Consider the following 275,897-nt stretch of genomic DNA (forward strand, 5'->3'; position numbering starts at 1 on the left):
ATGGGGAGACCCAGTGTGTGCCTCAAGGACATTTAACCTTGGGGGAAAAATAATCTGTGATGTGAGTTGTATGTTGTAGGAAGTAATGTAGCAGGAATGACCTGAACTGCAGAGGAGTGAACTTCGCAAGGAACCAGACAAGTGCATCGGTGACCCAAACCAAGCGGGTGTTGGTGCCCAGCATTCGAACATACTGCTTTTCCTGTCCTGACCACTCATCTTGATGGATGGGGCCTAAGTCATAACCTGAGTGTGAACATCTGGAGGAGTGGAAGAAGCCCATGGAATATCTATCTCTTAAAGGACAGGGGATAGTAATTAATAAGAATGTATAAATCTGTACATTGGGTATAAAAGTGGTTTCAGTACGTAGTTTCAGCTGTAAGTGTTGGTAAGAAAGGATTTCAGTAATGAGAATTAAATACAATAATATGGTTAGAAGATATCTGTATTAAATTATGTGGGACCTGAGCAGGACGCAAATGGTATGGAATAAGGGGTGGAGATTGTATTGGGTCTGGCTGAGATGGAGTTAATACTCCCCACAGCAGCCCTCATAGCACTGTGCCCTGCATCAGTAGCTAGAAAGGTGTTGATAGCACACCAGTGTTTTGGCTACTGCTGAGCAGTGCTGGCACAGCATCAAGGCTGTCTCCCCAACATTTCTGCCCTCCCCTCAATGGCAGGCTGGGGCAGGGCAAGATCTTGGGAGGGGACACAATCAGGACAGCTGACCTAAACTAACCAAACAGATATTCCATACCATATGACGTCAGCTCAGATATAAAAGCTAAGTAAAGGGAGACGGGGGGGGGGGCATTTTGTCTTCCGGAGCAACCACTACGCGTACTGAAGCCCTGCTTCCCGAGAAGTGGCTAGACATCGCCTGCTGATGGGAAGTAGAGAATAACATCATTTGTTTTTTTTCTTTGCTTTCGCACGCGCGACCTTTGCTATCACTGTATTAAACTGTCCTTATCTTGACCCACGAGCCTTCTGTTATATTTTCTTCCCCCCAGCTGAGGAGGGGGAGTGATAGAGCGGCTTTGGTGGGCACCTGGCATCCAACCAGGGTCAACCCACCACACTGCAGCATGTATTTCTCATTGTAAAACCAATTGTTTGCACTCAACACTGAACATGCACAGTAAATTCTATGACTTGCACTGCTTAAAAAAAAATAGCACATTGCTTTAGCTGAAACATGAAGTGTTTATGACAAAATATTTACAGATATTTAAAGACTAAGATTAAATTTCAGTATGACTGTACAATTATTGGTTAAGTTTTACAATATTAGGCACTGGTGACGTATTAGCCTGATGAATTTTGCTTAGTATTTTTATAATCAATCATCAATTGTTTTAATAAATGTTGTTACTGGTACCGTCAACAGCACAGCTGAAGTTAACTTAGTTTAGTCTCTGAAGTTTTGCTCATCTTTTACTCACTGTAGTTTATAAGATAACTGTTGATGAGTATTCAATTCCTGGACCCAAGAAAAATTCCCAATCTGAGTTTATGGTGAATGTCTCTAGATCTATAAACCTAGTTTTGAAGTCTGGGTTTATTATAAGCCTTGTCATTTCTTAAACTTTATATATGTAACTTACAAGTACAAAAATCTCTCTTTAAAATTATATCAATTTAGAAAAGATCTCAAAGATTTTAAAGTTAATCAGATGATGCAGGTAATAAGAAAAAATGTGCTACCTCTAAAACATCAGACTTTTCAAGAGATTTAAAATTCTTCAGAAGACTCAGTAGTGAATCATAGTAACTTTATTGCTATATGCAAGTTTATTTCATATTAAATTAGGGCCCCACCAAATAAAATATTTTCTATTTTGTTTTTTTAAAGTTATCAATCTTCCACATAATTTTGAAAAATGCAGTGCAAAAATAAGTATGCACTACAGATATCTATCAGAAGAATGATGCTTCACTTAGCTTTGTTATTGGGTAGCATACTTTCCCTTAGGAGAAAGAACTGGAACACTCATCTGTATGTTATATGCCCTTCACATTTAAAATACAGGAAGAGCAGTTAGCAGCATTTTTGATGTCTGTCTCTCTGGTTCATAGTTTTCCTTATATTTGACTTCTTGTAACTGATATCTGATACAAGTAGTAGCACCTGTGAAAGTAGGGCTGTGATTTATGATTGCTGAGTACACTTTTAATTAACTACACAGCTTTATTTATCTTGACTGTACCTTTGCCTTCTCAGGCCCACAGTTTGTCACTAAGCAACTATCAATGTTCTTCCTTCCATAAAAGTACCCTTTTTGCTGAACGTAATAATATGTATTTCCCCCAAACCTCCAAATTCTCACTGACTTCACTGAGATCAGAATTAGTGTTCTCTTCCTACTTCTCCACACAATTGCATTAACAGTCTAGAGACAACATTTAAAGAACCATAAACAGAGGGAAAAAAAAGCCCTGATAAAATGGCTTAGAATAGCAGAGAGATATCTACTCTCAACAGAGCACATTTTCAATTGCTTCTAAAGAAACAACCTGCTTTGCTGAGAAACTGCTAGAGACATCTGCAGCATCACACCAGGGAAATCATACATGGAGCAGTAGATTAAACTGAGATATTACATGGTTTTTTTAACAAGACTTTGGGCTTTCTGCAGATTCCTATCATGGTGGAGCACACACTTGTAAGCTGAAACCATTACCAACAAACTGCATAAATTGGTGATGAATGACAAGGAATGGTGTCTGAGGAGAGACAAGTAGGAGTGCTGTTCTACCAACCACATGGACTAAATATAGAGAAGTTTAGGGTTAGCAGAGGGAGGGAGAAACACAGAACAGTTTCCACTATTTTAGATATAACTTACTGATATAAGATTTGTTCAATAAAAACTCTAAAAGGAAGGCTTATGAAGCTAGCATTGTCCTGGTCTTAAAAACGAATGTTAGCCAGCACCCTTTCTGTCATCCATTACTTATGTAGCTCTTTGTTCTATATTGATAAAAGAAAACTGAAAAATAAATGCTTTAAATGTTGAAATGCTCTACAAACATTTAAATATATACAGGAAGAGGGTCTTGATATGTTTTCTCTAGTTGCATGATAAAGAATACTAGCTTTTGACAAAAACATAATGGAATAACATTGTGGTGAAATTATTTTGCCTTAGTGGCCATCTCTATTGTGCATTTCTCCAGGAATTTTATTTGAAATACTGAAACTCTCTTACAACAAAAGACATTGGAATGCTTTTTTCCACATATTCTTTTTCTAAGTGATGCTAGAACTATTAAGATTGAAAAATTGCATATTGAACATGTTCAAGGTTTATGCCATTATATGTAGACATATAGAGAACAATAAGAGGAAAGAAATACTGTAACAAATACAGCAGGAGAAAATCCATATCTGAAAACTCAGATTCATATATGATCTCTTTAAAACAATTAGGTATTCCAGCGAGGATTCTACATTTCATTTTAAATATCCCCATTATTTGCAGTACTACAATCCATCTACAAGTTTACCGAATGAACAAAAGTAGTCACTTGGGTAGCAATGTGAGAACAGTAATATCTAAAAGCATTTTTTCTTTGGTCTTTACAGAATAAAAAGTAATCTACAAAACAGCCTCTGATTTCCTGAAAAATATTAAACCTGCAATTTAGAGCTGTAGCAAACCTTCAGTGCAAGATACATTATATCCTTTTTAACATGTCATTTTGAGTATCCTTTGTCACAAGCAAACATTTAACCATGTGATTAAGCCTGTTTCCACAACCTTTACCAACAATAGTAAGAAAACAGTTCCCTATGGCAAACAAAGCAGTACATCACAGGATTAATACATTTCACATTCTCTCTCTTTCTGAATTACTTTGCTTAAACTTGCATATACTTTCTGATATCCAGATTATGTACACTTAGAATATAAGTCCCTGAAGTATTGTTCTTATTAGCTAAAAGTATCTGGAAGAAATGTTTATAGTTGATTCTGGTTTAATTACTATGACCTAAAAACATTTTGGCAAAGACTTGTTACAAAACCCTGCCTATAACAAAGCTAGTTATAAGAGCTACATGTCTGGAATTCATGATCTTACCCCACTACCTACTGAGCATATGTCTGAATAAAAAATGATAAATTATATGTTTGCTAGAGCAATAGTATGTCAAAGTCTGGACAATGTGTAACCCATCCCTTCCTCACTGGTTGGCCCTTCCAGCTGTGGTCATGAAACATGCTTGTAATAACGTAAAAGCACCACCTTCTTTGGCCCTGAAAAGTGTCATTACTAAATCTCATTACCAAGAACTTCTTTTAATCAGAATTTCTAAACACTTATGACATTAAGCAAAGCCTTCAGCACTTGTCCATGGGATCAAATCTACTGTACATAAACACCTTATAAATCTGCCAAAAGACATAAATCTGAACAGCAAGACCTTTTTTTCCTAGACATATGCTATGCTTTTAATAAGGACCTGGCTTGTTTTCAGGCTTATCTTTTTGTTAAGGCAGAACTGAGAGCAAAAGCCTTGGAAGTAGAAAAACAGTGTAATCACTAAGATACCATTATCCTGTCTCTTGTAGCTTTTATATTTGAGCTTCTCAAAGCTACGGACAGCAAATTACTCATTTGATACCTGGGCTGCATAAAGAAGATTGAAATCTGGGCTGTTAATGATCTTTTCACTCTGTTTGGGAGATTCTCTGTAAAAGCTCATGTGTAGCACAGATGCTGGCTGTCTACATTACTTCTAGGCACCCAACAAAATACAGAGGTGGAAAGTGTCTTTTATCCTAGATACACTACTGCTGAAAGAAATCTTATTTCTGTATGAAAGCTGTTCTAAAGAAGGAAATGGTTTTCTAGGAGACCAGATACAACTTAGAGAGAAACATCAGGTTCCTTTTTTAATATTTTTTTTTTTTAGTTAGTGACCCACATTACTAGATACCTTATAATGAATAATTGACTTAAATGAAACAGAAATTTTAACCAGCAGTTAAGGTGGTGATTAATAAGAATATAGAAAAATAAATGATTTATTCAAAACAAGATTATCCAGGTGATATTTTTATGCCTAATCTTTTAAAAATGCTTTAGACTGAAATGAAATGTATATGATAAAAGAGCACTACTTCTTATTTGGCTAAAGCCATAAAGGAATTTTTTAATTTTGGTTTGTTATTGCTAGATAGAACTTCTTACCACAAAGTTCCCCCAGGAACTCTGGGGAGGTAGGAAAAATATTGCCATCACTGATGGTACAAAGCTGGAGCATGCAAAAGATTAACTGACATGCTCAAAGTCACACAAGTGTGGGAGACCTGGAAATTCAGTTTGGGCATATAGGCTTCATGCTGTAAGCAAAACATAACCATCTGCCTTCTTCCCATTTCTCTTCCTATGCTCTTTTACTAGCCAGGTAAATGAAGCTGTTCCAGCATGCCATTGCTAGTTCCAAAAATCATTTAGCATGTCATTAATTTCCTTCAATCCTTTATCACCCACTCAAGTTGGTGAAATGTGTACATGGAATTAATATGATTTTACCCTTTTTAACATCTTATAGATGGCACATACCAGAAAGAAGTGCAATCTTCAGCATCTGGTTCTGAATGGCCTTAACAGGGGAAATACTATCTTTAGCAAAGAAAAGGCTCATCATGCTCTACTGGGCACCTCAGGAAAAAATCTTTTCTGTAGAGTCAGTCCAGAATGCTTATTCTACAGGCATAACTAAATGGCCAAAGTCTGATTTGAGATATTACAGATTCCTTTAATCTCTTTCTCACTTCTGTTACATACATGTTTCTCACTAATTTATGACTTTCTGAATGCTTACCCAATTCTTTAGAGAATACTTTTAAAATAGCATTTCCATTTTTTAATATTTTTTTTATTTGATCTATCTTAGTTTTAAGTATCTTTTTGTATTTTCTTAATTTTTAGAGAAGTCTTCAGATCTTTAGTCAAGGGTGAGGAAAGGCATCATGCAGTGCAGGTAGCAGAGATCTCAGCAGTGTGCTTTTAAGGCTCCTACAAGCATTCCAGTTTATAAAAATAGCGTGATCACACATTCCAGAAAATACATAATTCCTTCCAGTAGAAAACCTTGATGAATAAATCAAATTTCCATTTTTAACTTCCTCTATTAAAAAACACACTAATGAAATAATTTCTTCTCTTTCTATCCTGTAAAGATTTAATGCAGAAAATCTGTGCAAAAAACCCAGAAGTGGATTTTCAGTAACTTCAATGGTTAAGGGGAAGTCCGGTTACACTGCCCCAAATTCTTTCTCCAACAAAACAAGTTTAGCACTGAAAAACTCTGTGCTGTGTTGATAGTTACACTAAGTAATCACAACATTAATTTAGTAAGTGCTGTTAGACAACTATTCAAAATAAAAGGAAATCTAAAAAAAAAAAGTTCATCTATGACAAAAGCAACCTCAAGAAATCATACCATTTTTTTAATGTCAGAGGTAAAGTAACTTACCAAACCCCATTGATAGAATTACAGTGTTAAAGGGAGGGAGCATAAAAACAAAACTGTGCATTTTCTTACTGATTTTTTTTCTAGAATTCAAATCCAAAGCTACTGAAGAAGAGAACCTGGGATACTGAAAGGAAAGAAACGATTCATTCAATGGAAAGAGGCTTATACAATTTAACTTTAGTTTAGTTTAGTTTAGATTTTAATAAATCTAACTAGTAAGACTCTTGCATGCTTGGGAACGTCTCACACAGTAGATCTCCATGATGAAAAAGTAACTTCAGAGATTTATAGAACAAAGAGATTACAGAACCTTAAAGTAACATTTGGGGGGAATTAAATGGGTAGATAGCAGTGAGATTTTTTTCTATCAGATGGCAGTAGAACATCTGTGGGGAAGCCAATAGCACAGAAATTTGCCTGACATAAAGTAAAAGAGCAATTCTGATGGGGAAACGTAGAATGAGCATATGTCTGCTCCACACGGATATTAAACTTTGGATGACATTTTCCTTAAAAAAGAAAAACATCTTTTAATATTTCCTCTTTTGCTGTAGACTATCTGCTCCACTGTTTGTAATAACGTGCGAATCATCCTTCAGGCACCGCTTAACCTACTTAAATGCAGAAAGATGAATTTGGAATACTATCAAAGCACTTATTGAATAAAAAGAGCCATTCTGCTTCAGCAGCAACACAAGAGACCTGTTTTTTATTATGCATGTGAAGTGTTCAATTTAAACTGCTAATAGTTAACCAGGTCTGGCCTAGAGCTATGCAGATCTGGGAAGAAAATCCATAAACAAAACCCCCTCTACCTCCCTTCAATTCTTTCTTCTCTGAAGTCAAAGAGAGAGAGCGAAAAAGTAATTCTGGAAAATATGAAGATTGCTTATGTGAAATATCTTTTTCCCAGACTGTGCAGAGAAAGAAGGTAAAAAATATATAGCTCATACTGAAAAGCCTAGCAGCCTTAGGGTTACCTGTATTAAAATGTCTGGAAAATGGGAATACCTTACAACAGAGTTTGAAGCTAAGCTAGAGGTTGTCAGGGGAGCATACACAAAGCATTTATGAAATGTCTATGGTTTTCAGATGTTTAGGTGTATGTGGTTAGCTTCGCACAGAGGAATCCCAGCCTCAGCATGGAGCCTAACTCCATCTCTCAGATTAAGTGAATCTGACATTATTCAAAAGTGCTTTTACATATTTTATTACTAAATTAAATATATTTATCATTCACAATGAATAAGTTTATTTTAATAAGCAAATGGCTATTCCTAGATTTAAAGTTTTCAATAAAATTCCATTTTGGGGAAAAAAGGAATTATCTCTTTTTTTTTAACCTGCTTTCAAAAGGTTCCAGAAATTTTATGGTTTCAGACTTGACATTTGTTTAGCTAGAAAGATGGGAAAATGCCAACATAATATACCTACTATAGTAAATAAATTTTAAATTAAATATTATAGAGTCCAGACACAGTGTACTCTTCCATAATTAAACTAGCATATATACAGTTCAGACAGAAGGCAAAAGTTCAAGATCTTCTTTGCCTAAAGCATTTATATTTTCCACTGAAGGTAACTATAGTCCAAGGTTGTCTGGTTTTGGCATACAGATTTCAAATGATTCCTAGCCTAGTGTGAGAAAGAAGAAATTCAATTTTAAAGAGAGTGAAAATGAATTTAACTGCCTAATCATTCTTTCTCTATTAAAGTGATAAAATATGTATTAATAGACATTAATAAACTAAAAGAAAGCAGAAAAGAATAAATGTATAATTTCTTGCCTAGCAACAGTTCTGTAAAAGGATAACAATTTTACCCATAAATTACTCAGAATGTAATACTCTGAGAGTGCCTAGTAATGGACAACAAAAATGATGCTGAGTAGTACCCAAAATTAAATGGTATCCAGTATTATAGTCTTGTAAAAGAACCTTCCAAGGGCTGAAAAGGTTTATTTCCATAGTAATCTCCTAGGAATTCAGCAATACTTCCTTGATGACAACTGGTGACTTTGTTTTCCTTTTAGGCCTGTCTTGGTTTGGTTAACAATAGATTTTAAAAAGGTAAATTTACACTTAATTATTTCTCTTCCTTTTCACAGTTTGATCTGATGGAAACCTAGCTTACCAAAGAATCTACATTAGCCTTTGCTGTTAATATACAGACAAAATACTGTTTCTTATATCAAAATGAATTCTATTGGATTGTATGCAACCTTGGAAATTCATCTCTTATGGCAGCCATAACTAATAATTAATTTTTTTTTTCCTGTTGCCAAGTACTTTTGGATTACTTAACCAAATAGAATGATATTTAACTCAAGAGTGTCCTAAATCCAGTGGCAACATAAGACTAATGGACTTCTTCACCTTTATATGACTTTGTCTGATTTTTAATCAGCCTAAGTGACCACGCTGGAATGAAATTACTGTGGTTTATGGGACCAGAACTAAGAGTCAAGAAGAGATGAAAATGGACCTAATGTAATTTACCAGTCCCTCAAAAATGTGCCCCACATTAAAAAGAAAAAACTTTAACAACAACAAAAGCACTTATGTAAGCTGTTATTTTAAAATACTGTAACTATCCTTTTCCAAGGAAATACATAAGTAAGTATCTGAAAACTTATCTGCCCGTACATAGTTCACCCCCACTCCAACTGCAAGTTGTACTGATCCATCAAAATGAATGGTCATGTAGAATGTGGCAGAAGAACAAATACCAATGTATTTCTTACACTTGATTCTTAATATTTGTTTAGATTTTACTGTGGGTTAATTAAAAATCTGTGAAAGTTGAGGAGTTGAAAAATTGAGTTAAATTTTAAAACTGCCATTTTTTAATAAAGTAATAAACGAAATAATGCAGGTTAAAGTTTTTTTTTTTTTACCAAAGTCAAATAATAAAGTAGTAGGATGATAAATGTTATTGGCTGAACAGTTAACATAATACAACTTAAATGCACCGTCCTTGTACTTCCAGTAGATGGCAGGTATAGTACTTCAAACTTTTAAAAACTCAACAAAACCCTTGTCTTAATTTTTTGAAACAATAAGATGCTATTATCTGGAAAGTTTTGTTTATAATACAACAGTCTTTCCATATACATGTATTTTTACATTTAATATCCTTACAGAAGATATACCAAGAAGAAAAGGAAAGTTTAATACAAGCATATTAAATACTAAAAGCAAATTATAAAGTAATAACAAGAGAAAGAACACACTGAACAACACTCACAGAGAACTGGAATGCTCAGAATAATATTCACAATAAAATAAAAACCACAACTGGCAATCTTAAAATAGGAATTTGAAATAAGAAACTTTGTATTTATTTCTCTTTTTCATAAATCTGCCTCTTTTTAAAGCAGTAGATATATTTTTTTTCCATAAAGGAACTTTCAATTTTCTGTTACATGTCACTGAAAAATTAAGAACCACAAAATTACAGTCAAGCATTTACAAATTCAGAGATTCCAGCAGTAAGGTTGTCAGCTAAACCAAGATCAACATACACAAGAAATGATGACTTTTTTTTTTCTACTGCAAGATTGAGTAATAAAATCCTACTTGCAGCAGAGAAGTCCCCCCTCTCTCAGATCATAGGATAGCTAATTTTCAGTTACCGATTAGGGACAAAACCTTTCATTTTCTTTCCACTGTTCAGTACATGACCCGATGCCTTGTTCACTGCACACAGCTACAACGTCAAACTACTCTAAAGCCTATCTTACTAATTTCTGTAAGTGCTTTTTTGCATGCTCCTCATTTTCATAATGTCATGAATGCCACTTTATCTTGACCAAGGTTTGGTGAGTTGACATTCTGATATTATCTCCATTTTAGAAAGAGGAAAACTGAGATGCTTTGAGATTAAGGTCAAAAGTATTTGCAAATGTTCATTGAATTGTCTGACTTTTTTGGTGCTGGTGGTGGTGCATGTTAAATGTTACAGCATTACAAAGATGTGGAAATTTTTTTTATTATTTTTCATTTCAGTCATGAGTGCAAGTCGAATTGCACAACTCGTGACAATTTCTGAGAGCGATGGTTTAAAGGAAAAAGACTAACATCATACACAAATTGCCATTAAAATCACCATCTAAATACAATTTTCCAGGCAGGTTTACCCATATTCATCATGAAACTGTATTTTGTGTTCTTTCCATTCCATGCTTTATTCCAGCTTCTGCACAAAACAGAATAGCATCTACTTTCTAGTTGGTTTCCCTAGACATCTCCTGTTTGGTAACACAGCACTGAACGAAGTGGGTGGAGTCATCCCACAAGCGTGTTTACTGTTCTTGCTTTCTCTGCTCAAACTCACTACATGAGTATTAATTATTCCACTTATTTGCTGTCTTGCAGCTCACATCCCCCAGCCACCTCTCATTAAATTCTAGGTGGTTTATCTTCATCCTTAGTTAACTCTTCTGTCCTCTAACCAATATTGGCATTCATTGGTTTTCCTTTTTTTTAAATTTTCCATCCAACCTTCTCCCTGGCTTCTCATGTCAATATATCTGCCAGACTATTTCACTTCTTCCTCCACATTCCAAGTCAGGTCAAATCTTCCTCTGTAGTTCTCCTCTCCTCCAACTTTCCCTGAAAACAATACACTCATATCTTGTTTGATTCTTGCTGTGCAATCAGTTTTGGGTTTGGTTTTGTTTTAATGGCAATTCCTTGCCCACCTTCAATGTTTCACAGTTTAGACACCTGACTCCCTTCTTCTGCCTTCATTATTTCTCCTAGACTATGGTGCTATGAGTCCCTTCACCCCAGTTCTAAGCTGCCAGCCTTGAATGAGAAGTTTTCCTTTTTTTATGTTGTCTGGAAATCACAAACCAAGGTATTATGTCATATCATGAAAAAACCCCAGTAACAGATGATCATAAACACATGAATATCTATTATGCTCTTCAGTCCAGTGCCTAATATTGACTGTGTCCCTAAGTGGAGAAGCTCGTGCAAGGAAGCCTGGCTTTTGTCATGTACTCTAAAGTTTGCCTGCTCAGTCCCACTGTGAAGATGGCAAAAGTCCAACCTTGTCAGTAATAAGAGGCATGAGAGATGCAAGTGGTGATGGAAACAACACTGAACATTATGAAGCACCTACTGAGTGTGTACAAACTGAAGTTTCCTAAAAGCCTGTTACCTGAACAAACTTCCATGTTTTAAGGAAATGGGAAGACTTCCATATGAATAAAAAAGCTGCCAAATCTCCTTTTCTACTTATAAATATGTGAATTGTAGAGTTTTTCAAGGAAAAGAGCAGGAAAGTTTTTTACAAGCTATTATTTCCCTGAGCTTCATTCTTGGAAACCATGCAGTTAGTTTTGGCTGAATTAAAAAATAAAATAAGTTCTCATGCAGGTGCCAAACATGAAAGATTTCAGTGAAATGGATAAATTAAATAAAGTTGTATGCAACAGATAATAGAAAAGTAACCTTAATAAAAAGCAGGAAACTTTAACAACAGGTGATACCAGCTCTGCATTTAGTATGTGTTCATACAAAGCATACTTAGTAGCAATAGCCTTACAGAAAAAAGCACTTCTCATAACTTTGCCAGTGTTTCATCTGCACTCTCTCTATTTCCCACTTTGGTCATTGCACTGAGGTCATAGTTTGGATCACAAGAGTTGGTTTGGTTTGAGTAGATGAGGAATTTCTATTGAGGCCAACTATGTCTTTAATGCAATCTTATTTATTTATGAAAAAGTATAAAAATCTCTTTTTTGTACACAGAAGGAATAAAATAGGAGATATTATCTTTGTGTATATTGCCATGCCTAAGTTAGCAATCAGAACAAAAAGCTGCTCCCAAGCTTTTTTTTTGTTTTGTTTGGGGTTTTTTTTGAGGCTCAGGCTCACGGCATTTCTTTGGAATTCTATTGCATTTTATTCTTTGTGGTACTTCTTGCTGCTCCCCTCTCACACATATAGACATAACATGCAGTAGAATCTCTTCATTCATCCACCTTCAGATACATTTTTTAAAAAACATTGAAAGGTTTCCTCTACTTACAAATATAATAAAAAATATAGACACTAATTATAGATCAGCATGAACTGTTTAAGTCTTCAGTCAGTAGCCACTTTTACAAGAAATGAATCACTAATATTTAGGACTTTTTAAAAGTGGAACTTCCTTAGATTAAAAAATTGAGTTTGCACAAATCATTAAAAATTCTAGCTAATCAGTTGTCATTTAAATGGCTTACTGCATACATGTTACATACACACATGCTATGCAAGATAACAAAATGACACCATACAAATGTGAAAAGGACAATTATCTTTTTGGATAATAAAGATGCTTAATGCTGATGAAAAGACATGATTTTTCATTAGAACTGAGTAGCACTATTAACCTCAGCCATCTTCCATATTTTTGGTCACTTCTTTTCATGTGGGATAAATAACCTTTCCTTGAATATATAGAAAAAAGGTAAGCAATAAAAGAATAAAAGACTTCAGGAAGTAGGCCAAAACAAACAACATTCACTACTTAATAATATTTCAAGACTTTGTCAGCCTGATTCAGTCCAGAGTCTTGAATCTATTCCCTGTGAACATATTACTGTTGAAAAAAAGACAAGGAAGAGAGAATGGAGTTTTAACATGGCACTCTGTAGTCAGTTTATTTCACAAGTGTTGAAGGCTAGTTGAGAAAGTGGAAAATTTTTGAAGATCTTGTCACATGCTCCAAATATGTCAAACAGATCTAGAACTAAAGCTCCGATTGTGTATTTAGGGATAACACTATACAACAATAACTTTTTTTGCACTTCTCTTGCAGCATGATAGCAGTGAATGTATCCTCAATGCTCTTCGTTTGCCACAATCAACTGCGGAGTATTCCTGAGGAATTAATTTCCATTGCATGTTTTTGTTCTTTTTCACGTTACCACTCAGCAGGACCACAACACAGAAAATTGCAGGAGGTTTTTCATATAATGCAACTCTTCAGTATGCCACCAGTTATGTGAAGCAGCAAGCCCCCAAAAGGATACATAGTAATACATTACAAAGACTAACACAAAGGAGGTGAACAGGGATATCTGAATTAAAATGAATTTATGGAATATCCTGTGTACTTCAAATTCAATGTAAATATCCTGCTATGTGGAATTCTCAGTAAATATTATCTGATGAAATTATGTAAATATTGTTCTAGTGATAAAGTTCCTGAAAATTGACACCCTCCCCCCCAAAAAAAACCCAAACCCAGAAGTGACCTTGTTTGTGTAGTTTCAATAAACTGCACTGGGAAAATGTCTGGTGTTACTAGCAGTCTAGGAAAAAAACCCCAACAAACAACAACAAAACCCCCAAAAGCAGAACCAACAGCCAAAACCAAAATCCCCCACAAATCATGGTTGTCAGTATTTTGAGCTGTTTTACTGAAAAGCTGCACAAACTGTTGCACTACCTTCTTTCCCCTGGCACATTCAGTTCATTCTTTGTCACCTGTTCTGTCAGCAGAGGGTAATGAAAACTTTTTTTTTTCCCTCCAAACAAGATCTGCTTTAACTGAAACACTCCAAGCTGCTACACACACGTAGTGGAAACAAGGCCTGGCCTAATCAGTTTCCTCCTTGCTTAGGGACAAATGCAGCAGAGAGTATCACCACCTCCAGAGGCTCTGCCCAGCCAGAGCTCTAAAGCAGCCCAGGGCTTCTTGTTTACTTGTAGATGTCAAAAGCAAGTTTCCTGTTCTCTAGAGGCTTAGGCCAAAAATCTAATCACAAACACATGCGTGGAAATGGGAGCCATTAGTCTTAGGAAATTAAGTCATTGAACTATGAGGAAAAAGAATTTGAAGTAGATACTTACTGGAATTTTCAAAATCATTATTTGAAATACAGAGGCTAGCTCTCACTGAAATTGGGAGTGTGACTGGACAAACAAGACCATTTTGAAAACACTATCAAAACTTTTTAAAAGCCTGAATGCTGGCACAAATTCCCCAAATAATGCTATCAGTATGTAGGACTGGAGAACATGTTTACTCCAGCATCCCTGTATAGACCATGGAGAAAGACAAGCATCTCCAGAGGGTGACTCAGTTCATAAAATACACAGAGGTGCATATCTCTCACCACTGACTATCTAAGGAACTTACTCATTTATAGGAGCCTCTGCTAAGTGCTTTAAGAAACATGGGATTCATCTGAACTAACAGACAAGAGGATCTCCAGTTTCATGAGTACAAAAAGTTCAGGGGGCAGGATATAAAGTTGGTCAGCATTAGTGTGGACCAGATATAGGATTTTGCATGACTTTTCAATAGCACTGGAACAGCGAAGGAACACTAGAGCAAAAAACTAGCTTAAAGGACTTAGATATCTGGGATCTTATTAATCCAATTGTTCCTGAAGTGACTGTCAATCTTTTTCAGAATAGAGACAATTTTAAAAGGGAGAAAAGAAAAATAATAATTTTATTGATATTACATAGACTGGAATTTTAAATGTGAGCATCAAATGAGAACAAATATTCTCAGCCCTGTTGAATGGTTTCAATGTTTTTTTCATATGAAAGAAAGATAACAGAATGAAGAAAGGAGTGTACATTTGAAGTGATGATATTACAATCACCAGAGATGATCCTGGCCATGCATTTATTCTTTTGACAATAGAATGCCTAGTTGCCTTAATCATCACATCACCATGGATCCATTATTGTTGTGGAACATACATTGGCTTAACTGTCTCTTCAATACTGAGTAAAACTACTCTAACTAGGGAGGTGATCCTGGTAAGGCGGCCTGGAGCAGAAGAAAGAGAAAATAATAGTTTTAATTTTGAATTAATTGCTTGTAAAATAAACAAAACTATTTCTCTCCTTACATTAGAGTTCAATAAATTGTCTGTAGGTCATCGTATGCTGACATAAACCTGGAATCTGCAAGTTTTGCACATAAACTATTAAATTTGTCTTCACCTCATTGTGGCTAATTTAATTCCCAATTTTTCCAGAATAGTTATATCTAGCTGCCATGCCTTGTCTTACGTTAAGGCAATTCTTGGAGCCAAGCATGCTAACAAATTCTCCTGTGTCTATTACACAGTCTCAAGCGTCAGCGACTGGGATGTGACATAGTTGAATATTTCTAATACAATGATTTGTCAGTCCATATGTTTCAATGCTGAATTTTTTTATTATGTTTCAGAACTGGGCCAGATCACAATTTGTATCTTCTGATTTGGCCCAGTTGTAGTCAGAAAGAATAAAAAAGTCCCTGGTCTGTTATTTAAAAACTGTATGTAATAAAGAGCTGTGTTGCAAAACAGATGACTGATTGGCCTTCATTGTGATGTCTTCTTATTCCTAACCACCATCTTCCCCAAGGCAGAATTACACCAGTATTATGAAGATTTTGGATGCAAAGTAACCTGTGTATCAAACTTTGATCAGGAAACATGGTGGTTCTTCCTTTTATTCTACATCTCTGATGTTTAATTCACTGTGAATTAAGCAGTGAATTTAAAGGAGGACAAATTGCCAGACAAATGCTACCCTGAGTAGGCTGTTCTTTGCAATATGTATATCGGAATTAGAAAAAAGGTCAATTGAATCTAGAAAGAATGTTTTAGAAGTTTTTAATGTCAAAAGTAAAACTGCACAATGTTCACAAATACCAGAAACTCATTAGAGAAGAATCACATTGGTATAAAAGCTGCTGTTTTCAAATGTAGAATATTTACAAGATCTCAAAGAATTATGAAGTTATTATCTTTTTTTTTTTCTTTTGCAGAAAGCTTTCTGTCTGTGGAAATGTTTTTAAGCAGAATACAGTTAAGTCCAATCCATTCTTCAGCCAAGATCACCTAATGATCCCTTTCAAACTACTTTTTAAACTTCTGTTTATCATAAACAGACATTAAAATTTGCTATACAAACTTCTTGCTTATATGTGATATCTAAGATAAACCCTAACTGGATGAATTTATTGTAATTTATATTACATGCACATATGAGTGTGATTGTTGAAGTTTACCGACTTTTTGTGAACATTTTTGTCATTAAAAATATGTAGTACTGTGGAAAAAACAGAATATGCATGCATATGAATGAAAATTTGTTTATTTAAAGTTTAAAATACGTTTAAGAAATATTTTTTAAATCCCTGTCAAATATTTATGTAGAGCTTTCAAAGTTTTACTAAAATGAAGCGACACTTAAAAACAGAGCCACTGAATGCAAAAAGACCCAGCTAATATTTTGAAAACACATTTTCAAAATGATCATAAAACCCTGTCTCTCTTCTGCAAATAGCAATCTGTGGGATAATGTTCACAAACATCATGGGATCCCTATCCCTTCAAATATGTGTTATTGTATTCCTGAAAGGAATAAGGGAAGTAGGCTCAGGCCTTTGCCATGAAACGCTTCAGTTAAAACAGCTGAACTTTATCCCAGGCAAAATAAAACTTTGACAAAGAGTTCTGGCGGAAATCTTGACCATCTATCTTCATGACCAGTATACAGGATAAATGATCCAAGTGGTCTTATTGCAAGAAGCACTTATGAGTGTTAACTAGAGAATTCAGAGCTTATCCAGCTTCTTACTATATTCAACATAGAGTTTTAATTTAATCTAGTGTTATAGACAAAAGTTGAAATATGCCAGACTCAGGAAATTCAAAATGCAGGTTCTCACAGCCACTGTCATTGAGCCCCTTTGCAGAGATGTAACATTTTATTAGAACAATGCTGTGAATATATGCTGCTGTGGTTACAATGCAGTTAAGTGACAGTTGCTGTGGAAAACATAAAATTCAATTTCTCAACTTCTGCACAGAGTTCACATCCTCTTGAATTAACATAAATATTTGTAATGAATATAATATTTGGCATTCCACACCGAATTGTTTTGGCTTTTGTAAAAACAGATGATTTTTCATGGGAAAGCACATATGCAATCTACCAACTACTGGCTCAGTTTAATGAAGTGCTGTATTTTAAATGTAGTTCAAATCTTCAAATATATTAATGGCTGATATTTTCAATTCATGGTTTGTATGTTTTGTCTATTGCAAAATGTCTGAAAAGGTAACATATTTGAAACTTTAACTGAAACAGCTGGGGGAGGGAGGATTGACTGAAATGAGAAAAAAAAATGTTTTCTCATCATTTGCTCTTCTCTTTCCCCTCCATAGTGCCTAAAGAGTTTCCAGTACAGCTTTGTACCAGTACGACTTGTATTTGCTTACTTTGAGATACTGTGTTGCTGGTTGAAGACTCACATAATTTATGAAACTTAACTGAATGTATTTGACTATTCTGGTGAATACAGAGAGGAAGCTTATGATGAAGAACAGCTGCAAGGATCTACAAAGCATAAAGATCAATCACCCTAATATTAAAGATGTGAGTCACTGGAGTGCTGATAAATATAATTAACTATTTCCTAGACCACATCACCTGAGATTAGGTCAAAGTAATATAGACCGGCTGTTCCATGAACCCCTGACCCCAACTATCATTGCTGCAATTAATATGGACCAGCCAAACAGGACCACCTAGGATTTTAATGAGGCAAGCTTTAGACAAATGCCTGTTCTTTGCCACATCTGTGAGAACTTTAACAGCTCAGTGTCTTAAAGAAAGAAGATATAGTTACCTAAAACCATTATTTCATCAAATAAATCAAATTTCTAAAAAACCCCCTTGTAACACATTTATCTAGACATTTATAAAGAGCTCTTTGCAATGTTGTGTGCTCAAGTCTGAACTGAAAGAAGCAATTGAAGGTTTGCACCAACACACATGCACACACAATCTCCTCCAGAGGAGAGCATGTTCCTTCTTTCTTGGCAGGAGGCAGGCGGGGGGGCAAGTGGTTATTCATCTAATTTGATACTGGTGACACCTGAATTCAATTCCCTGCTCTATCACAGAAAAATGTGTCTATAATTTATGAGAAATTGTCTCAGCTGTGAAGCACAGTGCACTGGTATGAAATTAAGCTTTAAATAAATTAATTTGTGTCCCTGTAGCTGTCTAACTGCAAAGGATAAAGCTTATATTTATACTAGTTTAAAGCAAGACTGTATATCTTTGTTTTCACAAAGTGTCATGAATTACAAATGTGCTTCATTCCATGACTCTTGATATGGGAATAACAGTTCTGCTCTGCTTTGGAAAGCTGTTGTAAAAAATATATTTCAAAAACAGTGACGTACTCAGATAGAATGAGATGAATGCTTAAAAAAATTCTAAAATATATTGCTACTCTAATACCTGCAAAGTAGCCAGTGGAATTCCACTGATCTGTGTTCTTAGCAAAGATTTGTCTCCAACGTAGGTCTGAATACATGAAGAAAAAGAACACTTTTTCTTACTTTTAGAAATATTAAAAATGGGTCTTTATCCTGACTCATAACTAAAATATGAAAATAATGTGGTGGCACAGGTACAAAGAGTATTTAAAAAAAATGTATAGCCCATAGGCTGTATTAAGTCGCAAAGTTATGTTATCTGCCCACATCACAGAAAAGCCTGAATCCCTATATTCTGATTGTCCTGCTTAACAGTCCTTCTGAAAGCAAAAAATACTTTTCCAGCTGTACAATTCAAATAATTCAACAGTTGCTGAATTAAAAAAATAGGAAGTGGCTTTTCTTTAGAAGTTTTGGAGCAGCTTCCTGAAGTTGTACTGTGTGTTGCTTTCATAACGCATGAAAACTAACCCTAACATCACAAACGTTATTGAAGACTCTTGTTAGTCATGATCAGTAATACAGGAAAAAGCTAAAACCTTCTTTGTGCTGTATGCTGCAAAGGTGGCTATAGTTTGCTCTGCAAGCACAGCATTTCATCATTATGTTTTTGGTATTAGGGATATATATTTACAGATATACACTTCTTGATTCAGGTGCATTATCCGTTTTTAACTGGGTTTTCTTTTTCCATTTTTAAGTGACTAAAAAGATTTTTTTTAAAACTAAAGTTATTGAGAATCAGGTTAAAAATTGAACAGAAAGAAACTTGAGATCCAAAGGTGAAATATTTAGCAACCTTTTCTTCATCTCTAATGTTCTACTACACAGCTGTGCTGAAACTATCAAGGTATAGTGACACTGATGGTATCCTGAAGACCAGATTTTCTGATTGTCCGTAGACATTCACACACCAAGTTCCAGCTCCTACCACCTACAGAAAGGAAACTGCCTGACTCAGGGGGATACCTACTAAGAGAAGGAGTAGAGCAGCCTGTATAAGGAGCTAAAGCTTTGTCCTTGTTCTTTCTGTACATACGTGCCCTGGTACCCTGCAGAATCTCACTCTAGAAGGCCTATTCTTTGCCTTATTGGCTGAGCCTCCAAGTGAAGATCGGAGTTGCTCCAGTAACTGTTGTACAGAGAAAGATATAGAGCAAATTTCCCCTTGATGATAAACACTGTACTCAAAACGGTACTTTTGACTTCATTCATTCTAGGCAGAAGGAACAGATTCCATGTAAGTTTATATTTAAGGCCAAGTACCTCTCTCAAAACCAAATGGACACATGGGGGTCAGTGCAGGCAATGGCATCTTTGTAGCTCAGAACATATTTTATATCCTACTAACGGACAGTCATTCTGCTTTCCTCTCTGTCTCTGTGGTGCAGAGCTGCAGATAGTCCTATTACCCATTCACAAATGGTACAGCTATTAGGAAAAAGTGAAGGAAAGGAATGTAGGGGAGTGAATGCAGTGCACAGCTGGAATTGGTCACTGGTGAACACCAGGGGTTTGAGGGACATGATGACATCAGGGACATGGCTGTGCATGACGCTTGTCATCAATGCATGCTGCAGCTGGTCAATGTCATCTCAGGATCTGATGATACTGGTTGCTATTCCAGCACTATCTCTGTCTGGAAAAGGTATAGCTGTCTGGAAAAGGTGTAGCCAACTTAAAATACTTGAAACGTAGGTTGTTCTTGCTTTAGGTGACAACTAAAAAGCATCTCTCAGAATCATAAATTCAGATTAAGTTCTTTACTCTGTCTCAGTTTAAGATTGCATGGAAAATTCCCTAGGCTCTACAGGCTCCTTTTTATGCTTCCTTCTCTATGAGATGTGATCCTCAAAGCATTTTCAAGTCTACAGTTGGATCTTTGTGCTCACAAAGAATCCAGAGAAGCTCTTTGCTAATCTTGCTACCTATGCAAAATCAATTAGAAGACTGAGTTTTATACTTGGAACATAAAAGTATTTATTTGCTATATTTAAAAGACAAATAGGTTATAGGTGGTTAGAAAGATATACACATCCAGGCTTGATATTCACAAAGTTGTCTATTTTTCTCTCCTAGTTCTGGAGTTAGCAGAAAATTGTTGGTAACAAGTTCTTATGAAATGAGAAAAAAATCTGCCTTATAGACCTCTAGAAGGGAGATTTCAGAGACAAATATATTATCTTGTCTTTACAACACAGACCCAGAATGTTAGCCTGATACTTTCTTGTTGAACCTAATAATGTGTAGTACAAAATATATAACTTTTAGAAAATCGTCCACTCATGTTTGGAAGATATCCGCATATGAATTTCTCCACTTTCTTTGAGAGACTCCAAAGGGAAAGATGAAAAAATGTGCCTTATTTCTATAAGTTTGATTTCAACTTTCAGGGTTTTTTTAATGTAATCTGTTTTCTAAAAATTCCTTTATTCTTGATAATATTCAGCTTGATCAAGATCAGTTTACTTATGTTTATTTCTATATCCTCCTGTTTGTCTATATTTCTATCTAATTTCACAGTTATATTCTCTTATATCCCTGAAAGACATTATTCTAATCAAGTTATTTTTAAGATCCTCTTTGCATGCTTCATTGTGTCAAGATCTATTAAATTTAAGCATAATCAAACACAGTTAATCTGTTTGAAATGTCTTCCTACTCTATCTTATGATTTCCTTGTTTATATAACCCAGGATAACAATGCTGCTGCACTGGGTTTCATGTTGAGATGTTTGTCTACTATGACAAGGAAAAGATACACTTTTTTTCCCCCTGTGATTAAGCTTAAATTGTGGTTTAAATGAAAGGGCATTTTCTGTTATTACTTAAGGAAGTATTCTGCAATTAAGTCTTTTTTATGTGCAGTTATTTCTCCTATCTTGGAGTAAGACACAGGAACAGAGGTTTTGTTTCCTGTGTGTATTTAGTTCTATGAGATTATCCTAAATAAACAGATGATGCAATTGGTGTAAGAGTGAACTTTCATTAAGTTATTTACAAGGCTTGTATGGAACAACTTTTAGTGCTCATATAGTATGTAGCATGTGGTTACATGGTCTACCAGTCTTTTATTTGTTGCATATGAAAATGAAATGAAGTATTTCTTAATTTGAATTCCAAACTAAAAAAGCTATGATAAAATGAAGTTAAGATTGCAAGACAGTGACTTTAAATGACAGGAAAATACAGTTCTAATTATCTTAGAACCCAGACTGCTGAATTGTTAAGGTTAATTTTTTAAACACAAACATTTTCAAGTAAGAAACTGTGATGCACAATTGTAGTACTCCTTGTAATAAATTCCTTTCCTGTGAATCTTCCTTCTTTCCATTCTTACCTTCCTCCTTCCTGCAGGTTCCTTGGGATCCCCTGCACCATTCCATTCCTTCATCCTCTCCCCTCCTGTGTAAAATACTAGGTTTCCTCATAATGTCATTCTTAGCTCTGGCTTTTCAGTTTCATGCAGTGAAACCAAAGCAGCAGCAGCAGCAACCAACTCCAATAAACATTAAAAGATCAATGACAATTTAAAGCTATTGATTCCCTATTCCTATGGGCAGCCTCCCTTAAGTCATTAAGTCATTACAAGTAAGGAAACTCGCACAAAAGAATAGAGGAGCAGCGTTTAGCGATTCTTTTATATCTATTGCCTTAATAATCCCACCTAAGTAATACCTGGGCCTGTATGTGGTCTTAGTATTCATGCAGCAATCATTAAATAATTTAGGTTAACCATAATTTAATTTATTCTAATTATATTGTATGCCAAATTTTGTGGATAAAAACGTTAAACCACATAAAAGTATTGTAAAACTAGTTGCAGTGGGACTAACTAGTGTGACAAGCATCATTTTATATACCAGCGCAGAAAGTCAGTAGTCATTTCAGAAATATCTAGCTCCTAGGTAAATTTCTAGCTCAATTTTAAAACTGCCTGTAAACCTGCATCCCTTCCATATTATCAGACATTGCTTAGATCACAAATAAGACTCTGCCATCCTTACTTATCCTTGGTCACTCTGTATGTTCTCTACTTTGACTCCATAAGCTTTGGAGACAACTGTTGATGGATAGTTAACAGCTTATAACTTTTCCTTTAGGGTGTATCTGCTCACAGAAATAGTATGATGCCCATTCCTACAGGTCAAAATCATGCATAAATTACAACATACATATCTGATTCTGCATGGGCAGTACTCTCACTCCCAGGACCTGGATTATTTTTTGAACTGCCAAAGAATTTCAGTGGAAATGACATGGAGGCCTGGACAGCAGCCACAAAAATATTAGTGTTAAGTAACAATATAACAGGTTCCTGATGTGTAAAAGAACAAAGTTTGTAAACCGGTTATGCTTGTATGTATTAATAAGTGAACAGTACTTCAAGAACTTTGCTATAATAAAAACCAAATTTAACTAAAATACAGTATAACTGATTTTCAGTACCATACATATTTTACTGAATTATGAATCTAGTTTCACGAAAATTACCAAAACAGAGCAAACATACTAGCTGCTTGTTGAAAACTATCCCCAGCTAAATACTAAAAATCATGTAATCATTTCTGAAGAGGAAACAGCTATTATATACTATTGCAAAGTCTGACTTTCAGACCCAGAAATTTCAGGTCACTGCAGCCCAGAATTGTGTAGAATTGTGTGACAGTGACATTCAGGAGACTGTTTAGTGAAATGGTGCTATGTAAGTGATAAAAAAGTGTCCTTTACACAGAATACATTATTCAGAAATCATCTAAGAAGTAGCATTAAGAAATTTCTGAATAAAACCTGTGCTGTGTCTTCCTTTAAGGTACAATGACTCACTCATTTCCAGTATCCTCAGAATGGGAAGCACGTCTCTCAGCAGTTTTAAGCAGCAACGACCGCCCTTGTTCCAGAAGTATGGTGCTCCTAAGAACCAGACAGCTAGTGAGGACAATTTGCACAAATATGCACAAACAATGCCAAGATACTCATGCTTATCTGAATGCATCAGTTATTCTATCGTCAAGCCATAACAAACATCCTCAAAGCATACTTTGGGATAAATGGAGCCTGTCCTATCCCAGAATTTTTCAAGTATAGTGAGGTCAGCTTGGAGCACAGAGGAAAAAAAAAAAACACCAAAAAACCCTCTTCCTTCTCAAACCAGCACACTTTTTGCTCAAAGAGAAGAAACAGAACATGCAGACATTTGACATAAGAAAGCTTTATCCTGCAATCTTTCAGATCCTATTTTAATGTTACTCTATTGCCCTGATTTCAGCTGGGATAGAATTAATTTTCTTCCTAGTAGCTGGTATAGTGTTATGTTTTGGGTTCAGTATGAGAAGAATGTTGATAACACACTGATGTTTTCAGCTGTTGCTAAGTAGCATTTAGACTAAGTCAAGGTTTTTTCAGCTTCTCATGCCCAGCCAGCAAGAAGGCTGGAGGGGCACGAGGAGTTGGGAGGGGACACAGCCAGGGCAGCTGACCCAAACTGGCCATCGGGATATTCCATATCATGTGACATCATGTCTACTATATAAACTGAGGGGAGTTGGCCAGGGTGGGGATTGCTGCTCAGGGACTAACTGGGCATTGGTTGGCAAGTAATTTCATTGTGCATCACTTGTATATTCCAGTCCTTTTATTATCATTATTGTCATTTTATTATTGTTATTATTATCATTATTATTTTCTTCCTTTCTGTTCTGTTAAACTGTTCTTATCTCAACCCATGAGTTTTTTTCCCTGATTCTCTCCCCCCATCCCACCGGGTGGGGGGAGAGTGAGTGAGCGGCTGCGTGGTGCTTTGTTACCAGCTGGGGTTAAACCACGACAACTATCTTGTACGTCCATGGTCAGTTTGCCCAGAGATAGGCTTACATAGGCAGAAAACAGTTTTGCCAGCCTAAATCAGATTTTAATTTCCATTCCCAAGATATTAAAAAATAAAAAAAATCTGGGTTTTTTTGTTATCCATTTATAAAAAATACTACATTGAGTTGTGTCCGATTTTTAAACTTGAGTTTTGAAGCTTAATGTTTTTAAATGTTTTGTCCTAATAATCTAAAACATTTAGCAGAAAGTCATGGAAGATAATACTCCAAAACTTTCCTTTTAGAAATGCTGAAGCAATTTCAACAATTGGAAATATTTTTTAAAAAAACCCGCAAAAACAAAACAACAAACAAAACAATTTGGGAGATTTACTGTCAGTATTCACATCAACCATTTAGATGTTAAAATGTTACAATTTTCTCATGGAAATAAGTAGCTCATCAGAAAATCCCTAACCAGTTCTACAGCTAACATTTGCTTCTTCTCTCCAAATAAATGCCCAGGAGCTTATCTGTAAAACTATTTTGCCAGTGTTCAGATATCACTCCATTTAACTTACCAGTTCAGCCCCTAACATGATACCGATCCCAGATCCAGATTTGCATTTCCAAATCTAGTGTCCTTTTACTTTCCATCATAGCCTCCACATTTATTCCCAATTTCATTCCATTGTATTCATCAGTCTGTTTTTCTCTCTCTTCCTTGGTTAATTTTTTTTTCAATGCTCTGCTTTTGAACCAAATGGTATCTGCTTCAGGAGGGAAGTTATGGGAGCATGCAGTCCACTTTAAACATCATTTCAGCATCTGAAAACAGCAGAAAACAAAAATGGTTTCATTTTTGTAGATCTGTCTTTAATAAAGCACGTTTTGCTGCTTAGTACGAATGCAAATACGACAGTCTGTATTGAACTGTAGAAACAGTAAAAGTTCACATATACTTAACATAAACAGATTTGGCTGAAAGTTCAGTGTTAAAATCTACGTCTATATGAAGAATATGTAAACCATATCTATATGTGAGAGCCATTCCTTGTAAAAGATGAGGTTTCTGCTCAAGTTTGTTAGTTGGAATAGACAATACATTATCTGCATTTTGCAGATCATAATATGATGAAAAGTAACTTCTGGAAATATTGATCCACTGCCAACAGAAAAGATATACTGGATAATGCTGTCATTCATAATGCCTTTTTTGCAAGCAGGTGGCCAGTGCAGTCACATTGTTAATAACAATAAAAAAAATAAACCTAGTAGGGGGCAAAAGAAGTTATAGAGTATTTAGATAATTTTTCAAATAGTGTCTGATAAACCTAGAATAACAGGCTATTTAAATATCTCACTGAAGCAATCACAAAATGATATACTTACCTTTGAAGATTAGTGAACAGGTAAGATAGTGGAAGATTCAGAGTAGAAAAAAAGTATTTAGGTCATTAGTGATGTGTGGAAGTAGTCTAGAACAATAAAAAAAATGTAAACACTGGAAGACAACAGTGAAATCAGTATCAGGCCAGCACTGATTTGTTGTAAAAGACAGATCATGCCAAACTAATAATATTTCCTTCTATTACAGAGCACAAGCAGTAGGTGTGATGTATTCTGACTGATGAGGTTTCTGACACGGTCTCATAAACAATTCTTCTGAGCAAACAGAGCAAATCAGGCTGGGAAGAAAATATTATAAAATGGACACAAAACTAGTTGGGTAATAACACCCAGAGAGTATGGGTGTGATGGAATTCCATGGGAGTCTGTACATCATCCCTTTTTATTCAATCCTTTACTAATGATTTGAATAATGAGTATACCTTTTAAACTTGTGGATTATGCAAAAAGGAGACAGACTGCAAATGCCGTGGAAGCACTTGTGATCTGAATTCAAATGATCTTGATAAATTGGTGTAATGGCCTAGAAAAATAGGATGGGTTTCTATACAGATATGTGCAATGCAGGATGCTTGTGCAGGAATAATCAACTTCGGATATACAGAAACAGGAACAAAATAATTACTTAGCAGGAAGAATTCTGCAGCTTATAATGGACTGTGCTCTGGATGCAAGTCAATATGCCCAGAAGGTAGACTGTTTGAAAATATGGCATTGGGATGCCTCACCAAAGCAGTAAGCCTAGAGGTGTGTGTGTGATTCAGGAATGTGTGAGATGAGGGAAACAGAAAAATTTTAGTGGTAGAATGCAAAAATGGGTATTGGCCTGATTCAGCAACAAAAAGTGTCTTTGCCTACTTTAACATTTGATCTGTTGTTGCAGGTGGTAAATTTTCAAGGATGAAAAGTTATCTTCAGCAGCAGCTTGGAAACGTCCATCTTCCACAGGCTCTTGCTCTGTGTGGAACAGCCTATGGAATCCAGCAGAGGTGAACAAGTGGAAGTGACCTAAGGAACAAAGGGTTTATGCCAACTCACTTTCTTCCTGGACAGATGATGCCTTCCTTCTGAGGAAGAAAAGATAAATTTCTTTCAAGGGAGAAAGAAAGATGACTATCTTTACATCTTTGAATTCGTGTGTGCTGTCACAGGTAACAAAACCTGCTTGGTTTTTTTTGGATCCCATTAAAAACATAACAAACATCTAAAGGCAATTATCTTCCACTCTGACCTTGGGAAACAAAGAAGCTACCACTGTACTGGGCCCAAAAAGCTTGTGTGCGAGTAAACTCTCAGTCTAAATTTGAAAACATTAAAAAAGGTTATCTGCCACTTTCTTTGCTTATTCATTCTAATGACTAATCATTTTCATGATTGAAATTTGAGCTTTATTTCCAGTCTCACTTTCTATCCAGCTTCCAGAGACTGCTGCTTCTTACTGCTTTCTCTGCTTTATTCCTATTCTTTTATCCTTGCCAAGATACACTATACTATTAAGTATACTGCCAAGCAACCTGTTGCAAAATACTGATCTCAGAACTAGATGTGATGTTCCACTATCTGCCTCACAAAACCAGTAGTAATCATCTCATTGTAATCGCCTCTGTTCTACTCTCTACATAAATGTATCAGAACTAAATTTCAGGTCAACAACTTTGACCTAAAAACTAACACCACCTATGTCAAAGAAACTGCCTTATAGAACATTCTCCATTGTTTAGGTATATCCTGCACTATTCTTTGCTAGGTGTTTGATTTTTTTTAATTAAAACTATGTACCATATAATTACTTGTGTTAAAGACCAGAAATATAAATGTATAACTGGCTGTTCAAAAAGGATCAGTTACATCACAGACAGAGAAAAGAAGAAAGCAACAAAAACTTTGTGAAGGGGATGTTTTTCTTATTCCCAATGAATAGAACAGAGTTCTGTCTATACAATGTAGTAGGCCAAAAGAAAACAAAGGTAACAGTTTCAGAAAGGCATCTAAGTGGAGGGTCAAGTATACAAACCATGAGAACATACAGAAACCACTATTCATCCTTCATACTGTACTAATACAGAGTAATTAGAAGTAACATTACAGCAACTGTACCTTGGGGGCAGCTGGGAGAGATTTTCTTGATGTAATGTTACAGTGACTACTGACTGCCCTCTTCCTGTACGTAGCTAGATGCATAAAATGTGTAGCCATGCACAGCAAACTCATTTTTCTTCCTGCAAGTTCATGTGGCAGTGCATGTACTGCTTAATTGATCTGTACAGGTGCAGCGAAACCTAAACTTCCAGCGGTTTTTCCAACTGTGAATGTACAGATTGACTCAACCAGGCATGCACACTGTATCAGGTCACAGGGAAGAGAACAGACTGTTGTGGATGGTCTTTTCCCCTCCCTGGCATCAGCGCAATAATTCTCCCATCTTAAATGATCATGAAAGAGATGACATTTCAGTCAGTACAACAGGGCAGGTTGTACTCAGGATCACATCATGTGATTTCATGGAATCCTTTTATAAATAGCATTTGTATATGACTGGCTGACAGAGTGTTGAAGAAGTCCTGCCCTCATCTATTACGATCACAAAGGTGTATTCGACATGGCTGATACACTAATTGAACGACTCAGCAACCTACAACTTTTTAAAAATACTGTAATCTTTCTTTTTGAAGAAAAGCTTGTGCCCATGTCTGCACAGAGGTTGTGGATCTGTGGGCAAGTCACAACCTATGAGCTCTATCACTAGATTTCACAGAGATGAGAAAACCAAGAATATATAATTTTCAGCATTGCTACTGCTACCTCTCCTCTGGTTATTTTAGGAGTTGCAAAATAGCTGTAACACAGTGTATAGTAGCTAAGGTCATATACGGCTGTCATTTTTCCACTCTTTCCCTTGAAAGCAAATGTCATCATGTGACTCATGCTGTAAAATGCTCAATTATGTGACCCTATAATTAAGTATGGCAAGGTCAGGAGAGAGGGGGATAACTCACTACCCCTATTACCATCAGAGCCACATCTGCTTTTGCCACAGTGATCTGTAAGGAAGAAGCACTCTGGGAGTAGTTGATGACACTTATGACACTTTACTGCATTCAGGGTTCACCTGAACAATGAAGCAAGGCTGCAGGATCTCTTTCAACAGGAGAGAATTAGGAACTACAGCACTCAGAGAAAAACTACCACTGGCTACCTGATGTGGCTCTGGCCTTGCATTTGAACTTATGATGACAGCCAGCCAGGGATGGCAACTGGACCTCACATGCCCTTCCTGCTACAGATTCACACAGGGACCGCACAGTCCTCCCCTGCTGACTCCTGCACAGAGCAGCTGGCTGGGCCATGGGATCATGGCAAGCTTGCAGTAGTTACAACGCCTCCACAGGCTTTGACATGGGAGTATAAACGTACATTCTCCAAAATATCCAAGAACCAAAACATGTAGCGTAAGGGGAGCTGTTGGGAAATAGCCCATCACAACGCTAACCAGCATAGCCAGGGTACACTACTGTACTGAAACTGATTCATTCCTAAGGAAATACTGCAGACAACAGCAAACTTAAGTATGATTTTCAACAGCAAAGTCAAAGAATATGGTTAAAGATGATTATTACTGCTAATGTGATAATAAAAAGTCTAAGTGGGACTAGTAATCATCACATTCTAGAGTGCTGACATTTTCAGCAGATTTGGTAGTCCGTAGAAGGTGCAGATTAAAATGCAACAATTTCAAAAGAAAATTCACCAAAGAATAAATGGATTCAAAAATTTATAGACAGTAAGGTGCTGCGTGTGTGTGCAAATCCCAGGCGGGAAACAAGCTGACAATAGTAAAATGAGTCCTAATAAGACAGTTGATCAAAATGAAACAATGCTGCAGCTGTACATTTGGTCAAAAAAGCAGTTTGTAAAGAAACAGGTTGTAAATTTGATCAACCGCTGTACTTACAAACATATATTTAGTACCGCCATCCTTGCAGGTGCCATATATATAGCTTAAGAGTTTCTCCATCGGTACCTAAAATATTTACAGTTCATGTTTCCCATTGCCTTCACAGATTTCCAAGGGGAGATTAGGGATAGACTTTTTAGACTAAACGTTGCCTGCCCTCGGTGCTGCTTACACAAACAGGTGGGGCTTGCGCTGATCCCGAGAGCTGGGAAGAGTAACTTATCCTGGTTTGAGGTGGCAGGGAGCTCCTCTTTAGCACAGCCTGTACCTGAAACTGGAAGCTGCTTTAGAGAAGAGATGGGCGTGAGCTGTCCCTTGTTTCTTCCCCCAAACCTACGGGGGCTGCTGGAGGAGGAAGCACCGCGGTGCTGACCGGAGCGGCTGGCCGAGGTCAGGCCGAAGAGCCGGGTCCAGGCCGGAGATCCCGCTCCCCTCTCACTTCTTTCCGTCCTCGGGGGCAGCTGCCGCCACCCTGCTCGGGAGAGGCCACCGCGCTGCCTGCCGGCGAGGGAACACCCCGGCTCTCCTCAGGCTCTGCCTCCACCTGCGGCCCGGGAGGGCGCAGAGAACCGGGCGAGGCGGGATGAAGGCGGCTTTGAGGTACTCCTCAACGGGGGTGACCGGGAAAAAGGGGAGGCGCCCCCCCCAGCACGGCAGCCCGCTGACTGGGCCGGGTGGGGAGACCAGACACGGCTGAGGCGAAGCCCCGCCGCGGGGGGGGACCCGCGTAGGCTAGGCGGCCCGGGGACCTCGGCGCCGAGGTCAGCCCCTGCCGCCTGCCGGGACGCGGCCGCCGTTTGGTGGCGGAGCGGAGCGGCCCGGCCCGGCCCAGCTGGGCGGCGGGCCCGTCCCGGCGGAGGGCGCGGCCCGTCCCGCCCCCGCGCCGCGCACAGCGCCAACAGCCGGAGCGGCGGCAGCACCACCTCGGCGGCGCTGGGCCGGGCTCCCCCCTCACCCTGCGCGTCTCTCTCGCCGCCTTTTCCTGTCTGCATCCTCCCCGGTCCTCCTCCTCCCCCCCCCCCCCCCCCCCGCCATTTTCACCCGGGAGGAGCTCGGCGGGACTTCCCTGAAACTTCGCGGGGGAACTCGCCGGGCGCCTCCGGGGCGGCCGCAAACTCTTCACCGCGGCGCCCGCCTCCCCCCCGCTCCGTCGCTGACCCCTCGGCTCCGGGGCGGCGGCTCCGGCGGGAAGTTTTCGATGAGCGCCCCTCCGCTGATCCGGCCGCCCAGCCCGCTGATGCCGCCGCCGGGGGCTGCTGCCGGCGGCGGCGTCGCCTTCCACCTCCAGATAGGGCTCAGCCGGGAGCCGGTGCTGTTGCTGCAGGACTCCTCGGGGGACTTCAGCCTCGCCCACGTCCGGGAAATGGCTTGCTCCATCGTCGACCAGAAGGTAAGAAGACCCCCCACACACCTCCCGCCGCCAACCGAGCCCCTTCCCGCCGCTCCCCTCGCCCCTTAGACCGGCTGCCCGCCGGCGCTGTGGGTGGCTGTGAACTTTCCTTTCCCTGGCCTCCCGGCGGCTCGGCTCCGGGGCTAATTAGAGCGATCGCAACTTTTCCTGCCCCTCTCCTCCTCTGCCGCCGGCTCCGCTTCCCTCCGCCCGGCCCCCCGCTCTTCCTCTGCAGCCCCGGTGCAGAGGAGGCTCCGTGCGGGATGCTGGCATGCGAGCGTGACTTTTATTTTGTTGGCAATGGATGCAGTTAGCTGTACTAATAGCTGTTATTAAAAACAAACCCCAGCCGGATCTATCTGCCTCCTTTTTAACGCGGCGGAAGGACGGGGGGTGGGGGGGGGGAGGCAGAAACCTGTCAGCTGTGATGGCAGCGCGGCGCCCTGGGGCAGTTTGCGCGTTCTCCCGGCCTTTGCTGGGAGAGGAAACTTTCCACTCGAAAAAAAAAAAAAGGCAAACAGCAACAAGGAAAAACCAACCGCGAGAGCCCAGGATTCAAAGCGGCGCCCAGCGCCTCGCACGCCTTGCCCGTGCCGGGCAGCCCGGCGGAGCCGTGAGCAGGGGGGTTGTCAGCGCGACGCCCCCGGTCCTGCCTGCCCCGGGGACGGTGCCAGGCCGCGGGGCCGGGCGCCGCGGCGGGCGGAGGGGGGCCCGCGGTGCAGGCGGTCGCCGGGTGCCGGCCCCGGGAGCTGGCAGGTGGCCGCGGCGCAGGAGGGGGCTGAGTCAGCCCTCGCTGGCGGCTGCCGCGGGCGGCGGTGGGTCACCGGGCGGGCGGGCGGCCGCTGCGGGGGCCGCGGGGAGTAAAGGTGGCAGCGCCTGCGGGGGTGGCGGTCGCCGGTGCTCCTGTGAGGCGGTAGCATCGCTAGGGACAGCTGGCCAGGACTCCGGTAGAGTTGGCGCGGCGCGCCAGAATCCACCTCGCTTGCGCCTGAACCTCCGCTGCCCTCTGCCTCTTCCGAGTTCGGCGTCCCAACAGCCGTGTTGTCCGCTAAAATAAAGTTTTACTTTGTCCGTGTTTGTTGAGTGAAGGGCCCAGGTAAAAGTGTCGTAGTGATTGCAAAGGGTAAAAAAAAAAAAAAAAGAAAAAAAAAAAAAGACTAAATAGTCGGGATGGTTGTAATGGAAAAAGTTGGGCTTTTTTCCCCCCTTGTGTTTACTGAGGTAAACAAATTCAGGCAGGGCTTTTTTCATCTTTTGTTAAAGTTGACGGCTTTGCCTTATGTCTGTTTGTAGATCCCATCAATCTGAACTTTCTTAAATAGTGGAATTTCCTTTTTTTTTTTCTTCTCTGAAGAGCAACTACTGAAGTGTTTTCAAAAACGTATGAAATATGCATCTTCATTTCTAAATTTTGTTTTTTTCTTAGTTTAAGAAATGGTTACCTGCTTTATTGAATTCAGTTCTGAAGAAGGGCGTACCCTTTTGTTTAACATTACCATATTTGCTTTCAAAGCTAGGCCAAAACTTGCTGCTTGGTCACATATACATTAGAAACAACTTAAATATGTTTATTATTTCACCATTCATAAGTTATTGTGCTAGCAATAATGGAAATGTTAAGATTGTTGCATGCATTGTTTATGTGTTTGTGCTTGAGTAGTTTATTAATTTAATGGGTTTACTATAAACTTGAGTCTTATCCTAATTTCCTAACAATAGACCATTGTCTAAAGAAAACTAAATGCATTGGCCTGTGCTCAAAGAGTCAGACTTATTTAAGTACTGACATAAAAATTTTGAACACTTTAATCTGTTGCATTTTCCTGACTACATGAAAGAGAGCATCATTTAGCTGCTTCTCTGCAGAGCACACTTGAATGAGGAACTTTCTTCTAGTCACGATTTCTCACAGCCCAAATGTCTGCTTTTCCAAGGCTGTTGAGAAGGAAGTGGCTCAAAGAAAGGGAAAACTGGAAGAAAGATAAGCTTTGTTGTTTGGTTTTTTTTTCTTGTCAGATGGTGGCCTCTACCTCCTCCACTCTGGAGATTAACTTGTATGTTATTTGGTCCTCAGAATCTCTGTTTTAAGCTCAAGCCTGCAAGTATGTCTGTATATGTGACTTCACAAACACACATTGTTTCACTAAACATGACAGGATGGTTTGCATATACAAAGTTACTCGGCATACTGGCAGAGACCCTCTTTTCAAAAAAATTATGTGGATTCTAGAACTGTTCCAAGGTAGCTTTTTGTGTGTTGTAGATTCACGATTTTCTCTTTTCCTGAAATAATTTGAAGCATTCCTTCCTCTTGATTTTATGAGAGAGATGTATTTGCTTATCTCAATCAAGCAGGAGACTATACTGTAAAGAGTATTTTATTGAACTCTTACAATATTTTCAAGTTTCTTTGGGTCTGTAAAGTGGTGGCCTACCAGGTAACAATTTTGTCCCAAAGTTTCTGTTTTGTCTGGTTTGTTGAAGCAGTATGTAAGGATGAGAAAATGTGATTTTGTTTTTCTCTTTGGCTGTTGTGTTAGACTGCTAAAATCAACTCTGTGGTGTGCTGTTAAATATTTAAGCAGTCCTTTGGTACACAACTTTATTTTTAGGATTGTGCTGAATTCTCTTCAGTATCAGTTGCAGATGATCTGTTTATAGAGCCTCTTCCGTGGTAATGTGGGTATACCTGATTCAAGATATTTATGACCCTTATTCTGCACAGATTTATACACCAACTTAAGGTAGTGCTGCTCAAAATTTTATGTTAAATTGAACTAAGCTTCTCAAAATGTGTGGAGTAGAGCATATTTAGGCGTGAATAGAATGTTAATATAGAATGTGTGTGTGTATATCTATATTTATGTATGCATGTGTGTATATATGTATAAACCCACCACATTTCTATGTCTTTATATGGTGGTTTTATATATAATATACACTTGCATGCACATATATAAAACTGTTATTGCTATGTATAATTTAGAAGTTTATATTTAGATACAAACAAGTATTTGCATATATTTACACTAGTGGACTTTAAACAGCGTCTGAAGTGCAAAGGTTAGGTTTTCTAATTTTGGTAGAGAGTGTAATTATATTAATAATCTAACGTATATGATGTAAAAAATGGAATGAGCAAAGTGTGTCTCTTTCTCCATTGTCCATGAGAGGCATTCTATCTCATCCTGAGATAGCTGTATGGAAATTTTCTTAATAAATCTGAACATGAAATGGTACATACCACTTTCGGGCATGAATTCAAACACATGTAAATCTGTTAAGAACTGCTCTGAAGACAATGAAATTTGATTCCTTTGAGTTTGTGTATTTTGTCTTAGAACCAGTGACATGAAAACCCGGAGACTTGTTCATGTGGGGTTATTTTTTCTTCAGTTGAAATGGAATTTTAGCATTTAAATGATGATGTGGTTGAGAAGAAATGAGGATCAACTGCAAAATGTGTGTCAGTGTTTGACTTGTGGAAGAGTCAGCCTATAAGAACAGTGGGAGGATATTGTAAAATACAGTCTTTGTTTTCTGAGGATAAATAGTTTGAATTATTGCCCTTCTGGGGTTAGCTGCACACAATAGAACCACTTCTCCAGGGCAAAAGTGTAATGCAAAGCGCATTAAGTAGGGATGTGGCATATTTTTAATTGTCTGCAATTATCATGTTACCAAAGACTTTTTACTAGCAAAAGACAAAGGAAGGAATCTTTATACAAAATTTTACACAAATTTATACAATTTTAATTCAAAGGGGAAACTAGTTATTATTTATATTTTCTGTTTGTTGAAATTCTTTGTCGTTGTTATACCTCACATACAATGTGTTGGGCTACTGTAGTGGCATTGCCAAATTTTGAAAGCTTTGAGTTCTCAAGTAAATATATGATACAACATTATTTGACTTGAGAATGTGGGTTTTATAAAACAGCCCTTAGGTCAGCTGTTAAGATCAGATGTTGGCTAGGCCTTCAGCATTTGAAGGCAGAGAACTTGCAAGGAATAGGAAACACAGACAACAAATACAAGAAACAAAATTTGGTCTGAAACAGGGGAAACAAAATTTGGTCTGCATAGACCATGTGTAGTTCAGACTGATTTATAAAAGTAGTGTTGTAGATCACTGGTTTGGATAATTCTGAAATTTCACAGTAGGGGAAAAAAAAGCAATAAATGGAAAGTAGGCCATATTGGGAAGGGAAAAGGATAAAAAGAAATGTAATAAAAAGGTGGTTCAAGTGGCATACTGCTGCTGGAATACTGTGCCCAGATTCATCTTTATGTGAGGTATTTAGTGTTAAATTAGGAGAATTGTCGCAAATCAAACCAAGAGCCTTTTTAAAGGATTCCTGAGAATAGAACCAAACATGTTCAGGAACAGGTATGCATCCATATGTGCTTCTGGTTGTCCTTCATAAGAGAAATCTAACTTACTCTTAAATAAATAAAATAGGAAAACAAAAATAAGCTTAGCTTTATTTTGTCAGGCTGGAATCTCTAAACCTGTGGTTTAAGCAAAGAAGGGAGCTTTTCTAAAGGTTGACATGAAAACATGCTTAACCTTTTCTGCAAGGGTTTCAAGGAGCCACGGAAAACATATGGGGTTTGTTTATATGGATGATGTTGATGGTTGTGGTTGTGGTTCCCCCCCCCCCCCCCCCAAATCTACAAACTCGCCTAAAATAAACAAGAGTCTGGTGGTAATGAAATAATTTCCTTTGGAGTGGAATAGAGACTCAGTGTAAATAGTATACTAGAAAGAAAAATTTTTAGCCTTGGGTTAAACAGAGAAACTGTGACAGGTTACCATGCTGACCAAAACTCATATACCTTCAATCAAACACACAAATGTAGACATTTCATATATTTGCTACGTTCTTGGCTATAGTCACAGTCTTCATATGTTCTGGAAAAGTTAGTACAGATATTCTGTTGATCTGTTAAACTTACATTCTCATGGAGTCTTTAACCGGTGTACACTGGTAACAAAATGTTAATAACTGAAGTTAAAAGGAAGGATTGGATAGCCTATACTAAAGGATGAACAAAATGAAATCTTCAAGCCTGATCTTGTATTTGTAAAAGGAGACCAGGCGATGGTTATTGATGTAACAATTTGATACGAAGGTAAACTGTCATCATTGGCGGACGCAGCGGCAGAAAAAGTAAAGAAATACTGCCATCTTAAAAGTCAAATTCAGGAATTGACGAATGCTAAAAATATTAAATTTAAGGGATTCCCTGTGAGTGCACAAGGTAAATGGTATTCTGGCAATTACAAAGTGTTGAAAGCATTAGGAATCTCAAATTCCTGACAGACTTTTTCCCCTTAAATGAGTCTTTCTCTGCACTGAATGCTTCCTTCTGCCTGTGTTGTGAAAACACCAAGTTGTTAAATTTCATTTGAGGAATGCGAGGTCCCGTGTCATGATGCATATAAACATATTCCAAAGTGAAAGTACTTTTCTAATCTCACTCTTTCAAACTCAAGTGAGACTTTTGATGTTTGCAGTTTAATCTTTTACTGACTTTACATTTATTATTCTCCACCCTGGAAACTGTAAGTCAGTGTATGTAACATTAGTTTGTAGTTTAGTTAAAATTACTGCTGGAGCACATGTGAGAAAACACTGGGAAGAGCATAACTTCGATGAAAGGGAGTGAGTCTGAATTTGTTTAAAGAAAGTGTGGGTTTTTTAAGAAATGCTAACTTTGTTATCTATCTCCTCAGTGATCCAGATGAAGAAAATGGGTCTAATGCTACAAACTTATCTAGAGCACTTGAAAAATTCCTTGCCAAAGATTAAAGGCTATCAAATGAATTCACATAGAATAAGAAATAAGAAGGAGCTTTAGATAGAGGACAGGCTTGTAACCAAAGCAGTTGACATTTTAATTTTTAAAGGAATTACAAAAGGAGTCTTGTGTTGATCTTGCGTTAGTCCTACTGATGGTTCCCCCAGGCCATAATGATTTTAAAAAGGTAGATGAATAAGCGTAGGAGATGCTTCTCTCATTGCTGATGAGATGCAGCTCTTTTGTCAGACAAAGGATGGAATTCATTAATGAAGTTGTAACATTTCCCAGACAGAAGTGGTTATGTGGACATAGTATGATGTACTCAGTGAATCTGAAATACCTGATGTCTGACTGTCTGTCTGATAGAAGACTTACTGGGCATAAACCACACAGATGACCTGAAACTGCCCAGTAAGCCCAGTGTGTCCTGAAGGTGCAGTGGGTGTACTGCTTGTACGCAGGTGGTCTGTGCTGTGGATTATGTGTGAAATACCTGGTATGTGTCAAATCCGTGTATGGATTTGTGCAGACTTTGTCCCCAGGTATTCTCCCATGATTTCTGGAAATCCCTCACAAACATCCAAAACTCTTCTTATGTAGATACGTGCCCCCCCCCCCCCCCCCATGTTTTGAGAAATCTGGCTGTATGGTTACCATGTGTGTTATACTGTGGTTACCTGCAAGGAAACAAGCACACTTCTTGAAGTCTGCATATTGTTACTTTTAGTTTCTTATTTTTACTGTATTTTGTATATGAAACTATTTAAATTAAAAACTTTTGCCAAATGTATGTTTGCCTTTTTTCTTTTTTAGTGACGCTGTGCTAGCAATTATTTTAAGGACATCTGTGGAATTTTTAAGGTGGCTGTATGAAATTAAAAATTACAACTCATAAAGACAAATTAAGTACAGTGAGACCGACGGTTGTCCATCTCAAGCAACCTGTGATAAATATGTGTGTTGTTTGTTGTTTTTTTTAAAATTGCTTCTGTACAGTGCTACAGGCCATCACTAACTTCTTGACTTTGCCCTCTGGTTGACATCAGATAGGTTTATGTTGACATTATGGGATATGGCTACAGTTACACAAATGCAATTAAGTATATAAACAAAATATTTCTCCCAAGTGTTTATCCAAAATGTAGGTGATCTATTCTCTAGAAATGCTTGATTAATCCTCCCCATACAACAGTGTGGTTGTATGTGTGTCTTTAGTCAGTGCTAGCAGTTGACTTGTATTTGGCGCTTGCCAACTGGAGGAGGACTCTTTCAAGTTGTCTTCTGGAGCTACTATATGCTTCTTGCATAATGTCAAATTGTCAGTTTTGGGATTGAATTGAAATCTGCTTTAGGGTGTGTTTGAGTAAAATACTTTTTTCATTTTTCAGTGTCAGACTTCAGTGTCTCTTACAGAGGGTTGAATGTAGGGGTTCTGCTAGAAAGGCTACCTGAATTTTGTTATCATTTCTCATTAACCCCAAAAGAATGTAGGTTATATGAGAATAAAAAAAAATAAAAAAATTTCCCCATTTTCTTGAGATATCTTTTACCTCATCTTTGACAGTGATTTTCTTTCCATACACATTATCTTCATTGTGTTTTACCACTTTGTGAGAGGAGACTTTTGATGCAATGCCTTTCTATGCTTGGCTGGTGGGGCACTCAGCTGGCATAAGCTTGGATGCCCAGCATGAACTTCTTGGGGCTCTACCCAGACATCACCTTTGTTTACTTTCTCCTGGCTTGTGGCATCCTTGTGAATGTCCAGGATTTTGCAGACCCAGCCAGATTTCTTTCACAGGCTTTCAATTTTCTTCTTCCGCATACAAGATATTTAGTACTGCTAAATGGTTTCTTGCTTTTTGGGACTTTTCTTTCCTTTTAAATATTTTTATCCATGTAACAGTCTAAGATGATGACAGACTTTGTCACTCAAAAACTGTGTATTATATTTAAAATAACTTGTACATATCTGTCTTTGAACTTTTAAAGGATAAAATCTTGAAGTATGCACTTCAAGTCAGCTACTTCACAAAGCAGATTTTTGCTTTCTAAATCCCCTTCTAGTTTTATCTGCTGGAACAACATGTGAAGGTTAGAAAGGTAGCGTAGTGTATCATGCTATAATGTAGAGGTAATAATGTGGACATATTACAATGATACATGCACAGACATAAACATAAATTGCAGTGTATATCGCTGTCTTTTGCTTTCTCTTCCTCCATGTATTTGTGGGTTCCTTTTGCTTGTTCCTTGTAATTTTGTTTTCTTCTTCAGCTGAGGAAAACCTGGTCAAGAGGTAAGCTTTCACTTCTCCCGCCATGCAACATGTATATTGCTATTGTGATTGTGCTCTTACATAGCCATAGCGTGCTGTGTGTGCCTCTTCTGCAGTCAGAACCAGCTCAGAAACAGTGTTATGACTTTAAAGCTATAATGTAGCTGGTTATTTTGATGAAAATTTGTCAAATATCAAATTTTAAAAGTAAGAAACATGAATATACTTCATCTAATCTGGATCTTGGCTGTTTCCTCAAAGAAAAGAGGCATTTAGAGGCTTTTATTAGTGGTCAGCATAAAAAGGTCTTTCCAATGTAATTTTAAGCACAAAGTGTATGAAGAGAAGCTGCAAACCATGACCACGGTTGCCAACTCTAAACCTCTGTCTTGTACACTTTAAAAGAACCATATCTGAACATGACCTGTGCAGTCTGAAAGCATGTTCTGTTTCTTCTCTCTTCAAGTTATTAAAAAAATCAACCTTGAGAAACAGTGTAAGAAATAGTTTTTGTTAGCATCTTGTCAGTTGAAAAAGCGCAGACAAGGCACAGCTGGTGCTGGGAGCAACATTCTGGCTATGAGGCAGTTTGCTTATCTTTAAAACCAGCAACTTCCATATTGCCTAATCTTTTTCCTACCACCTGAGAAATCCTTTTACATAAAAATAGGAATTACTAATGTATGTGGACCATAATGGTAAAGCATACCAAGGTCTCCCTCTTTGCAGCACCATATATCCTTATGTAACTTATGGATGCTAGGCTAGGGTCTATATTCAGACTGAAACAGTCCTAAAAGCCCCATAGATCTTTGGGCCACAAAGGGTTGTTTATGGGATTTAAACTTTTTAAATTGTGCTTTTGAGCCATGGGATGAGGGTCCATGGGGTGAAGGAAACCCCACTGATAAGGAGGACAGTATGAGTTATCAACAGTGTTTTCAGTGTAGCTGTAATAATGTTGACATTTGACTCTGGAGTTCGGTCCCCCTCTGCATCAGCTTTAAAGGGTTGCATTACAGGTTTGCTCTCTGTTTTCGTGATGTGACTCTAGATGTGCTGACCATGCTGTCTAGTGTTGTAAGTGCTGATCTTATCAGTCTGAGGATTTCGTATTGCCATGCAAAATCAACTACATCTAGGAAAATGTGAAAATTGTACGCTAATCATAAAATGCAACCTTTCAGATATTTGCAATATGTGTGAACTTACGCATTTGTTCTGGTACATTTATTATAGCTACCTCTAAAGAAGGAATGCCACAAAGTATGTAGAATATGAGTCGGAGTCTGTCCAGTTCCAAACCCACATAGTTTTCACTGTGTTTTTTCCCAAAGTGCTGGCTGTCCTACACAAAAAATTTAGGGAAAAAAAAAAAAGTGGAGTGAAAATTGAAACAATCTGCTAAGAGTTTGTGTGTGTGTTTGTGTGGGGGTGGGGAGATTAGATTAGGGGAGAGGATCTCTTGATTCTAGGCTATGTGTTTTTATCTTCATTCCCCAAGGAAATTTAAACTTTGCTGTTTGTATGTTATCCTTCTCATATAACAGAATGTCTGCTGGCCTGTTAAGAAGCTTGATAAGTCATTGTAGAAGAAAGAGTTCAGGTAACCAGCTAACAGATTGTTAGGCAGAAAATATGGCAAAATCAAACAATTTGGGAAATAAAATACTTGCGTTGTACATCGAGAAACATATATCTTCAATCTGTGTTTATGATCATGCTTTTTGTTTTCATGCCATGTGAACTTGACCCAGAGAATGACACATTTTTCAAACCTACAAATAAATGCCAGTGTCTTGACTTTCAGTTCTTAATCTAGGTTAAATGATCATGCAATGTAAACCTCCTCTTTCTTCCTTCCATTTGATTTCTTTTATTTGGCAGCTGTCACAGAACTGAGGAGGTTCTGAGCTGTGTTCTGGTGCTGAATTAGTTCTTGATGTGAACTAAGTACTTTAGGAGGGGTTACAAAGGTGATAGAGCTAAACTCTTCTAGCTAGTGACAGAGGCTGAAATAAAGAGCAATGACTGCAAATTATGATTTGAAAGAGATTCATGTTGGACATTAGGAAAAAAAACTTTGCTAGGAGAGTAGTGCAGTACTGGAACAGCCACCCAGAAAGGCGGTGGAAACTTACTTCATCCTTTGTTTTTGGACTTGGGTAAACAAAACCTCATGTTGGACATAGTCCTGCTGTGAGAAGTCAGACTAGATAACTTCCAGAGGTGCCGACGTTTTTGTGATTCTCAGAGTATGCAGTTCATCATTGTCAATAATTAAACTAATACTCGAGATCAAGTAGTGGCATTCCCCTATCAGACACAGCTAAAATTTGTTCAGCAGTTGACGCAGCCTATATATAGCTTTAATCAGTCTGTGTTTTTTGTCTTCATGCTTTGTGTTGTATCTGTAGTCTCTTGTTTGTCTCTGATTTGAATATTTAAAACCTAAAATTTATATCTGATAAAAATTAAAAGTTATAGCCAATAGTTATGTATACCTACTAAAGAGGAGGTGGAAAACAGCTGGAAAACACTTATTTCTAACAGTGCTTTTGAGTCTTTGTGTGTGTGTGTGTATGTTGCATTAACACCTAATAGATAATTAAGCAGCCTGTATTATGATAGAGCCTTATTGTATGCTGTATTGTGTACAGAGAAACAGTCCCTCCTATCAGTACTTTGCAGTGAAGGTGTACTGGACAGCTGGTTATTACACCACATCTTAAGCCATATGGAGTGATACCTCAGCATTAAAACCAGCAGCTTATCAGCAGTACCTTTGAAGAATGAGAAATCCATCTTAGGTTGTGCACATAAGCACAAAAGTTCCTCATGGAAACCTGTGGTTAGTAAAAACCGCCAGCCCTTTCAGTATGAAATAAAGACCTAAAATCTTATGGCTTAGAAATAAAACATAGTGTTACGTACGGGAGAGATCTGCTGAGTTATCTATCCTCGTGGAATGGTGAGGGGTCTGTCTGTGCAGAGATGAAAGGAAGGAATGATAAAATGAAGTAATACACCCATCTGCTGCAAAGATTGCTTTAAGTGGAACAATGTGTAATTTCTCAAGGAAGAAAGATAATGTATTGCTTGAGAAGTGAACTGATGAGGACATCCTTGATTTATCTGTCCTCGCAGGGAGGATGTGTGCATGTTAGAAATGTTCTGCAGGAAAAAAAGATGCATTATTTAGACCCCGCCTTGCTGTTAGAGCTTCGAGGGAAGGCCAAGGTAATGGGAAAGCTGAAGTTACTGTTTGTTGTATTACTTCTTGTTTTTCCTCCTCTTCCTCCTCCACCTTTGCTCATTTTTCCTATGCTTCTTAACAGGCTTTTATCAAATAGTCACATTATGTAATTTAGGCATCTAAAGTTAATATCCTGGACTGGTAGACAACCATTGCGTAAACTAAAGGCATACAGTCTAAGCTAAAATTTGGCTGCTGATTTTTCAACATTATTGTTAACGTGCTATGCGGTCACACATGGCACAAAATTGTATGTGCAATTATATGTTTAAATTTAAGAATGTTAACGTTTTGGTAACATTCAAAGTAATGTTGCATACTGCAGTCACATAATTTTGTTAAATACCTTGGTTTACCCAGAAGTAAGTGCTTTATGTTGTTACAAGAAAAAAACCAAATTTGTAGCAGTCTTACAAGTTTCACTTTTTTGGGTATAATGTAGATAAGAGAATAAGGATGAAATCCCTTTTGAAGGCTGAAGTGTGAAACAAGAATTTCTAAACTTTTAAAACTGCTGAAAATCAGGCCTGTTTGTTCAAAGATGGTCTAAGAGCAAAAAACTTCATATAGTCAGTTTAAAAGGTCCGCAAATGTCTGCTTCCTTATTTGAGGGGTAAATAAGCAATGTGTAAAAACTTGCCAGAATCTATTTGGAGATGCCTCAGGAAAGGATCTGAAGGGAAAAAAAAACCAAACCCTTCATGGGTATCCCTAAAATACTGACTGTATCTCATCTGTTGCTGATGAATGAAGCTGCATTGTTTACCTTTAATTTAGGAAGCATGTTTTTTTCTGTTAAGGAATCAATTTTTTTGCGTAATAATGTCACCATTTTTCCCCTCTGTTTAGCCGTACAGGAGGGAGGTTCTGAAAACAACAAAAATCATTATATAACGAGAGACTTCACAAAGGGCAAGTCAAAGCTTAATTTCCATCTTTTGAATAGGAGTGGATAAAAATCTCTCACTAGTGTGCCTTGATTGTTACCCCCTTCTTCTCCTGAAGTGTTTCAATTGGAAACGAATGTTGAATGTTACTTGACATGTTGATATCATGCTTATATGAGTACAGACAAACAGTAAGACAAGAGTTAAAAAAAAAAAAGTATTTAAGACTGAACTTCATGATAATGACAAATACATTTATAAAGATTAATAACTATTTCATTTCTTTTAATCTAAGACTGATGCTATTATTTGATTCCAAAGTTTGCATTCAGATCCTCATGACTTAAATGATCTACCACCTTTGCAACATTTTGAAAATACATGAAGTTTTAAATTAGCATAATCTTTATTCTTTCTCTAGACATATAAAGAATTGCTTATGTATGAGAATGTAGCATTACAAGAGAACTGCTTTCTCTATGCATACATTATTTTGTCTGTATTGAGGAAATAAACCTTTGTATTAGAATTGTAAACATAAGCATAATATAAGTGTTAACACTTTGAAATTTGCATGTTCAGGTGTATTGAAGGGCATTTCTGTGCTGGCTTTACAAACTGTGGTATTAGCGGATACAGAAAATACTGAATCTGGGAAATGTGTATTTGATCATTTCTCTGACTCCTGCTGGCCATGGATGCCACTGAACAAGTTACTTCCTTCCCTAACATATTAGTTTCCCTTTCTGAATGGCATATTGATACTGGGGAGGACTAAATATGAATAAAGCAGGATTTTGACTGAGTAATCTTAACAGTATTGTTTCCTCTGTGTAAAATACTTAAGAATTTCATATGTAGAAGTTTGTAAGTGATTTTTGACCAATCTTAGAATTTACGGTACAAAGATGTGTCTATACAACAAGAAATATTGATGAATATTTATGTAATATATCCTTAGAATGTTTCTAAAATGTTAGGCTATGATGATTGTTAGTATATAGATACTTGCTAGTTGTAAATAACAATTAAAAAGTATTACAATGAATTAATAGTAGTATTGACTACAGTGTATTTTGAGGTTTGGTTTTAAATTGTGTGATAAATTTGTATGGGGTGTAAAATACATTTCTAGGTATCTTTCTGATCATGAAAGTCTTGTTAGAATTCTGTGAATGAATTCTTGGGTCAAATACTCGTATTTTGTGCTAATTCTACAATTGGGTCTGTATTTATTATAGTTTCTTCCGGTACAAAAAAGTTGCCCTTCATTCCAGTCTATTGTTAAATTTTTATCGTTTGTAATTTCTTAGTATTCTTCTTCAGTAATTTCCACAGAGATATACTGTGGAAGAGACTACTTTTTTAATGGATTTTTTGGTTAGATAGAAAAATGTAACTAAAATGTCAAGAGAAAGCAAATGTCAAGAAAGCGTATCTTACCTCTTTCAAGAAAAGAAAAGATGAATCATTTCTTGTATTGATAAATTCTTTTTATCAATACAAGAGCCTTTGAAATGGCAGTGTTACTGGATGTTTTTGAAACTTTTATTCTTCCTTCTTGTGATTATATCAGAATATGGATATACAAATTTGTGTTTCAGGTGTTTCTCGGCATGAAAATGTGTCAGTTTGCAGGAAAAAACAAGGTGCTTTCACATAACTTTTTGATTAATTTGAAACATTTTAATACATCAAATTCTACTTTTTATGTAGAAAAATAAGGTTTTTTCTTACTTTATTATTTTTTCTTTGTTTAAAAAAAAATCCTGCAAATTAATTCCTAATTTTTAGGAGAGATTTTTTTTTCTTTTTCAAAAGTCATCTTCAGCTCCTGGTGCCCTGGAAATTTCTATAGTTTTCTGATTTTTAAAGGAGCCAAAAATAGCTCTCATATTATCAGAGTAAAATGTCACTGAGGTTTTCGTAGTGAAAAATACAGAAACATCAGCATGATAAGGGTAGGTGACTTTTCTTCTTTTTAATCTTTGTTCAGTGAAAGATTCTGTTTTGAAGCATATGACAGGGAATGTTTTATTGAAGACTTTCTGTCCCAGAGGTTGTTCTGTTCATTGAAACAAGGAGTTTGTGATGTCTTCCCCTAAGAAAGAAGGATGATAAAAGAAGAGTAGAAATGATGATTTGTGACACTATCACATTGCCAGTGAAACAAGAAAAAGTGGCCAAAACCTTTTTGTTGCAGCTTCACGTTTCTTGTGACTTCACTGATGTGTAAGTGAGGAATTACATTATAACAGTTAAAACCTCACTGGAAAATTATTTTTAGCAGCCCATTATTATCAGAAGGGGGGCATACGATTGTCATAGTCATCAGAAAGATGCTGCTGTAAACTCTTACTGTTGCGGTTGACTCAGCTTTTTGGACCCATACATGTTTAGTTTTCTAATTTAGAGCTTTCTAATTCGTCTGAATTCAGTGTTGACCCTGCTTTAAGCAGCAGATTGGGCTAGATGACCTCCCAAGGTCTCTTCCAACCTGTTTAATTCTGCAGCTACAAGGGATAAAAATTGGAATACACCCCCTCTTTCCATTAGTAAGTAAAATTTACATTTTCTGGTTAGCAGTCTGTAGTTTTGTGCAATAAAATACTCAAAATTTACTCCTCCTTTGCAGTTTCTTAGGTAGTAATATTGGTAACCACAGCTTGCAGATTCATATTGGAATCTGTTTTATCTATTTTATATTGAATTTCCATGAAGTTGCAAATAGTTGCAGTTTCCCTTATGTGCTTTATTATGCCATTTAATCTTTCTTTTTGTTTTGAAAGTCAAGTACTATTTTTACATAGTATTTTATGCATTTATATTTTTCAAAATTAACTTCTGTGGTTTTTTTAATTATCTTTGAAGCCTCTAGGGAAAGGCTAGAAATAATGTTAAGGTGCTTGTATCTTCATGCTTGGGTTTCCTATAAAGATAAGTAAAGAGGAAAAAAGTTAAAAAAGAGAAATTATAATCTTCTGTTGTTTGTAAAGATAATTCCATTCCCTTAGGTACTCTAGTGTTCTCTATTGTTTACAATTTTTCTTGGTATTTAAAAATTCGACAGCAAAGGCTTTTCAGTTTAGTAAGGCAGAGTTTCTGTTTAACTATATGTTTCTCAGGTTTTTTTATATTGTTTCATATAATAGTGATTAGAATAATTGCTCAGTATGTATATGTTTGGGTTTTCAGAACACTTAGTTTTTCTTTTAAACTGAGTATTATGTATGTAGCACTTAAGCATGTGTTTAACTTTTCCTCTATCAGTTATCTGGTCCAGTTTACTGCAGAGCTGCTCTGAAAGGTCAGTGGAGGAATGGGAACAAATGACAGGCGGATGGAGTGGACACTATTGAAAGAAACTAGATCTTGGTTTTCTAAGTCTAAGACTTTACATGTTTGTTGCTCTGTCATTTCTGCTCCCCCCCCCCCCCCCCCCCCCCCCACTGGCTGGGTTCAGTTACATTTGATGGAAGACTAGAAATATCAAAGAGAAAGTTCTGTTTTTTTCAGAGACCAACATTTGGGTAGAACAAGGAGCCAAGTAACCTGACTGAAGGTAGGCTGCTCTGGGGCTCAGGCTTATGAGGTTGCAGAGAATTCATATGGGAGATGGATATTTCAACTGGCTTAAGCATAGAAAATTTTACATCAGAATTTACAAACAATCATGAGACAAATGCATTGGAAATCAAGCTTTATTATTATGAGGTTAAATGGATGCAAATCATTGTGCATCCTTAGATTCTCTTTTGCCTTCTAATTTGGCTCAGCAGACAAAATTAAAGGAGCTGTTTGTAGGTTCCCTAGTTATATGCAAGTTCTTAAATATTGATAGAATATTAATGAGCTTTCCTAAATTAGTTATTTATTCTAAATGTCTTTCATCATACTGTCTCTCCTAGCATCTCAGGATCTGGGCTATGACTCTTGCATGACAGGCAGATCCTAACTGGCATTTTTCTTACACGAGCAAGATCACTTTTCTTGCCCCTTCTCACAACAGATTGATGTGTTGGCATCTTTTTGTATTGTTCCAACATGCACTTTTAGACAACACAATCTGTGTGGGTTTTTTTTTTCTTTTTTTAGAAAAGAAGCCCTGCAAAACAAAAAGAAAACGTCAAAAGAACAGAACCCCTTAAAACTCTGCAACAAAGTATTGTTGTCCGAGATTCATAATTGCAAAATTTGAATGAAGATATCATATAAAGGGTAAATGTGCATCTAAACAAGAGTTTTCAGAAAATAAAAGTATCTATGATACTTCAAAGACACTTTATAATAATTCTTTCTTCCTACATGTATATATACAACCTCACTTGCTCCAGAAAACCATAGTTAGATTGGATTACAACTCTAAAGTATGTCTTTGCACTTTTTACACTGATAGAAGCTTTTTATTAGGATTGTTTTGGTAAAGTATAATGATAGTAGTTAAAACTTTGTTAATTTTAGAATATATTGTGTGTATAGCTTAGTTATACAAGAATAGGGTATTCCTACTTCTCATTTTTAATTCCTTTATTTTATGTAGTAAAGTGATAGTTTTTTATTTTGTGCGGTGTTATCCATATATGAGGACAACTCTGTACAAATATTTGTGGCTGCAGTATACATTTGGACTACTATGGATATAGAACAACCCCCCCCCCCCCCCCAGCATGCTGAAATTCATAGGACAAATGTCAGATTTGTAAACATTAACTAGATTGATGCTACTATATTTTTTCCAAGAAATTAGTGGAACTGCTTCCGAAATAAAATTTTTAAACTTGGATTTTTTTTTTGCCAAGTTCCATTATGGAATTAATTTTCTCTCATTGCTTGGAAAACGGGAGTAGGCAGATACAGGGCTGTCATACAGAAAATGTAACTGTACAATATTCTGTGGAACAATTCTTCAGGCAAAAGAGTGTTCATAATGAAAGGTCCAATTTCTATTCTTGCAGTTTCATGTCAAGACATGGTGACAACTTGTGCTTTTTTTAAAATCACACAATAGGTGAAGGAAAAATTCTGCAAGTAAGTGTTCTTCTAGAAAGTAAGTACTGAAGGCTGTCATGCAGTGACTTGGGTGGGAAAGCTGGACAAAAAATGAAGAGTGCCTAATTAAAAAACAGCTATCAAAGTTATCTGTGTACATATATATTTGTTTGGAATCCATATAATAACAAAATCGTGTCCTGAAGCATATGCTGGACATATTCTTTTACCTGAGTGGTCATAAATATAAACTAATATAAACCACTTACATCGTTAGTGAAACATGAAAACTAAAGATGACTTTTACTTTTTTTTTAAAGTTAGTGTGACTTTTCAGAGAAATCAAGCAAAATGACTAATGACAATACTCTCTAAAACATCTTGAATAAGGTAAAAAATACTGCATAAATAAAGATGAGCAAATACATTATATTAATACATGATTGCTAAAAGAAATTGTCAATTACTTTCCACTATTCTCCTAAATTTTCATTACATAATATTGCTTTCTGCAGACTTGCTAAAAGGTTGTTAGAGAACGAGGGACACAATATAGTTAAAATGCATGTGGAAAACATTATGGAATATTTTGAAAGTGCATAACTTACCACTGATATTACTTGTGCATTGTAAAAGCTACATTAACAAAGGTTTCTTCTATGCTAGACTGGGAATCGTTCCCAGCTTCAGATGCAGGGGAGTGCTATGGCTGCGTTCTTGGAGGCTGGGGATACAGGCTGTGCTCTGAGAGGTCCCCTGTGTACCTTGGAGCACACCTGCCCAACAATAGAGAGAGAGAGCGCGCATGATCTCTGTTACATAGACTAGTGCAGCTCAATGAAAAGTGACTGGTACTGCTGAGGCAATGAATTTGGGGTATGTGAAAAATGAGGTTGCTTTGCTGTCATTTGCAGTGTATGTTTGACTTTTTGAAATTTTCACTGTAACATCCATAATAGCATAGAAGACCCAGCAGAATCAATTTTTTATGGTCAAAGAAATAATTCAAAAATCCTTTCTAGAGACTGTATTTGATAAAGAAAAATAAGCATGACTATATTTCTGTCTTTGTGGTGTTTTTTTTGTTGCTTGTGGATGTTTATAAAAATAGAATTTCAAGTAAGGACATGCATCTTATTTTTATTTTTACATGTTTGTTTACACCACAAGTAGAAGTTAGTTTTAGCTTAATGTGAGAGCTGCAACTAAACCTAGTTGCTTAGCTTACGTGTTTTTAATAGTACGGTTTCATTTGTGTTGATGCCAAAGATACTATTTTTTTTAAAGTTTTAAGAAAAATACTTTTCTTTATTTTCTTGTATACTTTATTTTAAGCAGATTGTCACAGAACCACACAGAATCATTGAGGTTGGACATGATTTTTTTTTTTTAGCTGACATATCTTTTGATACAAGATTTTTGCAATTGCTAGTTGAAGACGCTTGCCAAAGTGCCAAAGATTATATCTGCTCTTTCATGAGGTAACAGATAAGCTACGTACCAAGAAAAATGTCTTCTAAGAGATAGGCTTAAATAATAGATAGAATACGTGAAAAAAGAATTTTCATGGGGGCCTGTGTTTAAAAAAAAAAAAAAAAAAAAAAAGACAACAAACAACCTAACACTTTTCCTCTAGGAATAATTTCTTCCTAATACTTGTCATTCACAAGGAAATAGGTCTTTGGTAAGAGGAGGGTTTGGTTAGTGATGTGCTATACCTGTGCTTACAAAAATACCATTTTAAAAAACATGAATACACTTTTAACTACCTAGTATATACTGATCCGCACTGTAGCAACTGTCAGATGGAACTGTTATTCTAGGGTGAGAGATAGAGAGGGAGAGATTTGCAGTGCTGTATGAAATGGAACTTTTTTTATATGATGGAATAGTTCTGATCATGCAAAATCTAACTAGGTGTAATTGGCCTATATATTGAAGAAATCAAATATTTTTGCAGAGTTCGTGGTACTCTCCCTGGCCTGCCAAGTCCCAATCCATGAACTAACCAAATAACTCTGCATACTTGGCAGGTAAATGAAACAAAGGCCAAAAATGAGATGAAATCAACTGACTCTTACAATGCTCTCAGTTGCTAAGAGGAAGTTAATAGATTCTAAAGGTACCTGTTTCCATGTAAAATTTTCATCTGTGTAATTTGGTTTTGCTAGTCTGCTGTTGAGTATGGGATTACGGTCTTGTTAAACAAGCCTATGTGAATAAGCTAACATAATAGTTGCCCTCCAGACATGAGCCTGCATCTATTTCTTTAATGATTCTTTAGAGGTGGAATGAGATGTCAAGAAACGGTTTTTAGAGAAGCAATATCAGTTTTCCTACTGTTACTCTTGATATTTTCAAAATTTATGTCTTCATTCATATTCAGCATGTAATCCCTGAATCCTTTTCTGAAGAAGTGCTAGTTAACCTGTTGTTTTTCACACTTACTTTTCTCAAACTGTTTCTTTAGTAACACATCCCTGTAAAACTTCATCCTTGTTTCTTCAAGTCACTTCTCCATTTTTTTGAGATGTTTTTGAATTCTATTCCTGTCTCTTAATGAGTTTGCTGTCCATCTCGGTTTCATATAGAATGAAAATTTGGTATGAATTTTCTCCAATCAATCATCCAGATAGTTACTGAAATCCTTGTAAAGAACTGGACCAAGACCAGGTTCCACTTTGGAACATGCCCTTCTCAGCCTCCTTCAGTGCTTCCTTGCTTTCTGACAGTGCTAAGTACTCCATTTGGGTCTAGCTATCCAATCAGTTTTGTCTCTTTTTTAAGGCGATTTCAGATGAGTAATGTCAAATTTGCTTTTGAGAATATCTTGTCAAACAGTATCTGAAAACATGTTAAAGTTAAAATACATGACTTCTGCTGCTTCCCCTTTAACTCTACAGCTCATGCTATCCTGTCAGAGAAGTTAGATTTCATTTGTAATAATTTGTTCTTAGCATATTTAGATTGTTTGCTACCTAACTTCTGTCTTCCACCTTCATCGAAGTAATCTGATAGTTAAGAGCCAGTACTTTTAGGATGAAAGTTGACCAGTCTGTAACTTCTAGATTCCTCTCTTTTCCCCTGATTTTTATATCTAATGGTCTTCCATTAAGTCCTACCTTATTGCATTCATTCATGAGTTTTCAAATGCAATTGCCAAATGTTAATAGAATTGCTTTGAATTGTTTTATAAACTGCTACATGAAGTTCTTCAAAGTCGTCCTTTTTTTGAAACATCTACTTTGCATGAGTACTCTTGATTTCTTTTTTTCTCCGGCCTGGGTTAGGCATCTTTGTTCTGGCGATGTCTTTAATGAAACTCGATGAAGAAAAACATATGAAAATTTAGCCTTTTTGATATCACTGCTTTCTCTACAGAGTAGCAGGCAAACTTTCATTTGTCTAAGAGTATACAACTGTAGTCAAATTATTACTTGCTATTGCTGATACTTTTTACTAATGCAGTCTTGTGCCTTTTTTTCTTTTGGTCTGGCCTTAAATGTTTATAGTGTTGTTTCGTACTTAATCTTCCTAATTAAACTGAGTTTCCACTTTCTGAATGTCATCTTTTTATGTTTGAGGTCAATTAAAACCACATGATTTGCCTAGTTCAGTCTTTTAGTACACTTACTGTTTTTTCTTCAGCATGTTTAATTTTTTAGTGGAACTTCAGATTTGGATTCTTCAGACTTTCCTCAGCTCTGAGATTATTGAGGACTTCAAGGCCATTGCTTTCATTTTATTCTTCGAATTCCTGTCTCTGAGGAATGTGAACTCTCTCATGCTGTAGTTGCTCTTTGCCAAAGTGCTTTTCACCTTCTCATTCTCAGTCATTTCCTTTGTATTGATTGCATTCAGAATTTGAAGAGCCTTTTACTACTTTCTTTACCTTCTAATAATGTTTACCAATGCATTCCAAGAACTTGAGGGACAATTTGGTGCCTTAGTGACCAGTAAAATGCAAAGAGAAAGGCACTAGGATTGTATTTGTGCAGTCTGTTACAGGTCTAGGAGCATACGTTCACATAGCATATTTATCACCTGTGGGAAATGTGCACCAGGTGTTGGTCCTAGGTGCGTACAACATGTCTGTGAGTGATGCGAAGCAGATTTCTGTAAGGATTTGTGTGCGTGGACATGGAGCATACTGCTCAGGGAGGTTTGAGAAGAACACTTTTTCTGGTATGGTAGATATCTTTTGTCCACCTTGCCTGTGCGGTGCTCCTGTGCATGAATTCCAGCTTGGTTCCACTGGAGGGGAAGCTGTGCTGAATGCACCGGTGATGTTGTTTCACTGTGTACTGTGTAACTCCAAGAATGGATGTAAGCGGCAATTGCACCTGAAAGAATCCCTTCAGTAGATGAAGCCACTAACCTAGATGTGTTTGTGTCCTACTGTACTTTTCTCACAAATCCCCAGTAAGTTCAGTTTTGTGCTTTGAATTAGTCTGCTGGCTATTTAGAAGACTGATATGGCTCATTCTTGAGTCATATGAGCCATTTCACAAGCTAATGAAGTCTCAGTTATGCATTTGAACATCCACGTCATCTGGTTTATTCTCCATACTTTGTGTATTAAGCTGTTCTGTGTGAGGTCTCCCATATTGTTTTTCTCCTGTAATGTTACTATGAGTAGCCATCTCTCTATCCTATTTCTTGGGGTTTTGTACATGTTTCTGTGTGTTTAATCTTTACTGTGGAGTTTTGTCACTACTGCCTCATTTTTTTAAACAGAAATGAGCCAGCAGTGTGCCCTTGCCACAGAGAAAGCTAATGGTATCCTGGGCTGCATTAGACAAAGCATTGCCAGCAGGTCGAGGGAGGTGATCCCTCCCCTCCCCTCAGCACTGGTGACCCCATACCTGGAGTGCTGTGTCCAGTGCTGGGCTCCCCAGTGCAAGACGTACATGGACATAGTGGAGAGAGTTCAGTGAAGGGCCATAACGATGATTAAAGGACGGCAGCGTCTCTCCTGTGAGGAAAGGCTGAGAGAGCTGGGACTGTTTAGCCTGGAGAAGAGAAGGCTCGGGGGGATCTCGGTGTGTACCAACATCTGAAGGGAGTGTGCAAAGAAGACAGAGCCAGGCTCCTTTCAGTGGTGCCCAGTGACAGGACAAGAGTCAGGGGCACAGACTGAAACACAGGACCTACTGTCTGAACATCAGGGAGCACTTTTTTTTTTGCGGTAAGAGTGACTAAGCATGGGTACAGGTTGCCTAGTGAGTTTGTGGAGCCTCTGTGCTTGAAGATATTCAAAAGCTGCCTGGACACGGTCCTGGGCAGTTGGCTCTAGGTGGCCGTGCTTGAGCAGGGAGGTTGGACTGGATGACATCTGGAGGTCCCTTCCAACCTCAACTATTATGTGTAATAAGTTAAGGAACAGGAGTAGAAAACAGTGGCTTCTGCCATGCGAATGGCGTGTGTCAACTGTTGACAGTCAGACTTCTGGAAATTTAGCCATTTTGCTTGGACTCCTGTCCTGAGGATTTTTGGAGTGTTTCAGTGAGTGATTTGTGGCAGGTGTCTGCAAATTTGATAGACTAATGTGATTTATTATTATGGGATCAAATATGTTTGGACTGGCACTTGCTTGTCTGCTTGTATTGTGATTTATGAAAATCCTACAACTTTTTTTTCTAAATCCTGTCAAAGAGAGTTGCTCAAAAAAGAGTTCTGGACCATGCTACTGAGGGGACCATGCTGCTGTTGTACGCAATACTGCATATTTACGTAGCTTATTGGACTTGCTCTATGAATAGTGCACTGATGCAAAGATGAAAAATAACTTCTTGCAGGATTTGATAGAGTTTTTGAGGTTTCTTGTGATACCTGCAGTATTTCAAAGTATAATTCTGAAATTAATTTATATTGATTGGCGGTATAGAAAGAGTAGTCTATCAAGTTAATAAACCATCTAAAAATAAACTAATACAATAAATATTCAGCATGTAGTCTTGACTCTCAGTAACTTTATCTGTTCACCAAAAGAAAAATGTTGCTGAAGGCAATATCTTTTTTTCTACCCGTGATTGCACTTCAGTAAACATTTGTGTTTTTAATAGCTATATCAGGAAAGTTCTACTTTCTGTCAGAAAATTGATTTTCCTCACTTAATTGTGCTTGCAGAAACAATTTTGAATTTTATCAACAGTGTTTCCAGATAGATACCTGGGGACATAATTTACTAAAGATCTAACTTAGTGATTTACTACAGATATAATACACAAGGAAGAGTAACAGAGCACAAAACCATAAAATGTCACTTACAAAAATATAAACAATCTACTTGGGCACGCTGAGTTATATCAATATTAAGGGAAGTGTTCTGTTCTACAGTTAAAGTTCTGTCATTTCTTTGAATTTAGTTCATGTTAGATTGCAGAAGCATAGGTGTATGTTTCCTGAAAAATTAAAAAGGACTTTAAGTTCTGTTCCTCACTTGACCTTCCTTCTCTGGTCTCTTGTCTTTGTGTAAATGTTCTAGGCAACATTCTCAGTTGTTACAGTCTTACTTTCAGACTTCCTCCCCCCTACCCCCCCGGTGTATCTGGTATTTATACTCTGATGTTCACTGAGTTTTGATTATTTGGGCTATGTGTGGTGTCAAGGATTCCTGAGTGGTGTTCAAGCACTAGCTAGGTCCAGGGCTCCCAAGTGCAAACGAGGTCTGGTGAATTCAGCCCAGGAAGGCTCTGGGCAGCAATTGCATGGAGAAAGATAAATGCTTGTTGGAGACTTCCCTGACTGGCTGTGTTACTAAAAGTGAACAGCATATTGGCAACCATTGTCCATGTTTTTAGGTAATGATCAACTAATAATGTTTGTTAAATACAAGAAGGAAACAAAAAGCCTTGAATATATTTATGGAAGTAAATCTTCAGGGGGAAAAAGGTTTTTGGATTTCTTGGTTGAATTTTTGTTAAAAAAGAAAAGCGGCACCTGTGTTCTTCATGGCATATATATATTTGCTCTATGTCTTCAGTTATCATAGATTCATAGAATGGTTTGGGTTGGAAGGGACCTTAAAGATCAGCTAGTTCCAACCCTCCTGCCGTGGGCAGGGACACCTCCCACTAGACCAGGTTGCTCAAAGCCCCATCCAACCTGGCCTGGAACACGTCCAGGGATGGGGCACCCACAGCTTCTCTGGGCAGCCTGTTCCAGTGTCTCATCACCCTCACAGTAAAGAATTTCTTCATTACATCTAATCTAAACCTACCCTCTTTCAGTTTAAAACCACTGCCCCTTCTCCTATCACTACATGCCCTTGTAAAAAGTCCCTCTCCAGCTTTCTTGTAGACCCCCTTTAGGTACTGGAAGGCTGCTATAAGGTCTCCCTGGAGCCTTCTCTTCTCCAGGCTGAACAACCCCAACTCAGCCTCTCAGGAGAGGTGCTCCATCCCTCTGATCATCTTTGTGGCCCTCCTTTGGACTCGCTTTAACAGGTCCATGTCCTTCTTGTTGGGGGCCCCAAAACTGGACACAGTACTGCAGATGGGGTCTCACCAGAGCAGAGTAGAGGGGCAGAATCCCCTCCCTTGACCTGCTGGCCACGCTGCTTTTGATGCAGCCCAGGGTATGGCTGGCTTTCTGGGCTGCAAGTGCACATTGCTGGCTCGTGTTCAGTTTTTCATCCACCAATACCCCCAAGTCCTTTTCTGCAGGGCTGCTCTCAATCCACTCATAGCCCAGCCTGGTTTTGTGCTTGGGATTGCCCCGACCCATGTGCAGGACCTTGCACTTGGCCTTGTTGAACTTCATGAGGTTCGCACGGGCCCACCTCTCAAGCCTGTCAAGGTCCCTCTGGGTGGCATCCCTTGCCTCCAGCGCGTTGACTGCACCACACAGCTTGGTGTCGTCAGCAAACCTGCTGAGGGTGCACTCAATCGCACTGTCCATGTCGCCGACAAAGGTGTTAAATGATTGTGTGCCAGTTTGTAGTACAGACAGGTAGGTGAGCCACTATTGCTACAAAGACTAATTTCAGCTAGCAGCTGTAGAAACAAGAACGTGATTTAGAAGGGGTTACTGTCTTTGGATATTTGTTCTCTTCTGCCAGGGAAAAGTCAAAAAGTAAGCATCTCTTTCTACCACTTTACCTGTATTTATTTTCACATTTCTGTTTCCTTGTGTGCAGACTTGCTTATGTCCCAGAGTTTCAGGCTCTGTTTATCTTCCACCCGCTGCTTTCTGAAGCTACATTAATGTGCCTCGGATGTCTTTGCTTCTGTCAAATCCATAACTAATGACAAAATGGTTCTTTAAAAATTAATCAGACTGTTTCTGGGGGAATGAGAGAGTGATCTGCATGTAATCACTTCATCCAGAGAGGAGAAAAATATTCAAACATGTAAATTAATAGTGTGTAAAAAAGCATAAGGCTTAGAAATGTGTATACTGCTGTATTTTGTTACAAGTTCCTACAGCTCCTCAATTCATTCTCCAACCCGTTTTTGAAATGGATTGCTACAAGTGAATCAGATATGACTCATAAATCTGAAGGCATCTTCATTGTAGTTATGTTAGAGTATTCAAAAATGTCTTTAAATTCAAATAATGAATTTCAGAGTGTTTATGAAGTTATGTAGTATCATGACTTTCAAAATGAAATTTTCTCATTTTCCACTTGGTCCCACTTAAAGATTTGAAAATTATTTATATATTTTCCTTTCTTACCAGCAAGCGCCAGCTTGCTACTAGTAGGAAATAAATGAGTAGTTTATCTTGCATTATTTTTACTACTGAATATATGTTACAATTTTTTTAAGGTGTCACAATGGCCTTGCTGACCCCTTAAGAAAAATGAAAAAAACCAAAATCTATATTTCAACCCTAGCTGACCAAGAAAAAAGTCTGAAAAATTTAAGAAAAGGTGAAGATGAATTTTATATTTATCCACATGAGTTTCCACTACTTGGTTTTACATTATGGATTTGAGTGAAGTTATGGATCATCCAAAACAGCAGATTATCTTGTCTGGATTATGTGGAAATCATTTGTATTTTCACTGAAGGATGTCTGTACCTTACACAGTTTTTCACCAAGCTTTGGCAGAACTTTTTGCATATTAACCAAACATGAAAGTACGCTATTTTTACATATTTTTGCAATGGTAATTTGTACAAACTCTATAGAGAGGTCTTTTTTAATAGGTGAATGTAATTAGGACTTATCAACAGAAATCCATCCATATATATAAAAATTAAAAGGTGATCCTTCCTCCCCAAAATCAAAAAGTGTAAATCAGTTTTATGAACCTGTCAATTTCAGGACTACATGAAGACATCTGAGTGACAACTTTTAATCCATCAATAATATTCTCTGTAGGAACTATTAAATAAACAGGATGATTGTTGAACAATGCCTACTCAGGCAGCTTGACACCTGCATCCTAAAATTTGTCAAATGTGTGTCTCAGTGATTCTGAGTGGTCTTTTTTCCTATTGGACAAGATTCAGAAAAGTGCAGCCATGGTTTTTGCTTAACTATTTATGAAATCTCTAAGATGAATAAGGCTTGTTGGGTTAGGATTAGCAGTACAGCAGTGGGCACAGAGATACTGCACATGGGAAGAGATACTGTATTTCAGTTGAAAACTAAGAATTAAATTTTTGGTATTTATGAGGTTGCTTGTTCAAAGGCTGGAAAAATCCTTGTGGTTGAAAGCAACAGGCTGGAATGGTTTTCCAGAATCTTCTGATCTAAATTGATTGGCATGTCTAAAAATGTGCAGAAAATTATGGTGCTTTAATAGGACAAATTGGTTCATGTTTCAGTATATTGGACACCTTATGATACAGCAAGACTGTTTGTCATGTTTTTGTGCTTATAATAGTAAATCTTCTGAACAAAACCCAGATACTCTGGGTCTTCAACTCTAGCATTTTGTTTTTATGATATTAGTATGCATGAATGCCTGTGAAGAAGCTGCAGCTGAAGGGGTGTGCTTTTGCTCATCATACACTAAACCTAATTTGGTTTTTCTTTGTCTCATGAAATGTGGAGGGAATCTGAACTAGGGTTCTAATCATTTCTGATTACACCCATTTTTTTTCTCTCTCCAATTAAAAAAAGAATTACAATTTGCGTGACCTTCTTGGGGTAATAGTGAAGCAGAAGCTGTGTTGTCACGAAACAAGAAATCAGTCAGTTGAGTAAGCACCGACTGATACAATTGGAATAGGTAACTTAAAGGAAAAAGTAGGGAGCTAGATGAGAAGAAAGTAGCTGTGGATGTATTTATGTTTTGGGAATATTTATTTTTACAGCTGAGAACAACGGCCATTTTTTTTAAACTACAGAAATACAGGTCTAGTTTAGATGTAGAGTTTTTTGGAGCATATTGGCTTGTCTGTTGTAGCCTTTATGAAGAAGGGACTGTAAAAGAAAAACTGCAACAAAATTAAAGATACAACTTATTAGATCAGTTTGCATTGAGAAACTTTTAAATCTCAAGCTGAGGAGCATAACAAGAATATCAGTTATATTTCTATTTAGAACTCTTCTTGTTAAGAGGATGTAATTTACTCCTGTAGACAAGCATAAATATGAAATTTCATGGAACGTACAAGGTTTAATTAAACTCGGAAACAGTATGCTAAAAAACATGCAAGAAAATGCTGCACACAATTTTAGTTCAGAGTGTGTGTTGTCTTTTAATCTTGACTGCATTTTTCAAGGAGAACAAATTTGGTTTAAACTGATTTAGAGAATGCTGCACTTCTACCTTGGTTAGATTTTGAAACTATGAAACTTTACTGTGGTTTAACTGTACATCTTAAGAATATAATTATTTTTAGAACAATTCTTTTACTGGTTATAAACAAGCTAACTAACTTCCTTAGTGCTCTCTGTAACTGGCACAGATTTTCTACATTTCTATCTGGATGAGGATAGTCTCCTGCATTCCTTAAAATAAGTTAAGCAACAATAAAATAAACACTTGAGACCGGATGGAAGTGGTCACTTAGATCTGATCTCCAAGCCTGGAGAAATAGTTGTCTGTGAACTGTTTAATTTGCCACACACTTCCAAAGTTAGGCTATTCTGTGCTTGTTTTTCCATCAACTGTATGCTGTGTTTGCACATGCATGCTTTCATGGCTTCCTGAATGTCAGCCAGCACTTGAGGGCACTTCAGATTGTGTATCCACAAAACGAATCTGTTTCCTGGGGAACCTGATGGTTTTTGTCTTTCACCTTTAGGATTCTTTTCATGGAACCCCAACAGCTCTTTTAGAGCTGTGGGTATACTTAGACGATCAGTTTTAGGAGACACAAGTAACGGGAGATTAAATTTTTACCAGTCAGTGCATGTGCTAGTGTAGTTGCAAGAGACAACCAATGGAAGAAACAAATTTTCAGAGCTTCTCCCCACCATGTCATGAGTTACTAGGGTTTTTTGAGGGAAACCTAGGGAACAAGAGCATAGTGGAATTTACTGACTGAAATCAAGCATGAAGAAGTGTAGCCAACTTTTTTTCTTCTCTTTTTTTTTTTAATTTTTATAAAAATATCAATTTTTTTTTTAATTTGTGGATGAGATATTTATAAAATATACAAACTGAGATTGACCTTTACAGGAGTAGAAAACCTAATTAGGGTGGAGCTGTAAAACTGTTGACATCTGGTTCTCTATACAGCCTCTGTATCTGGAACCACTTACATGCTATGTCCTAATTTATTTGCAATAGTAGAGCAGGAAATCATGTTTGTACAGCTCACTGCACAAATACTTTGAAGTAGTGAAGATCTAGTAGATCTAAAGCGATAGGTCCATGCCAGCTGTTTCCACTGGTAAAGCAAGTATTTCCCATTTCATTTTTTCTAATGAACAAAGATGAGCAGAAATGTCTCCAGAAGAGGAGTATCACATACCTCAGTACTAAACTAAGCCAAAACTTGGAATGCGCCCAGAGGAATACAGATGTGTGTGAACTATTGGACTGTAGCTCTGGGGTTGAACTGGGACTGAATAGTGAAGGAGGCTGTTGCCAACATGAAATCATCTTCATTTGCTGCAAATTTCGAAGTGTATCTGGTGAATGACACAGGGAAAAAAGTGGAAAAAGAGAAGGGATAATGGCATAGTTTATAAAGCTGGATGCCATTTTGGAGGATTGTATTCATCCCCATACCTGCTGCTAAATTGCTTTGTGGAGCAAGCCAAGTAACTTTTCACTAATACTGCACCATCACTTTCTGTGCATCCAATCTCAAACCATGAGACCTGGCTTGCAGAAGTGTAGGAGCTTGCAGCTGCAGCTACACAAAGTGCTTCATTTTGAGTGAACTGAACACCATGTAACAAATACAGACTTATTTTGGGTGTAGGGAAGGAGCAAAAGCAAGGAAATTATTGTGGCTTTATCTTCTCGATTACCCTTCATCACTACAACTTGCAGTGCCGTGAAAAGCATTTTCTCCCACTGTTCATGCTGTGGCTCCAACCACATCCCTACTTTATATTTCGTGACACAGAGGATGTGCCACTTTCATTTCTGGGTTTGCATTATACATATTGGTCACATGTAATAGGAAGTACTTTGGAAAACAAACAAACGAACAGGTACGTGTAAGATCAAACTGGGCATAGACAACTACTTTCTGCTTACTCTTCCTTTGACTAAGTTCCTGATAATTCAAACAGACCTAATCATATTTCTTATTTCATGACGGTTGTCACAGTAATATTTTTTGAAAGATTAATATACTATAGCAATGACTATGATACAAAATTAATTGAGAAAATGTATTCAAACATTATTTAAAAAAACCTGATCAGCATCTTAAAATAAGTTGCTCCATACTGTATCTGAACAGCAAGGACAAAACAAACCATTTAGTCCTAGGCATGGAGTGATGGAGGGGTCAGAAGTAGTATGATTACAAGTGTAATGACTATCAGTATTAAGGTCCTGCAAAGCAGCCTTAATTTTGGCATTTCTGAAATTTAAAATGTTTGGCTTTGCAAACTTAATCTTTTTGTGTGTATGTTCAGATGTATAAGGTACTAGTTCAAAAACATACAAAGGGAATGGGAATTATTTGTACCGATAGCTGTGGGCTATCATTAGGCTTGGTAACCTTAAACCCTTCTTACAGTTTTGCCAATTGGCCTAGTAATCTAGACAAATAAGTACACTGTTTCTGTTTTCATCCTGCAGCTTGTCATGTCATCACATTCAGTGATGAAATATTGTATGTTTAGAAAATATCTGTAAACGCTTCACATTTAGAAAAATTCTGAGCTAGTGCTATAATTAAATATTTTTGCCAAAATGGTTTTGGGTAAGTAGTTCAGGTGATCAAAGTTTCTGTTTTCCTGGATCATTTGTTGAACATCATAGCAAAAGAAAATCACTGCTGGGACAAGGACTTTGCAATTAAGTCATATGGTTCTTATGAATTATACTCTTTTTACATTAATCAGATTCATATTCAGAAATGGTTCTAGTTTGTGCTTGGATCCTCTAGTTTAAAAATACATTGTATGCATTAGGTTTAAGAGCAGTAGTATCTTAAATGAATGCATTTTATATATGGGAGCAAATTATATATGATAACAAATGCTAATGAGCAGCCTAGTAAATTGAGTTCAACCCCATAATCTCACATCAAGTTCATTCATCGCTCTTCCAATCCAATGATCTGGAACTTCATGGTGCAATTAAGTTTACTTTTACTAGGCAACTAAATGTGTTGTCCCTTCTGCAAATATGTGCAGGACTTGGAAATTTCTTGTGTTCTCTTATTTCTTTTATCCCCTGAGGCAAGTACTTGCTGTACAAGACAGAAAGTTTGAAAAATCACCTGCCTCATGAAGGACATAAAATGTGCATGCCATTACTGACATTCTTCTACTTAAAACAAAACACTTGCAGTAGAAATTCTATTTCCTTTCTCCTCAGTTGCCATCACTTGTTTTTGCTTAAGGGAGGAACATAGGAAGTGGATTGAAATACTGATCGCATTTGTAGCCCTAGTGGTGAGCAATTTAAAAGTTTGTTTTGTTTTTTAAATTTTATAAAATGATACTTGATTTTTCTTCTGGTCTCCATACTACACCAAGTCTGCATCTTGGACGTAAGGACTTAAGCACATCAAAAATCTCGTGAGCCAGACCAGTTGTTTTTCTAGCCAAGTACTCCTGTCTCCAGCAGTAGTAGTTAGGAGAAGGTCTTTAAGGAGGCAGCTCAAGCCTGGCCCCTCTTATGAGCTTATTTCCTACACCGCCCCCCAACTCCCTATCATTGATTATGGATTTTAGAGGGCGCATCCATTCTTATTTTAGGATCTGTTTTGGACCTGCGGTCCATTTATTTATCTAATGCCTTTTGGATCCTGTTGATAGTTCTGCTTCCACGCTTTCCTGCCATAAATTCCGGAAGATCCCTATATGCTGTATAAAAAGAGCTTACAAATTTTCTGTAAGTCTGTGTACTCTGTGTGTAAGGAACTTGAGGCATTTCTTGCTAGAGTGCTACTTCCAGTTACAGGGAAAGGGTTGTCTGTACTTGTCAGCTGGAACACGCGAAGAGCTGCGTGTGTAAATCTCACTCTCTCATCAGGGATAGTTTGCTTGTAGTCATCTTGAATCTTCTATACTGTATTCTGACAATTCACCAAAAGGTTTTGGAACTATGGGCCTGAATAAGGTGAGTGGTGAATGCAGCCAAATCAGTCGTTCTGGTACATTGTAACTGCACCTCTTTCATGAGATCCTTGCAGCTATGCAACAGTCGCCTGCACAGTTTTCTTGTGGGGAAGAATGCAGTCATCTTCTGCCTCATGATAGATACTGCTGGTAGGGTAAGACGATGGTCATGTGTATCTGAGTATTAGATACCACCTACTTCAAGTCTGCTTAGGTTGATTTAGTATGAACTAGCTGGAGTGTGGGCAGATAATGAAGCATGGTTAAATTATTACAATCACATTTGATGCTGTAACTGATCCTTTAGTGTATTTTTAGTCCATCCCAATTGCAAAGTAAAACATGTTGTTTAAGCTGTAATGTAAACATCGATCATTTTGTTATCCATCAGTCAAAATTCATCATGGCTTGGGTTTTTTGGGCCCAAATTGAATGTTGCAAGAATACTAGATTTTTCAGAGTTTGTTTTCAGGAAGCTTGAAAAACTCAATACTTGGGATGCCTCACTGTGATAATGTATAATGTATATAAAAGCCTCCTGTTTATTTTCTGTAATTGTTGCTTCCGAACAGAATATGAAAAGTCTCCTTATGTTTTTGGCTAGCTAGGAGTATCTGTCATATATCTGTCAACAACAGTTTCCAATTCACTATGTGTAATGACTTTTTCTGACATTATTTTAATATATTGAACTCAGTAATATGTTCTTATTTTCACTTCCTGTTTCCTCTGGCTGATTAATAGAAAATGAAATGTTTCTCTGAATTTTGGAGTTTTATTATGCGTCTCTTGAGCCATCCTAATTCAGAGGAAGAGGAAGAAATAAGTACACCTAAACATAAACACTAGCAAACATTCTTGCTTTAAAATTATGTTTATTGGTATATGTAAAGAATAGAGACTAAATTGTTCAGGAAGAAAAGTTTCAGGATACAACAACAATTTGCAGCATTTTTTATACCCTGATGTATTTCAAGTTTTGCATCATTTTTCCGACTCAGTTGGTCAGCTATCAAAAAAAGAGAATGACTTGGACAATTACAGCTGTTTCAGATGAGGAAATAAAGGGAATGCCTACTCTGCAGTAATGTAGGGATTTGCCTTCTGAAACCAGTGAGGATATTGTGTGCTCACAAGGTGGTAGGATGACTGCCACTGTGTACTACTTCACTCAAAATGGCCCTGGGCAGGCTGTCGGGAAGAGGATTTTTATGCATTTCTATTTGTCCCCACCCCCCCAAAAAGACTACCGGTAATCATCTGTCTTATCAGACTGAATACTCAGTGACATGTGCTTTACAAATATGGTTCCACAGCTGAAAAAGACAATCCGGCAGGGTTTTTTTTCAGCTGTTTAACTAATTGCTATGTATGTGAAAACCAGTAAGTGAAAATAGAAATAGACCATATGAATTTTCATTATCATGAAATACAACCCCCTACTCAAACACTGCTTTAAAAAAAAAAATTAATGCTTTTATCTACAGATAGAGAGCGGTATTTGTTTTTTCATTGTGTAGACTACATTCTTCGTATATTTAATGTAGAATTAGCGTCACATGATGACCTTTTAACTTTTGAATCACTGTTTGCTTAAAAAGTAATTGTTCTTCAAAAGTTTGGCTATGTGGCAACAAGGCATTATAATATGAAGTTATTGTATCTTTTGTTATCTTTTTTGGCTGTTGCATGTTATTGGGATCAAAACGTACACTATTTTATATTGAATCTTTAAAAAATGTTTTGGTTCTTGGTTTGGTTTTTTTTTTCCCCTCTGCTTTGGTAAAGAACATTTATTTTATGTACTGTGTTTTAGGAAACTTCCTCAACTGTATTCTAAAGTTTTCATTTTAATGAAGAAGGGAATATCCACACACAGATAAAAAGTATGTGTATAATGTGTTTAACAGTGTGTCTAAAACCTGTGAAAATTTTAAAACATAAACCATTCTCCCCTAAGTCTTTGATCTCTGTGTTTTGTCATATTCCTGTAGATAGAACTGACCTTATATATGGACTGTGGTGTGAAATGTGGTATGAAAGTGCTGACGTTGTTACCATTACTTTCAATATTTTGTCTCTGTTTTTACTCTTTGACACTTTCATGTAAGTGATTGAGTCGTTACATGACTCTGTCTTTATTTTTACACCTTTGGAAAGGACAAGTATATCTCTTTCTACAGTTGTGTGCTTTGAGATCAGTGGGCATAGCTTACAGAAGTGTTACTGGTAGTAGTAGTAGTCTTTATGTTAAAAGTACTTCTATTCAGAATAAGAATAGGTGATTAATGAAGTGTGTAGAAAAAGTTAATGCTATGAGGGCAAAGCTTATTTGTGGGAAACGTGTTTTAAAGATGTATATTTAATCACTGTTATAGGAATACAATTAATTTCTTTTATGGTGCTTATCAGGAAAAGAAAATTGTTTTGAATTTTAGTTCATATCAGTTCCCAAATCATAAAAGGGAAAGACTGCTGTTTTAAACATTTCTATACTATAAAGAAGTGACACTTATGTTTAGATTTTAGAATGCTAACACATATCTGTGTGTTACTGTGTCTCTATTGTCGCTATAGGTTATATACCTGACATTGCGCTTCACACCTCTTTCAGTGACGCACGTTTAGTGTTTATGTAGGTTCAGCTGAGGGCCAATGTCACTGTTTTTGCTAGTTTCATATGGTGTATTGCTAAGCAACATGTGTACGAACGACAGTGTTTGCTTTCATTTTCGCTCTTTCCTGTCCCCCTCCAGTCCCCCTCTTCCCTGAAAAGTGACACAAGTTTGAAAGGTGAGTATTAGCTTGTCAGGCAAAACAGTATTTTTAGTTCATACCCTATGAACGATGGAAGATGTAGTAGGTAGTGAGGACTTTGGATGTTCTTCAGTTTCATTACTTAAATATTGTTGACACTCCCAACAATTTTATTTTTTTTCTTGCACAGGCTATTTTTTTCTTTTGGAAGCAGTCATTCGTTAGTATTTTTTTTATACCTCCTGGGCCTTATTCACCTTGGAAAATAGTTTTGGAATACTGTTTTTCTCATGTACACACCTATTATAGTGTACCTACACAAGGTATGGGTAAATTACAGATCTGAGTATCCATTTTGGATATTGCTGAAGACTTGTCATCGTGCTATCTAGATTTCTGAAGTATAAAATTACAATATAGAACGTTATACAAATGTGTATACCTATACATATGTATATAAAGACAGACAGGGACAAGATTTCCTGTAATTGGAGTTCATAGTGTGTGACTTTTTTACATTCGTACACAGCAACCCAAATTCTGGTGTAAACTCTGGGGAGAAACAGGAAATGGTTAAGGGACCAAGTTACCTAGAGTCCTGCAGTCCTAGTCTCTTAATGAATTTAGGCAAAGGAATTACTGTGTCAATACAAGAACTTGTCTGTTGACTTTCTTAAGCTTAAATGAAATATACAAGGTTGTTTTTATGGTTGGTCCACATGGATCATCTTAGTTCAATGAAGGTGTAGGAACAGCAGGTCTGTTTTTGGGAGATACGTTAATGGACACACCAAACCTTGAAGAGAACCTCAATAGTTGACTGAGTTTGTGTGGAAAAATGGAAGTAAAAGACATGTTTTTCTTGCCTGAACTACCACTAATGTCAAAATACAGGAAGGAGGTATGTATCCATATTCAAAGACATTTTATCAAGTTCAGTTTTATTTTTCAGACAATAGACTTTGTTTTTTAAATATTAATTTCACTTGTACTGTGCAAACTTTCCTGTCTATGAAAAGATTTTTCCAAAGTGTTTCACTGTGTGGTTTTGTTTGTTCGGGTTTTTTTTCTTTTTTTTATGCTGTGGGGACTTCCCAAATCCTGCTTATGTTTTGCTAGGTTTTTATGTGGTGGTGTGTTGTGGATACCTTGTCTTGTCTTTTCTACTTTTCTAGAAGGAATAGTTTGAGAAATTCATGATATGAGCCATCGTTGCTTGTCCTGCTAGACTTGGACTAGGAGTAATTGAGTATGCCGTTTACTGATAGGTGGCCTTGTAAATACACTGCATTTTAAATCTGTTATTCAAAATCTGAACTGCTTTCTCAGATTTTACCCTGAAATTTAAAGTTATTTTACAGAACTCAAATTTTGTACGTTTGATATTATCATTTGCAAATAACAACTAGCAAAAGGTGATCAGTAGTAAATTTATTTAATTTTCTGTTTTTGCTTACATCAGCAGGCTGATGGTAGCCTTATTCCTACATTGCCTTTCCTTTTTTTCCATTTTTGAGGAGAAAAATAATGTCTTTCCCAGAATGTTTGATTACAGAAAGGTGAACTCCATTATTTTTCTCGTTTGATATTCATCAATTTGCATATTAATGTTTTCAATGGAAACTAAATATGCTAATTTCACAGCTTCTTAGCTGATACCTTAATCATGAGGATATTTGTATGTTTAAAAAGAAACGAGGTAAACTGCAGCATTGGTTCATAAAATTATACTACAGGTCAACTGGAAAAATCACATCTCTTTCAGGGGCCTCATCTCCATAGGGAGTGTAACCAGCTGCCACTGAAGTTGAAGTTAACCCATAAATTAAGAGATTTGTGTTTTGGGTTGGTTGATCCCTCTGCCTTTTTACCCCTGATTTATGTAAACAGTCAAGCAAATGTTCAATCAGCAAGTCAGTCAGCTGGTCTTCCTATATGTTCTTTAAAAATGTGTTTGTACCCATATTAAACATAGGTAGCCTCTTTACCTTCAATTATGATTACATGGATAAGGACTTCAATGCTTTCATCTGTTGTAACATGGAGTTAGTGTGATGAAAGCCAAGAACCACTGTTTTGGAATCAAAACACATAGGAAAAACTAAAAAGGTGTTCCGAAGACTTTCAAGACCATAGCCGCTCTTCTGAGGCTAATTGAATTTTTTTTCTTAGTGTGAAGTTATCTCTGCAGACATGGAAGAAATTCACATTGGAATGTCAAGTTGCAATAAGCTAAACTACGTAGAAATGGTAGTACAATTACAGGTGTTCTATCCTGGTGTAGTAGAAATGTAGCACTGTAAGCAGGTCAGCTATAGGGTTGGGAGGATACCCAAGAGAGATACCTAAAATAATCTTAGGCTCTTCTGCATAGTGATAGGGGGATGTAAGTTTAAGAACAATGCAATTTAGAGTACGTAGGCTAGGATTTGCCCTAATGGCCTGTATGACCTCTACAGTAGTCACCTTCCTGGGCTGGCGGTGGTGGTGGGGGCCGAGTTGTATCAAATGACTAGGAACTCTTCTAAATATATTGAGAAATTTTTCAATAAATATTAGATCATTGAGCAGTTTAGTTCATACAGCTTGCAGAATATTATTTATAGCACTTGCTGGATGTCATTTGTACCACACTATCATTGTGTTTAAACTTGATTAATGTATCTTCTCACTTAATTTCCTTATACTGTACGGTACATGCTGAATAATTATGTCTGTAAGTTTATGCAGTTTAGAGCTTAGTCATTACATTTCATAGTCAAATTTTACAATTGTCATCCAAATGTCCTCATTTAAATGATATGCATCTCATGAGGCTGTCCCAGAGAGCAAAATTTAAATAAAATTCATGTCATCTTGTCATTATGAACTCTGTGAAGAGATTTTTTTCCTTCAGCTGTATTTCAGTGTTAACCCAATTCTTCATAGTAATTTCAGTAACATTGTTGCTTAAAATGAATAAAACATTAAATTATACATTTTTTTCTTAAAAAAGCCCAACAATGTTAGAACAATCTACCCATAATGTATTGTTGTTATTACAATAATAACAGTGCTTAAAACTAGTTGAACCTTGACTATAGGCTAATGTCTGGAAATTAATATTTTGGTGCCCCTCAAATGGCATCTAATTCAAATGTTGCACAAAGATGTTACCGAGACAGACTGATATCATACAATCTCTTGGAGCTAAATTAATATTTTAAAAATCACATTTCCTAAATAGTTTCTTAACAGGAATAATTTAAATTTTCAGTAAGTTAATTTGATGAGGTAAATGTCCGTTTCTAGACCAGATTTCAATTAAGACTAAGTAAAATCAATACTTTAAAAAAAACATATTCAGCAGAAATAAGTACAGTTTGCGTTATATACTGTTTCAAGCCAGTTCTATGAACAGATCTAAGATTTTTATTCTCTAATCATATGTTTAGGGGATTGGCTATTTAGTAGATTTTTAGCTTTCCAGATGCTCAAACAATGCACTTTAAGTACAGTATCCATAGATTATCCCCAGAATGCTGTAGATTAGCTATTTTAAGATTTTAATTGTGCATAAAAGCTAGAGAAAAAGCAACAGCAGTTGCAAATGTGTTGTCTCAATTAGCTCATTTAAAATGTATTTACAAGTGAAAGAGACAAAGTAGGCAATGTCTGCATGTAACACTGTTACTTCATTAATATTTTATGTACATATGTGTGTGTCTATAAATAAAAGCTTTATGTGAATTCTCTCAACAACAAAGAGTATCTAAATCAGAGGCCTTTTTTGTTTGTTTATTTCACTAAGAGGGCAGTACAAGTTGTTATCACCAAGGACTGATTAGCAAATTTTGGACAATAATGAACGTAGTTAAATTTTAAGTAGAACTTCTTTCTGTTTGTTTAGATACTGAAAATCTTACAGTTTTGGCAGATAGGTTGCTACACTGCCAGTTGGAACAGTATTTTTAATTTGCTTTAATTTAGTAATTGTAACTCTTACAAAAATAACTTTTTATTGAGTAATTTGTAACATGTAATTGTTAGTCTTTAAAAATAAGGATGAAATATTTTAATTTCAAATAATTGCCTTAAAATGTTTTTCTTATTAACAAACAGTACTTGTTGGATCTGTGTCTTGTTGTGTTACCTGATATAGCTAACTTAAAGCAAACCAAGTTCGAAGTTTTGTGCTTTTCTTCTTCACATATTTAGGTTGAAGAAATACTTAAGTTGATTAAATGGCTTTTCTGATGAAAGGCATTTGCCTCCAACCAAGTAAATTGCACAGATGCTTTAATGAAAAATCAATAGAGTTCGAATAAGTTCTATACACAGGTTAAAGGTAACCCGAACAGGCTTTTTAATGGCTTATGTCTGAGTTGCTGACAGTCCCAAAGTGATACAGAGATTACTTTCATTGTAGGAGCTACCTGTACTGCAGTTGAGTATGTTACAAAATATATTTTAAAAATCAAGAATGACAGGCCATTCAGTAATGGTTTAATTTTCTGACTTAGTTTGGTTTAATAAAAATTGTATCTCGGTGAACCTCTCCTCCATCATACATAATCAAAAGAGTCTGGATATGTTATTACATTATTACAGCTTTGCTGAATACAAGTAGACTTTGAATGGGTTCCTGCAGAACATGATGGTTCCAGTACATTTCAAATTGATGGAGGACAGCTACAGAACAGACTTGCAGGTAGAAAAGAACCAGTGTATGTAAACCCAAAAGAGTCAAGTAACTTTATTATATTAAAATTTTATACTTCTCTAGTGACAGAAAGCATGAAAAATTGCTTTATTTGTTCATTTGGTTTAACTGATCATGTGATTTCAAAATCATTACTGGTTGGTTGTTGGCAGTACTGACAATATCTTGTGTATGTTCTTTTATTTTCTTTTTCTGATGGTCAGATTTTTATGTCATAGAGTCGTAGAACAGCCTAGGTTGGAAGGGACCTCAAAAGACATCTGGTCCAACCTTTTGTGGGAAAGGGAGCCTAGATGAGATTGTCTAGCAGCTGTCCATCACATCTCAAAAACCTCTGGTGGTGGGGACTCTACCACATCCCTGGAGAGGTCATTCCAGTGATTGATTGCTCTCACTGTAGAGAGGACTTACCCCCAGTACAACTTGTACCCATTGCCCGTTGTATTCTCCACTGGCTCTTTGTGAAGAGGGAGCCTCTGTCCTCCTTGTAGCCACCCTTTAAGTACTGGAGAGTACTTATATATGAGTATGGAATGGTTAGTATTGTTAACATTTTTGCCTGTGTTGTTTGGTGAGTTTTCACCTAAGTAGCTGCAACACTGCAAAATACTCAAAAAAATAATTAAAATCTACAAACAAATAAACAAAAAGTGACTAAGACATTTTTCGTACTGCTTCCAATTTAAGATTATGTAATATCGGCATCCTGAAAACTAAGCTTCAGTGTTTGTTGAGCAGTCCAGCATTTTCATGGCTACAGTTATTGGAACCAATGATACAGATATATCACATTTGTATTGCCAGCCTATAAACTGAGTGTCTTAATAACTTGTAGTAGTTACAGGCTTTCTGATGGCTAAAACTTTTCGTCCAGCACAGACTATGAGACAAATGCACAGAGGAATTGGAGGCAATGAAGTGTCAGTGGACCACTGATATCCACCTAGAATATTAAGAAAAAAAGAAAAATAATTGATTGTGTTATTTTTTCCATACCTTACATTTTCCCAACATGAAAACATTTTTTGCTCTCTATTGTTTGCTTAGAATAACACTGTAACTACTGCTGGGAATATACCACCATTCTTGTGTGGATAACTCACTTAAAATGCACATGGATTGATTAAACTACTGAAGTGCCTTGAGCACTGACTTCCAACTGTGCATGCTCTGATTGCTGCTTGCAGTGTATGCTGGGAAGTTTGCTTGTAGAGAACAGGCAGACGTTTGGTATTGCACCGCTCAATACTAATTGTGTAACAAAAATGGTAATGGAGAAAAATGTGCTTAATGTTCTCAGGTGCGAATGGGCTTTTGAAGAAAAAGGGAAAACCTGGCATTACTGCATAGTTAATAGTGCAGATGTTCAATTTTTGTATACCTTCTGTATAAACACTAGCTATATAACTAATAACACAAACTAGACAGTTTACTGAATCCTGTTGTCACAGCTAAATTTTTCCTTGGTTTTGCCTACTGATGGTAATTTTTTTGAAAGATCTTGTAAGATTTTTGTATTTTTTTTTATTGGAATGATCTTACTTGGACTCTTATTTGTTTACTGAAGGATTATCAACATGGCAACAGCTTCTAAAGGAGGATCCTTAGTTATTTTTAAAATTAGTTATTATAATTAAATTGGAAATTACAGAAGGAATCCTGTTATAGACTATCATATTTTCCTATTAAGGTGCAAATTATGTGACTGGTATTTAAGTTGGATGGATAACTGTCAAAAAATCATACCAGATCACATTCTTAAACTTATGGGGGTAAAAAGATGGTGTTAATAAAGCCACTGTGTTAGTTGTTGAAGTTACTAAGTTTGATCTGCTGCTGACTGAGCTCTTCGTCTTGAGTGTAATGGATACTTTGTGTTAAACAACTCTGTATTATTTATTCAAATCTTTCATCCAGAAAACTGGATCACTTTCTGTGCTGATGGGAGAAAAGCGACTGTGAGTATAATCTGTGAGCTAGATGCTGGTAGATGTAGGGTCAAGGAATTATCTGTCCTCAAGTGTAGAAAGAATTGGATTTGCTGAGTTGTTTTTCAGCACTGGTTCATGGTTACTGATCACAAGTCTGCACATTTTGTATTAATATAAATTATGACACTAAATTGGTGTGAGTTGTGGGTGGAGAAAACTAAGAGTAGTTCTTTATTTTACAGTAGGGTTCTTTATGTTTATAGATGTGGTTTGCTTCCAGTTCAGAATTTTCTGGCTTCTTATTTTTTATAGTACATACATGTTTCAGATTTTATACTGCAAAGCGAGAAATTCTATGCAAATCTACTAGACTTTTTTCTTTAAGATAATCTAGCTATTGGCTAGAGTCACTGTTTTGAAATGTGAAAGATTTCTCACCAACACTAGGTTTGATTTTTCATTTAAATAAGGTTCTCAATTTTATTACTGAATGAATAGTAAACTTACAATCTAAAGTCTGGTAACTGTTCTGTGACCATTTTTACTTATACATGTATTTAACATTGAAGTTAAAATAACTAAAATTAGTGTTATGTTGAATTCAAGGAACGTTTTGCCAACCCTCTTGCTTGCAAATGGCTGGTAGTGTAGTTCAGCTTTCTTCATTAGCTCTTAAGGAAATCAGATTGCAGATGAAGTTACTAATGACAACAAAACCACAAACCCCTCCTATCATATTCACAGTGGCTTAAAATCCTTGTACCTAAAAATGAGTTTGAGACTAGCAGGATTTCAGTAAAATTGCTTGCGGTTTCCCGATTAGTAGATGAACTTACTGGAGTAGATCAGCATTTACTACTGTCTCTAGTAGGCCTAAAACTGCAGAATGAAAGATAGCTCTGATTTCACTAAAGCTTTGCTATCATACCTTTCAACTTTCGAGCCTGCCAGTGTGTGTGATAGAAGCCATCAAAATGTGTGAAAAATGACCCAAAAGCAGAACTGTTATTTGCAGTTATCAATACAAACTGTTATTGTGCCATAATTGACAGATGGTTTTTCACTCTAATATCTGTTTTTAAGGATATTTTTACACTGATTTAGACAGAGTTGTGTTGTGCGTTGTGGGTTTTTTTGGTGTGGGTTGTTTTTTTTTTTAAAATGAAAACAGAAAGCCAGGAATTGATGGTTCTCAACAAGGAGGAATTGCACTGTAGAAAAACTGTGGGAATATAGTAACAAATTGAAATTTGTTATTTAAGTTGGGGAGCACTAGGACCAAAACACAGTCTCTCAAACCTCCTGAAAGTGCTGATGAGTGGCTGTTGGCTGTTTTGATGTGAAGTGTATTTTTCTTTTTGTAAAACTCTAAGAACTGAGGTTTATTCTGCTGCAGAGAGAGAGAATGTTTGAGAATTCATAAAGCTGGATAAAGTGGAAACCGCTTTCTTTCTAATTCCATTGGAGAGCACATTTGGCTAAAACAGTGACAAAATCTGCTCTTAAAGTGACTTCACCCAGTTCTTACCTCCTGTCCAGTCATTCTTTTGGAATGAATTAATGCTGATGGTAACTGTAACTCTGCCTAAACACTGGCATTAAAATTAATGTGTTCCTAGAAAGTTCTTGTTTTCGTACAAGTCACGTCTGGTTTTCCTTAGGTGTACAACTTCAAGGTTAGTGTCTGCACCAAACATTGACACCTCTCTAATTTGATATAATTTCCACTTGATTTTTCTCAGAACATTAAACTGTATATTTTTAAGCTAAATTAGATTTTCTTGATTGAAAATGAATGGGTTACAGTTCCTTGCTTCAGAACAGCAGTAGCCAGATGTTTGTGATATAGAGAAGATCTGCAGTCAGTAGGAAGGTGTATGTTAAGGTAGGCTGGCCCTGTTAAGGAAACTGTTCTGTTTCAGTGGAGTATGTTGGTTTTTTGTATAAAAACTGCACCATTTGCAATTATGTTATGTTACAAAAAGTTTTGTGACTTTCATTGTGCTCCTTGGATAGACTAATAGATGATCTCCCTTCTGACTCATGCCTTAACTGTTGCTGGATAAGAGGATAACATGAGCACTATAACAATGATTCTGCAATACTGTAATATTTTCGTAGATGCTTTTCTTGTGTTAATTACAGCAGAATTCTCCTATGAGAAGGATTTTAGTGACTGACTAGAAGCATCTTCAATCTCACTGTCAGCAAGGGTTCCTTCTAATAATTAGTTTGGCAAAGTGGAAATGCAGGAAGCTATGTTGGCTGTGGAAGCTGCGGTGGTACTCAGATCTCTGGTGAAATGGTGATGGAATTAAAGAGCCTAGTTGATAGTATGAGGACCTGCCTGCATCTGGAACTTCGTGGTTCCATCTGCCATAGTCTTTTCATGGAGAACAGAAGAAAATTGATCTCAAGAGACACCAAGTGAGGCAAAATGATAGGAACTGGGTCAGGTAGAGCAACTGTTTGAAAGAAACCTGAGAATTAGAAGCAGAAAGGAAGAGAGTTGTGCAAGATGAGAGTAAGATGGTAAGAAATATTAAGCTAGTGTACAAATACGTGAATTCCAAACAAGTGAAGAGCTCTGAAAATAAATGTTTTATTTTTGACTGGGAAACAAGCCATGCTAGGTGTTGGGGTTGGGGGAGAGGAGAACCAGAAGTAGGGGGGGATAAGAGGCATGAAGTCAAGCCATTTGGGAATACTGACTTGTCTGCCTTCTTGGATAATTGCTGGTCCAAAGTTGTTTATATGTAGATCTCTCCTCGGGCACTGCTGTGTGCCAGTACCACCATTTCTGGAATTAGAAAGTGTAGGAAACTAATTTCTGAATACATTCATCCATCTGTCCATATTTTAAGTGTAGAGATTTGCTTACTCTCTGGGTTTTTAGGGGATTTCCTCAGCATTTGCTTAAGGTAAATGTAAGTGCATGGAACATGTTCATAGCACCCGCCTTTAAGCACCAACTTGAAGTTGTTACATACAACTTTGCCTCAAATGAAATAGAAAACTGTCATCAAAGATGTTTAGTGGTTTATATATATATATATACACACACATATATATTTCTTCTCTTTGTATTTTACTGCCTTTAACACATTTAAGAGTTAATACTTGGGGCTATCACAGGAGATTGCATTGTCTCCTGTCTGTTGCTATAAATATTTGTCGTAATCTTAATGACAATCTGAAGTGATACAATATTTGCCAGTTTGCGGGAGTATTCTCAGAGCTTCAGCTATGGGCTAACAATGAGTTTGGTATTAAAGGAAGGAAAAACAACCCCCAGAATAGCTTGCTTTTTGATCCTAGTACCACTTCCTGCCCTTGCGTGCATGGATGTTTTTATATTGTGGGTTGGGTTGGGTTTTTTTCTGTTTTATATACCTGATGGGGAACTACTGGAGCCTTTGTACAGGGATTAAAAAGGTGATAAAAGCAGAAGTCAAGTATGTCACTGCTTTATGTAAACCAGAATTTTAATATGATGAACAGCAACACCTAGCCTTTAGGCATGAATGTTCAGCTGCTGAGAGCTTCAGCATCAAGTACTAATGTGGGTATTCATCCCCACTGCCCTTTCTTGTAGTGATTCCCTGTAACTTATTTACTTCATTAAAGACACCAACTCTAATCTGACAGCATTTGCAATCTGCCAAAGTGTAAAACTGTCACAAGATACATTTACATTTATAGCAGAATCTGCATAGCTGTACAGGAGGTGAAGATAAGTCGATATAAACCTATGTCAGTGAAGATGGGATTTTGTGTACAAAAACTGGCAAAACAGTTTATCAAATTTGGGGCTGTCCTTGGTGCCAGATGAGAAATGGAAAATTTTATGAGGAAACAAATGACAAAATTTTGAGGCAGTTTATTATAGGACAAAGTACAGACAGTAAACTAGCCACTCACGCATTGAAAGCTTACAGTAAATTGATATTAATCACTGCCTAGAACATGTTTCTAAATTGTCGTTTTCTTTCAGAGGCTTGCTATTTTTCATAGTGACTGTGCTTTTCTTTAAAGCTTTGACTTTATTTTAAAGCTTTGCTGTCTTGATGTAATTGTTGAAACACTCGAAGAAGATAAAAATGAAATAAGTGAAAAATCCCAAACAATTTCATGAAATACAAAGATCAGATTTGTAGTGGGTGTATGTTTTAGATGAAACTTGGATTTTAGTCACATGCAGAAATAAATGAGTTAAATAATTTGTAATACATGTGCTTCAAATAAAGATTAGTACTATAAGCTCTTTGTACTTATATATGAGTCTTTTGTAAAATAATGTCTGAAGACAAAGAAGTTGAGGGTGTCTGAAGCAAGTGCAGTGTTGTGCCCCTTTTTTGCAGTGTAGGAGTTAAAGTAAGGGCAACTTCTGTGACATGCCAAATCATAGGCAGTTTGTACATTTCCAGCTGTTTTTTATTTGCTCCATGTGGATCAGCAAAGGTGGAAGAACCATGCTTTGGATTTTGTTGCTCCTTCTCTATGCTTGCATTTGGAAAGTTGCTACACTTTAATATTAGTTTATATCCTCCTGAAATATTTCAGTGATACTCATAATATAGGATGGAAACTTAAACCTCTGGAAACTAAGAAATAAAACATAATGGTATATATTGCATGGGCATATATCATCTTTGGAATATAGTGCAGAAACTGGCAAGTAGAACAATTGGTTGGTTGAGGCGTATAGTAGCAGTAGTCCTGGGGGATCCCAGCAGGGAGGAAGATGCAGGCATGACTGAATACATGATGTAAGCTATGGAGATGAGTGCTGTTATGGTAAACTGTATTACAATGCAGCATACGATGCTAAATCCACAAGGAGCAGCTCTGCCTAATTGTTAATGAATTGGTAATGCACTAATAAGAAGGAAGACATTGGTGAAGGTCTAAGTAGTGGCCTTTCATTCAGGCTAGAAAATGGAAGGTTAGACACAGGTTTCCTCTCACATACGTAAAAGTATTGTTAACGTTGTGCACTAAAATGCTTCAGATATTAGAATACAGGGCATGTCTGTGAATCCTCCATCTGGTAACATCAGCAAATATAAACTGAATGTTGTGCTGTGGGGCCATAAATCTAAATCCATTCAGGTAAATTATCCTGGATGAGGGCGTAATGTGTGGGAATGTGCTGATTTTGGCTGGGATAGAGTCAGTTTTCTTCATAGTAGCTAGTATGGGGCCAAGTTTTGGATTTGTGCTGAAAACAGTGTTGATAACACAGGGATGTTTTCATTGTTGCTGAGCAGTGCTTACCCAGAGCCGAGGCCTTTTCTGCTCCTCATCCCACCCCACCAGCGAGCAGGCTGGGGGGGCACAAGGAGTTGGGAGGGGACACAGCCGGGACAGCTGACCCCAACTGACCCGAGGGGTATTCCAGACCATAGGACGTCATGCTCAGTGAATAAAAGCGGGGGAAGAAGAAGGAAGGGAGGACATTTGGAGTAATGGCGTTTGTCTTCCCTAGTAACCATTACACGTGCTGGAGCCCTGCTTTCCTGGAGATGGCTGAACTCCTGCCTGCCCACGGGAAGTGGTGAATGGATTCCTTGTTTGGCTTTGCTTGTGTGTGTGGCTTTTGCTTTACCTATTGAACTGTCTTTATCTCAGCCCATGAGTTTTCTCACTTTTACCCTTCTGATTCTCTCCCCATCCCACTGGGTTGGGGGGGAGTGAGTGAGCGGCTGCGTGGTGCTTGGTTGCCGACTGGGGTTAAACCACGATGGGGAATTACATAGCATCACGACAGCTTTTTAAATGCAAACGTGTGAAAACTGTAACTGATAAGATCATCGTTAGTTGCTAAAATTAGTGTTGCTGTTAAGAGATGTTGAATTGACTGGCAATTTTTTGTCGACGTATAGCTGGTTTTGCTAGATAGGATTGCGAGTCTTTGCAGAAGGTACAGTGTCAGGAAACTGAAACTTTGGAAAACAGGAGATAATGCATTAATCACCATGCTGACACAGGATGGTCAAACCCTTAATTTACCCACAGTTAGCTTTACTTAGAAGGTTGAAATAAATGTGCTTTATATTGTAATGAGTATTATGTAAATTTGTTCCAGACTCACTAATTAAGTACCACTTGAAATTAATGATTGTTTTATGCTGAAAGCATATTTATGTTTTTTTCTTTTTGTTGTGGCAGGGGATAGACCAACATGAATATTTATTAAAACTTTCAAGTTACTTAACATTTTACACAGTGCTTCTTTATTAATGTCTTTTAGCAATTTTTTTTTCTCTTTACCAGTTTTAGAGCAGGAATGCAAGGTAAGATTTTTGTTATGATATGAAGATTGTTCGAGCAAAAACTTTAAACCATGGGCCCCTGAAAAAACACTGTGGGGGGTTGGTGGGGGTTTTTGTGGTGTTTTTTGGGGGTTGTTTTTTGTTTGGTTTGTTTTGTTTTTTAAGACTTATAGATTACATATGTAATTTTTTGGGAGTAGATTTTTGGTTGGGTGGTGAGTTTTTTGTTTGTTTGGGTTTTTGTGTTTTTTGGTTTTTTTTTGCAGAAGCCTCTGATATCAGACCATGGGTCTTGAAAACATCTGTGATTTTTGATATATGGCTAGATAATGTGTCATTTATTCACACTTTTGAGTTAGTAGTATTTAACCTCTCAATTTGCAATCCTTTTCATTACAAGAGACATTTAATGACATCTGTATTTCTCATGAGGATTATGAGTGTATATTCTGCAGGTGTACTCTGTCTTTGCATGAAAACACTCAGAAATTGCTTCTGATTTTTCCATAACATATATTGTAAGGAGTGGGGTGACTGATAAGACATTGCTGTTTAGTATATGGCCACCTTAAATTTAATAAAGCTGAAAATTCAGGCAAGTTCCAGATTTGGTAGTGTAATATGCTTATCAAGATAGTGTAGGTTTTTTTCAACACTCCTACAGAGAAAAAATAATTTTAATCTCTGTCCATCACTTTGGAATAAAGATCTTTGCGGTATCTTTAATGCCTTGATTTTGTTAGAATGCTAGGTTAAAATCTGTAAGGAAGGAATACAGTGGGAAAGATTACAGGGGAATTAGTCAATATAATGCATAATTTGTGTTGGGCTGTGCTTTTAAAAAGAAAAAGAAAACACTTTATCATTTGTCAGACCATTGAGAGGGGACTTTGGTAAGTGAAAGAAATCAGAATTTTTTTTTTCTGTCCAGATTACAGATTATTTACCTTGTGTTGCCCATGTGTTCAGCTTTAAAAGCTTGTGTTTTGAAAGTCCATGTTTTCTGCTATTGACTAATAGAACTGACTTTATTCTTCCAAGCTATTTCATACTGTTGTAAGACTTAAAATCTTTTTTGCAGCTGAGGTGTATAATCTATATCATTGACACAAAAAAGGTGCAAGAAATGCATTCACCAACTACCAAGGCAAACAGAAATGTTATAATGGAACAATGACTTAGAGTGAAATCTAATATTATACAAATATGTCATTGTCTTGTCTTAACAAAAAGGATGTTAAAAAGATGTTGATTTTTTTAAAATTTTTTTTAAAATTTTTTTTTTTACATCTTTGAATGTAGGGTAATACATGGTTTTACTGCAATGGTTTTAGACCAGATGGTCCAACAGGTAATTCTGAGGGTATGTCAATACCATCATGCTTGGAGCAGGAGGTTGGATTAGATGAGCTCCAACACTCTCTTCTAACCTGAATGATTCTGTGTTGGTGTGTTCCACGCTTTATGCCATTGTCCTCTCTCACTGATTGTTAACACTATGCGTTGTAAATAGTTCCCTTAGGAAGGCAAGTGGAGAATAGAGCTCTAAGGGTAGAGTTTCACCTCTAGATGAAGCATGGAGAAGATCCTGCCTACATCAGATGCACTCTGAATAGTCCAGCCTTCCAAAGGGGTCTCAGCAAATCTCACAGCTTAGTGTTCTCTTGTCCTATCTCAGTCATGCTGTTAGAAGATGCCTCTGATAAGTGCCAAACACCATAAATCCCCGTGGAAACCTACGTGTATTATAGAAGGATGTGATGTGGGGCCGTGGACGCTATGGGCTTGGACCATGCGCTCTTGTATGGCTTTAGATTTGAAAGAATTTCTTGGATGTAATAGTATGAAATACTGGTGATCTAGCTCTGCAAGTATTTAGCATTGTGTGGAAGCATAGCTTCAATGGGTCTTTATGTGGGCACTTGCTTTGGTGGGTGGGACAGGTGAGAAAGGACTGGACTTCCAAGATGCATATTGACTGATGCTGTGGAGTCTCAGGCAGCTGGTAGATGTATCATCAGCAAAATATTGTGCCCAGAAAACACAAGTGCTTTCTGATGAACTTCACCTTTCTTTCCCCGATCATTGATGCAGCATGAGAGCTGTGGGCTGTACAATGGAGGGGATGCCGTCTCTGGCTTGGTTACAAAGATGTGGCAAGCAAGAGACAATGGGAAATGCCATTAGTGTGGTGCTTTTACACAGCAGAGGCAGACCAACAGGAGATGGTCCTTTCCTCCAGTATCCTGTGGCTGAAGGACCCTTACCTTTCCTTCTCAAGTCTAAGCTGCAGGTTGCAGTGGAGCAGCTTAGGTGTCCTAGGCAGGACTCTGCTACTGCTCCCTCCTTCTGCTCTTATGGCAACTTGTTTGAACCTTCTGGCTCAAACTTCTTGACATTTATATTTATATTCAGTGTAAATTTTTATGTTGTTGTGTGAAGTAACAGGCCTAAGCATCAGCCTACCAGAAAGATGCAGGTGTCTCGGGGAGGTTGGACTGGGCCAGCCCACTTGACACGGTACATCATGTTCTAGGTTTTATGACACTAATTCAAGGTGATGCACGTGTTCTCCCAGCATAGTTCTGGTCAGGAGACTCAGTGCTCCCTGCTCGAAGACTGGCCTCTGCATCCCAGGACTCCAAAATAGAAACTGGTTGCTCTTGTGGAGACTTTGGGAGAGCTTTTGACATAGTCTAGCTTAGCTAATGGTGGTCTCTAAACTCAGGATGTTAGCGTTAACTGGAGCACGTTATTCGCGCATTTGTGATCAGGCTAACCTGATGGACAGGGTTTTTTGAGTTGCATGATAAGAAGGTGACGATATTGTTTTTGTTATTTGAGTCTTTCAAATCCACAGAAAGAAAAAATTCCATAAATTACAAGCTAAGAATATGAATTCTATTTCAGTATTAAAATTTGAAATAAACCTCGGTAAAGATTTTGTTTGCCAGAGTACTGCCTGACTGAACTCTTGTCGTCTTTTACTTTTACATAAAATCTTCATAAACTAAATGTGCCTTCCATGTGAATAAAGTTGTTAGAAGTGTTCACTGATGTGATTAGGTAGAGAAGTGCTGAAATATGTATATTTGATAGAAAGTATAGTTAATACAGGACTCAGGGGAAGTAAGTGGATGAAGCTGGGAGTATGTGGTGAATATTTACACTTCCCATTGTTAAGTTCTTTTTATTTAAAGACAAAAAGTTGAATATCTATTTGGCCACAGATTGTAACAACTACCCAGCAAACTGATGCATGCAGTCATTATTTAGCCTTCTGTATTGCTGCAGCTGTCTATGAAACCAAATAAGGAAAAATATTTTCAGGCAGTATTTTAGTAATACTGGTCAATCAGGTCAATATTGAAACTGTTTTGTGTTTATTAGGGTCTTCAAAGCTCCTAAACATACTGTTTTCCTTTCACCATAGTGGTTCCAACCACAGTTGGAATGGAATATTAGTAAAGACAGTTTGTAGGTACATTTTTTATGTGGAAAAATGTTTTGGTATCACTTGCAGTTGTCCTCAGTGGGGTGGCAGATGTAATGTCTTCTTTGCGTTGCTGTATATTTCAGGCACAGTAATGAATTAACATTTTGCACAAGTGATCGTTTACCAAAGGAAAATATTAGTCCTGTGATACTGTAAACTCCTTAATTCATCCCTCACTTAATGCTTACAAATATTAAGCATTGGTTCATTTTTATTGTGTGTATACAAACATACGTAAAGATGTAAATACATACATTTATATATATATACATATGTATATATAACCACACATTTACCTTTTTTTCAGCCACAAGAAAGGGCTGAAGAGAGTGGTGTTAAAACTTACCGCCAATATTCTGCTGGGAATGTTTGAATAAAGTCAAGACTGACTGTGTGCGGTACACCCACTGGGTATTTAGCTCTGTGAGGCAAAAGCATGTTGTCACTCAGCTAAAGTTGTGATTAAATTATTTTTACTTTTCCTAAAACTCTTTGTGTCTGGTGATATTTAAATTATTAGATATAGCGTTGGTGGACTCTGTTCTACAGTGGCATACATTGATCACGTTAACTGCTCTGTAGATGTTCACTTGTCACCTGCTCCTCAGAACCAAGTTCAACAAGAGCAGGGAGGACTTTGCATAACAGTGGTTTCCAGGTTGCTGGTGATGCCGACTATGTACCAATACCAATGCAGAATGAATATTCCTTAAACTACACCACTTATGTCCTAGAGATCATATTCATTTAAAAGAGGAATGGGAAATTTTACTTTCTAGAAATTCAGACTCTGGATTTTGGCTTTCAGTTCCTTAGACTTAAATGCAACAGTACTTTGCTTTTTGCTTGCTTAAAGATGGAAGTTCCCAAGGGGAGGAATTTCTGGCAACAAGTGGTTAGGTATTGTGTCAGGTGGATTTAGCAGGTAAATACACCATTCAGTCAGAAGGCAATCAGAAGGTATGAGATGTTACTGCAGTGTCTTTAGGTTGAGGTGCTTAAAAAACAATATTAACTGAATTTCCAAAAAAACTTAAAAACCCCAAAGATTGATTTCCCTTATTGTTGCTTCTCAAGTTGTGACAAAATGCTGCTTGTTTCTATGAATTGTTATTGCCAAACACTTATATTTGCATTCATTGTGGTATAAATGCAGGATGTGTTAGTGCTATTGTAACCTCTTTCTGTAAATTTGGTTTAACTGTTTTTGAAGACAGTGACTAAGATTATGTTAATGCAGAAAGCTGCCTTTTAAAAAATGAACACTAGCTTATTCTTTAACAATGTGTGCATTTTTCAAGTATAATGTTAAGACCTGATTCTGCAAATACATATGACCAAATGTGGTGATGCAGCTCTGTCAACCCTCAGTCCCAATGAAATTAATTTGTATTAGTTTACTTTGAGTCTTTTTAGTTTAAAGTTGATAAGCATGTGGGGGAGTTGTCAGAAGACTTGCTGGAGATGCAAGATAGGCTGTTATGAAAAGAATTACGTAGGAATTAATTATTTTAAAAAAGAAAAAATAAATGTAAATTATAAAATTACAAATTACTGAAATTACAAATAAATTAAGAATAAACTATTAAAGTATTTAAAATTGTATAAGCAGATGAACTCACTCTCATATGAAGAATGCAGAAGAACAGAGACCATTAATCAGAAAGAGTCTTGTAGCAATTGCCTATAGATGTGGGAAATTGCAATCTCCAGCCCATTGAAAAAGCTGTAAGACTGAAGAACTGTCAGACTAGAAGAGTATAAAACCTAAAGCGGGAGATAATGACAATTTTTGTGATATTTGAAACACCACAGAAGGTACGGATGCCAGTGGTAGCAATGAAACTTTATTAGAAAGAAGTACTTAAGCCTGGTGAAGGTAGCCTCTGTTACAGAAGGTAGCCTCTGTTACAGAGGTGGCTGGAGGCTTTCCAAAGCACAAGGAAAGATCTATATTGTTTCATTATAAAATTCAAAACCAGGCAGAAAACATTTAAAACTGTGGTCTTTGACTTCTGTGGTAGGAAGAGGTGACTTTTTTTTTGTGTTAACTGATACATTTGGAAAAATCATGCCAGCCCTTCATTAGGGCCAAAACAAAAGTGATGGCTCTACAACTAGTACAGTTGAGAACAGTTGTTCTGAACTTTTCTTAGTTACGGTAATCCATGTTACAGTTTCAGTGAAAAGGAGGTTGGCACCCGTGGACAGAGAAAAATACTAGCAAAGGGAGTGGCAATAAGTTTTGTTAGCATCCAGAAGAAAAAGGGAAAGAGAAGTACTTGTTGCTTGTGCAACACTGAGGATTGCTTGAATTCCTACTTCATCACAACTGCAGCAGTACTTAATTTTTTTTCCTCTTCTTTTTGCCAGCAGTTCATTTGCCAGTGCTGATAGGTCAGTCTAGATTGTAGTTCCAGTGTACCTGAGAGACAGCACCTCAGAAATAAATCTTTTGTGTATGAAAAACTCACTTGGGCATTTACCGCTAACAGAAGTAGCTTGTTATAAAAATATCTAGACTGAATTTTCATAATATATATAAATATTGGTACAACAGAGAGACATTATAGTAATACAGATAGGTATATTATATAGTAAAATGTTACAAAAAATACTAAGGTCAATAGGAAAAAAAGTTCTGGGCTGATGAAAATAGAATTAATGAGTTTGGTTTCATATTTGTATTAATCTATAAGAACTTTCTGGAGGAAAGCTTGCATTATTTGATTTATTTATCATATGTATTAAATTATTTGCACATTAGTAAAAGTTAATGCTTTCTACACAATTTCTTTACCACAAGATAGTACAAAACGCTGTGAAAATTTATCTCTGGGAGATTTCAGCAGGTTTCAGCTATATATCAACTTGGCTCAAAAGATTTTTGTGTTGCCTCAGCAGCTTATTCATTATGCCTACTTCTAAGAGGATAAAACTAATTAACAGATTAGTAATACCTTAGTATTTTGGTACGATTAGTAGCAACACGGATGTGTTTTTTCCTTTAGATTCAAATAGGATTCTAGGACTGGAAAGGATCTCCTGTGTTATCATCTGCTGTTGCAGAAAATCATATCATTTAACTTGTGTCCTGAAATTGTCAAACTTGACTTTTAAGAAGATTTGGCTTCCTGCCCCTGGTGCTTTAGTTGGAAAAGCTATCCAAAAGATAAATTTCTTTGAAGCTAAGGAATCTTCTTTAAATATGCAGCCTGACTCTCTTCCTAGTCACCTGATGTTTACTTTTGTTGGGCTGTATCTTGGTTTTCTTTGTTCTTTTCCTTCTGTTCTGTATCTTGATATATGTGTAAACTGCTATTATTTTCTCTTTCAGATTCATTGAGACAGATTAACCAAACAAAACTTAGTCTCATCCCGTAAGATACACTACCATTTCCTTCATCATGCTAGTTATATCTTCTTTCCAAGTACTCAATTTGATTATTTATTTATTGACAGTGGAGTGTAGGGATTATGCATCATACCCACACTGAAGTCTTACCAGTGCTTTTTACTGTGGCACAAACAAATCCCTCTCACCTGAATATGCCTAGAACCTAAGGTACAGATTGTTTTTAGAGGCACACCTCCATTTTTGTACTTAGGTTTTATACTTGGTTAAGATTAGATGCAACGTTGTACTTCTTGGTAAAAGTCTGTAAAGTTACAATATCAAGGTTAACATTGGACCTTGCATCTTTGTATCACATCTCTTAAAAAAGGTGTTTCTACCTGGGCTCTGCTTTGCTATAAACGAGCACGAATCTTTTATTTCAGTAGACATCATCTTTGTTAATTGACTTCTAAAATTTAGTTCAAAACATTCTTTTATGATCCAGTTTCTGTTGTATGTGAGGAGAGCCAGCCATTGTTTAACAACCTGACGGTATGTTTTCACCAGATATGATGAGGCAGTGTTGATGTCTAATTTAGTAAGTAATTGTGAACACGAGAGTTGTTTCTGAAGGAGTTTATGTTGTGTTCAAAAGGGTGAAAGAGGTTGTTTGACATGATATGCTCCTCTTTCCTGAGTTGCCAGTCTAAATCTGTATTTTATACCTTCTGTTCTATCTGATAGAGGGGGCAGGAGTATCTCTGGATTGTACTGGTAACGCATGTGAAATATATGAGATGACAGCAAGAATCTAGTGAAAGCTAGTTTTCTGCTGCATTTAATAATAAAAATAATATAAAAATTAAAAAAAATTTTAGTGATAGAAAGAAAAATTGTAGATGGCTTGTATTAGAAGTTGGGGTGCAGGTGCTAGAAGTCTTTGGTTTTAGTCCATATGTGTGTCTGTCCTGTTTTCTAGCCTGTCATTTTCTTTTCCTTTGAGCAGTCTGTAACACTGCTAGATTGTCTTCCACTTTTCTGTCTCATCCATTCCTAGGATATTTGCAGCACCTTGTAGTTGCTAAAAGCCATCTAAAAGATATCCTTGCCTAGCCAGGTCTGGTGTGCTAGGATTTTATCAGTGTATTTAAAATAAAAAATAATATTTTTTTTGTCTTTTAGCACTGGAGGATATCTTACCTGTTAAACTAGGTAGCAATGCATAAAGGAAGTCACTGATATTTAAAAAAAGTAAGCATGACATATAAGAAACAGGTAGGTAAAAGTAACAGCCTAAGAAGTGTTTGAATTTCAACTGCTATCTATGGCCTCTGGTAACTATAATTGTGGATATAAATTGTGAAGAACATATCCTTTTTCACTCTCAGGCCTCACAAAGAACCCTGGTTGGAAGACAGAATCTAAAATGCTCCTTTCTGCTCTCCTTTAGGGGTAGGAGAGATTGAAGTAGTTGTTGGATATGAGACCCAGGTTATCCTTCTTTGCAATTCTGGAATCAATGTTCAAGGAATTTTGTGCCCTGTTCTCCTCTCGTACACTCATTCACTGGCATTGGCCAAACCTACTGTTCTTGTAATTTAAATTTGTCCTCCATATCATATCCTCCTTATTCTTCTCCCTCTAATCATAGTTGTGAAGGTTAAACAATTAGAATCAATTAGTAAAAATAATCTATGTCACAAGCTTGCTATTTTTGTCATTAGGGAAAAAAACCCTCTGACCTGATGATCTGCTCAAGCCACTGTAAAGAGATGCATTATATGCTAGTATAAAGACATAAACTCACTTTTTTCAGTAAAGAATAATTAATTGTTAAAAGATCTAGATTTTACAATGTTCTAATTTAATTTCAGTGATCACTTTGCTGTATGCATTTTTATTTATTTCCAAATCTCAAGGGAAGATATTCATGTAAAATGATGCTGATACATGGCGAGTTATTTAGCCAGTGCGGTTGGCAGGCGTGGGACTCTGTGGTTTAGTGGCTTCTTGTATCTTTGTGCAGGCACAGACTTTGGAGGAAGGAGAAGGCGGGGAGGGAAAGGTGCATTTGTTTCCTGATGATTATGTTTTTCTTCAAAATACAGTTGATAAGTTTGGGGTATTTTTTTTTCACTAATTTGCTTCTTGCTATTTTGAAATTTTCCTAAAGACCCTGTTTCAAAGATGACTGCTGCATTTGAAATACAGGACTGTATGTCTCTTTGAAATGCCATTCTGTTTAGAAAGAACACCTACTATTTAAGTAAAATTATAGTGCTCTGAAAGCAAAAAAATAGTCTTTTGTCACTCTGGTATATTTATGCATATTTCATTTTAACCACAAGGATTTTTTTTCCAGTTTGGCAGAAGTAATCATTGGCAGAAGTAATCATTGGCAGAATGATTTTTTTACTTTTTTTAAATACCAGTGTGAAGACTTCTCTTTCTGTTTAAAAAGCCCTCTTAACAGCATAGTTCATTCTTTTTTTTCTTTTTCTTTTTTCTTTTCTTTTTTTCAGCTTTTTCATGAATACAACCAGTTCCATTCAGGATCAGAGATTCCATTGTTTTGGTTTTGTGGGCTTTTGGTTGAAATCAAGTGCTTTTCTCTCAAAGCCAGCTGTAGTTCAGGGGCAAGGGAGGAGGAGGTGGCTGCTGTGGTATGGGGAAGTTGGCATGGACTCTTTGGTTCTTAAACGCAGTAGGCAGACCAAACTATGGGTGATTTGTCCTCACCCAGACTTTTTTTTCTGAGACAACCAATGCAGAATGGTCATTTCCCTCCACTTTTGTGGTTGTAAAAACTTCAGAGCAAAAATGGAACTGGCCTATATTTAAGATGAGATTTAACAAAATGTAGGCAAGTTTGTAACTTGGAATGATTTTGAGTGGTGCTGAGGAATGATAGATGTATTATCATTGTCGTCTTCCCTTTACAAGAAAATAAACAGTTGCAAAGAATATTTCTAGACTACTCCTTGTTTGTCTTTTAAGTGGTTTAAATTAGAAGCCCCACCTTGCATATCTGTATTTTGTGCTGTATCATGAGAAATAATCAGGTTTTATGGCTTTTCTGAAATGCAACTTTTTCTGAGTAGTAAATTTTTTGGCTTTCTGAAGGAAGTTATCTGCACAGACTTCTGTAGGCTGTAAACAGAGGTTCTTGCTACAGCCAGGTTTGTGGTTGTGGGCTAAGAGGATGTGCAGTCTCTAATCAGATAGGTCCAAAGAAGGACCAGTGGGTGGGAAGGAGGGAATGGTCAGAAACCAATATGCACAATGTAAATTTGCACATAATTTGAATGTGCACCTGTCTGTGGATATGAAATCCACATCCGTGCATGCAAAACTGTTTCTGGCCCCAGTAATTTGGTCTATATTCAGATTTGACTCTCCATAATAATACAGACATTTTGTTTCTACTTCTTTAAGTTTTCTTCTTGCTACTTGTTGATTTTCTCGTTCTCATTTTACCAGATTTCAAGTTTATTTGTGAATAATAAAAAAAACCCCAGCCCTTTCTGTTCTGTGCATAGGTGATACACTGGCGGAAATGATGTTGCTGGTGAATCATTTGGTGAGGAAAATATAATTGATCATACAAAACAGAAATTCTGCTTGCATTCATCCTCTTAACAGACAGTTATATATTTCAGTCTTTCCATTTGACTTTTTTTTTTTTAGCTTTCTTATTATATTGTAGGTTTTACTGTGGTACAGGTTGTGAATGGTCAGCACAACAATAAGAAATGAATGTGAACAAAGAGAATCTAGTTCCTAAAAGTCAATTTTAACTTTCCATGCATAAGAGCAATTAGAAGATGCTTTTAAAAATCATGGCCTCAGTCACTTTACCCTGTTGAAAATTCCAAAAAGTCAAATTGATGTGCATTATATCCAGCTTCAAGTGTCTGTTTATCTTGTTGGAGTATAGCAATTAATGATCAATGTGTGCTTCTAATGGTACATTGTGTAAAGTGAATCAAAGGTGACATAAGCCATGAAGCATTCTTTGGTGATTGCTTTAGGCTTCTGAAATGTCATTTGTTGTTGTGAAGACATACGTGTTGGCAGTTCAAGATAGCATGCTGGATCACTGTACTCAGATCAGTGCTTATTTGAAATGTTTATAGCTTTGCTCTCACACAGTTGTGCAGTCACCATTTTAGAGGCAAGAAATAATTGAGGTGAAATTACCTGCTGATAATACATAATTAGTTGAGTAAAAGTATTCATTGCTGTGAGGAAAAAAGAGAAGCTGTTCAAGAAACACAAATATTATCTCTAAAGTACTTTCATAAACATTGCAAGGAAAAAAACCCCAAATTTTCTCTTTGCATTTACAGAGGATCTGATTGAATGAAAGGGATGTGTTTGTCATAATCTTAATAACACATCCATCCGTTATTTCATGACTTAGTGATGCATCGTAAGAACGCTGCCACTAGTCGAGAATCAAAACAGTTGAACATATAATGGGAAAATACTTAAATTTGTGTTTCTAAATGATCATTAAATGTTTTTATGTTACCCCTTCAGTGCTTGAGGAGTGGGTAGAAGTGTTGGGAGCTGGGTGGAGTGGAGGGTGTTAGGTTGCATGTGGGTAGTGAGCATACTGCAGTAGACATCTGTGTATGGAGCACCTTGAACGTTCAATGTTGGGCATGGGAAATGCTGGGTAAGTATCATGCATAGAGGATGTAGAGCAGAAGCACCCAGCTGCAGCTGCTCTGGCGTGGATTGGACTTTGGCATGTTCTCTGAATCCTGCACTGGCCAGGAGTCTGTTCCTCATGGTGTGCACTGAGAATTCGTGGCTCGCTGCAGCACTTAAGAAAAATGAATGCGGTCAGAGCTAAATGGATTAATGACCACTGTTTCTGAATGAAAACATGGAATTACTCTTTTTAGTTACTTGTCACTTTACTTGCCCCTTTCCTTTGCTGTGTAAGAAAAGATGGTGGGGAAGAAAGGGGGGGGTTTGAAAGCTGAACCAACAAAACAAAAGTTTTGTTTTGGTTTGTTTTTTTGTCTTGCCAGAAAAGATGACTGTCTTAGCTATGAGCAGAAAATTCAATGAGCTTAACTGAGTTACTGGATTTTAAAATGGTGATGAATGAGGCTGGCTGTGCTGTTCCCTGTTTTCCTTTCATCAGAAGTTAGTCTCCTAACATTTTTACTCCACGTTTGTAGGGTCATGCAGCTTATGTGACATACAGGTTTCTGCCCTCTTTGTCTGTGAACCTTACTGCCCATCTTCCTGCTTCTGATCTATTGCAAAAAACTAAGAGGGGCCACGAAAACTTAATTCTGTATATTCCTCTCTGAGATCTTGTTCGCTCAGCTGCTGGTAATACAATCTCCTGCTCCCTGCAGACTTCTAGTTGCTAGGAACTTCTTGTATTAAGTGTCTGGCTCCTCACCCCTGGCTGGCTGGACGCCAAATGGCTGAGACTTCAAGCAAATGAGATTATTTTACAATGACTCGCTTGTTATTAGAACTTAGAAGGGATTCTTTACATGTTAGATGAAGGTCTGAAAAGTTCTCTTAGTTTAATGTGACAGCTGCTTTTCCCCTGGCAGAAACAGAATTTTGACTTTGCTTGTAGTACTCTTCAAAATATTGTGGTTTGTGCCAAAGACTTCAGTTTCTCTATAAAAGGCAGGAAGCCATAATTTCCTTGCTGTAAGCAATGTATTTTTAATATGGTATTCTGTATGAAATTACCCTGCGAAACAGTAGCTTCAAGGAGCTAATTTACCTTTTTGTTCTAGGTGTAAATTTCTTTTCTGCAGCATTTATAAGTTAACAGTTCTGACTTTAAATAAGAAAAAAAAATCATAATATTGTATCATTATTTTATGGCCTTGTTTTAGCCATTGTTAAGAAGACGACTCTAAAAAAACCCATGGTCTCTTAAAATTCCAGCATCAATCGTGGAACACAGTTCTGCAACTGAAAATTGTAACACTGCACAATGAATAAAAAGTACATGTAAAAATATTTTTTTAAAAATATATTGAGTGATGCTGTTTTTGCAAGAAGGCAGGCCAGCACTTGAAATAAAATATTCAGAGACATGATTAAGTCAATATGTATTCACAAAAGCATTTACAATTTTTTTTTTAGCAGCAGGAGAGCTTCAATCCCATCAAAACCAATAGGCAACCTATTTAAAATCCAACGTCAGAAGGGCAGAGCCATGAGAAGTTCCAGTCACTTGTTGACCCTGAGAACAATACTGTTGAATATTGATCCCATTGTATGAGAAGAGATGAGATTTAGAGAGTGTGAAATTCTGTACTGGAAAAATTAAACGCTTAAGTATTGCAAGATGAGAGTGGATAGTTGAAGATGGGCAAACCCATGCAGGAATTTAGGGTTGACTGCGTTCGTTTCATCTGTTAGAGATAGGATTTCTAAGATGCATATCCCAGACATATTAAACTCTAAGGCAACTTTTGTCTTGATGTTTAAAAATATTCTTGAGGCAGATAGGTCTGACTGAAATTAAACTGTCAAATAATCTGTCAGTACTAGTTGGATGGGGGTGGACATGTATTCACCCACACTGAGATGCAAAAACTTCCCTTGTGAAATGTGGCAGCTATGTAATGTTGCAGAAGAACTCTAAACAACAGTTCAGGATAAAAAATGGGGAAGTGTTTCTCCAGTTGAACTTAAAATGGGAATTTTAGATAATCAGAAAGGAAGGTCACAGGAATGTGACTTACAGAAAGGAACATTAAGCTGTAGGAATGTGCCTTGCCTTATGTAGTTTATTTTTCTTACTCTGAACTGAAAGTAATTTTATTTTATTTTTTTTTTTTTTTTTTTTTTTTTTACATCTTCCAGAAGAGTTGTAGATACAGGGATAGAAAGACCCAATAGGTTTTCCTCCTGTTTCAACTCAGGATCAGCTGTATGTGCACCCTTCTTCTCTATCTAACCCATTCTGAGAACCTCCAGTGACGGAGATGGCACAGCCTCCCCAAAAAGTCATTGCCAGTTCTTAAACTATCCTTAATTCTTAATATTTAACTTAAATCTCCTGTGTATAAACTCTTTACTGGCTAACTAACAGAACTAAAGACTGTCAAAGTTTCCTTCTATCTATTTTCTTTCCCCTAATCATTGCTTAGCTGTTTAAATCTTTCCTTTTATATCACATTATACAGAACTTTTTTTTTTTTTTTTTGGTGCTGTCCTTGGACTGTCTCTGGGCATCCAGAACTAGACAGAGTAGTTACATTAGAGGTCTTACCAATGCCAAAATGAGTAAAAAACAAAAAGAAAAAGATGCTCTGAGAAGAGTCTCAAGTTGTTAGCTTTCTCCAGTTAGCTTGACTGTGAGTGTTGTTGCTGAGTATGACATTATGGTAATTCGTTCTAATATTTTTTGCATAAGAAAGGCCACAGGAGTTGTCTGAATTAATTCCTTTTCAAACAGAGTGTCTCTTTTAGAAACAAAAATCCAATAATGTAGAAATAGCACTACCATATTTGTTTTTCAGTGAGCACTTGCTTTAGCTACTTAAGAAAAAAAAAAGGGGGGGGACACACCAGCAAAATAATTGTTGTGTAGGCTAATTCTACATAGCCTCAACTGTCAGAAATTGGAACTTGCTGTTTCTTTGTCTGCAAAGCAGATGAATCAATAGATAATCAGATTTTACTTTCTTGTACTGATGCTTATCAGAAATGATCAAATCGCATCCTGACCTTCCTTTAGAAATTAAACAGTTTAATCACCTGCTGCCACGTATAGTAGAGCATGTCTTTCAGTTCCCTAATTATTCTATCATTTTTCCCTGAATCCTTTCTCCAGTATCCTAGTTTATTGAATTTTAAATGCTAGGTATGAGTAGACTGCCAGTTGCAGTTGCATCAGTGCCAAAAGCAGAGGTAATAAATCCATATACTTCTTTGGTATTCCCTGGTTTATGGCAAAAGCAATTCACTAAGAGCGCATGTTCATCTAATTATCCACTACATTAGCTAAATTTCATCATTGCCTTTCAGAATAGAGTCCCTGTTACATCAGAGCAGCTTGTGTTCCATGTTTCCAGGGGCCTGAGATAATATTTTACAGTCTGACTTTGTGTTGCTGTTAAGTAATGCTTGTGCAGTCTCCTCATTACATTACCAAGTTACCTAGTTTTTCCATAAGTCAAGGTGGTAGTAGTTAACTAGTAGTACTGTCCTTCATGCTTTCATTTGTGGAACTGTGTATCTTTTGTTCCATTATTTTGAGAAGTCTACAGTTATGCAGGTAGCTCCGGTTCCCTTTTTAAAAGACAGCACATTAATTTTCGTCCTCTCGGTTGCTCCAGAACCCAACCATTGACATTACAGCTCTTTCAGTTTTTCTTTAAAGTTTTTTTGGACTTGCCAATATAAGTGTACAGCTTCAGTGACTCCTCTTCAACATCCATAGCAACTGGTGTTAGAATACAAAGTGTTTCCTCATTAATACCTAATACTGCCTTTTCCCAAGATTTGAAGGGGAGGAAAAAAAAAAAAAAAAAAAGGAAAGTGATTCGTAAATATTTATGGATGGTAGAATTGTTACAGTTCTTTTTGTTCCTAAAGTATTAGCAAAACTTTTAATGTGCCTTAAGTATGCTGACAGTGATATTTTTCGCATATCTTCTGGCTTTCCTTAGTGGTTTTCTACTACTCTATTTTTCTATTTATATCTGTTGCTATCAACTTTCTGTTTTGAACATTATATTTCTGTATGTATGAGACATACACTTTAAAGCTCCTTTTGCAACCTGGGAATTTCTGTGTTCAGTGCGTTTATTTTTTTGAAATAAATTTTAAAAAACTAATTAACCTTAAGGTTTATTCATGTGCTTATCTTTAAATTATTTTCCTGGTTCTGTGAAATTGTTCCTAGATTTACAGAAGACTTAAAGATATGTTTAATTTTTATGTCTGAGTGTGCTGAGAGGTTTTTCTTCAGTACGTACGTGTTATTAAAGGACCTACTGCATGCAAATGGAAACACACCAGCTACAGGCACTTTTGTTAAGAAACAATATTGCTGACATTTGGGGAGGGGAATCTTAGTTTATGCCTTTGCTCACAGGAGGATTTTTAATTTTTAATCTCTTAACTGTCCAGTTTCTGTTGAGCACCCATTACAGAGACAGAAAATTGTTGTGATCTGTTTGTGATCCCATTCATCTTTCAGTGGTTTCTGTTTCCTTAGTGATGTCCTAACCTAGTGATTAGGACTGTGTTCAAAAAGTTTCTTGTCCTAACCTAATGGTTAGGACTGTGTTCAAAAAGTTGTACAGTCCAGCTTTGAAACTTTCAGGTAGGAAGTCCTAGAAACCCAAATGGCCTCTTCCTGAGTGACTCACTATCTAGAAGTCTATATATATCTCTAGTATTATTATATAAAAGCTGCCATTTTTTTGTCATAACAAAAAAAAAAATCATGCTGTTTTCCTATCCTCACAGGTATTTCACAAGGCAAATCCTCATGGGTGTCATGGACAATGAATCCCAAACCTCCCATGACATGCCTTACTCAGATCTGCAAAGAGATGCTAAATTTGCATAAAACAATTGTTCACAGACGTTTCTGTCCTAATATTCTTTACTGGTTGTTCTGGACAGTTTCCTCTTAGTATTTTGGCTTTGCTAAGCCACATTTTGAATGGGGAATTAATGTGTATAACATGACACTATGAGTTCTTATTTATAAGTTAGTCATCTGACTCCCTGTACGGGTATGGTTCTATGTGTGCTCATGCTGAACTGGTGTACAACATAAGCATCCTCAGGGTCTTCTCCTGCTATAATCCCCTCCTGATTATATTCATTATAGCATTAGGGAGCCCAGTAAGCCTGCTATTTGGTGGTGTCTCTTTATCCTTTATTAATAAGGATCCTAGTTATTAATAAATGGAAGTAAAATATACAACTGACCAAGGAGAAAATTAGTTATTAGTACTAAAAGTTGAACCAACAGGCTTCTTATACTTAAAAAAAATTCACATTTCTATCAAATTCAGTAGGAGAGCGTCCTTTACAAATATTTTTCAAATGGCTCTTACTGTGTTTCCTGAAATGCAGAATTAACGTTGTGAGTGGATGAAAGAGTGAAGTAATTTTCCAAATCTCTCTTAAAACTACTCAAAACGTAAGGGAGTTCTGCTTTTTCAGGAGGAAACCACATATTTGGGAATGCTTTAATTAAAACAGTAGTCTGGATCAGAGCTTTTTTTTTCCTGTTTCTTTGCAAAAAAAAGTTTGGAATTTATCTTTAAGCAATTACCTAAACTGACATCTACCTTGGAGGAAAATAAGTGTATTTTGGAAGCAGAGTAGAGGTATAAAGAAGTGAGAATGATCTTTTTACAGATTGCACAACATGCAAACTACTTGGGTGCAGTCGAAGTTTCTGTGTATGAGGTAAGAGATCTAGACAGACCTAATAAAGGTAAGAGATCTAGAGATCAAGAACATTTGTTCTATGTCTGTGTAGTCTATTGAGTTATGTACATGACTGAGTCTCCTGAACTGATGTAATTCTTGCTCAGAGATAGCTAAAACACATCTGGTGGTAGACTCTTACAGAAATGGGTTTTAGGTTTGTTTGTTTGTTTTTAAAATAATGTGTAGAATTGGCTCTTGAACTGGTTTCTTTTCATCTTTCTTAAATTAGGAGTTTGTTTTCCCAGGTGCAGTATATGGCATAGAATTAGTAAGACTGCAGCTTCAGAAACAGTGCATGCTTGTGAGCAAGGGACTATTTAGGTACTGTCTTAAATCTTTTTTTGATTAAAGGAACTAGAAAAAATACTCGATTTTGTTAGTGATTCATCATGCTTTTTCTGCCTATTCCCTGAAGGGCATGAAAGTTTCTGCTCCAGTTCTCAACCTCCTTGGTGAGAACTGCAATCTGTTCGTGAAGCATCTACATAAATGGATGCCTGTCAACAATCTGACACTGTTGTCACGTTCTTCTCCTAAATGTTTCGCAGGAAGCTCCGTAATTCTGTCATGGGGTGGACAGTGTTGGGCTGCACAGAGAACGTATACAGGAACTGTAGGAGCCTTTCTGCTGAGGTCCCTGTATTGCGTTAGAGAAATGTGGCATTAATGGATCGGTGTTAGTAGAACAGTGCTCCCGAATGTTCAGTATGAAATAACCAAGAAGACACAGACTGTTAGTGCTGTGCCTCAGTGCTTCTGCTGGTGAAAATTTTCCAGGAAATTATGGAGCATATGCAGATGTGGTATATGTATGTGCTAATACTTTTGGCTCTAACAGGATGTGAAGACCAGTTTCTCTTTTGAGTCTCATTGTTGTGTGTTTATTATTATTACTTTTCTAAATACTCCTGTTGAACTAACCTCTTCATCTACATGATAGAGAAGTCAGCTACACAAGTGTGTGTTGATTTGCATGGCACATGAACTTTTAGAATTTGTATGTGAAAAAATTATTTGAGTGTTTTCTCAATGTCTGAGTTATTGGACTTACTCTTTCTTTACATCCATTTGACTCTGCGTCATCTTCATTGCATTGGAAGCTGTAATAGAATATTCACAAAATACTGAGAAAGTATCAGTAAAAAAGCTAACTCTTGGAGAAGATAAATTGTATTTAAGAGTCAGATGTTATTTTAAATTAAGGTAGTCTTTAGATGGTATTAGTGAAAATCAATTTCCAAGACATAATCAACATATATTTTTGGTAACTCATTACCTGCAGTAATTCAGAATGAAGTATTTCCACAAAAGTCTTAATGAAAAATAAATCCAATCTTTTAGTGGAAATGGAAAAAGTTATATTAGTGTCTTGTGGTAGCACAAATAGTTACACTAATTATGCTGAAGTTCTCATTGTTTGAGAGAAGTGTTATTATTTAAGATTTTTTGTGTTTAATTGCCTTGAGCTGTGGTGGGTTGACCCCAGCCAGCAGCCACTTGCCAGACTCAGTTCAGGAGCAATAAGAGAAAACACCCCCCCGCCGCACCCAGTCTGCAGATTATTTTAAAATCACTAAAGCAACATTACCGGGAATCAGGATCTACAAAGTCACCATGATTTTACTGAAGTTTTCAATTGCAACCACACAAGTAAAATTTAACAACTTTTTTGAGCCATGTTTCTGGTGTGTCAGCTTTGCTTTCTGTTTGCTCTTGGGTAAAAGAATCTAGATTTGAAAAAAAAATGCTGTGTAGTGTTGTTAAGATGCTTTTATTTTGATTCTCTGCTTATATCTCTTGCCTCTTGCCCTGAACTGGGAGTTTTTTAAGTCTGCATACAAGTAGCTTGAGTAATGTGGTATATACTCTATATTTTTGGCAGTGAGCAATTTGAGTGACAAAAGGCAAGCCGACGCACAGTGGCAGAAGGCATAGGTAGCAAGAGAACGTGTTTCTTTAAAGATACTGTGCAAAGGAAGCAACTCCTTCCCTGAATGGCCACAGGGAACAACCTGTACTGAAATAGGCTGACAAAAAGGTTGCTCAGAGGTCAGGCTCTCTCTAAAATAGCCACGTTCCTATATTTCACCATGGCCATGTTTCATCTGTTTCACGGATATTTCTGTAAGGGAGCTCAGCTGTATTTTTCCTCTGTGTTCATCATTGTTCCATAGACAGCAGCTGCAGGAAAAAGTTGTAGTTTGATGCCAGTTCAAATCAGGGTGTGTGGGCAAAATACTCTGTTCCTGATCTGAGAGAGGTGAAGGAACCTGATTTGTGCAGCAAATCACTGCAGCGAACAGAATTAGCAAAATATTTGTACGCACATATTTGTTATCTAAAATATTGTTTACATCATGAACAAGAATAAGTTTGCTCCTTCATCACAGGCCACTTCGAAAAGGCTTATTAACTTCTATGCTGAAGGTATCATGCTGTGCAGTATAGAACATGTAATTAGTCAAGGATTGTAGTAAAAAAAGTAAAAAGAGGAATAAATACTGTAAATAGGGAATGACGCCACCCATATTAAAGTGTTAGTGAAGTAGTTTAACTGATGTTAGTAGGAGTGTTCCAAATGCTGATGGTTCTCTGGAGTAGATATATATACAAATAAATCTTTAAATAAACCAAAATGAGAACAGAGTCTCAAGCACTGGCCCAAAATCATGTAAGCTTTTCAGTTGTTTAATTGTGTGCTTCCTGATATAGTTTGGATTATGCCAAATCACACTCAGGTGGTGCCCAGACATGGTTTGGGTCCTAACGTGTAAGGGACTGTTTAAAATAAGCAGTGGGAATGTCGTCTCCATTTCTGGAGAAAGAAGTCAGCTGTATGACAGTGAGCCGTTTCCCCGCCACTTAGTCTCAGATCCAAAGAATGGTTCCTGGCTGGTTTAGTGCGTGTAATCTTAGAAACTTCTCTGTTTCACTTAGCGATTAGATCGGAAGCAAACTTACCAACACTTTTTTGGGAACACAAAGGCAAAAAGGGAGCAAGGAACTATACTGCTGTTCCCATTCACTGCTTTAACCTTTGTAAACCTGGCTCCTTGCTGCTCTCCTCAAGGCTCACAAGACCTCAAGGTCTGTCTGATGCTTCTGTTCTACATGTATTTTCTTTGCTCTGGTCATCTCTCTTCCTAACCTTTCAAGGTTTTTTCTGTTGCTTCTTTACCTTTCCAGTGAAAGATCTTTGTTCATTGATCATTTGTCTTCCTCTCTATACCTGTGACAAATGGACTTTTCCTAAGCCTGTCTTGGGTGGTACTGCAGTGCAGACAGTATCAAGATGGTTAGTACTCCTACTTATATTTTCTGATACTTACTTTTCTTTCCCGTACAACCAAAAGCTGATTACCAGGGGAGAAGAGACCAGAAAGAAGGGAACAAAGGAAAGGAAATAGGCAGGTTTGCCTATTCTTGCTGTTTGGCTGCCTGGCAAGTGCAAAGGCAATCTAGAGAGAGTCACCATTTCTGAGATGTCTTAAGCACAGCACGAAACATGCTGGAATGAGGTGGAGATACCACTGCTGCTGGAGCAGGCACTAGCTCCTGCTCTTCCTCAGACGTTACTGTATAAATTCTGTGTAGCTATATAGTGTGCACTTCTATTTAAATGCCAGAGTTTGTGTTAGTTTGCAGTAACTGTAGTGGTCCATGTGAAGAAAGTCTTTGAATCCTAACTGATTATTATTTTTTTTTTACGATAAATCCGTGAAGTCTTGTGGTATTTTCTTTATGTATAAAGGAAAGACTAATATTTTCATGATAGCTTTGCACTTGGTAAATAGAGCCTTTAAAAAATCTCTTGAGTTTTGCAAGTGAGTTAATAATGACTGCCACAATTAAATGAGAATTTAGGCAGTCTCTTGGCCAAAAATTCTCTGCTTTTCAGTATCATGAATTTGCTGTGTTGTAACCTCTGTAGAGAAAGGAAATCCTGACTTCTAAAAATAAAATGCATTGTTATTTTAAGAATGTGAAAGAAGAATGTTTCATCTTTGTTAATATGATTGTTTAAAAAGTTTTGTACGTTTATATCTTTAATATTTTAAAACAGTTGTATCAATGTAAGATTATTTATTAATTTATTTATTTCCTTTTAAACGAGTTAGGGTTAGGTCAACACCTTGTAGTTAAGTTAGGTCAACAAATACTCAGCATGACTCAACTTCTCCACATGCTATGAAGATATTGTTTAGCCCACAGTCCTTGTGTGTGCTGGATCATTATCTTTGTGCTGTGAAAGACTTGCAGGTTTTATCAAGGTTCTTGGTGCTGTTACGGTAATCACTAAGGACTTCTCTTAAGAGGAAGGCTTGCAAAAATCTAACTAATTTAGAAGGAAGAAATAGCTACTCTTTAGAAGGAAAAAATAGTTATCACTAAAAGATATGTAGTTCAATTTAATGTTAAGAAAAAAGTTAATGAGGACTGAAAAAGTTTAAAAGACAACTCTCATTACTTCCTAGAATAAAGCAACAGAAACTATCCCTTACAGGAAATGTGCAAAATTGTAGTAATAGACAAAAAGACAGAAACAAGAAGAGGATTTTTTTTTTCTTTTGTACCTTTAGCACTGAGAACCTATCTGCCTTTTTTTATTACAAAAATGTGACAATTTTAGTATGTTGAAAGGAGTATTTTTGCAAAATGACCACAGCAACACACTTTTCTGACTATTGGATTACATTAGTAATTACACTGAAATCAGCATCAATATTTAGAGTACGTTTTTTCCAGCTTTTCCAGATAAAGTTCTTTATGTGGAAGAAGTTTATTTCTCATCAGTTTTTCATTTGAGGTATCTACAGTGCTAATCTTCCAAATGCGTAGTTATTAAACCAAACTGGTGAGAGAGTTGTCTCACCTTAGACAGTCTCACCTTTCCTTTTAGTTCATTTCTATTAGAAATTATGCTTTACTACAGAAAGAGGAAGGCTGAATAGGTTCTCCATTCAAATAACTATTTATATGATTAATTAATGAATGCTTCCCAATTCAGATTGGCAATATGCTAACATTTAGATATATCAGATCTTTTAAAGTTCTGTTTCTTTAATAATAAAACCATTTGATTGTCACAGTAATTGGATAGAGTTTTTAAATATCACCAAGTTTTTTTCAGCACTTTGGTTTTGATCCTTGTATTGAGAACACTTGTTAATAAGACAGCACAATTATGGACTTATGTAGTTCAGCTTGTGTCTGCATGTGGATGGAGGTATGCCATTGAAACTATTGACGGATAAAATGGATAATGGATTAAATGAATTACTGAATACTTATAATTAGAGTTTCCAGTTACTGAAATTTAATATGAGTCTGCAATTTTTTTGTAGTATCACTTGAAGACAAACCCAGAATTTGCATAATCATTTGGCTTCTGTACAGTTATTGGTGAAATATTTTGGTGAATTTTCTTGAGATGTTTACAGTTGCTAAGGATAAAAACACTTCAATGATTGCTTCGGCTTTGGTATCTGCTGAGGAAAGGTTAGTGCCGAGCCTCCTTTTGCCCTGTGTTTTATGGATAGTCTGCTGCCATTGTACCCACAAGCTGGGCAATACCAAATTATTATTTGAGATCCAGGGTTTTTTCACCTGAAAAAGCAATTTAATTTTTTTTTTTTTTTTAAGTCTTATGGGTAGGTAACAGTTACGTGATATTTTCAGGAAATGAAAGAAGCACACAACTTCAGTCTGCTTATGGGTGACTTCAAATGCTAGTAGTTTCCTGTTTTTTACCATAAAAGCTGCTGCAATATCATATAAAACACGTTTTATATGAATGTTTAGGTAGCAGTCTTTTAAGGCTCAATGTTTGGAATAAAAGCCTGTTATGCTTTTCCCAAATAATACACTTTTATTGTGGTAACATTACAGTACATGTAAGGAGAAACTATTGGCATAATGAGACAAGCATTGTTGAAAAGGCAAGAGTGGGCATGCTGAAAACTGACATTTAGGTCTTTGTTGCTGAAATTTTTAAAAGTAAACCTTAGGGTAATCACACCTCTTGAGAGGTATGTATATGCATTTTATTTCTTGTGGAGATGTAACTGATTAAAATCATACTAGAGTAGTATTCACAGTCTGTGAACGATCACTGCATCTACATTCAGTAAATATTAATAGTTTAAAATCTAATAAACTAAAAAATGTAAATCACTGTTATCCAACAGTAAACATTCAGAATTGTATTCGGAATTGTAATACGTTTGCAATCACTGCAAGCAATAGTCATGAACGCTATCCTGTTAATAGAATATTTCATTTTCCTTTATGAAGTGGACAAGTAAGAAATAACTTGCAGCTTGGTCTAGAAACATAATCTTGCTAAAACTTCAAACAGTCCCCCTCTGGATCCATGACAGCTGGTTTTTAAATGGAGATGATCTCTAAATTACAAGTTTTCCTCATCAAGTTGTCTGAATTTGACTTTACTATGACATAATTGTTTGTCTACATGAATGCTATTTTACACTAATGACTGAAAGCTTTTATCCTGCAAAATTTTATGTGTGCTTTGTAAATAGTTACACTGATCACTAATAGTCAAATTGTAAGTCAATTCAGTGCAGCCCTGGAAAGGGCACAGAATCCAGATCTTCCTTGAAGTTTTAAGCCTGGTAAACAGTCAGTTTATTTACTGCCAGAATTTTGTTTCTTCATGGGAGTGATTAATTTTTTTTAAATGTCATTGGCAGTATGATGAAAAATAGTACATTGTATTTCCTTTCTTGCAGAAGAGCGTGTTATAAATTAGATAATAGTTTGCTTTGAGAGTAGTAGTTGTTTATATGTGGTATAGCTTTTACAATAGTTTTCCTGTAGTGTACTATGAAATCCCTCTGGTACATTACAGGCTGCTTACCAGTAATATAGAATGAGGGAGTGATACAGCTCTTCCACTGTAAGTCTATTGCACTAATATAATAATGAATGGCATCTACACAGCAAGGCTGGACAACATTAACTGCTCTTACAGAAAAGTTAATACTTGTACATCTTCTTAGGATAGTTTCTATTCTAATTTTTCAAAAACTTTTCTTGTATTAAATCACTGTTGAATTAGTAAATTAATGAACAAAACCTGTGGATGTATAATATGCTTTCCTCTATGATAATGACAGTTTTATTGAAAACAGTCATGCTAAGGTTACCTTTTTTTTTTTTTTTTTGACCTAATATCACTGTGGATAGACATAAGCAAGATTTAACATTGCTTGCTGACAGGGAGAGTTGTACTTAATAAATAAGTAAATAAACAATATAAGAACTAGTAGTACACATTTAGTCATTTATTTTGTCCCCATTTATTCTCGATAGTAATTTTTTCAGTATCATAATCATTAAGTCATATGAGATTATCTACTTTATCCTTCTATCCTAACATCGAGAGATCAGCAGACAGATTCCTGACATTTGTTTGATTTGTTCTGGTAGAAAACCCTCTAGTAATAGACATTCCCTTTCTTAGGAAAACAATAAGATTTTTTAGAAATTCTTATCCTTGCAAAGGCTTCCTTGTCTATAGTCTAATTGCCTGTATTGTATACATTCCAGTGTTTTAGATTTGCTAATCCTTAATGTTCCATGCAGAGGAGAAACAGATTATTCCATTCCTATCAGCACCAGTTGTTTATGTATTTAAAGACTGTAATCATTTATGCCCAGCTCCCAGACAGGGACTGCATGTGTCTAGGCTAAAGAACCTTCCTTTTTATGGAGGATATATCTAATATGATGTATCTTCCTAGTGGTTTTATGCATCTTTCATAAATTGACCTTAAGTAGCAAAGTTGAAAGGTCAAGTTTGGAAAATAGAAATATGGCTTTTAAAAGGATTCACATTGCACATTGGATATTCTCTTCAGTAGTAATTGCATTCCTTCTTATTTGTATTTTCTTTTGGTTTGTTTTTTTTTTTTTAAGTGGTTTTATTAAAAAATACCATCAGCTTTTCCAGAACTCAGTGTCTATGGTGAACCAGACTTTCAACTTATCTTCAGGTATGCTGAACCTTTCATTTGTAGACTGAATATATTTTGTAGTTTTAAGTGTCTTAGAAACATGCTGTCCAATATTTCTTCTCTTTACACTGGAAAATATGTAATAAATAACAACATCAAGACTGGGGATAGACTTACATTAATACAGAAATTTTGCTAAAGTGCAAGTCTGGAACCCAAATAGTTTGTAAGTGATACAAATTATGTCAGATAATCTTTCTCTCTATTGAAAAAAGGGGAGGGGGACACACACTTGAAATACACAATTAAACTGTGGCAGTTTTACAAGTTATTACGCTGTGAAGGTCATTTATCCTGTTCCAGTTGTAGACTAAGGCACCTGAGATTAAACCACACTGAAAGTGGTTTAGGAAGATGCATTTTATTTCACGCTTGGAGTAGACAACCGATGTGTATATGGACAGTTGTGATGTCTTAATGACTACTGATGACTTGTTAAGCATCCAGAAATAGATCCTTTTCCAAACCCCATGCGAACAATTTTCCACTCTCCTGATTCTTACAGAAATATTGTTATTTCCTCTTTATAGAAATTACAGTGATTTTTTTACTCATGGTAATTCCACTTTAAGCAGCTATTATACAAAAACAAGGGCTTTTATTACTGTTGAGAATTTAGATCCAGTACCGTTGGGTTTAGTTAGCTTGGCTTTAGTTAGCTTTTAGGTATCTTGACATATACGCATTTCCTGTTTTGCCCTGTATTTGGCAAAAATAAATGCTATTTATAGTGTTGTAGTACCAAGCAACGTGGCTGCTTTTTGTTTACTTTTGTTCGTGCATATCAACATTATTGTTGGCAGGAATAAGCTTAGCTGAAGGAGTATTTTTGTCACTGTTGCAACAGTTGGTCCTTACACAATGTTTTATTTGGAGAATCGCACCATCAAAATGGCTTTCATGGCATGAGATTAGTTTATCTGAGAAAAACTAACTCAAACCCAGAAGATAATTCTTGTATGTAATTTATGAAAAAATGTTGTGATTGAATTAATTTTTCTCTACAGAATATAATAAATGATACCTCAAAACATACATATTTATACATATACATATATAATACATGTAATATAGCAAAAGCTTTTATAGGTAGAAAAAATAGAGCTAATTTGAAAGAACAAATTGAATGGGAATATAAAGAGAGAACAAACAATTTAAGTCATAATGAGTTTAGAGGGAAATGCCTGTACTGTCACTGAAATCCAGTGAAATGAGAAAATTCTTTCAGTGTTCGAAAAGGATCAACCATGCCCATTTTGAAAGATAGTTCTAATTTTTTCACTGCTTGTGTAAAAGAAAATTCTCACTCTTACGGCATGCCATCAGGCTTGTATACTGTAGCAAGTTAGGAATCTGTTTAATTAAAATTATAATCCCACTGGGATTGCTTTCTTACGCACGTTCTAAATTTAAAGCATTTAGGAGAAGAGTGAATCTGCCCGCTGCCAGCTCAAGTGCTGGAGAGAGGGAAGAAGAGCTGCTCCAGCCATGGAGCACCGTGATACGTGCATCTGAGTGGCTCCAGCAGGCTTTTGGGCTCAGCTCAGCGCTGCTAGGTCAGACGTTGAATGGCTCTATAAGACACTCAGGTGTCTGTTAGTGCCTGTGTCACCTGCTTTTCTATTACCTAGGCTACGCTAGCACCTGTATGGATGAAGAGAGTAATTGCAGTTCAGATTACATCTCCTCTCGAAAGCTTTGATTCACTCCCATTTACACTTCATGTAAAGCAAATTTCTTTAAAAGCTGGAGTATCTATTTCTCATCTAAGCCATGAATTTAGTTCATTCTTGAACTAGAAAAATGCTTTTGGCACTAGGTTGAATAATTTATTATTTTAATGAAATTCGGAAATGATACCTTGACAATTAAGGTCCTTCAGCATTATTTGGCTTATTGATACAGTTTTAATCCTTAATATTTACTGCATCTTAAGTATGTGATACTTGAAATAGTTCATCTTCACGTTTGGAACTGTGGGAGAAAATGCTATTTACGTTATGTTGTCTTTATGCAAGATTAAGAATATTCCATGTAAGAGAACTTTTTTTAGGATTTTTGCACTGTTTCTCAGAAATTCCTCCCGTAGGTGAAAATTACTTATGTTACTATGTTTAGGAGTTGATTTCAATTATGCTGAAACTTTAAGTCACTTCTACCCCTTCTCCTTTAGTTAAGATGATAGAGGATATTACTTTAGCATTAAGATACAGCTATAGAGTAACAGGAAGACAGAAAGATGCAAAGATTTGTGTTCTTGCATAATGAAGATTGGTTTTGTCTAAATTTTCTTTCCAAAACTCTGCCATTTTACCTTCCTGGTAAACTTTTAAAATAATTTAGTTAATGTAGTGCCTTAATTACATCTTTTTTGATAATTGTATAAGAATTGAATGCTTTTGATGTGTAGGCACCAATAATAATGCCTGTGTACAGTCAAGAATGGTTCCTGGCTTCCCAGGAAAAGGCACTTTTCTAAGGAGAGTATGAAGCAAGTAGAAGGTGCCTGCACAGTGGAATCATCCAAATATGTCAGCATTTCATTACTTCATTTGTTTTTTCATGACAAAATGTGACTTTTGGCTGGCTAACAACTCCAGTAGAAGTGTGGCCTACGTGACAAGTGTTTTTTTAAATAAACAAAAATTCAGTATCCATCTTTCTTAATTTTATTCCACCTGGTGTTTCTTCTGTAACTTTTGAATGTGGTAATGCCTATCTCTTACAGAACCAGGTTATTCAGTGCTCATTATTTTACAGAGAAATATGAAAATAGAGAATACTTTTTTGCTCTTCTTAATAAGACTAAAACCATGCATAATGTTTTCAGAAGGCAACAGACCACACTTTTAGAGAGCAAGTTTTTGGTCCACATAGAGGTGGTAATCATCAGTGGGAAACACTTTGGAAATATGAATTGAACATGGCATAGTAAGCCATTTTCAGCTTTATGAACATGGTAAAGTATACCTTGCTGTTACTATGACTGTTCATTCAACTGAGGTTGTGAATATGAATGGTTGACTGATTACTAGGAAAGTTTTACAAATACGGATCTTTTTTAATTTCTGTGATTGTAATGCCTGTTTAGAAATACATGTGTTGATGTTGTTGCCAACCTTCTCAAAGTTTGGCAATAGATTGCCAACTCTTTCAGTTCCTAATTAGTGGATGATAAAGGTGCTCAAGGAAATGGCCTTAAAATAGTATCTCATATCATATAGATAAGCAATCTATCTAGGATTTTTAATGCGGTGCACAGTGTACATGAATAAAAATTCTGCATCTTTAAACACATGCACTATAGCGGAATTTTGCAGATCTTGTGAGAATGTTTTATGCTTCAGAGTCTGGAAATTGTTTCTGTTCAGTATAAAACCTGTATGAATAACTATGTACAGCAACTTCTTTTTCAGGCAGGTAGTGTGTCCAGCCAAGAATTAGCAGTGGATTGGTAATTGTGGTATATTCTGGAATAAGACAGACAAAACTCAAACCAGGCATCTGACCATTTTGTCTCTCTCCTTTCAGTGCATGCTTTAAAGCTTAAAAAAGCACATAACTTTCTTGGGATACTTGGATAATTTGAAAAGTTTCCAGTAATCAGTAATGCATATATTGTTTTAAAGTACTTGCTGTTAGGTCCCTTCTATTCTGCATTCTCTTCAAAGTAATTATAACCTCAAAACCTGCCAGTTTATCTCTCGAGCTGTGCTTATTATTGTGTTTCTTTCATTCCATGTTGATAAAACTCCCAAATAATACATGGAGTAGTTCAGTGATGTAAAATTGAATTGAATCTTTTGTATCAGAAAAAGGGTTTCTTGGCTATGTTTTCAAAACAAAATCTTAGTTCTTTAAGTTGGGGTCATGAAAAGAATTAACTCACATTTTTGTGCTGCAGCAAAAAAATAAAAAGGAAAAAAAAAAGTTGCTTAGATAATAATCTCAAGTTTAGTTTATAACCTCTGAGATTTTAAAAATCCTTCTTAGTTCCAACAGGGTTTAATCTGGTTTCAAACTCCAACTTCTTTGCATTGAAATAAATGACTATGGTTAAGTTTGGAAACATTGTTTTATGTGTCTAGCAACTTCGGTCTCAAGAAATAGGTATTTCCTAATGAGCAATCATTTAGGCATTGCATCTTAGGCAGAGCTGAAAAACATTTCTTCCAGCTTCAAGGCATCTTTTTGGCAGTAATCTGGGGAGAAATCATAGAATCATGGAATAATATAGACTGAAAGGGAGCTCCATAGGTCATCAAGTCCAAACACCTGCTCCATTAAGGTCTAATTAGATCACCTTGCTCAGGAACTTGTCTTTGAAAAGTTATCAGTTGTGGCTAAGGGGTGCACTTATTTCTCTCTGATTTGCTAGTGGATACCACATTGTTCAGAGGAAGAGAAAGGCAAATGAGCTTATTTGCTCGGGGGAAAAGCCATTTTCAGACTATAGTAATAAATATTGTCATATAGGAAAAATATATATCCTGTTTGGTACTAGTCTGAGAAATGGTCTAGTCTGCCCTAAAAAATTAATTATATATTAATTGTATCTTACAGTTATGTATTTTACAGTGTAGTAAATTCTCACTGGTTTGTATTTGCAGTTTCCCGAATGTGGTTTCTATGGAATGTATGACAAAATTCTGCTCTTCCGCCATGACCCTACCTCTGAAAACATTCTCCAGTTGGTGAAAACAGCTGCAGATATCCAAGAAGGAGACCTAGTTGAAGTTGTCTTGTCAGGTAACTAAAGAAAAATAAAAATTACTGTTATGCTTGCAGCTAAAAACATCCACAGTATTTTTGTACCAGTTAGTATTCAAGAAAAAGGAAATTTTGTTTGTGTGGACTTTAACCTACGCTGGGTCAAAATCTTTCTTAGATGTATATAGGCATTTTATGCCTACTAATTCTTTTCTTTTCTTTTTCTATTGCACTGTATACTTTTTAACAACCTTATTTTGTCCATATTGCTAGTTAAGCAATGGGTTAATTTTAATGAGCAATATAAAATATACATATTCTGCATTTTTAGAGGAAAAAATCATCCTGTGTGGCAGCACAACCCTTTTCAAAGAAGCACAGTAGAAACAAAACATAACAGGTAACAACAAAATACAATAGATATTTTAACCTGTACTTAATCAACAGAGTAGCTTGAAAATCAGAGTTGGTCTTCACATATCTTGCATGAAGTATCCACAGTTTAATGTTTAGTATTGGATAGAGTGTACATTTTTCTATTAGTCGATTCAGTCAGTTCATAATCACCTGTGGAGGAACTGTCAAGGCCATTCTTGCTAACAGTGACTTGGCTCCTTTTAAAGTAAGGATTTTTGGCTTTTACCTTATATGAAGTACCATGAAAATGTCCACTGGCAATAAAGTAACTGCTTTTTCAAAGTCATACATAACAATGCCTGCCAGGACTGCTCTGACTCCTTACATGATTTATTTTTAAAATTAGGAAAGGAAGGGAAGAGGAAAAGTTAATTTCTAGGTGGGGAAGCAAATGAAATTATAGAAATATATATTATTTATGGATGGCTGTCAAAGAGGAGTGCTGGATGCTTCTTGTACAGGACTATTGATTGTGTGACAGGTATAAATGGTGGTATGTAAGGTGAAAAGGTGGAACAAAAGAAAATAAATATTTAGAGCCTAGGAAATACAAAAGTCAGAGGAGACAAGTTGTAAGTCCATGCAAAGTCAGAGAATGAAAGTTATAGTCTGAAGGTGACTCGCAGGTGAAGGGATGTAAGAAAAGATGTAGTATGAGTGAATCACGAGGTGAAAGGCCAAACTTTGGAGACAGTGAAATGACAAATGGATTTAAGGAGCATGTTTGGCCAGCAGAGTGGCCATAAAGAGTGGATTACTCTAATTTAAGTAGGAAATAAGCACAAATTATGTGACTGGAATGTAGAAGACGTCTGGGGATGGCGTTAGGTGTCAATAGGAGTTGTCAAAAACTTTGATGTAAGAATTGATGAGGTATGTGACTAGGTATGGTGCAAAGTTTACAAGGGTATGCGGTAGAGTGAATGCTGGAATTGTGAAGATGTAAAGGTTGTATTTGATAAAAAAAACTTAGAAGATGGCTGAAGGGCTTTATTTTTGCAGTTGGAACATGCAGTTAGAGCATCTGAAGAGATGGTTAAAAATAGGGAGACACCAATGTCATATAAAAGTAGAAATTAAATCTATGGAAGATTGTAAGATTAGTGAAGAGAAAGCTGAAGTCCTAATGGATGCTGAAAAGAGTGGAGGTAAGAGTTAAGTCACATAATCTAAGCCAACTGAGCTTTTAAATATAGTTTTCTTGTATAGGACCCTATTCCATACTCTTTGATTAGAATAGGAAGAAGTACAGTAAAGAATAATGCAAGTCATTCCTGTAAGTTATCATTCATCTTTTTCCATATCAGGAAACAAATTTTTCCCTTTTGAAAAGATACCAGTAATCTCTGTTTCATATTTCCCACAGAAAATTATTACTCCAGATCAGTAAATCAGATGCAGTGGAAAAAAAATCAGCAAGGAATTTAGTGCTTTATTTGATGTATTGTTTATATGCTTTTGAAATGGAGACCATGTATCTTCCAGTTTGCAAAACTTAGACAAGTAGCTGTTTAAATCTTCAGGAGCAGCACTTCATGCAGTACTTGCAAGTGATAAAGAACTGTACTGTTTAAAAGCATTAGGGGATTTATGGTTTTATTTTTTAGGTGAAGTGTCTCTCCACAAAAGTGGTCAAGTATAAGCAACTCTGCAATATTTAGAGGAAGGCTATTAAATCAGCACTGTGTGAAAGTGTGGGTGGTACCTACAATTGCCCAAGATCCATATATTTTTCCCTCTCACCCTCCAGCTTAAAGTATACATTGCTGGCCAAAGGTCTGGAATTTTTAATGTCACAAAAAACTGTTGTACTGTGTTCTAGTAACCAAATTTTAGCTAAAGGTAAATCCCCAAAGTGCACTATTATACACTTCCTAATAACTCTGTTAAACAGTTGTTGACAGTATTGATCAGCTCTATCATTTTATCTGGCTTTATTTATGATGAACTCATGAAAGAAATTTATCTTTGTTTATTACCTTCTTGTTACTGATTTACCTCACTTCTGTGATGGACTATTGCCTTTCTGCAATTCACTGACTGTATCAACTGTATCAAAAGTTGTGCAACTGTAGCAGTGTGTTATGATGGGTTAAAAAAGAAAAAGAAAATAGAGAATTTAGGGGATCCAAATCTTTTTGAAGGTAATTGTAATGGAGGAAATTCATAGATTAAGAAAATTGTTGTATCTTGAATAAATTTACAATGCAAACCACACATGTAAGATTATGATGTATTGAGAACTAAGTATATTATAATTTTTTGCATGCTGTTTCATAGTTTTACAGGAAATAGGGTGTGATCATACCTGCATAGTTGTAGCATTTCTGAATCTTTAATTCTTGATTTCATTAACTTGTTTTCACTGAAAGTGATCAGTAGTTCTAATACCTGAGAATAGTTCTTGTTTCAGTTTCATCATTCCTATTAGCAGTAGTTAGTAATAGAATTAGTTTCTTTCTGTCTCTTTGTTTTGTTTGTTTCATTTGGGTTTTTTTGTGTCCTGTCTGCCATCTCCTCCCCTCTTCTCCCCAATCCCAGTATATCTAAAGCTACTTCTGGAAGATAAGATAAATACTATCTCTTTGAGCAACTACCAGTCCAGTGCTAAAAGCTGTTTCACATGATTTTGAAAGTGCCTAATTGTTGTGATTTAACCCCAGGCAGCTACTATGCACCACGCAGCTGCTTGCTCACTCCCCACCACCCAGTGGGACGGGGGAGAGAATCGGAAAAAAGTAAAACTCGTGGATTGAGATAAAGACAGTTTAATAGGGCAGAAAGGAAGAAAATAATAGTAGTAATAATAATAATGAAGACTTGGAATATACAAAACAAGTAAACTATGCAGCTGAGTTTCCTGTATTTGGGGAAATTGCAGGGGTCAGGACACCCAGAGTGCAGGGAATGAGCCTCCAGGTGTGCTGGCCCCTGAGATTTCCCCAAATGTGCAAAACTTGACTACATAGTTTTAAGTGATGCACAATGCAATTGCTCACCACCTGCTGACCGATGCCCAGTTAGTTCCTGAGCAGCGATCCGTGTCCCCCACCGCAGGCCAACTCCTCCCAGTTTATATACTGGGCATGACGTCACATGGTATGGAATACCTCTTTGGCCAGTTTGGGTCACGTGCCCTGGCTGTGTCCCCTCCCAACTTTTTGTGCCCCTCCAGCCTTCTCGCTGGCTGGGCATGAGAAGCTGAAAAATCCTTGACTTTAGACTAAACACTACTTAGCAACAACTGAAAACATCAGTGTGTTATCAACATTCTTCTCATACTGAACCCAAAACATAACACTATACCAGCTGCTACAGAGAAAATTAACTCTGTCCCAGCCGAAATCAGGACACTAATTTATGTAATCTTAACTACAGCCATCACTCATGTCCTCACTGAAATGAAGTGGCTTTTTTTGCTTACAAGTCAGGGTTGAGGGATCTTAAGACTCTTCCTGCAAGGTGTACTGGTTTCTTAATTCCATATGGCCCAAAGACTATGATTTTGTTTCTGTGTTTTTATTGAACAATTGTAGTAAGCATTTTTCTCCTCTGCCAAAAGATTTCAAATTCTTTCTTGGGCCTTTCCTTCCTTAGCAATGAAAAATTGTTATCTAGTTCTTATGCAAATAACTGTGTATTTATAGTATCTTATATTAGCAAAGCTGACAAAGTATTCTTTGGAAAAGCACTTATTTTTAAACTAGCTTCAGAGGCAATAGATTTAGAACAGTACAGAGTACTTAAAAAAATTATGCCCTAAGTAATGATAGTGCTATCAAATAATCAAGTTCACACAATGTTTATCCAATATGTTTGATGGTGTATACCAGAAATGTACTCTGACACTGTGCAAAAGATGTCAAATTATTATTTTTAGATTAGATTATTATTTAGATGTCTCTTTTGGACTAGAGTGGCCAGAGCTGGACACAGTACAGAACTGGACGCTGCAGAGTGCTCAAGAGTGGCTGTGCAATGACATTGGTCAGTGTTTATGGGCGCAACCTGTCAGTCCCCATGGATTTATGTATGTCCAGTTTGCTTAAATGTTCCTTAATCTGATTCTTCTCTGCTGAGGGTAAGTCTTCCTTGCTCCAGACTTTCCTTCTAGTCTCAGGGATCTGAGATTCCTGAAGGCTGGTCTTGCTAGTAAAGACTGAGGCAAAGAAGGCGTTGAGTACGTTGGCCTTTTCCCTAGCCTTTGTCACCAGGTTGCCTGTCCCATTCAGCAACGGGACCACATTTTCCCTCGTCTTCCTCTTGCTGCTTTAGTTAAGAAGGTGAAGCTTACTGTTCCTTCGTATTTAATCAAATGGTATTCTCTCTTAATCTTGTCGAAATCATCATAGCACAATATGGTGAAATGGAACTGAAAAGAGATTACAAGCATGCACCTCAGATGCTTCAAGTAGGTCTGTGTTGTAACACATATAAATATCAGTTCTCCTTGTTCATTGTTCTTTACCTTCTCTTTTCTTGCCCATTGCCTGAGTTCTTGTGTGAGTCAATGCTCTGCTCTTGAACTATTCTTTGGTGGGCATGCCCACATGAGTAAGAAACCTGATTTAGGTAGGGTATTAGTTGTCTTTCACTCCTGTTATGCTTTAAGAAACAAAACTGAGAAAGAGAATTAATATCCTTTAACAACAGTTTTCCAGCATTTTCGTTCAAAAAATTGTTTTGGTAAGGATGATTTCAGTTAATCTTTATCAAGATTACCACAGCTGACCAAAATATATCTCTAGGTCCTCTGGCTACTAGTGACTTAATGTTCCAGTCTTTGTTACAAATAAAGACGCTTCTTGACAAGAAGGGCTGTGGGGTTTTTTTGAAGTTACTTGTGCCACTTTTTAGATTCTTTTACTTTATGCCTATCACTTAGGACCGTGATCCTTTAGGAATTTCAGAACATCACTATATAAAATCTTCTACAAGTTATTAGATCTTTGCATAAAAAAGGCATTTCTTGCACATGACCTAAACAGATGCCAAGGATTTTACAGCTGGTAGCAGTTTATAAATATTAGAAAGACCATTCAGATAGAATGAAGTAAAGTAGTCATGAAACAATATTTAAAACTTTAAAAATATTTCAGTATCAGATTAAATTAGTATTTAATAGCAGATCTAACAATCTAAGAGAAAATGATTTCATTTAAAATATAAGCACCTTAAATACTGATAATGAATGTAAGCAATTATTTCAATAGTACGTGCAATCAGAGAGTTTTGTTTTCTCTTACTTTCTGACCTTTAGATCCTCAAGAAAAGTGTAATGCATTTTTGAACACTATTCTGTAAATCTAAATAGATGTTTATTTTCAGATACACTGTCTTTTCTTGTATGTAAGATTGTAAGGTTCTTATATAATACAAACAAAACCTCAAAGAAAATTGTAGGATTTTTATGATTTTGTTATTTCAAGCAACAAATACATTAAAAGAGTATCCAGATTTGAGCTTTGAAGGCAAACCAGTTCTATTGCTTATTACTTTACTAAGGTACTAGAAAAGAAAATGTGAGATGTCACAACTCCTCTTATAGACTAATAAACTTTATTTACAAATCCTCTTCCCTCTTTTTCTCCAAAAATGGTAAGTGTTTTCTTCTGGTATTACTTTGATAATCCAAAAATTATATGGGGCTTCATGGAGAACCACTGCTTAAGTATCTAGTTCATGTAGTTCTGAGTTGAGGACTTTTTTTCCCTCCCCAATTACAAGGGTATGATGTCAGCAAGAAATATGATTTCATTCCTCATACTTCTTCATGCAACTTGTCTTTGTAGATTACACACACATAAATGCCTTTCTGCTAGTATGGGTGCATGTATGAGGTTTTAAAAGTGATGTATTTAATTGATGCAAGCTGCTTAGACCAATGGTTGTGACTTTTTTAATAAAACACTGAAATCAACTTTAAAAAACCCAACCAAACAAAAACGGTTGTTACCCCCCTAGCTATGCAAAGAGATCTTAGTATGAAACCTTGACAACATGAAGTTTGTCAGAGGAGGAGGAGTGGAGACCACTCAGTCATCAGTTGGTGATGTCTCAAGGAGTTTAACAGCTGAAACCCGAGAAAAGGGGTGGGTCAGTTGTTTGCACCTTTTCAGTTACATTGTCATACCAGATTCTTTAGTGTGGTTTCTTGAAGCTGGAATCCCAGCTTTCATCAACTTGCACCTGCCTTCAATCTTCCTCCTGTCCTACTGCAGGAGTTTTCTGTGAAGAGTAATTGCTGAGACATGTTTTCTATATTGACATGCTGTAATACCAGCTCCTAAACATTACCAGCAAGAGAAGTAAAAGATCAGCCATGCAGTACCTGTTCCAGTATTATAGAATTGGGAATGGTTTCCTCCCCCAGCTGCACATGAACTTTAACATTGCAGAAATTGCTGGATTTAGTTAGACTCATCTGCTAACAATTCAGAGTTTTTAACTAGACAATACTGTGCTCAGAAGACTTACTTTCTCTCTAAATGTGAAGGACAGCAAATGAAACCTGTAATATGTCGTGGCCTGACTGGTGATTATGCTATTACAAATGAAAGACTTCAGTCAGCTGTCTCAAGTTATACACAATATTAAATATATTTTCTCCATAAACACTCAAGAGCATCAGTGTCCTCCCACAGATGAGCCTGAACTAAATGCAGCAATTCATTTCTGCAATGATAAAATGCCTGTGTCATGGAGGGGAGGAAAGTATTCCTAGTTCTGCAATACTGGAGAAGAGAAAGAACTATCTAAACAGTCTGTAATGTTCAGGGAAGTATTCAAACTAATGCGGGTGGGTTTCTGCTGAAATACATTCAGACATAGTTTCAGATTATTTTAGATGTTGGCAATAGTGCATCACAAATTAGCTGAAGATGGGTTCTCTCTCCTTTTTAATATAAAAAGAAAAAAAGTTACCTAAATACGGGGCTATAAGAATTTTTTTCATGATACTTAATTTGGATATGCCTTGAAAATTTATTTTGAAGAGAGGCAAAAACCCTCTGAAAACAGGAGAGATTGGCCTTGAGCACCACAGTGGATGTTATTGAACACTCGAGCAGTGGGAAGGACAAAAGGAATGCAATATAAGTTCAGATGCTTGTGTTGAACTGGTTGAAGTGTTTTATTTCTAGCCTACTTTAAAAATATCTAAACAGAATATATATTCTGATGTTTATATAAATTCAAGTTGTATTATGACAATTGTTTTTGAATGGCATGTCTGAAAGAGGCAGTAGAATATAGTGTTACTGCTGCAGCTTTGCTGCTGAAAACTGTACGCTGTGGGTAAACATCCCCTGAGGCACTGATATCTGATGTCAAAAGCTGTACTGATCCACTGCATTCATTTTTTATTGCACATGTCGATATTGGTCAGGGTAGAGTAAGCTGAACTGTCAGTCCTGGTAGTATGGAGTTATACAATCAGTTCATATCCTAATACTGTGCATTTTCTAATTTTCATTGTAGTTTACTTAATTACAAAGTCTTTTCTAAAGGCTGGACAACCTGTGATTATTTTTTTTTTTTCTTATTGTACTTACGTCCTTGGCAGTTTAAGGACTAATAAATATGATCATCTGGTTTAGAGCTTATATTACAGGTTCTTGAAACATGAAAATTTATCTAGAAAAATTTATAGTTGAGAGGAGTTGCTCATTGTAGCTGAAGCACTTTAGTCCATTTTAGGGAAGAAAATTGTACCTGCGGTTGTTATAAAATACAACTGAAATAGTTTGTGGTAGAGCTAGAGGTTTCTGGTGAAACACAAGAAATTTAATCAGCTCAGAATGCAGCACCTGCTCTGCTTTTATAGTCGTAATGAACATTATTACTTGCATTTTGCATTGGTGCATTACACAGTAGGATTTTAATGGAGTGCAAGAATCATCTAACTTGCTGAATAAATGTTGTGTGTCTGTCTGCTGACCGGTCCAGAGGAGATAAGCACAGGCTATTGCAGTAAGCCAGATGAATCATCATTCAGTGCCAATGTAGATTCTGGCATTTTGGAAGTGAAAGGTCGGGCATTATTATGAGAGTGGAAGCAAAAGGGTATGTTGAGTTACAGATTCAGTCAGCTGCACATTAAAAGAGGAAAAGGGAACTTTCATTATGAACATTAGTAGCCCTCATACAGTTTTATTTTTACCTCTTATATTGTTTTCTTCCTTTTCTTTTTTAAATATTATCTATTTTAACACTTTGTTGCAGTTGACTGTATGGGATTCTGATAGTGTTTGTATAGGAGATATGGTGACACTTCAGAAATGTATTAAAACCACAGATTTGGATGTTGAACCCAGTTGGTTTGTCAGGCTGCACTCCTGGGCGTTAATCGAACAGTATTACTAATACCATTCTGTCAGTAATGTATTGGTTGCCATGTTGCTGTTTTCTTAGCTGTGCATTTTCTATGTAATTTCTTCTTCAAAATGTTAGAAAAGTTCATCTGGTCTCCCAATGCACAAAAGAGGAAAGTCCTTTACTAGTGCTTCGGAAGTCTCTGCTAATGTGTTTACTGAATCCAACATTTACTTAGTTAAATTGCATTTCAGACTGAAAAAGGATCTGAATCTTTGGAGAAAAGATTTTTATCACATTACATTTGTAGGAATATATTTTGATTGGAATACTCTAAAAAATTAGTAGATAGCCCAAACCAGGAAGCAAGGTACAGAAGTTGGAGTCAAAGTTATAATCAAAGATGGCTGTAAATGAGTAGTCAGTCATTCATAAACACTCGAAGGAAGAGAAACCAAAAGTTGCATCTTTGTAGGTCTCTCTCTCTAAAACGCGGTCTTACTGTTTTCCTCAAGAAAAGGAAGTAAATTTATGTAAGGTGAGCTTAACTTGAAAAGTGTGTATGATTAAGTAGCATTCACCTACAAGCTTCAACCGGACCTATGAAAAGGTAACTTTCTTGTTCCACTCATGAAATAAAGGGTGCAAATGTGAATCACCAAAATAACATAATGTAAAATTCACAATAAATTTGAACAGAATGGAATATGCTAGCTCTGATAAACTCACTTGTTTAAGCTTAGCTCCTAGTTTTTGAAACTGTTTGGTATTCTTTTGACTAGGCTTTAAAAATTATTTATTTCAAGTGCTATTTGTTAATGCTAATAAAGAGATATTAATGATTGAGAGGTACAGTCCTTCATACCCTTTCTTTCTGGAGAAGTTTTATGTTAAGTTATTACATGAGATCTGGATTGTAGATGAGTTAACCTCCTTCTAAAATGAAGGGTGTATTCAAGTTATTATTTCAAGCTGTCTGTAGATGGAACCACCACCACTTCATCTGTGTATTTGTGACCTTTTTTGGATGAACTATATTTGCTGGTTTTCCCCTTAAATGGAAGCAGAGTCTATAGAACAAGCTGACAAATGAGAGTTGCTGTGGCTCTGTACTTCTATACTCTGACTCTTTTTGAGTTCTGTTTTTCAAGAACTTCAAGGAAACAATTACTTTAGATGCCTTCAGACTTATGTTCTTCCCGGCATAATTTATGTCCTATGCTATACCTTGTTCTTGAAAGTTTATTAAAAACTGCTGTGTAAATTTGCCAAGTCTTTTCATGTTAGAGTAAAAAACAATTTTATATTTACAGTTTTAATATGAGTTTGCTTATAAAAATTCTGTCTGTTTTTACTGGGGCAAAATTACATTGGGATGTAAGAGATTTTTGCCCACTTCTGGAAGGCAGCCAATGAAGTGTTAGCATCTTGTGTGAATTAGAGGACCGTACTTTCATCTGCTTGCTGTGAGCAGTTGTGCTCAACTTGGCAGTATTCCTGAAGCAAGAAAGTCAAATAGCAGCTATTTTACGTTCCCTTGCTGAGCTGCTGAGGGCAGGAATTGATCCACTGCTTTTGTTAAGAAGCTGTTTCTGGTTTAGTATCACATAGATGGTACACCACCTGATCATTAGATGCGGACATATTATTTGGATTCAGTACAGCTTATACTGTCTTGTATATGATAAAATATATTAAACTGAATAAAAGCTGTGGATAACTATACAATTACAGTAAATGCCATATATCAACATATAACTGGATTGTAATGTTAGTTTGACTGCCAGCTCCTTGAGATAAACTTTATGATGTTTTATCTTTGAACACTATTTTATAGTACTTATATAGTTGGTGACAGTTTGCGATTTTGCTTCCTTGTGATTGAAAGCATCCTTTTCTTGGTGTCTTTATAGCTATGCTAACACATTCTTTTTCTGGTGTCTTTGAGAAATACAACTATCTTTTCTCTATCCTGTCTAAGATGATATCTTTTACAGTTATTCTTTCTCTATGGCCTTTTAATCATCTCTAGCTGTCATCTTTTCTCTTATTTCTGTAGAAATTTCATTACTGGTTAGAGTAGATTGATTTTTGTATCCTTCACTGTTCATTAGCCTACATTGATCTTGGATTATGAATTTCAGATAGATGAATTTGTGTTTGAAGTTCTTAGGACTAAAAGATTCTTTCCTTCTTTGTTTATGTTTTGCTTTGTTGTCTTCAGCTCGTAAGTGTTATAATTGTTACCTTCTGGATGCAGAGTTCAAGATTTCTAGTTTTTCTGCATAAGCAGAATCTTTCAGAACTTCCCCTCCTGTCTTGCCTTACCATTCTTTTTCTGCTGCAGGAGAGAGTAGGTAAAAATAGGATGAAAAAAACAGATATCCTATCAACACCACTTCCTTACATTCTCTGGCTGCATCACTGACAGTATACACTGAGTAAAATGATACCCAACAGGCAAATGTTAGTAGGGAAGCAGTTAATGTGTCGACTTTGCTTCTAGTGCTCTTACAGAAATACAGGCCATGCTAGCTATTCTTCCCTGGGTCTTTCTATAAGTTTTTAGTCATCATCAGAAAATCTAAAATAATTGCAAGATTTTGCGAACATGGATTGCAAGAAAGCAAGCAGTATGTTTCTTCATAGGAACAAAATTACCTTTACGTTTTTAAGTAAGCTTTCTGAACTCTAATAATTTCTCACTTGTGTCAAGGTTTTAGATGACATTTTTAAAACTTGTTCAGTTGGTAATCTTCAGCAAGGCCTTTGACACTGTCTCTCATGGCATACTCCTTGAGAAGCTGGCGTCTCATGGCTTGGACAAGTGTACTCTTCGCTGGGTGAAAAACTGGCTGGCTGGCTGAGCCCAGAGTGTTGTGGTGAATGGGGTGAAATCCAGTTGGCGGCGGGTCACAAGTGGTGTTCCCCAGGGCTCAGTGATGGGGCTGGTTCTGTTTAATATCTTTATCAGTGATCTAGGTGAGGAAATTGAGTGCACCCTCAGCAAGTTTGCAGATGACACCAAGCTGGGAGGCAGGGTCGATCTGTTTGAGGGTAGGGAGGCTCTACAGAGAGATCTGGACAGGCTGGATCAATGGGCTGAGGCCAATTGTATGAGGTTCAACAAGGCCAAGTGCCGGGTCCTGCACTTGGGTCACAACAATCCCATGCAAAGTTATGGGCTTTGGGGAAGAGTAGCTGGAAAGCTGCCCAGCAGAGAAAGACCTAGGGGTGCTGGTTGACAGCTGGCTGAGTATGAGCCAGCAGTGTGCCCAGGTGGCCAAGAAGGCCAATGGCATCCTGGCCTGTATCAGAAATATTGTGGCCAGCAGGAGCAGGGAGGTGATGGTTCCCCTGTATTCGGCACTGGTGAGGCCGCACCTCAAGTGCTGTGTTGAGTTTTGGGCCCCTCACTACAGGAAAGACATGGAGGTGCTGGAGCGTGTCCAGAGAAGGGCAACCAAGTTGGTGAGGGGCCTGGAGCACAAGTCTGATGAGGAGCGGCTGAGGGAACTGGGGCTGTTTAGTCTGGAGAAGAGGAGGCTGAGGGGAGACCTTATAGCTCTCTACAACTACCTGAAGGGGGGTTGTAGTGAGGTGGGTGCTGGTGTCTTGTGTCAGGTGGCTGGAGATAGGACAAGAGGAAATGGCCTCAAGTTGCAGCAAGGGAGATTTAGGTTAGATATTAGGAAAAATTTCTTTACTGAGAGGGTTGTCACACATTGGAATAGGTTGCCCAGGGAAGTGGTTGAGTCACCATCCCTGGAGGTATTCAAAAAGCGCATAGACGGGGTACTCCATAACATGGTTTAGTGAGCATGGATGATGGTTGGACTTAATGATCTTGAAGGTCTTTTCCAACCTCAACGATTCTGTGATTCTATAAACACTGTCATTTTGTAATTATGAAAAAAATAAAACTAAATGTTGGGAAAAATGCTGTTGGTAGGGAAGATGAATTCTCCTTGAGAGAAACTACGCAAATCCTTCTGTCAGGACAAGACCTTTTTATGAGAGGTCAGTGTTCCACTGCAAGCTAATAGATCAGACATCCTACATTGTATACCTTTAATTGTCCAATTTTCAGAGATAATAAATTTTCAATTTATTTGTGTGCTGTTTAATGAAAATATCAATTTTCTGTTCAGTTGAGATAGCATACTTGGTTTTCCAGAAGTCATACAGACAATTCCTTTTCCAAAGGCTCAGAAAGAAACTATGCTTTCATGAAAGAAGAGGACAGATGCTCAAACAGATAAATAACTGTTTATGACTTAGGAAAAGAAGGGTAGAAATACATGCTGTTTTCACAGTGGAAACAGGCCACTATCAGAGGTTCTTAGGTCTGTGCTGTTAAATACATTCATACATGATCTGGAAAGCATGACTAGTAAAGTGTCAGTGTCACCCCAGATGAAACTCAGTTTAGATCAATAGAAAGTGTCAGGGGAATTTCTTTACGTAACAACAGGCTTGGAGTTAGCTGATACTACCAAAAATTGAGAAGTTCAATTTACAGTATGAAAACATCATCTACGTGCTCAGTACCGATCAAGAAAAGCAAATACAAGTCTTGGAATTCCTAGGAAAGGAACAGAGACAAAACAGAAAGTGCTTGTAATGTCACTGCCCTGGTGTCATCTGTCTTTATGACCTCCTCTCTGCTTCACAGAATGCTTTTGCTGCAGAGCATGGGCATCTGAGGTGGTGGTCTGGGGAAATACCACCAGATGCTGATGCTGCTTTGGGAACTCGTCTTTGAAAGGCAGGATTCCAGGCATAGTAGATTTTGGTCTGATCCAGTCATTCTCATGCTTTTGTATTCTTATCACAAGATTTCACTGAAAAGAAATATTTTTCAAGCTACATCAGTTTAACGGGTAATTTCAACACTTGTGAATTTTCTGAGTTCTTAATATTAAGGTAGAATAAGCAATTACATTATTTTTAATTATTACGCATTAATAAGTTGTATAGCCAGCTTTCCAAGAAGGGTGGGATTGAAGTTGATTACAATTCATTACAGTTACATTCATTGCAGTTAATGCATTGAAAAAATACCTGTCCGCTTCTAAAGCAGATCTAATTAATTCTTGATGTTCATTCTATGTTATATAGTAGGTATATAGGTTAAAACCTCTGAACTTAAAAAAACCTTATTTTCCTTAAAATATCTTATTCACACGTGGGTGAGGCAATTTTTTTTTCCTTTCTTAGTCATTTTTACTCGTTTTAATACGATACACATCACATTTACTGTTCTTTAAAATGTTTTAGATATTATTGTTTTGACTGAGTCTAACACAACCCACTTAGTAACAGCTCAATAGATTAGTCAGGTATTACACTTCAGCAGCCCCCACTTTAGCTGAACCTTTCTCAAAAGACTTGAGGTGATGAATGAAACTTGGAGTCTGTGGTACATTGTCCTATATTTTAATGGATGTTTCCATGCTCATTTGGACTTTTAATGTGATGGTATCATCTGATTAGCATTCTGAATCAATATGAAATGCTTATCATTATAAAGGCATTGATAGAGAAAACAAAAGTGCATGTTAATACAAAACATACTTCCATCAAAGGATGAATCAACTCTGTTTACTGCTTTACAAATTTATTTAATCTGTTTAGTCTTTCCTTACTCTATGGTGTGTGAAACTTGGATGTTGCTATAAATTATTTCACAGCATGTGTCTTTAATAGCACTTGAGTTTTTCTTAAAGGTAGAGTGGCAAGTCCTATATATCAGTGGTCTCCAAATTTTTTTTATTGTGCACCCCATCACTAAAAATTTTTTAGCATACACCCGCCATATATGTATATCTATTTATTTATAACTTACATGTTTTGCTGAAGTTCTAATATTTTCTTCTTCATGCTAATGGATTGTCTTGTGCACACCCAGGGGTGTGTGCACCCGACTTTGGAGACCACTTGAAGTTGTATATTAGAAAAAAATTGTTCATCTCTAAAAAATTTAAATTGTCTTTTTCGAGTATGTGAGTAGGAAAACTTCAATTAAATTTTCTTTCTCCTTTCTTCATTTTCTCATATTCTTTCAGTTGTTGCTGCTACTAATGCAGATTCTAATCATAAAACTGCCAAAACTTGAAGATCTCTCTTTTCTTCACCAGACTCCATTCCCTTCCATCAAATAACTACCTCTGCCGTTTCATTTTCAGTAGCTACAATGTGTAAAGGGGAACAAGCCTCACCTAGGCTAAGTAGAAGACTCTGATTTGTCATACAGCTTTTATTTGATACATTTGTTTGACGCTTTCTTTGACCATATAGCTTGACCAAACATTTGTATCAGTTTATTCCTTAATTGATAGTAGTGAGTCTTGAATGGAGAGCAGCTGTATGTGATTCAGAGAGGAGCATAATGAAAAATAAAAAGTAACCCACTTGGAATAACTTGCCCATCAGACGAGTTGTGTTGTTAACCTGTCAACAGTGGATTCTACACCACTTGGAGGTATGTCAGGAAAAAATAATCTAATGTTAGGAGAGTCTCTCTACTTTTTCAGTCTCTCTGAATTCATGGTCTCGATAACTCATTGCTCCAGTAGGTTTCAAATTAAATATGGCTTATGTAAAAAACAAACAAACAAAAAAACCAAACAAAAACAAACAAAAAACCAACCAAACAAAAACAACAAAAAAACCCAACAAAAAAAACCCCACTTTCAATATCACTATTAAGCTCATCAAATTTACTTTCATTGGCTGACTGCTGCCTTTGGTATTTTGAAAGAGCAAATGGCAATACAGTCTCATGGTTATTTCCAATAAATGATGTTTGCAGCCCTTTGTGGTAAGATACACATCTTCTTTTAGGAAGTGCTTGAGGTTTGTAGCTAAAGCAGGTCTGAGGACAAACAAGCAAACCTCCTTCCCTTGGGGAATATAACAATTTGAAACGGAAGCTTAAGGAGGAAGAGACTCAGGAACTGCCACAGGTTGCAATCTGCTGGTTTTTATATCTGGGTGATAGTGTGACTCAAGCCTGGAGCCATTGTTGTTCTGGCTGAAATCTGGCTCACTCTGGCTCTTAAAGAGGCCCCAAGAATGTTTCTGTTAACCTAGTTAAGTTGTAACTTGTTGCCAAAAGGAAGATTGCAGAGCTTGCCTGCTTCTTAGGACATGAAGATTCCTATCACTCTAGTTGCTGCTGAAGGTTATACTACAGGGGTTATGTTTGTTTCCTGGTTTGTTTTTTTGGCTTCCTCCTCTTCTTGAATCCGGTAAACTCTTACTCATTTCCTCTCTATATGAAACAATTCCAGTCTTTTAATCTCACCTTATATGGAAGTCTCTTCCATGCCTCCAGTGTTTTTTCTCATCTGTCAGTTCTTTCTTACCATACTTCTTTTTGGGTCAATCTCACAGAAACTGAACACAGATGTCAAGTAAGGAATATTAGTATTGCCATTTCTCAATGTTAATTTGAATCCCATTTATTTATGTGCATGGGTGAAATCCTGAATAAATCTATTAAATCAGTAGAACACTTTTGCTCTCTTCAGTGGAACAACAATATATTCTCTAAACAATTTGCTTATCTTTTTGACCTTCAGGTCTACCTGGCCAGGCACTGGAGATGTTTCCATGATGAGTAATTCTTGAATTGTTGCAATCCATTTAAAAAAATTAACCACAGGTCAGAGCTATAATTCATTTATTTTTTCCAGGTTGTGTCATCTTGGGCACTTCATGTGTAAATTGTCCATTTACTTAGCATTGTTAGGTTCCTTTCTCCCTTTTCTAATCTTCTCTTAGAAAGATTGAAGTGGGGATGAGAAAATGCAAGGGTCATATACAGTCATGCTTCTGTGATGGTCCCATATCAAAGATCTGAGACTGGAAGAAAGCATTATTAGTCAGGCAGACACTAAAGCATGTGCCAGAAATAGTTGTGTTTTTCCACAATTAGTTGTTTCATCACCTTTCCAGGGCTCAAGGTGAGGCTGATGGGCCTGTAGTTCCCTGGGTCGTCCTCCTTGCCCTTCTTGAAGGTACAAGTGACACTTGCTTTCCTCCAGTCTTTGGGCACTTCTCCCACTCACCACGATAGTTCAAAGATTGTTGAGAGTGGCCTCGCAATGACATCAGCCAGATCCCTCAGCACTTCTGGGCACATCCCATCAGGGCTGATGGACATCCCATTATACCATGCAAAAAAAAAACCCCACCTGTGTATATTCTGTATATAATGATGTATATTTATGAATTCTTAGGGGTTTTTTAAGATATATCTAAACTTTTGCAGATTGTTCACATTGAAGTGTTAAAAATAGTTTAATGTACAGAGAGGTTCCTTAGTGAGTTCAGCATAAAACTGTATTTTTAATTCCATTATACTTTTACCCATTAGCATTTATTCACCATATAAAAAACCGTTTTCTTAACCTTTTATGAAAGAAATTTGAAGGAATTAGTTAAGTTTTACAAGTGCTACTAATTCTTTTTGAGCACCTCTTCTTTTTGAGGTGTATAATTCTGACAGTAACCATGTAATCCATCACTTGTTTTTTTTCAGAAGCCTTGAAAAAGAACTGTGAAGAACTTGCAAAACAAGTCAGAGGAAATAAAGATGTAAAAGACTCATAATGTTTACTTCATTATATTAATTTAGATTAGCATGAGCACAGAAAAGGAGCAAGAGGCTTTATTTTTAATTTGGAGCTTCTCCTTATTGCCAGTAGTCAGAGTTCATTTTGAACACTGCATCAATAGCTCCGGTAAACTTCCAGAGTATTTAATTTTGTTTTCCTATGCTAAATGAATACCTCTGCAGTGTAATTTTATGATTAACAGGGCCTGAATCCATGAACTAAGGTATTGCTGTTTTTTCGACATGGGTGAAAAATGGGTAAATTCATAAAGAAAGAATTCTGTGCTGGGGTTTCAAATGAATATAAAACCTACTGTGCTGTATAGTTTGTAGGTTTGAAACTGTGGAATCATTCTCAATTGAAGTACATTTAAATTGAACTTTAAAAATTCAGAACGTTTAGATGAATCAAGCATGTTGACTCATCTTTAATCTCTTATTAAAACTCTCAGTAAAAGTCTGAGCTAGGACTGGACACATGATTGCAAATGGTTTATCATCTCCTACAGTTTCTTGCTTAAATCTCATGTCACAGGTGAGACAATGTAAACAAAAACCCATAGGGAATCTGGATACTGGGGTTTATTTAAGAACCAAGGAGGTCAGAGCTTTTACCTTATTTGAATGCCTCCCATGCTGGCTCATTTGCTCCCTTTGCAGCTTTACATTCTCTAGCTCCCCGCTGCCCCTCCCAGTAAGGATGTAGCTGCTGGACAGGGAAGGCTGGGCACAAAGTTGTGTTCGTTCCTGCTCTGCCAGTGCTTGCAGCTACCAGTCTTGGGCGTCATCAACCAAAATGCATGGACGTCCCCTGACCTCCATCTCCCTGATCTCTAGGATCTTTCCCCCACTTCCATCCAGCATGTTACCTCTAAGCAGGATCTTCACCTTCATCTTTCCAACCCCCCTTCTTTCTGAGATGACTGCTTTTTGGGGACCTTTCTTTTCCATCTCCTCATGTTTCTGGACCCCCAAGCTCACGGTGTTTCCAATCTAAAGAGTCCATTTGCAGAAGCACAATGCGTGATCAGCCTTGTAGCTGGTGGTTCAGTTTCCTGTCTCTGTCACTGCAGGATTAAGGGCATGCCACTTCTTAGTCTGGGTGTTCCAAAAAATTTTGTTACTAGCCTGTACCAGTTGCAGTTAGCAAGTAGCACGCTTCTGCTTGAGAGTTCAAAATTTGATTCTGAATTACCTGCCAAACGTTAGCATTCATAATTTAAGCTATTCTTCACCTAAAACTTTGGGATAAAGCACTAATAAGTAAGGAAAACAAAATGTATTTTACTGGATTAGAAAGATTTTGCTGCATGTAAAATTTAGAGTGCTGAAGTACTCATATACGTATCCAGAAGGCTCATTAGATCCAAATTATCCATATCCAAGTTTCCTTATTTCAGACCAGAACAAGTAAAGAAATGAGTGATTATAAATCTGTACATGTCTAGATTTTAGGAAGTCCTGATTAATTATTAGGGTCCCTATAATCTTTGTTAAATTTTTAAATCAGATTTCAAGATGGAGATCAGAGATCAAATCTTTGGCTTGTATGAACTGTCCTAGCTCTGCTGACTTTGATGGGACTCTGAAAACTGAGACTGTCTTTGATTGCCAGGATGGAATAGTGAAAAGAATAAAACACTTTCTCTTAGCCCAGTGAAATTATATATACAGTCGTTAATTGTTAAGGTTTAATCAGTTCTTGAAGTGGAATAGAATATAATGGTATGTTACTTTTATTTTCTAAGTGGTGAATGCAGCAGGTCTTGTAGGGAAGGACTCGGTTATGAGTGCCTGCGGGAAGTCAATGGGATACGTTACTCTTAAAGGCATTCCAAATGGGAGAGGGTAGCAGGAGAATGTCTGCTTTTCATAGCTGCAAGAAGATACTGCTAATCATGTGGTTGATGGTTTCTTATGCTATGAGAGGCGTGGATGCTAGATGACAGTTCCCATTATGTGAAGCTCTGTTGCTCATAATAGCAGGATCTCACCTCTACTAATAGTTCAAAGCCCTTTTGGACTTGGAACTCAAAATGATCAGTAAATCATTTGCCTCTTTCTGAAAGCAGGACCTTGCCTCTGTGAGTTGCAATGGCTTCTTGTTCTCATTTCCAGCTGTGCTGAATGATAGATCTGCTCCTGAGCCCAGAACAAGGAGTACTAGCCATTAACAGCCAAGTCATTAACAGACTTGATGAAATAGTCTTGTCAAAACTGTTGTAGTTTCAATGTCTGTGTTTTGGTGATACTTGGAATGCTTAAATAGATGATGACAAGTTAGCTTGAGAGTTAACAGTGTAATGGTATCATATTAAGAACATAATATTGCAAACTTTTCTGCAGAGTAGTAAGTTTTTTAGGATATGATTGTAGGCATATTTGGAACCCCTTCTTTTTTTACTGCACAATTTTACGTACAGCCAGAAAGTTGCCTTCACAGCATCAGTGCTCTATCAAAGCAAAAGGATAGCCTGACATTACAGAAGCATTCTTCTTAATAAGAAAGGTCTCCATTTAATTTGAAAAACCCCATACATATCTTTCTCTTCATCAGCAGGGTTTTTATTTTTTCAGTCAATAACACAGGAGTATTCTGAAAGTTAAAGCTTTGATTGTTAGTGGTTATATGAAAGCCTTTCTAGATGTGTAATTTTAAAAAGTAATGAATTACAAGGTGATAGAAGAAGTTTAAAAGAAGCACCTAATTCATATACGACTGCTTCTGGAATTGCATGCTCTGAAAAGTTAAGCTGTGCTAGGTTTATCCATAGAAGGTCAACTATGTCATACAGGTGGCAGAACAAGAAATATGAATTATCCATGTTTATACAGATTAAAGTTTTGTGTAACTTGCTGGTTAACATAGTTCTTCCAGTTCAAGTTCTAATGACACACTGGTTTCAGTGAATAGTGCTCTGAAATACCATCATTTCATGAGACAAGAAAACAGAATGCTATCTGCAGAGTCTGATGAGAACACGTAAATCTGGAGCCTAGAAAAACACTATTTTTACCTTAAAAATTAAACCCCAAAACACTTCCATGCCTTTCAGCAGAGTGGAACATTTGCAAAACAGTTTCAAAGGAAGGAGAAAGAATCATGTTTTGTATTCTTCTTGCTGCTGTGTTCTGCAGTACTTGCCAAATTTAAAACTGTCTTAAAATACAATGCATTTTTCCTCCCTGCCTTTTATTTTTGAATATTTATCATGGCAGTATAAAATGATACGGCTTTTTTAATATATCATTATATAAAATGATATGATAAGTTCCAATTATTTAGCCAGGAGAGTTGAAATGTAGAATAAGAACGGTATTTATCACTGCTTATCTTTAATATTGGTATCTTTTTTTGATAATGCTGGAAGCATCCTAGAACTTGCCTCAGTTACCTTTTCAACCAACAGATTGGTGTTCCTCATGTAGTAGTTTGTTGTTAAGTTCAATTTCTTGCTAACCTTCTCAATGGGTGGTGCCTAAGAGTATCTTTAAGCTGTGGAGTAAGTCCTCTAAGAGTGATTTGTTGGGATGCTGGTCTACAGTCCCTTGTATTCCAGCCCCAAAACTCAGTACAAAGGTAGGATCTAGCAGTCCTTCACTGTTCCCTGAAATGGTTCCTGCCTTTCTGTGCTTTGTCTTTGGTTTCTGGAGCTTCTAAGCATAACTTTCAGGACCTTTCAGTTCAGGTGGACCCTTCACCACTAGCTCCTGCTCCCATCACAGAAATGTAGTTCAAGTTTTGCCAGTCAACTCATGCCTGCTGAGTTTTAACTCCAATACCTACTTAGTGTTGTAGCAGATATGGCAGATACAGGAGGGTGAGTTCACCATGAAAATGACAGCCTAACCTGTTGCAGAGCTATTTAAATCCAGCTGTAATTCGGCACAGACAATTTACTTTTCTGTCAAGGAAAAAAATCCCAATGTTAATTCAGTAATCAATTAAACACTTAGGCAAAATTTAAGCTTCTGTTGAAAGGCAATTTCTTTGAAAATCAATCAGCTCTGTTTTGCAATATGTACTGTATGAGAAATTTTAAGGACATTTAAATTGAAGGACATTTAAATGAAAAAACCTAAATATGTAATACTGCATGTGTGTTTATAATAACTGGTACAACAACTTCAAGTTCAGTACTTTGGGAGGTTTCTTTACATTTGATTTCTGCTTCCCTAAAATTGCACTAACATTATTACTGCTAAGTGTAGCATTTATCTGTAACATGAACTAAAGAAAAGATACAGTAAAGTAATTTCTAAATTACGTTTTTTGCCTTGGGAGTAGAAACATTTTTTATTACAAGAGCATGAGCCATGATAATCCATTAATTATTTTGTGGGGAGACCAGAATGTTCGGTTACAGTTTTAATGGAAAGGAAATAAATTATTTCTTCACCTTTTGTGAAGAATGGTGGGGGGTGGGAAGAGACCAGTACAACAAAAATGGAGTTGAGAGAATGACACTTACCAGCAAAATACTTTCCATCTACTTAACAGCTTCAGATGGAACTGAATTCAGGACACAGGAAGAGACCCAAATGATCAAATCCCAAAGGCAAAACTGCTTGTGGGAGGTTTTAATTTCAGATTTACTTCTACAGAAATATTCGTATTTACTTTTCACAAAAAGTAGTATTTTAATATAAAGATATATTAAAATATTTTTAATCCATTACCTAAATGATTAAGCTAAAATGAAGTTACTGCGTTTCCTAAGCTTAGTTGTGGTTTTACTGCACTGTTCATACTATCTGAAACACCGACCAGGAAATCCATGTAAAACTCCTCCAATCTTCCAATTTAGCAAGTATCATTTACTCAGAATTTAAATACATGTATAACTTTAGGTAGGTATTCAGGAAATAGGCATAAACTTGCATACCTACTTAAATCCTTTGCTAGATTGACACGCTATTGTTATTTTACACATCACTCTTGTTTTAATAGTGCTTTGATTATCATTTGTATGGTTTTAGAAACAACCTCAGGAAAGTATTTTTATAAACAAAAAGTTTGCATCTTTAAAAGTCACATATATGTTATCAAAATTCATGGCTATCATGTCTGAGGGTCTTCCTTGTCTTCTCCCTTGGGGAAAAATGCATGCTCACTGAGTATCTTGGTTTAGTAAGCTTTTTGGTTTTATATTTCTTATGTGCAAATTTAAACTAGAGACACAATAGCAAAAAGGTGTACATTGCAGTTCTGTTGGAAGCTGATGGGGCATGGTTTTCCAGTCTTGGTACTTTCCCTTTAAAAAGCTTCAAGATACATAGCTTTTCCATGATCGTTTTGTTATGCAAAGAAGTGGAGGTATTAATCACAATATTCTTCATAGAGCTATAAACCTCTGAACCTGTAGGTTGACCAGCACAGATGCTAGTGTGTGTTTTCTATGCAGAGAGGTTACAGCATGGCTGTGAACCGTTTTCCTTGCTCCTCCTTCTCCAGTCCTAGTTCCTAAAGAACTTCTCTTTAGGTTCAGTATGATTTTAATCTATAATTTGATTTCATCCAGCTGCTGGGCTATCGTAGCTCAATTGGTATCCATATGTGGTAGGACCATAGAGCTGTCTGTTGCCTGGCTGTGGCATGTTTTCCTCCTGGTGGCTGCATGCTGGTGATATAGAGGCCCAGAAAAATGAATCCTTCTCGAACTCTACAAACCAATGATCTACTGGGGAGGGGTTTTCCTAGTTCCTTTGATATATCTTCAATATGAAATTAAATAGGGAAGTTAATATGTCTGTATTTTGTTCTGCTTTTACAAGTGGAGAATAAAAATTTTTGTACTTTAAATAACATCAAAATATATTTTAAAGTTTGAGTGCTTGATCCTTCCAATGTATTCTTGATTCGGTTGGAATTGCAGAAAAACATCTGGCTATATGCACAGAAAAGATGGTTGACTTTAAGTCCTAGAAGAAGTAAAATCACAAGAATTCTGTTCAACATCTAAAATGCATTCTGATGAGTTGTGTTTTCTAGTATACCAAGGAGAGCACTGCCATTACAGAGTAAGCATTGCCTTAACAGTGAACTTGACTGCTGCAGTCTGGAAAAAAAATAGAAGAATAATGTACTTGAACAAGTATCCTTATGTGTTTGGAAGCCCTTGAGGCTGAAAAAAATGCCTGGCCTAACATTGTTAAATAAATATAAAACTACTTTATTTCAGATTCAGGATGTTCTAACACGTCGGACTGTTTTATGAAGTCCTAATTTTAGGAATTAAGTAAGCTTTTTAATATGGCTTTTTATGAAAACTAGGAACAGAGTAAGTCTGGGAAAAGAAAATGAAATCCTGAATTAGATAAACTGTTAGGTGATTTAGATTGTTTTAATAAAAATTAAAAAAAGAAGGTTTGATATCATTGTAGTCATTGGATCCTACTTTTGTGATGGTATTCCAAATACCTCTGTTAAAAGATCCCTAGAGTGGTTGAGATTAGAAACATATTTTTGATTGGACATTTTTTGAAAAGTTTTTCCGAATTGTAGCAGTTTTGTGCGCAGAAGGAACTGAGTCCAGGGCATAGGTCTGTATTGGTACTTCACTCTAATTAGTTAAAAACCTTTTCTTGATTGGTATGCAGATTTTTGGTCCTCTTTTCATTAATATACAAGGAACAAGCCAGGGGCTAAGGGTATTTGGATCTTTTAGGAATTCATTTGAACTGAACCATTAAAAAAATGTTGTTTTTTTCTCTCAATTGCAAATCAGGAATGTATTTTTTGTTGAGAGACAAAGCATTTCTATTAAGTGGCTACATACCTGGTTCATTCATACTGATATCTGTGAAGAGTAAGCACACACTTAAATCACCTGTTTAAATGGCAGTCTGAATGGGATCAAATGTTTGCATACGTGCTTAACATTTAACAACATTTGACAGATATTATTTTTCATTAGACTATCTGATATATGTTTAACGTATTTAATAAGAAAAAGAAAAGATTTCATTAAAGTGTATTTTTAAAAGTATAGTGGTACTGGCTGCTTCTGTATACTAAATAGTTCTTAAAACACTTTCATTTTTTATTTTTATAGTTTGCACTAGTGCCTTTAGCTAGTCCCTACAACTTTTGCAACTGTTACACTGGTTGCAGGCTTGCGTCACTTTGAAAGGATTGGTACTTCAGGAAACGTACAGCAGTTTTCCGGCCTGCTGCAAGGTCTTTGTCTCTGTTGATGATTGGGTGTATAATTACATGTAAGCGCTAATGTATATTTTTAACTTTGATCAGTTCACCAATACCAGCATAGGCTGCTGAATCAGATACACCAAATGGTCAGCTGAAACGGCCCATTTTTAATACATTTTCCTTCACTTGTCTGAAAAAAAACCCAAGAATTTTTCTTTACTGGATATGTTCAGTTTATCTTATGTATCTATACCTTCAGGTGTAGCGAGTCAAATCTGTAAAAGAGTATTATGAAAAATTTCCAACATTTGATTGAACTCTGATGATTTCTGGTAAATGTTTGATATGCTATTATCCTCCTGTGTTTTATTGGAAAAATATTCTCAGAGGAGTTATTGCTACAAGTTTCTAAAAGCAGCTTTGTTCTTTTTCCAGTGGTCATTATAGTATGAAGGTGTATCATCAATCTTTTTATCTTCAAAATATAGTACAATGACCAATACAAAATTCATCACAGTGACCAAAAGGGGTTTTGCTTTGTTCAGTGAAGTACCACATAAATGAAGCACGTTAGTTATGTTACTATTTTTATTAATTTTTGGAATGATCTTGTTGTTACAGCTTCTGCTACTTTTGAAGACTTTCAGATCCGGCCCCATGCTCTTTTTGTTCATTCGTATCGAGCGCCAGCCTTTTGTGACCATTGTGGAGAAATGTTGTGGGGGCTGGTGCGTCAGGGACTCAAATGTGAAGGTAAGCTGCAGTGAGATGTGATCTTTCACTCTTGGGAAGAGACCTGTCCATTCCACTTGTACATGTTGTCTCTGATGCTGCTTTTAAATTGGTTAGGCATCAGAGAAAAATTACAGTAGGTAGAGACAGTAAGAACTATCAAAAAAATTAACTGATTAAAAAAACTAATCCTTGTGACTGCTCTGAGGCCTCCTAGATATGGCTCTGTAATGCGAAGTGCAAAAAAATTGGTCTATATGTATCTTTAAGAAAAGGTTTTCTGTGTCTTACACTTCCCTTATGAGCCTGAGCCTGTATGTCATTCTGTATCATGTTAAGTCAGATCATTTAACTTGAAATTACTGTCAGTCCATATGAGGTTTTAATACCTATCTATTCTCATTTTGCCACAACTGTTTGACTCCTGGCAGACTGTATCCAGTGGAATATACTATTTGCAGTGAAAGACTTCCTTACTTCCCAAATGCTGATCACAGAAATTTCCTGCACTTTAAGACCATAGATTTTTGAAAAATCAAAGAAAAAACACTAATTACAGATATACCTGTTTGGAGCTTGTAACGTTATCTCCAAAAATTTGTAGAATATAGGAGCTAAACCAGCAGAGTAGAGGAAAAATGTTTAATCAGAAGTATGAGTAGTGGTTTTGAATTCTTGTTGGTTTGGGGGGGGCAGAATCTTTGCTTTTTCCAGTAATAAACTGTAATCAGGTGGTTTTAAATTTCTTTTTTCAGGATGTGGTCTAAATTACCATAAGAGATGTGCGTTTAAAATCCCTAACAACTGCAGTGGCGTACGGAAAAGGCGCCTGTCAAACGTGTCCCTAACAGGTCTCAGCACTGTTCGGACAGTTTCTGCAGAACTCTCGCCCAGCATGCCGGATGAAGCCCTTCTGGTATGGGATTCCCTAGCTATAGAGGCCATGGGTGTTGCTGATAAGAAACAATGACATTTGCTGCTGTAGGATCTGGTTTTGCCTGTTGTAGACCACAGAGGAGGGTGGTATGTAAATGATAAAGCCTTGCTGTGAGAAAAGGCATCCTGACGTAAAAGGGAGGTCACCAGCTTAAGGTATGTGGGTCTAAGGTATGTGTCACTTCTGATACTCCCAGGAGTCTCCTCCCTTTATCAAGCATTAGGTTATTTTGAAGGTCTAAAACTGCCAGTCATGCTAATGTGAGTAGTTGCATCTTGGAGCATGTTTTCTCTGGAACTGGAAGTTGAATTTCTTCTGTATCAGGCTATTATATCCATTGGTTTATGGTATAGGAAAGATTTGCCTAAGGAGAACACTGTGACTCAAACACCACAGTATCAAACTGAGTATCTGTCAGAGTCAAGCCTGTAGTTAATTAGTTGGAGCCTGCATATTTAGCACATTTCTAAGCGTTCAGAAGAAAGTAGAAGTCTCCATTATTTCCTTAAACAGATCTTTGCAGTGAATGTATGTATATGTTTGTATGCATGTGTGTAGATATGTATCTAGATGTACAGTATACACACAGACACACTTAAATATATGGTATACTTGTATATGCATTAATATAGTAGTTTTCCATCATGAAAACAACTCTCCTGAGAACAAAATGTAATGACTGGAGTAAATCAGAATGATACGTATTTTTTATCTTTGGCACATTTGTTCCTTTTAACATTCATGGTCACAATATACTTGAATAGTTAAGAATTTACATTGTGTGTAAATGAATCCACTCCTAAGGGAAAGTTTTGAAAACCTTAAGGTTTAAAAGAGAGGAAAGAATTTATAAGTACACACAACAATTATCATGTTTTCCTCTCAATTAGAATATTAAACTTATTAAACTTGACATACTAAAAGGACACTGTTGCAAATGATGTAGACCTGATGTTACATGCAGTACCATCTACGAACCATAATTATGTACTTATGCTACTGATTATCATTAGCCTAAAGCTACTTGGAAATTAAGGTTAACATTATGAATCTGTATTTTTAATTGAAAAGCTGCATAAATGAGTAAGGTGCTTAAGTTCTGCAAAAACTGCAGCAACAAATCTTTATAGACTATTCATAATTCTCAGTAGGTTGTTTCAGAAATGCTGACTTATTCAGACCAAGACAGAAAATGTTAAGCAAGGCTGGCCCTAATTCTGAATTGTTTCTAGAATTTTGGTTAAAAAAATTGTATGAGTGAGCATCCTAGTAAACTTTCTATAAATATTCACTGCACTGTACAGTTACAAGATAGCACAAAGTTTAAGTTTGAAAGCATTTTTAATTATATGACTGTGTTGTTTGCTGATACATTCTTACATGAAATACCTGTTTTGCAAAGCTACATGTTTTAAAACTGTTGAAAATATTAAAATGGCTGGTGAAGAAATACAGTAAGTTTCGTATACGCTGCAGGCTATACTTCTCTGAGAACTTGTAATCATCAGTGTACCCATGCTGATGATTCAGCACGTCACACATGCGCACACACACATGCATGCACAAAGAAAATTTGTTTACAGTAGGTACAGGGATGGGCATTAGCCTAGAGAAATGAAATAGCTTTCCTATTTCACTTTTATTTCAGGAGATGATGGTATCATTTACCAGATTTTCAGAAGTGCTCTCACTTATGGCTTCTATATGTCTTTTGTTTGGGGTTTCTTGCATTGAATGTGTTTCAATTTTTTTCCCTTTTTTTTTAAGTGTGCATAAGCTTTGTCAGTTCTCCTGTATCAGATCTGTCCTTTGGACTCCATTCTTCTGCAGTACTTGTGAGATAAGTTTTATGGCAGTTTATACTGTGGTACCAATCAAAGCATGCACTTTGGAATGTGTTTCATTTTTCTGCAGTCTGTGTGAATACACTAAGAAACATCATCCTTGTTCACAAAATTGTATAATTCGTTATTAGTATTGATGTGGCACTTGATATTTTGTTACCAGTGATACAATCTCTGTTTGGGACCACTGAATTCAATCAGATATCTGTCAATTCTTTAAATAGGACTAAAATAAATGTTATTTTTACCCCTGTTTACTATGTAGTGTCAGAGCAGTTGAGAGAAGAGTTCCTAGAGAACTTTCATAGATGGAATTATTAACTAAGTTATGATTTCAGAACCTTTTTGTCGATGTTGTGTGAACCAGAAAGAAGCCAACTTTAGTGCACAGTGTTAAATTTAGCTTGTAAGTCTGGCTCCTGGAAAAATGCCACTGATGAAGTGAAGAAGTTATGCCTTAACTTATGGAATTGTGGCATTTGAAAAATCTTTGAGACAGGATAATGTGGAATCCTGCAAAGGGTACTTTAATCATCCTTTCACAGAGAACCACCACACACAGACACAGTTTCAGTTTGGGTATAAATGTTTTCATTAGCCAATAAAGTATTTCATTTGAGCTGAAAATTGACTGGGGACTATATTTGAGTACAGCTTTAAAAATATACCTACAAAGAATAAAATCTGGGCAATATCCTTTTTTCTGGTTCTTAACTTAGTAGTGTAAAGCTTATCAACAGAAGTGCTAAAAACAAGTAGAACTAGGAGGATGCTGTGTAACCCAGATTGTAACCTGTTGTAGCTCAAATGCAATACTTTGCATTCTATTCCATAACATACAATGAGAGTATAAAATAATCTCACATTCGTGCTTGCTTCTTAAAGTAACATTATCTTCTGTCTTTTGCTCTCCCTTATTTCTTTGTTCTGTTTTTCTTTCTTTCCAACTTCCTGTCTCAGTCTCCTGTCAGCCCTGGCTATGAGGTATGTACTGAATTTACTCTACTCCCTATCATACTATCAGGAACATCCTCTGTTATGATTATGAGTGTCAATGTGAAGAAATGCAGGAGTTCAATCAGGTTAGTATATTAGAATCTTCAGAACTCAAGAGTATTTGTTTTTCTTTTAGAAAGAATATACCCAGTGTGAAACTCCAAAGTCCAGATTCCAAATTGAAGGTCATAATTCTTATACTAAACAGTAAAATTAGCTAACATTAAAATATTTTGATACAAAACTAGCTTTTTCATTTCTTAGGCATGATAGAGGTCGTTGGTTGGACCGAAGCCATTTTTTACTGGTAGTGACACATTGGAAGAAAATTTTAACTTCACTTTCAGAACATTGGGAATTTGCTGGAGTGATGTAGAAAATAAACATTTTATTTTAAGCTGAACAAACCTGATCTTTAAGTGCTCACCAGCAATAAACTTCTAATACCGTAATGCAGTGTAGTAGTTGGTTGCATTAAAAAAACCCCAAACAGTCAAGGATTCTGTATTTCTGTGGAAATAAACATGAACACTGTACAACTAAGTTATAGCTATATATAAAAAGATATCAAGTCTAAATGAGAAAACAATGGGTAATGGATACTTCATGCCAAAGGTTGTCCTCTTTGGCTTTCAATATGGGTTTTCCAAAGAAGTTTGTTTCGTGTTTAAAGTTTTAAGTTTTTGAAACTATGAAATGTTGGCATCTTTCCCTCGCAGCATATATTTGAGATGCAGCCAGAGAAGAGCAGGCTTTGCAAATGTTTTCGTTTTTAGAAATGCTGTGTAGTTAATCTGCGGAATATTTTGTTACACTGAAATGAAGATTATAATGGTCAAACTTCTATCTCTTTGAAAGAAATAACTTTTATTTCTTCCTAAAACACATATTCTTATTGTAGTGTGCCCCAGAATTACAACTCCACAGAATACCCATGAAACAATATAAACAAGCATGTGTAGAACAGGGTTTTGTAATATCTAAGCTAATTTTATTGTAAGTATGTGCTATCTGAAAAATGATGAATCCATCAATCTGGATGGTGATGGATTACGCTAAACGAACAGTAATTAAAAGTAGTAATGAAAAAAAATAAAGGTAATTGGAGGAAAAACAAAATTGTATTTCTTTTGTAAAAAGAAAATATGTTAATCATATATGTTTATACTTTAAAATGCATTTATATGACACAATAGAATTTTATTTCTATTTATTTTCATATATGTTTCCATTATTTTGGTAAGTTTTACTCATTCTTCTAGAGGTGATGAATGTTGATATGTTAAGGTAGTTTTATAGACACATTGGAAGTGATTTCTCAGAAAAAGCCTAGCTGAGCTTTGCTTTCAATAGGAATGCTGTGCCTTATGGGGCACAGATAAGTGGAATATTACAGAGTTACTTACATATTATCTTTGCTTTTTGATGAAGAATCAGGAAATATTTTTTGCTAAATAATTAAAAATTTAAATAGTTTTAGTTAAAAAGACTATTTACATATCACTGACAGAATACAAATCACTAGGTGTTGCCTGCCTCTGTAGATTTGTTATAAGCAGAGCTGGCTTGAGACTTTTTGGCCATATATAGAAGAGTGATTTTGCAGAACTAGGACAGAAGAGTCTCTGGGAGGAAATTGTCTTGAGTTGTAGGTGGCCATTTTCTCTTTCTTCCCTTACACCCAGCTCTTAATACAGCTGCTCTTTTCTCTTACTGCACTGAAATAAGGAGTCCTCATTTCTAGTGACTCAAAAATTCCCACTGTATGAAGCCTTCCTTTTCCACACTCAGACAGAAGACCCATCTCCTTTTCCCAGTTCCAGTCCCTATAGAGCCTCATATGCCTCCCCAGCTCACTGGACTGGAACAAAGGAGTCCTTGAGGGAGGGGTTGAAGAAGAGCCAGGGTGTTGCAGCCGAGAGCAGCTTCGTGCCTTAAGCTAGTTGTAATTAGTAGGAGTCCTTTTCTAATGGCTAGAGTTCATTAGACCGAAGATCCTCAGAGGCAAAATTACCATTTCCTCTTGAAGAAAGACATTCAAGTTAACTGTGAATTAATACCACTCATAGTTATGTTCTGTTCTTGTCACCCCCAAGTTAGCCTTTCATGCTCCAGTGACATACACTGTGCATTCCTCTCTGTCTTATGGGAACTTATTTTCAGTGTGCTCGTTTGTTTAATAAAAACCCCTATGCTGTTTTAGGGAGTGCTCCTGGAAATTTTTTGAGGTCCAAAATCCAGATGTTATTTAAAAAGTGTAAAATATAGGCTGTGAACTAAACCAATCCTAAGTAATGTTTACATTGATTTAGTGCCAGATTCACCAGGTGAATCTAGGGTCAAGCACTGAACAGAACTGAGAATCAAGAAGTCAGTGAATCTGACACTGAAAGTTAAATATCCAAATAGAAATTTAAGTTAATTCCACAATCTTTTAGGTATCATTTTTTAGTTTCCTTGCTTTTGTACAATTATTTAAAATATTAAAAAGTATTAAAGGTAAACACCTCAACAAAAACTACTTAAAATGTAGTTCTTTCTTATAGCATTGCATGTCTATGACATTCAAAGTCCAACTGAAATCTGAATTAAAACATTGTAGGATACAGAAAGTAAATTTGGAATGGCTTACCTTACACACTGTTGTGTCATAAAATAATATTAGTTCCCATACTAGCTGCCATGCACTAAATACTGTAGGGCTGAATTTCTTGTGACTAATTCAAACTACATTAGAGCTTTTCTGACCTAATTCACCCCAATATGATTGTTTCAGAAGTTCCTTGCAGCTAGATGAGATCTAAAAAGATGATCAAGCTAATTATTTTAAGTTAAAAGATGTATATTTAGGAAAGCATTAAACATTGCATCAGTTGTGCACCTAATATTTTCCAAATATCTAGGAATATAGGTAGAAGAGAAAATGGTCAGCTTAAGATGTACATGTTCTGAAATTTCATATGTGCCATGTCTGCTGATGTTTTTGAATGCAACTTTTTTGTGATCCCTTGGAGAGGTTTTATGGGTATTTGATTCTTCAGCTTGGAAGAGGAGAGATGTTCAGGTTGTTCTTGTCCTCAGGTAATTGCCACTTGTTCTTAAATCCCCCATTTGCTTTTAGGAAAGACATACAATAATAGTTGTCAGATTATGGTCCTTCATATGAGTCACTATGGCTTAAACTGAGGACTTGTAGATGCTCTGCAACTGTGACAATAGGAATTCTTTAGGAGTGTATGGTACGTCCAAGCAAAGTTACACTCAGAGCTAAGTTCTTGTAGTTTCTAAGTACTGACACAAAGGTTTGCACATACTGAAAATACAAAAAAGTGGCAAACCCTGAAGCACACGTTTTACTTTTCTATAGCATCTCTGAAACGTCATTCATATTAATGCTGGGTCATGTGAAATGGTATGAGATCCCAAAGTGCAATTTGTATTCTGAGGAACAGAGGCAATCAATGCAACATTTTATCTCCACTCACCTGGCACAAACATGTTCAGTTTTGCTTTCCCTTTTAAGCTTGTTTTTCTGCATTGGTAATGTCCTACTGCCCCCAAACTTCCTCTCTTTATAGACAAGCCTTGCCAGGCTGGTTTTCTAGACCTCCTCTGTCCAACACCACAACTTTTTCCAAGCCAGTGGCTGTGGTTAAGCTCAAAGACCTGCTGGTTATCCCTGATTCAGTAAGGATGGTATGGAGACAGTGTCAGATGGGACGCATTTACACAGACATTGCGGGGAGGGGGGGGAGGCAATATTGATATGTGATAGGGTGAACCAGAATTATCCAAAGATTCCCTGAAGGGTTTTGTCTTGAATTATGACTTGGCTATGACACCTTTGTACCATGGTATGTGCTTTTTTTTTTTTTCCCCTTTCTTGTTAGTTCTATGCAGTGGGTGCAACTGAGCTGCTGAGTCTGGCTTATGATGTGGGCATTCTAGTAGTGCAGGAGACTTACATGAAAATAATTTATTACTTAAAATTATGAGGCACATAATAGAAGATCAAACTAAACCTAATATTTTTGAAGGAACTTCCATCTGTAACATGCAGGAAAAAAGCTTTGTGCTATATAAACCCTATTATGCCTGCTGGCACTAGCAAATCCTTGGTCAACAAAGGGCTTTTGTTTTGGGAAATCCCTGACTCTGAGAAGTCAGCATAGTCACACAGTGACTGCTGAAACCCAGTAATCTTCTCTTGTTACTTTGCAAAATAAAGCAGGTTACAGACAGAGCATTCAAACCACTGTTTGCTGGTATTGATGTCTGAGTGGAGGAATAGGGTACATAATAATTTCCATCTGTGGATAGTTTAATATTAACAGCTTGTACTGAGGTCGGTTCTTTGATGTGTTTACACATGTAACACTGAAGTGTTTTTCAGACCATAGCTATCTAACTATGGTGCTTGTAGGATTAAATCATACACTTGACTTAAAGAGAAGAGTGGAAGAAGCCTCCAAAGACAACACAGTTGATTGCAGTGTAAGTGTGGTATTTCAGTATATTTAACTAAAGACTTGTTTCCTTGAATTCACTTAATTACAGTCACATAGTTTAATTTGTAAAAGAAAGTCAACATTTGCATTGCATTAAAAACATAGTAGTTCCTGTGGTTACATAGATATCTAGCACCTCATTTGACAGAAGCTTCCTGTGAAGAAATTATATATGAACATACTAAGGCTTTCTCCTCTGCCTTCAATATAGGAAGGAAACATTTCAACAAGTATGCTTCAACACAGAAAATGAAACTTCATGCAGACAGTTATTGCTGTTTGTTTTTTTTTAAATATACATCACTTTACTCGGTTGTCCAACTAAATAAAAAAAACTAGCTCATGATAGTTTTTTCTTTTCTTAAGGCAAACATTTCAAAATTGTAGGAATACCTGTGTTGGTTTTGATTTAATATCTCAGTGTAAAGTACAAGAATAATGTCACAATACTTTTTAGATACTAAACCTGCAAAAGGCTAGCACTTCTTTGTGAACAGTTTTGAAAAATTATATATGTAGGAGAGTGTAGGATGTGTAGCCTGTTCTCTTCTGTGTGAAGGTTACTGACTTGAATGTGTTTCTGCAAGCATGATTTCAAGTAAGATTATCAAATGTCAAAATTGAAGTATTTCTTTTCTGACTCTTCTAGAACATGAAGTTCTTCAGTAAAGTTTTGTCAGGATCCCTGGGACATTTTTAGTGGCACTGTTGAAACCTTTTAAAAGAAGTCAGGCAAACAGCAGTCTTTTATGTTTTAGGCTGGCCTGTGCAGCTGGATTGCAGGGCTGGTCCTTGTCTTTTTTCCCAAAAGGCCAACTCTGCATCCAGGCAGTCAGGTTTTATTGCTTCCCATTATTCCCTTCAGCATCTCCCTAAAGTTTCTTTGATTTCGGTGCCTAGGAGGGATAGATGTGGTGCTGGACGACAGTCAAACTCATCCAGGTAATAAGAACAGCTGAATCCATTGGCAGGGAATCAGTATTTATTTCAGTTTCTTAATTGTATTTTGCAATGGATTTGGACAAGGTAAAAATGACAGGGAAGATCTCCTGCTGAGGTATTTTTACCTTTGGGGTAGCAGTTAGATGGAGGACTGTCTCCTTCCTGCAATGACAGGGTTCTGTACAATGACTCTGTGCTTCTGGCTGCTGTAGACAAATTGTTGTGTCCTTGAATAGCTTTTAACAAAGCTCACCAGATAAACCATGAGTAGCTTCAGTATATTCCGAAAATTTGAAGAAATTGAACAAGAAGGAGGGGCAATGCATCAGCCTAGTAATAGTCATGTAGAATGCCCCATGTAGGGGAAAAGCTTGGCACCTCTCCCTTCTGGGAATTAAAACTTTTTTCAAAATAAAAGAGTAAGCAAACACTGGATTCAGTTAGATTCTTGTAGTTTAAGGCATAATTGAATTGAAGTCTCTGGATGTGATCAGTGTCACTGGCTTGGTTGGACATCCAAACAGTTAAGTATCTGCACATGTGTTTGTTGTCACTTGGAAAATCATATTCTGAGCTGTTAAAGTATAGATTACCTTGCTAGGATGGTTGTTCTAAAGGACTGTTTAGTGTTTGGAGCTTCGCAGGCTGTTTCCATGGTGTAATCCAGTTAAGCAATCATTTCCTGGGAAGTTTCCAGATTTGCTGAGTCAGTAGTCTGGCTGACTACCAGGAAAAAACTGATTTATCTTTCTAACAAACCAGGCACACCGACTGAAGAAGGTACTTTGTGGAAGAGATTCTTGCTTTTGCAGTGAAAACAGGATAGTTCCTGGTTTCCTTTTCTTTCAGGGCTTTAAATTGTGGGATCTGTCTGGTGCTGGGAGTGCTGGAAGTTAAACTTGAGGGATATTCACAGAAGTTTTGGAAGATACTGTGAGGAGAAGCTCGTCATTGACAAGAGGGAGGAGGTACTCCTCCTCCTAATCAGTCAGTCATCAGAGGGGTGTGGAGTGATGCTCTGGCTGCTGCTGCCTCAAGTTCTCTGTCACCAGCTTCCCTTCCCTTGCTGCCTCTGAGCAGGAGCCAAGGGTCGCATTGCCTCCTGCTGGAAGAGGGAAGGAGTGTGAGTCCGTCATATCAGGCTTGGGTACGCAGGACAGAGACCAGATCCATGACTGCTGATGTCTTTTCTAGTATGGGTGAAGGTGAAACTCGGCGTTAGCTCTTACTTGACCTGAAGATACTGTAAATTAAGAATTGCTGGTGTGTTACACGGTGTGCTATGCTCCTATTGCGTAGTAGACCAGTGCTTGCAGAAAGGCAAAGAAAAGCTGAAATACTTTCTCTGTAAATAGAAAAAGCTGACAGATTTTTGCCTACAAAAAATTTGTTAGAGTGAGTTTAGGCCTACCTATTTAGTTTCACTTGTTTTGAAGTGAAGGTGGTGAAACTGTTGTGTTCATTTGTTACTGAGCTTGTTTGAATATTAAAATTGCATTAAAAAAATTAAAGTAGGGACCAGTTTTCAAGACTGACATCCTACAGTAGGTCTCCCCATGTTTTATCTTTTGTTTAGTATCCACTTGAACTGTAGAGAAAAAGTCACCTATTCTCTAACATTACTTGGCACCCGTTTAAAGTGAGACTTGAAGTAAATCCTTCAAAAATTATAACTGTGCATTGACTGATATAAATTTCAAGAAACAAGTTGAATAAACAACAGGACAAAAGCTTTATCAATGCTAACTCAGTATTTGATCAAAGCTGATGGTATGATGAGTGACTGTTGCAGAGTTATCTTTCAGAAAGGATTGACTCAATGTAGAGCATCTAGAATTTGCTTTTTGTCCAACCTGAAGTCTTCTCAGAACCACCCAGAAGCATATACTAGCATATTAAAACTGAAATCTTGCCATCAAACTGAAAAAGCAAAAATTATAGCAAATAATTTGTCCCACACTCATACTGTACCACACCTGACATTTGATCAGACATCATCTAGGCAGCACATCTCAGCAGTCAGAGCCAAAGCTGTAGGGAAGCCTGTCTCTGTTAGTCATGTAAGGGCCTAAGATTAGTCTCAGTACATTTCAGCAACACTACTGAAGTTTCTAAAGCCTGCAAGAGGTTTGGTGAGAAAAAACTGGGCAAAACCAACTTCCTAAAATGCTTTGAGTATGAGGTTAACTAGATGTATGTAATTTGGACTTTTAAAAAGCTTTCAGCAGTATTCAGCTGTCAAAGTAATTTTTGATTAGGCAATAATTTGGAAGACGAAGGCAAAGAATGACAATACAAAGTAGATTTAGTTTAGGTGATATTAGATAGGGTTCTAAGAGAGATCATAATGTTAGGGTGTACTTGGATCACTAATACTTCAGACAAGAGTAAGACTGTCAAGAAATAGCTCTAGCGGTAAGAACAGTAAACTGAAATATTAGTTTGTTGTAGTGACATAATGAAAGCAAGCAATAGAACGCTTTCCCCTTAAGAAAGTCTTACTCCTTTTCAATTAAAGTACATTTTAAGAGAATACTGTCACTACATGTGAAAAGTCCACCAAATGTCCGTATTCAAGACAAAAACAGCAAAGTGTTGTGACTGATGCCTTGCAGGTGGTGATTAGAATTAAGGCAAACCATTAAAGCATTACTTTATTCAAAAAGAAAATACTTAGATTAAAATGTAATATGTCACACGTATAACTGTTCTTGTGAGCACTGAAGAGCAAATTCAGAGCAAGGTATCTGACCGTAGCATAGGGTTGAGGATGTGACTTGTAAGGCACTGCACTAAGACTGAAGGAGCATCAGTCTGGGCCAAAACTGTCCCTATTCTACATACAAGACTGAGAGGACCGCGTAACTATTTCTGGCTCCTCCTGTGTGTTTTGTCCTGTCCACAAGTACTGAGGGCTTTCTTTTGCAGGTAGTTTGCACAAGCTGAGCAATGCAATTTGTGCTGTATATGTGGGCTCATTCTTTTCTGCCTGCTGAGCTTCTACCCTCCCTTCCAAAGTCCTGTTCATGTTGACTTCGTGAAGATCTAAAACTCAGGAAGTAAACACATAATATCAAAGTATGTACTCACACTTTTTCCACTATTATTTGTGATAAAGAAAAGACAGATGCTTTTTTACAGTTGTTTTGATCTGATTTGTTTATGGTGACCATATGTACCTGGCTCACACAGTGTATTTTGCATATTTTTCCTTGTTTTGACAGGACTGCATTTATGCAATGGATAAGCATGTGATGTTGGCATTGTTAGTTAGCAGGCTAGCTCTAATGTTAAGCAAATCTATTGCATATGCCTCTTTGGAAAGACAGACAGTTCTACAGTATAACTAAAGTAATTGATCTTCACAGTAAGTAACCTATCTGAACTTTGGAAGGAAGAAATATTTTTTTTTCTCCATGGCCAATACACTATGAAGGCAAAGCCTAGACCTCTTTAGGTTCTTCTGCCATCATAATGACTTTCAAATACCTTCTTTACTCTAGGATTCTCAGACAGAAGCATACAGAAATGTATTTTTATATTTTGGTGACCAGGGAATAATAATCCATTGCCTTCTTAGATGAAGAATTTCCTATAACGTTATTAGTTTGAAGCAAAACTGTTTTTCAAGTTAGGCCAATCTGAAGTTTCAGCTACTACAACTTTTTGAACAGTGTAGACTCACTGGGAATGACTCATTTTCTAGCCTTTAGGTATCAGATTATTTGCAGATGATGGCAAGAAGATGCTGAGTTTTCAATGATCAAGCTGCATCTTGCCACTTTTTTTTTCTCCTTTTCATGTGAACTCTGGGTGTAGTTTGATGGTTTCTGAAGGGCAGTTCTTAGGAGAAGGCAGTTTTCTGGGTCAGTTGTTTCCTGGGGTAATTACCATATTTACATCTAAATTAATTTAGTAGAGAAAATAAGGTAGCTTGTTTCTTTCAGGGATTCTTTGGATTTCATGTCTTAGACTGTGTGTCTCGCTTCATATACGTATTTATATATATGTATTTAAATACCTATTGTGATCTATTGTGCATAATCTGAATGTGGTAAGGTTAGTGCTAGCAAAAATTATAAATAAAGGGAATGGAAAGTGCTGATTTGTGTTCTATCAAAACCTGCATGCACACAGATTAAGGTAATAATTTTCTTAATGTTTATGCAAAAATATACAGCCTTTCAAGGTTACCTTTGATACAAAACAGAAAATAAGAGAGGTAAAAATGGCTTGGTTTTTTTTATCAGAACGCAAAATGCTTTTCTGAGAAATCTTCAGTGAATATTTTCATTTTCATAAAAATTATTTTTTTCTTAAATAAAAACTCATTTCATCCACAATGTGAGATGTATGATAGTAGTGTTGGCAAAGATATTGTTTGATACCGATCCAGTTTTTCAAAAGCAGTCTGAGAGGGGAGTGTTGCATATTCTATTAATTTGTAAAAGCACTTACATTACTTTTTATGACATATGACTTACTGTTCTTGAGGTGAGTATGAATATGATACTCTTCTAAAAATGAATAAATCATGATTATTTCAAATGTTCTTTTTATGTATTTTACAGCAAAAGACACCATCAGAATCATTCACTGGGCGAGAGAAGAGATCAAATTCACAGTCGTACATTGGGCGACCTATTCAGCTAGACAAGATCTTATTGTCCAAGGTTAAAGTGCCTCACACTTTTGTCATCCACTCTTATACACGGCCAACAGTTTGCCAGTACTGTAAGAAGCTTCTCAAAGGGCTCTTTAGACAGGGTTTGCAGTGCAAAGGTAAGTAAACGCCCTTTAGGAACATAAAAGCTAAGGATAATAAAATCAGTAAATTAGCATTTGAGTAGTTACTATGTAGCCTTACTCATGATTTCTTCACTGAAACTGCCTAGGTGTAGGCACATATACAATTACATTGGATTAAGCTGGAATCAAAATTACAGTAATTGCTGTTCTGCAGGAACTGGCTGTGTGGCTGTTCATTCTTACCCTGTGGTATATCTGCAGTCACTCGCATCTTTTTTCATTCAGGTGTAAATTATCTTGTATTTGGCACTGGGTGAGCATGTGCTCACAGGCGGTTACAGCAGAATAGTTAACACAAAAGACTGTATTCTTATCTTCATTGTGTGCAATCTACAGTCTTATGCTTGAATTGAAGCATGTGCCTGAGTCCCAGCAGTTCAGGGTTTTGGGGGAGTTGTAATGGAAATAAAATAAGGTGAGCTTATATGAAAATTTAAACCCACATTTTTTCAATGTGACTAATGTGCTCTCAAGTCTCATGGTGTTGCACCTTAGCAGGTGTCGAAGTGTATCAAGCCCCTTGGATTGTAGCCTAGATTACTGGCTCACCTTAGCCAGCTAGAGTGCCCATAAATACAAAGCGTTGTGCATGCTGTGGTTTTAGATAACGTTGGCTAACAGATCCTTAAAATCACCTTCCTTCTATTAAAATAAACAATAACTCTCATAGAATTAATTGGTATACTTTGAGTTACTTCTTTGAACTAACACCCTGCAAAAATTCAAAGTTGCATTCATTTAACTTAAGATGTGATTGTGATGTGATTTAACTAAAGCAAAACTTCTGTGAAGGCATCGTCTGTTTCAGTTCATTTTGAATCCCAGGACATAAGCAAATATTAACCTGATTTTTTAAAAAAAAAATATTTGCCTACAGTTTGGCACTGCTGTACCTCAGTTGGTTTTTGGATCAATCTGAAGTTAAATAATTACAAGGATATAGACATCCTTAGTATATTTCTTCCTTCCTGACTCTTTGCTTTTCCAGGTGTGTTAATAAGTTACAGCTCTTACTTTAAGTAAAATGTGTTCATAAGCCAAAAGAAAACAGTTAAAATGACATCTAATAAAGTGCTACTTACACATAAGAAAAAATTAAAGGTAGAGTGAAATAAAATTAGCTGGGAAATAAGGAAGGTATTGAAGGACCCCTCCACTGAAAGCTGACTAGAAGTTGCTTTGCAACGCAAAGAACAAATATTTTCTCAATTACAATTGTTGGCTAGGGTTCTGCTGCTTCAGTTTTCAGTCCTCAGCATTTGATTTGTAGTCAGTCATTCGAGCTGCAGTGGATACACTGCAGCCAGATCAGCTTCTTTCAGTGGAAAAGCAACTCTGGCTTTGCAGCCAAGGACTCGGGTCTCCCAACCGCTCCTCTAGAAGAGGCGAGCACACGCTTCAGCTGCAGCTAGTGCCTCCACCCAACCACCCTCGGTAACGCTTCCTTCCCCCTCAGGGAAGTGCACTTCTACAATCTTCATCCCGTCCCTTCCGCTGGCAGGTGACGTGCAGCCAGGCTCGGGAGCACTCTCTGGGCACGTTAACTTTGTATGAGTGAGATGGTAGGGCTTGACATTTATAGGCTGGATAGCAGGAAAAGATATAATTGTGTCACACAAAAAGAGAAATAATTTTACTCTATCCCATTCTTCTTAACAGACTGTAGGTTCAACTGTCACAAACGCTGTGCTCCTAAAGTGCCAAATAACTGCCTGGGGGAAGTTGCCATTAATGGAGGTAAGTTGCCTTAACAATTGTTTCTGTCATTGTTTAAACCATCAGTTAAACAAAAAAGAAATAGAAAACTGTGACGTGTACAAAGACATGTTTTTCCATTGCTTGGGAGTGGCCTTTCCTCCGCAATATTGCTATTCTATGTCGAAGATGAAGCGTGGGAGGAACACAACAAGCTTGAAGTGTGTGTCTTCCAAATAGGTGGCACTGACAGGCAGGCTCAGCTGTGCCATAGGGGTGCTGTCAGCAGCAGAATGGCCGGGTGATCGTGGCCTGTTGAATGCAGAATGCCAGAGTAAAGCGAAAAGCCACATGCATGAGAAGTTGGCATTCACCTGTCAGATACAAGCAGATGATTGCTTTTTAATCTGGGGAAAAAAAGTGTTTGTTTTAGGATAATCTTCCTGAGAAGGAAAAGCATACCTGGAAGAACTGGGAAGGCCCTCCAGGAAAGAATTCCACTGCTTACTGTTGGCATAAAACTAATTGTATCAGTTGCCAGAAATAAAGGCTTGAATATCTGCCGATTTTCCCATACATGTGCTTTCAGTTTTGTGTCAAGTATAGGAATGTATGGGTAGGCTTGGCAGACGGTACTGGAGAAAAACAGGGTGGTTGTAGATGAGTTGTTGATTGCCTTGAAAATATCGCTTTTCTGTGTGATAAGGGAATGAGAAGTGTGGTGAAGTGTTCAGTTTCTAATGCATATTACCATGTTAAGTTGTCAGCCTAAACTGCTTCTGAGGTTAATAAAGCATTGCCTTATTAGTAATCCTTTTTCAAACTTTATCGGTGATCTACTTTATTGAAGAGATATCAAGAATTTCCAAAATTAGGAATGTTAATTAATATTTTTCGTAGTATTTCTCATAGTAGTGTGACTGTATTACTACAAAGGTTTTCTGTTTAATGGCAATTAGTGTAGGCAAAAGTATTTCAGATGCTGAGTGTCCAACTTGAAACATAAGGTGCATGATTTTCTAGAAGGCTGATGTTGCACTCTTACTGCATGTCCTCTCTGATGCACCTCAAACCAGACTCTTGGAGTCAGTATTTTTTTAATTTTTTTTAATCTTTATAACATTTATACCTCACTTAACCCTTAACCATCCCCTAACATAACTATTTCTTCAGGAGTGCAAGTAATAATGCTTATGGAAGTTTATGGCTTGATTTTTAAATCAGAGAGCTAAACATACACCACGATATGTTAGTTCCATTGATAATGGTAATCCCTGTGATTTGCAGTCAGAGGAAGTAACTAAATCTGCTCATAAATCATAAAATTTTTCCTGCGTAGGTGCAGTTTTAGAGAGGAGTGCAAAACGGGATTGATGAAAATGGCTAAAGAGGAGAGAGGAAGGCAAGCCTTGTTTCTGGACAGCTGGACTAAATGAACAAAATTTACATTTGTTTCTGAATCACACCTTGAAGTTCCCTCTTTCCATCTGAGGCAGCTGTATTTCATCCCTCCAACACACCCTCTGTGCCCCTTCCCCGCCTTTGCTCCACAAGCAGCACGCTACTTTTGTTGACTTGCCTCCTACATTTGAATCTGATGCCGGGCTCGTGGGAAGTGATGGTTTGTCTGAGGAGGAGCTGAGTGAGGAAAGCTTGTGCAAAGCCACTTGGGGTGAGAACACGTACTCCAAGCTTACTCCAAGTGTACTGCTTGAAGCTCTCCATCTTAAAATTTATAGAATTTGGTTTTTCCCCACCAAATAATATCCATAGTATGGTATCCATAGCATCAAAGTAGAACTCTTAATTGTGTCCACTAAATGACTTATATGGAGTCCTTAGGATTATCAAAGGCAATTTCATTCTGGTACCTCCTTTCTATTTTTACAGTAATTTGGTTCACATTATTTTCAAACTTAATAAATAAAATACAGTATCTGTCACTCTGTCCATCTGCTGTGTGATACATCTTCCCCAAAATAGTAAGTGAAGGAAGAGCTGAAGCAGTAGAATTCCGAGTATGGTCTCATTAATAAACACATTATATACTAAATGTAGGAGGTTATTTTTAACTGATTGTGGGTTTATTAAAAATAGATATTAGAAAAGTGTTGTAGGAATAGCAAAGAGAGAGCCTTGCACTGTAAAGTGTCATTCATGACTGGATGACTGTTTCTGCCAGAGATGAAGTATAATGTGTCTCTTAATCACACATCAGTAGCTTATATCCAAATATTTTAAGACTACTGTACGTGGAAAGAAACTTTTCAGCTGTGCACTTCCAATTTGAGTGAAATGCCATCAATTTAAAACATTCTGCTGTCAGCCAGTTCAGTGTGCTTTTTCTTTTGGGGCATCATCTACATTGACTGTCAGGAACCTTCCTCCACACAATTAGGCAAAAGTTTCTTGGTGAGAATATTTGGTGTCTTCCATGTGATTTTACCCTTATTTCAAATTTCTGAAACACTGCAAACATCCCAGAAAAACTAATGCTGTCTTTACTATCTAACGGGACTGATGATTTTGACATGTTAGATCACAGCCTGTATAGCAGCAGATTGAGTTTCAACAAAATGCCCCCAGTTTTTTGTTTTTGTTTTGGGTTTTTTTTGTGGGTGGGGCAAGGGGGGAGACTTGGTTTGTTTGTTTTTGTAATGTAAGTCCTTAGGTAAATAAGTTTAAATTTTTCTCTTCCTTTCTGTCTTCCAGATAAATCCATTCACAAGCAGCAATACAATAAAAAGTTATTTCTTACTTTGAGCTTGTTTAGGCATATCTAATCTTGAAATTGGAAAGTTTAACATAATTTAAATATAAGCTGGAAGGTACTATTAATACTATGCCATAGTCAAATAAGTTAAATCCTAAGTCTTTGTATTTTTTCTATGCTATCTCACATAAGACTTTTTGATATTTATTTAATATTTATTTTCTAAAGGCAGGAGCATTATTTCAATAGCATGGATTACTGTGCAGTCTTCACAGAGAACACTGCTGCAAAGGAAATATCTTTTTTCGAAAAAATATAGTTCACATTATAAGTAATTGTCTTGGGATTTATTTCAGTAGTTCATCATCATGTCATCATCATATTACAAAATTCCTAGTTTTGAAATTACTGTTCTTCTAGCTTCAGTTTGCAGCTGTAGCCTGCCAACAGCCATCAAGTCAGTACACAATGTTCACGCTGTATAGAAAATCTGCCAGAAGATCTCAGAAATAAAGCTCATGAGTATAGAATGTTTGATAGAAGTCCATGGATAAGAAAAATCTGCTTTGACTTTGGCATTTTTTTTAATAGATACTTGTATTTCTGAAAATATTTTGGTTTGATGCACTTCCAGTTTTCTGTAATGATTTTCTAGATGACTGGTTAAAAACCACACTTCACCTACAAAGAGTACTGAGTTGAGATAGACCCAAGCGATGGAGTTCCAAAGAGAACCTGAGTTTTTCTGAAGCTCAAAATGTGTCAGGATGTTGCGACAGGAGTATTGTATGTTTTCAGATAATAACTTCAGAAATTATATTCCAGATCTTCTTAGTCCTGGGGCTGAATCAGATGTGGTCATGGAAGAAGGGAGTGACGACAATGACAGTGAAAGAAACAGCAGTTTTATAGATGACATGGAAGAATCTATAGCTCATGATTCTGAGATGTCTATGACAGGATGCCATAGTGACAACGGGGAAATGCAAGATGCTGATCCGGATCATGATGAGTCTAACAGGATGATCAGGTGAGGTGGGGAGTGAGTGTACCTTCCATCTTCTTTTGTATTTATTTTGAAGTATCATCTCTAGGGTTCAAGGGGGAATATACATGGACATTGAGAATGGAGAGAGCTAGTGACATGTGGTGGTTCTGAAACTGCAGTGAGATTGCTTCACTGAATATATGCATTAGGAATTTAAGAGAAGCTTAAAAATTATTGTTAAGTTGAATTAGCAGCTGAAAACTGATGCACCTGTTTGTTACAGGTCTGTTCTCTTATTAAAATTATGTTGTGAAACTATTTGTGCATGAGCAATAGAGAACAATTTTTTTTTTATTTTTTTTTTTTTAACTTATTTATTTTGACAAGCATTTTTTCCCTGACTAGTAGTGCAATGCTTGGTCATTGAAATGAACAAAAATAAAAATAAAAAAACATGTGTAAGTGGCTATGGTATAATCGGCTCTAATTGTTGGCATTTTTAGATGCCGTTAGACAGAAGGAAAGTTTGACAAATGTGAAGTGGTAGTTTGAAGCAAGTTACAAAATAGATTAGTGGTTTGAAATGACTAATCAGAAGGGAAAATAGGAATTGAGTTGTGCAACTTACCTCAGAAGTGTCTGAAGAGAAGAAAACATTATTCACTTGCTGGAACTGTACAGAATAGTAGGGAAGAAAGTAAGCATTATTCATTGTCAGGGAACCTAAAATGAATTAAGATCCTTTTAGCTGTAATTTCCTTGATGCAAGGGGTCTGTACCTTGAAGAATTATAGAATATTTTTCTTTCTCAGGTCCCAGTTTGACCTGCAGTTTCCTCTTTTATTTTGCTTACTAGCAGCCTGTTTCCGTAACACGTTTCCTTTAGCTCTCTGTTAGTAATGTATACCTGTTGCACTAATAGAATGCAATCCATTTCAACAGTTTTTACCTTCCGCAGCAGTGAACTGTTTTTCCTACTGGCATATTCATCTGCATAGACACTGTATATAGACACCTTGTATCATTGGAACGTAAGCCTGTGCTTATGCCACAAAATCAGTGTCATATAACATTTTGAATGTCCAAGTTGTATTAAATGGACAGCACTGCAGGTTTTCAAAATATAAATATCCAATTATAACTAATAAAACACTGATAACCAAGGTACATGTTTTACTTACTTGAGGGGCATCCCTGTATTTCTAGTACTACTTTCCCACAGTTATTTCTAAGGGTAGTCTCCATATTCATGAATTATTTTTAAGTGATCTATAAAAGGCAAATAAAAAAGGAAACCTCTTGTCAGTACAGACAAGAATAGCTAAATAGGAACTGCGGCTCATTTGATCATTTTTAGGCAAAAAAGAGATGTTAACTGTATGTTACAGTCTTACTGAAACTTTAAAACAGTGCATCTTTTGCATTTTGATTGGAAATTGCCAATTCATAAAATGTTTCTTATTTCCAGGATGCATTACAGTGAAGCAGGGCCATCTGCAGACATCCGCAGTCAAAATAACTGTAGAAACTTAAGATATTATTCTTTTCCTGGGCAGTTTCTGCCCTTTTTTTTGTTGGAGTTTTTGCACTAATAGCTTTGCCAGCAGGACAAAGAGCTCTCTGCACTGTGTTTTCACATACGATGCAGCATCTCCACTTAAAGTTCTGCCAGAAATAGCTAAGCATTTCGGTTTAGGATTGAAGCAGGTTATGAGTCCGTGTTCCATTATGCAGAATCTGCTTTAGGAATGGTTAACTCTAACAGCAAGGAAAGTGGGAAGATGGGCTTGGTTGCTTCTTACACCTCTCCAACTAGATATTCCAGACTTTATCTGATGGTGCTATCAGGCATACTGTCAAGTTCCTATGCCTTCCCGACTTACTGTGCGTCAGCTGAGTCATGGGAAGTTTCAGTGTGCATACATGAGAGTGCAAGGTAATGAGAGTGCAAGGCAATGGGACTTCACTTTAGGTCTCTAGGAACATTTCTCTTAGAGGTTCCAGCAAATTCTCTGCTCTGCCTTGCCAGGGTACGTGCAGCTAGGCAGCTGGCACATTTTCTACTCCGCAAACCATCATCAGACCGTTGTGTGTTTGAACGCAAGAAAGATCACAGGACAGTAATCTGATGGACGATGTTTACTTAGGTTATGGGAGATTCAAGATCATGTACTGGTCTGAGTCATGAATAGCACAGGCTTGAGCTATGGCTCCCACACCCTAGCTGAGGCCCTAGTTATTTACCCATCTTCTTAGCTCATCTTTAGGAATATTGGGGGGGGGGGGGGGGGGGAGTGTGTGTGTGTGTGCGCGTAAGCATTTAGAAGGTCTCTGACATTCTCCTGGTGTAGCATTACAATTTCTTTTCTTTGTAATCTCAAGATAACTTGGAATGACAAAACAAAATAGGGTCCAGTCCAGGTCTGATAGTGATGATAAATATAAGTGTGGATATCGAATATATATATTTTCTTATTTAAAAGATTTTTTTTCTTTTTGTCCAAAGTTACCTTCTTTTTAAAAGCCTTTATTGATTTATTCTTAAGCCCTTCAACCAGCAACAATATTCCATTAATGAGAGTGGTACAATCTGTGAAGCACACAAAAAGGAGAAGTAGCACAGTAATGAAGGAGGGTTGGATGGTTCACTATACGAGCAAGGACACACTGGTAAGAAATGTTAAAAAATACCTGTCTTACTGTACATACTATATGATAGTACAGAATCAAATCCTAGCAATACTTTGATAATTTACAGTCATTCACGTAAGGCATTTTTTTGCAGTATTTGTGTTTCCTAAAGTCCTTACTCTTGTCATAACTGAGGACTGGCACTGCTTGTAAGAAACAGGAGACAGTTAAAACACACAAAAAAATCTGAATACGTCAGTTGCATTATGATAGGAAGCCAAATATGAAGACATTCTGAAGGAAGTAAAAAATAATGTTGACACCTTAGGGGTTCTGGAAAGTAGCTTTGCCTTCCAGCTGCAGTCTCCTAGCTATCATACTGCAAGGTGAATTGAGACTTTCGTAAAATAGATTTAGCGTAGAAAAAAGTTATTTTCATTCCAAGCTGCTAAAACAGGAATAAAGACTTCAGTATGTGGCCTTCTGAAGTGAGCTGAGGTGTTATAACTGATACAAAAAGAAAGTTGAATTATTTTAGCAGCATACCTGTAGCAAATTGCACTGAATGTAATGCCGACATTGAAGTGACATTTTAAATCTTAAAAACTTGGACAATTTGAATGGAGCTAGGTTATTACCGAAGCAACAGAGGGTGGCCCTATAAATCCTAAACTCAAATATAAAGTCCTCATAAAAATCTTGTAACAGCAAATGAATCTTTATCATTCACAATTCATTTCTTCAAACTTAAGCGAAACATTTTGGAAGTGATGCTTTTGAGAAATGAACATTTCATTAATTTACTTGGAAAATGCTAGAAAGATTTTTCCCTTGTTTTTCATTGCAGAGGAAACGACATTACTGGAGACTGGACAGCAAATGCATTACACTTTTTCAAAATGATACTGGAAGCAAGTATTACAAAGTAAGGAATATTTGTCAGTCTCTCTTTTTACCAGCAGAATATAATGACTAAATTGCTGAATTAATAGTTACTTACTAAAAGTACACTAGTATTATAACTTTGATCTATGTTTGTTTTAATTATTTAAGCTGCATATGTGTGTTTTGCCCTTCACAAAGGCAGATCAGAAAGTTGTCAGCTAACAAGGACCTGTAAAATACATGTTGTGGAAATGGAAGGTTTTTATACAGGGGCAATTCAGTACCAGTGGCAAATTCTGCAAAGAAACTCATCTGACATTCTTTCATTCATAGTACAAATTCTTTCCAAACAATTAGGTATAGTATGTATTATTTTAATTCTGTCCTTTGGACATTATGCTGTGATTTTGATTGTAAAAGATTGTTTTAATGCTTATATCCTTTTACCTGAGGCATTTAAGCTCCTCAGGCATTACTGCAATAGGTTTTAATAATGGAAAGTATATTTTTCATACGGCTTCCTCTCATGAAATACATCAGTGAAATGTGCCCTAAGTGTTATTCAAGATGAAACAACCAAGTTTACACCTATGTAAACGGTGGATTTGGAATCTTAACACTGAATGATTTATTCTGCAAATAATTTATTGCAAATAAATTTTATTAAATAAGGAGTCAACAGGGTTTAATTTTCTAGTGGAGTTCTGTTGATGTAAGGATGGTTCTGCTCTTTTCTGATGGCCCCCCACTGCTCTCTTTGATAAGTTTAATTAAATAATTAAAGTTCTACTTGGTCTTGGAAATAAACATTTAGTATTTTACTATCAACAGTCCTCTGTGTCATGGAGTTTCAGGTTACAAGAACCTTTTTGTTTGTACAAGAAGCATGTGGTTAAAAACAACAGCTAATATCATAAATCAGTTAAAGTTCATGCTTTAGTTTCATATGTTGATAATCTTTACATAGAAAGTAAAACTTTTTTTTCATTTTAGGAAATCCCATTGTCTGAAATTTTGTCTCTGGAACCTGCAAAAACTTTCACTTTGCTGCCTCAAGGAGCCAATCCTCATTGTTTTGAAATAAGCACAGCAAATATAGTCTATTATGTTGGAGAAAACATAGAAAACCTCTCAAGTGTTCCACTGAATAACAGTGTTATCACCAGTGGTATTGGCATTGATGTGGCACGAATGTGGGAGATGGCCATACAGCATGCTCTGATGCCCGTCATCCCTAAAGGGGCATCAACTGGGTCAGGACCCAGCCTGCACAGTAAGTTTATTCATTTCCTCTATTTCAGATAAGTAGAGTCATATCACAAATGGCGTTGCTCAATCTGCTGCACACATTGAAAGAAAGTATTGCACAGCTAGTAAAGGCTATTCTGTCGTGGCTTGTCACCTGTCTGCATGTTATTTTAAACACTGCAGTTTCTCATCCGTGTGTTTCCAGTTTATAATAGGACATCTGTATTAATATACAGAATGCAGATTTGTTAGTGAGCAAATAGTTGTTACATTAGTAAGGCATCTTATCCACATTTCTGTTGCTGACGTGAGTAATAGCCTTCTTGTGCAGAGGCATGAAGTTTTCTGAGCTCCAGTTGGGAATTGATAGATTTTTCCCATCATGACTGTAATTTATGTTTCCAGCTATCTGCAGAAGCAGCTCTTCACTCTTCAGGTCACTGCAGCGTAGATGATATGCTCCCTTTCATCACATTTGGCTGTACAACTGCCACAAACATTGTCTCATGCTGAGATGAAATGAGCTCAAGTGTGAAGCACAGCTGTTCTAAGCACAACAAGGCATGGATGTTACCCAGGACCAAAAGGACTGAATATTGTTTTTGCCTCCAATTTACATACCTTTAGGTAGTTCTCTAAAAAGATGACAGCTTATGTAAACCAAACATAAAACTCGTTTAAATCTAGCCCAGGTACTGATAACAAAGTAGCACAGAGCAAACAATTCCCCACTATTAGGCATGTGCTACTGTGCTTCCTCTGCTATGTGTACTCAGCCTAGTCAGTGTAAAGCAAATTTGGGTATGTCTACACAATTTGGATTAGACCTTTTGTTGCAATATACAGCCGCTTTAGCACTTGACATCTGGATGCTATTAATGCAGCGCAAAATGCTAATGAGACCGCAAGCCCTTCGGAAACCAAGTAATACAACAGGCTGTGGCATTACATCTCCAGGCACAACAGCTCCCATATCAGATTAGATCAGCTCTGTCCTTTGCTTTCTTGACTGGGTTCCTGCATAAAATAGTGTCAAATTCTGGGTGTCATTTCAATCAGGCTAGTTGTCTAGTGCCCCTGGTTTGAACCCAGTGTAGCTAAACAAATCACCTAAAATGCTGGACTGGGAATGACAGCTGTCTTCTTTCCCTCTTGAGAAGTTTGAAAATTTTCTTTACAAGTTAATACTTATCTTTGGGGTTTTTGTGTGAAAATTAAGGTTGTCTGAGACCTTTAGAACAAATTCCTGTGGGGAGTGAGAATGATAGCAACCTTCTGTCTTCTGCTCAAAGTGTAACACTTGTCCATGTCTTTCTCCATATTTTTTTTTTCATGTAAACACAAAGCAGTACATACATTTGAAAACAAATTGGCAATGATAAAAAGCCTCTATGTAACTGAAACATTCCATTCCAAAACCAGTCTATTCCTAAGGAAAGGATGAGGGAATAAGCCATATGGGGCAGAAGTTACTCATGCTACCTACTGCACTTGGGAGAGGTGCTGATGGCTAGTAGTGAGCGTCTTCAATGTGTAATACAGGCTTTGTAATAGAGGACACTTGCTTTGATGAGGCTGAAATCCATACTAAGAAAATGAAGTCAGCATGAACAGGATTCTAGGCAGAGGGTAGGAGACAGAAGCAGCAGTGCTCCAAAGAACCATTCTTTCCTCCCTAAAATGACATCTTTTTGTAATGCAGTGGGCAATAGACATATTCTCATGTTTTATTGAACCCCTCAGTAGGTTTGTAGTTCAAAATGCTTGTGGCATCATCCTAAGCTCTGAATTTGTACAGTTTGGATCTGATGTTTGTTGTATTAAAGCACGAGTGCAAGTTTTTGTTTCCATTATGTGTTTTAATAATGTCTCTTAAGCCAATTGAAATGTATGTTACTTTTAACAGTATGCAGACCCATTTGAATGCATATTGGCCTTCATCTGAATAGCATCAAATACATTGTAGGTGACACTATAAGTAAAAATTATTATTAAATCCACTAAATAAAAAGTTTACCCTAGTTGCAGTTGTGTTACTTGCATGAGATACAAAGCCCCAAAATAGAATGGAAGAAAGCAATAATAAGCTTATAAATGGGAATTATGAGATTCCAGTATTAAAAAATTAATAATGAAATTTATAATTCTCTTCTTTTCCATACACTGCGAAACTGTTGTTCAAGTCACATATTTGTGGGCTGGTGTAATTTTATACTGGCTGGTGGATGAACAAGCTGACCTAATTGGTCCAATTTCTAGAGCTGTCAGTAGATACTGATGTAATGTAAATGTCATTTCCTATTACTACATGTTTGAACTAAAAGCACAGCAATGTAAAGTATATCTTACTTTCTTCCCCAGGGGATATATCCATCAGTATTTCTGTGTCAAACTGCCAAGTTCAAGAAAATGTGGTGAGTGTTCTTTGGATGCTGGTGCTAGACATGCTGTGATTAAGCTTGCAAAGTCATTGATCTGCTTTGCAAAGAGCAATGTTAGAGGAGTTCCCGTCAGACATTTTTCACTTGCTTTGTAGAAATTAACAAACAATTAGCTTTGCTAACTTGAGAAAAGTCATCTTCATGGTACCTTTTCTTAAGACACAAGAGTTACATATGGGTAATTTCACGTAACACAGAAATTAACTATGGATCCCTGCAGGATGTTAATTACCAAAAGGACAAGCGAGCTGTAGAAGTTATTAGTTCGTGGAATTTGTCAGCTGAACTTCATAGAGCTAATCACAAGCCTTGATAGATATACTATTTCCTGTCATCACTGAGAGATCAGATATTCTCTGTTGTATGAAGATGAAACTCTATCCAAAGGAAGAGTTACATATGTTGTTACACATATGTAAAGAATTCTGAGTTTCTTTTACACTAGGACTGTTAGACACAGGACATGCAGTCAAGGTAAACAGTCACACTGCTGATTTTCTGTCGCGTGGGCAGGGGAAGTAAACAGGACTCCCTGCAGCCAAGTAAAGCTTTGGGGCAGCTCTGGTATTTGCCAGAAGAAGGTTGCCTGCTAGGGATGTGTCCATTTGTTTCCTAAGAAATAGCAAGACAGCCTTTATTATCAACTCCTTGGTGTTCTTTTACTCTTAGTCATATATGCTGCTGGTTAAATATCAGGAAAATGAAACTGAGCTCCAAGATTTGAGGTTTGTTTGGGTCTCCCAAATGAATCTTTCAACAGCTTGTGCTTTAGCCTGTGTTTAGGCACTAAGTAGTAGTGAGACGTGAGACTGCCTCTCTGGCATGGACGGAACATTTTACATCTCTCAGTGGACAAACACAAAATGCCAAAACCCAGAACTGCTGATACTCACAAAGCTTTCTATAAACTAAGAAACCACTTGGATTTCCATGGCTGACATGAGTTGACATAGGAACTTTTTCAAGAAAATTTTAAATTCGTAATGTCTTCCTCTTCATGAAACCCAGCAGTCATTCCTAGATCTGGGATCCTGGGACTTCTGGGTAGAATGTTGCTTGCAAGACCCTCTTTATTCCATATGAACTTTTGTCTTCAGGTTTCACAAAGTTTAAGTATAATACTGTGTGCTGGGGGCTACTTGCCTGGAAGATGGCAGTGGTTGAAACCTATCAAAGATTCAGCAGCTTTTACAGCAATTGCAGTTAACATGGCTTTTAAGAAAATCTGCGTGAATGTTTTTGGCAGATAATATATTTTGAAATGTACTATAGTAAATGTATGCTAATTCCCACTAGAAAAAAGCAAATTATATATGAATTTTGTTTCCATACCTCATGGCTTAGTATTTGTTATGTTTATATAAACAGGATATTAGCACCGTATACCAAATCTTCCCAGATGAGGTGTTGGGATCAGGACAGTTTGGAATTGTTTATGGAGGTAAGACTTTGGTATGTTGTACAATTATGCTTAAGATAGAAAATTTCTTGAATGATGAAGTATTTGGACTCTGAAATGTTTTGTTCCAGAAATTAGCTGCCCATTGTTTTATGTAAGTAGTATTCTTTAAACAGTGAAACTGTTTTTTGTTGACAAAGTCTTTTTGTAATTTGAAGTTTTCTACCCAGCAGTGGGTCAGTGTATATTAATAGCTTCATATTCTCTATAAGTTCTATTAAAGAAAGCCCTGAAGGGCAGAAAACTGTACTTTTTGAGAACTATAATGGATGAAAAAAAAAAAATTCTTCTTCCTGTTGTTTTTCTTGGTGTGATTTTGTGAGCTTTTTTCTTTGTTTTTCAGTAGTTTGTTAGAATTGTTTCTCTCTCTTATTTTTTTATCAATTTTTCCTCTCTTTTTCCTCCTTTTTTTTCGGCAGTTTTTGGGGGTGTATTTAGGTACAGCTGTTGTTTGGACAGTGTGAAGTGAGAACTAACAACAAATTTCTCACTGAAGAATCTCTGTGGCTCTCTGATAAACCTGGGACATGCACACACATGCCTAAGGGCGATCACCTATTTCATTATTTGCTAGGCTGGAGCTACTATCAAAGGACTAAGCCTACAACCTGCCAGTTGCAGAGAATACAGCTTAGGTATATGAACAAGCATATAGATATATATATATATCAGAAAGTTAACTTTGCATCTTTACTGTTGAAATGCAGAGCTGACTTTCTCGTATGTGTATGTTTCTTACGTGTTTAAACAGCTTTGTCAGGTGATAATAAGAGAAATTCTCTTGTCAAAGGGTAGAAAGAAGGGAAATGACAGAAAACTTTTAATGACTTAGTGGCTTAATTTGCTGCAAACCTGCTCTGAAAATTACTTGGTTGTGGCCATTTGTACAACCCAGTGAAAGTGGAACACTGTTCAGAATTAATCATGTTAATTGATAGAGGCCTTTTGTTTTATTAATGCAGGAAAACATCGCAAAACAGGAAGAGATGTTGCCATTAAAATAATTGACAAACTAAGGTTTCCAACTAAACAGGAAAGTCAACTTCGTAATGAAGTTGCAATTTTACAGGTATTTTTCTATCCTTTTTTACTGTATTAACTCCATTTATACATTTCTATAAATACCAGATAATATGATAATTATTTTAATTTATAATCACTAGTATTTTTTCAAAAATAATAAAAAATACTAGTATTTTTGCTGCTTAATCTGCATAAACAGCCAAGACCAAATGTATTGGCAATGTCACGTTATGAATTACAATTTCTGTGGTTTTAAGCACCAGGCATGATAAGGAAAATGTATGTTTGTTAAACTAATTTGAAGTTCATCCATTCTCTTGTATTGTCCCCAGAAATTTCATGCCTCTTGCCTACAGTTTAGGCACACGGTTTAAATTATGAAAGACTGAAATGTTTAGGGGAAATACTGAAACTGGTTTAGGGGGGTCTGAAGACTAGCTATGTAATGATAAAACCTCCTGGTCATGTTGGGAAATCTAGTGCTGTATTTATCTTTAATAGAATCTTCATCATCCTGGGGTTGTGAATCTGGAGTGTATGTTTGAGACGCCAGAAAGAGTGTTTGTTGTTATGGAAAAACTCCATGGAGACATGCTGGAGATGATCTTATCAAGTGAAAAGGGCAGATTGCCAGAGAGAATAACAAAGTTTTTAATTACTCAGGTAAGAAATTAATTATAGACCTAGAAGGAGTTTTGAGGTCAATTATTATCACTGTTTCTTACGTTTTGCTTTTGGCATAATTTACTTGCCTGATTTACGAAAGCCTGAATTGTAATATCAGGGATGGTAAGACAGCTTTGTGTACATTATCTGATAGGTAGGAAACCATGAAGAGGCCCTAGAACTAGACACTTGTACAGCTGTCTGGCTACTGGATGGAAGGGCTGTCAAACTACAGTTTCTCATATGCTTGAAGGATTAAGCACAAGAAGGGGATGCGAAGTACTAACAGCAAACTGTTGAAGACCTACACAAAGAAATTTAAGCCTCTTCAACAGCCCCATACCTAACCATTGCAGTTCGTCATAGGCACTTTTGTGCATATTTTCTGTGCTGAAATTGGATCTTGGCACTACCTCTGATTAAACGAGTCTGTTTTCCTATATGACTTCTGTTAACAATGTGATCTGGGATTCTTCTTGTTCTTCCTGTTGTCATATTATTGTATTGATTCTTGGCTGCCCAAACACTGGTTTAATTTTAGATACACTGTTGAGTGGAGAGCCACCTCAGAGTCAGGGCAGCCTGTGTTTCGGCAGTCAGGAAAAAGAAAGGAGCAGGAACAACAGTGTTACGGTGGAAGTTTATTATTTGGGTGTCATGGTTTAACCCCAGCCAGCAACTAGGCACCACGCAGATGCTCACTCACTTCCCCCCCACTCAGTGGGATGGGGGAGAGAATCAGGGGAAAAAAGTAAAAAGTGGGTTGAGATACATAGTTTAGTAGGACAGAAAGGAAGAAAGTAATAATGATGATGATGATAAAGACGGTTTAACTGGACAGAAAGGAAGAATATGATGATTATAATAATAATAACAACAATAATAATAAAATGACAATAATAATAATAAAAGGATTGTAATATACAAGTGATGTACAATGCAATTGCTCACCACCCGCTGACCGATGCCCAGTTTAGTCCCTGAGTGGTGATTCCCCCAGCCCCACCCCCCACCCCAGTTTATATACTGGACATGACGTCCCATGGTATGGAATACCCCACTGGCCAGTTTGGGTCAGCTGTCCTGGCTGTGTCCCCTCTCAACTTCTTGTGCCCCTCCAGCCTCCTTGTTGGCTGGGCATAAGAAGCTGAAAAAATCCTTGACTTTAGACTAAACACTACTTAGCAACAACTGAAAACATCAGTGTGTTATCAACATTCTTCTCATACTGAACTCAAAACATAGCACTATACCAGCTACTAGGGAGAAAGTTAACTCTTCCCAGCTGACACCAGAACATTGGGGTAGAACGTAGCATTTTTCAGGCTTTCATGGGCAAAATTGCCACCAGCTTCAGAATTTGGTTTCTTGCCTTCCCAGGTTCATTCAGATTCTTCACCATTCCCTGCTCTAATGTAGTGGGAAATGCTGCCAGCCCCTGACCAGACACAAGGAATGGAGTTAAAGCCCCAGGAACAGGATGGTTATCTGTTGCACTCTGTTGCCATGTTCTTGTGTGTATGTCAGAATAAAAATACATGCAATGCTCCTTATGCATTCTTTCCTCAAGAAAATGCTTAAATTGAATCACTTAGTATTTCTGTGAAATTTTTGGGGTGAATTTAGATCTCAAAGGTCATTTTGCAAATGTTTCTGCATCCAACGATTTCACACAAAAAAAGTAAATAAGTACTTAGAACCTAGTTTTTAAAAAAATGTTTAGAATATAAAGTCTTTGGAGAGGAAAGAATCCTATTCCGTACAGTGAAACATCAAGAAAATTTGAGGCACAGTAAATAATAGATGACGTTTTTGCTTTTTTTTCCATCATAGACATTCTTGTAAAAGGTACATTCTTGTTGGACTCTTTCTCTCTACACCAGTCCTTCCTTCTCTGATCACTGATATTGTCTGAACAATATAAAACAAAAACAAGTATGACATTTAAAACTTAATTTCTTTCTGATTTGTTTCTTCTCAGATCCTTGTTGCTTTAAGACATCTTCATTTCAAAAATATTGTTCATTGTGACCTCAAACCAGAAAATGTGTTATTGGCATCAGCTGATCCTTTCCCACAGGCAAGTAGAAAATGCCCTTTCTTAAGATAAATTGTTCAAATTAGTAACTGATAGCAATGATTATTTTATGAACAAACAAAAAAGTGATTAATGACCTGTCTGTATCTCCTCCAGGAACTACACAGAATTTTTAGATATGAAAAAACTGATCACTTATTCAAAAAACTTTCCAAAGAAGACACGTTTGAAAATCCTTGCCTTTTGTCATTTCCCTAAAATATTCAACTAGATTTTCAAGTGTGACATAACTAATTGTGCAATTGTTTCTAATTTGCTCACCATTACAACACAAATTACTTATCTGGCTGATTCAGTCTAGATAAGTGATGATTTGCAGGCAGTCACTGGAAAGACAGTTATTTTTCTGAAAGTTGGGATAGAGCTCATGAAGAACAAGAGCTGCTTCTTTAATTTTATGAATTTAAATGCCAGGTAGATTGCAGAATATTTAAATACACTTTCTGGCTCATTGTTTTATTTCTCATTAAAAGGTATTTGTATTAGCTCCTGTTACCTTTGGTCTGCAGAGTTCATCTATAATCTCCTCCAGCTGCCCATATTCACAAGGGAGCACTATTGATAATTTGTAAATAATACCAATATTAATAATTGCAAAGGAAGGATCCATACTGAGGCATTAAGTGAGAATTTTTAAGCAGCTAAATCTGTCCCTCTGAAGAAATCAGACAAGGTTTGCAGAGAGGCAGGGTCCGCAATACAGTAAAAGTAGAAGTCCAAGAACTAAGTTTTATCAACTTGCTTCATTTAGGAAAAAGCCATAGGTAAAACAATTTTACTGATTGCCATGTTCTTATGCTATGAATGAATAAGTATTACTTTATATTACTACTTTCACCAGGAGCCTGAGCTGTTAGGCCCATCTAAAACTGTATTTATTTTATTCTAAGTTGTCCTGTTACTGATTTTACTGTGGTTTATTCATGGAATGAAGGAATAGAGGAGATGCAATGGACTGGTCTAATGTCTCGGTGGATTAAGGGTATTCCTCTCAAAGAGGACTTTAAAAAAAGTGTCCTTGAAGGAACAATAGAGATGCATCTTGCAACTAAACCATGATAAAAGTTCCTCAACTATGTATTTGATAATAAAAATAACTTCTGCCTTACTATCGCATTTTTCTTGAAACAGGTAAAACTTTGTGATTTTGGCTTTGCCCGAATCATTGGAGAGAAATCATTTAGGCGTTCAGTTGTAGGAACACCAGCCTACCTTGCTCCAGAAGTGCTGAGGAACAAAGGCTATAACAGATCTCTGGATATGTGGTCTGTGGGTGTCATCATTTATGTAAGCCTCAGTGGTACCTTTCCATTCAATGAAGATGAAGACATACATGACCAAATCCAGAATGCCGCTTTCATGTATCCACCTAATCCATGGAAAGAAATTTCTCATGAAGGTAATATCTGTTTGCAGCTGTTTTTATATAAATGCTAAAAAAGAGTAGTTGTATTTTGCTTTTATATTTTTTTTTCCCCTGTACATACCGGTGAAACAAAAAAGATTTGAAATTTCAAGGTACCATAATGTACCATAATGTAATGTCTCTGTTTTTTGCTATCAGCTGCTTTAGACATTTCCTGCAGAGCATGTATAGACTGCATATGGCATAATCCTCTAGCATGAGATCTCTCCAGGAGGTGTTGAAGGAGGCACATAGCCACCTACAGATTGGGTTGCTGCAGAATCTTCTGGAGAACCTCAGCTGCTGGAACTGGTGTTGCTTATATTTACTTCTGTACCTCTTCTTTCAGCTCTAGTGCTTCTGCAGCCTTTTTCTCGTTCTACTTGTGACAGTAATTTAGTTTCCATTCAGTAGGATGCTGTACCCTGACAGTCTTTCTGTGGAGAAGGTAAAAAAGACTGAACAATTCCAAGCAGATGAGGTTTCAAGAACAGTGTGAGAATGTGTCATAGAAGAGACTTTCTGCAGGGGGGGAAGGCTTGGAGATAACCAATGAGACTTTTGAAACTAGAGTTCTGGTCTATGGCATCAAAGACTTTTGCTAGTAAAAGAACAACGTGAATAATTAAGTATGAACATCTTTAATGAAGGTAAATGAATTCTAAACAAAACTAAGTAGGGCATTTAACAAAAATATCAGTTCTGGTTTCACTAACATTTTCTTGCACATAACAAGCATTTTCAGGCAGCTTGATTTTTCTTTGGGGTTTGGGGGTTTTTAATCATTATCTTTATGTCCTTAGCTTTTTGCAAGATTGCTTCATAAGTCTTAAAGCAAAGGAAACATATTTATAAACATCAGATTCTTATCTTTTTTTCTGAATTGAAATATGTAACAAATTGAATTAAAATACTAGCATTTACAATTTCCATTATTTACAGTACTTTTTTTCTGGGTTTCAGGTGACGTGTTTAACTGACATGTTAAATGTAGCTTAGAGAAGTGTGCCTACTGCTTGCTATAGTATATATTATGGCCATGTGAGATTCTCAGCTGAAAAATGCTTTGAGTGCATTGTCTGTTGTTTTACCTCAGTGGCAGATGAAGTTTGATGAGATCTGTTGGGGGGAGGGGGCTATAAATCTGCACAATTACACACTGAAGTCCCCCTGAACCTCCACACACTTCTGATATGTAAGCTGACAGAATCTGTTGGCAGCAATGCTTCATCTGGCGCTAGAGATAAGCAAACAGCAATCAACACAGAAGAGGCTGCAAGAAATTGTCTCTTACAAGTTTCTACTGTGATAGACAGAAGATCAATTTCTACAGTCAGAGGTGAAGATTCAGTAGAGCACCTACAGAAAACTCACCTACTGGGATGCTATCTCTTCTTTTATAGAATCACAGCCTTCATTAAGAGTTAATGGATATCAGGCTGCAAACATACAGAATGGAGGGAAAGAACACACTTGAACAAATTACTAAGTTAAAATCTGCTTATACATTGTGATTTCATTATGTATTTTGAATTGCTAGCTGATGAGCCACTCTGTTGTGCTAAACAAAAATCTGAAAAAAAGTTCAAAAAGATCCATTAAGTTTAACACAGGATGTTGGAGTATAGATCTCTGTCCAAGTATTACTTGATAATGCTGATTTTTAGAGCTCAAAATTGAACTCAAACTCCAGATTATGTAGGGGAAATAAAGGAATGGTTTTCTCATGTCAGCTACTCCGGTCCACACTCCTGCACAGGTCACAAGAGGGGAGGTACATGGGCCCTGTGCACCTGCTGGCTCCATCCAATTTCTGTTACTTATGACCGTATAGCATGGTTAAAATACAAATCTGTACCTGGTGTCCTAACACATTTGATCTGGATTACAATTCTGAACAGTGCCGTGATAATTGATGCTACAAGTGGTTGAAGCATTTGGGGGGAAACACAGATGATTTTTAAAGATTTTATGAAGTTGCTTACTCAACATTGCACATAAGAACAATTTGAAAAGGTACGTGCATTTAAATGTAAACTATGGTAACATGAAGCTCATTTCAAGCTAAAATACACTGGGGCTCATAAATTTCTCTGCACAAAGTGCTGTAAATCTACAAAATTCAGACAGAGAATTAGTTTCAATCCCAACAGGTCAGGTTTGTGCACTTGAAAATCTTCCTTTAGCTTGTCATAGGCTCTTGCAGCTTCCCAAACAGGTTAAGCTAATGAATTGGATATTTGCCTGCCATATCTTTTCCATTATTCTTTTTGCCAATTTTTCTTAATCATTAAACATTTTTCAACAGAAATTTTAAGATAAATTACTATGATTATTTTTTTAATTTTTTAAATTTTCATATAAAAAGATCCACAATAGATTAGTTCTAAAGGCACACTTGATTTCTATTTCCTGGAATTTGTATTACAGCAGTAATTCTCCCAAGAGGGCAGTAATTATCATCAACTAGTTCTTCCACTCAAGCTTGTAAAGGAGTTATATAGCAGTGTGGAATGTGATGCTGCTGCAGAATCCAGAAAGATCTTTGTAAATAAACATTGATCAGGCTATTTCTTTCGAGCTGGTATGACTGAAATTGCTGTCTTGAAGTATCTACACAGGTATTTGCTTGCAAGAAGCATTATTCTTTGTTTTAAAATTAAAAGAAAATTATTTATAAGTAGTTTTTACTTGTAAGAAGGAAAAAATGTTGAAGATCCAGCAGTTAGTCCAATTTAATTATTGACATTTAAAAATGTGTGCAAATATTTAAGAGAACTCTAACACATAATAAACAACCACAGTCTTCACAGAAGCCTGCAACCAAAATTTTGCTGCACTGCTATAGCATTAAAAAATGGAAACCAAAATTGATTAGGCAAGTATCATTGTTGCAGATAAAATAAATGCAAAATAAATATTATCTTTAATGCAGATAAGAAAGATCTTTTAAAATTGTTCCGCTGTGTGAATTTGAAAAATAGGAGCCATTTGTCAAAAAGTTACCATAAGTAAAACTAATGTAAACATTCTTCTTTCTTTCTCCATTACTTTACTGCTTTCTTCTCATATGTCCAAAAGACAGTGCTGGGCCCAAGCACTCTTTAACAATGGACTCTATAAATTGTACATTACAGCTAGAATTTAAAAGTGGTACCTTCATCCAGAGACTATATTACATATCTCAGTAACAGCAGGCAGAAACTGAGAATTCAGTCAACTTAGAAGAGCTAGGCTAACATCTAAGAGGATTAGTATTAACTCTGATTTATGCATGCCAATAAAAATGCTCAGGTTCTCTGACCATATAAAATGCAATTTGCATTGACTTTCTTCTGTTTTTTTGCTGCTGAAGTGTGTCACTACTGGTTGCTGTGAATGTTCATAATATGATAATCCTAGAAACACTTATAGAACAGTGAGAAGTAGTGGAAGGAATTACATATCAATTTAAGATTAAAAAAAGAAAAAGAAATAAATGTTTGTTCAGACCTGTTGCTGTCTGTATGAACAATCCTGCTTGATATACAAAGCAAGTGATGGGAGATAAGACAGACAACCTAGAACAATAGATTGGGGAGGGGGGGAGGTTACTTCACTACTGTACCAGGTTGGGATTACAAACACATGCAGCTGTTATACCTGAGCTAGCTGCTGCTTAAACTGCAGGAACTCGTTTGCTTGAAATTCTGTGTATGTACTTTTAGTGGAACTGTAAATGTTTCTAAAGTTGTGGGCTTTTTACCTTGTTATGCAATTTTCAGTTTAGATTAAGGGAAGTGATCATCAACCAAGTGTATTGCCAGTGTCTGTGCAACAACAATTTTATTAAAGGGCATATAATTTGTCACAGAATGGCTAATGAAAGCAGTGTTAGGAATTTCTGCATGCCTGTTGCAAAAATCGACACTGAGGAAAGCAGAACAACGCTCAAACCTCTTGTTTCTTGCTTATGACTATTACTGTGGCCCAGGGAGCCAAAGTGGATGTTAAACTTATTGCAACTGTAGTTATTTCAGTGCTCTTTTCAGACCATTACTCATGTAAAAAGTTTAGGAATAGCTGAACTTAGTTATTGCCATGTTTACTTCTATTTATATTGTAATCAGAGAGGAATTAAAAGCTCAGATATTTTACTTTTTAGCAAAACCACATATTTCTTCTCATTTAAATGGATAGTGCACAAATTAGAGTGAATGGTTCTGTGTTTATCATCTCTTTGTTTTTAGTGCTCAGTAGATGCTTTTTCTGATATTGCCAAGCAACAGCATGTTAATTTGGGAGCTGGAATGCGGAGGGTAGCAAAACTCTAAAAGGAAGAAAAATAATGAGATAGGTCATACCTAAACATTATGTCTGGAAAAGCCACACCAGTGGTAAAGTAGCCTAAATGTTCACATTCTGTGTTCTTTATTCAATTATTGGTCTTAAGGTAAAATTCAATTGGCTTTTAAAATTCTAAACTGCACTGCTGAGGCAATAGATTTGTAAAAACATATGACCCATAACAGTTTAAACTGCACGATTATATAAATAATACACTTAAAGTCTAGCAGGTTCAGAGCAAAAACATATGGAAAGAAATTGTATTTTGGAGGAAAAGTGTGTCAGGAACACAATAGCATGTTTATTTTCTTGAGAATTGCTTTTTCTATAGCACTTTCTAGCAATTTTTAAAATAAAAAAAATACAGTCACAAGCCAAGGAAGAAGGCACAACCCATTTGAGGATAACATTTTTGAGTGTTTAATGTCTTTCAGCCACTATCAGCAGTTCTGTCTTCTCTCCCACTCAGGAATGTGGTCTAGTCATTGACTATGACTCTCTTCTCTCCATAATGTGTCTGTCTGATGTCATAACATCTGGGTTAATCTCATCAATTCTTCCTGCTGAGAAATTCTAGCTTTTTTGTGTAATGCTTTATCTGTCCTCTTCCCCCTTAAAATTTAACCTATAAAAATTAGGACCTTTCAATTTTTGTAGCTCTCAGAAATGTATTTTTTTCCAACTAATTATCCATTCAGAACATTTCTGCGAGCATCAGTTCCCAAATCTTAGTCCTCATGCACAAAATCCCTTCTCTAACTTCACCAAACTCAATTGCTTTACATTTTAAGGTTTGTCAGAGATTGTATGTGTACACACACAGTCTCACAGATTCCTCCATAGAGAATTCTGATTTCCACCCTACTAAGCAGTTGCATTTTCCCACCTTTTTCCAATAGCTTCTTTCTTTTGAAAGAATACTTCCCAAAAACAGAGTTTGTGTTTGTATGTCTAAATAGAATTGTAAGACATTACCATGGAGATGTATTTACTGTGGTAAACTTTGGATATCTTGTAGAAAACCAGGTTTTGTCACAGCGATTCAACATTCCATCGCCAAATCTGCTATTTCTGTTCTGTCTTCAATGTTTGTCAAGCCAGCTTAACTTTCCAAATTCACTGAATTGCTGTATGACAATTTGACCTTAATTCAGACTTCATTGTGGAATTTTGCTAGATATTCATACAGAGGAATCTACTTGCAGAATTATTTCCTATTTTATAGCTTTAAATTTCACATCTGTCGAACACAGACCCTATTTTCAACAGCATTACTGTTCATTTCCAACTTTGACCTCCCAATCCACCAAATTTGCATCATCTTAAAAGATTTATTTTGACTTAGCTACAGGTTACAAAAAATAAATACTGCTAAATATAAAGACAGAACTCCCTGGAGGATTTTGTGCCTGCTTGTTAGTGTATTTTACCTAGTGTGTCTTCACTGTGGTGTCTGGTCTTTTGAACTGCATGGTCCTAAAATGTGCTATGTCAAGCTTTGAATTATTCATGGTGCGTTTCATTCTGTTATGGAATTTTAATAAATCATTGTATTCATAATTCTTTTTTCATCAGCTACCAACACAGCTATTACTACTAGCCTGATGAGAGCTATGTGATGTGCACACTGTTGATCAGGTGCTTCACATTACTTCATATTATTAAATAATTTGGGAAGAAGCAATGCAACTTCTTCCATGAATTAAATTTGATCATGGTGTGCCTGTTACACCGCTTTTGAGTCAGAAATAAATTTCAGCTGCCTTCAAGCCAGTATTTATTTAGACTTGTTTCACCATAATGTGAATAGAAACTCTGTTTCACACATTAATGAGAAAGTCACATGAGTGAGCATTAAGTACGAGAAGGTCAAATGCATGTTACAGCTCAAAGATGCTCTCTACCTCAGCAAATGTTTAACTAGCTGTTTAAACTAAGGTCTTGGCTCTACTTACACATGTTTGCTAGGATAGATTAGTATTAGAAAACCTTCCTTGTAGAGGTGCAGCTTATAATTGCCAAGGATTTCTTTTGATAGTACAGCTGAATCCATGCCTCTGAAAATAATAAGCTTTGCTAGCTGAAGGTTATTTTTTGCCAAAATAACTGCATGTACACTAGAGCATTTGTCAACAAAGCTGTATTGACCAGCAGTAGGGAAGGGGTTTATATGTATGAAAGCATTATACCACTAATCAACAGAGCTATACTCAGAAAAATCCAGGGCCTAGGACGTCTTAAGTTTTATATTAATGGCATCAGCTTAAATTTTTACAAGTGATGGCTGTGAAAGTAGTTAATATTATGGGTGTACTTTAAAAATTCTGGACCAAGTATAAATTTAGTGTTAATTTAGGACTGCTTTTCTTGATATTCTTAAGGTGATTTATTTTTTATGACTTATACGAAAAGCTGAAGCTTGTATGGTAGAACTAAATGAATGGTAGTTTCATAGTAGGTTTTTCAGGTATTTTGTAAACTTGTGTGTTAATTTGTGGGTCACATCCTAATTAATTTGATACTTAGAGTGAAAATTGTTACTGTGTCTCTACTACAATTAATTATTCGCCATACTAATAAATTGCCATAAGTAGTTCAGAAACATGAACGTCCTGACTCTGGAGGTTCTTTCCAGTAAAGTGCAACTAAAGAGCAATCTTTCCTAAAATTGAGGGGACATACAGCTTTTTGAAGTTGTATTTGAATCTTCCCATTGGGGATTCTGCTGAATGAGCACCTATCTAAATGACCAGTAGTCATGCTAGTGGAGTAGTTGGCTGGTTTATCCCCTTTAAGAAAGTCTCCAGCTGCTGGAACTTGATAAACCCTCAGCTGGCTGCTTATGCTATCCTTAAATCGTGGGAAGTAAACAGGAGCCCATAAAAGTGTTAGAAAAAGCAGTACCATAATCCTTTCAGAACTTTCATTTAGGTTACTTCCTTGGTGATAACCTGTTGGATTCCCATAGATGATGTGCAGACGATAGGTGGTCTTTCTTAACGCTCTGCATTTATTGAATTATTGATTTTACAGAAGAATATTGTCAAACTTTATAAAGCTCTTAAAATGTCTGGCAAGGATTACTTTAAAACCTGATTTAAAAAAAAATAATCAGTCTCTAGTGAAAATTCATAAAATTTACTTTAAAATACAGTGTATTTGCTACCCTCTCCTCAAAACTGCTTTATCTTCCTAGAAGAAAATTTAATTTCCTAACAATTGGTGCCCCAGTTTGGTCCCCTGAACCATATTTGAGTTGTATGTCTAAACTAAATGTTAATTCCTTCCAATTTTATCTCCATTTTTATCATTAACAAACTATTCCAGATCCCTGAGGAAATCCTTTAATTTTTCAGTTCCAGCACTCAGTCTGTTTGTGTTGAACTCCCTAGCTTCTGCTTTCCTTTACATACCACTGTCCTTTTGTTGCCTTGCCTGTACGTATCCTTTACATCTTGACTTCTGATGCTCAGAACTCTTATGCTTGAGAAGTGGATTTTCTTGGATTGCATGTTTTCCTGGTAAAAAATAGCAAATGCTTTTTGCTGTTGAAACTCATGTCTGATCTCTCTCTTTACCTACATTTGAAAACTTTGAGTATTAAAGCAAATGGAATTGTATCAGATAGTTTGGGCCCTAAATCTTCATAATAGTCATGTTGCATTTGTGCTTATTTATTGCTAAGAGGCAAGTGATATTCGAAACTCTCCTGGCAAAAAGAACCCTAGATAAAGAACTAAAAATGAACACCAAAACTTGTTACAGAGACAGCGATATTCCAGTGGTGAAACAAGTGGACTATCTGTGTAAACTGTTCTGGAGAACAAATGATTGCTCAGTACTGACAATCTTAACCATCTAGTGAAGCTGCCTTTTCACTTTTGTCTTAGTTTCCTTCCCTATCCTTCTTTGTGTACCTTCTCTTGTGACTGTTCCTAGACCAATGCCATTCTGGTCTGTTCAACAAGCCATTGGCAATTTTCCCCAAGAATACAAAGAATTATGTTATTACGTGTAGTATGTCATGTCCTGAAGGGGAAAAAAAGGGTAAAGGGGTCTTCATCCTGCTGTAACTTGAGGGAGGCTGAATAGCTATGTATAATTTCATCACTTGTAAGGCTCACAGTCATATCTGCTTCCAGTGGGTTGGACAGAAGATACATAGTAGAGACATTATCAATGCTCCATGGCAGGAAGAATATTCAGTAGGTACTTGACAGTTTTAGAAGCACATCTGGGGAAACATGCACTTACATCTCAACAGTTGGCTGATTGAAATCAATTCCCAGGACAATCAACTCTTTCATCAAGCTCTTGACCTATTTGCCAAACTGAGATTCATAGTAAATGATGAAAAATTATCTCTGAAGATCATATACACCTGAATACCTCTGAAGATAATAAACAAATGGGAACCCTATTAAATTCACATTCAGCACTGGCCTATTTATCAAAAGACAGACTGAAGTCTTATTGTAATTCTGCTGAATTTAAGGGTAAGGTGACAGTGTTGCAGAACATGCTGATATTTGCCAGTGCCCAGATTTACCACAGTGGGTAAGGACTATGTTCTCCTCCTCCAAGCATCAGATAAAAACAATGTCCACTACTTTTTCCCAAGTTATATCAGAAGTCACGATATAACTGAACCGTGCCATATGACTTGATTTTCCTGGCTCTTCCTCATGGCTTGGAACTTGAGAACTTCTCTTACCAATAAAGAGGAAAAAGATTAACCCCACTATTTTGGAAAACAAATGAGTTTTCAGAATGCTACCATCTATCAGTAGTGGTCCTATTGGCTATCCACTGGCTGTCTGATCCCACATCCACTTCACAGACATTTTGAGAGGGAACAAAATAAGCATGAGTTAGAAAGTTTAGCATGAACTGTACTTTACACTAAAAGAGACAGTAGCTAAACACCTGTTTTTCCAGAACAGGAAAAATAAAATTAGGACCATCTGCTCCAGGAAAAGCATGGCTCAGAACCTCTGGCAATGTCTTCTTTGTCAGAAGCCCTGAGATTTCTTTTATCTCATTCCCACAATTGCTTTGATTTCCAAGATAATATTCAGCACCAGGAAGTCAGGGCTACTTTAGTGATAGCCAGCTTTTGCTAAGAATAGGTTTGTCTGTCAAACTTACTGCATACATCCAGATAGGCCGCCATATACATTCCCATTTTCGTGGGCATTGTGCTCATTGTGCTCTGCCTCATGGCAGAAACACACAGGAAGCTCTAGTTGGCAAATGAGCCTGGGGCGAGGAAGCCTCTTTTGAAAAAGAAAAGTTTTTCCATATTGCTGCACAAATACAGCCTCAGACATGTAGCAATTTAAAGAATTCTGTCCCATCGCCTGCTCTTAAAACAGACAAGATGATTATTCAGCTCTTTCAATACCCAGCTGGCAACAATGTCCATCTCACATTTCAGACCCAATTCCCCTCAGTGATGCCATGTTTCTGTGTTACTTTCAAGATCATCTTTCCCTGTCACCATGGTATAAACAAAAAATAAAGATGTAAACCAGCATACTTTGGACAAGCCAAGGGATATTGTGATGGAATGGGAAAGTTGCAGTAATATTATAATTCCTTGTGGCCGGTCAATTATTCTATAACAATAAACTCCCCCAGAACACATAATGAACATTTAGCACCACCTAGAATAGAATTTAACCTTACATGATGCCCTCATTTATTATTTTTTAATTTTTTTTAATGGTTTTAGTAGATGCATTCAAAGCTTAGCAGTCTCATCCCAGAGATTTTTCCAAATGGGTCACTCAGTGCAGTTCCATGGACTGGTCATTGACTCATGGGCCTCTTCTCTTCAGGAACCACAGCACACATACCTATAACCTCAGTGAATCATTGACTCCTTCAAAAACACAGAAGTTAAGAAATTTGTAAAGAACCTCTCTCACCTTTATGAAGCACCAGACTGCTGACTAGCAGGTAGAAGCAATGCTCAGTTCAAAAGAATAGTATTGCAAGACTTGTGACTTACAAAAACCGCTACTCAGTGCCTGGGAAGGTGCTGCTGTTAGTCATATAAAAGCGATACTGAGAGTCTCAGAGTAAAATATATATATGTATAGATATATATATATGTGTGTGTGTTTGTGTTTACTGTGGTACCTGAAGAATACAGCACTCCTCACTTACATGAGATTTTTTTCACTTGGCCAGGAACTGAATGAGGATTATCTTCAGTCTTTGCTGTGTGCCTGCAAATGAACACACAGAAGTAGATGATATGCTAGCTAGCAGGCAACTGTTTAGTAAAACAGTTGTAATCCCATTAGGAGGGGTTGCATGGGTACCTTCAAGGACAGCAACATTGACTGCAGTTTGTGAAAAGCTGGAATAAGAAAGCATAACTGTCCCCTTCTTACCACTACCATGTCTGTCTGTCTCTCTGTTTACATGTCCTAGTTGAAACAAATATATTTAAACTGACATTTTCTACTATTATTTCTTTTCAGCTATTGATCTGATAAATAATTTGTTGCAAGTGAAAATGAGAAAGCGCTACAGTGTGGACAAAACGTTAAGCCATCCATGGTTACAGGTATTGCTACAATTCCATGTTTTTTCTTATGCATTTAGGCTCTAAGTATGCAACAAATTTTCATCTTTAAGCACAGTAGAATCTAAGCAAATCTACAAACCTGAAGATATTTTCAGATCATGAGAACCTCATACTCCTTCACCAATTTACCTACAGATTCTCATTAATTTCTGAAGTATTAAATTCCAATACTAAACTCTCTCATGTTTTCAAAATACGCTACAAAAATATTTTATCTTGTTTGTCCACTGAGAACATGATGTATATAAAAAAACCCTTTATAGTCATTTGACTTGCGTTATCTCATTGCCTGGAGTCTACCCTGATTCACTTCTTATTAAAGCTAATCAGTGGGCTTTCACTTCACAGTCATCAGAAGAACTAGTGAAGTTGTATGCTTTCCAGGAAGAGACGTTAGCCACCTTTAACTGAAATTTTCAACTGAAAACTGAAATGTTAGGAATTTTGAGAGGCTAACAGCCACTGTCTTCTGCTCCTCCTGTGATAATTTTTTTCTCCGGCAGCAGCCAAGTCACTGCAAGTTGAAGACCTAAACCAGAGTCACTGCAGTGAACAGCCACGGCCGGTCCCGGTGCCCCCAGCCCAGGAGCAGGCCAGGCTGGGGCCGGCCCCAGGGCATTGGGCCCCTCCCTGGGGACGGGGACAGGCTGAGGCCAGGCCGGGACATCAGGCTGCAGGATCTCCCAAGGGATCCACCTGTGCCTCTAGGAAAGTAATGGTGGCACAGGCATGGCACAGATAGATGTGTAATCCACGGTCCCAAAGGCATCTTTACCCACACTGAAAGCCAAGTCCTACTCCAGTACCTTATAGCTGCAACTGTTTCTCAAAGTAGAGGGTGACCTGCTGGCGTGGGAGGAAAAGGGCTGCAACCTCCCACCCTGGCCTCCGCCTTCCCCGGGGACTTTTCTCTTGGGCTTGCTTTCTTCCTCCCAGATTTCCTGTCATTCTTTAGTCTTTTCCTCCAAGACTGCTCTTCTCTGTGACAACCATTGCAGAATGCATTTGTCTGAGCCTTTGGGGACTGGAGAGGTGATCTGGGCTACGGTCTGCAGCAAGGCTGCTGGCAGTCTCACATGATGGGACAGAGGCCTTCACCTCTCTACATCCACTTTTATCCCTTGTGCGATAGTGAGTGGAGATGAACTAGGGCGAGGTAGTAGAGCGGCAGCTCTAGCACCATGGGTGAGATGAGTCCTCTTTCTAGAAAAGCCCAACCTTGAAATGCTAAGGAAAGAGAACAGTGGTGCGGGGCAGTGGGACTTAGAGGTGATTTCTGAGAGGATGTCTGTGTAAGAAGTGGGCCAAGGGATGCGAGACACTAAGGATGAAGGCATCCATGCATTCACAGTGTGGGGGCTTTCTGGTGCTTTGGCTATGAGAGCAGGGTTGTGTCTAAGGTTGAGACAAGGTGAAGGAGAAAAAAAAAAACTGGATACAGGATCGTGAGCAGAGGTTAGTCTGCATGGGCCTAGGATTGGCTTTATTACTGCAGCTTCATGTATGCTTTGGGTGGGAATAAGAAAAGTAATTATTAAACTTGAGATACGCTTCAGGCAGATCAGAGGCTGCAGAGCATGATGATCTAAACAGCATGAGTACCAAACCAGTTTCCAGCCTTACTGTTGACTGTCAACATGGAGTTCCAAAGTACCTTGATGTTTAAATGTATACATCTCTGAGCACACCAGTAATTGCCTAAGTTTGGAAAAGCAGATTTTTTTCTAGCCCAAGCTGAATTCATATTGTGCACCATTATACTAAGATGGAGCAACTGTCTTGACTATCTGAAACAGATCACTAGGATGCACATGTATGATTTAAAGATGTTTCTTCTTCCTTATTCATCTTGTGTCCAGTGTGAAGAATTGTTTTACTGCCATGCCTCATTTAGATATTATGGAAATCTGTAAACTATCCATACATTCTACAAAACAACCTGTAACATCTCCAGACTATGCTTATGATAGAGTTTAATCAAACTAATTAATTTATCAAGCAATCCTCTAGAGATAAAACCTATCTCTATAGGCAGATTTCATATTTATTAATTACAAGATGTTTCCATTCTGGAGCAATAGAGATGCATGACCTTTAGGTTGCTGACTTAATAGCACTTTGCATAGTATTGGTAGTAAAAGGGAATGTCGTTTATTTTAGGAAATTTAAAACTAATACTGTTATTCTATTTCAGGACTATCAAACCTGGTTAGATTTAAGGGAACTTGAATGTAAAATGGGGGAACGTTACATCACCCATGAAAGTGATGACTCCCGATGGGAACAGTATTCAGGAGAGCATGGATTGCAGTATCCAGCACACCTTATCAGTCAAAGTGCTAACCATAATGAAAACACCAGGCTAGAAGAAACAGAAATGAAAGCCCTCAGTGAGCGTGTCAGCATCCTTTAAGTTGCATCCCCTATAATCTGTCAAAACACTGTGGAATTAATAAATACATACGGTCAGGTTTAACGTTTGCCTTGCAGAACTGCCATTATTTTCTGTCAGATGGGAACAAAGCTGTTATGCTGTTACACTGTTGATGTATCTGAGTTGCCAAGACAAATCAACAGAAACATTTTTGTGTGACCAACTGTGTTGTATTTACAAAAGTTCCCAGAAACACTAAACTTGTTATTGTGAATGATTCATGTTGTATTTAATGTATTAAAACCTGTCTCCACGGTGCCTTTGCAAACTAGTGTTTTTCTTACTTGAGCCTCATTTTGGTAAGAGAGAACTTTCCCATGAAGATCTGGGGGGTTTTTTGTGCATCGTTAGTATTGTAATTGTAAGCAAACTCTTGAAGAGTAGATTATAACTGCTGTTCTGTGAACAACTTCTACCATTTGGATACAAGCTTTATTTAGTGTTGAAAAAATAGAAAAAGCAAAAAATAACTAATTGCGTAGCACTGTACAGTTTCAAATCGGATAACCGGTGTGTATGTGTTTGTGTGTTTGTGTATATAGATACACACACACACAGTATAACTTGCTCTTAAGCCTAAATGCCTTAGTAATGTAAACTGCAGCATATGTCGGTTGTATTTCCCCTTTTCTTAAAGTATTCTTCTCTAATATGAGTATTCTCTAATATGTACATTTAGAAGCTAAATAACTTGTTCACTTTGTGTATGTTTTCAATAAAAGTCTTGTTAAAATAAGTTCATTTGTTTAATCTTTCTGTTTAAAATATCCCTGGAATGGCATCAGAAGTAGGTAGAGTAAATTAGTTGATGATTGAGAAGCCCATGTGGAGATGGGTAGGAAAATGCTGCTGGCTAACCTGCCTACCTATAAAGCATATTTTCTAAGAACCTACTTGGACTGATTTTATATCATAAATTCAATCAGTTTTGAAACTTACTGGGGGAGTGGGGAAGTTGAGGACACGTTAATGGGAATGTAGTTTTTAGAGAAGTGTGGTGCTTCTGCTTTTCCACTGAATTCCGTTGAACTGACAAGGTAGTATGGATTTCCCCTGCTCTCCTTTCCCTGAAAACTTTAAAGATACTGATTTTCATTTCTAACAATTACTTAGCGTTCCAACACTAACATGTTTAGCTTTAACTGTGAGAGAGGTTCAGGCTGCACTGTAAAACATGTGCCAGAGTGACTCAGTGACAAGCTGGAAATTATTCTATGCCACAGACTATCTCTGAAAAAAAACCAGCTGATATACAGGTATTGAAGACTGAGGTTAAAAAAGAAAAGATGTATGGGATGAGAGGCAGAAGTATGCAAAGAGCAAATAACCACATATGATAAGCTTCTACTGATCAAATCTTGGCTTTATGTTACAATCATGAGCTTTTCAGTAGATAAATCCATTCTTTCTTCAAAGAAGAGCTTTGTCCAGAGGAAATTTATGCCAGATACATAACATGACCTAAGCCAGCAGAATTTTCTTTAGGTATTTTGCACCTCTATTGGACAGATAGTGTGTACTGTAGAAGACATGAGGAAAAGGCACGTTATTCAAACAGAAAAAAATTATATTTTATAGAAAATTTTAAAGTATTGTGAAAAATTACTGATAAATCTCCTCCCTCCTGCCCACCTCTTTCCCCTACTCCCACTGCCAAAAAAGAAATCCTTTTCCACTTCAGCTGGACCCTGACGGAAGCTCTCTGATAACACTGACCTTGTAACATGTTCTGAAACAGCTCTGGTTGGGCAGAGTTCAAATGCGTTGACTATTCTGCCATGCTGTAGTGTCTATATTTTCAGTAGGGACATTCCTACAAGGCTAAATTTTGCTAATCATTGGCCATTGTTTCTTTTTCATTCGGCCTTATTCTTAATCTCAAATCAGCTGTAAAACAAACATAAAAATAGACTCAGGCTGATTATCAAATTTCTGTCAGTAAAAGTGTATATGTGTGTGTGTATATTTAAAAGCGAGTCCACTTAGAGGTGCAGTGTTGGACTCATGGATATGTAAAGGTTATATTCTGTTCTTTAACTCTAGGAGTCAAGCCAAATTAAGTAGCTTTTCTAAAAGGAAATTGAGGGAAATTATTAGAATCATATAGTCTTTGTTCAGATGCTGATATCATGACTGTTCATAAGGAGCCATGACCTCACAGAAGTGCCTTAATTTTGTTGTCTCATTCTTCTATGTTAACCACTAACAGAGATTTAGAGATCTGCTTTCGTATTGATCAGTTTAGGTGAGTCACGATTTTATTAGTGGCTTGGTTTTATTTACAATTAGCATACCAACGCTTGAGCAAAGGTAATTTTTAACAACACAGTTAAATTCTCAAAAATATCAAATAGCGTACTGGCACTCTGTTCTCAAGTATGGAAACTAGGCAGGAGATTAGAAGAGAAAGCAAACTACTTTGCAGCTTGCAACAGCATCTCTAAGAAGCTGGGTGACAAAACTAAGTGCAACTTTTAATGGAGGAGGGACATTGAGTACTTACACTAAACCCCATCATCTGCTGATTTCTGCCATAACAATGCTTAGCACGCACAAGGGCTTGCTAAGCACAGACCTATGTCAATAAACATCTCATGGACCACTTTTGATAAACTGTTTGCCCACAGGGCAGAGAAAAAAGTATGAATAAATGATTACTCTGAGAAACTTTCTGACTAACTACTAAACACAATTTCAAAGGAACTCTTGTTTTATTACTAGGGGCGTATTACACTTTTTTTCCTCCCCTTGCCTGTTTTTTGGAGCACTGAAGGTTGCTTCATCGCTTTAAGGAACTTGTTGTGCAAATATTCATTGCTTTTCAAAAAAGAATCTGCCATTAGCCAATATAATAAATTAAATTTTTCCCTGCTGCCATTCAAAAATGTTGCACTGTGAAATTTGAACTGTTTGCAGTTCAGCCAGACAGATGAATTCACTGATTCCTAACTCAAAGCCTAAACGGAAACTTGCTCTTCCAGATGCATCAGCATCAAAGTGTACTGAAGCAAATCTGGGATGGTGTTGTCCTACATGTTTTCCTTTGCTCGTTTTACTCAAGAAAACGTTTTACTCGGGCTGCTCTGTAGTAATGTTTCCATGGCCTTTACGTTTTCCTTTAGGCCAACAGTTCCTGCACCTGCATCATGGAAGCAAAACCAACAATGGTTATGCTGCATGTAAATACCGACCTGAGGATCTGTTGATGGTATTTCCTTTTCTGCTGCGCTGCTGCGTATCCTAGGCGTATCAAGCACGTGTGTACACATAGTTATACATCTGTAGACTTGTTTATTGTGTCAAAGCTTAGCTGTGGAGTGCAGAGACATACCCAACACATACTTGGGAGCTAGAACTTCTGATTGATTCTGATGTTGCTGTTTTCATTTCTACCATCTTCTTTATTCATTCAGATACACTTTCTTTATCAAGTGTCTTGTCCAGGCAGTTTAACTAACTCAGCAAACGAGGTGAGCAAAAAGCATGCACTTGCACAACTTGTACAGCTCAACTGTCACGCAGCTGCTCAGCCACGTGTGACCATCCATCCACACCTTTATGTCATAGGATGGAAGGAAATTCCTGTCAGTGGGCCTTGTGTCCCACTGTCTCAGATACTGCATCAGACCTCCTTGTTCTCAGCTTAGAAGGATCTCTTCAAAACTAGTTGGATATTCTGCCTTCCCCTTTTCTTCTTCCTCCCTCCTCTTTCCCCTCTACACCTCACTACTGAAAAGCCTTCCTAGAATCTCACCTCTCCAGTAGTTAGAAAGTTGTAAATCTTGACCTCATGGCAAGGCAACAACCGTCTGGTTTTTTGTGTCAACGACAGTCTGTTTTTGTTTGAGAAGTTAAACAAACCAGGTTATTTTATGTTATCGGATAAATCAACACCTCTTCTGCACACCTGAACTTATCCTGGACAATGGAGTCACACAGGTGACATGGAAAATCCTAATAAGCTGAAAATAACCCCAAACCCTTACTGGACTAATGGCCACAGATGCTTGGCATCCCGTGAAATTAGGGAGAAAGGAAAAAAAAGACAACTCCTAGGGAAATTTTAAGAATTAATCACTAGGCAGATTAACCCCCATATACTACTTCAGTCCATAAGACAAAGGGAGAAAGATCAGAGCTGAGTAATCATTGATTATGGTGCAGTATTATTCAGATAGGTCTACCAAATTATTGACATCCTGGAAAGGCTCTGCTTCATGCAGATAAACCAGAGCCCTGTCCCTGTAGCTGTTCAGCACCCTGAACTTTGCTCGACTTACCACTTTCCTGGTGATACTAACTTTTTTTTTTTTTCCTCCAAAAGATAGGCTATAATTTATTCTAGCAACAAAGGAAGCCAGCCATATACTGCAATAGCCACCTTCTACCTCATGACCAGACCTATGGCATCTGAACCAAAAGTCTTACATTCCTGGGCTTTACGGTGCATGTACCAGATGGGAAAAAGCTCAACCAAATAAAATGGAAACCAGAGGAACTGTCTTGGTAGATCAGGTACTTTTCAGTGGTGACAAATTTGACACCTGAATGAGATGCAGAGTTTCACCTTGCTTTTTCCTTAGCTCGTTCCTAGCAACTGGAGCAAGTAAATGCTGAAATGAGGGTCTACTGGCTAAGCTAATATTTGTGCTTCTTACTGAACGTTTGCTTTGCTTTAGTGAAGAGCAGGGAGCACGTATTCTAAGAAGTGTAAACTATTTTACTGCCTTACTAAGCACATCTACAATCTTGAATGTCAGCTGTTCACAAATAAGAATTTAAGAAAAGTCTACTTAAGTTTCAGACTGAAAAGTTGCTAATTTCGAAAGGTCCCATGAAATGAAATGTTTTGCTTGGGCACCCAAGCACTAAGGTCCTACACCCTAGGGTGTCCATCTCTGCCATGAGCCTGGAGGGCCTGAGGCCTCATGCTGCAGGAGCCTGCCAGGCAGCGTGCCAACCAAGGGAGCTACAAGGAAAACAGGCACGATGAAAACGTGCCTCTAAGGCAAATACCAAAATCTGTAAGCACGTGCGTGCTGCCAAAGTTTGACAAAAATTGGCATATTCTGTTGAAGTATTTCTATCCAGACAAACTATTTTCCAATATGAACTTATGATAGATTTGCCAACTACAACTTAAATACTTTCCGATATAACTTCCAAAGTGAATAGTGACTTATTAGTGACGATGTCTTACACTTTTAATGGGGACTGATTTTTCAGAAAGTCCTAATAACTACCCTTTGAAAAGCAAGTAATTCATTCTGGTTCCTCTGTTGACTTAGGCATAGAAAAACATGAGTTAATTTTGAGCAGCTAGGTCACTAAATTTAATAAGTGGAAAGTATACTGACAGATTCTTAAGAAAAAATAAAAATTGACTTGAGGGACCTGGCTCACATTTACCAAGTAAACAGCTGCGGTGGTTTAAGATGTTATTATCTCAGCCCCCAGCTGTTTGTTACTGGCCTTACAACAAAATGAAAATAGGACATTTCAACTTTTCTGTTGACACTCAAAAGCATCTAAGTGCAATTTTTATCTTAATGTTTAAGTTATTTTGCCCAATTGTGAATTAGAGCTGCGACGTTTTCCATTCTGCCAGCTCTGCCACGGGGAGACATCTGCAAAAGGGCAGGAGGAGAGTGAGGGTATTGCACTACTGTAGCCAGGTTTGCCAGAAGTCAGGTGTCAGAGTCCTTAATTGCATTGCTCAAAAGTGAATTGTGAGCTTGCAAGCCTGAACCCCTGAGGATTTCTAGGTGTCTCAGGCTTCCTGATTTCTTGTGAAATAGGATTTAAGGTCCTCAGTGAGTAATTAAGGACTGCTGAGGTTTCTAACCCTGCCACTTTTGCTCAAGGCATTGTATCTCTACATATGCTCACCACAGATGATCACTACAGGTGTTATGAATAGGAATCTTAATAAAAACAATAATTAAGGTGATGTTAAAAACCCATGCTCATGTAAAATGTATATATCCACAGGCCTTATTCTTTAAACTGTCAAAAGGAAGTATGCTCAAAAGCATGTACAGTCAAGAATATTCATGGCACGAAGTGGTGAAAAGTTAGAGGAGGCATTTGGCTCACAGCTCCAGACTGGAAAACCTCTAATAGGCAAAATGAGACCTACTAGTAGAAATATAATGACTGTAGTCTTTCATAGGGAAATAAGGAGCTCTTAATAAGGAGCACTTTTTATGTTGCTGGGCTGAACTCGACTTTACCTTAATCCTAATGGGAAGTTTTGTACATCAAAGTTCCACCCGGAAAATGAGGCAGTACAAGATTAGCTGCTTTGCGTCTGATAATGGCCTTTTCATATTCATTGTGGCCTGAAAACAGCCTCCCTTGCCTAAAATATGTGTATGTATGTATATGCATATACATTAATGGAAAGTTGGAAGAGTTCCTATTAAACAAGAAAAGCATCATCAGAAAGTATTTTATATTTAAAACTGAAATACACCTCATTCTCAGGACTCAGTAAAACATCAAGGAAAAATTTCATAGACTGTTTTCAAGGTCACATTTCAGGAAATTCAGAGAAAGTTGTAGGATTAGGATGATGAATCCATACTTAGATATTGGAAAGAGCACAAAGCAAAACTGCTAGATATCCTGAATTCTGTTCCCCTTTTTGCAGCTATTGATATGCGCAATACTTCCATCTTTTCTAAAAATTTATGACTATTAGCCACTTGTCTGTGAGAAAGTAGGCAAATACCACTGTTCATGCTTCACAGCTGGTGTAACGTAGGTTTAAATACATGAACTGGCTTGCTTTAAACAAGCTCACGTTAAAAAAAATCTACCTCAAAAGCAGTCTCAAAACAAGAGTACCTTCACAGCCAGACATTATCCGGACATATATCTTAGTTTTCTTATGGAATTAATGACACTTGGAAAATACAACATTCAAAACTATGCAGGAATGTACATATTCTCAGTCAGCCCCTCATTACGTTTCTATATTTAACTCCATTTGTAGATGGCAAACTGACAAAGAAAGTAAATGAATGACTCGGGAGCAGAGAGCAGTAATCTGGAACTCAAAGCCAAGAAAAAGCAGGCATACTAGGTGAGGTTTTCTCACCTTTCCAGGTCAACTTGGATGCTTCCAAAGAATATGCAGCCTTAAATAAGATGTTCTGTGGGAGGCAAAGGCTCCCTTCATACTGTGTGCATGAAGTGGGAATTACAATCAATTTACAAAGAAATCTTTTTGTCAGGCATTTAAAGAACTTGTAAATATACAGACTTCCTGCAACTACAACCACAGTTGCCTCAGAGGTGAGAGTGTCCACATGCTAGCTGCTGGGTAAAGGCACAGTGCCTGAAATCCTCATAACAGGCAGTAGCTAGCCATGGCAGATTCATGGGTCTTCGACCTCATTCGGCACAAATCTCTTAGCACGTTGCTAACATATTACTGTGACAAAGTAGGATGCAGCTTCATAGTACATTAGATTAAACTGCACCTGTGCATCTCCTATCCCTATGCAAAATGTGGAGCACCTCTCAATGAATATCGAGAAACCAATCTTGCAGTTCAATGTAATAAATAATTCACACACAAATAGACTAGTGTGCCACCAATGGGTGATAGCACCTAAATCCTTCACAGTACTATATGAAAAAAAAATCACGGTTGCATCACATAATTTACTCTTTTGATCAAGAGGATAGAGCTGTCAATGAGTGTACTAGGACTATCATTTCTTCTGCTTCTTGTTTCCTAGCCTCCCAGCCAAAGCTGACCTTGCCTGTCCCTGAAAGCATCTTGTGTCTGATGCTCCAGTGCCTGGGGCAGGGGACACCCCCTGCCCTTCCTTTAAAAGCCTTGGGGCCCTTTGCCCTTGCACAAGCCCTTATATCCACCCTGTTCCTTTTGCATCTCACAGACCTCCATAGTTTCCAGATTTTCTGTAGATCTGCTAGATGCTTTTGCTTGAAAGGAGGCTCAGACAGCTTTTGGACAGAAGGAAGACTGCCTACCAGCTCCTCCACTCTTAAAGCAGACAGCCTATGAAGATAATACCTCCTTGGCTGTGCGGAGGGATACGACAGAGTGGGAAGGCTAGGTAGTGCAGAGGCTGCAGGACTCGCATCATAAATACTGCAGTGGTTTTTGTGCTTAAGAACTCTGCTATCACAGATATTTAAAATCATGGTCTACATACTCCATGTCTAGTTTGTTTTGCACAGACTTATTCATGTATTCATAGCCTTAAGGGTGACAAAGTTATTAATTTATTACTCTAATCCTTTCTCAATATTTGTACTCTTTTGTTGGCTAAGCTGAGGCTTTTTACCGGTAAAACTATATCAGCACAGCCACTAGAGTAGACCTATTTATATGAGCACAAATGTCTTTTATAGCTATAGGGGTTAAATGCCTACTCATACAGAAATAGGCATACAAGTATGACTAGATCCAGACAATATTATCACTTTAACTAAATCCGCTTAAGTAGCACAACTTCACTGTTCAGACAAAGCCTTAGCCTCTCTTTTCAAATCACTTTGCCAAGCAGCTGTCATCATTTTATGATGCGGACAACCGTGCGTTTGCCTGAAACCACCAAAGCTATCTCTTTTGAGCCAAGCGGGTAACTACTACTCTTAGATTGAACTCAAACCAGCGATCAAAGGCAAAAATGCCAGGGCATTGCCAGTTTTCTGAGCCATCCAGTAACCAGACCTTGTGTTGTCTGGTTTGCGTGATAACTGTGAAATAAGGGACTGGGTGATTTTGCTCCAGTCCCAACCTCTTTTCATTCTTTTGGTTTTTCGTAGTAGATACTTATTACCAACTTCTTATTTCCAACTCAGTGCAGACTTTGTGGTTAAAGTGTACTATTCAGAAAGGAATCACCCTTAGGGAGAACTGAAGACGCTGCACTTCTGCGGGACAGCTCTCGGTAGGGAGCGGGCTTTTGCTCTTCCAGCCCCCGGAGGCTTCGTGCCGAGGAGCCCCCGCCGTGTGCGGGCGGCGCTCGGCCGGGGGAGCCGCTCCGTGTATTTGTGTCCCTTGCCACCTACTGGCCACCTCGCATATCTGCAGACATGACGGCCGAGATGCACTAGCGAGGCGGGAGGCTTTTCTCAAAATGAACGGGCGATCGCTCGGTTTTTACAGAGCTTTAGGTGTACACCAAGTATGTAATAAGCCAGTCTACTGTGACATCTCTAATGTGAAAACACAATAATTCATGATAAGATAGGTGCTAAGGCTCCTCCTGTCTGTTGTCAGAGTGTTTCAGAGTTTCCACGGCTGCTGCTAATTACTCTGTGTTTTAGAACACTAAGGTTCCCTCTGCCTTCAACTGCCACAACAAAGCAATAACTTCTTTTTAAGTATAGAAGCAGATGCCCGACAGCTAGGAATCGATATAGGACTTCTGGCAGCTCTAGTCAGCGGAGGTCACAGCGCAGTGCTGCCGTGCTACTTACAGGCAGCCAGTTCCACTACATTTTAAAATAATGCTGCACAGAAAGAGTCCTGAATGCCTCACTTCCAGTTCAAAAGCATTAGTCAATAAGAGAATAGTACGGTATATAACTCAAATACATTCACTGAAATGATTAGCCCTTTAATCGATAATTAACATATTGTGCAAAGAGTCTCTATGAAGTAAAAAGGTAAGCTTGCATAAAAAAATCTGTAAACGATTTGAATATAAATAAGATCCTGAATGTTCTTTAAAACAGTTGGTCAAAGAAAAAATGTACTCATAAGAGTAAAAATTTGTCTGGTTTACTTATATCCACAGAAGCCAAATGCAGTATTTTTATCTCTAGATCTAAGTGGTTTTTTCTCTGAAATACAGCAGCACAGTGGAAAAACAAGTTTAAAAACAGAGCTCAACTGTAATGAGACACGCTTGGGGATACAAAAAGAAAGGTAAGATATAAAACTACCTAAAAATTGATGTGCTGATCATTGCTCTTAGGGTTCTTTTTCCTGCTTACTTCATATGTCTTGATATTCCTCCTGTTTGGTCCCACCACTCTTTTGCTTTCAAACTGTTCAGTATCTGGCCTGTAGTATATAATTGAAAACTTTGACAGTTTGTTTTGTTGTTTGCCATGTTGACTGTAATCTCCTCCCAGTTCTGTGTTTTTACAGTCTATCTTCAGCTTAGTTTTTTGCAAAAACAACTAGATACCCAGCTCTATTTAACAATTTAGTGTGTAGCTCACATCTATCCACCATTAGAGTTCCCCAAGTAAATATTCTACCATTTACATAATTTGATTCTCTCCAGTAGATGTGCAGTTCAATCCTCCATTCCTTTGCAAATTGTTGTATTGTAGTCCACATGCTACTAGTAGTACCATTTTCCCTATTTCCCTTGCTACCATTTCAGCTTGTCTGCACATCAGGCATCACATGTGAATAGAAATGGTGTCTTCCCCTGGAGTATCTTCCTGTGTGATTCTTGTGTGAGCTCTCCCAAAACTGGCCATGGTTGGGGTCCTTTATGTATTTATTGAATAAGACCTATTTCCAGCAAAGCCTTTCTGCTAGAGGGTCTTTAAATTTGTCAGGGCAAACCAGCTGCAGTTCTGAAGAAGTGACCAGTTTGGTTCCGGATTACCTTTGCATCTCCTTCTTCTCTTTAGCTGGGAGGATTGAGAAGATGCTACATGGCAACAGGATGAGCATGGAGAAATGTGGGCAAATAAGTGGCAAATGAAAATACAAGACTCCTTTCCTCCGGTCAAAGAGGCATACTTGGGAAAAGACAGAGGTACTGACTGATTAAACTTTGGGGTATGATAACATTGTTCACGTGCAGAGTACAGTAAGTTTGGTACTGGTTTCCAGGCATAGCAATGTGAAGAAAAACAAATATTGCATCAAAAATGGAATCTGCAGCAGCAAAGTCCTTACACAGAATGCATGTCCATTCCTGCTTGTAAGTAAAGCTTATCCACACATTCAGGTATGTTTCTGCAAAAGCAGCTGCCCTGTTATCCTACAGAAATTTGTGTATGAAATCTAAGTACAGTAAAAGCCAGATTGAGCATCACTAAGAAGTTTACTCATTTACGGGACTTGTATCACAAGTTAGATTAGCTACTGGGTGGTTCTGAACTTTCTAGTATACAAGCACTTTGCAAACTTTATTTTAATGATCTTTACAGAAGTCTTGTAAAGGACAAACTACCATCATTCTTGTTACAAATTCTTTCTGTTGATAAAAAGCATTGAGATGTATCTCAGTTAAGCAGGTTTTTTTACAGTAACAACAAAGTCCGTGGCAGAAACTGAACAGAAACAGAACTAGAGCTCCAGAAAATGAGTTAACAATATCTTTGCCACAATATAAAGGTACTAATCCTTTTGTATCAGTGAGAGAAATTATTGGATATGTTCAGGAAATCATTTTTCCTCGGTGTATTATCAGGTAATTAGATCCAGTCCTTGCATATTTTACTTGTTCCACTGTGATGTCTTAGTATGTCTAAATTCAATGGCACTTTATTTCTTAGATGTCCTGAAAAGTGAGCCCTTGCAAGGCTCTGAACGTGGCATTCAGACGTTACTAGTCCCATTCAAAATTTGAAGACATATTTCTTACCGACTTAGGCATACCATGAGTCTCTTCCAATGTACCATTCCTTTGTTCGTTTGTCAAACATTCTTGAACCCACTCTGAACTGCACTATTCCTTCCCCCAAATGTGGTGGTTTAGGATCTGCACTGGTATGCAGAGCCATTGCCTTCTGTATCATCTGCCTTTACTTGGTTTTATATTGTTTGATATTTATGAAAGAAATAAGTGAAAGCAACTTGAGTAGGAAAAAATATAATATTTTCAAAAAGCACTGGGTCTATATCCTGCAAGTTATGTTCTAAAATACATGACTGTTTAATAAGACCTTGTTTCCTAGTCGAATATGTTTTATTAAATAATAAAAACAAAATTAGCAGACAAAGCAATCTAAATTCTTTAGTTTACCTCTATTCAGTGTTATGGTATTAAAATAGAAAATATAAGTACTTAACAAGTTTGTGGGGCAAAGATTAGCTTACCAAATTGCTACCAGGAGATGGCACCATTAACAAAATAATTTGAGTGCCAGATACAAGTTCCTCTCAACCATCTGTATGTCTGAACGCTTAGACAATTCCAGGTGTTGTCTGAGCCCGATCTTGCAAATCATTTATCCAGGCAATCCTCACATGTGAGTGATCCAAGGCATGGCAAAAGGATCCTGCACGCTGCATGACTGGTGACTTATTTGTTCAGGTTGACAGATAGGACTTGTGCTGGCTTACCAAATACTGGAAGAGACTAGTTGTTACTGGCCAGTATTTTCCTCCCTGATAAGTATATATTGTTTTGGAAAAGGGATTGAGGGGATATAGGGATATATATATATATATATACACACACAGGTTTTGTTTGGGGTATTCTTTTGTTGTTGGTTTTGGGGTTGGTTTTTTTTTTAATCTTACTCTGCCATATATAGGCTGCAACTAAGTTGCATGAAGAACTGAATGCAAATTCTTAGAGAAGTGCTGATGTGGACTGTCTCCAGTTACAGTTGCAAGAGCCAAATGCAATACGCAAACAGTCCATCCTGGTGTGACATTCTTTGTCATTCTTCCAACACCTCCAAAGAATAGCGTTAAATGATTTTATATTTCCAAGCCTGTAGGAAATCCAACTTAAAATAGCAAGAACTTAAAGACTCTGAGACCTTACCCTACCCTGCTCAGAGAATATCCCTGTGGTCAAATCAGTGCTGTGGAAGGTGAAGGAAAGATTTTGGTTGATGACAATAATGTCAGAATTTCACCTGTTGACTGCAGACAAACTGGAGCTTTGCACTCACGCAGCTTGCAGGATCAGATCCCTTCTGTGACAGGAAGCAAAATAGTTGCCATGTGTTTCATTTCAGTTTCAAGCACTTCAGGTTTTGAATCCTCTCGGTTAAGTAATTGATGTTTGAATGCCCTGTCCCCTGCTTGGTATTTTAAAATAAACTTTGCTATAGCACAGATTATGAATCAAAACAGCTGCTGTAGCTGAAAGTGTACTTAAATGGCAAGAAGGCTCTTTGTGATTCATAGTAACTAGTCTCATATATATTGCTTCAGCACCCAGGGAGCTAAATTTCCTGTATTTTGGTTTTAAAGATTCATTATATAGATCTGGTGTTTACAGCTTTCTTTTTTTTTTATGTCTCCCCCATCACTTCCTGCCAAAAAAACAATTGAACAAAAAAATCCCTTGTTACCAATATCTGTTGTCAAACTTGAACTTCTCATATGCCACAGCATATGAGATTATGAATAAATCTTTTGTCTTCTGCAAATGCAACCAGAAACAGTCAAAAATAGATTTTTACAAGCATTGCAGTAAGCTGTTTGCAAGACAGTCAAACTCTGGCATAGAAGCCCCTCTAGGTATGGTTAAAACATCTAGATGAAGATTTTTCATTTGTTCATTGGTTTCATGGTGAACTTTTAGAGGGCTGAATAAAGAAAAGAAAACCAGAGCTCAAATTTTGACTTTCCAGTGGGATTAGAACAGGAGCTGTATGTGTGTATTATTGTAAACAAGCCAGGATGTGAAAACATGCAGGGGATAGTCAATTAGTCTGCATTAAAAACTGTGATGAAAATGCTGTTGTAAGAAAGATTGCATACAATTTTCTTGAAGCATATCAGTGCCCATGTAGGATCTCAATATGAAGCCTCTTAATTTCTCTAATTTCTCTACAACAGAAAACAGAAATTATAGAAGCTATTCCACAAAACATGCAAAGCCAGTCAGAAGATAAAATATATGGGCACGGTGATTGAAAACAAACACAAGGGACTGAAAGCAAACTAGTATAGAGATCATCAAAAGACCAGGAGGCAAGATTGCAATATGGTGCTGTTTTATTCATCATGGAAACAGCCTAAATGAAGTAAAAGCTGTGTAATGCTGTCAAAAAGGAAAGGACTGGGGAAAAAATCAACAACTGAAAAAACACATGGAATTGTGAACAAAGATGTTCTCACCTTTTTATTACCTACAATGGAAAGGGAAATAAAAAGTTGTGCGTGGTCTTTGTAACAAACCAGAACTCAGAACACATTTCTCATCCTAACCAAAAGCAGCATGCAGGACCGTACATACTGCCTAGTTGCTTGGGGTCATTAATAAATGTTATACTATTAATCAGTCTTTCCACTGCGGAATGATTGCTGCAACAGCTCTCCTCATCTTTCCTAACTTCCAGTCTTACTGCTGTAACTTACTAAAGCTTGTGCTCTGAGCTTCAGTAAGCCCTCTAAGCTATGTCATCTAAGAAGCACTAGTAAGCTATGTCCTCTAGAAAGCTGTATTTAGTGCAAAATATACCCTACTGCACACATACATGGTGAAAGATATAATAGAATCAGAGCTCTGTGAGCATGCACTGGTTTTATCAACATTTCTGTTTGCAGTTCAAAATACAGGGAATTAAGCTTAAAGACATTTGAGAAACTATGTTTTTCTCTTTAATTCTTCTTGCCTATGACTTTTAGCAGAATTATCCTTCAATTATTACCTCCATTTAAATGGATGAGGGTGGGTGACAAGTTACGCTGAGGTGAAAGCAGGATCAGTTTTAGTTCTGCATCCCTACTGGCCATTCATCTGATTGTCATGAGGGAATCCAGCCACTGAATGCCTGAATGTTTGGAGTCTCTGGAACCGATGGGAAGCCTGAGCACTGCCCTTTAACCTTCTGGCCTCGGCTTACTCTTAGATTCCCTCATAAGAGCTGAACCTTGCCTTCCAACTTCCTATCCCAGCAGTAAGTCCAAACTCCTATTGTCAGTTAAACTCCTAGAATCTCCCTGAAAAGTGAGCTCTCTGGTTTACATGTTAACCCTTCAAGAGCCAAATCAGCAACATGATCAATCTTCCTGGTAGCAACAGTTTTGCCCTCGCTATTTTAAGCTAGGGTTGGTTTTTACTTAATAAAATGGAGAAGATTACAAATCTCTAGAAAAAGAACAAATAAACTAAATATAATGCCTTCTTTGTGTCTCTCCCTATTTGTGAAATTCTTGAAAGTTCATCTGTCTTCAGGAATATGGGGAAAGAAATGCCTTCCTTCAGCAGGATGCCTCATCAGCTACAAGCTTCTCATTTCAGCTCCTAATTTCAGCTCCTACAATTTGCAGGCAAACTCTGCCACCAAGATGGCTCTCCACTGCTTAGAGCAATTATAGTTTATATTTCTAGGTCTTATGCCACCAGTCCCTAGAAATAAAAGTTGAAGGGTGAAAGTATGAAAACGTAGGTTAGACTTGAAATCAAGGTGGATTTTGCAATCTGATGTGAATAGCTATAATATTTACACTCCAGAAAATATGCATCTATAGATTCACACATTGGTTGTGTTTTTCCAAGGAGATTATGGGCTGAATACAACACTCCCTCAAAGTAGCAAATAATTATAACTAGACAAATCAAATTAAATATTTTGTAGCACACTAAAAAAGCTGGAAGTGTTGTGAAACAACCAGGACAAACCTTCTGTGAAGAGGCTTCAAGGAAAGCACTGTGTTAGCCTGAGTTAAGACGGAACGGACAGGAAGTAGTATGCAGGAAGGGCAAAGACAAGGTGGTAGATTCTCACTGACAAACCTGGAAAATAACATGACCAATGGACAAGGAAGAGTCTTATAGAGACAATTGTTTTTTTAGTCCAGGAGAAATCATATATATAGCCACTCTAATTTCTTCCACAGGATAGACTGTAGAATCTCATCCTAGTTATCTTCCTTACCAAGTCCAAGAACTTTTGACTGAATATTGTAAAAAGAATTCAAATCAGTGAGGGGTAGGAAGCTGTTTTGTATAAGACTTATGGAACAGCTCTGTTCCACAAACTTCAGGTATTAACTTCCCTCTTACATGCTTTTTCTGTCCTTATGTTCCTGTTTCAGAGTTGATTAGAGGAGGAAATGAAAAAGGGGAAACATTCCACATGGTGGAATAAATCTGCAACTCTGCTGATCCTGATCCTCAGCTCGTACAAAGAAACGCAGCTGTGCCCCCAGTCTGACAGCACTGGCATCCAAAAGCTTCAGTGCTGTAAAAATCCAACCAACCAACCAACTAACCAACCAAAACATTTATTGGTGAACGTTGGACTGTTTTTCAATTAGTTCTTAGTCTTTCTAGTCCTGGCCAAAACCTGATTTAGTGACCAATCTAACAGTCAGGAAAGGGTCACCAACAGTAGAGCAAGTTGGAGCCGAAAGCCATTGAGGCACTTCAGTGATTCCAAGCTTAATATAGACATTAAGCACATTTGAGGCACATTTCACACTTAAGGCACATTTCACTGTACTCCAGACATTTACCAACAAGCTTAGTAAGCTCAGTCTCTCTCCACTGACTTTTAGTAAATTGTCACATGTGTCAGTTCTCCTCCTTGCATATGTTTTCATGTAAATTTTAGTCTGGATCGCAAGGCTTTAGCTCTGTCTGCCTGTACAAGGTTACAAAGACCTCTGGCTTTAAATAGAGACACCTGAAAATAACGAAACTAGGGTAATGTTGGAAGGCTTTCCTCTCTCCTTCCTGCCCAGTTCACTGAGAGAAGCTGATAACTATTCTAAAAAGCAGATCACTGCTATCTATACTCTGGAACCACAGGTCAAATCTCAGCAGGATTCACTCAACTCTTCAGCCTTCCAAAGTACCTAATGGAAGTAAGCATGGAACATCGGGATGAAATCCTGAAAGATGAGCACCTGCCAGCACTATGTTAAAATACCTCCTAAGAGTTCAGCCATAGGTAAGTACTGTGCTGGTGGTCCTGGGCAAAATTTCCCTTCCAAATTTCACAGTCTTAATAAAGACCCTTTCTCCCTGTAGGAGTTTCTGTTTGAACATAGCTCTTGGAAGCTGTAAATAAAACTGATCAAATATTTTCCATCCAAACAGTTGTGTATGCAGAATTATGTTTTCAAGTATCATGTCCCTTCCAGAAAAAAAAAAAACAAAACAGGTTAACACCCTTAGATTTCTCAGACAGATAAATCAGTTTGCTTTTACAAGAAAAAAAGTTGGGGCTTAAAACCCTACAATTTCTGACAAGTGATACTGCATTCTGGTTTTAGGTTGGCTGTAGATTTTGTATGATTGCTTTAATCACAGGAGGCAAGTCAGTTTATCCAAAGTGACAAGACTAAGAAGACATACTCTTTCATAGCTATTTGAAATGGGGATGACAGAACGTACCTTTCTAGCCAGTGTCTTAGTGGGACTATGAAATGTCTACTTTTCCCCAAGTTACTGATAGAATAAAATTAAAGGTGAGAAAAATAAAAACCTTTGATGCCATCACGTCCAAGCTACTAGAACTGTTGACCTCTCATAGACAGTTCAGATACTCTGAGATCTGAATAGCTTACAGAAAACTGATGCACTCTTGTTTTTACAAGGTTCCACAGCTGTAATTTCTTTTTTTTTTTCAAAGTACAAAGACAAGCATAGAAAACAAAAGTCAAGCCACTGGGAAGATCATTCTTCTAAAACTGGATTGAAATCACTATAACAATGAAATAAATTATGATTGAATTACTCTTTACTAATGATTTTGCTGCACTGTACCTTGCATTTAATTTCTATCCACTAACTACAGAATATTGGTGAGTTCTCTCTTTTCTGTTTTCCTACCTTTTGTTCATACCCGATATTCCTTGCTTCTTCAGGCTTTTTAACCACAGTTGGAGCCCTTAATGTTCCTTCTAAACCACAAAAGAACAAAGTGTACCTCACCTCCATATTATTTAATTGACAAAATAGAAATAAATATTTATAATTTAGTCATCAAATTGCACCTAGCAGGTACCTAGGAGGTACCTAAGTGATGGAGGCTCCTGGGAAAGGGAAGGATGGGAGGGGAAGGCAAGGCAAGGCAAGGATATTGCTTCACATCTTCAAGGCCTGAATGTCCACTTTTTCGTCTTAAAAATGCATTATTATTTATTATTGATATTATGATGACCTTCTAGTCCACCAGTTAAGGAACAAACACATAAATAATGTGTTAGGCTCAGGGCAGCTGTCAACAAAAAAAGGATGTCCCTTACTGGAAAAGTTGGAAAGCCATTTAATGAAAGGACTATTTTAAGTTTCCTCTGTACATTTTCATTGTGTTTGAAACACTTTGCATGCGGCTATACTATGCAAGAGGTTATGATCTGATTCTCACATAGTGGTTTATGATATTCCCATTACTCCAGAAGTTTTATAGAAACTGGAGAAATCTATGCAATGCATAAGAAGCAAACAACTTCCTCACTCTTCTATTGGCCCAATTTGTTTTTACCCCTTTATCCTAAGAACTAAAAGTGAAGTAAGCTAATAAAACTCATTACAGACAGAATTTTTGTAGCTACAGTCATTAGCATATCTGAAGTTTGTTCTGTGTATTAGCACCACCAATGCTAGGCCAATGTGTAGCAAAGAGCACCTGTCAAAACAAAAGAGCTTCACGCCTCACAAGTTTAAGCCCCAGGTAAGAAACTCGGCCTTGTGGATAGGCCAAAAAGAAGTTGTTGCAACCTGAAACTAAAAAGACTTGTAAGAGAGAAAATTAGATCCCTCTGGGTGCCAATAGGCTTCTGTTTGCCATGATTAAATCCTCTTTGTTTCATTACATACATCAGTGCAAAAACAAACAGTCAGATCAAGATAAAGAGCTTGCAACACATCTTTCTCTCTTTTTCTCTCCCCATCACAGTTGCCACCTTTTTCCTTGGACAAGCTTAAAAGAACTGGCTTTGCTCAAATAAAATTGATGACACCCCTGAGCAGGTGTACGAGACGGCTTTTGGCTTTAAAAAAGTGTGAAGCACTTATGTCAATGACCTGATCAAATGATAAGCATGCTGGCTTCCTTTGCTCTCTAATTAATTTTCTCTCTTGAAGTGGATTTCTAGAATTGCATGATGCCTACGCTAAGTCTTGAAGTCTTAATACCAATAGAAATTCAATGAAATAATGCTTTTCCTGGAAAAAGAAACCATTGTTATAGTACATGAGCCTCACAAGAATTAGAATAGTGTTGTAACTCTCCAGTTTGGACCAAATGTTTATTTCAGCAATTGTTTTAAATGTTATTGTTAATACACCATAGAGTTTCTTTGTCTAAACAAAACAAAGATACTGGCAGCATAGTGGCTACATAAAGCTGGCAGGAGCTGGGGTCAGATAGACATACATTTTAATTATCTCTTTGAATCAGTAACTTCATTCAGAGACATTTATTACCATCTACTGTATTGTAAAGTAATTACAAATGACTGTGCAACTTCTTCACAAACACTGATTTCTCCCTGTAGAAGCAGTGTAGTCCAATGAGGGAGTGACCAATCAAGTAATGACACAGTCTACATTGAAATAATAAATAACCCTTTGGATTTTATTTTTACTGAAGTGGCAGAAGTTCACAGTGCTGCTGTTCAATGGCAATATGCTTCCTATAACGCTGAAGTGCAAAGGTGAATGGTAAAAATGAGTGCTTCTTTAGCAGAGGTTGATTGTGAAAGAATAGAGAGTTAACAAGCAATTTGTGCTTAGGGCAATTATCTTTGTATTTCATAAAGTTAGAGTAGTTTGCAAAGCTTCCTCCTCCGTACCCTGTTTATGTTCTACAAATGATATGGATGTACTAGCTCTAGTTAGTAAAAATACATACAGGACAAACATCACTGCTGAATTAGTATAGAACTAATTGCAGTAGCAGTTTGTGTTATTGAAGTTAAACTGATACTCAGCTTAGGTATCCTCGATGAGGTGAGATAAGGGTTCACTCAGGTGCGGATACACAATACAGCTGGAAAAAAGAGAAGCTAAGCTAGTCTGATAATTACACTTTTTTGTTGATGACTTCCTCTCAATGAAAGAATAGGATTCCACAAATGAAGTATGCCTTACTGTGTTTATTTACACACACGCTCAGACACCCCCCCACACACACCTGGGTGTAAACAGTTCTTGATTTTTGACTTCAGAGCCTTTGCTGTAAGCACTGCTAGCTCACTGCCCTCAGCCTGTGGTGGGTATCAGTACTATTTGCTAAAAACCCTAAGGAACAGAGGTGGATTTAGCTTAGGTCTTACTACATAGTCCTTAACTGGTAGTTGTAGAAACCACACCAACAGTAGAAGAACATGTTGCAGAATTTAAAAAAATTAATTAATTAATTAATGAAAGAATAAGAATGGAAGAGGAGGATCAAAAATTAATTGAGAATAAATAAGAAGAAAATTCTCAGCAGACTAAGCTGAGCAAACTTTCTGTCTTTCATTACCTTAAATGTTCAAGTTTGAAATTTTATTTTTATATTTAATGACACATAGATTTTTTTAATCAAGATGCCCTGAGCATCTCATGCCCTGAGCACAGTATAATAATCTTAAACTTCTAAAAACCACCTTTAGTTATGTTTTTTAAAGTAAAATAACATAGAGGACAAGACTGTAGTGGTATTCCTAGTGTTACTTAATACAATTTCACTGGATCACATAGAGCTACTTCCGAAATGAGAATTTCACTGTCAGCAAAAGTACTGCAGTCATGCTGAATCCATTCAGATGTGGCACTTTCTTTTCCTTGGTATGTTTTGTAACTTACCAAGGGACTGGAGATTCAGCAGTGTGTGGCATGAAAAGTTTGGAATTTCATTTCCAGATTTCAGTTCCCGCTAAACTCTGGACTGACCCAGTCTTAGTTCAAGTTTTACCCCTGCAGTGACTTGGATAGGTGACAACCACTTACAACCGGGTCATCCAACTGTATCACTGCTGTGTTGAGATGTAAAGATAAGAGTACTGAAGTGAAGGAAATGCAGCATAATTGCATATTTTTTTCCATTATTACAGTATTTTTTTTTACTTTCAGGGGGAAAGTTGTTATTAATTTTTAAATTGGAAATACTAGTCTCACACATACAGCTTTTATTCTGCTGTTGCCATATTCTTTCACACTCAGAATTCATACTCAATTTCTCTCTAAAAGCAGAAAATAAGAAACTTTTAGATAATCCCTTCTTACAGCATGCACTTATGACATACTGCTGTCCTGCCACAGATGCTTCTAAACTGGCAAACATTAGGTAAAAAAGATAAAATACTTCAGTGGGCATAAAGCAGTTGTGACTTTTGCAGTTAGGGAATCTGGTTTTAATATGGTAGCCAACAGCAAACAACTCCAGTGAAGGTCTGATACATTATTTTGTCCCCACAGGATGACACAACAGTTTGCTCTATCCATTTCTTTTGCATGATCCTGAATGGCCAAGGAAGCTATGTGGTTCATTTTACAATTCCTCTTTGTTTCACTGTACCTACTGAAGGGATAATCCATTTATAGACATGAGCACTTGTTATTTTCCCCATGATGTTGTTGGTATTAATATGTTCTAGGGAAAAGGAAGCTTATGTAAAACACAGCATGAGAATGAAAAATACTGAAACATGGTTTTAAAAATTATAAAAGTGTCAATCATTTTAAAATAGAAAAAGAAATGCAACTCAATATTTTTATTTCTAATGAGAAAAATTTTTTTTTGGCGGGGGGAGAGGAAAGATGCAGAAAAGGGCACTATATTAGCTAAATATTGTACCTTGCAACATCAGTCATTTCCTACTCAAGAATACTGAAAGGGTCTAATTTATAAGTTTTTCCATTTCCCTGTTATGCTGGTTTGTAAGTTCTGACATTGCTACTGGTATGTTAATGAGAAGCTAGTGTTCCATTAAGAGTAAACCATATGCTCTACCGCATACTGTGAAAGAGAAAGCATATAATGTGACTGTTGCCTTAGTAACACATTAATTCATTTTGTCAGTGTTGGCACAGATCATTTCATTTATAAGAAAACAAGTATAATAGTTTACCACATCTATAATATTTACAGTGTTTCTGTTACAAAACAGTGACAAAATGAGTTTAAAAAATAGAGTTGGGATAGTATTATTAAAATATGGAATTTGTGGTAAAAATGTTCCCATACAAATTAAAAATAAGATTGGTGTAAAATTTCTTTTCACATGATAACACAAAACTGTTTCTTTTGCATATTTGTATTGCACTAATAATATGCATAAAAATATAGTCCATGGAAAACCGCAAGTACATTAGCAGTTTTTAATGAATGCTAAACAAAATATTTCATACAACAGTTTTGTTAAGTTACAACCATTACAACCTAATCGTATGTTAGCGTGTTATTCATAACAAAGCTAAACATTTATCTCTTTTTATCTGTTCTTCCAGATGTTTCTTGGTATTTTACCACTGCTAAAATACTGGAATTAAAATATTCGGTTCTCTTAAGTGATCATCCCTTACATTTTATCCATTGAAGAAGTGCGTACATATATATATATATATATATAAAAGTGCATTATATGCTTTAGACAGAAATGATACTTAATATGAATCAAGATACTGCAAAGATTCGATAAGGAAAAGAAGTGGAGAAGGAGGAAAGGTAATTCCTCTCATTATTGTCTGCACCTGCAGAATGGTCTCAGCCCTACTTTTTCTTAAGACATTGTACACCTGTAAATGCATGTTTTTAACAACAAACATTTTACATCTGTAATGCACACTGATCACTTTATACAAAAATAAACATTACCTTTTAGGTATTACTCTCATGAAAAAAACATTTTCCTAGTGCAACTACTGTCTTCTGCACGCATCCCAAGCGAGCACTTAATAACTTGTTAGCAGTGTTTACAGCTCTTTAGTTATTTGGACTAATGCACATATCTTATAAAGGTTCAGTACAATCCAATTTCTTATCATGGTATAGATAGTGGGGCAATTTACCCTCTCAAAAATGAAGACAAAATATTTCTAAAACTGTGTTGAGGCCATACGTAACAAATCTGTAATGCTGTGGGTTTTTTTTAAGAGGATTTAGTTAATACAGTTACAGAACTTTCTAACGTAACTCAGGCATCACTTCCATTAAATATTATTGTCTTGTGAACAACTTCTGTAAAGAAAACTTAAAAGAAAAAATTATGGTAAGATAATGTATAGTAAGCTGCCTCTGGAATACAATCATGGAAGAGAATCATGGTCACAGTAAATAACACTGAAACATTTTATCTATTTTTTGTTGCTACTTAATTTTTTTTTTTTTTTTTATTTATTGAAGAATAAAAATAAATCTGTAAAGTCTGAAAAAAGCCCTCTTTTAACTGCAGGTACTTTAGCCATTAAAATGTATTTGTCACCCCTAAAACCAAATTCCATTTCTAGACTAAGATCTTAATATTTTTTAGCTTAATATTGTGCAACTTAGATTAATGAATACAATTACTCGTATTGGATGGTTCTCAAATAATGTAGGCAGTACATTTAATAATCTCTCGTTATAGCTAATAAAACAGCTATAAATAGAAATAGCTAATAGAGTAGCTAAAATCTCGTTAGATGCAATACTATAAGCCCAGTTCTACGTTATTGGTAGCTTTTTAAATTTATAGATTTCTGCTAACATCCAAATTCAGTTAACTCAAATTCAAAGGCATTTTGGCTGAGGAAATGAAAGTTTAAATTTTCTTAGCTTCTAAAATGAAATTCCATGCTGGAAGCTTGATGTCATACTGATATAAGATCACATGGTGACACTGAACACTTGATATTTTTAAAGACCATATTTAATGAGGAAAAACAAGGAGAAAATCTTGTGAACCCGAGGGTTACAGAACTTTTATGGGAGCTATATAGCTACATTTGATCCAGAGACTATGTAGTGTCCTCAAATTTTCTTTCACATCATAATCAGTCATATCACATCACCGGTGTAAGTGACAGGAGGATCAGATCCATAATCTGTTCATGTATACACAGAAAGGATGAAATAAAAAAGAGAGGAGTGGTGACATACAGAATAAACAAGGAGTTCTTTACCTACTGTGTAGTGCAATCTCAGTTACTTTCTGGTGTCATCAGGACTCTGAACTTTTGGAAAACTTTGAGTCTGACAGTTCTGTACTGATTTCTGACAGCTGAAATTAATAAAAACATGATTAAAATGAATTCATTGTTGAGTTTATCCTGTTTTTCTTTTGACCTAACTATTCAAAAAGTTTTTCATTACCAAACATAATGCTGGGTCTTCTCTTTGGGTGTCTGTGATGATTGCTTCACAACTGTTATCGAGAAGTTAGATGATTAGGTATGATTTGAAACAAATTATATAATACTAAACAACTAACATAAGCTTTTTGTGTAAAAGTCATTATGTTCAGGAAGAGGCAGATAATAGCCTGAATCACATGAAAGAAAGTTTTCTAGCTGCACCATATGACTGCTAATAAAGGTTTCAATATTGGCTACTGTTTCATCCAAAATCATAGTTATGGGGCTTTTCATCATGGTTATTATTGCAATTCACTTTGTACAAGCCAAAGCTACTAACTTAAAAGATTTACATAAATGTTTCTGACCATAAAGACTGTTTTTCAGAAGTGGCTACTGAAGTTTAGAACATGAGCCTATATTAACACGTCATTGAGGAAACCTCTTTTCCAGAAATGTGCTTTTTTGAGCATGCACTTTTAACAAGCAAAGAAATCTCTGTATGGCTATATCAAATCAAACCGTAGACTGTCACCTGAACTCAGACCTAGGTAAACTTTGCCCTTATCTCTTCAAGTGCATGGGCATAAAAGGTGTCCTGGATTTCTGCTGGACATCCCACATTTCTTATCAGTCCTTTAACGGGCAGTCAAGGACAATTTTAGTGACCTACTGCTCTGAACACAACATGCAACATGTGGCTGGGTGAGCAGATGGAGCAATGCTTTCTGCTGAGCTGCTGATGCTGCAATTATCCAGTGCATCTCCATTAAAAAATAACAGAGACTTCTGAAAATCTTTGTCAGAGAATTTTAATTTTACATTTCTCATTTAGTTAGTAGCAAGCAGAATTTTGACGAAGTATGGAATACAGAGCAAATTCAGATCAATGCCAAAAGGTTTATATACAGGTGGATGTTTAAGTGGGTGCACCAAGGTGTTGTTCTTTCCACTTCACAGTGACAGGCTGCCTCTTAAATGCATTCACTGCTGAGCAATACATCCACTTACTTAAGACTACATGTTCCCTGCTGATCTTTTTTTTAAACATTCTGGATCTGACACTGTATTATACACTTACTCTATGTGTGCATAAAAGACCTGGGCTAATGTTTCATCGTTCCTGATGGGAGAGGATGAACAAAGAAGAGCCAAAGTTTTTATCAGATTCTCTGGGGAAACATGCTAAACCTTGTTCTTCTCCAGTAATTGACCTGAGTGCTGACAGATACCGATCAACAGCTGAAATTCAGACAAACGATTTTAAATTCTTGAAAACTAAGGTGCAAGCTATTACACTACTCAGTAATTATTGTCTTCATTGTTGGATGCGTATCAAGCCACATTCACAGTAGCAAAACTTTGGTGGCTTGCTTCAGTATTGGCCTTACTGTAATACGCCACTTGACTTATGAAGCACAGTACGAACAAACACAGTGGTGTTTTGCTGTCTTGACACTGTCCCTGCATGTTGGGGCTGGACAGGAGCACCAACTACAGAGGCTACTGTAAGAAGAGACTCTGTCCCTTAAAGGCAACTCATTTATTTTCAACCTGCCTCTACCACTGCTCTTGTCCAGAGCTCATTCACAAGATGAACGCAGCTTACGAAAAACAATTAATAAAGAAACAAGAAACTGTTAAAAAAGGATAAAGAATCTTAAGTGCAACATGTAATGTTAGAATGTTTAAAAGCTATTGTTCTCTAGTCAGTGGCAAAATGTTTAGCCTGTGACAAGTCTTTCAATATGTCCACGATAGCATGTAAACACAGTACAGCTAGTTGTATCTGGCACACAAGCATTCTAACTTGCTTCTGACAGCCAGCTAACCAGAAGCTTATTTAGATTTAGGGGGTGGTGGTGATGAGTCTTTGGCAGTTGTAGAAATAGTAGCCTAACAACTTGTAATACATATAATTACTCTCCATATCCCCTGGTCAGCATATCTTCTGATATGTAAATTAGATGGAGCAAGCAGATGTATAACCTAGGAAGCATTCCAGATTCATCTTGATAAAAGTATGGTATTCATACTGGGCAGGGTTCCTTTGTCTATAACAATGCCACCAGCAACACCAAAAATACATGCAATGTAAAAATAAAGCTATTGACCATTTCCAGGGGCTACAGTCTGCATGGAACATTTTCATTCCACCTGCCACATCTAATAAGCAGTATTATTTATCAGCATCAGCATCACACAAAGGTAGATATGTGATAAAAACATAGGAAAAGATGACAGACACTGCAAACATCTTATAAAGAAATAGATAAAACTTGCAAATTTAGCTAAAACGTGAGAAACTAGGGGAAGATGAAGAAGATGACAGTGGTCATCAGAAGCTACTTTTATGTGCATTTGGAAGATTTAGAGATCCCTCTACCTACTTGCCTATTACAATTGTCTCCCCCACAAACACTGAATCTATTCCAATGTCCCAAGCCCCTGACACTAGATAACACAGAAACTCTTAAAGCAAATAAATTTTATTTCTTAGTCCAAAGAACAGTCAGAGGGCACTTAAACCACTGTTTTGTTTTGGGTTTTTTTTCCCAATCAATACTAGGGCTTATTGAACCTTTCTGGTAATTTAGCCAACTTCTAAACTAGTGAAAGTTAACATACACCATCTATGTTACCACTTGTACTTACAGTAGTATAGGCACAGTATTATGTCATACACAGTAAAAATCAAACTTTTTTCTTAAGATTAAGTTATTGGCATAGCTAGGATGTCTTTATTAAGACATGACTTTCACTGTTTAACAATGCATTTGAGATAATGTAGCAAATCAAATCCATACTCTGTGTGACTGTTGCATGCTGTTATTCTCTGTATATTATCAGAGCATTGTAAAAGATGAGCATTTGTTTGTTAACTCACAGAAAAACTATACTTTTTTGCGCTTGGCCAGATTCCCCAAGTAAATTGAAATGCAAGGTGTGAATTTTTCTTTGTTTATGTATTTATTCCATCACAGTGGCTTATGCTATTGTAGTGAGTTTAAGACTATCATAAATTTGAGATTATCTTTCAATATAGAAATTTTGGATCAAATCAACTGCTACAAAATCATTCCCTGAACTCATTGATGGAATGTTTCTGGATGTACTCAGGCTATCTTGTTTTAGTCTCAGTAAATTTAAAGCCTTTTATATTGTTTTAAATTCAATACCTGATGTTCCCAGGGAAAAATATTCAATGAGGATAGAGTAACCTGATTTTTTTAAATTTTGTATTAGGGCATGCAGTGTTTGGTTAGAATGTTTCTAATGCGAGCATGAAACATATATATTTATTGGCCTGATATGGTCTACTGAATGTCCCAGTGACTTGTGGGAACTGAGACAGTAAATTACATTTTTTGTTACTAGGCCATCAGGTTCATTTCAGTGGGTAATGACATATTTTGCTACCCTTGCCTTTCCAAGTTCTAGAATTCTTAGTTTTCTTAACTATTGAGGGTTCTGAGCCATTGCCTTCATTCTGTGCATCTTCAGACTTTTTAAACTGGGAAGAAATATCTTGACCTTCTCTCAGAAATATTTCTAGAACAGACTTGACCAAGATGTCAACTAGAGGAACCTTTCTGAGGAAAAATTCCAATTGTGTGAGCAAATAAAATGGTGTGCTATGCATATTTATAAACTGGAGAGTTTTCTATCAGTTCTACAGGCTTTTCAAATGAAATTTTCAATTCTTTGTTTATATCAGATTGATAAAATCCGGGAGATGAAGTATGAACAAACTATAACGTAACTGTTGACTGTGCACAGGTGATGAAATGGCAGCAAATTCAGTAATTTTGTCACAACCTGAAGAACAATGATTTATAATATATACTGAAATTTATTAGTTAGAGAAAGAACTAATAGGCTCTAATCTGTGCAAATAATTTTGTAGTTGACCTAATATTTTAAGGAAATCAGTTTCAGTTCAATTTACCAGTCTGACCTTTATATAAGTCTTTCTATAGTTTCAAATGGTTTTGTGTTTATTTTAGGGACAATTTTTCTGAATTCTAAATTCTCAGCATAGCTTTCCCTTTGATCTGTTGGCCTCATCTCTATTTTTAAAATTGTTATTTAAATAAATTAAAGTTGCCTATCGTATGTGTCTTATAACAGAATTTTAAGACCATGGGCACTAAGAGTTGGATCAGGTTAGTATTGTCATTGCTTTCTTAAAACCTCAGGCTTGAGAAACAAAACAGAACTTAAAGCAAGCCTGCTAAGCATAGGAGTTTGATCTCTGAAATTGCTGTTTGCCTATTTTCTGTTATGATTTCAAGATTAGTTGTCTCAACTACTGTACTGGGTATTGAAAAAAGTAATAGCAAAGGAAAAATTGCTTGCATTTTTGGAGATAGTCACCAGAGGGCATTTATGGACTAACTCAAGACATATTTCTGCATTCACTGTGGGAATGCTGAGAAGTATTCTGAATTATTCTATATTGATATGAAAACTAAACCACTACTTTTAAAAAATGGAAAGTTTTGATTTAAAATGAGATTTTCTTTACAAAGGAAAAAAAGGAGAGATTACCAATATAATTTTTGGCTTCTCTAGAATTAATTGACTGTATTATAAATGTCAGATAGCATGAATTTTCACACCATCTTGGAAAAATTGTGATGAGAAAAGAAAAAAAAAAAGGGAGAAAGCAGTGTTATCTTTCTTTCAGCATTTTACAAATATATAATATATAGTAGGAGGAAGAAGCTAGTTCTTTTTAAGACTATTGCAACTGAATAAAAGTAGGATGTTGGGTTTTTTTTAAAGATGGTTTCATCTTTTGTGCTGGAAGACATGTTAATTGATATTATTAAATAGCTGCCTTTCAATGAACATAATAATAAATATTCTAATAAAATAATGAAGACTTTGAAGAAAGAGTTAGGGATCAGGTAGTAAAAGCTGATGTGATATTCCAAATGTAGGGGTAGGTTCAGAATGTAAATTTACTTCAATGCTTAAAATTAACCAATTTTGATTATCGACTTCTGTGAATATCCAAAATTCTGTATTTCATGTATGACTATATTTCAGAATGAATTAACATCTTTAGAAGTGCCTTCTTTATCAAGAAGAATGTCTTTTTGGCCCAGTTCTCCCCAAAACAGAGATCTTGTCAGCATAAAATTGAACTGCATAAAATACAACTGAAATTCTGAAAAGACATGTTAGACAAGAAACATTATAAAGTAAATCCTAGCTTTGATAGTAATAACCAAATACTGTGGTAGCTTGATTTAAAATAAACAATCATAAGTTTTAGTTTTTAGTAGAGGAGTTAAATGGAAAGAAATCACAGGGTGAAAAATATTAGCAAAATTAAGAGAAAAGAGCTAAAGATCAGTTAAAGTACAAATGTTCTCTTTGGGTGGATATCTGCACTCGCCTGAGTCCAACGTTAGTAGGACTCAGTGAATATTGTTTTAGAAAATGTCAGTTTTAAATTTCATATTGGTCTTCTAGCTTTAACATCCAACTTCTATTCCACAGAGATCACAGGCATTGGTGATAATAAATTTAGGGCTGAAAACTTGTTGAAATAATTACCCTGTATTTAGTAACAAACACACGCGCTTTTTTTGTGGCATGGGTATATTGCATGTTATTCCTTACAGACATTTTTTTTCCTTTGAAAAAGGTTATATTTTTTTTATTGCAAAGCAGAATTTTCATATGTATTTGCAAACTAAGGCTTTCAGGCTGTAGCTCAGTGGAAGTTCAAAATGTTTCCATACCTTCCATTTGTTTCACACTTCTATGGTACAATCACGCTATAGTAGTCCAGCGCCATCACGTGCTGTTTTCAGTCCCCTCTTCCATCCCTTGTGAGTGAATATAGATATTCCTCCAAACGTTCTACACTGGCTAAAATTATTTTAACTTATATAGTGTTAATCAGATGTTTCCAACTCAAAAGAAACCACAATAAATACATTGACTCTGTAATAGAAATACAAAATTACCAAATTCATATACATGAAATCATCTCCTAATTACAGCTTCAGCCTTCATTTGTATGTCTCTGAGAAGTTTAGAGTTAATACATCTAATGCCTTGAAGTTTAGATCAATCCTCCTGTTACAGTATTGCGTGTAATAAGTTTCAGAATAAGGGGTTAGCACTGAGAATGCCTTGATTTTCTATTTCACCCTGAAGGTTCAGGTGGTTTCAGCTGTTGTTTCAGTAAAAAACGGAGAGGGGAGCGGCTACACTGGAGGTTTCCTCCAAGATAACTATAGATCAGATCATCTACAGTGTTGTATTTAAACTAGAATCCTGAATTACACAGTAAAATGATACCTCCTGTATTGCATAAAACAACCCCATTCACTGACTGTTACAATGGCATTACTGGTAGCAGAAGAGACACAATTTCTGAAGTGTCTTCTTGATAACCATACATTTCATTGATAGAGATTTTACTTGAGCTATATTTAATGTACTCCTATTCAAAGTATCCTTACAGAGGGCAGGGCTTTAATACTGCAACTATATTCACAATATAAATAAATTAAATGTAAAAAAACAAGGTAGAGTTGATCTTTTCTTTCTTTGGCCACATAATCTTTCATAACTGTGAATTATATAGTAGTCTCTTACCTAGATCTCTGAATGCTGTGTGACACCTCACAGAAATACGCATTATACATGCTAACTGTTTCAGAGTAACTAGTTTAGGAATATCATAGATTTATATACATATGTATATTCATGTGCATATATATGCCTATACATGTAAGCATTGCCTATATATATATATGCACACAATTGTCAATTGGCATTTTTTTCTTTTTCACTGTGTAAATCCAAGAGGCCAAAGATTCACAGACTTAAGAAATATCCAGGAAAATATTTTTTGCAGAATTTTAACAACATTTATGATTCTTTATAAATGACCTAAAATTGATAAAGATACCATAGTCCTACAATACTTGTGCTATAAGGAGCTAATCACACTCTTAAAAACCTTGAATACATGCAGTCTTCAGGTATATCACTTCATAAACAAAATTCAGGTATCACCAATATCAGAAGAGAAACTTGGTGAAAATTTTTTTCTCTGTGACATAAAAGTCTCTGACATAAACTTTTTTTTTGCATTTCAATATTTTTCCTACATGTTTGTTTATATTCATTATTTCTGCCCTGCTGTCTTCCTTCCGTCCTTTCTCCTCACAACTGTCAGAGATGAGAAGCTGTGGAAAGACCATGATACCAATGGAATTGTCCAAAGAGGGGCAGGCTACATAGTTCAGAAAGAAAAGGCAAAGTCTGGAGTACGGCTTGGAAGACAAATGTAGATAGGATCAGGAAGAAGAGACTGAGAAGACAGAATTTAGCACTCTGGAACTGTGAAAGAGGTCAAATGAGAATGATATAGAAGATGATGGAAAAAGAGAGTGAAGAGGAAGAAAAACCAAGGGCTTCTGGGACTCGAGAAAATAATTAAGGTTACCAGGACACAAGGACAGTGCAGGCTTTCTTCAAGCCACTGCAATTCTACAAAGCAATCATCACACTCATTTTCATGTAGAAATGTAACAGGCTATATAAACCATCTGAGGTTATCTTAACTAGTGATTAACTTAATGGAAGAGACACAATAACAGAAAAATGAGTAAAAGAGATGTAAGATTGCTAAATGAGAGAAAAGAATGAGCTGGACTGAAAACAAACAGTTAAACTAAGAGATTACCAGTTTTCCCTGGGACTGGTGTGGGATCTGATGCTACTTAGCGTTTTCATTAATAACACTGACAAAAAAAATGAATTTGCTTTTGAAATTTGCCAATGACACAAAACAGAGAGTCATAATCAAAGTGTTCCACAGAAAGACATCAAGATACTAAGGAGTGAAATTAGAGAAATGTGATGAAACGTATATGAGAAATCATTATCTGGAAAAATTAGAGGAAGAGACAGACTTGTTAGATTTAGTTGATTCATGTTCTTTGCCAAGGAATGGAGAAAAAAGCAAAAAAACCCCGCTACTTTACTAAATTTGGATTAATCAAGGTATTTCCAGAACAGCCATGTACCTGTTAATGCCATTGCATAGGAAACTGGTAGGATTATCTTACTACTTACTGTATGTAGGTGTGGTCGTCCATTGTCACTGAAGATAAACTCATACTGAAACCGGTGAAGAGAACTACTGGGATGATTGGGGGCAGATCTTACAGGAAGGGATTAATAGAGTTGATTAGTGTAGACAGATAAAGATGAAGTTCAGATAGATGTCCCAACCTATTCAGGAGCACACTTGAATGTCAAGAACACCCTGCCTGCAGTGCAGGTAAGCTGCTTAGCAGGTTTTAAGGGCTTGATAAATGTACACATATATAATGCTTGTCTGTGTGGTGGCTGCATATCGGACTCAAGTGATCCTGAAGATCCTTTCCAGGAATGACAGCAGTAACAGAATATAAACTTTGGTACTAATGGAAACAGTGCCTGCATGGGCCTGCAGATTAACATCGTTTGTTCTTTTTGTGTTTATTAGATGTGCAACTACATGGAATTACATAGCATGACTAAAACACTTTCAAAGATAGAAAATACCCCTTTCTCTCATCTAAACCCTTCACTTAGAGGAAACTGTAAGCTGTGAGTCGTGGTATTTGTTTCTAGTAAGGCATGTTCTAATCCCCATGATTATGCCATTCCATCACCACCATAAGAGATTTATGGTGGAATAAGAGGAATTTCACTGTAAGAAATGCTAAATTCAAATTTTTGTTTATATTGATTGAAATAAATATTTTTAAAATATTTTTTTAAATAATAGTGAAAAAGTATGAACAGAAAGAATTTTTGGATGCTATAATTTATGACTTCATAGCTGACAGATTGGCTGACAAAGATTGGTGATGCTATGGATAATAGATCTGCTCCCATCTGTGGGGAGAGAAACACTTTGAATGGCAGTTTTGGAACCTCTCTGCTAGACAAAGGTAGTGACAGAATGTTAGAGATATCTGAGGTTGAAGTGGGGAGATGAGCAAGTGAAAGCCTTGAGAGGAGTTATTGTCCTGCTGGTGAGGAAACTAACAACATTCTTTTTTTCTTTTTTTCTCTGAAGTGTAAAAACTGTCTATGAAAAAGTAATATAAATTGAATTTAAAGAATTTTGAGTGGGCTGATTTGTTTCACAGGGATTCTCACCCTGTGGGTCAAAATGAGACTCATATATTCATGAATTAACATGAAACTTTTTCGCCAAAGTGTTAAAAAACTGTGACTAATTGCATGAATTAAAAGGTATTGCTGGACAATTAGACCACTGTTTATGAGTATAGGAGCTCCAAAGATGGCATTAAACACCTTGGGTTTTGCTCTGGATTCTCTCATAACAAGTTGCAGTGATGGTGGAGAAGACATACTAGCCATTCTGGCACTGTTGCTACTGACATACTCCTCTCCTGTAAATGGGCACCTGAGGATAGTAATTTCTTAAACATGCACCCAGGGTTGCTGGAACTTCACTGCAGACACTCTGAGTGTGGCATTCAACTCACCTAACATCTGCTCTGTAAATGTTGCCCAGGCGACCTTGTGTTGTCATCTGTATTCCTTTTCATAGCAATAGAGAAAGGAAGAAACCTTATTACCCCTAGTTATCATCTGCTCTGTTTCTCTGCTAGAGATCGACACCCCATCAGGGGAGCTGGTCAGTGAAATAGACCCTTGCATTTCACATCCTAATACATGTACTTAAACAGCCATCAATGAATTAATGCAGCACGTTGTGGTTCGGGAAGCACAAATTGAGGACTGGATATACATATTAACTTTTCTTTCATCTCTTCTACCCTGGAAACAATCAGCAAAGAAACAAGATAGTCAGCTGTGGCCTGCAACAACACAACACAAAACAGCTGAGCTTCTTTGGAAGTGCTCAGGCTTGTGATATACAAAGCGCATGCCTTCACTTGTTTCCCAATAAATAAAGAATGGCTAAAAATATTTATCTGATAAGAACGACTCTAATGTGCAAAAACTTACTAGCTCCCACTGTCCATACAGTTTATTAGGTTTTTTAAATATTCACAAGTATGAAAGGACATATTTCTCAAGTTTTTGTAAATAACTGCATCATGAATAATAAAATTTCACTACTTTACTTTGAAAATGTCATTATCTTCTTCTAAATCAATTGTGGACTAGAAAATAGATTTTTTGTTGTTGTTGTTGAAAACAAATAAATAATGCCTTCCTCATGAATATTTTGCCCAGTTGTACTGTTTCAGAAGCAGTGTTGAATGCTTGAAGCATTTGTGTTACAAAATAACATTGCTTCAACTTTCAAGCCTGCAATGATAATAATTAATACTTTCTATCAGTACTTGATATTCATTGCAAGTACCAGTAACATTAGTGACATTGTTAAAAGTTCCTAATCTGAATGCTGCTGAGATATACAAGATGCATGATTTTGGATCAGAATGCAGTATCATTTAAACCTGGATTTACTTGCCACCATTTTTCCTGGCTTGTCCATCAAATGGTGCTTTGTAGAGATTATTTTGGGACTCAAATTGTTAACTATTCATTGGAATGAGCTGTACAAACTTAGAAACATGATGAATGATATTTTAAGCATGAGCATTTAAAACATATCTGTTCTGTGTTTAAATGTCAGAACAAAGCATATTACAGGAAAAACACCTACAAATGCAAAAATGCAATAAACCCACAAAATATGGGTTAAAAATTTCCATATTTGATCTGGGTAGCAAATTATAGAGAGAGCAAAAACCCCTACGCATAACCATAGCTGCCAATTCTGGATCTTCCAAAAAGCAAGGGCAGGATACCAAGTACATGATTCTGCCTTGTGCCAAGCAAGCATCTATGAAAATGTCACCTTTATGCAAGTGAAACACAAAACGAGTAGAATTTGCCCTTAAATGTGAGGAGGAAAATGTTCTGAAAATAAACAAAATGCTTTTTACTGCTAATTAAAACATGGATCAATAAATATTTTCAAAGTTAAATAATACTGTTCCTCTCAAGCTGAGCACCAATCTGCTGGGCTCCAGCCAGGAGAGAATCTTTTCTAGCATAGTTACAAACAACTGATGTGTGGGGTGGAAAACAGAAACATGAATACAACTTTCACAGTAATTCAAACAAAACTGCATGACTTTTAACGTATCAGTTAAAGGTTCTTTACCCTTTCCACCTCTTTGTATAGTGGTCAGTACATTGCTGGCGAGATAATGACCTACAAGGAGCAGTCAGATTACTGGTATTAAGATGTCAGTTTCAAAATAAACACCAGTTGGTTCAACAAAGCCTGCAGCTAGGATTATGTCAGGACTAGGAAGACATTTAAAACCCAGTTGAAGCAGAGTTCCTGTTTCTGAACAGAAAACATGCTTTAGCATCCTATTTTACTGTAGACTTACTGAGCTGCGGTTGCTGATTACCTGAAACTGATTGCTAAAACTAGGCTAGGAAGATGCTCAAGACACAGTCCTTGCTTTGGGTGTGGAATCTGATCAGATCCTCATTTCTTGCCCTCTTGTACTCGCTATCTTTGGTTTTCCCAGAAACAGTTTTTCACAAGTGGGTCTATGAGTGGAGAAACAGATCCCCAATTGCTATCACTTACTCCTGTTCCTTTGTATATTGATTATGGGATAACACTCCCAGCAGAGAAGGTGTGGCAGGGACAAAAGGGTCACTTGAATTAGAGAAAGGTAGCTACCAAGATTTCAAAGTTGAACCCATGATTCTTACTGACCACTCAAGAGTTAAACCATGTCATATTTTGTTAATTACATAAAGATTTAGCTTAATCTGAGAGTACTGAAAATTCTGTGAAAAAGTTTACACCGAACATGCTCAGACAAATATACAAGTGTCTTTGTTCTCTCTCTTGCACCTATTCTCAGCATAACAAACAATTTAAAAACTCACAGTCCCCCTACCCCCAACTACATTTTTAAAAGAACGGAAAATGTCTCTATACCTGAATTGTGGGAACCTTCAAGGAACACTACATTCCACAATAAGCTCCATTTTGATCTGTTTCTGTCATATACCATTTAAGAAAACAGCTTATGTTATCCTTTAAACAGCACTGTAACATGAAGAAGGCAAAGATTAATTTTTTTATTATAGTCTTTTTTTTCTGGCATACGTCAGCTAAGGTCCTAATCAAATACATGCACGTCACCTGTGAAACAGTGATGCAATGTCCCTAGGAAATGCCAGTTGCCATAGATCTTATAGACGAATACCTGAGTAAGCAGTTTTAATTTAAATGCAGATTCTGCAATTTGCAGGTCCTGGGTTTTAATGCGTAGGCCTTTGTGGTAGGTCTAAAATGTTAGGCCTTATATACATGTACACACTTGACCCCCTTGTACTTCCACACCCCAAAAGGTGGTTGTATACCAGCTATTCTGGACAAATTTATCACATTTATTTTATGTCTAAGGGGGCTTAGACTAAACAACCTCAGGTAGTGGACACAATACACTAAATTTCCATACAAAATATTCAACAGGCCAGTATGACTGCATTATGGCTCAAACAGTCTTCAGAGTCACTGCTGACAGAATTTTGAGTATCTGGATTTTATAACAGCCCCGATATTTTAGGACTACCTACAATACTTGAAATTTTAAAGTTATTCAATCAGTGGCAAAGTTAAAAGGGGAGCTATTTCTAAGTCTTATTGCCAGGCATGGGAGGAAGGTTTCAGATAAGCGATACTGTACAGATTTCTGGCAAGTACAGGCATAAGAATACTCTGACCACAGACTGGTTCTGGCCAAGGATTTACCCAACCCACGGCTACATCTGATCTCTGCTTTTGAGAAGACTATTCTGGACTCTTACCCTGCATCCCAGCCTTCCACTCAGTCACTCTGTCTCAGCTGGCTCAGTTTTGCTTGCCTACAGCTCTGCTACTCCTTTGTGGGTAGTGTGGGCGTATATATATGTATATTATATATATATATTTTGAAGCACTTGGATGGTGGGTTTCACAGCACTTGGATGATGAGTGCTGAAAAATACTGTGCAGTATGGGAAGTCAGCTGGTATGGAAGTATCAAGAACAGTGAGTGGCAATGATAGCAGTGTCATTGGCGGGGGGGGGGGGGGATGGCACAGCACAGGCTGGGTGGCCCTGAGCCGACTCATGATTCTGAGTATGTTTCTGGAGGTAGCGCAACCTCTGCTTTGGTGCGGTTAACAGCACAGCATAGGGGACAGCTATACAGGAGCACTCCAGGAGGTATAATGGATGGGAGAGCATGTGTCCTGCCAAAACATTTGAAAGTCCTATTTATTACTCCACTCTATTGTAATCTGAATGCTATTAAGGAATATTGAGATCTAAATAATCTATTGGTTAGTGAACTAAAAGTTGATGCTTGCTTTCATACTGCAATTGTTTACATTCCCTTGGTGGTGAATTGTGGCAGGATGCAAAAGAGGTTGCATTAGAAAAGCATAAAATAAAGAACAGTAGAATTTATAGCAAGTAAGTTTGCTAAATCCTTCATTAATGAAAACTTCAAAGAGCTGCTATAGCTGCTGCATGGCAGTAAGGGTAGGCTGAAGATGATAATTGTAGGAATACAGATATATTATTAGAAAGCGCACTACTCTGCTTCCAGCTGCATCACTTCAAACATACGTAATGGTACACTTTACCATCTTTTGTGTTTAAGCATAGGGCACAGGCATACAGATAAATAAGCCTACCACTCATTCTCCTTTTTTCTTTGCTGTTGTATATGCTGCACGCATGCATGAACATGGACTAGAACATAATGCCTTACATCACTTCCTACGTAATGTGCAGGGAATACTTTACAACTCCCATATAGCTCTTCCTTACTTAGTATTAGTACTTTACCTTTCAACCCTTTATTTTCTTTTACATATTACTTCCTTTCTCGCCTTTAAAATAGGGACAAACAGAGAATGAAGTGTGATCTGATGGACAAAATCAAAGCTGGAAATGGGAGGCCAGGCTAATTTTTGTGCTTTATAGAAGATTCATATGCAACTTTTTAAACAAGTAAAATCAGAGAAACAGTACTTTCTGGACTCAAGGGGCTATGTTGTGAACGTAAGTAAAAGGAAGATTTCAAAATATTTACTCTACTATAGTGGGTCATACATGTTCTTCATACAGAGACAGAGCTATAGAATAATACCCTGGAGGTTAAAATAGAGACTATACATACGAAATCAAACTCTTCTAATGCTAAAACTAACATAGGTCGAACACTGTTTGTTCAGTCCCTTTACACATGTATCATGATGCTCCTTCTTTACTTGAGCCTATCTATTTTTGTACAGTCTCTGCCTCTTTTAATGAATGATTAGTTATTCAGTATTTGACTAGTTATTCAAAGTGTGATCTCTCTTTTTTTAGTATTCACCACAGTATTACAGATTTCTTCTTCAGTATTTTGTGTGCTTACTACAGCATCTGAATGTTATAAAAAGTTAATGAATTTATCTTCATAAAGTTCTGTGAAGATAGATGGTGTTATTATCCCTGCTCTGCAGTGAGAACCTGGGGCATAGAGAAATTACTGGTTTAACTGAAAAAGATGCAGCTACTCTGGAAGAAATAGAATAGGATCATCTAGTGAAGGACTGCATCATAATGCATCTATGCCAAAGTATTAATCACAGTATTTTAGGAAATACAATATATTTAGTTTTTTTGATTCATTAACTGAGAAAACAAACATCTCAAGTTTAGAACAGTTTCTAATAAAAAAAAAAAAAAGGACTTTCATGTTCTAGAAGTCTTCTTCTAGAACTATGGAGTTTCTCTTGTCAGAATTCAACATGGTAACTACTCTTTATGTGAACCAACCCTGGTCCATGCATGAAATTAATAACTTCATACCTACTTTTTACCTGCAGAAGAGCGAGACTCACTGGATGCCTGTTTTCAACCCTAATTCTAGAACATAATGGTCAGACTTCTCTGCCTTTGTGTCTCATTCCTCTCTTTCTCCTTGTGTTTTCCTGGTCACCTCCCAAATCCCACTTGTCCCTTCAGCCCTTCCTTTGCAATTTTCCAGTATCTTCATACTGATCCCCTCTGTAAACGTGGTGTACAAACTTCTGCTACCTTCCTCTGCTTCTTGGCTGTATCTCTGTATATTCTGTGCAAATGCTTACTTGAGTCAGACCATACCCACCTCCGTCCACATTGCCTGGGAGCCAAAAGGGACCAATGCTCAGAGATCTGTAAGGCCAGGTTCTATCCCCAGTTCCCTCAGCTGGAGCGGCAAAGATTGCTTGTAAAAGTAGCTTTCTTTATTGGAGATGGACCACACAGAGGCAAGAACTCTGACTGCACATGAACTCAGATTTTTTTTTCCCAGTCTTGTAACTATGTTAATCTTAAGCAAATTTCAGTGTGTACAACAAATGTTCATTACCTGTTACTCTTGACAGGACCATGAGCTGCTCTGCACTAGAGCATCTGAACAAATGAACTACAGTTGTTTTTTCAACATGAACAGAACAGGGGAGGTTTTCTTTTTTCTCTTCCTTCTACTAATTTTAGAAACAGCAGCTCTATTTTACTTTTTTTTTTTTTTAAATATACACATGCATGTATTCACACACAAATAATTAAATAAAATTAGCTTGAAGCAAAACACTGAAATGTCAAATTACAGGTAGAAATCTGGGTAGAGTTCAGGTAGGTTTGTTAAATTTTGGCAAAGCTAGAACATGCTGGAAAAACAGTTCTTGCAATGGAAAGAACTGAACAACTTTAGTTCCGGGGCTACTACCTGGGTCGATGAATCATGCAATTTAAGCTAATACATGGAATCACCCAGAAGTAAAATTCTCAGGCAGTTCCAAGTCCTCCTTTTTTATGCTTGAGTAGAGCTTCTCCTTGCAGAAAATAATGCTGGACCTGCACGTTAACAATTCCAATATTATTATCAAGGCATCACTGGTTTATAACATTGGAAACTTCACTGTCTTGCATCACGTGTTATCAATCTATCTATAGCCTATCTTCCATGCCAACATTTTCTGATAAGAAACTTTTTTCTTCTGTAATTATAAACATATTTTAATTAACATTTCCTGCACAATAACTTACTTTGCTATAGATTATTTAAAAATATTTTAATTGTAGTTTTCGATCTTCATTGCTATTACTTCAATGATAATTACATATTTTATTTAAAATATTTATCTGTCAAGCCAAGCACGTTCCTGTCTATTGACTTGTTGGACATCTTTTGTTGTTGTTAAGGTTTAAACCTTTCAGGGATGAAGAAATATTTAAGAAACTTAACTGATTAATGTGTTCAATGAGAAATGTTCAAGTTACATTTTTCTGAGACAAATTAGCAGGCTACTGGGCATCCAGAAATCATCTGCCTAAGAAAAAAAAAAGGTAAAATAATCCTAAATGAAAAGTTTTCTTTATGGCTGATTTTCCGTTCAGTTGCTTCCAGCTATAAAAAAGTTTTCAAAGAAGAAAGCTACCCATTAGTTTTTAATTTTAAACGACTTTTGAAATTAATCCCTTTACCTCTCTTGATATCTTTCTGACAACCTCCTAATCTCTTCAAACTGTTGGTTAAAAAGTGCACCACTAAATCAGGCTGTCATCAATTTTGTCTCTCACCACAGTGACTCAAAGAGTTGCATCAGCTAGATCATTTAAAGAAACCACAACTTTTTAAAAGAACATCTGCTGCTGTAATTTATAATGTATAACATAATCTCGCATCCAAATTTGACAGAGTTTGATAATGTCTTCCAATAATAGGTTGTGAGAGATTCTGTCCTGGGATGCTGCAAACAAAGTGGCAATAAATTATTAAGAGATACAACCACATATCTAATACGAAAAAGAAGAATAATCAATCTCTACTTTGAATACTGACAAATATGGTGCCATGCAGACTCTTTTTTAAACTGCCTGTTTCAATTTTAAGTATGTACTGGTTTCTCAGGACATAATTTCCTGAGATTAGTGAATATGAATGAAAGTGCTAAGTGCTGACAATTTGAATTCTCACTTCCTTTAACACTCAAGTGCTAAATATTGCCCAAACTTTTGCTAAAATGTTAAGTATCTATCTTTTTTTTTTCACTAGTAAATTACCATTGATTTGAAGATCTGACAGCTACAGCCATAGTATAGTAGGAAGAACAGTCAGTGTACAGGAGAGGTAAATTCCAAATCATGATTAGAAAAAAACATCCAATTTTCATGAGGAAGGAAGTCACTCTATTTCTGAGAGAGAGCAAGAGAGTAAGTCAATGTGGGCAAAGTCTGGGCAGAAGCATCAGGAGAGAGGAAGTGCTGTGGGTAGTGAGTAGTAGTCTGTACTGATACAGTGTATTCTTGCATATTTTTGGAAAAGGGAAAAAGCTGAGAAACGAAAGCATTACCATGAACAAATTCTCACTAAAAGTCTGTCATTAAGTCAGTTACTTTTGTGACTAAAATTCATTGTATGGTTTTGTGTCTACATGCTCAGTGTACAGGTATTGTAGAAAGAGGGAATTGGGGATGGGAAGCCTATAGGTGATCTGCAGAGATAAAGAGGATTAGATAAATACTCCGGTTGCATTTAGAGGATTGCTATTATTACCATCCGGCAATGAAAATATTGGTTGCTATCATGCGATTACACTGGACTGTAGGTACCTTTTTGCTGGCTTCCCATCAGTAGTCTAGTATGGAAAGTCGCTTTTGATGCACATGAACAATAATGAGGAGGAGGAAAGGGGCTGGTGGAAAGCAGGTTCACATTTTTTAATGGAAAAGTTATCCACTCAGCAACAAAGGTGGTGAAGTTCCCAGTTTGAAAGTACTTTACAATCAGAGGCCTCATCAAGAGAGTCATTTTCAAAAAAGCACCACACTCCCTCATTGCAAATGAATAAAAAGCTGAGAAAACAAGCAGAGAATAAAGCTACTCTCAGCCTGGGGTTGGCTCCGTAGTGCGGCCTAAATCAATCCCCATCCTTTTTTATGCAGAGTGCACTTACATGCTGATGTGATGGCACAGTTTTGTACAAGAGGTCCCAGGTTTGGTAACTTAAAAGTGGCTTATACAGTTCTTAAAATACTTTAAAGGAGAAGGCAAGTTGTCTGTAATAAATACAGCTGTATACTGCAATTATAAAACAGCATTTCTTCCCATTAGAAACAGAATATTATTTCTACTTTAGTTGTATTGATTTTTAAAAAATTGTATTCTCTTATAGAATCTCTGAATTATTACTCATTTTTATCTTTACCGCATAAAATAATATAAAAATAAAATGTGTCTTACCAACATGACTTATGCAGCAGATTGTACAATCTTCATTTTCCAGGACTTTGTACCCTTAGTACACACTGTCAATAATCCAGTACTATGATTACATTCAATTAAAATTATAAAAAAATATTTTGTGTGAAACTAGAAAGTTTTGGTTCCCTTCATTTGTCTCCTCTCGCTTGAGTCTTTTAGGCCTTCCAGCGCTTCACCAAAACACTTTTTTTAAATGACAGTTTAGCGTCTCTCGTATTTAAATCTCTCCAAAATTATGCTTGAAGAAAATTACAAAATATTGCGAAGACTGTAACAAAATGGAAAAAGTGTCATCACAACTATATGAGTATATTTTAATTTGCATTTCTGCAACTCATTTTAAAAGAAAGTTATCTTTTCAAAAAACAAAATAGGGGGCAAATGCCCTAACTAAGCATGTAGCAGGTAGTACACTGGTGGACACCCTGAATTATCAGTTTGCATCTCCTGTTTCTTCTTATAATGCTGTCTGACAGGTAAGAATATAAGAATACAAAGGAGTTCTACTAGGTGGGATGTGAAACTGAGTTTATCATGTTACATCAATATCCTCAAATTTTTCTTCTAAACAGGATGTGGAAAACTGACTCATCAATTAAGAGAAAGAAACTCTAATAAAATCTTTTAAAATATCCTAAAATATCCATCTTTTAAAATATCCATCTTTTAAATGTGACAGTACAGTACCATAACATGACACTCCTACATCATGATTTTGATGATGTATAAATCAGATGATGACAAACATCAACTGCACTGCATGTGTTCCTCATGATGTTCATAAACCTTAGTTTAGGAAAGCAGATATTCAAGAACTGGCAGAGACTGTGTAAACTAGCAGAGATTAATGTACCATGAAAAAGAACAAACTTTGTTTATCTGTTCATGTACTTCTGCTACTAGAACTAAAAGATGCACGTGGTTTTTGAGATAGTCTGCTTTCTGTTTGGACCTTACGGAAGAATTACCCATACCTACACCAGAAAACATATTAATATTCTAAGAGTAAATTCTGGTGCATCAGATTTGTGGCTGCTAGTTACTAGATTAGGTACTAGTATCTTTATTACATTTATCATTACCAAGAAAAGCAAACAAACAAACAAACACAAAAAGCCTCATTACCATAAAACCTACCATTTGTTTACCATTTATCTACCTGCTGTTAGCAAACACCAAATCACCAAACCCAAATGCCATTTTCAGAAGTTTTTCTTTTTAAGAATTTCATATTCACAGAAATCACTATAAAGGTTGTAAATTTCAATCCTAATTTGTACCTCTATGAATCTAACTTCCTGCTCTATTGAAACTTTATAATTTAAGAAAGACTGAGGAACTGGCGGTGAAGACTTGTTGCTTGAATGTCATAATCAGTCACTCCTTGCTTGTCTGGCATGGCCCATTTTGAAGATGCTGCTGCCTTTCTATACTTATTGGATATCCATTCCCTAGACCTCATTTGCTTGGGCAGTTCAAGCTATCAGGTGCTTAGACTGTGTGGTAGCAATTTTTCAAATTCCCTGAAGCTCTCAGCCCCCACTTAGGCTTTTAAACAGATCACTATTTCTGCTTACCTATAAAAACTTTCTATTCCAGAAAAGACTCTTTCAGTCACACTAGTTAAAATCCAGCTATCTATCTCAACTCACTCTAATTTAAGGTGATGTGAACAGCAGAATCTGATTACTTACATAATTTTCAATCTGTGTTGTAATACAGAGTATTTATAGTGGTAAAAATAGTCATATTTGTGCTAATAAATCAATAGTTTATGCTTTTATTTTCAAAATTATAATTCTAAAAAAATCTGGCCTATGCATGGGCATAAAAGAATATTTATTTCAAATTTTCTCATAGAAACTATTGCTGATATCCCATAACCCATTTCTATCCAATAAAACTTTCTTAGAAAAATGCTGTATTTAAAAAAAAAGGAAAAAATTAAATATTTCTAAGATAATACTATGCTAGCATCTGGCCTGGGTGGTACTGGAGGACATACAAATGGATTGATGGCATGTGACTGGAATTTCACCTTTCTGTGAAATGTCAGTTGTGGGTTATTGATGGGGTAATATTTATGGATCAGTGACACAATGTTATATTGCAATTCTTGAACAATTGAATTTTGGTAGAAAAATTTCAGGTTGAAATTGTCATGATTAACAAGAGATCCTTCCTTTACAAAAACAAGGAGTCTATGTCCATCTCTGGAATATGCCTATTCCCAGTCAATCCCTCATATGACCTCCTTGTGATATACTTGTCAAGACTTTCTAAAGTCTTGACATAGGTGCCTATGAAAGACTGAGATTTACAGCTCATGCTGTTATTCTTGAGTGACTCTCAAATCATCCCTTTCTGTTTTGTCTCACTATATCTCTGGAGACCAAAATGGTTCTGATACTGTATATTAGAATGGCTAGCATATTTAACCAGAAGCTAGAGAATATCAGTTCTGGGCTCTCCCAAGCCTGTATTTAAATCTGCATCTGGTGACAAAGCAGTCTCAGGTGGGACATAATTTATTCCTTACATCTTCAGGTTAGGACACCGAGCAGCAAAGAGTTCAGAGGGAAAGTAAACAAAGGGACGCATTAATTCACAGACCTGTAATGAAGATTTTCTGCTGGAGTAATCTGGGTCTGGGGAACTCAGTCCTAATTTCAAAAGGCTGAATATTTTCTCAGGCAATGACATGGTAGTTTTCTGCCGTTATTATGTTGGTTTGTGTGAACATTGTCCTAGCATCCAACTATGTAAGAATTTGGGGGCAGGACTAGTAAACATTCCTTTGGGATAATCCCCGAATTTATTCCATAACCTGTAAAAAGGGAGTGTATCTCCCTTGTACAGTGTATCTGTACAAGCACAAAGTTGAATTTCACCACTGGGTGAGAAAGCACGATGGTTTTCCCCTACTCATCAGTATGTATTGATTTCTATGGGCTTATATGAGTTTGAGCATGTTTTCAGGGAAAAGAATGTTTCTTTTAAATTTAAATATGAAATCTTAGATTCTTGCCTTCCATCTCCAAAGAGCAGCTCTCTTTTAAGAGGGCCTTAATAAATGAGTGGAGCAACATTTACAGAGCACCATTTGTGCATTCAGCAGCAGTCCTCACACTGTCTGTTAAATGGAATTGGCCTTCACTTCTGTTTCTGAATGTGATGAATGGCATCATTCAATAATATATGTTTGTCAAGTTGCAATCTTGTGCAGTGTTAAGCACAGTGTTAAGCAAGGTTCAGTCTGCATATAAAATATATTCTCTAATAAAAAAAAGTAAGAGAAAATGACAGGGAAAAACTTTGATGCGGCTATATATGCTATCAAAATTACTGACAGGACATTAATCATTGGGAACGTTGTTTCACATTGAGTTTACTGTGCACAAACTGGTGAGAAGAATTGTACTTTGGGATTTAAATTGAAAAACAGAAAAAAACCCTTACTCATGCAAAAGCCTTCATTACTTATGAAAATGGGCATACTAACATGTGAGTGGGAAGGCAAATATGTATTTACATGTGCTAAATAATAAAAATTCAGGACACGTATGCACAAATGCCTCTTTCAGGATGAGGAACCTGTTCTCTTTGCAATTTCAGAAGGGTTGTGGGATTGTAATTCCTAACCTAACAGCAATTTTTGTAGGGTTTTTTTTGTCAGAAAACTGACAAGCCATACTTCTCAGCAATTCCATGATGAATCTAACTTCTTCAAAAAATCTTTAAATAAGATTGTGGTCTTCCTTAATGAGTAATGAGAATCTATCAGTACTAATCATAGCTGTTTAAGGCACATTCATGATAAACCACAGAAAATAAAAAAGACAATTAATAGCATATTGAATGGATCAAACTTTATTTGTGCTAAACCTACTCTCTCAGGAGCATTTTCTATTAACGTTGCTTTCTGCAAGTGATAGAAGTTTTAACCCTGGTGTAGCAGATAAGCCGTTGATCTGTCAGCAGACTTTTTCCTACCTCCCACAGTATTGCGCTTCAAAAGTTTGTTTGGAAATGAAACCAAATTCTATGTTTCCTCTACAGATGGTTGACCTCTTTCAGTTAGTGGCTGCATTACTCATTTAAACAATTATACAGGTCAGAATGGTGTAATCTAAATTATTTAGTCTCTGGGTGTTTTTCAGACACCACTGACAGTCCGAGAGGATCCAGCTGCTAGTTGTACCTGGATTTGAACTCCGCAAGATAACAGAGCTTTAGTTAAGAGTTTCAGTCACCATACATTGCTTCATCTGCAAAAACACATACCACAAACAAACTACTCCTAATGGACCTGTGACCTTGCAGGTATCAAAACGTGCAAATAGCAAGGCTAATTATTCCTAGTTGAACTGTTCAAAATAGTTTTTACTGTATTTGAATAAAAATACCTGGATACTCCTTCATCATGTAAATCTTAAAAATACCTTTTTTGTTTGTCCCCCACAGGGAGCAATTCAAGTCTACCAAACAGACTAGCAAAATATTATGATAACCTTTTCTATCCTAATTTGTACTGGAGGCTGTGTGTGTGCTAGGATCAACATTAATTACTGTATAACATTTCAGCTGTGTAGTTCATAGAAATGTCAGGGAGTTAGCTAAAGGGGATATGGGGTCCTGATATCAGCGGGGGGTAAGTGGCCTCAGCCATTGTGCAGCATGTGGATGATGGAAATTTACAAAAATAGAATCCATAACTGAGGTGTTAAAGCTAACTAACCCCAATAAAAAGTTCTGTTTCGCCAGGAAAACCATCACATAGATAAAGTGTTCACCAGCAATTACTTGCATTTTCTAATAAAATTTAAGTTAATAAAGTATGGAATCCAACAGTTAGCAAAACAGACTGTAATAATGATTCCACATAATAAGGGATCTACTTTGTTAAAGTTAATATATCAGTTTGAATTAATGCATTTTAAATTCAGATTCCTTTTGCAGCTTGAATCCAAACTAATTACAGGTTTTAAATTGTCACTAGTAGGAGCTCAGCCAAGGCATATTTCCTCTCTTCTTTAGTTGCACCCTGAGAATTCATGAATCAATTTTTTTCTGGGTCATGACTTTGCCCCGCCAGGAGCAGAGAAAACCCTTCAGTGTGAAGAAAATTTAATGGCAGAGATCCCAGTACAGGCAGAATTTGCACGCAAATGGCTAGGAAGTAAATGGCAGGGGAACTTTCCAATGCATGAGAAAGAAACCTTAAAATCATTTGTAGTAATCCAAACAGCAGTGAATTAAGCAAATAGTTTTAAGGACAGCAGTATCCATGTCTGTCTTGGCAATTTAGGATTGTTGGATGATTTAGGAGAGGGCTGCTTTTGCAAGCCTTTTTTTTAAACAGTAGAGGTCACCTTAGTACAAGTCTCTTCTAAAAAAACAGTTCACAACAACAATAAAAAACCCTTTTCCACCCAGATAAATTATGCACTTCAAAAGTACTCACAACTTCCTCCCAATGTTTTATATAAATTTTTAAAAAAACCCTAAAGTGTATTGTCGGTTTAATTTCATTATATTTAGTTATAGGGATTATTCAGTATGAAAAGAGGATTTTTTTCAAAGTACATTTACAGTTTTAATCAGTGATCTGCACATACAAGTCATTCAAATATCTGAAAATCGGTTTGTGTTTTAAGCTTTACAATTATATAAAGATCTGTCAGGCCTACATATTTTTTTGTCTTTTATATTTACCATGGGGAAAAATGTGACAAAGTAATTTGTTTCTTGGGAGGAGATTCTCAGACATAAATTGCACCTATCAAAATTCACTCATCTTCATTAAAAAAAAAAGCATTCAGAAGCCTGACAAATCAACAAAAGATTTGGCAAATTAGCATAAAATATATCCAGCTTAATACAAATTGACAAAGCTCTTTCTACAGTATTTGTTTTCATGACATGGCTACCTTTTATCAGCATTGTACCTAACATCACCTTGGAAACTGCTTTGTGGAAAAGCTCTACCAGACACTGAGAACGAAAGTAAAAAATTATTTGATAAATACTTAGAAGATTCTATACATAGTGAAGGAATTTTTGTAATCATTTAAGACCCATCAGGAAGAAACGCTTTGCAGAAAATCTGGCTGGTTAAAGTGTTTATACATTTCAAAAGGAATTATGAAAAGTGACACACAATAGCCTGCCTTACATGCAAATACATTCTTAAATATTAAAATAGTATTTTGTTTACACTACCAGTAATACTAGATTCCAGCTTTAAATGGTGTAAAGTAACTGTTTTGGCAATCTTTTCCTCCAGATGAGGTTATTTAAAGAATACACGTGAAAAATCTTAGTTAATATCTCAAGATGATTATCTTTATACATTATCACTTCAGAAATGAAATGCCTGGGACATTCTTAAATGCTATTTTACTTCTAAATCACTCTATTAGATTTCCTGCTTGAGTGATTTGTGAAGAAAACATTACATATATATTTTTTTCTGATTACCAAACCACATTAGACACAAAAGTCTACTTGAAACTAGTTTACAGTTTAAAAACAGGTCTAATAACAGGTGAATGCTGAAAAATATGCAAACAAAATGGCAGACATGAATGACTTCATTTAAAACATAATTGCTTCTCATCAACCCAAGAAATCATGCAGAAACAGTCCCTGTTTCAGCCAGCCGGGGAGAGACTGGAGAAATCACTCAGGCATGGATTCTAAATGGAAGGTCCACTCCTGGGTCTCAGCCAGGGAACTCTCCACACACAGATCCAAGCCTAGGGACAATAGTCCTTAGAATCACAGTTCATCATAACAGATAATTATACAGCAAGTAAAACAATAAGGTATTTTGGCCTTTCAATAGATAGACTAATTGTGGACTATGGAGTTCTGCCTGGGAGGCATAAAACACACCCCTCCGTGAGTCATTTTATTGTGGTGAGGAGTGGCATGAATTTTGTGGAAAGGGATTTTAGGAACTGGTGAGTTCCATATGTTGTTTTTTGCTGTACGTCTCGGGCACATAGCCAGAGTTTCCACGCACACAGCTAGAAGCTTTTTAAAAAAAAATTTCTTCCCACTTGCCTGTTTAAATGTTTTAAGGGACATTTATATTTTTTTTTCCCCAGCAAAGTCAGTAACCGCAATTATTTTCCTCTTTTAAACATAATAACATTTCAACTTGGATAAGGTGGAAAGAACTATATTGGTCTTTTCAGAGGGAAAATATGTTAGGATTACGTATTTTATATATGGGTTTCATATCAATGAATTCATAGCGCTGGGCTAAAATATTCCCTGAAACTATTGTATACCATTTGTTTTCTGGATTGTTTGTAGAGACAAAAAATTGAGGAAGGAAATACATGTAGTTCAAGACAGAGCAGCTTTTGAATCATTTTAAACATGTCATTCTGTTTTATGCTCAGCCAGTTCTTTTTCTTCTACTTAAAAAGATGACAAGCAAGCAAACTCTTTTCTAGCAAATACAAGTGTTAGTTCTTGGATGCCATGCAAAGAGTGCAAATGCATAAGAAGGCTGACCTCCTGCACTAGGAAACAAGTACTCTATCTCTGCAATTTGTGCAGCCCCACTGCCAGCCAATTAACTTGAAGCTGAGTTTTGACTCAAACTCATGACCCTTCAATCCCCACAGTCATGTGTTACATCTGGTATCATTGAATTAGTCCTTCCATTTTGGCTTTTTTTTTTTTTTTTTAATCGTCCACTTTCTTTCTGCCAATTTTTTTTTTTCTAACCACTAATGATGATTCAAGAAGCTTTGTACACTATCTGCATATTTGTTTGTTTTTGAGTAGAGCTCCCTTGGAAAAAATCTGGCATACATTTTTCTTTTCTAAGAATACCATTCAATTCTGCATTTCATGATACCCTTTTTTCCTGTTCTGTACTATAATGGTGACCATTACATCATGTACCCTGAGGGCTGTGCTTAAAAAGAGAAAGGATGGTGAAATTAGCAAAAATAAAAGGAACTCCCTGACTTGAATTCACAAACTGTGCTTGTTTTTGTTAAACAGAACAAAATCTGCAGTGACGGTAGCAAGTTCAATAACGTGTAGTGCATACGTTTTTCTCTCAGCTACAAAGCACCTTCCTTAAGAAATGCTTTTAAAATATTCAATGTAAACTACTGAAGATACTCATATTAAGTAGTACTCCCCAAGCTGTGAGTACATTTCTTGATTTATTTTTAGTGTTTTTCAATGGAGTACAATTTACTATCCGGGACCTGTTTTCCTCCCAATTGTTTGTAAAATTCTGTTTTAAAAATTCTAATGAAATTAAAAAAGGCAGTTGATTTATTGCACTTTTTCAGATGTCAGACCTGAAGTATTAGGCAGAGTTGAAAATGCACTGTCTTAGACATTTTTATTCAGTACTGCTTTTCTAAGAATCCTACTTATGCTATCGAAGTACAGCGAATGGTAGCTGCGGTCGGTAAAGATAGATAATACCAATGGTGAACGTGTAATCAGTCTTTCAAGGCTTAAAACATTCTTTTTTTCTCATCATGTCTACACTGGATTTTCTCACTCAGCTATTGTATGTGCACTGCTTCATCCTTATGTCATTATACCTCCATGTATGTCTTCTACTTGCCTTTTGAAACTAGTTGAATGTATCATTCCTCATATATACGTGTGTGTGTGTATGTGCATCCAAAATAAATTGAAAAATGAATATTCCAACACCAACAGAAAAGTCTACGTTAGCGTGGTAAAAGTGGTCATATTTCAAATGCTTTTGTGCATTTATAAAATGTTTTTGTGACTACTGTGTGTGAGTACGATAATGTCATTGTATTATACACAGTAAGTTTTTAACGATCAGTGAAAAATAAATGATACGTTATTATTGAATGATGTGATATTTAAATATAAAAGCAGTTGAGTGCCCTATCAGTTTCCTCTTAATATTTTGCTGGTACGAATGTTTTTCTGACTTCTAAATCACACATTTGCTAAAATGAGCTCTGCTAGATATCAGTTTGAACACAGGCACAATGTGTCTCAGTCAGATTCATAAAACAGATAGCTGAACTAGAGTTTGACTTTTGACATCAACAATCTGACTTCAATATTTCTCCACAAAAAGAGACTTCTGACTCTCATCGCTGTTTCAGTGTGATGGATAGCTTTTCAGCTGCTGACAGCAGTGAATGTAATAAATGTAATCATCCACACTGGGGGCTGAATATTTCTATTTTTTAAGTTTTCCGTCTTGTGCATTACGAATGACAAAGTAACACCTGCAGTGTTACAGTCACTCCTTTCCTACACAACTGAAATACAAAAATATTATTATAAGTTGTCTATGTATTAGTACTTCAGTGCTAAATAAGCTTTTAATTACCTACATTTATTTTTTTCTGTAAGAATCACTTGCAGAAACAGAGCTTAATTTGAGCTCTGTTTGACTTCTCTGATCATCTGGGTTTTCATTGTCATTGCTTCATAATAATTTAATGTCATATATAATGACATAAAACCAGGGAAAACCAAAGAAGCTGCCAATCTGAACTGATCTAAGTGTTCACGAGTATAAGCGTAGAAAAGCTTGATTTGTTTGTGCCAACAACATTCAGCGTGGTCTGTAACTGGGCTAGTGTTCCCTTGTTATTTCATTTTCAAATAGTCTTTCAGTGTACAGTGTAACTGCTTAATCAGAGTGTTTTATTTACCACAATTAACAAAATGAGTGAATGTATATATTGGCAATACATAAAAAAGTATTAAAATTATGTTTACCATTTAGTTAGCTAAACATTTTACCATCCTGTTTTTTCACTTGCTTCATGTATAAGCAACTATTATTATGTTTGCAACTAAAAGTGTATAGCTGGACCACATGCCTAATTCAAAATTAGTTCTGAACTTTCATTAAGTAGCTTTATGGAGAAATATCTTTTGTTAATGAAAAACTTATTTGGAAGCATATAAAGCCGCAGTTTGCATTTTCCCCAGTCTCTGAAAGCAGTGACTTATCTTACTTTACATCTAATTAAAAGTTTATGGAGATGCAATGGATTTTTGTGCAAATTAGAATTAATTAGAGTTATTAAGAAGCCATGAAAAGAAAGATTTGAGAAATAGTGAGAAATATTATTTAAACCCTAATGGAATTCAGTGAAACCCACAGGTCTATTACAGGCCCCTGATTTGCCAGGATCACTGCAGGGAATCTAACATTAATAAGCACACTGGTAATTAAATCATTTGTTACTTTGTCTGTAATGTTGTAATGTTTCACTGATACTCTGTCAGAGCTCTTTGTGCAGATCAGAGCTAATCAAAGGTAATCAATTTTCAGCATTTGAGAAATCTGTAAATGATTATACATTCATCAGATCATTTAGTGGAGTGCAAGGAAAGTGCAATGCAATTAATCTTCCTGCATGAGGAGGAATTACCACCACAGAATTCAACAGTTATAATTAATTTCATTGTCTTGCTGTGAATTTTGATTGCTTTTCTTTGGACTGTATAGTACAAATGATGATTCATTGCAAAGTATTTGCAAAGCAAACACACCAGTGTGCTATGCAAATTAAAGTAGCTGTATAACAGATAGGTTTCAAACTTCCTATTTACTCAGGGTTGTTGAGTACTAATTTGCCAAATAATTGCTTGTTAACTTTATACTCTCTTCCTCTGAATATTGAGATTGGTAACCAATATAAATAGAAAGCACATGCTGTTTGATATCTCATGGTAAGTATTCAAAATACTAGTTAGGACTTAAACTTGCACTCAACTAGAAAAAAACATAATTTGCAACATATTTTTAAAAAATCAATCATTCTACCTTCTTTAATATTTTAATTATTTCCTTTTTTTCAGTGCAAACTGTATTGAAAGGCAAAAAAAGAATTTTAGTGGATTTGCCATAAAGAGCCATATAAGCTTAAACCAAGCAAAACATTCATTTAGCATTAAGCCTTTTATATTCATTTTCCTTCATTGCCATTACTAAATATTAAGTAGCTTTTTCAGGATATTACCAAATTATAGTATGCACTATAGACACATTTAGAAAATCAATCTATGCCCCAAATACCAAATTGTCAAAACCAAATGCTGTGCTCAAGGTTCCCATACCAAACCAGAGCCTACTTGAAGTGACTGGCATGCTGAGTAGACACATATGCTGCTGTAGATTCAGTTACAGGGCTAGAATCTAACTTTAGATTTTGGTACAAAACTAGATGCTATAATCAATAATCACAATTTGCTCATAGTTAGTAAAATACTAACGGAGGAGAGAAGTTCACATTTGAGAAATGCCAAAATTTAATTGTAAAAGTACCAATTAATTTCAAAAGGTGTTGAACTGAGCGCAGAGGGGAATATAGGAGTAAGCATTTAGGTAGAAGTGGTAAGAATGTGTAGTTGCAGGCTATATATTTAATACGTCAGTTGATTATTAAGTAATTTCAATTTTATTTTAAAAGCTGTAATACATAACAAATATTGGGAATTATCAGTGGATGTCTAGTTAATCATTACTGGCAGCATTATACATTAGATACTGCTTAACTTAATTTATAATCAGCTTGACGTTTTCATTAAAAAGGTAAAACACTACAATCCTGCATTATTTTGGTCTGTACAAATGAAGTCTGGTAATAGTAATCATGTATATGTTTATCTATGTATGTATATGCATGCATATATGATTATGTAGCATATATGTACATTTATATTCTTTAAAAGCCAACACTTCCATTACTAAATGTTATCTTTATGACAGCATCACAAGTAATACATGATGTATTTTAAAAAAAGAGAGAAATCTTAAAGACAGCACGAGGATGGAATAGCCTTCTCCCTTCAATATTAAATAGTAAAACTTAAACATTGTACAGCTAATTAGCATAAGATACTAACAGAGGACAGAATGAGAGATGTTCAGATTTGAGAAGTGCCAAAATGTGGAGCTGGAAATACTGATTGTTCTGAGCGCCCTGGAAAATTCTTAGAATGAAAGTACATAGAAGTTTAAGGCATTTGAACTCATCTCTTTGTTTCAAACCACTTGGTCATGACTAAGTCAATAGGCTGAGCCTCACTCAATGTTTACAGTCCACAGATGAAGTTACAGACGTATAAATCCAGATATGAAGTAAATACCATTTTCAGAATTTAGAGCTGAACAGAAAAAGTTTTGACTACTTATAATCTGCTCTGCTAGCTCTCCACAGTGTGTAAAGGTTTTTTGCAGATTGCACCTTTTCTTGTACCAATGAAAACTAAAACAAAGACAAATCTTAAAATTTAGAGTACAACTGTGTTGTGCACGCACCTGCAGAGTCCATGCTGTTACTGGTTTAAGAAATATTTACTTTTTATATGTCATCAATAGTTTTGCCATCTAAAAACCAGTGAAGTGCACAACTCAAAATAGCTGGAAAACTGTTCTTGATGGATATTGGGTTTATAGTGGATCTATATCTTTTGGTGAAAGCTCCTGAGACTGCAAAATTGTACTGGAAAAATAGCTCTTTTCATAAAAAAGTTACAGTGAAAGTAATTTCTGGCATTTGAACTGATTTGGACCATCCTCACAAGAGCATTCAACATGGACTTGTTCATCACAACTGCAGGAAGAAACTACTGAGAAGAAAATACTTATGTGCTTCTCAAGAAGAATTTTCATTTGTATTTGAACAGGGGGTTAGAGGATAAGCGGCAAGGCACAGTTTTCAACCTGTAGAGTCTGTTTACTCTTAGAGTCACAAATCTTCCACATTTTACTAGGGATGAATCAGCATGACACTATCCCATCCGGACTGGAGCTCCACAGACCATGTATTTCTTTATGCCACGTTTGTTCCAGGATATTCCTTTAAGGAAGCCCTAGAAAGAGGTGAAAGAGGTGAAAGAGAAAGAGGTGAAATGGGGAAAAAGTAATATAAAATGTAGTGTTTCCCAAACCCACACATGCATGTTCTACATCCCTCTTTGTAGGCACAGATGCTTTCACCCTCATCTTCTCATAAGAGAGAAACTGCTGCTTCATCAACATTCTTCATTTTCTCTGGCTGTATGGAAGACTTCAAACAGTTAAGATCCACACACAGTGAAGAGTTTGAGAATGGTCAGTTTAGTATTGCTTGAAGGATATTCCCAAAATTCACACTGACCCCTCACTGGCCATATTCAGTTCACTTTTCTTTGTCGTTATAACCTCTGTAACATCACGGAAACCTGCAGTCATATCCTCCTTCTATGCTCCAAGCAGTTTAGCTTGTCTGAATTACACTATGTTCACTTTTCGTAAGTAAAGTATCCCATATTTAAGTTCATTTTTTATTATTTTGCTTTTTCTTTTCCTTTCAATGAGCTTTTATTGTCTAAAGTCTAGATTTCTGCCAAGTTTGTGAACTGCACTTGTCAGAGTATTGCCCACAACTCTGGGTTCCTTTGTCGAAGCTGTAGAAATAAAATGAATAGTATAAAAGCTTGATGGCATCTGTGGATAGGAAACTCATTAAAAGCCTCAGCCTTCTGTTTTATTTCTAACCACATTGCCCTGTGGGATTTCAAGGTCTTGCAGGATGAAACCAGCAGGACTCATTACTTCTAAAACAATGTTTAGAGTTCTATTGGTGGTGGAATGTTCTGCCAGTCAGGTAAAAAACCTAGGCCTTTATCCTTCCTGGGACAATACCAGGCAGCTCAGAAATTGCTTGGAAAAGTCATGCCTTTGAATGCAACTGCAGGTGTTGCTCCTCAAAGACTGTTGGTACCCTCCTATGCACCCTTCAAAGGAATAATAGAAAATTCACTTTGGGATTCAAATGCAGTCTAAGAAAAATTGAAATAATAGGAACAAACTTTTGAGACTTCCTACATTTTTCCCACGAACCTATGGACCATGACTAATACCCTGAGGGCAAAAAAACATCCTTTTTCCCTCTTACACAGGCATAGAATTCATGGTGTCAGATAAATAAGCTTCATGACCTCACCTTGTTTAAGGCTACCATTCAATTACTGGCAAAGACTAGTCACCACAGTGAGAAAAGTGTGTGGCATTCTGACTGCTCACATTAATTAGAAATAATTCAAAATTTATATCATAAAAGAATAGTAAAAAATGATATGAAATTTCGTCACAAGATACAAATTAAAAACATTTAGCAAAAAGTAATCAGCATTAGTTTGAGTAAACTTATGGCTCACTTTTCCTGTGTAATTAGATACAGTTATGAGAGTATTCTTGAATATATGATAGAACCAGTAAGGACCTTGCAAGTGTGGAAGTGATTTAGCCTCTTAAAGTAGTATCATAGCTTTGTCAACTAGAATTCATTTTACAGATTTGCCGGATAACTTATCCATAGTGTCTGAAAACTTCAACCACTTTGTAAAAATGTCTAAGGCAGTAATAATTAGTGATTTTTGTACACTGGCATATATACTTACCCATTAAAAAGTATAAATCTTGACTGCATATTGAAATACTATTTAGAAATCCAAGGCTGCAGTTATATAAAACAATGAAATTATCTGAAATGTAAAGAATAACACATGCAAAACTTAACTTACAGATGAGATTCTATTAACTTTCAAACCTGAGCAAACATGTTTTAAAGAAAAATTGTTTGAGCCACAAATTTTCTTTATAGATGATCAGGTCACATAGAGATCACATTCCTGTAATTTATAAAACAGCAAGATAGGATGACACTTGTAAGGGCAGAAGAGAGCTGAGCAGCAGAATATCCTTTGTGTGTCTAAGAATTAGATACCTTTCAACGATAACAGTAATGACAAACAGCTAGATTACCAACACAAACTGTAGAGATTTTCTCTTTTTGAACAAGTTTGCCAGCAATAGACTTATCATCACAGCATTTAATGGATAAGTTGTAGTATTTAAACATGTTGCATCTAGGGATTTAGAAATAAATACACTCTTTTTTTTTTTCTCATGAGCTTCCAAGATGACTATGCCAAAAAAACAGGGGCAAAGCAATTTTTCTTTTTGTTTTTCTTTTCTTTTTGTGAGCCTATGACAACTCCAGGAGTTCTACTATAATACTGCACTAGAGCACATATTTTGAATTTCTAACGCATTCTGTTTCTATAAAAAAACTTCAGTAAAAATTCAGTCTGTAATCTGCAAGATTGTTTCCTTACAATTTAGAGTTGTATACTCTTAATACAAATGGGTCTAAACATGGCACATTTTCTGTGAGGTTTATTTACTTAGAATATGAAGTTCTTTCTTCTACCTACATTTACATTAGAAATAGGAACCCATAGCATTATTTCTGGTGGTAAATGAGGGGACTGAAGACTATTGGACGAAAACAAACGATGCCCTTCAAAAGAAGATACAGTTGGGAGCTTTGTGTAATTGTTTCTGCATTACTGCTCCCACAGGACCAGCTGAAGAGATTACCATCCCCAGCCAACCCCCAACTGTTTGTTGCCATCCTCTTGCCAGAGAACACTGCCTTGCCAGATCCACTGGTTAAATTACTTGTGTGATCGCTTCCTAATTTATTTCAAAGTGAGTTGCGTTAGCAAAGCAGGCAAGCAAAGAAGATCTATTATTTCAATGGTTTATGCTGGCTCATTTTAATTTTAATAGCCTAGAAAGCAATCTCAGCAGCAGCGCAGCCAGGAAAATTAAGTGGATGGCCGCTCTTGAAAGCAGTCCGGGGTTGGTAAACTTCAGCTTACAGAACTACAACTGAAAGGGGAAAGATGCCCACACCATGCATATTTAAACCAAGGTCAAGCAAAATATTTGGGCACCTGTGTAACATAAAGCATGTGGATCATCCTACTGTTTTAAATGTGGTTACTAATAAGCTATTAGTTAAGACTATTCTTATGGTATTGTAGAAAACATAAGTCATAGGATGAAGTCTATTTCATATAATTTTATATATGAAAATTAGGTGTCTTGTCTGCATACATCTTCTAAGCTTGCCCTGCAGTCAATGGAAGAGGTACCACCTCCGGGAGGGTAATTCCCTCAGCTACCTAAGAAAGGAGGTGTGAGCTGCATTCTGAAGATGTTCATCGCAGAGCAAAGCCATCACTTAGCTTGGAATATGCATCCTTCTCCTAGGCTGCTAAAGTTAGGAGAATTGAATCCTATCCTATCCTTCATTTGTACCTCACCAAGTGGGCCTGACAACAGCAACAATGTTATTTCTGGAAAAACATCCGTAAATGGGACAATCATCTTTACCAATGTCATTATAGGCTTACCATCCATTTTGGAAAAAGTTTATAAAACATCAAATTTGCATTTAGCAGTAGAAATCAGTATTTTGTAAATATCTTTTATATATTTATATATATTTATATATATTACTGCCATCACTTCTTACTTTAACTTCCTTTAACTCTGTAGTTTCCATGGCTTCAAATAAACTTTTAGATTGTAATTAGCTTTTCTAATAAATGCACAGTCATGCAAAAAAGACACACAAATTTCTTTGGATTAGCTGCATAGATTTATGCAAATTACCTACGTAGATCTCTTTTTATATAGTGTCCTAAGAAAATGGACATTATGAGAAATATAAAAATGGAATGAACTGCCTAAAGTACAGTAAAACATTTTTGACCGTCTGAGTTTGAAAGCTACCTTCCATGTTTATTTAAAAATATGTTTCCTGAAAAGGTTCAAACTTTCTACAGCTTTTAGTAGTCTTAGTTCAAACACAGTATACAAAGGTTGAAAGGGTCGCTATCATCTTAGAAACTCCTTTCACAATTGTAAATCAACCTAAACTTATATAGTACAATTCTCCAAAGTGCTTAAGTCACTTACAGCTCAAATTCAGTAAGTTCAGGACCTGCTCTTTGCCAGTTAGTTATCAAGTACTCAGGTGAAGAGTGAATTGAAAGCTTTTCAACAATTAATGGCAAACATTACAAGAACAGGTTACAACTGAAGAAAGATGACTTCATGAAATCATCCCCCTTTTGGCAATGTGCATTTGACTTGACACTTTCTAAATTACTTCTTGCACATCTTCCTGGTAAGGGATAAGAGCTGTGCAGAAATGGCTAAATTTGCTACCAATGGTTATTTACTCACTAGTAGTACGATCATATCCAGTGTTTGAGGTAGAATGACATTTCATTGTTCCATCATAAACTTTACCAGACTAAAGAATTTGCAACTTAATTTGAGCCCAAATTCAACTAGTCAGTTTAATAATAGCAGGGGGACGATAAGTGATCACAAGTGTAAATATACAAAGCTGAAATGCTTTCGAGTCTAATTATGAAACTGTGTAAAATTTGTACAGCCAGGACAATAGGATGAACCTGAATTCTGTGAATGTATTTTCCACAGAAGTTGGAAGTAGATACAACCAAAACAACAACAAAAAACTAGTGAGAATGTTGTGGTTCTGAAACTTACTCACAATTAAGAATTATTTCTCCTTCTTGACATGGTTTCTTCATATTACATTTTGATAAGAATAGCTTTTTTCCTCATTCATCAAATATTATCATTTTAATTTAATTGACATATCAATACATGACTTAGGGTATAATTCTAAAAGCTTTCTTATGGTTCAGAAACCTGGAATCTGTGGAAGCTGTCCTACGGGGGAAAACCATTAGTGAGGAACACAGTTATAATAAAAATTCACACAATACACAGAGTGTTTTAGAACATGAAGTGTAGTTGGAGTTCAGGTACTGAAAATATACATGTCTGTGGTCCAGTCTTACTCTAGATGGATGCTAGTTCCTGCTCCAGGCTGCAAGTTTTCTGCAGTCAGTTGCAGATGTGATAGGCTTGCTTTTACATAATCATTTTGTCTTATCTGTAAGCATCCCTCACTTGGACAACTTGAGACGCATTAAGGGTGTGTGCAGATGAACGAGTTACCCTCTGAACTTAAGTTTCTCATACTCTGCAAGAATTGCCTGCAACACACTTTTATGCTGCACTGCACCACCCAGAAAGAATACAAATATGGAGTAGACTACAAGAACAAGGGTCGTAACACCTTACCCTTCTGATAAGGTGTTTTTCATCTTTCCATAGCTAAGGTTTCCTGCTATCCCCTTCTTAAGACCACTTCCTCTTACTCTGTTGTGGTTTGTTAGTTGCAAAGCGAAAAAGAAACTTTTTTCCTTGCTTTTAATGAGGAAAATATTTCACGAAGTTTATAATGGAACTTCTTTTTTCATGCCTCTGCAGTCCTGTAATATAATCTTTGTCAACTAACAAATCCAACGTTATCTATAGGTATATATAGATATAAAGAGAAATTTCTAAAATACTGATTCATTGTTTTTCCTATACTACAATTTTTTTCATCTTTCCTAATCTTCTTTTTTATTGTTTCAGAAATAACATTTTATCTATCTAATCTTCACCTCTACAACTGTAAAATTATAAAAAAGTTACCCTTGTGCTGAGCTACCCCTGCCCAGCTAGTCAAGTTAAAATCACCATTCTGTTCGAGATTATGGAGAAAAAAAAAGAGAGCATGTTGGAGAGTATTAAATCATGCTGTTTAGAAGATTGATACACACAATAAAACAATTCCGGTCATAAGTGCTCATGACTATCTTGTTGACAGTAACCTACCACACAGAAATTTAAGGGAATATTTGCATCATCTCCAACTAGCTATAAAAAATTGCTGGATGATGGCCTTGATTATCTCCTGTCCAGACTACAGCCATGCAATATGCATATGTTTAAAAGAAATTAATTTTATCATTTTTATGAATGTGTTAAGCTTCAGTACATGTCTCTCTCAATACCCTGAGATGGTCAGATTTGTCCTCTGGCCCTGCACTCGTTTCTTAGAAGGTGCTGCAGTCATACACATCAACAACTCCATTCTCTCACTTGTTGCCTAAGTTACTACTACTTTCTCCTTACTGGAGTCACACATTTGCTAGGTTTTTACTGACACAGATTGGAGTGACTCAACTCCTATATCAGAGGTAACAACTCATGTTTGATACTGTGGTGTGTTGACCCTGGCTGGGTGCCAGGTGCCCACCAAAGCTGCTCTTTCACTCCCCTTCCTCAGATGGACAGGGGAGAGAAAATAGAATGAAAAGCTCATGGGTTGAGATAAGGACAGGGAGATCACTCACTAGTTACCATCATGGGCAAAACAGACTCGACTTGGGAAGAAAATTAATTTAATTTATTACCAATAAAATCAGAGTAGGATAATGAGAAATAAAACCAAATCTTAAAAACACCTTCCCCTCCCGTCCACTCCCTTCTTCCTGGGCTTAACTTTATTCCCAATTTTCCCTACCTCTTCCCTGTGAGCGGCACAGAGGGACGGGGAATGGGGGTTGCGGTGAGTTCATCACACCTTGTCTCTGCTGCTCCTTCCTCCTCAGGGGCAGGACTCCTCACTCTTCCCCTGCTCCAGCGTGGGGTCCCTCCCACAGGAGACAGTCCTCCACAAACTTCTCCAGTGTAAGTCCTTCCCACGGGCTGCAGTTCTTCACAAACTGCTCTAGCATGGGTCCCTTCCACAGGCTGAAGTCCTTCAGGAACAGATTGCTCCAGCGTGGATCCCCCATGGGGTCACAAGTCCTGCCAGCAAACCTGCTCCAGTGTGGGATCCTCTCTCCATGGGTCTGCAGGTCCTGCCAGGATTCCTTCGCACAGGGTCACATCCTCCTTCGGGCACCCACCTGCTCCAGCGTGGGGTCCCCCATGGGCTGCAGGTGGAGATCTGCTCCAGCGTGGACCTCCCTGGGCTGCAGGGGGACAGCCTGCCTCACCATGGTCTTCCCCACGGGCTGCAGGGGAATCTCTGCTCCGGCGCCTGGAGCATCTCCTCCCCCTCCTTCCTCACCGTCCTGGGGGTCTGCAGGCTTGTTTCTCACATATTCTTAGTACTCTCTCGGGCTGCGATTGCACAGGTTTTTTTTCCCTTCTTAAATCTGTTATCCCAGAGGCTCTACCACCGTCACTGATGGGCTCAGCCTTGGCCAGCAGCAGGTCTGTCTTGGAGCCGGCTGCCATTGGCTCTATGGGACATGGGGGAAGCTTCTAGCAGCTTCTCACAGAAGCCACTCCCATAACTCCCCAGCTACCAAAACCTTGCCACACAAACCCAATATAGATATCTGTTGTGGTTTAACCAGGCAGGCAGCTAAACCACACAGCCATTTGCTCACTCCCTCCCAGTGGGATGGGGGAGAGAATCGGAAAAAAGGTAAAACTCGTGGGTTGAGATAAAGGCAGTTTAATAGGACAGAAAAGGAAGGGAAAACAATAATGATGATAAAAGAAAATACAAAACAAGTGATACACAATGCAATTTCTCACCACCTGCTGACCAATGCCCAACCAGTCCCCGAGCAGAGGGCCACCGCCCCCCCCGGCCAATTCCCCTCAGTTTCATTGCTCAGCATGACGTCATACGATCTAGAATATCCCTTTTGCCACTTGGGGTCAGCTGTCCCGGCTGTGTCCCCTCCCAACTCCTTGTGCACCCCCAGCCTCCACGCTGGCAGGGCGGTATGAGAGGCTGAAAAGTCCTTGACTTAGTGTAAGTACAGCTCAGCAACAACTAAAATATCCCTGTGTTATCAGCATTATTCTCATCCAAAATCCAAAACATGGCACTATAACAGCTACTAGGAAGAAAACTAGCTCTATCCCAGCCAAAACCAGGACAATATCCACCCCTTATTCTATACCATCTCTGTCATGTCCAGGTCCCACACTTTCCAATACAGCCCAATTAATCACCACCACCTTTCCTGTCTTTTGATATATACACACAGACATCATCCCCTTAGTCTATGGGCCATCTCTCTAAAATGTCCCTTGAGTTCATTTAGTCCATGACTTTGGGGTCTATCTGTCATAACAGTCCTCCTGGGCAAGAGAGATGTTGCATGGTGTTGGATTGTTGCATGCTGAAGCCAGTTTGGGTTCCATCATTTCTGCACTCGTCCAGGTCTATCATTGCTGTACTTTGCTCGGTTTCATCAGAATTTATTCTTCATTAATTTGGGTAACTCTTGCTGTAATACCATTGATATAGCATATAGCAACCATAGTAGTGGTGGCATACAGTATTACATAGCAATTAACATCACATAATTCAAATCATTGGCTATTCTCACCCAAAATCAAATCCCCTGGAGGTACACATTGAGCTTGCCCATCCTTCTGCATTACCCACCAAATGCACCCAGGCCCTTGAGTAAAAGCAATCCCAAGGATGGGTTTGTCTTTGTCCGACGCAGGAATAAACCAGACTGTGTTCCCCAGCATATTTTTTATGTGCACTACAGGGGCTTCATCCCCTTTAATGGTACATAAAAGTTTTGATTTGGCAGGGCCAGCTCAATTGGCAGATCCCCTAGTGTTAACTAACTAGGTGGCTTTTGCTAAATGTGTATCCCAGTGTTTGAAGGTTCCACCCACCCTTGCTCTCAGTGTAGTCTTTAACAGTCCATTGTATCGCTCAATTTTCCCAGAGGCTGGTGCATGACAGGGGATGTGATATACCCACTCAATGCCATGCTCTTTGGCCCAGGTGTCTATGAGGTTGTTTCAGAAATGAGTCCTGTTGTCTGACTCAATTCTTTCTGGGGTGCCATGTCACCATAAGACTTGTTTTTCAAGGTCCAGGATAGTGTTCCAGGTGCTGGTATGGGACACAGGATATATTTCCAGCCATCCGGTGGTTGCTTCCACCATTGTAATCACATGGCGCTTGCCTTGGCGGGTTTGTGGGAGTGTGATGTAGCCAATCTGCCAGGCCTCCCCATATTTATACTTCAGCCACCATCCTCCATACCACAGAGGTTTTAACTGCTTGGCTTGCTTGATTGCAGAGCATGTTTCACATTCACGGATAACCTGTGCAATAGTGTCCACGGTCAGGTCCACCCCTCGATTACAAGCCCATCTATATGTTGCATCTCTTCCCTGATGGCCTGAGGTTTCATGGGCCCACTGAGCTATAAATAATTCACCCTTACGTTGCCAATCCACATCTACCTGAGCCACTTTAACCTTAGCAGTCTGAGCCACCTGCTTGTTGTTTTGACATTCTTCAGTGGTCCAACTCTTGGGTACATGAGCATCTACGTGACGTACTTTTACTACCAGGTTCTTTAGCCAGGACACAATATTTTGCCACAATGAGGCAGTCCAGATGGGTTTGCCTCTGCACTGCCAGTTACTCTGCTTCCATTGCTGTAACCACCCCCACAGGGCATTTGCCACCATCCATGAGTCAGTACAGAGATAAAGTATTGGCCACTTTTCTCCATCAGCAATGTCTAAAGCCAGCTGGATGACCCTCACCTCTGCAAACTGACTTGATTCACCTTCTCCTTCAGCAGTTTCTGCAACTTGTCATTTAGGACTCCATATAGCAACCTTCCACCTCCGATGCTTTCCTACAATGTGACAGGACCCATCAGTGAACAGGGCATATTGCTTCTCATTTTCTGACAGTTTATTAGACAGTGGGGCCTCTTCAGCACGTGTTACCTCCTCCTCTGGCAACATTCTGAAATCTTTGCCTTCTGGCCAGTCCGTGATCACTTCTAGAATTCCTAGGTGACTGGGGTTTTCCTATTCAAGCCTGTTGTGTGATCAGTGTGATCCATGAAGCATCAGTTGCATGATGTGTAGAAGGGACCTTCCCTTTGAACATCCAGCCCAGCACCAGCAGTCGGAGTGTCAAGCGGAGCTGTGTTTCAGCACCAACCACTTCTGAGGCATCTTGAACTCCTTCATATGCTGCCAATATCTCTTTTTCAGTTGGAGTATAGCGGGCCTCAGATCTTCTGTATCCCCAACTCCAAAACCACAGGGGCTGACTTTGGGTCTCCCCTGGTGCTTTCTGCCAGAGGTTCCACGTAGGGCCATTCTTCCCTGCTGCAGTATAAAGCACATTTTTTACATCTTGTTTTACATCTGCCCAGACTGGCCCAAGGGCTACCGCATGAACTATCTCCCACTTAATTTGTTCAAAGGCTTGTTGTTGTGCAGGGCCCCATTTAAAATTTCTTCTTCCAAGTCACTTGATAGAGAAGGCTTACAATCAGACTGTAATTTGGAACATGCATTCTCCAAAAACCTACAACGTCTAACAAAGTTTGTGTTACCTTTTTGCTAGTTGGTGGAGACATAGCTGTTATTTTGCCGATCACATCCATTGGGATCTGATGATGTCCATCGTGCCATTTTATCCCTAAAAATTGGATCTATTGTGCAGGTCCCTTGACCTATCTTTATTTTATGGCAAAACCAGCTTTCAGAAGGATTTGGACTATTTTCTTCCCTTTCTCAAAAACTTCTGCTGTGTTGCCCCACACAATGATGTCATCAATGTATTGCAGGTGTTCCGGAGCTTCACGCTTTTCCAGTACAGTCTGTATTAGTCCATGGCAAATATTAGGACTGTGCTTCCACCCCTGGGGCAGTCGATTCCAAGTGTACTGGATGCCCCGCCAAGTGTGCTGGACGCTCCTCCAAGTGAAAGAAAACAGTGGCCAGCACTCTGCTGCCAAAGGGATTGAGAAAAATGCACTAGCAATATCAGTTGTGGCATGCCACTTGACTGCCTTCGACTCCAATTCATGTTGGAGTTCTAGCACATCTGACACAGCAGCACTCAATGGTGACGTGACTTTATTCAGGCCACGATAGTCTACTGTTAGTCTCCACCCACCATTAGACTTTTGCACTGGCCATATGGTGCTGTTAAAAGGTGAACAAGTCTTGCTGATCACTCCTTGGCTCTCCAGTCAACAAATCAGCTTATGGATGGGAATCAAGGAGTCGGTTGGTGCAATATTGCTGCTGGTGCACCATTGTGGTAGCAATTGACACCCATCGTTCTTTGACCCTCAGCAGCCTCACAACAGAAGAGTCCTCAGAGAGACTAGGAAGGGTAGACAGCTGTTTATTTTCCTCCGTCTCCATGGCAGCTATACCAAAAGGCCACCAGTACCCTTTTGGGTCCTTGAAATACTGTCCTCTGAGATAATCTATGCCAAGGATGCACAAAGCCTCTGGGCCAGTCACAATGGGGTGTTTCTGCCATTCATTCCCAGTCACGCTCAATTTGGCCTCTAACAGTTAGCTGTTGAATCCCCCTGTTACTCCAGAAATACAGATGCCCCTTTATAGCTTGATGGCATTAGGGTACACTGCGCACCGGTGTACACTTAAGCCTTATACTGCGCTGGATCTGATGTGCCAGACCATCGAATCCACACAGTTCAGTAAACTCAGTTGTCCCCTTCCTCCACCTGGCTGGAGGTAGGGCCCCTCTATTCCCAGTCATAGTATTCATTACTCACTTGTAAATACAAATCAGAAGTCCCTTTGTTAAGATCAGAAGTAAGGTCAGCCCTTCTACTCTGTCTGGAGACCTGGCCACTAGAAACTAGAGAAGAAATTTTTCCAGAAGAACCCTCTTTTGTGATTGTTTTTCCTTGCAACTCATGTACCTGTGCCTCTAGGGTCGAGGTAGATTTTACATCCCATTTCCTCATGTCCTCTCCGTGGTCATGCAGGTAAAACCATAGGGTGGCTCGTGGTGTGTAACCACTCTACCCTCTCTCTTGAGCAGAGGAATGCTTACCCCTAATAGCTGAGATACTGGTCCATACAGGTGGGGAATGGGACATATGCTCTTTGAATTGCTGGAACTCTCAGGGCAATTTCTCCACAGCTAAGATGCAGGCCCATAGGAAGGAAGAGAGACTTTCTTCCTGTTGCCAAAGTTGGCCAGCCAATTCATCCACCATTTGTCCCTCTCTATCTTTCCAGGTCATTACTGCCAATGAGTTGGCATACAACAATGGTGTGCTCTGTACAAACTTCTGCCACGTGGGTTGTGTACACTTGACTTCTTCTGGATCTTTGGATAACTGCTCATTGTCTAGGTCATCATAAATCACCTCCAGCATGACTAATTCCCTCAGGTACTGGATACCTCTCTCCGTGGTGGTCCACTTGCCTGGGTGACATATAACATCTTCCTTGAAGTGATACCCTTCCTTCACACCTGACAGGAGTCACCCTCAGAGGTTGAGGGCTTCTGCCCATTTTCCAATCACTTTATCAATGCCCCCTTCCCTAGAAAGGGATTCCAGCTGCTTGGCTTCCCTACCCTCTAATTCCAGGCTACTGGCCCCGTTCTCCCAGCATTGGAGCAGCCAGGTGACAATGTGCTCGTCTGGACAATGGTCGAAATCTCTTCACCTATCTTGCAGCTCACTCAGGGGCAGGAATCTGGTAGTTACTGCCTCGTTTTATGAGTTCTGCCTCTTCCTCCTCCTCTTCTTATGATGGCCCTGCTTCGGAGCAGCCTGCCTCATCTACTTCTTCCTCCTTCCCCTTCTAAATAGGAGTTTCTTCCATTACTAAACAAGCTGACTTTCACATCCAATATTTCTTCATGTGTGTAGGAGTGACTGATACTGGCACAGGCTGGTTCTCTGGTCCAGCTGCAGTGCCTGTCGCAGGGGTTGGAGTAGCCGCAGTGCCTCTTGCAGGGGTTGGAGTGGCTGCAGTGCCTGTCATTTTGATCCAGAGACCTTCTGTTTCCCTTGAGGGTACTGAATAGTGTTGAACAGGGCTGGGTAGGCATGGGCCAAACCCCAGCACACTGCAGTGATTTGTGTCTCTCTAGAATTGCCAGGGTGACAGCATACTTTTTCCAAATATTTTCCTACTTCTTCCAGATTCTGCACTTGTTCAGGGTTGAAGTTCCAAAACACTGAAGGTGCCCAGTGTCCTACGTATTTGCCCATACTACACCACACACCCTGCCACTCATAATTATCCAGCCTCAGGACAGATCTCTGAGTGATCTTCTTAAATAGTTGTTTAACCTTAAACAAGATCTGAAACACATTCAGGAGATATAACAATAGGAATGTGCTGGTTTGAATATCCCAAGGATATTCAAGATTTTCAAGAGCTATTGTAACTAGCCTGGAGGAGAAGAGGAAGGTGAAGGAGTGAGGGAAAGTGTCCCCCCTTGTCTCCCCGGTAGATTGGCTCTCTGAGGAGAAAAAGAGTGTAATTATTAATAGTTTCTGAGAGATGGTTCCCAAAGTACGGAGATGATGGCAAGGCTGAGTACAAAAACCAGATTAGTCTCATGACCAGTAATTTTACCATATCATAAGCCAGTGTTACACAGTACAGCAAAATGGTAACCATAATCCAGCCCCCAGAGGTGATAAACAGCATAAGAGGGAACATATACAGCAAGTAAGGCATTACATAACACAACTCTGAGAACAAGCACAACAACTCTGAGAGCAAATTAATCAACATTGTGACCAAAGACTATTAAACTAACATAATGAATGCTTGTAACAAATTTGTATTAACATGCTTTGGTCAGATCTGTTGTTATCTCAACTCTTCATGCCCCATGTTGGGCACCAAAAAGGACTGTCGTGGTTTAACCCGGCAGGCGGCAAAACACCAGACAGCTGTTTGCTCACTCCCCCGCAGTGGTTTGGGGGAGAGAATCGAAAAAAAGGTAAAACCTGTGGGTTGAGATAAAGGCAGTCTAATAGGACAGGAAAGGAAGGGAAAATAATAATAATAATAATAATAATAATAATAATAATAATAATAATAGAAGATACAAAACAAGTGATACACAATGCAATTGCTCACCACCTGCTGACCGATGCCCAGCCAGTCCCTGAGCAGAGGGCCACCACCCCCCCGGCCAACTCCCCCCAGTTTCATTATTCAGCATGACGTCATACGGTCTGGAATACCCCTCGGGTCGGTTGGGGTCAGCTGTCCCGGCTGTGTCCCCTCCCAACTCCTTGTGCCCTCCCGGCCTGCTCGCTGGTGGGGTGGCATGAAGAGCAGAAAAGGCCTTGGCTCTGGGTAAGCACTGCTCAGTGACAACAAAAGCATACCTGTGTTATCAACATTATTCTCATCCAAAATCCAAAACATAACACTATACCAGCTACTAGGACTCTATCCCAGCCGAAACGAGGAAAATGCCTCATAGCCAATGCTGTACATTGGTTTGAGCATTAGTGAGGCTTAAAACTTCTAGAGTGCAAAGAAAATCTGGTTTCAAGTGTTAAAAAGTCTTTCTTCTTATTCAGGACTAAACCTACAAACTTTTATGGCAGTGAGAGCCGCCATTCCACTGTAGGAATAACTTTTTTTTATTCCTTTTTTACTCCAGAAGCAGAGGAAGGCATGGTCTGGGGAAAAATAGTAATAAAAGTCAAATCTATGCTAAATTAGTTTTCATTTTTAGTAGTAACTTTATATGTCTGACCAGGTATTTTGGCATTTTAGAATGTCCTGAAAATAAGTATGTGCCTTTTTAAGTCATTTTTTGAAAGCAGAACTGACCTTTGACTGTTTCTTCTTTTTGTCACATTTATTAATCATTAAAGTTTCTGACATGTTTTCTTGTTATTGTTTAATACTAGCATCAGTGCTAAACCATAATATAGGTGTATACATCTGTTGTTTACTCTGAGATGACTAACTACCATATATAAAAATTCATATAAAAATAAATGATAACATACCAATGCAATGATGATTTTTAAAAGCCCTCTCCCTTTGAAATATATTGATATCTTTAAATAAGAAAAGAGATCACAGTTCCATATCCTACCATTGACACACACAGAAATAAATAAAACTAAGTTGGAGAACAGACCTGCATAACATACGGCTCAGGGACTTCATGCAGCCCGCAAAGCAGCTTCTCTAGCATGCCAGCTATTTAACAGCAATGTGTACTGTTATAAAAAGCAGGGTGTGCATCCTGGCTGGGCTTTTAACCAACCTCTCAGCTGAAAGCAGCTGATGAAATGTGTATCTCCTGGCCAGACATATGGGTGGGTGGGAGGACATTATTTATAGTAAGAAGGGAAAGGCAAGAGGCACTGGACAGTCAAGGTAAGAAGGTAAACTCAGTGGTAACAAGGGAGGGTCATCACTGCAGCACGGAAGTAAGAATGGACCTGGTATTAATATAACAGATTCTAATGGCTTATGTATTTATAGGGGGCATCCCTGTTTAATAATTTCATCATTACATCCATTCTTACCTCCATAATACAACATCTGGATTGAGTCTAGCGAACTCTTGAGGCAAACGAATGCTTCTGTCTGCATGCTACAATTTTAGACCAGCAAGGAAAAAATATATGATACAATGTAAGTGTTGTGTGCCTAAGTTTAATGTAAGATTTCAGGGCACATAAAAACCCTTGCACCCACAATTTGCTAATGGTTTTTCCTGTCATCTTTGGTTCTATTATTATGTATTACATTTTACTGAATTATTCATTGTTATAGTTGTGGTACTTCATAAAAAATTAAAACTCACTTGAATTGTGGTAGGACTTCAAAAAGCAGATGAACTGTAAGAGCAAATACGTTTTTCCCAAATGTGGCTATCTCAGGGTGATAAGGGTTAAGATTACCATCCCAAAGGTAGTTACCTTGACATAACAGATTACTGCTGCCAAAAGGAAAAAGCAGTATTTTCCTTTCCTCACATACTTCTCTCCCCCTTTCTGCTACTTTTAGTGGTGGTGAGCAGTTAAATACCATGTCCCACAAGAACTGAGCCTGAGAACGTGAATATACCTCTGAAGGTGGCTCCTTGGGAGTGCTCCTGAAAGTGTTCTCTGATGGCAGTCTCAGACAGCAGCTTTCGCACAGAGAAGTTGCTGTCCCCATGGCCCTGAATGCCACGTTTTCAAGAAGAACATGAAATCAGCTGGGTAAGTGAAAGAGAGCAAAAGAGAGGGACAGAGCAATGTGTGTCATGTATCCTTAGTGTAAGCAGATGAAGTATGCTTTCTTCCTCCCATTCAGCATCTCAGTCTTCTCTAAACATTTACATGTTGTATGCTTGGGTGTCGTGAATAAGTGGTTGCATTTGCACTTGACCATAACAAGTTAATTGTGAATTAAGTTGTTCTACACACATGATGATGGCAAATGCTTAAACTGGAAGGTTGGACTATATTAATTTCTCAGCCCTCCTTTTTCAACTGCACAGGCCAGGTGAAGAGCTAACCCCAGTAAGGCCAGGAGGGACAGAGCTTATCACGAGAAAACGAGCTCCCTGCTCTGCAATAAGATATTAGGAAGTACACTAAACACTTGAACGTCACAAGAAACTCATCGTAGTTTGAAGGTACAGTATGCTCATTATTAAAATGGAAGAAAAGTAAGCTGCTTCCAATTAAATTATTTTTCATTAAAAAAAAAGGCTCCCCACTTATGAAAATAATTAGAATAATATAAAAATGTATTTAGATTAAGTCTGAGGTTGGTTATCATGCCAACAAAATGAGTGTTCCTTCAGGGAGAGATATGGGCAGAACACAAAATTGCTGAAATGAAACAAGAGATTGTAACTGTAACTGAGTGTTATATGTTCTATATATGGCAGAAATAAAAATCACAATAAGCTATTTCCATCCTTCAGCTTTGAAACAAAGAGCCTACAGTGACTGAACTTGGTGTTTCTCTGCTTATGTGATTTTACATGAGTTTTTCCTTATTGCTTTCTGGTACTTGATTGTTCCCTTGTTAGTATTTTACTAACTCACTGATCTTGACTAATAATGAAAACACTGGATTAACAAAAACACTTTTTAATCCCTTCTTTTTCTCTTATTTTGTATTGTAATCTCACTTTTAAGCTTTTTTGCTTTTTTCATAAAATATTTCACAAGAACAAAAATATCATAATTGCCGATACATACATATATCCTAAAAGCTTCCTTTACAATATATAGCACTGATATTCTGTTTGCATTTTAAATTGTTCGAAAAATTCTCTACAGTTACCTTGCAATACTTCATACCTTATGTGTTATTAGTTTAACGCTGTTCTCTCATTTGAACTAAGACAAGTAGATACTTTCAGATCCTAGACTGGTGAAAATAACTTCAGTGGTATCAGCTGAGTGCTTTTTATAAGCACTTTTTCCAAGCAAAATTTGTGTTGATATATATCTAAGAAAGTAAAAATTATATATATATCTGATTCAGAAGACAGGCCTATAACATTCAAATATGCATAAGAGATGTTTGCCTTTTTATCTTATTTGCATATATCTCATAAATATGCCTAGAAAATATTACTGATTTACATTCAGCCTGTTACTTATGTATAAAGGGTGCAGCCTCCAAAAAGGACATGTTTTCTTCAGTGTAACAGTATATATTTGTTTATTTCTGCACAGTGTTTGTGCCACTGCAGTTAAATTTGCAGCCCACATTTTGAGGATATACCACTCAGTTTGAAGTTATGATGATGATTTTCATATCCATGTTTTTCCCCTTCAAGCAAGATGAAAAATGTTCCAGCAAAAGCATAAGAAAGCTATTTTAAGACCTTCAAAGAAAAATTAATATGTTGCGATGATGATATTTCATCTTAATCTGGCATCGCCCAGGCTTGTCTCTTTCAAGGAAGGGAGGACATCTGGGAATGAGTGAAAGCCACAATAAAATAAGATCTTTTTACTGAAACTGAAATATGATGGCATAGTTGTTTCTTGACAGTTATATATTCAATGAGTAGGAATAAGTGGCATGATAAAGGTGCATGATTTATTGTTATATGCAATTACATGAGCTGCACAATATTGAAATTTTACAGGGAACTGAACTGATATTTTAGAAATAAAAATATGCAATAGAACATAGCTATACTTATGGATATTCATAACATAAAAGCAAAAAATATGCCTCCAAGTAGCTAGAGAGAATTTCAGAGAACAGGGATCCCACTGTAAATTAGGATGTTTTCTTTGGTGTGCTTCTGTTTCCCATATCTAATGCCTGGAATAAATGAAGGGAAGAAGGGATATTGGTTTGATATTTGAGTTTCATATTCTCTGTCACCCAATGTAAGACATGAGTCTGACCTCATTCCCAATGGTTTCATATTTGTGCAGTGCAATTAGTATGAATATATATGTATATACACACGTAAAAACTCGTGTGAAATACATTTAAAATTCTGGACACCAATATTCAGAAAAGGTGAACTCAAACTGAAAAGGAGCAAGGAGAGGCTAATAGGATGAACAGATGATTGGTGAGCCAATCATGTCTAAAGAGTGTTGAAAAACCTTGCAGGTTTGTCTAATCTAACAGATTGAAAGTTAAAGGGAGGATAATTGTTATCAGTAAATTCTTCAGCCAGGTATCAGGAGAAAGGATTAACTATTTATGCCATGTTGGCAAAAGAGCATTCAGATATAAACTATCTATGAGTAAATTCAGGCTAGAAATTAAAATAAGATTTCTAACCCTTGCTGAATTAAGGTTCTGGACATCCAAGGATGTCATGACTGAATAAAGTGAAAAATAGGAATTAATAGTCTAAAATAACATATTAAATGTTTCTGGTGTGAATTTCATGCATCACCCTTTTCTGCAATGATTGAAGCCAAATTTTCAGTGGTTTTTTTCAGAACAGTGTTATTTAACATGGCTCTCAATCCCATATCCAGAGCTATGGATATGAGTTTGAAACACCCCTCTGCAACTTTTACAGAGCATTGTCTTTCTTTATTCCAAATTGTTTTAATTCTCTCCTACATCTTCCTCATTTTAGGCTACTATTTTCCTTAAATGCCAACTGCTAGAATGTAACACCTTTTTGCAATCATACAGATAAGATCCGTTGTCTGCATAAAATATTAACTTATTGATTTAGAATCAGATAAAATATTCTGCTACTTAATATTGGAAAAGTGACATCCTAGTCAATAAAAACAACTGAGTTACATTTCAAGCTGCATTTACTGATATACGGTATCAGTCGTCTCCACTTGTTGCCTAAGATTTAGTTATCAGAAACATATATTCTGAGAAGACTCCCCCCACCCCCCAGGTCTCCTCTTTGCAAAAGTTGCAAATTCTTCAGAAAAGGATTTTGTAGGAGTCTCAATCACACTTTCACGCTGCAAAAAGGAAAGTGGTGGAAAGAAGGGAAGCCTCAGCTTGAGAGGCACCACCTAAAATCTGTGTCAAGGAAGAGACCAGGGTGAAGAACTGGCGTTAGGGGTGCAGTGCCACGGCCGCTCTCTCGGGTGTTAAGAGGCAGAGAAGGGAGGAGAACCACCAGTGCAGGTCATGGAGCATGTGCCTGCAAAATTGTGCCGAATACAGTTTCTCAGTGTAATTGTTGAAATACTTTGCAGAGTATCTGGTCTCAACATGCCTGTCTCGTTGACTGCTGATCCTTGGCTGACAGAGGTAAATGAAACCACACAGATGTTAACGGGCCCAGTTTCTTGTTACACCTATGACTGAACTATTTTGCTGAATCTCTGAGGCAATTGATATCATCCCTAATTCATTTTGATCTGCACTAGTTTTAAAAGTAAACTATATGTGATTCATTATTGCTATATATAGTCTTTTTCATTCAACATTTAACTGAAAATTCCTGCCTTTAATATTAATTGTATTATCTTGATAATATCTCCAGCACAGTTAATATTAAAACTCAAACTGCATCTATGGTATTTGCATTATTATCTTTACCTCTCCATCCCTAACTGTTTACTATGCCACTAGAACTCCATCAACAACTTCTCTCCATATCAAACATCAAGCAGAAGTCAAGAACATGGTCATTGGAGCATAGTGTCTCTTCAACCCAGTCAGATGGAAAGAAAATACATTTTCACCCTAATCAAGCTTTCAAAAGGAAAATCATGCATTTTTCAGAAACAAAACCCAACCCCAAATACTTGCCTCTGATCAGGAAATACATAATTAGACTATTTTTTTAAAAATTATTTCATTTGTTGTAATTATTTGTTCAAACTGGGTTTTGTATTAGTTTAATTTTACTATTAACAGATTTTCTTATGGAACCTATTTTATGTTCGTGTCTTTCAGATTAGCTAAATGCCTCAAAAGCTTGTACTTCCCTCTGAAAAGATCTTAGTGATCTACTGTGGGTATATGCTCAAATACAGGACTCTGGCTGAACCTCAGGGGAAAGAATTAGGATGTTATATGGAAAAAAAAAATCTGTTATTACCAGAGTAAATTGAAGTGGAACGTTTCTGATTATCTCAGATTGAAATGGCAATGCATAAATAATCCATTCAACAGAAATTTTCAAAATGAATCCTACAGAAAATCTTGATATTCCAGCTTTTTTTCTAATACTGAATTATTTCAATTTCCATTACCATAGGAATTCGATAACGTGTTCTACAATCCACACCTCTGTGAATGCAGGATTTGGGGTGTATATTTCTAAGTGTTTAGGCAGGCTTTTTCTAGCTGTTCCTCAGGCCTCTTCGTATTTTGATATTTTCTCACAGACTTCTTGCAGAATTTTAATAATTCTTCGCTATCTGTGCTAGTGCATTATTATGCTCAGATCTATGCAAGGCTTCAACCTAGCTCTACTTTCCCTCTGTATATTCTACCCACAGATCTATCTACCTTAACACCCTACTATGCAAATTCTCCCAAGTGCCTCATAAGTCTCCTGAACACCAGTCAAAGTTAATTCTCCTTTACCTTCATTCCATTTCCACTGCCGTCTCTGTCAGAGAGCAGATGCCTAACAGTAGCACCAGCTTCATGTTAGGAATTAAACACACAGGATTCTACCACTTTCCTATGGGAGACTTGTGAGTGATGCAATAGATCTCAGTGTTGGGAAGATTTTCTTTAATAATCTGCATTGCTTGTTGTTCTGTTTGATAGCTGTAATCAAATATCCCTTTCAACCTCCATATAAATGTATTTTCCTCTTCAGTTTCTGTCCCTGAATAACTATAAACAGTTACTAACTCTTTGATTTTTCTTCCAGTTCAAGTGGTGAATTCTTTCTTGCCAAAAAGGCAATAAATGCTACGGAAGGTGGTGAAAAGTGAAAAAGAGGGTTGTTCCTTACTGAAAAAGACAAGTTATTTTAAATTGCAAGGAAAACATAATTACAAATAATTACCACAGATTACATTTTCTACACACATGCACTAATTAAATCACCTATTAGATGATTATATTTTTTATAGATTTTTTACTTTCTATTTGGCATTACGTATGATAAATCAAATACACAATAAATGAGAAATGACAGCATCTATCAAAATTATCCTCAGAAACATTTAAATCTTGATAAACACAAGAAGAAAATTTCCAGAGTATTGAGAGAGAAAAGTAGTAGTCTTTTATCTACCTCCAGCCAACTGTGAAGCTAACTCAATAAACACAGAAGTTTTAGTTCCAAATATATTCTATTATTTGCCACTAAAACCTTGTGGCCAATAGAAACCAGTTCTTATAGTTCCCATGTCAGTCTAGGTCAACTCTTAATCATTGCACAAAGCATGTATGGAAAGGTAAAAAATAGTAAGAAAACAATAGAGGTTTTGCCTATCACGTATGGGATCACTCTTATTTATTTAAAAGATATGAGCCATAGAAACAATGTTTAGAGTGTATTATATACCAAATTAGCAAACCTACAGGGAACACAGTATTGTATCTTTTACAGACTTTCATGGTGTGTGCCCAGGGATGCACAAAAGATCAATGTCTCATACACTCCTCTCTCAATTTTTACTAAATCTACTGGCATGTAATGGCTAAACTAAAATATTCTAAACTATCAGAGGTTTCTTGAGATAAACATTCTCCTTATATATCAACATCCCATCACAGGTGCACATTTTTAATTCTCTCCTTTGACTTGCTTGATGATCAGCTTGGTGGTTTAAAACGATGGTGCTTACTTTTGTAGGCAACTTGGGAAAGAAAAATAATTAATTCTATTCATCTAGCAACACTTTCTTATTAAATCAACACTTCTTAAAACAAAAAGAAATAACCAACCTTCTCTTCTTCCCTTCCTTCATGATGCTCCAAAACTTCCCTAATATTACAGCTTGTTTTGATTGAATCTGCAAAATAATTGGTGTCACTCTGATACTTTGTACTTTAAGTTCCTTTCTACGTGCTGATCACAATAGTATCTTTCAGGCTCCTGTTGGTTTTGGATTAAATCCCTAATTTCTCACTTCAGAAAGTAACAGTAATGATTTCTCCTATCTGGCTAATGACAATTTAGCACTGTCACCATGTGAGATATTGTATCCTTGTTGTCCTGTTTCTGCCAAAAATTTTATCATAATAAATGCAATAGAATAAGGGTCTTCTTTTTATGTTGGCGTACCTAACAGCTGTTTATTTTGATCATGGAATTGATTCCTCAAAGCCTCCAACTTTTTCGCAAACAGCAATCTGGTTTTAATTAAAATGTTTGCAGAGAAATTTGCTATAATAATAACTGACTGTCCTGTTAAATCCCGCATTTTGAATTTTTGGGTCATGATGTTCACTCAGGTTCCAAGGTCTAGATCCTGACGTACTTTGGAGGTACACGTAGTGTAGCTTAGTGAAACCAGGAAGAGATACATATATCACTTGGAGGTGGAAACTGAAAGTTCTGCAGTTACATTGCAAATATGCTGGACCTGGTACTTCTCCTAGGAAATTGTTTCCTGCCTGCAGAGTGCTGAGTCCCAGAATTTGGATCCAGACACCAGTCTGTACTGTGGTATAAATTCTAGCACTCAAAAATGAGATTCAGCAAGTTAGACATACGTTCTGGGGTAGCAGGGGTAAGTAAGGACTGGTGATCCCGTGTCAGCTTGTACTGGCAACTCTTCTCATTTGTTGTAACACCTCCAATTTAGCTGGATTAGATTGTAGCAGCTCTATTTCCTCCTTTACTGAGTGCTGGATGAAAGGAGCAGTGGTCTCCACTTAGCGGTGCCTCTGGTAGTGCAAGTCTGGCATCGAGGCCACATGATGGCTTTCTTTCGCCCAGAAGCTGTGAGGTAAAAGGACGGCAGCGAAGATGCCCAGCCTGCACTAGCGATGTGGAAGCCAAGAAGAAAGTCTCACAGTAAACAGCAACTTACCTAGTTGTGGGTAAACCCTGGTAGTCACTGCTGGGAATAGCATCCCTAATGTCTACTACTCCATAAGTCCTTTCGGTCCTAATAACAACTCAGCCATTTCTGCCTGCAGAGCATTTTAAATCCAGTGTCACTCCTGCCACCTTGTACTTCAACTCAACACAGTCCTATTTCATCCCCAGCATAGACCAAAATTTCAGTATCATTTTAAGCTTTATTTTACACACAGCTATGACTACTTCAGTGTCAACCCAGTCCCAGAACACCATTATTCAATATTATCACAATTTGTTTCTCCAGATTCCTTCCATAAGGACTACGTGGGGGGAAAAAAATCTCTCGCTAGCAGGCATAATTAATTTTGTGTTTGTTTTTAAAATAATCAGCTAATTAGTGGTGTGACATAGTTCATTTGTGACTTTAAAAATATTTATGATCCTTTATGATTTGATTCTATGCTTTGGAGGAAAATAATCTTACAGTGTTTAAAGTGTAGAACATTGCCAATTTTCTTAAAAAGATTTGGACTGCTGGACCAAACCTGCCCTACTAGCTGGCAGTCCGTGATCCAGATCAGTCTTATGCATAGGAAGAGTCAGAGAACGGAGTTATCCTAGCTGCACCTTCTTCTTCTGGATATGCTTGGTAAGTTTGGAAAGCATTATAATGTGTCTTTTGAGAATTCCCCATCTCCTCGCATCACTGCAGCAGTAAGTGAAGCAGAAACCAAATTTGGGCTTTGAAAATGAAACTCTTCAGACAAAGCCGTGAAGGTCCAGGTGTTTTATGAGTTATTTCTAATATTAGATAATATTGATCACCAAAATAATCCTCCTATGCCTCCTATATACCAAAATCATAGCAACATAAAAATTACATAAAAAAATAGACAGCCCCCAACAGTTTCCCTCTACAGCCACATTATAAGTACTTAATCCAACACGGATGGCAACATAAAGCAACTCTAATTTCTATCCCTGTGAAGCTGCTCCTCCTCAATAAGATGAATACCACTTCCAGAGAAAATCAAAAAACCAAAACAAAACCAAAAAAACCTACTGTCATTACAATACCTGCAGAGTGATACCACTAACAGACCTGGCTGTTTGTTTCTAAGGAAGAACAGCTGTGCAACAGACTGTCTGAACAGTCCCTATTACAGAATGCAACATGGATCACTGACACAAAGGAAGCACTATACCAGCTGGCTTTCTGTCTTAGAGCATTTCTATTCCTAGATGATTTACCTGTTCTCAGTCCTGTCACCTTAGCACTTCTACTACCCAATTAAAAAATGATGTTGCTGGATTCTCTCTGCTGTAAATTAGATATGTTATTTTTCAGATCAAACTGGTTATTTTTTTTTTAAACTTTGCAATACATGACTTATTTTTAAACTTATAAAAGCTGCTTGATTATTTATTTGTGGTATATTTTGTTCTCTTGTAGAGTTTAGATCAGAAAAATTCTTTTCTAATGTATTCATATGCAGTGATCTACATTTCCTAATCATAATCATGTCAGCAAAAGTGGAGCTGCTCTTAGGATAACATTTTAGTCTAGAAAATGATTTCCCTTTAAAATGGATTCAATGGACATGATGATATAAAAAGAAGATGCGAAATTACACACAACAGTTTGCATAATCAAAACAGATATGTTTTGTATTCAGGCAAGATTTCTTTTTGCTACATTAAATGGAAGAAAATAGACCTTTTGGGATTCTGCAAGTGTGCTATGGCTGTAAATGCAGTAGCAGTGGAATTCCAGTAGGATTATGAAGAGGGTGTACAGAACTTAAAAAAAGGATTCAGCCAAGATAGAGAGGAACAACATGAAAGGATACATTGATTATTTTTTTTTAACTAATAGTCCATTTTTTTCAAATTGGAACTATATTTTCCACTTCATAACCAAAGTTAAATATATTAAAGCTTGAAATATGGAAGTGTATCCTTTTGTGTAGGAAATTTACTGGTCCTCTTTTAAATAAACCTGAGTTCAAATCAGATGTGATGAGTGTAGAACTTCATTCAGTAAGTAATACACAAGGTATATGCATACCTAAATTCAGAACAAAACTTGCACATGTTACGGAATAATGTTTGAAGTGCTCTGCAGGTGTCTCCTAGAGACACTGTTGCTCAGAAGCAGACAGACTTCAAATTAGCATTTCTCTTCCCTAATGAACAATAATCTTGATTCAACACATCAAAATAACATATTACAAATGGCTACAGAAAGTACTGTTTGTTTTCAAGGATGATGTGAGGATAATGCTGTGACAATCATGTGAAAGTTATTGAAAGAAAAACTAACCCCTTAATATTTAATGATTTGAATTAATTGGTGTTAAAGCTAGCCATAAATATTTTTTTCTGCCTCATGAAATTTTATAAGATTTCAGTTATTTTTCTTGTTGTGCCTCAGGAACAAGTCAGAACTTTTGCAAAGTGACTATGAAAAGGAAGAAAGAGATTAGCTGCTAAGCTGCATGTGAGGCAACCCAATTGTTATACAGGGGACCCAGGTTCAAGTTCCTTTTCTACCAGTCTTTCAGTACTTGGCCAGCCTAGGCAAATTTTAAGTGTCTCTTAAGAAGAAGGGTTACAGGATTCAATTGAAAATGGTAATTAACAGAGGAGTAAACAATGGCAGTAAGAGGAGAAAATGGATTCTCAGACTTTACAACCAAACATAGACCTCGTGTCTCTAGACTCCTGAGAAACTCCTGAGAGTTCCTGACTACCACACACATTTTCTGTATTCTTTTCAGTATTACAATCAAAACCCCATCTTCCTTGGATGAAGATGACACTGACTTTTACTCCTCAGCAAAAATAACTGGGACAACAGAGGAAATTTTTACTTAATAGGAACTTTTCCTCTTAAGTGACATCTTTGTATAGGTGGAAATTATTTCTGCCAGTGCACTCACAAGTCAATTTTCAAGCATTGATTTAATAATGAGAAGTAGCACACTGTCTAGAAGTAAATGTTTAATATATATCTATCATCTATGCACAAATGCCTTCACTCATGAGTCATAGGAAGAGTCATCGTTAGAAGATAATCACAAAGGCTCAAAGAAAGTCTGTATTAACACAGCCTCCTTACCACAGCATGAAAACAGCTGTTGCTCAGACCTGAAAGGGATCAACTATTTTAAATGCACACAGGTTTGATTTATGAAGCCACCAAGCAAAACTAACTTATTTCTTTTATTCACTAATCACTAAAACATATAACCTTATTTTTGTTGCTTCCAAATACCAGTGATCAAGAATTTACGCAAGGTATCTGACCTCAGTTGTAATGATTACCGTCTGCTTCACAGTGGCTACTGCATTTAAATTCATAGTGCATTTGTGAGATAAAAAAGTGCAATTGTTCATACAAATGAAGATTTTAAGATGAAAGACAAAATTCTAAAAATTATTTAGATGCCACTGAGAATCCTACTGAGTTCAAGGAGTTGAAATTTATCTTTCGAGGGTATGTGTCAGGAGTGATGGGCAGGATTCATCTCACTTAACTTTAAACTTAGCAATTTTTCAGCTCTCCCTCTACAGAAATGCAGGCCTACAGACCTCTAGAGAACAATTCATTCTTTCTCCATGCAGGATCTAAGCCAGAAGAATGAATTATTCTTTGGAATAATTTTATTCTCCATTGATTACAGAAAGAGCCTGAATGGCTGGCATAAAATGCCCATTGAACATAGTCAAAGGGAAGTGAAATGAATCCTGCCTGGTGGATACCAGAGAAGTTTTAGGCCACTTTAATGTCCACTCCAAATTAACAGGAGGGATCTTCAGCCATTGTAACCTGTTTCTACTGTACCTAAACTGAAAAAGTCATACTGGCAGGGAGACTACTGAGCCACAGAAATAGGATGTACTTCTCCTCCCACTAGAAGTCAAAAAAGAAGGAATTGTCATAATAAGCCTCAGAGGACTTACAAGATTTAGGGTTGTCTAGGTCTTCCCTTGAGATTTCCGAAACCTATGTGTCTAGCCACCTTGCAACTTGAAGTTCCTAAAATAAAGCTGCCCAAGCTCTGTTGGATTAGCCTACATTCCTCCTTGTTTGCAGTGGGAGTTTATTTCTTAGTTACGAAAATTTCAAGTAATTGAAACCCTTTAATTCTCATGTAAATTTTAAAATCCTTTCCCTCAAGGTTTTTACCCCTGGACAACCATTAGCAGACATATGTAAAATGAGTACTTTTTGTTTCAGTCCTGTTTTAATGGCTGGGTGTTTGCAAAATTAAAAAGATATCATTATAATAGATAATGACTGTTGTAATTACTTGTAGTCTCAACAGAGACTTTTATTGGGAAAAATATGTCTTACCCTTATGTTAGTAGATCTTGCCTCTAGCACACGATCATGACAGGATAGGAAAATCAGACACATGGTGCAACCATTCTGTGAATAGAGGACTTTAGTTTCCAGGCCTCACATACCTGACAGTCTGTATTCTAGAGAAACTTGAGAAAATAAAGGACCATGATGCTATTGGCAATGACATCTACTGCTTACTAAAGGGCTGTGTAGATTCATAAAAGGTAAGGGTTTTCCTTCTAACAAAAAAAAAAAAAAAAAAGAATCTATATTTCATTACAGTTGCACACTGTGGTGTCACTGATTGGTTGTTGCAGAGCTAATAAAAAGATGACTACTTGCAGCTGATAGCATATCCTATTTCCATCTAATTTGATGGTTTTCTGCTGGGCTGATGGGAACCTGTAATCACAAAACATTGAAGATTCAGCTATTTCAAAGCCTGGGTGCAATTTCTACTGTTTTCTGACTATTTAGCCTTACTTCTTAGAAATCCAACCTCTTACTATTTGTTATGAAGATAGTCATTAAAGTGTACACTAACACTTTCTATCTTATTTAAAATTCACTCTCTCCAGCCAAACATATGAGAATAAATACTCTTTTTATGCCAGAGATAATTATAATTTTTAATTCTTGTTATTGGTGCCTAATGACTCTAAGCAATGCGCTATTAATTAAAAAAAAAAAAAAGTCACAGTCTCTGCCTTAAAGGACTTCCAAATACCAGCTGAAGGTAGAAAATTAAAGAAAATGAGGGCAATTGTTGCACAATGGCAGAACTGTCACAGACCACTTGGGCAAAGCATTTATACATTGAAACCCTACTTCTTTTTTAGTCTATTTTTAATACAGAACCTGGGACTAGGTTCTGTAAATCCATGGTAGACACAGTTTTAAAAGCCAATGTGTTAAACTAACATTTACTTGGAAATGCAGTGGGCCCAAAGATTCTGATGGCTAAATGTAGCCAGATATTCCCCACTTAGTTACACAAATACAATAGATATCAGCAGATCCTAATGGCTGCCTATACAGCTGTTGTCAGATGGCAGTGAGGTGGTAACAACAAAGCCAAATCAATGCTATTTTAATTATTCCTTCTATGCCAATTAAAATATGGTCTTGAAGCATAATGCATAAATATTTCTAGATTTTTCTTTTTTTTCTTCTGGCCCTGAAAACAGACAGGAGAACTTTCCATCAAGCCATAGAAATCATTACATTTGTACACATTCTCAAAATGCCAAAGCTAAGTATGTGATTGTGTTCCTGAACTGGTCTTACATTAGTTGCATGTTTTTTCACTTTCTCAGTTTAAAATATCACTGGCAAAGTTATCTTCATGACTTCACAGCCACTAAGATCTAGCACAGATCTTGTTTTCAGTTACACCTTTATATACAAACAAACATAATAGAACATATATGTGTATATAAGCTATTATGCTTCAGCAGCCAACAACTACCAGGTTCAGAAAGTTAAGATAGTTTGAATGAGCTCTTGCAAACTTTTCTTTCAAAACAAGTCACACATTTGAACTAGTCAACCAAACACGAGAGTCTTTTATTAAAGTTAGGCCCATTAAAAAGTGATGTACAAAATACATAGAAAATATGTGGTAATTCTGAAAATACAAACAGAAACAATACCTGTGTTAGTGGGTTAGTGTTTTTCTTTTATATTAGTTAAGTTGTTATGGTTATTTTGTTGTACGTAAATTCTCACATCTTAAAACAGAAGAGGAGGGCAGTAAAGCTGGTGAAAGGGCTGGAAGGCACGTCCTATGAGGAGCAGCTAAGGACTTTGGGTTTGTCTAGTTTGGAGAAAAGGAGGCTGAGGGGGGACCTGATTGCTCTCCGTAGCTTCCTGAGGAGGGGAAGAGGAGGGGGAGATGCTGACCTCTTCTCCCCGGGATCCAGTGACAGGACATGCGGGAATGGTTCTAAGCTGCACCAGGGGAGGTTTAGACTGGATGTTAGGAAGCACTTCTTTACCAAAAGGGCGGTCAGACACTGGAACAGGCTTCCTAGAGAGGTGGTTGATGCCTCATTCCTGTTAGTGCCTTAAAAAGAGGCATTTGGACAATGCCCTTAACATGTTCTAACTTTTGGTCAGCCCTGAAGTGGTCAGACAGTTGGACTAGATGATTGGTGTAGGTCCCTTCCAACTGAAGTATTCTGTTCTGTTCTGATCCTAAGACTAAACCAGAAGATTTTACAACAGCAGCCTCCAATAGGTTACTTAAATAAATAATAGAAAATATCATAAAGTTTCTGCATATTTTCATAAAAAAATCTTTATTTCCCTCTGTCTGTCTTTATAATCTATAATGTAACAGCAGAGAGATTACCAACAGCTTGACTTTACAGCTGTCTATAACTGGCTTCTGAAAACTAGTTTTAGTCTGTCTTGCTCCAGTGGTTGACTGAAACGAATAAGAAAGTTTCTATATTCAAAACTTGGGAGAATGCATTGTTTCTAGATTGCATACTTTCCTTTTACAGGAATCATTTCCCTACTTAAATTTTGAAAATATTCCCATTTTTTTTCTGTGAATGTACAGAACTTAGGCACTGAAACCAATGCAGCTTCCTTTCTAATTGTTGGCCTTTCTCCTTGCTATTTGAAAAGTCAAACATACTTGAACTGAACTTAAATTACAGGTAATCAAAACCAACAAAACCAAAATAATTCATACACTTCCCTCTTTAATATACACTGTGTTACTGCCTCAGCACAGGAAACAATTATATTTGCCTGATTGGATTTGCTCAACGCAGCTCTGCCTTAATGGTTTCTCTATAGAATTTACTCATTTCCAAAGGAGTTACAGCAAGAGACATAAATGGGTGTTTTTAATTTATTCATAAGTACTAAAGAGAAATGGGATGAGAGGATTTCATAATGGTATTTCAGGGATATCAAATACTGAGATTTTGTGGAAGTTTAGTGGAAAACTATTACCGTCCAAAGATACAAAGAAACTATAACTTTATTTGCACTTAGGTAGTATAGGCAGCAGTTAAGAGGTACCAGGCTGGGTACCAAAATTGTAAAATGCTTTTCTGTAAACAGAACACAGTGTTAATAGGGATGACTCATATTATTACCAGACTTCCCTTATGCAAAACTAGATTTATTTCTTCTGAAATGTTCAATTGAATATGACTATCAGTTAACAAAGTATGAAATAAGATATTTCTTGGGTAGTTTTTCCTGTGGCCTTGAATAATGAAGCTGTGGCTTGTAATTATTAAAAAAACCCAACCCTACTACAACTTTACAACGTATATTTTCATGTTCCAAATGGTACATAAAGTCCCCCATTATCCATCCATAGATCCTCTATCAGCATGTCAAATACTGGGGACAGTTTATACTGTTGCTGAGTGATTAATTCAATCGAGTAAGTAATTACTAGTATGTGTAATGTTCTGAAGTGAGAAGATGACTGGACCGTGATGGACCAGCCTCAAGCCAGCTGTTCAGCCACGATTAGCTACTGAGACCTTACTGTCTTGAGCAGAAGGCCATACTAGACAGGATTACACACTTTTGGATCAAAGATGACTTGTACCTTGGCAGGGGGAAGCATAGGAAACTTTCTGCCAGCATAAATGCACATAGACATGTAATTTGACAACTACTATTTATCTTGAAATTTTTACACAGTCATATCTGTAACGAGGAAATGGGAATTGTTTCTCTACGTCCACATCTAGGTATATGACCCAGGAAAGTCTGACCACCGTGTCAGGACAAGGCATTGAAATTAACCACACCTCTCTACACCCAGCTTTGCACAATTTCTCTTTTGCATGAATAATTGTTTTGTGTCCCCATTCTGAGACTGCAATGGAATCTGCAGTCACTGGCTTCTTCAAGAAACAGAATTAAATGGCGGGGCAAAGCAAGGTTTTATAAAACCAAGTGCTATGAAGTTGAATGTATGTGACAACTTTCAAGTATCACAACAGGCAAGTAAGAAGAAAAGAAAAGAAAAAAGCACTTATAGAATTAATTGAAAACCCTATGCTGTTTTTGATGAAGGCCAGAAATCAGGAGGAGTTAAAGATGGGGGTGTGGCAGGAAGGGAAGCATATCTAACTCATGCCTGGAGAAATTAGGTGGAAACAAGTACAGTAAATCTTACAAAAAGGAAGTGCTTGAGTAATCTGAAAGAATCCCTTAAACAGAAAACTCACAGAGTATGGTCTACAGGAAACCATGCTGGTGAGAGTAGAAGAGTGCAAGAATTTGTGGGTGCTGCAAGGAACCCAACTTGCTCTGGAGCAATTAAACATCTGATGTTAATAATATATAGAGAAGCCCACAAAGCTGATAGGAAGAATACTATGGCCTAAAGCATAGACTCTTGGAATGGATTTAAGGATACTATAGTCCTTTTCTCTTTCTGCTAACGACTTTCCATGGTGGGTTTTTTCCCCTTTCAGTGCATCAGTTTCCCCATTTGTAATATAGGAATAAAGACCCTAGCCTTCTTTCAAGCACTCCTAATAAAATGTACTAAGAGCCAGTTACTATTATTATTGCCACTGTACTGAGATAAGTTCTGCTCTAGAATTTGTAAGAGCATCTCATATCTACCACCTTCACTATCAGGGAAATTATAGCAGCATAGGTCCTGGAGAGTTTTATTGATAACTGCAAATTGGTTAAGTTTAATTTTTAAAATGGGGCATTTCAGCAAAAGTGAAAGGAGAAATTACAGTTTAATTACATGACTGGATCTATGTAATGGCTTGCCAATAACATTCACTCCAGCCACATACTCTTGTCACTGCCCCTACACTGGCTTGCATGCTTGCCTAACCACTTGGTAAGGCAATTAAATTTGCTAACCCAGCAGAAAACTAATCTGGGGTGGGAAGGCAGGGGGAGGAAATAGCGGGAACAGGACCATCCCTTTCAGTGGTAACAAGCTGTTAGATTGGCTCAATTGCATCCTATAACCACACCACGATTTTTGTGCTTGGCAAAGTATTTAGATTCTTGTTCATCAAAGCAATTAAAAGTGTGTCTAAATTGAAGCATATGAGCAATCTCACCCATATTCAGTAGAACATTTACCTTTACACCTAGGTTTTATATGCCTTCCCATTTATGGAAGTGTTTTCGTAACCAGCTGGCATTGTTCACGTGCTGGAAATTAAGCACTTCTTTAAGAGCAGTGCTGAATTAGAGTTAACAGAGTTTGGAACTTCATTCTCTGGTGCTATACATGGAGTTACTCAGAGGTTTTGCTCATTTGTAGTCAATTCAACTATATGCCAGCTTCTAATTCCTCAAAAGTCCATTGTAAAAACTTACCCTTGTCATTCATAACTATTGCATGCCATTTTCATGGTGTTAGAGAAGTGCAGCATCTAAAAGGTATGAGGCACACCCCTTTTGACTGGTATGCATTTGGCAGTTTTACATGAAAACTTATTTTGATATCCATGTAGTTACAGGAGCTTTATTCTCTTTCTGCGTGTTAAAAAGCCATAACAATGAAAATTAAATGAATATAAAACTTTGCAGAGAAATCACTCAATTTTGTAAGTGAAACAGCTTTTAGCATAAAAAGCCTGGATCTTCAAAATGATTGAGTAAGATTTTCCCTGTTTATTTTGCAGATGGGTTTTCAGAGGTAGAAAAATGTAATTATAGGAAAAGCAGTAAAATGTGAGCTGGTCGAGGCATAAAGTGCAGCACTTAGAATAAGACAATTGCCTAAATTCCCTGATTGACAGATGGATGTCACATTAGATGAAAATGATAACAGATTTAGTGGACTGAAGAATAACTTCCTCTTGACAGTGCCCTGACCCTTAACCTACAACCTGACTCCTGTTAGCTTCACTAACACAGGGTAATTGTCACAGGTGCAGGATAAAAGAAACCCCTACAGCAGCTACCAGTGGTCAGAGGCTTATTTCTTTTGATGACCAGAAATGCACTGTTGAGATATAGTCAAGAAGTCCTGACCTCTGTTGACCTTTCAGGGCATTAAAATTTACCCCTGGGAAAAGGAAACTATATAAAAGGAAAATACTCTGTTCTGACTAATGCAAAGCAATATTTTAACTGTGTAATAATTAAGTTGACAAACAAAGCAGAGTGATGGTAAAGTAATTTATTTTCATCAACACAAAAGCGTGTTTCTCACACAATTGTAACATGGTTTCAATAAAGACCAGTACTATACACTCAAGAGAGTTCATGGGTTTTATAATTATGAGTAAATTCTTTACCGTGTCATACTCTGGATATGTGTACTATTCCAAAATGATTCTGCTGTATTTATATGCTAATAGCATCCTTTCAATAGAAGCCAGTTCTTTGAATTGTATTTAAATTTAGGAAGGTAGAGGATTGTAACAGTATTTATAAATGACGTGGTGACAACTGTGAGACTTCACAAAAGTTTATACCTCCTTCTGTTAGAAAATAGAGTACATTTTATTCTTTTTTTCTTCAGCAATATGAATGGGGAATTCAGAAACACAGAGCAACACAATGAGCTATGCAAATATATTTTATAATAGAAGAAAGAATATTATAGAAGAAAACAAAATGACTGTGTCTCCCATTAGAGTGAAGTCAATGCAGTAACCTGCCCATGTTGTTTTCTTTATGCATAGAAGAATGAATATTACATAGGGGAAAAAGAAAAAGAGAAATGACTGCACATCTCATTAAAGTGAAGTCAATGCAGTAAGGAAGCCTGCCTGTGTTTTCAAAATGTTTCATCTTAGAAAATGAAACAAAAAAAAGAAAACCAAAAAAAACCCCACAATCAACTTCTTAAACACCTGACAACAATGAATTGGTGTATTCAATTATTGTGTGTATTGGTGCTTAATACCAGGACCATCCAAATATTTATTCACTAAATATGAAGGAACAAAAACAATGTTCTAAATACAATAGACTTACTAGCATCAAGTTTCTGTTCAGAACAGTAGAGCTCTAAAAGACCCCTATGCAAAAGGCACAAATTACTCTAAAATTCGTTGAAGGTTCTTATTAAGGTCATAGGTCTTGCCCTGTGGTTATTATTCATCCACAAAATGCTCTGATAAGTAATATGACACTAAATTAGTATACACAAGCCTTGGGATAATTGCGTAAAGGAAATAAAAAGATTAAGTTACTCCAAAAGGAGTACTATATAGGTAGACAACTTCAGTCCAGTGTGAAAGGTGCAGTAGAATCTGTTTTCATTCTGACAAACGTTATTAAATGATAAAAAAATATAAGGACTATTCTGATGTAACTTATTATCATGAACACTTGCAATAATAATGCCTTCCTTCAGATTACCATCTTTTCAAATGTGATGAGATCATCAGGTAACAGTGTAAGATATGAAGGCTTAGCATGCTGTGTTGTTAGCACATTAAAAAAAAGAAATTGCTGGGATAATTAACAACTACCTATTTGTCTGTAGGCTGCATTCATTATGCCTGCACAAATTGGAGGTCTCCAAAATCTGTGCAGTAAAATTTACTCTTTGTTCAGGAAGTTCCCCTTGGATTTGGGTAAAATTCTGGTTTGCTGTGTCTATTGTAATTGTGACAGGCAGTTGACATGTCTCATAGTCTAAATGTAGTGGCAAGCAGGGGGTGGTACAATGATGAAAAAAAACTGCCATTCATTCTTGTGCAAAGGAAAGGTGTTTCTTAGCATATTCCAACCTATGTTCAGTCTAGAGTTGGGTCTCTGAGGTTGAAGGTCAAATCTGTGAGGTCAAAGCTATTTCTTGTCAATCTTCGTTCACTAATGACACATGAATTGGAAATTAGAACAAAGTAAGTAAAACGAATAGCCAGAAGGTGAGTGTCTGTTTTATTACTCAGAAGAGCTGGGAAATCTGGCCAATTGTTGCCCTATGTGGCTTGAATGACAGTTGTTAAGTTGAAAAAGGGACAGTGTGATGGGAATGCCACTTTAAATCTCAATTACCTCCTCCACTCCAATCAGCTTGGTAGAGCTTTAATGAAGTGCAATTCTCTGTCCTTTTCCTCATACTTCTATCTCCAGAATAAGCCTCACATTCAAGTTTGACAGCAGTACAATCAGTTTTCCATTCATCACTGGCCCTGTTTTAACCCTGCTGAAAAAGGGCCTAATGTACGTGGCAGTGATGGCAATTAGGCAGAAAAGTAATATTAGAAACAGACAAAAGCCTGAGTCTTTTAGCATTACAGGTGTTGGGTTTTTTTTGTTTTGGTTTTTTTTTTTTTTTATATAGTCCTTTCTAGACATAAAGGAATAGGCAGTGTTGTTAAGTTCCCTTCTTCAGTCTTCTCTTAAGCTGAAAGTCCAACGATTTCAAGATTCAATTAATTAGAGACATGGAGAGCCAAAGAACAAGGTAAAAGCTACGTTCCTTCTAACTGAAGACACACTTAGTAATTGGCCTCTTATTAAAATGGATATCTTCTGGGTGTATGTTTAATAAGGTTGATAAAAGTCGTCATTTCCTCATTAAGACAGTGGATGAATATACTCTGAGTGCTAGTGTTTAAAAAAGAAGGGAACAAATATAAAAATAGCGCTCTTCTAAAATGTAGGAATGTAAAATACTAAAACGGAGAAGCCTGGGACTGAAGCTCTGGGATAGGAAGAGAGGAAATTATAGCGTGTGTGTGTCTGTGCGTACGCAAACACAAGAAAATCAAAGGGAAAGGACTTCACCGCGTGCTCACTTTCTCGTTTCATTGGAATAGGCAACATATAGAAAGCCTTTGAGCTCCATGACATGGGCTGCCACTGGCTTGTTAACATGACATTTTGTCTGGAGGAACAAGGTAGGAGAAGCAGGTTACGAAAGCCTTCTCTTTTAATAGGCAGTTTACACCTACCGTTTCTCTGCTTAATCATTTTCTCTTTATGTCATATGAGAATCGTGTGCATGCTGACGTATGCAATCTGAAGCACACATACTCTGGAGTAGAGTGCCTGGGTTTTTCTTTGTTGTGGTGTTTTTCTTTTTCTTTTTTTTTTTATTTCTCCTTTTTTTTTTTAGGTTTTCGGTGGGTTATAGAAGTTTCCGTAACAGTTCATTTTATGCCAATTTTTTAAAATGTCAGCAAGGTTGGGGTGGTTTTTTTGTTTTGTTTTGTTTGATAGATTCCAGAGGAACATGTGGCACTGGTGCAAGGATCTTGTTTAAGAGAATGGGCGTTTGGAGGTTAAAAAAAAACCACGCAGCAATTAGGCGGCTCTTGCCGCTCATTGGGGATGTGACACAAGTGGGTGATAGTGGCTTTCACCTCTCGCACTCCCTTCTCTCCTGCCTGATTCCTAGAACAATCCCTGTCAGAAACACTCTTTGAAAAAGGCTGCATTAGACAATGGCTCTTCACCCTTATTTTACGCTTTAAGTAGTGGAGCAGAATGCTGTAAGGGGCTGAAAACAAGGCGTAATCTGAGAAAGACGCGCAGGCATTGTTATAACTGTGAAAACCAGAAGAACCCCTTTCAGAGCCATGACTGAAAGTGCTATGAAGACCTTTAGTCCTTTGCACTCTCCCAATCACCAATTAGACAAACATTAACATCAATTAAGCTGTTATACGGCACAGGTTCCATATAATTACCTTAATGGGTTGACGCTTTCTTTAGCAGCAATTTCTTAAACAAACTTCATCTTTTGTGCAACAGGCTAAGAAAATTTTCAGCAGGGAGCATTTCCTTTTGTCAAGTTTTCTAAAGAGACAGCTGAATTGTTCTATTTAACAACAAACACCTTCACTAAGGACCCTCGTCTTGTCCCCGTTCCCACCACATTTGACTACTAGGCTCAAAGCTTATTAACCACCAGAGACAAAAAAACTGACTGGCCAGGGGAGCACAGACACATGCAGGGAGGGCAGTACACAAAGAGCCTGTGAGCCTGGCACTGGTTTGCAAGCAGACCCTAGGAGAAAGCACCAATTGAATTAGTTGCCTATTTAGTATCCAAAGAACCAGATCTGTCCTTACCAAAAGCACAAAGAAAACGAAATAGAAAAACAGGATCTTGCTCATAAAACAAGACAAATCTGTCTAATTTATTTTGTACCAGTAAGTGCTAATTAAATGCAAGCTACTCAGATTCTTCCTGTTCCTGCATCACCTAATTCTCTTAGAATCATGACAATGCTAGTCTGATTTTTCCCCCTGTTTAACAAACATTCATTTGAAATGTACTCAAATACAGCTATAAAATGCAACCCTTATATCACTTCTATTTTTATTTTATATTATATCCTGGTGTTTTTACTTTGCTGTGAAAATACTTGGGGAGGGTGAAAATGGGGGCGGGGGTGGGGGCAGAGGGATGAAAAGAACTTGGCAGAAACAAGTCCTTAAACTATCCTTCTCCATGATGAACAAACGACTTGAGGTGCCTACGGTGACCTATAATTGTTTCCTGAGAGCCAGTGTATGTAATCAAATTTTATTGCAATTGATTGAAAGTAAAAAAAAATAACCTATTTGAATAAAAATAATAATAATAATAAAAGTACAAAGGGAAACCCTGCAATAGAAAAGGAAACTGTTAGGGACACGAGCGCTTATAAAATGTGGTTCACCTTTTTTGCTGCTCATTCTACTCAGGAGATACTATCTGGTCATAACAATATGATAGCTGGTAGCCAATTCATTTTACATATTTAAGGTCAGGGTCTGAGTGTTATGTACAAATGCTTGGTCCATTTAATCTCAATCTAGTGAACACCAAACACCACATTGGGTCAGAGGCTCAAGGCCACAAAATTAAAAGGCAACTATGAGCTTACATGTACTCTTTAACCTCAGACCAGAGGTAGCAATGGCCAAAGTCACAGAGGAATAGCCATTTGAAAGGATTGAAGACATACATTGAAATATAGTTACATAGTTAAAGTTATGCTTATACAGTGATACAATTAAAGTTACGCTTGATCTGTTGGGGTTAGTACATTAAAAAAAAATAGGGTGAGCACCAGAGACATAAAGTACGCATACATACAGATTACATATACATGAATTGCACTAGTTTTGTAATGTTCATAAAAATGTACCTTTGATAGGTTAATTTTTATTAGTTTCTTCAGAAAACTGGCAAAGCAATAAACAACAGGTATATATGCATAGATAAGAACTGCTGCCGTGATCAGATGGCACTACAAACAAAATCCTCACATGCATTTCTGCACTTATTCCACTGAAGATCTGAACTAGTAAACTGCAACTCACAAAATTTACAGTTTATGCTTTCAGTACCAGGACAACACTGTCTCAACATGAAGTACAGTTACTGGTATGTCTCCACTGATTTTGAACCTTTTACTCTAAGATAAAGCTTCTTCATGGTGTTTCCTATGCTTTGCCATTTAATTAATTTCTTCCCGTACGTGGAGAGTCACACTAATTGACTTCATAGACAAAAATGTGTCTAATTGTCCTTTAAGATGTAATCATGAACTTTAGCCCCTGATCTTGGTGTGTAGCTTTGCTTTCTGTCATATGTACAATCTTCCACTGGTAGTTAAGTAAACAACCCAATCCTCCCATCCCTTCTTAGCAGAAAATGTTGTGTATATTGTGATCAGAACAGGGACAATGAAGGGACAGAGAAGACATGCCTTCTGGATTAGCTAGTCCTTTACTGATAACCAGAAGACATGTGTGAGCAGATGAAGGATGAGAAGAGTAAATTGTTTCCCTTCTCCTAATTTTTATTTCCCTGTTTGCTGATTGCTTCCAGAAGCCAATTCACTCTTATTTGCCTGCTGAGAGCCTTTTGAAACTGCACCAGCAGGCTTGATGCCCCAGGCTCTCACCATATAGACTAAAGAATGTTAGAATTGCATCTCTGTTGACTGCAGGTCTGACCGGACTATGGGTGTTATTTAGGAGTTGCACGGTATTTACTTTGGATTAACCTGGCAAACAGTTGAGTAAGGATTTTCAGTTTCTTCACAATCTTTTAGATATAAGGCATAGGGATTACTAATGGAAAAAATTAGTGATAATTTAACCACTGGTACCAGGAGATGATAGATTAACTTCACGTAGAAGGTTTACACTACCCACTACTCTAGTATTTAGGGAATGATACTTTTCTCATCTTTTCCTAAGCTACTTGGGCAGAAATAAAGAGAGGGAGGGAATGGAAGTGGGTCCTTTAGCGAAGATTCAGAGCAGGAGTCTAATTTCTATATCCTGAAACACCATCTGAAGGAGTCTGTCACTCTCCACTGACCACAGTGAGAACCTCATGAGTGGTCTGCTAACATCATGAAGTTGGATAAAGTGAATGCCCAGCTCCCTCCAGTGCCTGGGTGGTGAGAAGAGATCTTGCCTCCATGTAG

The 275,897-nt window shown here is 37.0% G+C and overlaps 1 protein-coding gene across 2 annotated transcripts; it reads left to right on the forward strand.

Moving 5' to 3' along the window:
* The first annotated feature begins 30,949 nt into the window (after positions 1-30,949).
* On the forward strand, positions 30,950-181,487 carry PRKD1 (protein kinase D1). 2 transcript variants are annotated; one of them, XM_075030349.1, is made up of 19 exons: positions 30,950-31,299; positions 108,778-108,916; positions 134,002-134,133; positions 134,868-135,028; positions 137,854-137,877; positions 147,911-148,121; positions 149,808-149,885; positions 153,382-153,586; positions 156,091-156,214; positions 157,023-157,100; positions 158,054-158,333; positions 160,670-160,722; positions 162,118-162,190; positions 163,171-163,277; positions 163,733-163,894; positions 165,879-165,977; positions 167,127-167,394; positions 178,218-178,303; positions 180,519-181,487. In XM_075030349.1, exons 1-19 carry the CDS (start codon positions 31,108-31,110, stop codon positions 180,735-180,737), a joined length of 2,691 nt encoding a protein of 896 aa, XP_074886450.1. In that variant the 5' UTR covers positions 30,950-31,107; the 3' UTR covers positions 180,738-181,487. The 2 variants fall into 2 exon arrangements, with proteins under 2 accessions (XP_074886450.1, XP_074886451.1); XM_075030350.1 differs by lacking the exon at positions 137,854-137,877.
* The last annotated feature ends 94,410 nt before the right edge of the window (positions 181,488-275,897 follow it).

This window comes from Buteo buteo, chromosome 6 (assembly GCF_964188355.1).
Source record: "Buteo buteo chromosome 6, bButBut1.hap1.1, whole genome shotgun sequence".
Taxonomy (NCBI): domain Eukaryota; kingdom Metazoa; phylum Chordata; class Aves; order Accipitriformes; family Accipitridae; genus Buteo; species Buteo buteo.

Coding starts and splice junctions, on each gene's coding strand:
- PRKD1 (XM_075030349.1), top strand. CDS start 31,108: ATGAGCGCCCCTCCGCTGATCCGGCCGCCCAGCCCGCTGATGCCGCCG. Junction 137,878..147,910: donor CTGTCAGCCCTGGCTATGAG/GTATGTACTGAA, acceptor TGTATTTTACAG/CAAAAGACACCATCAGAATC. Junction 160,723..162,117: donor GCCAAGTTCAAGAAAATGTG/GTGAGTGTTCTT, acceptor TTATATAAACAG/GATATTAGCACCGTATACCA.